At 49.1% G+C, this 280,367-nt stretch overlaps 10 protein-coding genes, 7 long non-coding RNA genes and 1 pseudogene across 57 annotated transcripts; 7 read left to right on the top strand and 11 right to left on the bottom strand.

Annotated features, from left to right (window-relative positions):
- Positions 1-6,641: 6,641 nt before the first annotated feature.
- Gm7291 lies at positions 6,642-9,136 on the bottom strand (annotated as a pseudogene).
- A 5,153-nt stretch (positions 9,137-14,289) lies between these two features.
- Rbakdn (RB-associated KRAB zinc finger downstream neighbor (non-protein coding)) lies at positions 14,290-15,262 on the bottom strand. 3 transcript variants are annotated; one of them, NR_040426.1, is made up of 3 exons: positions 15,177-15,262; positions 14,941-15,060; positions 14,290-14,603 (listed from the first exon to the last, which is right to left on the bottom strand). It is a non-coding gene; the product is annotated as an RB-associated KRAB zinc finger downstream neighbor (non-protein coding) (long non-coding RNA). The 3 variants fall into 3 exon arrangements; NR_040425.1 differs by having other exon boundaries at positions 15,169-15,262; NR_040424.1 differs by having other exon boundaries at positions 14,941-15,262.
- A 6,434-nt stretch (positions 15,263-21,696) lies between these two features.
- Rbak (RB-associated KRAB zinc finger) lies at positions 21,697-30,286 on the bottom strand. 3 transcript variants are annotated; one of them, NM_001045482.2, is made up of 5 exons: positions 30,060-30,286; positions 28,997-29,053; positions 25,976-26,102; positions 25,547-25,642; positions 21,697-24,569 (listed from the first exon to the last, which is right to left on the bottom strand). In NM_001045482.2, the coding sequence occupies exons 2-5, from the start codon at positions 29,009-29,011 to the stop codon at positions 22,672-22,674; spliced, it is 2,136 nt and encodes a 711-aa protein (NP_001038947.1). In that variant the 5' UTR covers positions 29,012-29,053; positions 30,060-30,286; the 3' UTR covers positions 21,697-22,671. The 3 variants fall into 3 exon arrangements, with proteins under 3 accessions (NP_001038947.1, NP_001346164.1, NP_067301.1); NM_001359235.1 differs by having other exon boundaries at positions 28,997-29,056; NM_021326.3 differs by having other exon boundaries at positions 28,997-29,153.
- A 241-nt stretch (positions 30,287-30,527) lies between these two features.
- Spdye4b (speedy/RINGO cell cycle regulator family, member E4B) lies at positions 30,528-54,588 on the top strand. 3 transcript variants are annotated; one of them, NM_001384193.1, is made up of 8 exons: positions 30,528-31,149; positions 41,797-41,869; positions 44,353-44,571; positions 45,183-45,241; positions 45,799-45,884; positions 51,529-51,697; positions 51,859-51,961; positions 53,664-54,587. In NM_001384193.1, exons 1-8 carry the CDS (start codon positions 31,132-31,134, stop codon positions 53,675-53,677), a joined length of 741 nt encoding a protein of 246 aa, NP_001371122.1. In that variant the 5' UTR covers positions 30,528-31,131; the 3' UTR covers positions 53,678-54,587. The 3 variants fall into 3 exon arrangements, with proteins under 3 accessions (NP_001371122.1, NP_808548.1, XP_006504778.1); NM_177880.4 differs by having other exon boundaries at positions 30,528-31,060; positions 53,664-54,579; XM_006504715.4 differs by lacking the exon at positions 30,528-31,149 and adding an exon at positions 31,170-31,841 and having other exon boundaries at positions 53,664-54,588.
- An 11,237-nt stretch (positions 54,589-65,825) lies between these two features.
- Positions 65,826-76,413, bottom strand: Spdye4a (speedy/RINGO cell cycle regulator family, member E4A). Of its 4 annotated transcripts, none has more exons than XM_006504749.3 (7): positions 76,136-76,413; positions 74,392-74,610; positions 71,491-71,549; positions 70,849-70,934; positions 68,474-68,642; positions 68,182-68,284; positions 65,826-66,720 (listed from the first exon to the last, which is right to left on the bottom strand). In XM_006504749.3, the coding sequence occupies exons 1-6, from the start codon at positions 76,236-76,238 to the stop codon at positions 68,225-68,227; spliced, it is 696 nt and encodes a 231-aa protein (XP_006504812.1). In that variant the 5' UTR covers positions 76,239-76,413; the 3' UTR covers positions 65,826-66,720; positions 68,182-68,224. The 4 variants fall into 4 exon arrangements, with proteins under 4 accessions (XP_006504812.1, XP_011239289.1, NP_083324.3 ...); NM_029048.3 differs by lacking the exon at positions 76,136-76,413 and adding an exon at positions 75,105-75,393 and having other exon boundaries at positions 65,827-66,720; XM_011240987.3 differs by lacking the exons at positions 68,474-68,642; positions 76,136-76,413 and adding an exon at positions 75,105-75,557.
- Positions 76,414-76,502: 89 nt separating this feature from the next.
- Positions 76,503-84,259, top strand: 4930448H16Rik (RIKEN cDNA 4930448H16 gene). The gene is made up of 5 exons (NR_040700.1): positions 76,503-76,528; positions 77,231-77,334; positions 78,058-78,204; positions 78,506-78,593; positions 84,021-84,259. It is a non-coding gene; the product is annotated as an RIKEN cDNA 4930448H16 gene (long non-coding RNA).
- On the bottom strand, positions 78,015-84,041 carry Gm38735. Its single transcript, XR_868668.3, has 3 exons — positions 83,645-84,041; positions 82,809-82,886; positions 78,015-78,173 (listed from the first exon to the last, which is right to left on the bottom strand). It is a non-coding gene; the product is annotated as a predicted gene, 38735 (long non-coding RNA).
- Positions 84,260-84,648: 389 nt separating the features above from the next.
- Zfp12 (zinc finger protein 12) lies at positions 84,649-98,345 on the top strand. 6 transcript variants are annotated; one of them, XM_011240980.3, is made up of 6 exons: positions 84,651-84,890; positions 85,765-85,827; positions 89,465-89,591; positions 89,831-89,926; positions 93,573-93,875; positions 94,073-97,472. In XM_011240980.3, the coding sequence occupies exons 5-6, from the start codon at positions 93,813-93,815 to the stop codon at positions 95,393-95,395; spliced, it is 1,386 nt and encodes a 461-aa protein (XP_011239282.1). In that variant the 5' UTR covers positions 84,651-84,890; positions 85,765-85,827; positions 89,465-89,591; positions 89,831-89,926; positions 93,573-93,812; the 3' UTR covers positions 95,396-97,472. The 6 variants fall into 6 exon arrangements, with proteins under 6 accessions (XP_017176364.1, XP_030110319.1, XP_011239282.1 ...); NM_001289590.1 differs by having other exon boundaries at positions 84,674-84,890; positions 89,465-89,661; positions 93,573-98,345; NM_001289589.1 differs by having other exon boundaries at positions 84,674-84,890; positions 93,573-98,345.
- Positions 98,346-99,205: 860 nt separating this feature from the next.
- Positions 99,206-119,542, bottom strand: Zfp316 (zinc finger protein 316). Of its 2 annotated transcripts, none has more exons than NM_017467.3 (7): positions 119,362-119,533; positions 114,517-114,644; positions 113,804-114,192; positions 113,562-113,653; positions 112,807-112,933; positions 112,304-112,417; positions 99,206-105,076 (listed from the first exon to the last, which is right to left on the bottom strand). In NM_017467.3, exons 3-7 carry the CDS (start codon positions 114,165-114,167, stop codon positions 102,720-102,722), a joined length of 3,054 nt encoding a protein of 1,017 aa, NP_059495.3. In that variant the 5' UTR covers positions 114,168-114,192; positions 114,517-114,644; positions 119,362-119,533; the 3' UTR covers positions 99,206-102,719. The 2 variants fall into 2 exon arrangements, with proteins under 2 accessions (NP_059495.3, XP_006504781.1); XM_006504718.4 differs by having other exon boundaries at positions 99,208-105,076; positions 119,336-119,542.
- A 15,967-nt stretch (positions 119,543-135,509) lies between these two features.
- Positions 135,510-143,493, bottom strand: Zfp853 (zinc finger protein 853). 6 transcript variants are annotated; one of them, XM_030254607.1, is made up of 5 exons: positions 143,076-143,490; positions 142,364-142,573; positions 141,738-141,860; positions 140,848-140,970; positions 135,510-139,289 (listed from the first exon to the last, which is right to left on the bottom strand). In XM_030254607.1, the coding sequence occupies exon 5, from the start codon at positions 138,973-138,975 to the stop codon at positions 137,218-137,220; it is 1,758 nt and encodes a 585-aa protein (XP_030110467.1). In that variant the 5' UTR covers positions 138,976-139,289; positions 140,848-140,970; positions 141,738-141,860; positions 142,364-142,573; positions 143,076-143,490; the 3' UTR covers positions 135,510-137,217. The 6 variants fall into 6 exon arrangements, with proteins under 6 accessions (XP_030110467.1, XP_006504839.1, XP_030110466.1 ...); XM_006504776.4 differs by lacking the exon at positions 140,848-140,970 and having other exon boundaries at positions 141,738-141,855; positions 143,076-143,493; XM_030254606.1 differs by lacking the exon at positions 140,848-140,970 and having other exon boundaries at positions 143,076-143,492.
- A 2,052-nt stretch (positions 143,494-145,545) lies between these two features.
- Gm52794 lies at positions 145,546-148,879 on the top strand. Its single transcript, XR_003955829.1, has 2 exons — positions 145,546-146,140; positions 147,475-148,879. It is a non-coding gene; the product is annotated as a predicted gene, 52794 (long non-coding RNA).
- Positions 148,880-150,582: 1,703 nt separating this feature from the next.
- E130309D02Rik (RIKEN cDNA E130309D02 gene) lies at positions 150,583-164,898 on the bottom strand. Of its 2 annotated transcripts, none has more exons than NM_172726.4 (6): positions 164,414-164,871; positions 163,689-163,910; positions 161,222-161,387; positions 157,127-157,651; positions 156,277-156,316; positions 150,583-151,514 (listed from the first exon to the last, which is right to left on the bottom strand). In NM_172726.4, the coding sequence occupies exons 1-6, from the start codon at positions 164,603-164,605 to the stop codon at positions 151,313-151,315; spliced, it is 1,347 nt and encodes a 448-aa protein (NP_766314.3). In that variant the 5' UTR covers positions 164,606-164,871; the 3' UTR covers positions 150,583-151,312. The 2 variants fall into 2 exon arrangements, with proteins under 2 accessions (NP_766314.3, XP_006504760.1); XM_006504697.2 differs by having other exon boundaries at positions 150,720-151,514; positions 164,365-164,898.
- Positions 164,899-165,999: 1,101 nt separating this feature from the next.
- Zdhhc4 (zinc finger, DHHC domain containing 4) lies at positions 166,000-178,779 on the bottom strand. Of its 15 annotated transcripts, none has more exons than XM_006504733.2 (9): positions 178,677-178,752; positions 178,189-178,408; positions 177,902-178,081; positions 175,610-175,734; positions 174,396-174,469; positions 173,643-173,821; positions 171,280-171,405; positions 169,742-169,986; positions 166,000-166,343 (listed from the first exon to the last, which is right to left on the bottom strand). In XM_006504733.2, the coding sequence occupies exons 4-9, from the start codon at positions 175,724-175,726 to the stop codon at positions 166,053-166,055; spliced, it is 1,032 nt and encodes a 343-aa protein (XP_006504796.1). In that variant the 5' UTR covers positions 175,727-175,734; positions 177,902-178,081; positions 178,189-178,408; positions 178,677-178,752; the 3' UTR covers positions 166,000-166,052. The 15 variants fall into 15 exon arrangements, 11 of the variants coding, with proteins under 11 accessions (XP_006504796.1, XP_030110694.1, XP_006504798.1 ...); XM_030254834.1 differs by having other exon boundaries at positions 178,610-178,732; XR_003955712.1 differs by having other exon boundaries at positions 166,006-166,343; positions 171,266-171,405; positions 178,610-178,724.
- Positions 178,780-178,818: 39 nt separating this feature from the next.
- Positions 178,819-182,215, top strand: 0610040B10Rik (RIKEN cDNA 0610040B10 gene). The gene is made up of 2 exons (NR_027874.1): positions 178,819-178,864; positions 181,822-182,215. It is a non-coding gene; the product is annotated as an RIKEN cDNA 0610040B10 gene (long non-coding RNA).
- Positions 182,216-206,840: 24,625 nt separating this feature from the next.
- Positions 206,841-241,290, top strand: Grid2ip (glutamate receptor, ionotropic, delta 2 (Grid2) interacting protein 1). Of its 3 annotated transcripts, NM_001159321.2 has the most exons (22): positions 206,841-207,457; positions 212,063-212,217; positions 222,505-222,753; positions 222,942-223,027; positions 223,911-223,980; positions 224,763-224,857; positions 225,061-225,244; positions 227,000-227,154; positions 228,763-228,903; positions 229,611-229,708; positions 229,897-230,014; positions 231,094-231,449; positions 232,025-232,441; positions 235,518-235,605; positions 236,232-236,309; positions 236,829-237,025; positions 237,333-237,488; positions 237,620-237,706; positions 238,160-238,289; positions 238,378-238,496; positions 240,552-240,716; positions 240,908-241,290. In NM_001159321.2, exons 1-22 carry the CDS (start codon positions 207,062-207,064, stop codon positions 240,977-240,979), a joined length of 3,612 nt encoding a protein of 1,203 aa, NP_001152793.1. In that variant the 5' UTR covers positions 206,841-207,061; the 3' UTR covers positions 240,980-241,290. The 3 variants fall into 3 exon arrangements, with proteins under 3 accessions (NP_001152793.1, NP_579933.1, NP_001334458.1); NM_133355.2 differs by lacking the exons at positions 206,841-207,457; positions 212,063-212,217 and adding an exon at positions 213,424-213,486; NM_001347529.2 differs by lacking the exons at positions 206,841-207,457; positions 212,063-212,217 and adding an exon at positions 219,585-219,722.
- Positions 220,395-224,778, bottom strand: Gm38736. Of its 4 annotated transcripts, none has more exons than XR_003955832.1 (4): positions 223,589-224,778; positions 222,911-223,020; positions 222,322-222,814; positions 220,395-222,009 (listed from the first exon to the last, which is right to left on the bottom strand). It is a non-coding gene; the product is annotated as a predicted gene, 38736 (long non-coding RNA). The 4 variants fall into 4 exon arrangements; XR_003955831.1 differs by having other exon boundaries at positions 222,230-222,814; XR_868671.3 differs by lacking the exon at positions 220,395-222,009 and having other exon boundaries at positions 222,726-222,814; positions 223,589-223,800; positions 223,891-224,264.
- A 9-nt stretch (positions 241,291-241,299) lies between the features above and the next one.
- On the bottom strand, positions 241,300-253,253 carry Gm20635. Its single transcript, XR_868670.2, has 3 exons — positions 253,120-253,253; positions 248,111-248,680; positions 241,300-241,387 (listed from the first exon to the last, which is right to left on the bottom strand). It is a non-coding gene; the product is annotated as a predicted gene 20635 (long non-coding RNA).
- A 77-nt stretch (positions 253,254-253,330) lies between these two features.
- Kdelr2 (KDEL (Lys-Asp-Glu-Leu) endoplasmic reticulum protein retention receptor 2) lies at positions 253,331-271,415 on the top strand. Its single transcript, NM_025841.4, has 5 exons — positions 253,331-253,563; positions 262,002-262,102; positions 267,561-267,719; positions 268,951-269,203; positions 270,312-271,415. Exons 1-5 carry the CDS (start codon positions 253,473-253,475, stop codon positions 270,344-270,346), a joined length of 639 nt encoding a protein of 212 aa, NP_080117.1. The 5' UTR covers positions 253,331-253,472; the 3' UTR covers positions 270,347-271,415.
- Positions 271,416-280,367: the final 8,952 nt, after the last annotated feature.

The raw sequence follows: 280,367 nt of genomic DNA on the forward strand, positions 1-280,367 counted from the left end.
ACAGAATGGAGAAGGAAACACAGCTAACAAGGTCAAATTTCAACAGGAAAGTCCAGGACTATGCAGCTCTAGTGGTACATTCTATCAAACATTCATAAAGAATGGGCTGCCAGGGGATAGTGGATCATACCTTTAGTCCCAGCACTCAGGAGGCAGAGCCAGGCAAATCTCTGTACCATCAAACCAGAGAGTTCCAGGATGGCTATATAGTGAGACCCTGTCTCCAAATAAGAGCGGCAGGATCTGGAGATCTAATTACCAGCAGACAGCTTTGTAGTTAAGAACACACAGTAATTCTGCAGAGAATTCATGTTTAGTTCCCAGCATCCACATCTGTCAGCTCACAATCACTTGTTACCCCAGCGTCAGGGGATCTGACACCCTCTTCTGGCTCCTGTGAGCACCTACACCCACATGTAAACACACACACACACACACACACACACACACACACACAGACACACACACACACACATCCATGCATACACCACTGCCACCAACACAATTGAAAGTAAATCTTCAAAAAAAAAAGTAATCAATTCTGATGTTTCTTAAACCCTACTAAAAAAAATATAAAGAGGGATATTTCCAACTACTTTTATGAAGCTAGCATGCCCCTAATGCCAAAGCCAAAAATATGGGAAGAAAGAAAAGCTCCAGGCTAATGTTCTTAATCAGTGACAATAAAAAATGTTCAATACTACACTAGCTATGGTACTTAACAAATAGAGACATTAGATGCAGGAGTTCATTCTTGGCTACAGAGAAAGTTCAAAAACATCCAGGGCTGCATAAGCTCTGCTTACAAACACTTCCCAACTCTCTAGCAAATGAAATTCAACAGTATATTGTACAAGAAGATTATCTTAGTTAGGGTTTTACTGCTGTGAACAGACACCATGACCAAAGCAACTCTTATAAAGGACAACATTTAATTGGGGCTGGCCTAGAAGTTCAGAGTATCAGTCCATTATCATCAAGGTGGGAACAAGGCAGCATCCAGGCAGGCACGGTGCAGGAGGAGATGAGAGTTCTACATCTTCATCTGGAGGCTGCTAGTGGAAGGTTGGCTTCCAGGTAGCTAGGATGATGGTCTCAAAGCCCATACCCATAGTGACACACCTACTCCAACGGGGCTACATCTTCTAATAGTGCCACTCCCTGGGCCAAGCATATACAAACCATCACAAAGACTGAATGGGGTTTATCTTTGGAAGACAAGGATGACTGAAGATACACAGGTAGATCAGCGTGGAACATGATACCACAAAGCGAAGACGCAAACCCAGCACAGTCATCTCGGGGACTTCAGAAAAACACTTGTTAAAAGTTGACATCCATGTGTGATTTTTTTTTAAAGATGCTCACAGTGAAGTCAATGTAAATGGAACTCAAGGTCAGGAAGATGGCTGCAGGGCCGAAGCACTCACCCTGCACTTGTGAGGGCCTGAGTTCAGATCCTCACGTAAAGTCTACAGATTCTACAGTCCAGTCTAAATCCCTTTCAACATCCTACTAGTCCCACGGAATCATGATGCTTCCAAAGCAGTACAAGTAATCCTGAGCAAGAGCAACACCAAAGGTGTTACAGTCTGTGTTTCAAAACATATTACATGTACATATACATATACACATCGACAGTCATCGAAACCTGTTGGTGCTGGCATATTGTGAGCGCCTGACTCGCCAGCAAAGCAGACGCCACAACAGGATCCTTCTGCAACACGTTTATTGGGAGAGCTTGATTGCAGAAGCGAAAAGACCCTGAGCCCAGAACTGGTGCTGCTTATATAGGCGTAGGAGAGGCGTGTCTCACACCTGGATTGGTTATGCACTAAGCCTCATTTGCATGTTCCTATCTGATTGGTTATTCTCTCTCAGTACCTCACTGAGCCTTATTATCATACCTCATTTGCATGTCTCTCATCTGACTGGTTATTCTCTCTCAGTACCTCACTGAGCCTCATTATCATGCCCAGGCCAGGCAGTGACTTGGTGAAAAACTTTACTGTATATATACACATTGGTTGTTTACCCAGACTTATGCGTGGTGGCCAGCGGTAGCCAGCGCCACCTGCAATGGCATATGTGGCTTCCCACAGCATATCAACAACATAGAACTCCAAGGCTCAGGGAACATCATGGGAAGAAAGCAGAAGGAACATGGAGCCAGAGGATGCTGTCTTCTGAACATCACATGCCCATTGGACCCATGAACTCACAGTAGCTGTGGTTACATGCACACAGTAGGGCCAGCTGAAATTCCCTCAGGCACAGGGGAGGGGCTCATGAGACCCAACTCCCGGCTGAGCAACTACTGGCAGCTGATTGTTGCTAGGGGAAGGAGAGCAGTTTTTCTTTAGGGTTGTGGCTATTGGTAGATTGCCCATGTTCCAGCGGATGGCCCCAAACCCATGTGCATACAGGCAGCGCTAACCGATCTTGTGAGTTATAAAAAAATAAAGAGGGGGCTGGAGCACTTGTTGCTCTTTCAGTGGTTAGAGCACTTGTTGCTCTTTCAGAAGACCTGGGTTCAATTCCTGACACCCACACTCACAACTATCTGTAGCTCCAGTTTGTGCGAATCCAAAGTCTTCCTCAGACTTTTTAGGCGCCAAGCATGCATAAAATGGCACAAATACAGACATGCAGGTGAAACACTCACACACAAAATAAAATGAATACGTCTTAAAACAGAATAAACATAAAAATAAAGAAGAGGACATGAGGTGGTATTAGGGATACATTAGGAGAGGTCCAGGGGAAACCGGAGGGTAAAGTGGGGGGGGGGTAAAGATGACGAAAAATACATTGTATACATGTACAAAAACTCAAAGAATAAATAAAAAATAAAAAATACAGAAACAGACACAGACACACAAGCCTGATGCAGCCACGTCCTAGAAACCTAACAGGGAGAGGCCAGAGAGTAAGAAGCAACGCAAGCAGCTAACGCGGGGGGGGGGGGGGGGTCCAGTCACGTGACTGGGTGGAGCCTCATGGATACATGGACACAGCAGCAGGCTGAATACCGAAGACTGTTACATAAGGCATAAACAGGAGGAGGTGGGTTAGTTAATCTCTGCAGTAGCTCCCTGTAGGGGAGCAGTCTCATGGGTCGTGATCATGTAGTCACTAGAGAAGAGAGTCACCAGAGAAGAGGCAGCTGGAGTCTTTGGAGCTGCGACAAGCCCTGACTGTTTGTAATTAAAAGTCACCCTTCATCAATATCTGTATTCTGACCTTGGGAAGACCTTGCCGTTCCCGCAGCCCAGGCAGGGGCTACACTGGAGTCTGGGACTTGGCGATGCTTAGGTAAATGACACTCATTTTCTTCAGCGCTTCATCCACTTTCCACACCAGCCAGGCATCCTGGCTCATGCGTGTAGTGTAACGGTAGCGCCTGAGAGGCTGAGCCAGAGAGATAGCTGTGAGTTCAAGGCCTGTCTGGGCGGCAGAGTGAGATGCTGTCCCAAATAGAAAGATGGAACAACAGAAGAGAGTCGAAAGTCCAGAGGGAGAATGAGTTTCTAGGGGCACGTGACCTACCAAAGCTGAACCAGGGTGAGTTAAATGATTTACAGCAGTGGATCAAACTACGTGGGTCTTAACTCCTGTGGAGGGGGGTATCAAGCAACCCTGTCGCAGAGGTCTCCTGAGATAATCAGAAAACACAGAGATTGATGTTATGACTTAAGACACAAAATTACAGTTACGACATAGCAACAAAAATAGTGTTCTGTTGGGGGTCACCGCAGCTCGAAGAGGACTGCAATATTAGAAAGGTTGAGAACCACTGATTTAGACAGATCCACAGATTCTGTAGACAAAACAATGGTTTGAAGCAGCAACAATGTAAAAATTCCACAATTAGTGGTGCGTGGTGAATTAATCCCACGTTTAATCCCAGCACTCTGGAGGCAGAGGCAGGCAGATCCCTGTGTGTTCCAGGCTAGCCTGATCTACAGAGTGAATTTTAGGACAGTCAGAGCTACAGAGTACGAACCTCTCTCTCTCTCTCAAACAAACAAACAAACCAGAAAACGTTCAACCCTTCTGACTAAGGTCCAGGCCCAGATGGATTCCTTGAAGGATTCTATCAGACTCTTATGAGCAACGGCATGGGGCGCCTTAACCCGTGTGCTCTTCATCCCGCAGCACCAGTTCTGCTTACCAAAAGTGGCCCACTAGGCACTTGCATTCCACGCCTGGCTTCACGCCAACGAGCCGGGCTTCTTACCCATTTAAAGTTTGAGAATAGGTTGTGATCGTTTCCGCCCCAAGACTTCTAATCATTCATTTTACAGGATGAAACTGTGGGTCATTTCCTTGTGAGAGAGAGTGCCAGCTATCCTGAGGGAAACTTCGGAGGGAACCTGCTACTAGATGTTTCGTTTCGTCTTGCGTCCCAGGTCGGACGACCAGTTTGCACATCAGGACCACTCTGAACCTCCAGCAGAGTTCCTCTGGCTTCGCCCTGCCTAGGCATACATAGTTCACCATCTTTCCCGTCCTAACACATTCACTTTTCCTCCACACCCCCAGCGCAGCAAGTGAGACAGGCGGGTGGTGCATCCTTGGCAGCAGTGGACTGGAGAGGCCTCAGGTTCCCACCTCGGGCCTCCACGTGGGGCTCTTTACCTTCTTTCACCACAGTGGCAAAAACAACGCTTCTCAAATTATTTAGTAAAATAGAAAAGAGCACTTGCAAATTCCTTTAACAAAGCCAGTATTACTTTGAGATCAAGATCAGATAAAGGCAACAAGAGAGAAAATTATAGGTCCATTTCTCTGATAAATATGAGTATAGAAGTTCTCAACAAGATACTTATAAACCCAGCACAGGAGCACATCAAACACCATTGCCCTGATCAAGTTAGCTTTAGTCCAGAGACACAGGGATGATTTGAAGTGCTCAGATTTATAAATGGAATACGTCTGAAGGGGCAAGTTTCTGGTTGTGTCACATGGTGCAGACTCCCGTGGTGTTTCACCGAAGCAGATTCACCAGATGTTTTGCTGAGGCAAAACCCGTGAGAGGACATGTGATGTTTGGAGAGAGTATAGATAGGACTCAGCGGACAGTGATGGGGGGCTTGCAATAGCTAGCTTTGAGAAGCTTCATTGGTCTTGTGTCTTCACTGATCTTCACTTCTTTGAGGAAGGCATGACAGAGAACTTCTCCTGGTGTCCTGGCTGGTTCTGGTCACTCCTGCTGACTCATGCTGATTCAGCAGAGGCCTGGTGGTTTCTGCTGGGTTGTGCTACCACTGCTGAGTCATGTTTGGTATCTTGACACTACTGAACTGGACTGCTGGTATCTTGACAATGGAGATTGGAATCGCCCCAAAGAACTACTACTAAACAGATCCACATCCCCCTGACCTATTTACCATCTTTTCCCCTTACCTTTGGATGGTGGACTAGAAGGGAGGTCAACGTGTCTGAGAACCCTTATTAAAGTAGGTTTTGAAAAAAAAAATCTAAGCCTGCATACATCTTATAAGTGGACTCAAAAGATAGAAATCACATGATCATCACAACAGATGAAGAAAAAGCCCTTGGCAGACTCCAACATCTCTACAGAAGATTCAGCAGTAGGCAAAATTGTTGGCATGCTTGAGATATTTTATCGGGTTGTTATACCTCACCCTTCCAACCTTTATCCCACCCTAACTCCTTCCAACCCTCCAGTGCTAGGCAGGAGAGAAAGAGGTTAGAGAGGAAAGACGGTTGTAGCTCTTTAGGTTACTTCCTGCTGATTGAGTTCTTTGGGGCAAGTCCAATCTTCATTGTCAGGAGACCTCCAGCTTCCTATTCCTTTGCCCAACAACACTGGAGAAACTGCAACAACAGCAACCAGGTGCAGGAGCGGCTGCCTCCTCCTCCTCTTCCTCTTCCTCCTCCTCCTCTTTCTCCTTCTCTTCTTCTTCCCCCTTCTTCTTCCTTCTCCTCCTTTTCTTCCTCCTCCCCCTCCTCCCTCCTCTTCCCTTTCTCCTCTTCCCTCTTCTTCTTCCTCCTCTTCCTCCTCCTCCTCTTCTTCCCCCTCTCCTTCCCCCTCCCTGTCTTCCTCCTCCTCTTCCTTCTCCTCCTCCTCTTCTTCCTCCTCCCCCTCCTCCCTCCTCTTCCCCTTCTCCTCTTCCCTCTTCTTCTTCCTCCTCTTCTTTCTCCTCCTCTTCCTCCTCCTCCTCTTCTTCCCCCTCTCCTTCCCCCTCCTTGTCTTCCTCCTCCTCCTCTTCCTTCTCCTCCTCTCTTCCTCCACCCCCTTCTCCCTCTCCTTCTCCTCTTCCCTCTTCTTCCTCTCCTCCTCCCCCTCCTCCCTCTTCTTCTCCCAGTGTCTCCTGCTCCTCTTGGGGCTCTAGTATTTATTCCCTCTCCAGAGTCCACAGAATTAAACTAATTAAATTTGCAGCTAGCACAAATCACACTCCTCCTAGAGCACGAGACAATCATGGTTAGCAGCTGTGGACAAACTGAAACAGCCCCATATCTCACATCTAAGATTAAAACAAAACATATTTACATAACATAACTGGGTCTTTTTTTAAAAAGAAACTAAAATTCTTTTTCTTTTCTCTCTCTCTGTCTGTCTCTGTCTCTCTGTCTCTCTCTGTCTCTGTCTCTCTCTCTCTTCACCAACTTTATTGGCTGTGGACCGTGGTGGCTCTGCACTTGCTCTTCACCTTCTGGCTCTCTGTCTTCTTGGGCAGCAGCACGGCCTGGATATTGGGCAGGACGCCGCCCTGCGCGATGGTCACAAGGCCCAGCAGCTTGTTGAGCTTCTGGTCGTTGTGGATGGCCAGCTGCAGGTGGCCAGGGATGATGCGCGTCTTCTTGTTGTCCCTTGCCACATTGCCCGCCAGCTCCAGGATCTCGAGGCATTCCAGCACCGCCGCCGGGTACACGGGCGCTCCCGCACCCACGCGCTCCGCATAGTTGCCCTTCCGCAGCAGCCGGTGAACGCGGCCCATGGCCTATGGGGAACTGCAGGTCCGCGCGCGACGATCGCGACTTGGCCTTGGTGCGCACCTTACCGCCCTGCTTGCCTCTGCGCCTGGAGCTCCAACTTGCTCAGTTCCAGGACGCCGTGCGCCACCCCGGAATTGTCTGGCCAAACTGCAGCCGCTACCGCCCGAAATTAAAATTCTTACTACACAAAACACATCTTAACATAATAAAGGCTATATATTAAAATCCTACAGCTAAAGTTATGTTAAATAGAGAAAAGCTTGAAGATTTCCACTAAAATCGGGAATAAGACTAGGGTATCCACTCTCTCCGTACCTATTCTGTATAATGCTTGAAATCCCAGCTATAGCAGTAAGTCAAGAGAAGGAAATAAAATGATCCAAGTAGGAAAAGAAGAAATTGTAGAATCCCTATTTGCAGATACTCTGATTCTATATGTAACTGACCCTAACAATGACTCTACCAAAACCAAAACCAACAAACCAAACAACAACAAAACAACAAACAAACAAAAAACCCCAAAAAACCCAAAAACCCAAAACCAAAACAAAAACCTAGAACCTACAAACACTTTTTGCAAAGTGGCAGAATACAAAATCAACCTATAAAAATCTATTGCCTTCTTTCCTTATGTACAAAACTGACAGAATCTTGAGAAAAAAATATCATTAAGACATTACCATTCGCCATAGCTTCAAGAAAAATAAAAAGAAACAAACCTAACCAAGAAGTAAAAGACCTCTATAAAGAAAGCTTTAAAATTCTGGGGAGAGGAGGAGGGAAAAAAAAAAAAGGGACGATGTTAGAACCATGGTTCTCAATCTGTGGGTCTCGACCCCGCTGGAGAGTCACCGACTCTTTCGCAGGAGTCGCCTAAGACTGTCGGGAAACACAGATATTTATTTACATTAAAGTTCATAGCAGTAGCAAAACTGCAGTTGTGAAGTAGCAACAAAAACAATTTTATGGTTGGGGGGCACTACAACATGAGGAACTGTGTTAAAGCTCACAGCTTTTGGCAGGGTGAAAACCACTGCTCTAGAAGATTGAGAGATCTTTCAAGGTCATGGGTTAGAAGAGTTAACACTGCCCATCCTACCAATAACCAATAACCAATAACCAATAACCAGTCTACAGCCTCAACAGAATCCTAATGAAGATCCCCATGGCTCTCAGGACATAAATAAGAGAAATAGAAAAAATCAGCCCCAAACACCCTGGATAGCAGCCATCTTCAACAGAAAGTATACTGTGGAGGCAACATTGTTGTCAACCTCAAGTTATACGACAGAAGCACAGCAGCAAACAGCATGGTACTGCCACAGAGGAGATGTCAACCTACGGAATGCCACAGAAGAGCCACATATAAGTTTGCACAACTATAGCTACCTGTTTTGTTTGTTTGTCTGTTTGTTGTTTTTACAAAGATGCCCCCAAAATATACAATGGAGAAAATACATCATCTTCAACAAATGGTCTTGGGGAAACGGGATGGGTAATATGTCAAAGACACTTATTCTTATCTCTCATGCTCCATACAACCCAACTGGAAATGGCTCAAGAACAAGACCCGGAACTCTGAAATTGTTAGCCAAAAAATCGGGGCATAGGAGAGGACTTCCAGGGGAAATACGGCTGGCTACTGACAAACGGGACCTTATGAAATTAAGGCAGGGTCTCTCCTTCCTGTACAGCCAAGGAGATGGGAATGGACTGAAGAGACCATCTACTGAGCGGAGAAGAATGTGTTAGTGATTGGCATGACGTTACTGCCTACTGCTTAGATTTTGATTTTGCCTCCCCTCAGTTGGTGACTCTGTCTTAGCCTTCACGCCCTACATTTTAGCGCATCTGCTCTGGTCACTGGGGAGAGGAACAGCCGGGGATAATGAAGTGCCACTGAAGGAGCACTCTATGCCTGGAAACAGGAGGGCTCTCCTTCAGGTGTCTTCTTTAGGACTCTGTCATAGACGCCTCAGGGAGTGAGAGAGTTGGAGTGTTCTTCCTTCCTCCCTATATGCCTGACAAATATACTCAAGGGAGTCAGACATCCTCTTCCCAATTACAGAGTGGGAAATGCAGTCTCAGATGGGAGCAGGTGTGTGTGTGTATGTGTGTGTGTGTGTGTGTGTGTGTGTGTGTCTGTGTTTTGGTGTATGTACGCCATGATGCCCATGTAGAGGACAGAGGAAAACATGCTGCATTGACTCTCACCATCTTCTGCTGCAAACACCAGGCTAGACAGTAAACTTCCAAGAAAACCCTAGGACACTCAGATTACAGGTGACTGTGGTACACATATCCTTAGGTAGGCACTGGGGATTTGAGCTCAGTTCCTCACATTCTTGTGGCCAACACTTAACCCGCTGAGCCATCGCCCAGCTCCTGGGTGGGAGAGTGGGGTCTTTGAGATGGGATTGGGCTATGAGGGTGGGGCCCTCATGAACGATATTAGTGCCCTCACAAAGGCAGTCCCAGGTGCTGGAGTTCTGGCTCCGTGCTTAGGAGTGCTTGCTTCTCTTCCAGAGGACCTAAGTTCATTTCCCAGCATCCACACTGGATTGCTCACATCAGCTGCAGGGAATCTAATGCCCTCTTCTGCTTCCCTAGGCACCTGCACACATGTGGCTCACACACACACCAGTAAAAGTTAATGTCCAAGAGAGTTCCTGTGTCCACATTCTGCACCATGGAAACCCTCCCAGCCCCGGATCTGTGAGAAAGAAATATTTATACGCCACCAAATCTACATACTTCACTACAGCATCCCACAGCAGCAAAGCCATCTCTGGAGGGCTCACACTTCCAGGGAGGAACGAGTCCCTCTCTGAATCACTTCTGATCTGTGTTTTCCAGCATCTGTGTGCTCCAGCCCATTTCTGGATGTGTGGGTGGAGTACGGTGTACCAGTGTACTTGTCTTAGCCAGGTTTTTTTGGGGGGGAGAGGGGGGTTTCTAAGACAGGGTTTCTCTGTGTAGCCCTAGAACTCACTCTGTAGACCAGGCTGGCTTTGAACTCAGAAATCCACCTGCCTCTGCCTCCCAAGTGCTGGGATTAAAGGCATGTGCCACCACTGCCGGCATAGTCAGGATTTCTATTCCTGCATAAACATCATGACCAAGAAGCAAGTTGGGGAGGAAAGGGTTTGTTCAGCTTATACTTCCACACTGCTCTTGATCACCAAAGGAAGTCAGGACTGGAACTCAAGCAGATCAGGAAGCAGGAGCTGATGCAGAGGCCATGGAGGGATGTTACTTACTGGCTTGCTTCCTCTGGCTTGCTCAGCTTGCTTTCTTATAGAACCCAAGACCACCAGCCCAGGGATGGCACCACCCACAATGGGCCCTCCCACCTTGGTCACTAATTGAGAAAATGCCCCACAACTGGATTTCATGGAGGCATTTCCTCTAAGCTCCTTTCTCTTTGATAACTCCAGCTGTGTCAAGTTGACACCCAAAACCAGACAGTACAGTACTCCACTCAATTTCTGTCCCTATCCACCCCTCCAGGAGATCTGGGCTTCTCTCCATGGCAGGCCAACCTAGAAGGCAGCGGGGAAGATACTGCCTCTTCATATTGCACAATTTGGTGAAGACATTTTTCTACAGCTGTTATTTTAAATACTTGCTTATTTATTACTTTACTTTGTGTGTACATGTGTATATATTATTTATATTATTGTGCTTCTTCTGCACATGTGCATGCACGTACATGACTATGGAGGTCAGAGGGCAACTTTCAGGAGTCAGTTCTATCCCTTTACCATGAGCAACCCAGGGATTGGGCTCAGGTTGTTAGGTTTGGCTGCAAGCCCCTTAAACTGCTCAGCCATGCCAGCAGTCCTGAGGTTCTCTCTCTCTCTCTCTCTCTCTCTCTCTCTCTCTCTCTCTCTCTCTCTCTCTCTCTCGGAGACAGGGTTTCTCTGTATAGCCCTGGCTGTCCTGGAACTCACTTTATAGACCAGGCTAGCCTCAAACTCAGAAATCTGCCTGCCTCTGTCTCCCGAGTGCTGGGATTAAAGGTGTGCGATCCTGAGGTTCTCACAAAGGCACTAATCTAATTCCTGGTGGCTCCACCTCCAAGACCTAATTAAGCACACCTCAAAGTCTCCATCTCTTGATACCATTGTATTGGGAGTAGGTTTCAACACACAAATTGTGAGGGGGACACCGTCTATCTCAAGAGCAACAGGATAATGGCCAGTGTTGAAATGCTGTCTATAATGCAGTCACAGGTGTGTGCTTAACAATGGCCTCATCTCTGAATATACCTGTGACAGTTAGTTTCTACTACTAACTTGATGTGATAGGTTGTATATGCTTGACCCAGGGACTATTAGGAGGTGTGGCCCTGTTGGAGTAGGTGTGTCACTGTGGGCTTGGGCTTTAAGACCCTCCTCCTAGCTGCCTACCAATCAGTATTCTGTTAGCAACCTTTAGATAAAGATGTAGAACTCTCAGCTCCTCCTGCACCATGCCTGCCTGGATGCTGCCATGTTCTTGCCTTGATGATACTGGAGTGAACCGCTGAACCTGTAAGCCAGCCACAACTAAATGCTGTCCTTTATAAGACTTGCTTTGGTCATGGTGTCTCTTCACAGCAGTAGAACCCTAACTAATACACTTGTCTTCACCTAGAAACACCTCCAAAGAGTCTCAGGATTTGAAGAGATGGCTCAGAAGTTAAGAGTACTTGTTGCTCTTGCAGAGGACCTGGGTACAGTTCCCAGTAGTCACCCAGTGACTCACATCCCTCTGTAACTCCAGTCCTAGGGGCTCCTACACCCTCTTCAGATTTCTGCAGGCACTAAACACATACATACATGCAGACAAAACACTCATACACAAACACGCACAATCTTTTTTTGGAAAAAAACCCCACTCTCAATGAGGGATTATCTAGATTAGGTTGTTTTATGGGCATGTCTGTAGGGCATTGTCTTTAATATGTTGAGGTGTGAAGACCTGCCCACTGTGGGTTATACCATTCCCTACACAGGAAATACTGGATTGCATGAGAGTGAAGAAAGCAAGCTGAGCACCTGCTTGCATGCATTCATTGCTTTCTGTTTCTGATTATGGCTGTGACAGGACTAACTCCTCCCCAATGACCTCCCTACTATGATGGACTGTACTGTAAGCTGATAGACTGAGGTAAACCAAACCCTTTCTTCTCTGAGTTGCCTTTGTCAAAGTATTTTGTCATAGTCAGTGGGAATGAAAGCCAGACAACCTGCCTCCAGCTTGTTTTAAGGCTGGTCCCTGGCATCTGTCTGTCTTCTTCTTTCTTCAAATTCCTTCCTTAATCTAGGTGGTTGGACACAATTCCATATGATGAAGGACCCTAATAGGACCTCTTACATGATTTCAAAGACTCCTCAACCAAGTACAGACTTCATAGACATAAGTTAGGCCTCTGTTGTGTCCCATGGATGAATTGTTTTGCACACGAACAGCTAATACCAGGGCTGTTGCTAAGATTTCATTGGCCCACCCAGAATTTTCTATGGGTTTGGCTCCCAAGCCATCATTACCATATCTACCCACCTGTATGAGACCTCTCAGCTCCAGACAGAATCTGGGCCCAGGAGCTCACAGAGAGGTGAGCTCAGGAGACTCAGTGAACTTAGGCCACAGACAGTGGCTAAGCCCAGAACTCCTGAAACCTCATGGGTCATCTGATGCTGGAATGAGGAGCCTGCTCTATGGCCTGGATAATATCAGTGACAAAGTCCAGTTCTGGGGCTTGTCCTATGGAGTCAGGACTCTGCTCTTCAGATTCCCTATCAAATATCCCATAAGAGCTGGGCCTGGTGGTGCAGGTGTGTGATATCAGCTACTCAGGAGGCTGAGGCAGGAAGCTGACACATTTATGGCAAGGCTGAACAGCTCAGTGAGACTGTTTCAAAGTAAAAATTAGAGGACTGGGGTACAGGTCAATTGTAGTACAGTTGTCTAGAACCTCCACTCCCCAGTGAGAGGCTGGGGTGCTGGGGACAGCATACCATGACAAGGAGCTGCCGTGGGCTTCTGAGATGCCTCCATTCCGGCCTGCTGCGGGCAGTTCCTGTCATGGTATGCTGTCCCCAGAACTGGGTTATAGCTCAGTTTTCATGTAGCTGTCTAGAATCCCTCCAGTGAGGGGCTGGAGTATAGCTCAGTTGTCTAATCCAACCTCCCCCAACTCTCACCCACAGTAAGGAGCTAGATGTGTCCCTTAGTGGTAGAGAACCTTTTGTGGTGCTTTGAGTATGCCTAGCCCAGGAAGTGGCACTCTTTGAAGGTGTGGCCTTTTTGGAGTAGGTGTGTCACTGTGGGCTTGGGCTTTAAAACCCTCATCGTAGCTGCCTGGAAGCCAATCTTCTGCTTCAGATGAAGATGTAGAACTCTCAGCTCCTCCTGCACCATGACTGCCTGCAAGCATGATGATAACGGACTGAACCTCTGAATCTGTAAGCCACCCCCAATTAAATGTTGTCCTTGCAAGATTTGCCTTGGTCATGGTGTCTCTTCATAGCAGTAAAACCCTAACACACAAGAGGGGGTGGGGGTAATCAGGAGATTCAGCTGCAGTGTTATTTCACTAGGCAATCTGTGACTTGGCCATGATAGTACACACCTGTAATCTCAACACCCAGGAGTCCGAGGCAGGAGGTATGAGAGTTCCAGGCCAACCTGGGCTATATCACAAGGTCCTGTCTCCAAACCCCAAATGCAGGAAATTCCTACCTTGTCTAACTCAGCCCCATCTCCCTAGGTCCTGGTTAAGATTGGAGCATCCCACTGTGGGAAGAGAAGGCCAATCACCAGTGGCAGTGGTCAAAGACAGCAAACACAACTGCACAGGTGAGCGTGCAGATGTCAGTGTATGGGGCAGGGGAATGCCAGGTCCAAAGCTGGGAGGAACTGCTTGGCCGGGAGCTGGGGACTGATCTCAAAAGCAAAGAGCACAATTGTGAGGAGCGGGTGTGGCAGCAGTCCCAAGATGGCACCCGGGACTGCAGCCAAGTCTTATGACTTGCACCTGACTTCCTCATACACCTGAAAATAAGCCATGTCCATTGTGAGAGCTGCGCAGGTGCACCATGATGCAAGATCGGACCAATGGACTGCTGTTACGTGGACTGGGCTGATGGGGCGTGGTTGAGAGGATATATAAGGGATTGTGAGTGGGAGGCGGGTTGTTGTTTTTTTCCTGGAGAGATTGATTTCTGGAGAGAGATTCATGCATGATATTGAAAGGTTCCTGAATAAACTGCTTTGAGAAGAACGTAGTGTTGTCGCTCTTTTCTGCTGGTCGGAATAGGAGGCGACACACAATAAGCTTGAAATTTTACTTTTATTTTGAAATGGTGCTGCAGGTGGGTCTGGTGAGTTCCACATATGTCCCCTGCTAGGATAATGGTGTCCACCCCAGCCCCTTCAGCAGCTGAAGGGCCCCCGGAGGAGACCAGGGATTTTGGGAGGAGTGTGGAGCTCCGGATCCTGTGCCTGGCAGGCCTTCATGAGGCTACAGGTCCTCGCCCCCAGCTTCTGGACCACATAGAAGCCACCTCATGAGCCAGGAGGACAGCGGGAGCCAGCGAACGGGTTGTCTTCTCTCCACATGCCTCTGTCTCCTTCAGTTTGGATTTCTGTTGAAGAGTGGCAAGTTTAGCTGCGTGGTGCTATCAGGAATGAGGTAGCTCCCCAGCCAGGCCCCCTATGCTGTGGCCATGCACATGGGAATGGACAGCAACCCATTGCATAGCGGGTCTCTTGGGAGTCCAAAGGGTGTTTTGGGGCATCCGGTAGTAGAGCACACCCATCGAACTGACTTCCTCTCTACCACTCACCCACCCAATTCTCTGCATCCTCGCCAATATTCTTTCTTCCTATTGGTCTCTGCTTACCGCTGCCTCTTTCCCTTTCTGCAGGTCCCCAAACTCCTCTCTTCCCAAACCCACCAACCCACTACAGGGCGGTGGAAACCTTCGAGTACGCTTGGAAAGTTTTCCTGGAGGTCCGCAGCCGGGTGGGGGGCGCCATGGGCAGCAGGAAGCAGCAGAAACAGCAGCAGCAGCGGTGGCCACATGACCCTGGAACAGGGCACTGCAAAAGGATGGGCTGTTGGTCAGAGGACTTCCCTACCCAGGTGGCTTTTATTCCCTCCCGCTTCTGCACGCCACGTCCATTCCTCTCTGGTACTGGGAAGCCTGCCTTCTCACTTCCGAGGTGCTCTGTGTCAGCCCTCAGCCTGGTCAACGGTCTCCAGGTCCCCAAGAACTGTCAGGTGCAGGTCAGTTGTGGCTCTGGAACTAAGGATCTCCTCGAGTCAGTTTGCAAGTCCTGGCCACGCCCCGCACCCAGAGCCACGCCCTTCGAACCTGAGCTGACCCGGCCACTCTGACCACACCCTCAGCCCAAGTCTTGTACGCCTACTACTGAACTGCTCCTTTATACAATGGCCACGCCCTTAAAACGTAGTCACACCCACTCCTTAATGTTCAGAGCCTTCTCCACCTGCTGGCCACACCCTCTCGCTGAGAAATGCATCTTGGCTGACCATGGGCTTGGATTCGCTCTTTGGTCCTTTGCAGACCCATTTCGCCACTGCCAGAATTCTGGTGCCCATGGGCCCTTGCTCCTGTCCATTCTTCGTCTCTTTTGCATACATGGAGTCCATCCTTCTTTCTGTCGTCTCTTTATGTGTTCATGAAGTGGCCAGAGGGCAGATTCCGATAGCCTCCTCTTTCTTTACCTAATTCCTTGGATCCTGGAGTGCATGCTCTTCAGCTGAACATGTAACCAGCAACCCGGCCATCCTCCTGTCTCCACCCACTTCGATGCTGGGATTACAGGTAGGAGTGGGACCACAAGGCTGCCTGAGAACCTTTTAGATAGGTTTTAATTTATTTTATATACATTTGTATGGGGGCATTCTTGTGTCATGGCCCCAGGGTGGAGGTCAGACGGCAGCTTGCAGGAGTTAGTTCTTTCTTTCCACCTTATGAGTCCCAGGGACTGTGTTGGGGTGGCTGGTGGGGTAGCTGGAGCCATTACTGGATGAACCACCTTGCAGGCCTCCTGAACAGTTCTTAAATATGACTCTCCATCAAGCCAAATACACTGTTATATTTTGCCCTAAAGAGAATCATCTTAAATTTAGAAATATGAGAATTTCAAAGTTTGGAAATAGAAACGGTGATTCACACACATACAGATATACCCACTCACCATGTTTACACAGAATAAATGTAGTAATAGATATGAGCTGTCATGGGGGTACACACCTTTAATCCCAGCAATTGGGAAGCAGAGGCAGGTGATGCTCTGTGGGTCTGAGGTCAGGCTGGTCTTCATAGTGGATTCTGGGATAGCCAGGGCTACAGAGTGACCCTGACTCTAAAACAAGACAAAACAAAAGACCACCACCACCAAACCCCCCAATTTGATAGAAAACAAAAGAATACACATTAGCTTCTATATTGAAGAGCGAATTCCGACAGGTTTCAAAGTAGCAAACACATGTGTATGTTAACATGTGAATGAAGAAAGATTTACCGGCCCTTGGGCTTTTTCAAATATTTTATTTAAAATATACGATGGTGGTATGGCTTCAAGGGCCTGGGGCAGAACATCACAGCAGATGCCACCAAAGCTAAAGTGACCGTGAAGAAGGGTCCTGTAAAGCTATAAAAACTCACCACTTGCGGCTGGAGAGATGGCTCAGCGGTTAAGAGCACTGACTGCTCTTCCAGAGGTCCTGAGTTCAAATCCCAGCAACCACACGGTGGCCCATAACCATCTGTAGTGGGATCTGATGTCCTCTTGTGGTGTGTCATGTCTGAAGAAGAGGTAGGTGAGAGGTAGGGTGTGTGGCAGGTAACAAGGGCTAGTCAGTTGTGAACTTTTAAGTCCTCTTTATCAAAGGGTCCCATAGATGCAGAGAAAGACATAGTGCAGAACACACTGGGGTTGTTCAACACCAGCTTTTTACACAGGCAACCGCAGGAACCGGCTATGTAACTCCTGTAAGCCTCAGCTCTAGTCAACGGTGTGCTGCTGAGCGCGCGGTGGTTTGCCTGGTTTTATCCTTTGCAGAGAATCACACCACGTGCTTATGAGTGCCCAGGCTTCTTTATTCAGCTATGTGGCTGTTCCGACTCCCATCTTCTCCCACTGTGCAACAGGATTCCGCCATGGGAATAAACTCCTCCAATCTGTTCGTCCCACTCCATATGTGAGCCTTGAGCCTTCTGGGATGTGTTTTCTTTCGAGGTTTCATATTATGTATATTTTTAGTGCATTAGTGTGTGCCTGTGTGTGTGTTTCTGCCTGGCTTGAGTAAAGGGTAATTACATGCTTGTGGTGGTTTGAACAGGTTCGGCCCCCATTGATTCATGTTTTTTTTTTTTTTTTTTGTTTTGTTTTGTGTTTTTTTTTTTTTGCTTGGCCCAGAGGGAATGGCACTATTAGGAGGCGTGGCCTTGTTGGAGGAAGTGTGTCACTGTGGAGGTGGGATTTGAGGTCTCATATATAGCTCAAGTTATGCCCAGTGTGACAGTCTCCTCTTAGCTGCCTTCGGATCAAGATGTAGAAACCAGGACTGAACCTCTGAAACTGTAAGCCAGCCCCAATTATATGTCTTCCTGTATAAGAGTTGCCTTGGTCATGGTGTCCCTTCTCAGCAATGAAACCTTAACCAAGACAAGGCTTTGGCTAAAGTTTTCCAAAGTGGTTTATCATCTGTCCTGTTCCAGGCTGGAGGGGTGGCTAGGTAGGGTGTTCTCAGCATCCATGTAAGGAGGCTCATAGCTGTTTGTAACGCCAGTCTCAGGGGATCCAATACCCCTTTCTGTCCTCCAAAGGCACCTGCACACACGTGGCACACACATACATATGCACAAATTAAAAATATCTACTTTTTAAAAATTCATGTTGAGATTCTTGCTGTTGAAAATTTTTGTCGAAACATTCTTGCAAATACCTGCTTTGTTTTGTTTTGCCTCCAGTTTAACTATTTCAGTGAATGGGTTCTAAATGATTGTGTATAACGTATATGTGCGGAGATGCCTGTGCCATACCATGTGTGCAACCCAGAAGAGACCAAAGGAGTTAGGTTTCTTCCTTCTACCATAGGCTCAGGTCATAGGACTATGCAAGCATCCCATAGACCTCAGTGGTTGGGTTTTTAATCTACAGTCCCTTGATAATTGAGATAAAACATCTTCTCAATATATGTATTGCTATATAGTCATTTTTTTCCTCTCGTGATGTGGATGTCTTTTGCTTATATTCTCCTCCTATTGATTAGGTGTTCTTTATATGTTCCAGATAAAATCCCAGGAAACCAGGAGCTCTAGGCCTGCTTCTGGCCGTCCTTATGCTTGTGAATAAAAGCCCAGTGGGAAATAGCCATACACCATTGTCTGTGTACAATATGGGGTTGCCTGCCAATTACAGGAGGAAAGCTAAGCAACAGTGCTGGGACAAAAGCCGCAGTATTTACAAACTGGGACAAAAGCCGCAGTATTTACTAAAAGCCGCAGTATTTACTAACTGCCTCCTTACTGAAAAAAATTTACCAATACTTTTTCTTCACCATATGAACTGCAAGAATAGTTGACCTTCCCTTTTCCTAAACTTAAAATGATGTATTCTTTTTTTTTTTTTTTTTTTCCGAGACAGGGTTTCTCTGTGTAGCCCTGGCTGTCCTGGAACTCACTTTGTAGACCAGGCTGGCCTCGAACTCAGAAATTCGCCTGCCTCTGCCTCTGCCTCCCGAGTGCTGGGATTAAAGGCATGCACCACCATGCCCGGCTTAAAATGATGTATTCTTAATGTCACGTGTGTGATGCACACAAGAGTGCAGATGTCCACAGAGACCAGAAGAAGGTGTCAGACCCCTTGGAGGTTGAGTTAAAGATGGTTGTGAGTCACCTATCATGGGTCCTAAGAGCTTAACTGAGGTCCTCTGGAAGAGCAGCAAGTGCTCTTAAATGCTGAGCCATCACTCCAGCCCATCCCCCTCACTTAAAGATTATTGAAAATTGTGTCTGTGTGTTCAGGTGGATGCAGAGACCAGTATTGCTGGGTGTGGAACTGGAGTTTCAGGTGGTTAAGTGATGCCCAAGGAATGAGCAGCTGCTCTGTTCCCTACCCTCCACTTTCTTAATTGTGTCTTACTAACCACAAATTCAATTCAGTATAATCCAATTAAACCTTTATGCTTTAAAAACCTTCTCAGTCTTGATTAGAACATTGCCTGCACTAAAAGCACAAAACCCCCTAAGGTTTTTTTTTGTTTGTTTTTTTGTTTTGTTTTGTTTTGTTTTTTTGTGGCAAGGTCTCACTACACAGAACTGACTGGCCTGGGACTTGCGTTGTGAATACAGCTGACTCCATCTGCCTCTGCCCGTCAGGGCTGGCTCACTACAAATGATCACCGTGTATGCCCTTCCTATTCTCACATTATTTCACACTTCATAAACAAACGGCCTAATTTGGTTTTACTGTTCATTATACACACAACTGACAAAACATCAAACAGAAGTGTTATCTTTGCCTCTTAAGTATCACTTGCTAAGACAGATGATCCACATTTCCAGGACCTGAGTAATATTCTATTCTCATGGTCAATTTACTTTTATGCCATATTGTCTATGGCTTTACAACATTTCAATACTAGTGAGTAGCAATTGCTTTATTCTGTTTTGATTCTGCGTCTCACTACATACACATTCTTGTCACCCAAGTCTTGAAGTCACAGCACTCCTGCCTCTTCTGTGTGGGAATTGCAGGCCTGAAGTCACCACAATCAATTTTTAAATTTTTTTTTAAAAACCACACTTTTGTGTGTATTATGAAGAGTATGTTGCATGCCCTGGAGCTGAAGTTACAGGTGGTTGTGAGCCGCCTCATGTAGATGCTAGGAGCTGAGCTCAGGCCTTCTGCAAGAACGCACACACTCTAACTGCTGAGCTGTCTATCTCTCCAGCCTCTACACCCCAGCCCTTCTATTTTACAAGTTAGCTTCGGGAATTATTAATCTGTTGGCTCTATGTCTTAGATTCAGCATGCTCAGTTCCATGAAATAACTAGGTTTGAGAGTCCACGGCACATGGGCTTACAGGGAAACTGGTATCCCTCAGAGCATCTCTTGAAAACCACAAGAGGCCCTACTGTGTGGCCACATTTTGTTTTTTCCTAGACATAATTCTTGAAAATGTATTTTTCCTTAGACACTTGAGGAGTATTTTAAATGGGCATTGCTCTCAAAATAATTTATGCTTTTTTTTTTCTCTTGAAACCTCCAGTGTTATAAAATGACCTTGTAATGCAAGGCCCTTGTTCAGCTTCCTCATTATTTCTAACTCTAATCTGAATATCCCCTGGACTGGCCAGGGCTCCCTGTCCAGCGTCACGGAAGAGCACTAGTGGTAGGCCATGTTTTAGTAAGTGTCAATATTACACCGTTCTGCGTGGCGCCCAGAGTAGCCTAGTTAGACTTTTTGTCTAACCAAGGGGGTTCTTCTCCATACTTCGCTAAGTTTTTCACATGAGTTTTCTTCCTGTGACTGTTAAGATATTCAGCTCTCTCTATTCCTGGAGTGGGTTGGGTCTGGTTGACCACTATTTATGCAACAAGCATCTGCATCTGGTTCATCTGGGGTCAGGCCCCATAACCTCTATAACCAAGTTATGGTAGAGTCTCCTAACCTCAAACCTGACTTTCTGTAGTCTTAGTTATCTGTGGGATGGGCTGCTAATCACAGTGCAAACAAACTAAGTGGACACAGATTAACAATACCTGGGGAGAGGAGTATTGGAAATTAAACGCAGCCTCATGCCATCTAGGCAAGGGCCTTCCTACGGAACCTATCCTCAGCCCTCAACTCCTGAGGTGTAAGTCGACATCATTGCTGATGAAATCTCACCGGAGTGTCAGGAATTCCACACTGCATTCACGACTTGTCCACCGCTAAGCAGCCGTCTCAGCGACAACCTTAAAGTGCTGCAGAACCATAGTACTCATGGTTTGGGACTATTTCGCTTCAGGTATTGACCAGGGGGTCTTGGGACGCATCTATTGTGGGCAATGAGAGGCGACTGGACTGGCAATCAGAAGAGGATCATGAGTATCGATTTAAACTCCTTGCTCGGGATTCTCACATGGAGAAACGGTAGGTAGCCAAACTCTTTTAGCAAGGGATTATGCCAAAAAGTATCAACCAGAAAATGTCTGGTAGATGAATACTGTGTTCTAAAGCCCTGGAAATAGGAGGCAAGAAACAGAAACGACAACATATTTATAGTAATACACTCTTCTAGTGAAATGGACACAAGCAACCCCGAGTTACGTATGCATATGTGGTTTGGGTAGGAATGGCCACCATAGGCTCATAGATTTGGATCTTGGGTCATTAGGAAGTGGCACCAGGTATGACCTTGCTGGAATAGGTGTTGCCTTGCTAGAGGAAGTGTGTGACTAGGGGGTAGATTTGGGTTTTCAAATACTCAAGTCAGGCCCAGTCTCTCTCTCCCTGCTGCCTGTGGATCATGATGTGGCACTCAGCTACCTCTCCAGCATCGTGTCTGCCTACATGCCGCCATGATGCTCCCCACCATCACAGTGCACTAAACCTCGGGGCTGGAGTTCAGAGCAGCCCCAATGAAATGTTTTCCCTTCCAAGAATTCCCATGGCCATAGCGCCTCTTCACAGCAACACAACACATAAACAGCATGGTTTATCAAAATAGTATTTAAAAAATTTTTTTGCTCAATTCCAGTTGAAAATATTTTTACAAAAACCACTCTACGGGTAAGCACCGACATAGAAAGCTATGTACTTCCCTATCAGCTAGCACATCCCACCCATGTACCCACTGTAACAGTCATTTTAATCCTTGCTGACATGTTCTCACAAATGATTCAAAGCCGAGATTGCGAAACATTGCATAGAGACTGTTCAATTGCGTGTCTAGAACAGCAGAAGTGCCGTGTTTCAGTCACCCTCATGCTCAACTGCTGGCTTCATGACTTCATTTTATAAGTTTATTCGGAACTCATAGCTTCTTGCATCTTTTCCATGAACACCCGTGGTAACGTCGGTCAGAAATATGGCTTTTAGTGTGCGTTTCCAAGGCGAGTTATACTCAGGAGCTGACAGCTCACAGCAGAACTCCCTGATATGTAAATACGATTTAAATAAAAATAAATATTAAATACTTTCAAAGGTTCACTCCTGTAAAGATGACCTAGTGTCCCATAAGTCATACGGTCATGGGTTGCTTCACAGATTCCTCTCTGAAAGCTCAAGTTAAAATGGACTTTGTTTTAGGACTCCACACTCAAGAGCGTGGATGCTCAGCTCGTGAATCTTGCAGAATGTCTATAGCATGCAAAAGGCCCAGAATCCCAGCACCACATATATTGAAAATTGGGGGGGGGGGTTGAGGGGGGTCCACCCTTGACTACCTGTTGGACTTCCAATGTTCACTATAACCAAATGCTTTTCTTAAGAACTGAGATGTCACTGGGCAGTGGTGGTGCACACACCTTTAATCCCAGCACTCGGGAGGCAGAGGCAGGCGGATTTCTGAGTTCGAGGCCAGCCTGGTCTACAGAATGAGTTCCAGGACAGCCAGGGCTACACAGAGAAACCCTGTTTCAAAAAAACCAAAACCAAAACCAAAAAAAAATTTAAAAACCTTGGCATGTCAGAGCTTTTCTACAGTGAGTACATTTACAGTGCCTCTTTTATGAATTCTCTGATGGCTATTGAAGGCTGATCTGTGGTGGAATTTTTTCCCACATTCGTTACATTCATAAGGTTTCTCTCCTGAATGAGTCCGGTAATGCACGGTGAGGTACGACTTCTGAGAAAAGACTTTCCCACACTCGTTGCACTCATACGGCTTCTCTCCTGAATGGCTTCGGTAGTGTACGGTGAGGTTCGACATCCGCGAGAACACTTTCCCACACTTGCTGCACTCGTAGGGCTTCTCTCCCGAATGGATCCGGTGATGGATAGTGAGATACGACTTCTGAGAGAAGAACTTCCCACATTCGTAACACTCGTACGGCTTCTCGCCGGTGTGGACCCTTTGATGTCTGAAGAGGGATGAGTTATGAGAGAAGGTCTTCCCACATTCACTGCACCCGAAGGGCTTCTCTTCGGAATGACCTCTGTAGTGCACAGTGTAGCATGACGAATCCGAGAAGGACTTTCCGCATATATTACACTCGTAAGTTTTCTCCCCTTCAGGGACGGACTGGTGCCTATGGAAGGCCGAGCTGTCAAGGAAGGTCTTTCCACACTCATTACACTCATAGCGCTTCTCTCCTAGGTCGCCTGTGTGATCAGGGGCACACTGCAGCGGGGATGGCTTCCCACACTCGCCACACTCCTGGACTCTCTCTTCTGCATGGACCTTCCAGTGCCTAATGAAAGCAGAGTTTAGATTGAAGGTTTTCCCACATTCTGTACACTCGTAAGGTTTCTCTTCTAAATGGCTCCGATAGTGTATGGTGAGGTACGACACCCGAGAGAAGAATTTCCCACACTCACTACACTGATAGGGCTTCTCCCCTGTGTGTGTCCTCTGGTGTGTAATGAGGGTGGACTTCCGGTAGTAGGATTTCCCACACTCATTACACTTATAGAGCTTCTCTCCTGTGTGTGTCCTCTGATGGTCATTGAGGGCAGACTTCCGGGAGAAGGATTTCCCACATTCATTACACGGGTAGGGCCTCTCGCCTGAGTGATTCCTCTGGTGGAGAGTGAGGTGTGTCTTCTGGCAGAAGGACTTCCCGCACTCGCTACATTCATAGGGCTTCTCTCCTGAGTGAGTCCTCTGGTGCTGTGTGAGGTGTAACTTCTGACAAAAGGTCTTCCCACACTCATTACACTTATAGGGCTTCTCCTCTAAGTGCGATCTCCGATGTACAGTGAGGGTTCCCTTTTGACTGAAGGACTTTCCACACACACTACAAGCGTACGGCTTCTCTCCTGTGTGAGCTCTCTGGTGGATGATGAATTTGGACTTCTTACAGAAGGACTTCCCACACTGTGTACATTCGAAGGGCTTCAGTTCCATTTGTGATCTCGGATATGTACTGAAGTCCGACATCTGGATGAAGTCTGGTCCAGAGTCTCCCCAGTCATAGGGCTTCTCCCCCATGTAAGCTCTCTCACGAGCCATGAAAACACTTTCACTGTCTAAGGCTTCCATGCACTCATAAGCAAAGGGTTTCTCCAAAATGGTGACTTTCTGCAAAATATTTTCATCGTGTTGAGAGGAGTTACCCTCATCTTGGTTGAAGTCTTCAAGGCTTTCTCCGTATGCTTTCCCACACTCAAAACACATGCTGGGCTTCTCCAGTGCATAGCTTCCGTCACTGCTAATCAGTTCTGAAACAGACTCCAGGGTCTCCCCACAGGAGACACAGCTGTGAGCACCTGAGCTGGGGGAAATGAGGGCTGTTTCGAGGGTGTAGGCTTCATCAAAAGCAGCCCCCTTCTCAGCTCTCCAGCAGTAGGGATCATCATCGCACTGCAGATGTTTCTCGCCAATTTCCTCAATTCCTTCTCTGGGGTCATAAACTTTACTGATTTCTGAAAAGGAGTGAGATGGAACAAATGCTGTCAGCATGAGTATACAAGCTACCTAAATGTCGGATTTTCTGACAATCTGTGAGTAAAAGCAATTATGAATGCACAGGTCTCCTTCTCCTTTCATTTATAATCTGTAATCTGAGTGTGTATATGCAGGGTGGGTAAGAAATGGGAAGAGAATCAATTTACAATGGAAGCAAGCACCTTACGTTACAAATATTACCTTTACAACTTTGACCTAAGAAATGATGAGCAGGAAGCACAGTTACTGAAAGGGCACCAGACACAGACAGACACAGAGGACGCACAGTGGGAGGACTCGCAGCAAAGGGAAGCAGGGGAAATAATTATTGGACATATGAAAAAGAAATGTTTTAATATGGCCTGTGTTTGGGAGACCCAGATTGCTATTTCTATCAAATAGTAACCCATCACTTGGGAGATTATACCTTAGACACTTCTGCATTTACGTCCATGGGTCTACGTCTCATGGGAGATTACACCTTAGTCACTTCTGAAATCTTTGCTTTTGTTTGAAACAGTGTGTTTCTATTTAGCCCAGGTTGGCCTTAAACTGTCAGCAATCTGCCTGCCTTACCTGGAGTTTTGGAACTACAGACCTGAGCCACCACATTCAGTGAAATCTTTGCCTTTTGACCCCACACATTAGTAAAAACATTATGAAAGTTTCATGCCCCTCCACCGTGGCTCAGACATTTGTGATATAAAGCGAACGCTCACTCCGGTCAGTCTTGAATCTCCTTTCTGTCCACTCTTTCTGCTGGGGAGACTCACATTCCCTAACCTACTGTCTTCTTCCCTCATAGTTTTTTCCTTAATTGTCTCTTAATTCCAAATACAAATAAACCTGCACGTTTCTGGATTTCCTTTGCTGTAAAGCACTAGGTTTCAGAAGCTTCCCCTACAAAATTAATTTAAAAAGGAACACTTTCTAAAATTTCACTCTATTCACTTACCCAAATGCCTCTGAGCATGGCGGTCACCTTCCACTGTCCAGGGCTCTTCTCCCTGCTCCAACTTAATAATCATGTTTGGCTTGGTAACGTCATACCCTGTTAACAGGAAAAGGAGAAGTGTTTGGACTCACTGGCTGCAGAACCGCTGTGGTATAGGGAGCTCCACCACAAGTTACATAACACTTTGCCTGTGTTTGCCAAGTAAAACCAGAGCCTTTTGTGTATTGGGCTGTAGCTAACACCGCTCACATGCAGGAGGCTCTGGGTTCAATTTCCAGTACCACAAGGGGGAAAGATGTAGGATCTTTCAGTGGAGCAGTAAAGATACCTGATATCTACCCGAAAGGACGAAGTGTCAGCACTTGTTCCTTCAAACTCAAAGACAAATCATTTTAAATTCACAGTGTTTAGGAAGCAAGTGGTCCTCACCCACGGAGACGAGGTTGCTGTAGGTCTCCAGCATCACATCCCTGTATGTGGTCCTCTCCTCAGGGTCCAGCTGCTGCCACTCCTCCTGGGAGAAGGCCACAGCCACATCCTTGAATGACAGTGGGCCCTGCAACGACATGATCAGAATCAGATAGATCACACAGAGCGGGCACCCGAGCTCACTGGTCCAGTTAACCATTAACACTGCATACCTTACTTTATGCTACAAAGCCCGGAAGGGAAACAAACCGTATTGTTGCAGTAAATCTCAGCATCGTATTGTAAACACGTTGTCTTGGCAAACAAAAGCAAAAGCAAAGCTCTGATGTGACAGGTAACTGTCAACTTGACATAACCTAGAGTCATCTGGGAACGGGGTGCAATAGGGACTGTCTAACCAGGTTAGCCTGTGGCAGAGTGTTTCTTATGTTAACTGAGGTGGGAAGACCCACCCACTGTGGGTGGCATCATCCCCTGGACAGAGATCCTGCATTCTGTAAGAGTAGAGAAAGCAAGCTGAGCGCTACCAAGCACGCATTAGTTCAGTGCCCTTTGCTCTTCACTGTGGCTGTAACATGAGCAGCTGCTTAACGTCGCTGCCTTGACATCCAGAGTTGGGGGTCATAACCTGGAACTGTGCGCTAAGCAAACCCTTCTCCCTCAGGTTGCCTCTCAGGGTATTTTATCACAGCGGTTCGGTTCTCTCATTCCACCGTGTGGGTTTAGGGGATTAAACTCAAGTTGTCAGGTGTGGTGGTGGTGGGCCTTTACTCGCTGAGTCATCTGCTGGCCCAGATTTCACCTCCTTGAGCTCTGCATATTTCGTCTGAAAGTCAACAAGCATTTGTAGAGTTTATTTCAGCTTTCAACGCAAACATGTAATAACATGTAACATTAAAAAAAGAGAATAGAATCGAAGCCCAAAGGTGTTACTAGAGTAAGACATACAAGGAAAGGTGGGGCCTCAGAAAAGGGACAGACTGACAAGCACCAGGACGTAGAGGTGGGGCAGAAAGGGAGGTGGAAAGACACCAAGGTGGCACTTTCCTGCAGGCAGCTTCTGACAGTGACAGGGAGGGCCAACTTTAAATTAGGAGTTACTAACCACATATGATTATCTTCCCAATTCAAAAACCAAAGTCCTGGGGTTAGCATGATGGCTCACCCATGTTAGAGTGCTTGTTGCTCTTGCAGAGGACCTGAGTTCGGTTCCCAGCACCCATGTTTGGCAGCTTACAACTGCCTGGTAACTCCAGTTATAGAGCTCTGGCGCCCTCTTCTGGCCTGTTAGCTCCTACATGCACACGGGACACAGAAACTCAAAAAGGCACACAAATTATCAACACAAAAATAATAAATACATATTTAAAAAAAGAAACAGAAAACCACATTCCATTCTTCTAAGAGCAGTGGAAGGCAGATTCCAGTCACAGGAATTTCTCAGTGCTACCTTTTAGGTACAGAGAAGAGTTATGGAGAAGAGAAACCACAGCCTTGAGTCATATAACTTTATCTAGGGGATACTGGTCTGCAGCCAAAACAAACAGCAGACTCTCCAGCAGAGTCCTTGCAGAGCTATCTCATGGGGCTCATGGTTAAAGTACAGGATTTCTTGGACAGCTGTGTGATAAGATCACAGATGCACTGTTTAAAAGAAAACCTCTGTATGAAATAAAAGACCATCTACATGGAATTATTAGGAATATAGATCCAATTCAAGACTGCATCAGACAAACCAGGACATCCATTCAACGCTATCCACACTGGACAGGCTTTTTGTTTCCCTAAGTTGAGCAAAGTACTCCCCTCTGTGAACTCACCACCTCTACTGATGGTTCATCTCAGTGGTCAATGTGATGAGACTCTGAATTGCTGGAGAAATAGACCAAGGGCTAGTCAGTCATTCTTGTGGGGGATTCTCTTGATGAGGTAAACTGGGGCAGGAAAGCCTGCCCACTGTGTGCGGCTTCATTCCCTTGGCTTAGATCTTGGACCATACAAAGACAAGGTGGGCTGAGCACTCACTGTATGAAACCATGTGATTTATTTATGCATAAGACTATGATTCTATGTATGAGACTCTATGAGTCTGTGTACAAGACTATGAGTCTGCATATGAAACTCTATGATTCTATGTATGAGACTTTATAATTCTATGTATGACTCCATAGTTCTATGGACCTGTATGGAGGGAGAGAACGGACTCCCACAAGTTGTGCTCTGACCTTCACGTGCATACTGGACCACACACATGCACACATGTAGGCACATACAAAACAAATTTTTTAAAAACTGTTTAAAAAATGCAACTTTGGAGCAAACGGAATGAAAGATTTCTTTGTATAATTCTTTTGTTTCTCTGTAACTTTTCTATGACTCTATGTTCCAGAGTACTGTCCATCATGGTGGGCATGCTTTCCTCTTCCCTTCCTGACTTCAGAAAATATATACATTTTCAGCTTCCTCAAAGTAAGCTTCTGTGCCCTTCCCACCGTGGTGGACTGTACTCTGCCACTGTGAGCAGAATAAGCCCTTTCTCCCTCAAGCTGCTCTTGTCAAGGTAAATTTTCAAAATGCAAAAATCATCCCAACCTGACTAAAGGAAGATGTCCAAATCCTAGCAAGTCTTTGCCTCCTATAAGGTACAAAAAACGGCACCTCCCACGAGCAGCTGCAGGTGATGGGATGGATACGATTTTCCTTTTTCTAACTCTGCCAAGTAACTCCATTAGCCTAAAGTTATCAGACTGCCTACACAACAGGTCATGACAGCCTGCCACTCGGGTGTATTTTATATTACAATCACCTTTATTCACTCCTTTCTCCACGACCATCCTACTTACTTATTAATTATTCTATGTATGGATGCTCTGCTGCATGTACACCTGCATGCCAGAAGAGGGCGTCAGATCCCTTTAGAGACCACTCCACTACCATTCAAGAACAGACCTTTGAGTAAGTCTTCCAAAATACATTACAAAGGAGTCAGAAAAAAAAAAATTACAAACGGGAAAAACTTACCTTTGATCTGCTCATGTTCTGCTCCTCTTGGGGGAACTGTAGACACTGCTGACTGACCTGCTGGAGGAAAAGCTCGCTGAAATCGGAGATTAACTGGTCTACACAGGGACATGTCTCTCGCCTGGGAACCACCAAGTGAAATCGCAGCTTATACACACTGCAGAGGTGATAGGAAGGAAATCACAAACCTAACTCCAACAGGTGGAATGGGGGGTGGGAGGCGAGGGGGGGCGGGTACAGTTCTATGATGAACACTACGCTGCCTTCTTTTTATCCACGGGCATTTGGTGTAAAGGTGGGGGAAACAAGGGTACTTATTTTATTTCCTATTCAAACTGTTGCAAAATATGTCACAGTGAATGAGGATTCTGGGCACTATATATATATATATCTGGGATCCATGTTCCATGAGGTGACATACATGCAATCCCAACTCTCTGGAGGCGGAGACGGGAGGATCACCCACTACCAGAACAATATGTGCCACAAGGAATCCACGCCTCAAAAAAACTAAAACACAAAAAGGAAAAATGGTCCAGATGGATAGACGTCCGACAAACAGGGATAAAGCGTGGTTTGTTTTCAAACTATCCAACTAAACTTGGTTACTGCTGCATATCTTAAAAAGGGACTAAGGGAAGAAACTAGAAAACAATGGCACTCATTTCAACACAACCTTGATTAAGTCTCACACCTGTCGCAGACTCAGTCTTCCTTCACGAGCAGAAAGAAGTAAAAGCAGATTTTGAGCACTAGACCATTACGATGCCTCAAGGGCAGACTCGGGGGGGGGGGGGACCACAGACAGAGCAAGAGAGCTGATGGACGCTGAGTGACACCGTGGGAATCTGGAGCCCTTGAGTTCTTCAGTGCCTGCACTCTGTCCTCGGGACTGACCGTGCAGCCCAAAGCGATGCAGCTGTCCCGCTGTCAGCCCGACCACCTCGACCCTCCCAGGCGCCGCAAGCTGGGGACAGCGGGGTGCCCGGGTGAACTGACTGGGCACCATCTGTGCCCAGCATCCCTCCCGCAGCCCCGATCGCTCTGCGCCCTCGGGCCTCACCGAGCAGGCGTCTCCGCTGCCCCTGTCAGCCTCCGCGCCGAGCTCTCGCTAGGCCTCCCTAGCCCGCACAGCCGAGTCTGTTCGCTGCCGCCCCGGAAGCTCCGGCCTCGGCCCTGCAGGCTCGGCAACTCCAGCTTAGCGAACGCAAAGGCTGCGGGAGGGAAGGTAGCCTCGACACACCAGACCTGCAGGAAGTCACCACGGCGCAGTGGCCCAGCGCAAGCGCGGGCACGCGCACAGGCCGCGACGCGCATGTGCAGCATCTTCCCGGAAGTCCGAGTTCCAAGGCTCTCCTTTCTCCCCAAGAATTGCACAGAAACTCTGTGTCCCAGACGCCTTCGCGCGCCACTGCATCTAGGGATCCTCGCGCAAGAACTTACCTCCTCCCAGCAGTTTGGGGGAGGTGCTCTGAGAGCAATGGCTGCCTCCAGCCATGCTCTTACCTTCTTGTTTGTCCTCACTCCCTTTGAGCCTGGAGAAACGGCCTGCTGCGTGAAGTCCCAAGTCTTGTCCCTGGCTCAGGACTCCTAAAATAAGAGGAAGATTGTGTTAGAAGGAAAGAAAACTGAGTGTCATTCTCGATTAACCAAACTTCCTTGAAGTACTAGGTACAAGAAATAACCAGCTGTGCTTTACAAAGAAGGAGGCACAAACACTAATGGTGGGTTTCTAGAACATACGTCTAATGCCCAGAAACTCTAAAAAACAGAACCAGAAAGAGAACACAGAAAGAAGAAAACACCTACCTGCAATGTGATCTCTGAAAGGTGATATTTAGGGCCGGGCGACAATGACAGTTTTCAACGATGGTTACATTATGATGAACGGCTCCTCGATTTCTTATTGAATTAATGCAACGACGTTCTTGGCCTAGTTCTTCATAAAGACGTTGGCGTCAAAATTAATAACAAAGCCTGTCAATAGAAAAAGTTCTCTGCGCCGATGCAGAGAGTAACGTTTTCATCCCAGAAGCACCAAGCGCCTTGGAGCGCCAACCCTAGGTAATAAACTGCTGAGCAACCAGCAGGAGACAGAAGCATCACGAATCCCTCTCAGATGCTGCAGGGCACACATGGTCTCAGGAGAAAGGGTGAGCCCTCCTCCTCGGAAGGCCTGCACTGCCATGGGGCACCTTCTCCCAGGTTCTCACCTCACCTGGTCACTGAGGTGCCCACCTGAGCTGGCTCCTATCTCTTAAACCAAAAGCTTCCCTTCCCCGTGGCAAGCAGGGGTTACGTCTCTGAATGAGGGGCCTGGGCTAAACTCCCCAGGTGACAGGGAGATAGGAACACTCTTTTCTCCAGGTTTACATTGCACAGATGGGACTCAGGCCTTTCAGAAAAGGAATTCCTTGCTTGCAGTGAGGACATTCAAGCTCATATAATTTTTGTATTGAGAGAAGATTTCGGTTTGTACACACATACGGAACAAGGGTTGCCAGTCAACAGACTGAGATCCTTCTGCTCTGCACAGATAGGAGAAGCTCAACCTGTGTGGGCCATCCTAGGTCTACTGGCTGGACCAGCAGGCCTACAGGCTTTCAGCTCCAAGTCCTGACCTAGGGCTCTATTGCCTCAGGCTTTAGAAACTAGACACTTAACGTCCTAGCCTTTCACCCACCAGTGACCCTGGCACCCGGCAGTTGTTGTAATATGTGGCCTCCAGCAGAAGCAGCAGGCAGCAAGTGTCCCTGCTAGTGATAATGATCCTAGATGGACATCAGGTATAGTGAGTGACCTCTCAACTACTACAGACAGGACTGGAACAGCTCTTGAGTCCAAGGTAGATTCATAAGTTCCCCAGGTGACAGGGTTGTTCTCTTCCTTGAGGTTTGCAATGCATAGAAAGGGGCTCTTGGGTCTTTCAGAAAAGGAAGTTCTTTCTTGAAACAAGGGCAGAAAGTATATGTAACTAAAAAGGAGAGAGAGAGAGAGAGAGAGAGACAGAGACAGAGAGAGAGAGACAGAGAGAGACAGAGAGAGACAGAGACAGAGAGAGACAGAGACAGAGACAGAGAGACAGAGAGACAGACAGAGACACAGAGAGAGAGAGAGAGAGAGAGAGAAAGAGAGAGAGAGAGAGAGAGAGGTGTCAAAGAGACAATACAGATCTCGACAGTGAATGTTACTCTTTAAAGTGAGAAGGGTAGAACAGAGAAGCAGTCTTTACCATCTGGCAACAAGCAAAATTTAATCTTTTATTAATACCTCCTTGCCTGAGGATGGAGCCTAGGCCCTCCTGTAAGCTAGGCAGGTGCTCTACCACTGAGCCACACCCCAGCCCCTCACTGGGGAATTCTAGGCAGGGGCTCTACCACTGAGCCACGCCCCCAGCCCCTCACTGGGGGATTCTAGGCAGGGGCTCTACCACTGAGCCACGCCCCCAGCCCCTCCCTGGGGGATTCTAGGCAGGGGCTCTATCACTGAGCCACGCCCCCAGCCCCTCCCTGGGGGATTCTAGGCAGGGGCTCTACTATTGAACTGCATTCCTCAAACCAGTCTTTTTTCAAACCATATAATGCAAACACAATATCCAAGAAGATGATAGAAATACTGAGTTAGAAGTAGTAATGATGAAGGACTAATGGTCATAAGTATGTATTCTTGAGGCTGAAGCAATGGCACGGTGGTTAAGAGCACTGGCTGCTCGCCCAGGAAAACCCAAATTGGTTTGCCAGCACCCACATAGAGGCTCACAACTGACTGTGACTCCAGTCCTAGGGGATCTGGCACCCCCTTCTGGCATCCATGAGCACTGTATGCTCATGTTGCACCGTCAAACATGCAGACAAAATTTCAATATATATAATATGTTTTAAAAGATTTATTTATTTTATTTATATGAGTACTCTGTAGCTGTCTTCACACACACCAGTAGAGGGCATCGGATCAGATCCCATTGCAGATGGTTGTGAGCCACCATGTGGTTGCTGGGAATTGAACTCAGGACCTCCAGGAGAGCATCAGTGCTCTAAACCCGAGCCATCTCTCCAGCCCCCACATAATATGTTTTAACTGGGAAAAGAAACAATGTACTCTTGCAAGAGTACATGGATTATAAATACTATTATATAAACATTTCACACCAATTTTAAAGAAAAATTATGAAATTAAGTAAAATACAAATCACCTCAGGTGCTCTTAAAGATACGATCAACATCAAACTCCTCTTAGGCTAGCAGCACGGTTTCCATGGAGATAGATACAAAATTAAGCATGTGTATTCTGAGAGCATGCGTGATGTTGGACAAGTTAGATAAACTTTCTGCATGTCAGTTCCCTTGCTTGATATTAAAGGGTCATAATTCACCATCCTCTTTTTAGGTGGGTCAGACATCTGACCCCACTCCAGGGCCTCCCTGAAACAATAGAACATTCCACAGCTCTCCTATCCCAGGAATTCAGTATGAACAGACTTCCATGTTGCTTGCTGCATAGACATAGGATGTTGTCCAGAAACTGGCAAAAGAACCTGAATGGAATAATGAGCCATGAACCAAGACAGCATCACAGACCAGAGGGAGGAAGGGGGAAGAAGCTGGAACTCAGAAAGAAGGGTTCCAGTGTGTGCCCTCACCTTGGAGGGAGTAGAGGAAGGTGACACAGTAGTGCATCAGGAGAGCCAGGTTTCAGCTGCAGCCACCAATTATTACAGTGTGTTACAGTGTGTTTGGGGCCATATTCTGGTGTTTAGTTTCTTTAACTAAAGGAGGGGCTCAGAGAGTAATTAGTCCCCTTGTCTCACACAGCAACTCCTCCTTACAAGGACTGACATTGCCATGACTGTAAAATGTGATTTAAAACAATCAACTCTATGGTCATGAAGCAAGCCAAGAGGGTGACACTTTGAGCTCTGTGTGCACCTGATGTGCGTATGTAACATATATATCAACATTCCATTCATTTTAGATAGTTCTCATTTGTGTATGAGTGTGCAGGCACATGCCATGATGCCTGTGTGGTCAAGAGAACAACCTTTGGGAGTAGTTTCTCTTGCTCCACTTGTTTCTCGGGTGTGTCTTGTATTGTTCCAGTGCTGGGGCACTCTGGGCTAGCTGGCCTGCATGCTTCCTGAAGGCAGACTCTTGGCCCACAAGCTTCTGGCTGTCTCTCCTCCTCCAGTCTTGCTGTAGGATAGCCAGGATTCCAGATAAGCCACCACATCTGGTTTGGGTTTTTTGTTTTGTTATGGGTTTTGTTTGTTTGTTTTGTTTTTACTTCAGTTCTGGGGATGTGACTCTCTCAGGCTATCTGGCTTTCATTGTAAAAGCTTTTACCCACAGAGCCACCTCCCTGGCCCTTCAGCTCATCTTAAGGTTCAGTAATTGCGTGGATAAATCACATTTCACTTATCACATATATGCTGGCAGACACCCCCTGATCTCCTGATAGACACTCCAAGTGTTCTCAACTTTTGCCTATAGTGAACAAGGTTATGGACATCCATGTTCAAGTTCCCGGTTACGTTCCTCTGTAGCGATCTACTGGGTGCTATCCAGGAGTAGAATGGCTTGTAATCCTGTGTTCCACTTTTTAAGGAGCCACCAACTCATTTTCCACAGTGGCTGTACCATTCCACAGTCCCACCCGAAATACAGTGTGCTCACCACACACTTGCCAACACTTGTTATTCTCCAATTTATTTATTTCAGCCATCCACGTTGGGTGTGAACTGGTATCTCTTGGTGATTTTCACAGGCATCCTACTTGTGAAGAACATGTCCTCTGGGGGATGGAGAGATGGGTCAATGATTAGGAGCACTGGATGCTCTTCCAGAGGTGCCGGGTTCAGTTTCCAGCAATCACATGGTATCTCATAAATAGATCACAGTAGTCCCATAGTATCTGATAACCTCTTCTGGTGTGCAGATAAGATACCCATATACATAAACAAACAAACAAACATGTCCATTTCACGACTGCTTATCAATTTATTACAGACCTTTCCTCATTTTTATCTATGCATATGTGTGTGTGTGTGTGCCATGAATCTGTATGCATGTTTTTGCATGTGCATGGATGCATGTGTGTTTACTCATGCTCATTCACATGTGTGTGCTTGCTTATGCATGTGGAGGCCCATGTCAGAAATCACCCTAAATTATTCTTCTATCTCAGTGGTTCTCAACCTATGAGTATGTAGTGGCTATTCCTGGTTGTCAACTTGACTATATTTGGAATGAACTACAATCCAGAATTGGAAGGCCCACCAGTGACCCTTATCTGGAGGCTTGGAGATAGAAGTTTCTGATCTGGATTTTGGTATAGAGATCTTGAGGCATAGTGGCTATGAATTCCAGAAGATTAAATCTCTGACTTCAAGGTGTCCTGGGATTAAATGTGTGGTGGAACACACCTTTAATCTGGGCTACACCTTTCATCTGGGATTAAAGGTGTGGTGGAACACACCTTTAATCTGGGCTACACCTCCTGCTGGTGACAATATAAGGAAGGACACTGGAAGAAGGGAATCTTGCTCTTCGCCTGCTTGCTGTATGAGACTGCTAGATCCTTGGACTTCCATTCACAGCTACTACTGAACCATTGTTGGGAATTGGGCTGCAGACTGTAAGTCATCAATAAATTCCTTTACTATATAGAGACTATCCATAAGTCCTGTGACTCTAGAGAACCCTGACTAATACAGAAGTTGGTACCAGAAGTGGGGTGGTTCTAGAGTAACAGAAGTACAAGGATGAATCTTTTAAAATACTGGAATTGGCTTGTTGATCCACCAGCACTTTCAACTACTGAAACCTCTCCAGATTCTCTCCCTCCTGGGAGCTCAGAGAATTTTGAAGACCCATGGTTGAAACTATATTTCAAACTTAAAGAAGCTAATGCCCTTGATTTTCTTGATGAATTAGGTGATTCAATGCACAAAGCTTTCTACAAGATGGGGAAAAAAATTAGAAAATGATTTTACTGGCTGGCTGCTCTTAGTATCTGGGGAAAAAATGATGAATGAAAGGAAGGAGTTGTGTGATAAAATCGAAAGGCTCCAGACACAAGTAAACAATCTAAAAGTTTCTAAGTGTGTCCTTGAAGAGGATCTTCTCTCCTGCAGCCATAGAGCTTAAGTTGCAGAAAATCAAACTGAAACCCTCATTGTAAGGTTGGCTGAACTACAGCGAAAATTCAAGTCTCAGCCTCAGAGTGTGTCAACAGTTAAAGTAAGGGCACTAATTGGCAAAGAATGGGATCCTATAACATGGGACGGGGATGTGTGGGAAGACCATGTTGAAGCTGAGAATTTTGAATCTTCAGATTCTCAAGGGTTTGCCCCACCTGAGGAAGTAGTACCCTCAGCCCCACCCTTGAAATAATGCCTTCCCCACATGAGAAAATTAGTTCTGCAGAGTCTGACAAACCAGCAGTGACTTTCACTGAAGAAAGTGCCAGATAAGGCACTTGTCTCAAGGCCCACCAATAGTTTCTTCTAGACCTGTAACCAGACTCAAAGCAAAACAGGCTCCTAGAGGAGAAAGTGTAGTCCATGAGGAAATGTGCTACACTACTAAGGAGCTTAATGAGTTTGCTAATTCATTCAAGCAGAAACCTGGTGAGTATATGTGGGAATGGATTTTAAGGGTGTGGGATAAAGGTGGAAGGAACATAAAACTAGAGCAGACTGAGTTTATTGACATGGACTCTCTGAGTGGAGATTCTAGGTTTAATACGGAAGCTCGCATAGTTAAAAAAGGTGTCAAAAGTTTGTTTGAATGGTTGGCTGAAGTGTTTATCAAAAGATGGCCTACTGGAAATGACTTGGAGATGCGCGATATTCCATGGCTTAGTGTTGATGAAGGTATTTTAAGACTTAGGGAAATTGCAATGCTAGAGTGGATATATTGTGTAAAACCTCATCTTCCACAATGGGAAGGTCCAGAAGATATGCCCTTTACCAGTTCTATAAGACGCAAATTGGTGAGAGGGGCACCAGCACATTTGAAGGGTTTTGTTCTTTCCCTTTTCCTTGTGCCAGTCCTTAGCATTGGAGATGCTGCTGCTCAATTAGATGAATTAAATTCAATGGGTTTAATTGGATTCCGAGGTAACAAGGGCCAGGAGGCAGCATTGAATCGCCAGAGACAAGGTGATCCTAGTTATTATAATGGACAGCGTAGACAAAACAATGTTTATAATAACATACCCAGTAATGGTCAGCACAGGAGAGGTGAAATTTATAATGGCATTACTCGCTTGGACCTTTGGTACTGGTAAATCAATCATGGTGTTTCCAGGAATGAAATACATAGGAAGCCTACTGCATATTTGTTTGATCTGTATAAGCAGAAAAATTCTCAAACAAATGAAAGAAAGGCTACATTAGATCGTGATAAACAGCAATCTCGGCTAGTGAATCATTTTCCAGATTTGAGCCAGTTTGCAGATCCGGAACCCCTTGAGGAAGGATCTTGATAAGACATCCAAAGGTTTTGCTGTTACCCTTTCTCCAGTTCTTCCCCAGAGGGACCTACAGCCTTTTACAAGGGTAACTGTACACTGGGGAAAAGGAAATAATCAGACTTTTCGGGGTCTGCTGGATACTGGTTCTGAGTTGACACTGATCCCAGGAGATCCCAAGAAACATTGTGGCCCTCCAGTTAAAGTAGGGGCTTATGAAGGGCAGGTTATTAATGGAGTTTTGACTGATGTCTGACTCACAGCAGGTCCAGTAGGTCCCCAGACACATTCTGTGGTCATTTCCCCAGTTTCAGAATGTATAATTGGGATAGATATACTCAGAAATTGGCAGAATTCTCATATTGGTTCCCTGAACTGTAGAGTGAGGGCTATTATGGTTGGAAAGGCTAAATGGAAGCCTTTAGAGTTGCCTCTGCCAAAGAAAATAGTGAATCAAAAACCGTATAGTATTCCTGGAGGCATTGCAGAAATTACTGCCACTATCAAGGACTCAAAAGATGCAGGGGTGGTGGTTCCCAACACATCTCCCTTTAACTCCTATCTGGCCAGTGCAGAAAACAGATGGATCATGGAGAATGACAGTTGATTATCGAAAACTAAATCAGGTAGTAACTCCAATTGCAGCTGCTGTACCAAATGTAGTTTCGTTACTTGAGCAAATTAACACATCTCCTGGCACCTGGTATGCGGCTATTGATCTGGCAAATGCCTTCTTCTCAGTACCTGTCCATAAGGACCACCAGAAGCAATTTGCTTTCAGTTGGCAAGGCCAACAGTATACCTTCACAGTTTTGCCTCAAGGATAGATTAACTCTCCTGCCCTGTGTCATAATTTAGTTAGAAGGGATCTTGATCGTTTGGCTCTTCCACAAAATATCACATTGGTGCACTATATTGATGACATTATGCTGATTGGACCAAGTAAGCAGGAAGTAGCAACCACTTTGGACTCTTTGGTAACACATATGCATATCAGAGGATGGGAAATAAATCCAACCGAAATTCAAGGACCATCTACCTCAGTGAAATTCTTAGGAGTCCAGTGGTGTGGGGCATGCAGAGATATTCCTTCTAAGGTGAAAGATAAGTTATTGTACCTGGCCCCTCCTACAACCAAGAAAGAAGCACAAAGTTTAGTGGGTCTATTTGGATTCTGGAGACAGCACATCCCTCACTTGGGTGTGTTACTTAGGCCTATTTACCAAGTGACTCGGAAAGCTGCTAGCTTTGTGTGGGGCCTGGAATAAGGAGAAGACCCTTCAACAGGTTCAGGCTGCTGTGCAGGCTGCTCTACCACTTGGACCATATGACCCAGCAGACCCAACGGTACTTGAGGTGTCTGTGGCTGATAGAGATGCTGTTTGGAGCCTCTGGCAGGCCCCTGTAGGTGAATCACAGAAAAGACCTTTGGGATTTTGGAGCAAAGCTCTACCATCATCTGCAGACAATTACTCTCCCTTTGAAAAACAGCTCTTGGCCTGCTATTGGGCCTTAGTGGAAACTGAAGGCTGGGGCAGAGTTCTTCAGAAGGCAGTATATTCTTTGAATCAGTGCTCCATATATGGTACAGTTTCGCCCATAGCCAGGATCCATGGGTCCAGGAATCAAGGGGTGGAAAAGGGAATCGTTCCACTTACTATCACTCCTAGTGACCCTCTAGGAAAATTTTTGCTTCCTGTCCCCATAACTCTAGGTTCTGCTGGCCTAGAAGTTTTGACTCCAGAGGGGTGAGTGCTTCTACCAGGAGCTACAACAAACATTCCATTGAACTGGAAGCTCAGACTTCCCCCTGGTCATTTTGGGCTTTTAATGCCCTTAAACCAACAGGCTAAAAAAGGAATAACAGTGTTAGGAGGGGTGATAGATCCAAATTACCATGGGGAAATTGGATCACCTCTTCACAATGGAGGAAAGCAAGATTATGTCTGGAGTGTAGGAGATCCCTTAGGGCGTCTCTTAGTACTACCATGTCCTGTGATTAAAGTCAATGGGAAACTACAACAGCCTAATCCAAGCAGGATGACAAAGTACTCAGACCCACCAGGAATGAAGGTATGGGTCAATCCTCCAGGAAAAGAGCCAAGACCTGCTGAGGTGCTGGCTGAAGGTGAAGGAAATGCAGAATGGGTAGTAGAGGAAGGTAGTTATAAATACCAATTAAGGCCACGTAACCAGTTGCAGAAACGAGGATTATAAAGTAATATGAATGCCCCTGTCTTACTTTGCTAGCGAACATATTTGTCTTTCTTCCAATTTCTTTAACATCAATTTGTATTTAAGTTGAGACACTAAAAGGATGTTCCCAAGGGACATTGCCCCATTGTAAATTTACAAATTCGTTTGCGATTGTATGATGGATAATTATATCATGTTAGGTGTATTCACAACCTTGTTATTGTTTCATGTGAACATGAGATAATTATTTGTGTCAAGTTGACAAGGGGTGGATTGTAGTGGCTATTCCTGGTTGTCAACTTGACTATGTTTGGAATGAACTACAATCCAGAATTGGAAGGCCCACCAGTGACCCTTATTTGGAGGCTGGGAGATAGAAGTTTCTGATCTGGATCTTGGTATGGAGATCTTAGGCACAGTGGTTATGAATTCCAGAAGATTAAATCTCTGACTTCAAGGTCATCTGGGATTAAATGTGTGGTGGAACACGCCTTTAATCTGGGCTACACCTTTCCTCTGGGATTAAAGATGTGGTGGAACACACCTTTAATCTGGGCTACACCTCCTGCTGGAGACAATATAAGGAAGGACATTGGAAGAAGGGAGTCTTGCTCTTGCTCCTTCACCTGCTTGCTGTGTGAGACTGAGTAACTGCTAGATCCTTGGACTTCCATTCACAGCTACTACTGAACCATTGTTGGGAATTGGGCTGCAGACTGTAAGTCATCAATAAATTCCTTTACTATATAGAGACTATCCATAAGTTCTGTGAGTCTAGAGAACCCTGACTAATACAGAGTACAAACCCCTTTGAGGGCTGAGTGACCATTTCACAGAGGTAGCCTAAGGCCATCTGCATATTTACATTACGATTCATAACAGTAACAAAATTATAGTTATGAAGTAGCAACAAAAATAATTTTATGGCTGAGGCTCCCCACGGTGTGAAGAACTGTATGGCTGCAGCATATGGAAGGTTGAGAACTGCTGTTCCATCTTACTCAGTGACGCTCAGTCTCTCCATCACGGTTTCTCAAATCAAGACCATGTCAGTATGCACAGTCTCACTACCTGGTTTGCTCTGGAAATCCCTTGTCTCTGCTGTCAGAGGCTGGAATTAGAGATGGGCCACCACACCCAGATCCAAGCCACACCTGCTCATTGGTGCTCTTAACTCTGGTCTTCACACTTGCATGGGAAGCACTTTAACTTCATGGTGGTCTCTCCAGCCTCTCATTTTACATTCATTCTCTCTCTGTCTCTCTCTTTCTCTCTCTCTCTATCTCTCTCTTTCTGTCTCTCTCTTTCTCTCTCTCTATCTCTCTCTCTCTGTCTCTCTCTCTCTCTCTCTCTCTCTCTCTCTCTCTCTCTCTCTCTCTGTGTGTGTTTAGAGACCAGAGGTCAATGTTATATATCTTTCTCAATTACTCTCCATCTATTTTTGTTTTGTTTTGTTTTGTTTTGTTTTGTTTTGTTTTGTTTTTCCAGACAGCAGGGTTTCTCTGTATAGCCTTGGCTGTTCTGGAACTCACTCTGTAGACCAGGCTGTCCTTGAACTCTGAGATTCACCTGCCTTTGCCTCCTGAGTGCTGAGATTAAAGGCATGCGCCACCACTGCCCTGCTCCATCTAAATTTTAAATAAAGGGTCTCTCATTGAACCTGGAGCTTGCTGATTCTACTTGACTGGCCAGCCGGTGAGCCCCAGGAATCTTCCTGCCTCTGCCTCCCCAGCACAGGATTGTGGGTAAATGTAGTATACCTACTTGCCTTTTTCTTTTTATAATGTGGGTGTTGAAGTCTGAACTCAGGTTCAGCGCAGCAAACACTTTAGCAACTAAGCAACCCATCTAGCGCACCATAGGTTTGTTTGTTTTTGAAACAGGCCTGACTACTTAGCACAGGCTAGCCTGGAGCCTGGAGTAACTCTCCTGTTTCAGTCTCTCCAACGTTGGGATTACAGGTGGATTCTCAGGTGGCTTGCTTAGGTTGGGCATGTGGGGACTAATCTCCTACGTTAGCAGGCCTGTGTGGAAAGGTCTTCATATCAGTCGCTGCCCCAGCTCTACCAGCCCCCCTCACTGCTCTACCTCTAGAGTAACAACTGTGACATGAACTAATTGTTAACCCTTTGCAGGTAAGCTCGTGGATGGTCATGCCCTGGAGCTCGCCTCTGTGCACCATGCCGTCTAAATCTGCTTTCTTCAGTCGTAAGTACTGGGTCTTTCCTCTTGTGAGAGCACAACCTCTCCCCTCCCCTCCCCAGCCCCCTCAATCTCTCTGCTGTGGGAATTCATCCTGCTCATAACGGGAGCGTCTCTCTGTGGCTTCTGGGAAGTGCCTGCTCCTGTATTCTTCCAGTTGAGGAAAAATTACAACCAGGGGCTCCGAAGACGGCGCCATGATTCCAGGCTCCATGGGAAACCCGGCCTCAAAAATGCAAGGTAGAGGGAGGACTGGTGATATTGCTCAATGGGTAAAGGCACCTGTTGCCAAACCTGGCCGTTTCAGATTGATCCTTGCGGCCCACGTGATCCAATGGGAGAGATGAGTCCTGCAAGCTGTCCTATAACTTCCATACCTGCTAACCCTACCCCCCCCCAATAAAATTAAAATGTTTAATAAGATGGAGAGTGCCTGAGGAAGACCAGAAGTTTATCTCTGAATGCACATACATGCATATCCACAAACGTATGAATGCACACACATGCAAAACAAAATATAATTTATTTGTGTGTGTGTATGTGTGTGCGCGCACGCGTGCATGTGTGTTGCCTGTATACCATTGCAGACCAGAAGAAGGCATCAGATCCTTGTGGTACTACAATTACAGAGGCTTGAGAACCACTGCGTGGATGCTGTAACCCCAGGCCCTCGGGAGGAGCAGTCAGTGCTCTCCTCCACTGAGCCATCTTTCCATCCCCATCAGTTTAAGTGGCAATGAGAGGAAACACGTGCATGTCTCCATGACATCCTGTGTATGGAAGTGAGGAGGGAAGCCAGGCCCTGGCCATTTCCTTACTGGACATGGGATGTTCTCACTGAAGGGCTTTGTGTCCAGTGCATATTGTTCCTCCGTAATCTGGCCCATAGCGCCTAGTTGCTGAGACCCAACTCAGTGACTTCCACTTAACACCACTACTGGCTTCTCTAGACTGAGCCTCGTCTCTTCCTCTTTAGTGAATTGTAACGTCTGGATGTGGACTGTGAACTAGGACTTTCCAGACTTGTGTGTGTGTGTGTGTGTCTGTCTGTCTGTATCTCTTTCTCTCTGGGTCTGATTTCCTAAAAACGTTATTTCCTAAATTTAAGAAAAAAAATTTAAATATTAGCATGTGTGTGTGGTATGCATCCATGTCTATGAGTGTGTGTGTGTGTGTGTGTGAGGATGCACATGCACACACATGTATGAGTCAATGCATATGGAGACCAGAGGTTGACATCAGATGCCTGCCTTAGTTACCCACCACATTTTCACAGTCCCTTGAAATCAGAGCTCACCTGCTGGCCTAGCTAGCCAGATAGCCTGTAGGATTTCCCCGTCTCCATTTCTGAGCAGTGGTATCACAGACAGGCAGCCATACCCACTGGCTTTCTGTGCGGGTGCTGGGGGTTTCAACTCCAGTCCTCATGCCCGTGTGACAAGTGCTATCTGTGATGAGCCGTAACCGCAGTTTCTTGCATCTACCCCATTTGGTGAATGTGACGATCTGAGACAGAAAACCCCGACCCTGAAATTCCATCATGGGCAGAAGGCCAGTTATGCGTTCCCTGCCCACCGTGCTCCAAGGGTCTCTCTAGGTAACAGCGGCACAAAAGGATGTGCTTCCCTGAGTAGTCAAAGGCAGCTGCTTAGCACAGAGCAAGGGGTATAGACCTGACATGGAAAAAATGAGGGTGGGATATCCTAGCTGAGCCTCCCTCTGAAAAGCTGATGATACCACAGGCTTCTGCCGCATCATGAATGATGTGCCACTCTCCATGGGACAAGGCAGCCCAGTGGAAAATGGTGTATTCACAGAGCTCCACTCTTGAGATCTCCTCAGACTTGGGGAAGGGACGCCAGGTGTGGATTCAGCCAGAGTCCAGGAGGAGGGCGGGAAAAATCAGAGTCCGGGATTTGTGGAAGGGGGAATACAGGTTGGGAGAATCGTGACTGCTGGCCAACTGTCATTGTGTTCTGAGGAACAGAGCCCTCAGCCTGGCATCATCAGGCCCTCACCTGGGGTGGTGGTGGATGGGGAGAGCTCAGGACTGGCAGGTGAGGGGACAGATGGAGAAGAGATGGGAGAGGGAGACAGTAGGGAGGAGGTCACAGAAGGAAGGAAGGAGGGAGGGAGGGAAGGAAGGAAGGAAGGACAGGGTGGTAGACTCAGGTGTCACATGGACTAAGACTCTGTAGAATGAGAAAAGAGGTTAGGCACTAAGAGACAAAGACAGGACAGAGAAGAGGAGACCCAAAAAGAGACTTCCTTTTTATGGGATAGTATCTCTCTAATGAGGAAGAATCTTGAGGGACATGGAGGGGGGGCAGTGACAAAGTGAGGGAGTAGGTGGCTATCAACCCGGGGGGAACTGCACAGTGGTTTGGGGAAAGGCAGCAGCTGAAGAGGTTTGGGTGTTTGGAGTACAGTGGGCAGAGTGGAGATCATCAAAGCCTGAGCTTCACACTGGGCGGGCTTTCTTCACATAGAACCAAGGGTGGAAGCCACTCCCCAGCCTCCATCCAGCATCCAAAAGAGGAAGAGGGACGAGTCATCAGATTCTGAGGATGACCTGGCAGAGCTATTTGAACCTGATCCCCAGCCGGTGTGGTCAGTGGAGACGCCGTGTGGGCTCAGGATGACGCTGCAGAGGCAATGTGTGTCTACAGTGAGGCCTGAACACCACAAGGTCTTCACCAAGTTGCTCGGTAAGAGACACCTTCACAGCTTAGCTTGCTCCTTAAGCAAACGAGGGACCTTTTAGTCAACACTCTTCCCTGTGGGAAAGCTGCCCTCACAGCCCCACACTCTGTCAGTCCGAATAACTTATGCTCAATGGATTCCCAGGGTCACACATGTGAACTGGGCTTAGGTTAGCATTGGCACAGATCCACATGAGGACGAGAAGGTTGGTGCTCACTGCTGTCACTTAGCCCTGACATTACTGAGCTGGGGTGTTTCACCCACACAAGCACAACACATCCAGGATCATAATCCCATAGGACATCAGTTGGGAAGATCAGCTGTTGAGACATCTTGGTTCTTGGCTCTGGATGTAGCTCAGTGGCAGAGTCTTGTCCAGCATATGCCAGACCTTGGAATGATCCCAGAACTACATATATATGAAAGGCCTCTAAGCATATATACATACACCTGTATTCCAAGCCTCCTGCCAAGAGGCTCCTTGCCATACCTATCTGCTCTATCATTTGCTCCTATGTCTAGTCTGACCTGAACCCTCCCCCAGGGAGGTGGTTCTCCTGGCTCCAGCTCCCAGCCTCTTCCTGTTCACACTATAACAAGTGTGCTTCCTTCACAGAGGATCCCGTGGTGAAAAAATTCCTGACCTGGGACAAGATGCTGCGGGTGTCAGACAAGGTGAGGAGTCCTGCTCTGAGCTTGGCCTCCTGCTCCTGTTCTGCATGGGGAGGGACCCCGCTGACCCACACTCCTCTGCCCCTCAGTGGTTTCATCTGAAGCCACACGGTCCTGGCCCTTGATCTCCTGCCAGTGTTTCTCTGCAAGGACTTGCAGCATCTTACAGAGTGGACAGGGGCTCCTGCCTCACTGGAATCCTTCAGATCTGAGCCCAAGACCACCATCTTACCTTGGGAATTGCTTCTTCTCTCCCCACAGCTCTCTGGGTCCTTTGCTCCAGTTGGACAAGCTCCTCCTTGTCTCTGCTGGCCTAAACCCTCCCTCAGAACTGACCCAGTGCCAGCCATGCTCATATAGGCTGCAGTAAGCCATGCAGCCATGCAGCAGCAACAAGGGCACCTGCTCGTGCCCTTCCACCCTCCCCTGCCCACACTGCAGGCACCCAAACTCTAGGCTCCTCTCTGAACCCCAGGTCTGCCTCAGCCACCCTTCCTCTGTCCCCACATTCCTCGTCTCCAGGGTGTGACCGCTCCTCTCTTGTCTCCTCTCTCCATCAGTACCTCCTGTCTATGGTCATAGCTTATTTCAGCCGCGCTGGGCTCTTCTCCTGGCAGTACAGGCCCATCCACTTCTTCCTGGCTCTGTGAGTATTTTGCCTCCTCCCTGGTCACTGTTTCCTGTCTTAGGTATAGGGTCGTGAGAAGTGAGGCTCTGACCCTTTATCTCTCATCCACACGGTTTTGTGGCTTTATGAGGAAAACCATGCGAATGTGCATTTTAAACCTGAGCAAGGTCCTGGAGAGATGGCTTGCGTGGTGAAGCACTTGCTGCACATTCTCAAGGACCTGAGTTCAGATCCTCAAGACCAAAATGAAAAGGGATGGGCAGTTCCATGGGCTAGTCATCCGAAAGCTGGTGAAGAGATAGGAGGATCCCTGGGACTCACTCAGCAGCCAGCCTGACTCATTGGCAAGGCATGTGGCCCAAGGCCAGATCCTATGTCAAAAAACAAGGTAGAGGGCTCTAGAGGATCAATACCCGATTTCACTTCTGACCTCCGCACATATGTGCTTTCACAAGCTACACTCACATATGCACACACACACACACACACACACACACACACACACACCCCTCACTGAACAAGAGGCTGGACAGAGGTGGCTCAGCAGTTAAGAGGGCTTTTCAAGAGGGCTTGGATTTGATTCCAAGCATTCCGGCAGTGGCTCACATTTGTATGTAAATCTGGTTCCAAGGGCTCTGAGACCCTCTTCTGGCCTCCATGGACACCAGGCATGCACATGGTGCACTGACATACTTGCAGGGATGTGATGGTTTGAATATGCTTGGCCCAGGGAGTAGCACTATTAGGAGATGTGGCCTTATTGGAGTAGGTGTGGCCTTGTTGGAGGGCGTGTGTCACTGTGGGGGTGGGCTTTGAGACCCTCCTCCTAGTTGCCTGGAAGCCAGTCCTCTCTTGATTGCCTTCAGAACAAGATGTAGAACTCTCAGCTCCTCCAGGTCTATGTCTGCTTGGATACTGTCATGCTTCCCACCATGATCATAGTGGTGAACCTGTAAGCTAGCCCCAGTTAAATATAGTCCTTTATAAAAGGTGGTCTGGCCACGGTGTCTGTTCACAGCAATAGAAACACTAAGACAAGGGAAAACACTCATGTACAAAAAAGTAATAAAATAAAATAAAATAAAATAAAATAAAATAAAATAAAATAAAATGACGAGAGGAGACATTGTGAAAGGTCTGGGATTTGGGGTTCAAGAGAGACATTGAGGCAGATTTTCTCTTTTGAGTAAAAAATTTGTTAGAAGATTTATTGAATCCATGAGGAGGCTGATAGCTGTGGTGCCAGAATGGGGTGGGGGTTCTGAGGATTTCAGGATCTGGAAGTGGCAACGGCTTCTCAGTGGTTGTTTTTTGTTGTTGTTTTTGTTTTTGTTATTATTCTTGTTGTTTTTGTTGTTCTCCTCCTCCTCCTCCTCCTCCTCTTCTTCTTCCTCCCCCTCCTTCTTTCTTCTTCTTCTCTTCCTCCTCCTTCTTCTTCCTCTTCTCTTCCTCCTCCTTTTTCTTGTTCTTCCTCTTCCTCCTCTTCCTCTTCTTTTTGTTCTTTTTCCTCTTCCCCCTCTTCCTCCTCTTCTTGTTCCTTGTCTTCTTCCTTCTTTTTCTCCTCCTTATTCTTGTCATTGTTTATGTTCCTCCTCCTTTTCTCCTGTTTTCCTCCCTCCCTCCAGCCCCCCCCCCCATCCTCCATCCAGGCTGTTTCTGATTCCACAGTGAGAAGCGTGGAGGCAGAGCAGATGGAGGAAGAGAGGCATATCCGCCAGTGGTGGTGGTTGGGGGGTCTATAAACTTGGAGAACTAAAAAGCTAGAGCTTCAAGACAGGTTCTCAGAGGGCTGCTTGCTGGTGTTTTGTGTGAGTGGGAAGAGAGTGCATGGCTCTATGTGGCTGCATTCTGACACATAGAGCCGTCCCGATAGGAGAAGATGGAATTAACAACCCCATCCCCAAGTGCTGAGGTGCAGTGCTGGACACACACGTCAGTCCATCTTCTCCCCTGGGTCCCATGACAAGTGTCCATCTCAGGCCTCCTGACCCAGCACCAATCCCAGATAGAATTTTCCCTCCTGGTTTGCTTTGCTAGCCTGTCCCCAGTCCAGTGAGTCTGCTTTGTATGAAAACACAGGCAACTCCCCCAGAGGCTTCCAAAGGACTGAATTAGGAATCCCTCTCCATCCCACACTGGAGGGCTGTTGCGCCCACCTCGGCCAGCAAGGAAGACACAACAAGGTCGGATTCTTCTCAACAGCCTTTATTGCAGGAACGCATCGATGCTGCTACAGGGACTCCGGGCACCCAGGGAGGTCTGCTTATATGCACCACAGCACAGGGAAAGGCTTCGTGTCCTCCTGGGATAGGTTGAACCGCTGTCACCTAATTAGCATGTACCCGCTCAGGAGGGGTTGGCGCCAGACTCGGGCTTATGCCTGTGCAGTGGTGTTGTTTATGACAATGGCACACCGGAAACTGGCGCCATCTTAGAGTTGGCTTCCTACATCTCCCCCTTTTTTGTTTAATAATATGATGCTGGACTAGGTCTGGGCAAATCTGTCCATTGGCCATGGCTCCTGTCTTAGGTTGACCCTCTAGTGTCACAGTCTTGCCCGTAATAGGGTTGCCCTATCGCCTCCAGGCTCCGTGTCTTAGGTTGGTCTGTGCACAAGGAAAATTGCCCGTCTCTGGATACCGTGGATCTGTGTGACTACAACTGCCAATTGACCTAGGGTGAACTCTTAATTTTTCAAAGAGGCCAGCCAAATATTGGGAGATGTGCCATCTTCGATGGCAATCATGGCCTGATATACCACAGCCTTGTATCTTGCATGATCTCTCTTAAGGTGACATATGAGTCAAAGGCAGAAACCACATCCCAGGAGGACCACCAACCCCCAGGCTAACATGCTGGCCCACTCCTTAAAAAAGGAAAAAGGCATTGGTGATCCAAGTGGTGAAGTCTCCGAGGGTGACAGGGTCCATTCTAGTGCTATTAAGAGCAGCTATTTGCAACAGCAGTCGGTATGATAGTTGTTCAGCTTCCAGGGACAAGCTTCCCTTCAGGTAATTTGAAATTTCTCAGCTCTGTCGAGAAGACTGTGAAAAGTTAGCTTGCAGAGGGGTAATACACAACCCTCTAAGGGAGGAAACACAAGATAGCTGGATCATATGATATAAATCCTCAACCTGTTCCTGAACCAAGTCTATCCTTTGATTGGCTAACAGAATGCCAGATGCCAAAAGCATATTAAACTCTTCTTGTATTCCCAATGCTACTGTAGTTTTCTCAACAATTTGATTAACAGTCTCAGCCGTTTGTACTTGATTGGCCATGGCCACCGCAGCTGTAGTAGCTGCAGCAGCAGACACCACAATAGTTGAGATAATAGCTGCTGAAATTCCAAAATCCCTTTTTGTTCTAAACAAATTAAATATGGGGAATCTATTGGGATCGGTTTCTACTGGGATAGGCACAAAGGTGGGAATTTTTACCACTACTGCTGTATCATTGTCACCATCCCAGCACTCAGCCAAGTAACAATTTACCTCAGAATCATTACAGTTCAAGGAACCACCACTCACATTATTACTTATAAGAAAGAAAAGGTGATTTTACACATACTGAAGTATTGGAGGTAGAATCATTTGCCACAAGGCTATTAAATCGAATCCTGGTCAATCTGGTATCATTATGTCTAATAGCGGAAAATTTGTATATCCTGAAACTCTCACCCTTGAGTCTGGCAAAAGGGGTTAACGATGTATATACCCCCTTTTCATTGGATAATACCCATTGATACCAGGGCCAGAAGTTTCTTTTTCCAGTCTCATTCTTCTGCCAATCAAATACTGTCTTATCAAGAGGTGGGGAAAATTCAAAACCCAGCAAGAATGATCTTTCTTTATGAAAAGAACTCTGGCACGGGGTAAACTCAGGTGGAAATTCTTGATAAAGAAATGGGATATAGGGACAAGCGGGTAAAACCCTACGGCGGGTAGAGTTATCAAAAGTATAATTACCTTGTCCCGGGCGCGAAGGAATGCTTTCCTCGTGCATCATAATGAAAGTTGTAATATCTAAATCAGCAGTAACTTGTCCCAAAACCGGGAACCTTAACTTGTCCCAAAACCGGGAACCTTATCGTCTCAATCCGAGAACTTAAATTGTCCCACTTACCCGGGAACATTATCGTCCCAATATCCTGGGAACTTACCAGCACCTCCAAATCCACGAGATCGTCCTCGGGTCCCTGTACGGGCCACCAGATGTTGCGCCCACCTTGGCCGGCAAGGAAGACACAACATGGTCGGATTCTTCTCAACAGCCTTTATTGCAGGAACGCCTCGATGCTGCTACGGGGACTCCGGGCACCCAGGGAGGTCTGCTTATATGCACCCCAGCACAGGGAGAGGCTTCGTGTTCTCCTGGGATAGGTTGAACTGCTGTCACCTAATTAGCATGTACCCGCTCAGGAGGGATTGGCGCCAGACTCGGGCTTATGCCTGTGCAGTGGTGTTGTTTATGACAATGGCACACTGGAAACCGGCGCCATCTTAGAGTTGGCTTCCTACAGAGGGCCCTGTGTGAACTCTACCCTCGGTCCTGGTGTTCTCCAGCCTGGTTCACCTAATGCCCTGACACTCTCTCCCTTCCTTCCTGGCTCCTTCCCAATGCCCTGTCCTTGATTTTATCTTGTGTTTTCTGTGCAAGTGTCTTACACTTGTGTGCCTAAAGACAGTCATCTCCCCTAAAAGTCAGCCCAAACAACCAGCAGGAGATGGTGCCTCCTACAGCCTGTCAGTCACTTGGGAGGCTGCTGTTGAGAGATCTCTTGAGCTTAGGTGTATGGGGAAACTTGGGTAATATAGTGGGACATTTCAAATCAAACAAGCAAAAATGGGCAAATCCCCTTAGTTGCCTTCTTTGCTCTGGCTTTGCTCCAGCAGTAGTGCAATGGAACTTCCAGTATGGTATGATACATAGGATTATAGTCTCTGCTCTGACCTCCCTTTCCTGAGTCCTATCACAGTGCACACAGTGAAGGTGAGGTCTTGGCATATATCCAATCATTCTGAGGACACCTTAATTCTGTTTATTTTGGGGATGTTTAGGCTGTGATCCTCAGTCAATGAAGGCATTTTGCCTTATCTATCACATTCATTCATTCATTCATTCACTCACTCGTTCATTCATTCACTCACTCATTTATTCACTCACTCACTCATTCATTCATTTGTTCATTCAGTCATCTGTTCACCAATTCATTCCACAAACCTCACAAAGTGCATTGTGCTTACCAGAACTCAGAAATGTTGGTTGAATTGATGTCCCATACTAACCAAGACCCCTATCCGCCACTGAAAGGAGAGGGTGACCAGGAAAGGAAACCAGGGTCGACCTGTTTTTAGGTGCTGAGCCTGACCTGACACCCGTGTGTGCACACAACATGAGCCCAGGGAAGAGGGAAAGGATGGAGAAGGGAACCCTGGGATTATCTCGTGTTGAATGGGACAAGGACAGCATTGGGATCTGAAGGCACTTTGTCTTCGTCAGCTCCATGCGACAGGTGCCTTCAGATGGCCTCTATCCTCAATGGGGTGATCCATCATGCTGGAAAGGACTGATGTCATCCCATGATGAAATGCCCATCCCCCCCCCCAGCATCTTCTGTCTCCTCCTACGTTGAGCCTTTTGTGACTGATTCCTTCCACAGCTACCTGGCCAATGACATGGAGGAGGACAACCAGGCCCCTAAGCAAGACATTTTTTACTTCCTCTATGGGAAGAGCTATGCCCAGCGCCCCATGTTCCACAAACTGCGCTTCCAGTTCATTCGGTCCATGGGCTGGAGGATCTGGGTGTCCCAGGAAGAGTGTGAAGAGGTGTGGAGAGTGAAGGGAAATGTGGGTGCAGGGAGAGAGGAATGGGGTTGAATGCGGGATGTGGGACTGGGGAATGGAAGAGCTGGAAGGTGGGTCCAGGGGATGTAGGGTCTTCCAGGAGGGCCAGCATCTATTCTTCTGAATTGTTCTGTTTGCTCCAGATCCAGGCTTACGACCCAGAGCTCTGGGTATGGACACGGGATCGTACTAAGCTGACCCAGAACCCTAGGGTCATGGATACTCGAGGCCATCCGCCTGCCATAGGTATGTTCTTGGCCTTGTTTAAAGCACGAGGACTTGATGCTCAGAACCCATGTCAAAAAACAGCCTGGCACTGTGGTATGTACCTGTAGTCCCAGCCCTGGAGAGAAGGAGATAGGCAGATCCCTGGGCCTGGCTGGATAACCAACTGAGATGAATTGGTGAGGGCCAGGACAGTGAGAAGCAGTCTCAAAAAAAATCAAGCTGGGGCTGGAGAGATGAGAACTGTTCTTCCAGAGAACACAGGTTTGATTCCCAGCACACACATGGTGGCTCACAACCACCATGTAACTCCAGTTCTAGGGGACCTGACACCCCTTTATGGTCTCCAAGGGCATTGCAGGCACATGGTGCCCAGACATACACACACTCACACACAGACTCACACACTCACACCACACACACACACACACACACACACACACACACACACACTCATATACACACTCACACACACACATACACACTCATACACACTCATATATACAAATACACACTCACACCAGACACACACACACTCATATACACACACTCATATATACACACTCACACACTTACATACACACACTCACACACATACACACACATACACACACTCACACACACATACACACTCACATTCATGCACCCCCCCACACACACACACATACACAAACATAATTCAAGGGGCAACAGGACAGCTCAGCTGGCAAAGGCACATGTTGACATGTAAGTTTCAGCCCTGGGACCCTATGTTGGAAGGAAAGAACCAATTCCCACAGATTAGCCTCTGTCCTCCACATCCGCTCCCTCCTAAGTAAATGGCAATAAAAATGTAAAACAAGCAACTGAAATCGGCCAAGTGTGGATTGGTTCAAAGCCACAATCTGAGGTTCAACTCCACATCACAAGCAGAGGTTCTTTTGGTCCTTGCTGCCAAGTGGGTGCTGGGCCCACATGAAGCAGCCTATAGGATTCTGGGACTCTAGGTTAACTAGTCTGGAAACCGTACTTGTAACCAGGTTTAGAGGTAAAGAACAAAGGTCAGCTAGGCATGGTTTCGAAAGCCTGGAGTCCAGTACTCAAGAGGTAGAGTCCCACTAAATGTTCATGGTCCATCTGCATGGAATACTGCATCTTAGACCAGCCAGGGCTACATATAAGTTCCTGACTTAAAACAACAGGGGTCAGAGAGAACTCTGCTGGTAAGAACTCTAGCTGTGCTTGCCAAAGACCCAATGGCTCGCTCACAATGGCTCCAGCTCCAGGAAGCTGATGCCTTCTTCTGACCCTGCCTCTGACATCTGTCTTTGTGTCTCTGTTTCTCTCACGCATGCGCGCGCGCGCGCGCGCGCGCGCACACACACACACACACACACACACACACACACACACACACACACATACACACACACACACACACACACACACACACACACACACACACACACACATTTTAAAAAATTTCACAGGGACAACAACCAAGAATGAAGAAGGGTCACAAGCCAAGGGTAGCTCTGTGGAATATAGCACTTGTCTGCCACACAGGAGCCTGAGGGTCTGAGCCCAGCACCACAGAACAAATAGACAAAAGAAAGAAGGATTGGAGATAAGGTCACACTTGCCAAGTGCTCCAGCCTCTAGTTAGGACTAACTACGGACATAATCATTCCTGCTTAGAGAATCACATGTACAAAGTCTGACATGGCTGCCCTCTTCCTTCCAGATCCCTGTGCCTGAGGGAGATGCTCTATGCCAACATTAGGACTGCTGGGGGAAAGGAGAGAGGACTGACTATCTTCCATGGGAAACCTAGAAGAACCCAGACTCTTCCAGAAGGAGTGGGATGGAATCACCACACTGCGCTCCTGGGAGCTGGGACCCTTGTAGGAGTCTCTGGAGAGGCCATGAGAAACCAGGATTCCTCCAGGCTCCATGCTTTCCAGAGGCACCATCTAAATGTTATCCCGAATGTCCTCGGTCCCCACCTCCCAACCGTAGCAGCTGAAGGCCCATGGTTTCCTGTAATTGGTCTCCACTGCTCAGGCCATTTGAAGGAGGCACCTCAGGGCTCAGATGTGGAGGGAACTACCTTCAAAGTATAGCCTTTGAGCCATATGTTTGTAATAGAAAGCTTTAATATATTTCATGTTTATTGAAGACTTTGAAAGTTTCTCATAGAATTATTTATTATGAACAGGTTTGAAATATTGTGGATTTGAAAACAGGCAGCTCTCCTGATTTTGTGATGGATAACATTCATATATGTAAATATTTTCACTGGAGGAGAAGATTTGGGGTTTTTAATCCATTTGTTTTGGGGTTTTGTTTGGTTTTTTTTGTTTTGGGGCAGAGCCTCACTATGAAGCCCAGCCTGGCCCCAGACTTACAGAGATCCACCTTCCTCCAACTCCTCAGTGCTGGGATTAAGGGTGGTGTGTGCCCCTATGCCTTGTGAGTTTTTTAAAAATCTATTATAATCGAACATAGATTCTACTTAAAGATATATGCTTCATGTAAGTGAGAATTGTTGTTTGAAGTTTACTCTTTATTATTGAGACGTGAAGAAGCAACACTTGTGTCTGTTGATTTAAAGGTGAGATGTATTTTGAAAGAGCACGTGTTTTAATAAATACTTTGTCAACACCCATTTTCTCATCTTTGCCTCTTATTTATTTGCTTATTTTCTTTTGTTTATTTTGTTTTCTGTTTTATGCGTATGGCTGTTTTGCCTGCATGGATGCTTGTGCAGCAGATGCATGCAGTGCCCACATAGGCCAGAAGAGGGCACTGGATCCTCTGGGACCAGAGTTACAGACAGTTGTGAGCCTCGAAGTTGATGCTGGGAATTGAACCCAGGTCCTCTGGAAGAGCAGCCAGTGCTATGACCTGTGCCAAGCCATCTCTCCAGCCCCTTATTTATTTATTTTAACCATATCTTCTTCACTGCCTCCTCATGTTGTATGTTTTTAATTTTTACACATATGTATATGTATGCACATGCACATGTGCCATGTGTGAAGGTCAGAGGACAATTGGGGTCTCAGGAGTTGGTTTCCTCCCCCTGTATGAGGCCTGCGGACGAACTCAGGACATCAGACTTGGTGGACAGTGCTCTTGCCCATTGAGTCCTTCCATGTTATGGTTTTTTTTTTTTTTTTAAAGAAACCAGGCAGCATTTCCTGCAGGTGAATATGGTAAGGGTGACCTGCACCCTGATCTTGAACCTCTGATCCTGGCGATCTTAACTGTTTGTTGCTCAGTGTTGTTTAACAGAATTCTGCTCATCTGACCAAATTTTTAACTCCTAAGATTCCTGATGTCATTGCATATGTGTTTCTCTCTCTGGTTGTTTTGTTTTGTTTTGTTTTGTTTTGTTTGAGATGGGGCCTCATCTATATCCTCAGCTGGCCTCAAATGGGACATGTAACTGAGAAAGACCTAGAACTTCCAACCCCTCTGCCTCTGCCCCGGTGCACTGACCTTGCAGGTATACATCTTCACTCTCAGTATCTGCTCGGTTGTGGGGTGAGACCCTGGTGTGGTGGTTTGAATAAGGACGGCCCCCATGTATTTGAATACTTGGCCCATAGCAAGTGACACTACTAGGAGAGTGGCCTTGTTGGAGGAGGTGTGTCACTGTGGGGGTGGGGTTTGAGGTCCTATGCTCAAGCTCCATTCTGTACAGAAGAGAGTCTTCTTCTGGCTGCCTTCATAGCAAGGTGTAGAGCTCTCGGCTCCTCCAATATCCTGCCTGCCTGGATGCTGCCATGCTTCTTGCCATGATGATAATGGACCAAACCTCTGAACCTGTAAGCCAACCCCAATGAACTGTTGTCCTTTATAAAAGTTGCCTTGGTTATGGTGTCTCTTCACAGCAATGGAAACCATAAGACACAGGGGCTTCCTGCATACTAGGAAAACACTCTACCAACGAAGCCACATCCCCAGCCCCTGAGTTAGAATTATTTTTCATGGACAAACGTACTGGCCAGGTGGTGGTGGCACACACCTTTAATCCCAGCACTTGGGAGGCAGAGGCAGTTGGATTTCCGAGTTCGAGGCCAGCCTGGTCTACAAAGTAAGTTCCAGGACAGCCAGGGCTACACAGGGAAACCCTGTCTCAAAAACAAACAAACAAAAAAAAGTACTGAAAAAAGGCTCAGTGAGTAGTACTCTTCCTAGGAGGACCTGAGTTCAAGTACTAACACCCCACAGAGGGAAGGGTGTGGTCATGCATGCCTTGTAACCCCAGTGCAGAACGGCAGGGCGGTGTGGAGACATGTGACAAACTCCAGGTTCACTGGGGGAACCTGTCTCCTCATGGGAATAAGGCAGATATCAAGGGAAAGCACTTGGTACCATCCTCAGTACGTGGCTGTACGCACACCCACACACGTGAGTGCATGGTCACACACACACACATTCACAAATACTATATGTATGCACATACATGCAAATACCATAAAGGCAAGTGTCACATGCACAAGCATACACACATGCGCACACACACACAAACACAAATAATACATTTTAAAAAGATTTATTTTTTATGTTTATTTATTTTACGTATGTGAGTACACTATATCTGTACAGATGGTTGTGAGCCTTCCTGTGGTTGTTGGGAACTGAATTTTTAGGACCTCTGCTTCCTCAGTCTCTGCTTGCTCCAGCCCAAAGATTTATTTACATAAATACATATCTAAGAACACTGTAGCTGACTTCAGAGGCACCAGAAGAGGGCGTCAGATCTCATTATGGGTGGTTGTGAGCCACCATGTGGTTGCTGGGATTTGAACTCAGGACCTATGTCTTACACGCGTTCTCACGACCGGCCAGGAAAGACACAACAAACCAGAATCTTCTGCGGCAAAACTTTATTGCTTACATCTTCAGGAGCAAGAGTGCAAAACTCAAACCCCTTGCTTACATCTTTAGGAGCCAGAGCGCCAGAGCGCCAGAGTGCCAGAGCGCAGAGCAAGAGCTCTATTGTTTACATCTTTAGGAGCAAGAGAGCAAGCCCAAAAAGCCCCAAAAACGAAAGCGAAACCCCTTCCCTCTTGAGGAGAGTTATCCTTCGCCTAGGACGTATCACTCCCTGATTGGCTGCAGCCCATGGCCGAGTTGTAGTCACGGGGAAGGCAGAGTACATGGGGTGGAGAACTACCTTTGGCACATGCGCAGATTATTTGTTTACCACTTAGAACACAGCTGTCAGCGCCATCTTGTAACGGCGAATGTGGGGGCGGCTTCCCACACCTATGGAAGAGCAGTCAGTGCTCTTACCCACTGAGCCATCTCTCCAGCACCAGTCATTTTTAAAAAGAAGAAAATTGGGAGCGGTTCTGCAAAAGACTGTAGTCCGAACCCGAACATAATCAGACGTGATTGAGGGAGGAGATTCAGGAATGCAAAAACAAAGCAAGGCGCACAGTGGGCATTAAATACTTAGAGGAAAGAAAAGAAAGAGCAGGAAGAAGAAAACAAATCCATCGGTTCCTGGAAAACAATCCTACTTCCTACACAAAGGGAAGTGGGAGGCTGGAGAGATGGCTCAGTGGGTAAGAGCACTGGAATGCTCTTGTAGAGGACCTAGATTCAATTCCTAGTATGCACATGGCAGCTCACAACTGTCTGTAGTTTCAGGTCAGGTGATCTAATGTCCTCTTCTGGAATTCACAGGTACCTGCACTCACAGGCAGGTACACACACACACACACATACTTTAATGAATAAAATACAAAGATTTTAAGAGGAAAAGTGGATCATCAGAGGGACCTCCTTGGAAATACCTCTGGGTAACTTCCAACATCTATCACTCATCAGAGCCTCTCATCCTGGCTTTATTTGGGGGAGGTTGCTGGGAGTTATAGTGTTGTTTTTGTTTGTTTGTTTGTTTGTTTCATTGGTTGGTTTGGTTTTGTTTTCTGAAACAGGGTTCAGGTTCAATCTATAGTGAAGGCTGGCCTAAAAGTCCACGTGTAGCTTAGGATAGTATAGAACTCACAATGCTCTTGTCTCTACCACCTAAGCTATGGGATCCAAGGCACAAGAAACTATACTTGCCTTCCTTCCAAGCATATAGGAAAAGCTAAAGGACACAATGAAATTGAAACTATCGAAAGTAACAGAGGCCAGAGCAGTTTTTGAGGTAATGAGTTAGAATGAGCCAACATATTACATGGATGAGCAAGAAAAGTGAATTATTAATAATGGGGATGCTGGACAACTAGGGAAAAGCATCTTGGAGGTGGGCCTGTCAGAGAACACAGGAGCCAGCAGAGAAGGGAGCGGCTGGGAGCATTATATCAGTCATAAGCAAACAAAACTAAAGAGACCTAGTGAGATGCTCATCAGGGAAACTGAGGTGAAAAGACCCACCTACTGTGGGTGGCACCATTCCCCAGGCTAAGAGCCTGCCCACTGTGGGCGGCACCATTCCCCAGGCTAGGAGCCTGCCCACTGTGGGCGGCACCATTCCCCAGGCTGGGAGCCTGCCCACTGTGGGCGGCACCATTCCCCAGGCTGGGAGCCTGCCCACTGTGGGTGGTACCATTTCCAGGCTGGGAGCCTGCCCACTGTGGGTGGCACCATTCTCTAGGCTGGGATCCTGCCCTATGTGGGTGGTGCTATTCCCTAGATTGGGACCCGGGACTGTATAAAAAGGAGAAAAGGAGCCAAGCACTCACCTGCACCCATCATTCTCTGCTTCCAGGCTGTGGATGTGATGTGACCAGCTGCTTGAAGCTCCTGCTGCCTTGACTTTCCTACTGTGATGGACTACACATCTGAGCTGTGAGCCAGAATAAGCCCTCCCTTCCTTTTAAGTTCTTTTTGTCAGGGCATAACTAAAACAAACAAAAAGTTGTATACATATACAATTATAAAAGGGATTTTTTAAAAACTGGCTAACACAGTTGGAGGATGCACAGTCCAGCACTGATCATCTGCATGCTGGAGAGTCAGAAAATCTACTAACAGCTCCATTTGGAAACCTCAGGGCAAAAAGAATCCATGATGTAGCCCAGTGTAAGGCTGCAGACCTGGAGATTCACTGGAGAGTTGTGAGACAGCCTTGAAAGCTTGAAAAGGTTGGTATCTCTGTCTGGAGAGATGGCTCAGTGTGTAAAAGCATTTCTCATCTAAGCATGAGGACCTGAATCTCCAGAAACCATGCAAAAGCCAGACATGTAACTCAAGCAAATGTAATCTAAACACTCCTAAAAAGCGATGGAAAGCAGAAACACACACATACACACACACACACACACACACAGGGTGGGGGAGACAAAGGCAGAGATAGAGACACATGCAGAGATGGAAAGTATATCTGGAGTCTCATGACCATAGATGCTGACACTATTGATAGATGACTTGCTCAAGGAGGAGCTCTCTGGCACCTCATCCCACTTTTAGACTGTCTGATCCTTCACTTTATTGTATGGTGCCTCCCACATTCAGGCTGTATCTTTTACCATTAGATATCTCCCAAGCTTCCCTGGAAACATACCCACAGGCACTTTGGGTGCAAAGCCAGTCTCAGTGCAATCACATTACCAGTCAAGATCAGCCTTTAAACAAAAATTAAATAAAGTTTTTGGTTTTTTTTTAAAGATTTATTTATTATTATATCTAAGTATACTGTAGCTGTCATCAGACGCAGCAGAAGAGGGCATCAGATCTTATTACAGATGGTTGTGAGCCACCATGTGATTGCTGGGATTTGAACTCAGGACCTTTGGAAGAGCAGTCAGTGCTCTTAACTGCTGAGCCATCTCTCCAGCCCCCAGCCTTCTTTTAAAATATAATTTATTGTATTCATTTTATATCCTGATCATAGCCCCTCCCTCTTCTCCTCCCAGTCTCACCCCTACAAATCCCTCCCCCACTTCTCCTTCTTCTTCTCCTTAGAGGAGGGAGAGCACCCCCCTTGGGTACCATCCCACTCTGGAACATATAGTCCTAGCATGACTAGGCACATCCTCTCCCACTGAGGCCCAACCAGGCAGCCCAGGTAGGGGGAATGGGATCCAACGGCAGGGAACACAGACAGAGAAAGCCCCCACTCCACTTGTTAGAGGACCCACATGAAGACCAAGCTGCACATATGTTACAAATGTGCAAGGGCCCTAGGTCCATCCCCTTATGCTCTTTGGTTGGTGGCCCAGCCTCTATGAGCTCCCATGGATCCGGGTCAGTTGACACTGTAGGTCTTCTAGTGGTGTCTTTGATCCCTTTGACTTGCCCACTTCTGTCCCCCACTCTTCTACAAGACTCCCCAGGCTCCACCTAGGGTTTGGCTGTGGGTCACCAGTCAACAGCAGAAAGAAGCTAGTGTGCACATACTCAGTTGCTGACTTGCTTAGGTTCCGCTGTATTTTCATAGCTCAGAATGTTCTGCCTAGGCATGGGCCTGCCAATATTCTGCCCATAGTGGGTGGGTCATATCAATTAAGACATGGCCACAGGCCATCAATGGAACAGTCCCTTGATAAAACTCCCTTCCCGGTGATTCTAGGATGTGTGATTTGACAGTTAAAGCTAACCATAACAAAGATCATACACATTTCCCAAATATTATTAAAATAAATTGAATGCTCTTGGTATAGATAATATTTATACTTTAGTCTAGTTGATTTTTAAGTATATGTGCATTGATGTATGTGTATATGTGTATATGTATGTGTGTAGGTAGGTTAATGTGTACAAAGTCAGGTGCAGGCATGAAATGGCATGCATGGAGGTCAGAGGGCAACCCCCAGTGTCTATCCTTTTCTCCCTCCTTGTTAAAGACAGACTTTCTTCGTTACTCACCACTGATTATTTCAGGCCTGTAAGCTTGTGGGAATTCTCCTGTCTCACAATAGGAGCACTGGGATTACAAACATGAGCTACTATGCTCATCTTTACATGGATGCTGTGGTTTGAATTGGCAAGATGGCGCAGCAGTTAAAACGACTTCCTGACCTCGCAAAGGACATAGATTTGGTTCCAGCTCCAGGTGGTCCAATGTCTCGTTCTGAGTTTTGTGGAAACTGCTCACACATGGTGCACATACGTACACGCAGGCAAAACAGCCACACACATAAACTAATGATAGACAAGTCCTTAAAAAAAATAATGTGCAATAATATAAAAATATCTTGGTGTAACTCTCACCAAGCAAGTGAAAGACCTGTAGGACAAGAACTTCAAGGCTCTGAGAAGTTGACATCAGAAGATGGAAAGATCATGCATGCTCTTAGAGCAATAGGATTAAAATAATATAGCAAAAATGACCGTCATACCAAAAGCAATGGAGAGGCCTAACCGGCTTCATCTTGACACTGGTCTCCATCTTCAAAGAAAAAGAGCCTGAGAACTTGACCTGCACCTCAACCCAAGCTGCACCCAAGTACCAAGAAGGACCCTGTGGCTTGTCTTTGGCCCATATCCCAGAGTTACTCCCTAGCTACTTCCTAACAACAGCCAATCAAGATTAGTCTAATTGTTTCAAATGCACTTTCAGACAGTTTGTGATTGCTCATGGTTTTGCTTCCGAGCACCCATCTGTCAGCTCAAAATTGTCATCCAATTAGATGTTCGCCCGCCTGGACACCCCCTCACTTGCTTGCCATTTCCTATAAAACTCTGTCCCACTGAGGGCTCTAGGCATCAGAATTGGCTCCTTGGTGGCCTTTTGGGGATCGTGAATGAGGCACAACACAATCTACCAATTCAATAAAATTCTCATCAAAATTCCAATTCAATTCTTTACAGATCTGGAAAGAGCAATTCTCAACTTCATAGGGAAAAACAAAACAAACAAAACAAAAACAATAACTAAAACAATCCTGAACAATGAAAGAACTTCTAGAGGTATCACCATCTCTCTCTGATTTCAAACTATATTACAGAGTAATACTACTAAAAAAAAACCCACATGGTATTGGCATAAAAACAGACAGGTTGATCAATAGAATCTAATTCAAGACCCAGAAGTAAACACAAATGCCTATGGAGACTTGATTTTTTGACAAAAAAGCCAAAACCATACAATGGAAAAAAGAAAGCATCTTCCAAAAACGTGCTGATCTGACTGGATGTCTATGTGTAGACAAGTAGAAATAGATCCATATTTCTCACTCTGCACAAAACTCAAGTCCAAGCAGTTCAAAGTCCGCAACCTAAAACTGGACACACTAAACCTAACAGAACTGGGCAACTGCCCTGAATACAGTACAGGAGACAACTTCCTAAACAGGACACCAATGGCTCAGGCACTAAGATCAACAATTAATAAATGGGACCTCATGAAACTGAAATATTTCTGTAAGTCTAAGGACACTGTCAATTGAACAAAACAGCAGCCTACAGAATGGGAAAAGACCTTCACCAACCCTGTATTTGACAAAGGCCTAATATCCAAAATATATAGAGAACTCAAGAAGGTAGACACCAACAAGACAAGCAACCCAAATAAAAATGGAGTACAGAGCTAAACAGAGAACTCTCAACAGAGACATCGATAATGGCGGACAAGCACTTAAAGAAATGTTCAAAATTCTTAGCCATCAGGGAAATGCAAATCAAAACAACCAAGATTCTATCTTATACTCATCAGAATGGCTAAGATTAAAAACAACCTAAGTGACAGCATATGCTGCCAAGGTTGTGGAGCAAGGTGCATTGCTGGCAGGAGTACAAACTTATACAACTACTTTGGAAATAAATCTGGCAAGTTCTCAGAAAATTGGGATTAGTTCTACCTCAAGACTCAGCTATAGCCCTCCTGGGCGTATACCCAAAAGATGCTCCACCATACCATAAGGACACTAACTCAGCTATGTTCCCAGCAACATAGTTTTATTTGTAATAGTCAGAAACTGAAAACAACCTAGAAGTCCCTCAACTGAAGAGTGGATAAAGAAAATGTGGCACATCTGTACAATGGAACATCACTCAGATACTAAAAGCAAAGACAACATGAATTTGCAGGCAAGTGGGTGGAACTAAAAAATATCATCCTGAGTGGAGTAACCCAGACCCAGAAAATACCACGTGGTATGTACTCACTTGTAAGTGGATATTAGCCCTAAAGTACAACATAACCATGCATTCTGCATTCTGCACATTGCTCTCTTAATCTCTGTTTCCTTTTATTTTCTAAGTTGCTCTACTCTGCTGTCTTTCTCCTTCATCCTCCTAATCTTGCTCTCTCTTCCTGATCGGAGGTAATAATGCCATGCAATGTAATTGTTCTAAGTGTTTTGTACTTTTTCTAGGGTCACATGGTTTTCCCATGTATCTTTTTTTTTTTTTTACAAAAGTTCACAGAAGTTCAAACATAAATTAAAAGTATAAATTGAATAAGAAGTTTACAATGGAGACGTTTACACATGTTTCCACTAAGAGCAAATATCTGGCTAAACATTAACTTTCTGTCACTGGCTCCACAGGTTCATGGAGAGTTAAAAAAAAAACTATAGTATTTGTAACTAAGTTATCATTGAAGTTTTGTATAGATAAACCCAGTCAATATTTTATCTTCTGTCCTTACACCTGTAATAACTTGTTAGTTCCCTTTTATGACCTTCGGTTAATTGGTTTACAACCTCTTGGGATGTGCTCTGAGTTGTAGATGCCTGCTTGCTATCTCAGAAGTAATTAACTGGTCACAGACCAAGCAATTAACAAGCCAGGCCAGGCAAGGCAGCTCACCTAGGAAAGGGGATCCAAAGGCAGGCAACTGAGCCAGAGTCGGCCCCTACTCCAATTGTTAGGGGTCCCACATGAAAACCAAGCTGCACATCTGCTACAAGTGTGTAGATTCATCACTTGTAACTTGAAGAATTCTTGTTGCAGTTTTGATATCAGAGAGGACGTGATATCAGTCCTATTATAAAAGTTCTTAATTACTAATATAATTTTAGAAATTCTTATGGGATCATCATGGAGAATTAAGAAATCATCTATTTGTCTATATAGCATCACTACAAGACAGTACATCTTCACTGATCTTCAGAAATCTGACCAAAAGGGTGGGCTACTACCTAGTGATTGTTATACCCTTTTTTTTTTTTCTTTTTTTGGTTTTTAGAGACAGGGTTTCCCTGTGTAGCCCTGGCTGTCCTGGAACTCACTCTGTAGACCAGGCTGGCCTTGAACTCAGAAATCCGCCTGCCTCTGCCTCCCGAGTGCTGGGATTAAAGGCGTGCGCCACCACACTGTATGGCTGTTATACATATTTAATAACAACAGAAAAAGCCTATTAATAGCAGGAATTTTTTTCCTTAAATGTAGTCTGTTTGGCCTTGCCTAGACAGGTACATCCATTATGGCTTTACAGTCCACGGTGAAACCATCTCAGGAGGATCACCTGTTAGACTTTACCCTATCCTAGATGGCTCCTGGCAATCCAGAAGTGGATGGAAGCAGATGAAGAGACTCACAGCCAAACATTAGGTGGAGCTCGGGAAGACTTCTGGAAGAGTAGGAGGGGGGATTGAGGAAGCTTGAGGGGTTAAGGGCCCCACAAGAAGACCTAAAGGATAAACTAACCTGGGCCCGTGGGGGCTCACAGAGCCTGAACCACCAACTAAAGAGCATGCAGGGACTGGGCCTAGGCCCCTTACACACTTGTAACAAATGTGCAGTTTGGTCTTTATGTAGGTCCCCTAACAATTGGAGTCCTAGCCTTTGGGTCCCCTTTCTGCATTTAATCCTGCTACAATTTGATGTGTCAGGGCAGGTTGGTATCCATAGGAGGGCTTCCCCTTCTCTGAAGAGAAGTGGAGGGAGAGACAAAGGGGAGGGTCATGTGAGCTTGGGTCTGGGAGGAGAGGGGGCTGTAATCAGGATGTAAAGTGAATTTTTAAAAAGTAATGTGTAGCTGGGCAGTGGTGGCACATACCTTTAATCCCAGCACTTGGGAGGCAAGGGCAGGCAGATTTCTGAATTCAAGGCCAGCCTGGTCTACAGAACAAGTTTGAGGACAGCCTAGGGCTACACAGGGAAACCCTGTCTCAAAAATAACAAAACCACCACCATCAACAACAGCAAAACAATAACAAAAGTGTAGAAAGGTTGAAGAAAGACATGATGCCAACTTCTGCCCTCTACATGAGCAAGCTCATGTGTACACATCTTCATGAACAATATACAAACTCCCTCCGACACACACACACACACACACACACACACACAGAGAGAGAGAGAGAGAGAGAGACAGAGACAGAGACACAGAGAGAGACAGAGACAGAGAGAGAGAAATACAAGATCTTTCCTCATCTGCTAAGTCTATGTCTATAGGTAGGTAATTATGATTAGCAGTCTCTTGTGTGCGTTGTGCTCTCTGCCATTGTAGGAAATTTTAGTTGTTTTGCTTTTTCTTCATTGATTTCAGTGGTGTGACACAATCACTTCAGACAAATGGTACACAAGAGAAAGGCACCTGCGAAATTGCAGTAGCAGGGATGGAGAGATAGCTCAATGGTTAAAGCTCTTGCCTTCTGAGCAGCAAGCTGGAAGACCTGGTTCGGATCCCCACACCCTGTAAATGCCAGGTGGGAATGGTAGCTCTGCTGTAATTCTGACTCTCGGAAAGCAGAGATGGAGACAGTGTGCATTCTCAGAGCAAGCTGCAAAGACTCCATATATTGGAGAGCTCTGGGTTTTGGGGGGACACTCCCTTGATGAATAAGTGAGCTATCAAGGAAAACGTCAGAAGTCAATCTCAAACCTTTACTTCCCTTGAGACAAACATCCTCACATATACACAGATCTAAGCATATGTGACCATGACGGCATTCATGAGAACATCACACACACACACACACACACACACACACACACACACACACACACACATACACACACACAGAGAAAGAAAGAAAACAAAGCCATCATGTAGCTTACATATAGAAAATGAAACACATTTCATCTTTATTGTCTGTCCACAGTGCAAGGAGCTTGTAACATGGATTCTCTTTTAAACACAAGCCCTCTTGAAAGTAATATGCAAACATGTTCAAGTGGTTGAAAGTACCACAGCTCAATAGTCACATTCAATAATGGAGAGGAAATATCAAAGAAATAAAAACATATTCATAATGATCTAAGGTTATATTACCTAGATGTAAGACAAATAGACACATAAGTATAATAGATAAAAAAGAAATATAATAGATAAAAAAAATAAAAATCCTCTAGTGAGTGAAATATCTATGTATATATAAACATTATGAGAGGCATTATAAAATATAAAAACGGCATTCTCAAAACAGGAACTATCATTAAATATTTAATATGCTAATTATTCTGTAGTCAACATATAACGATAAGGATTATTAATAATATAACATATACTAATATTTCAATAACATTTGTGATGTGTTAAAGTTATTACAACTATATAAATCAAATACTGTATTTTGAAGGTAGTTCCCTCCACATCTGAGCCCTGAGGTGCCTCCTTCAAATGGCCTGAGCAGTGGAGACCAATTACAGGAAACCACGGACCTTCAGCTGCTACAGTTGGGAGGTGGGGACCGAGGACATTCGGGATAACATTTAGATGGTGCCTCTGGAAAGCATGGAGCCTGGAGGAATCCTGATTTCTCATGGCCTCTCCAGAGACTCCTACAAGGGTCCCAGCTCCCAGGAGCGCAGTGTGGTGATTCCATCCCACTCCTTCTGGAAGAGTCTGGGTTCTTCTAGGTTTCCCATGGAAGATAGTCAGTCCTCTCTCCTTTCCCCCAGCAGTCTTAATGTTGGCATAGAGCATCTCCTTCGGACACAGGGATCTGGAAGGAAGAGGGCAGCCATGTCAGACTTTGTACATGTGATTCTCTAAGCAGGAATGATTATGTCCGTAGTTAGTCCTAACTAGAGGCTGGAACACTTGGCAAGTGTGACCTTATCTCTAATCCTCGCTTCTTTCCTTCCTTCCTTCCTTCCTTCCTTCCTTCCTTCCTTCCTTCCTTCCTTCCTTCCCTCCCTCCTTCCCCCCTCCCTCCCTCCCTCCCTCCCTCCCTCCCTCCCTTCCTTCCTTTTTCTTTTTCTTTTTTTCTTTTTTTTCTTGCTCCAGCCCCACTCACTCTGGGCATCAGATCTCGTTCTAGATGCTTGTGAGCCACCATGTGGTTGCTGGGATTTAAACTCAGGACTTCCAGAAGAGCAGTCATTGCTCTTAACCACTGAGCCATCTCACCAATCCTAATCCTTCTTTCTTTTGTCTATTTGTTCTGTGGTGCTGGGCTCAGATGCTGGGGCTAACTGTAGGCTCTCCCACTGAAAAACCCTGGCTCTTAACACTTTGTTAACACTTGATCCTTTAAAAAAAAAGTGTGGGGAGGGTTGCTGGGGGGTTGGGTGACTGCAGAAGCCAGTCGAAAACTTCAAATCCCCTGGAAAAGGCTCTTAGGCTGTTGTGAACCACCCACCCTAGGTACTTGGAGTCAAGCCCTGTTCTCTGAAAGAGCATCAAGTGTTTTAACCACCAAGCTATCTCACCACCCCTTTAAGCATGATCCTTGATCTGACCCCTGAAGCGTCATGTTCAGCTGTGATTCTCAACCTTTGGTAACCTTGGCTCTCGTAGTCACCCGATCTGCCCAAGGACAGGCTCAGAAGCATCCTGCTTTACAACAGTCACCCGAGGTTCACGTTCAGAACGTGGCTTTGAACAAATTCATATCTTGCTCCTCACCAGTTGCTGAAAATCTCAACAGCTAACCATGCTGTAAACATCACTACTGTGTTAGCATCTTGCCCCATGAGCCTCTGCTCCATTGCTCACCCTAACCACTGAAGTGACACTGTAATCCCTTAGGTGGAGCTTGGCTGTTAACATGGGACGAGAACCAAGTATTTGTTTCATCGTCTCCTCAAATCTGTAAGTCTAGCTTCGGACTGAAAGTAGCCCCTGAGGCTGGTGACATGAGCCTGGTAGCCTGCTTGGGGTGGAAAGATGTCAACTGGGTTTCAGTCCTTGTAACAGTGCCCACTTCTGAGCTCATCTGAGTGGCCTCTATCACATAGCCAATCTCCCCAAGATCCTGTCTTCAACCATACTCTGTGTGTGTGTGTGTGTGTGTGTGTGTGTGTGTGTGTGTGTGTGTGATGGGGTTAATACAGCGATGCCAATGGCTGGGCTGTTTCAAAGGTTGAAGGTGAGTGAGGGATGACAGTGGTTTAAGTCATTAATATGACTTTCATATTTAGACCACAGACAGGGGTCTACACCTCACAGAACAGCAACATACTTTCCTCAGGCCGATGATCTCAGGCCTCCATAGTCTTAGGGTTCTAGGTCAGGTTGGTGCGATCTCGTGCCCACACCCAAAGGTCTGGATTGTAAGCCTGGATCTGGAGAAAGAAAAACAGCTCCCTGAACAACGCGCGGCTTCACCCCAGGGACACCCTGTGTTCTCCCTGTTCAGCCTCACGCTTTTCCATTCCCCAAATCCTGCCTCCCACCTTTAACCCCATTCCTCTCTCTGTCTGCCCAGCCTGTCCCTCCGCACCCCACACTCCCCCTCCCTCTCCCCCCCACACCTCTTCACACTCCTCCCGGGACACCCAGATCTTCCAGCCCATGGACCGAATGAACTGAAAGCGCAGTTTGTGGAACATGGGGCGCTGGGCATAGCTCTTCCCATAGAGGAAGTAAAAAATGTCTTGCTTAGGGGCCTGGTTGTCCTCCTCCATGTCATTGGCCAGGTAGCTGTGGAAGGAATCAGGGAGGACCGGGGAGCCATGTTAGCACTCGATCACTGCCACTGAGCAAGTGAGGAGAGACCATAGGCCGAGCCTAGTGCTACCTCTGCAGGCCTCACTGTCAGCTGACTTCACCTTTCCGGCCTCTCCGTTTCCTGGACTTGAGCTGTGTACACACTGTGTGCACACACTGTATCCTGCCTCAGGATAAGCACCCCAGAGTCCAGCCGGACCCTGCTTGGCTTCCCTACTGTGGTGGTTTGAATGAAAATGGCCCCCAGGGTGTGGCCTTGCTGGAGGAAGTGTGTCACTGGGGGTGGGGGTGGGGTCTCAGATCCTCAAGCCACGTCCAGTGTGTCTCTCTCTTCCTCTATTTGCCAATCCAGATGTAGAAGACTCGGGTACCTCTCCAGCACCATGTCTGGCTGCATAACACCATGTTTCCCAACCACGATGATACCGGACGAAACCTTTGAACCTGTAAGCCAGGCCCAGTTAAATGTCTTCCTTTAGAAGGGTATTCTTGGTCATGGTGTCTCTTCACAGCAACGAAACCCTAACAAAGACAACCAATCGATTTTCTCCTTAATGCTTAACTGACACTTCTGAGCTCTCTCTCAGTTCCTTCATACTTTGTGACACTAAGGATGCGCCTCCTCAGATGTGCTGAACAAATCACTGGAGAGGCAGATGAAGGAGTGAATGTGGTAGGTACAGCATTTGCAATGCTGACGACTTCATTGACTGAGTGCTGTGGCAGAAACATCCCCCAAATAAAACCAAATTGAGGTGTCTCTAGAATGCCAATGAGTGTCCACTGTAATGAGACTGGGGAAAAGGAAGAGATCAGAGGTTAAAACCTATCTCATATTTTTTTATATTTATGTATATTCTCTCCTCTCTCTCTCTCTCTCTCTGTGTGTGTGTGTGTGTGTGTGTGTGTGTGTGTGTGTCCGTCCTTGGAGGCAAGAAGAGGGCATCAGATCCCCCTTGAACTGGAGTCTGTTTTTCTAAAAGAACCGTGTACTTCCTTATCTCCTGAGCTGGCTTTCCAGTTCCTTAAATATGCCTCTTATTTAGAATTAGCTGTGTGTGCATATGAGTACTGGTGCCCATAGGGGGTGCTGGACCCTTGTAGTGTTGTGAGCCGCCTTTTATGGATGTTGTAAACTGAACTCCAGTCCTTTGCAAGAGTCCTATGATATCTTAGCCACCGAGCCATCTCTCCACTCCCCAAGCATCCTATCTGGACAGAATCTCCACACAGTTCTTCTGGAGGCATAAGCTGGCGTGTCTAGCAGGGCAATCAAAAGGTTTTGTTAGTTTGAGGTGTCCTGTTATGTTACTATGGTACCCTTAAAAATCTTTGGCTCAAGAATCCTCCTGTCTCAGCTTCCTGAGTATCTCAGCTAAACGGAGGCTCCACCTTGTCCTGTTAGATCTCAGAGTACAAACTAAGTTTAAGGAGAAGTGATTGTCCCTAGGCACACTGTGTGAAACGCCTAGACAGAGCTAAAAGCGAGGGTGTAACACTGGCAGGAGCCAAGAAGCAGGGGAGATGCTGGTTGGAGAGTCCCTAGGAAGATGGCTGAGTTCTCACTGGGAACTCCAGTTTTGTCAACTTGCTGCAACCTACAATTATGACAGAAGAAAGACTCAGGGAAACAGTCAAGGAAAGGACACAGGTGCTACCTTAGTGCTTGGGGACACGATTAATTATCTACAAAGAATTGTGTGTTTCCTGGTTTTATGCATTCTTGAATGCATGGATGAATGGGGGGTGGGGGTGCTGCACAATTGAGCATTTAAACACAGCCAGAAGTCAATCTTAACTTGTTCCCAGGAGTAATCTACTTTGTTTCATGAGACAGAGTCTTGTACTGGGACCTCAGTCTCACCAGTTAGGCTAGAGAGGCTGCTCTGAACCCCAAGTAATCTTCCTATACATGAACGCCTATCACTAGAATGGCTAACACTCAGCCTACGTACTATGGGCTAGAAATCTGAACACTAGTCTTTGTGTATGTGTGGCAAACAACATTATCAACTGGGCCATCTTCCTAGCCCTTGTGAAATTTCTCACTGGTATAAGTTAGCTGCTTTCATTAGTAAAAAAGTTTGTGGGTGTTTATGCTACAAGAATAGGTGAGAGGCCCACGTTTTGTGACCCAACACACAGGGCAGTGAGCAATGGGAGGAGGCAAAATACTCACAGAGCCAGGAAGAAGTGGATGGGCCTGTACTGCCAGGAGAAGAGCCCAGCGCGGCTGAAATAAGCTATGACCATAGACAGGAGGTACTGATGGAGAGAGGAGACAAGAGAGGAGCGGTCACACCCTGGAGACGAGGAATGTGGGGACAGAGGAAGGGTGGCTGAGGCAGACCTGAGGTTCAGAGAGGAGCCTAGAGTTTGGGTGCCTGCAGTGTGGGCAGGGGAGGGTGGAAGGGCACGAGCAGGTGCCCTTGTTGCTGCTGCATGGCTGCATGGCTCCCTGCAGCCTGTATGAGCATGGCTGGCTCTGGGTCAGTTCTGAGGGAGGGTTTAGGCCAGCAGGGACAAGGAGGAGCTTGTCCAGCTGGAGCAAAGGAGCCAGAGAGCTGTGGGGAGAGAAGAAGCAATTCCCAAGGTAAGATGGTGGTCTTGGGCTCAGATCTCAAGGATTCCAGTGAGGCAGGAGCCCCTGTCCACTCTGTAAGATGCTGCAAGTCCTTGCAGAGAGACACTGGCAGGAGATCAAGGGCCAGGACCGTGTGGCTTCAGATGAAACCTCTGAGGGGCAGAGGAGTGTGGGTCAGCGGGGTCCCTCCCCATGCAGAACAGGAGCAGGAGGCCAGCTCAGAACAGGACTCCTCACCTTGTCTGACACCCTCAGCATCTTGTCCCAGGTCAGGAATTTTTTCACCACAGGATCCTCTGTGAAGGAAGCACACTTGTTATAGTGTGAACAGGAAGAGGCTGGGAGCTGGAGCCAGGAGAACCACCTCCCTGGGGGAGGGTTCAGGTCAGGACCACTGTGAGACCTGACATTGTTGGACTAGCCACACCATATTATGTACGTCAATCTAACAAATATCATGTGCCATGTGCTGTGTGTGTGTGTGTGTGTGTGTGTGTGCGCGCACACGCGTGCTCGCGTGTGTAAATGTCATTCCATTATTTATGTTTCTGTAGGTACCCTTGATTAATGTCAGAAGTGGTGTTGTTGCTGAGATGGGCTTGCCAGGTTGTTTAAGGCAAGGATTTGGAATTTGGGACTGGAAAAGCCATTTAGTGTTCCATGCTCAATGGGCTCTTTTTCGGGAGCTTGTCTAACAGGGATACTGAGAGAAGTGCAGACCTTGGAGGCCTGGCTTGTGAAACTCCAGGCTCTTTTTTCAAGTGAAAGTTTTTTTTTTTTTTTTTTTTTTTTTTTTTTTTTTTTTTTTTTTTTTTAAGAATCTCTGGCTGCTGGTTATCTAGGGCTGGAGAATTGGCTTTGATTAATAAAAGAGCAACATCACTGTGTTATAATCTTGTGGGAAGCATGTTCCTAGGCAGGGACACAGAAGCCATGGTCCAGGAGAAGAGAGGCTGCTGTATCACAAGCTGGTAGCAGAGAGAATCCCCCATGTGGTGGAGGGTCCAAGAACACCAGGAGAACAAGGCCCACAGAATGAACTAATCATGGCTCACGGGTGGTCACGGAGACTGAAAAGGCAACCATGGGTCTTTACTAGGTCTTCTGCAGATATGTTATGGCTGGTAGCCTGGTGTTTTGTGAGATTCTTAACAGTGGGAGTGGAGCTGGGCGGTGGTGGTGCATGCCTTTAATCCCAGCAGGCGGATTTCTGAGTTCGAGGCCAGCCTGGTCTACAGAGTGAGTTCCAGGACAGCCAGGGCTACACAGAGAAACCCTGTCTTGAAAAAAAACAAAACAAACAAACAAAAACCCAAACAACAACAACAAAAACAGTGGGAGTGGAGCTGTCTCTGACTCTTTTGCCTGCATTTTGTACCCTTTTCCTCCTACTGGGTTGCCCTGTCCTAGGACGGGGTGGAGAGAGAGAGAGAGAGAGAGAGAGAGAGAGAGAGAGAGAGAGAGAGAGAGAGAGAGAGGTATTGTAACTTGTTATGCCACGTTCAGCTGATTGATGTCCCTGGTGGACCTTCTACTTTATGAAGGGAAATAGAGGAGTGGGTCTGGGGAGAGGGAGGTGGGGGGAGTACCTGAGGAGTGGAAGGAGGGGAAACTGTGATGAGGATGTATTGGATGAGAGAAGAAAAGAAAAGACCATCCCAAGTGGTACTGGTTTTGATGATGTAGAAGCTGCAGGACTGAAGGGATCTGGGGGAGATGCTGAGTCTGGCACCCTGCAGCAGGGCCAGAGTCCTGACAAGTGACCAGGAGTGGTCACTGGTCAATCTTCAGACCCAGTTGCAGTAGGGAGCACCAGGATACTGGAGATGCTAGGACCAGGTGATGACCAATAAAGACTGTAACAGGTGTGGACCTACTAAGTCTATGAGACAAGCAGTGTGCGATGCAGGGGATGGAGCTGAAGGAGTAGGACCTGCTCACGCCCTTTAGAGCAATAAGATTATGAACGATCCCAGATTCCCATAGTTAAACGACTTTAGCTGTTTCCAGGTCATTTTAAAGAATTAGAATTTTTCAAAAAACAGTGAGTCTTTTAAAGTTGTGCACTCTTTATATTATATAACCATAAGGTGTTGGGGACAAAGAGGAAAGGAAAGGTTATGCCTTAAGGTGATAGGTTTATGTATCTGTCACGTTGGCAGACATCTTCTAGTTAGCTTTTGCTCTCATCTTAACACAGTCCAGGATTACCTGGGGAGTCTCAGTTTGGAGATTATCTCAATCAGGTTGACCTGTGGCTATGTTTTGGAGAAATTTTATGATTGCTAATTTACATAGTGGGCCACTGCCCACTGTGGGAGGTACCATCCCTGAGTAGGTGGTCTTGCTAGCTGGACAGAAGCCAGGAACAAGCCGATAGGCAACATTCTTCTATGGTGTCTGCTTCAGCTCCTGCTTGAAGTCCAGCTCACCTCAGTGATGGATTTTGACATGGAAGCATAAACCAAAATAAATCCCTTCCTCCTTGAGTTCCATTTTGTCATGGTGTTTAAAGCAAAGGAAAATAATGGGAAGCCTACGGCTAGTTGTAGGAGAGTAAAACAGAAGAGGAAGGGACAATGGTCTCATCTGAGACTCCAAAGAGGAGGCACCGAGCAAAGCTTAGAGTATCAGTGGCATGCATATCATATCACACTTCAGATATAGTTAATGTGCATGCGGCTCAGGGATCAACCCAGCATCTCGAATGTGCTAAGCAAGACTCTGCAACCAAGCTACCCACTGCGTTCCAGGACCAAGATGCTTCAGTAGACTGTGACATCCCCTCATTGTACCACATGCACCACTCCGTAGGCCAGAAGCACTTATGCTGACAGTCCCGTCTGATGTCATCTAAGGGTTGGAACATGACTGTGTTGGTGTTTGGGTGAAGACACCTCAAACCAGCAAAGTAAGAAAGAGCCAAGTGACAGAGGCCTGGTGAGCACCAACCTTCTCGTCTCCTTGTGTCAACTCTAGCTAAGTCCCTGGCGCCCGTGTGACCCTAAGAATCGATTAAACATGAGTCACCGAAGCTGACCGAGTGTGGGGCTGTGAGGGCAGCTTTCCCACAGGGAAGAGTGTTGACTAGAAGGTCCCTCGTTTGCTTAAGGAGGGAGCTGTGTAGGCGTCTCTTACCGAGCAGCTTGGTGAAGACCTTGTGGTGTTCAGGCCTCACTGTAGACACACGTCGCCTCTTCAGCCTCATCCTAAGTCCGCACAGCATCTCCACTGACCACACTGGCTGGGGATCAGGTTCAAATAGCTCTGCCAGGTCATCCTCAGAATCTAATGACTCGTCCCTCTTCCTCTTTTGGATGCTGGATGGAGGCTGGGGAGTGGCTTCCACCCTTGGTTCTATGTGAAGAAAGCCCGCCCAGTGCGAAGCTCAGGCCTTGATGATCTCCACTCTGCCCACTGTACTCCAAACACCCAAACCTCTTCAGCTGCTGCCTTTCCCCAAACCACTGTGCAGTTCCCCCCGGGTTGATAGCCACCTACTCCCTCACTTTGTCACTGTCCCCCCTCCATGTCCCTCAAGATTCTTCCTCATTAGAGAGATACTGTCCCATAAAAAGGAAATCTCTTTTTGGGTCTCCTCTTTTCTGTCCTGTCTTTGTCTCTTAGTGCCTAACCTCTTTTCTCATTCTACAGAGTCTTAGTCCATGTGACACCTGAGTCTACCACCCTGTCCTCCCTGCCTCCGTCCTAGGCCCTTCCTTCCTTCCTTCCTTCCTTCCTTCCTTCCTTCCTTCCTTCCTTCCTTCCTTCCTTCCTTCCTTCCTTCCTTCCTTCCCTGTCCTCCTCCCTACTGTCTCCCTCTCCCATCTCTTCTCCATCTGTCCCCTCACCTGCCAGTCCTGAGCTCTCCCCATCTACCACCACCCCAGGTGAGGGCCTGGTGATGCCAGGCTGAGGGCTCTGTTCCTCAGAACACAATGACAGTTGGCCAGCAGTCACGATTCTCCCAACCTGTATTCTCCCTTCCACAAATCCCAGACTCTGATCTCTCCCGCCCTCCTCCTGGACTCTGGCTGAATCCACGCCTGGCGTCCCTTCCCCCATCTAGGGAGAAGTCAAGAGTGGAGGAAAACTCCAAGAAGATGCTGTTGTCCACCGAGCTGCCTGCCACCATGGAGTGTCTCTCCTCCAATCAGGAGGAGCGGATGCCTATGATGTCATCGGCCTTCCAATCTGGCAACCAGTTTGAAATAAAACATGTGTAACTGACAGACTGATGTTTCTGCTTGTTCTGAGGATTAGGGGTCACCCTGTCTCTTACACTCATCCCTTTTCCAAGACCATTCTCCTTGTTTGTTCTCTCTGCAATGTATATACTGTGTTCTCTTCACTTATCCCTGAAACGTGGTAGATTCTCCTTTCCTCTGTCTACCCCCATTTGCAACCTTAGTCTCTTCCCCATTATACATCATTTCTCCATTTGGTTAAAACTTTTTTCCTTCTTAAAAACTTAATTATTGGGATAGCATTTGAAATGTAAATGAAGAAAATACCTAGTAAAAACAAACAAACAAACAAACAAATAAACAGTAACAAAAAAACTTAATTAAATATACTCTTTTTCTTTGTGTTTTTTGTTTTGTTTAAGACAGGGTTTCTCTGTATATCTCTGTTTGTCCTGGGACTTGCTCTATAGACCAGGCTGGACTCAAACTCAGAAATCTGTCTCCTGAGGAAAACTTTTTATAATCCTTCATCCCCCTTCCTTGCTCTATAAGTTTTCAATCTTTGTGACATCCACATGGCTGCCACTTGCCTGCCCTCTCCTTCTCCTGGCGTCCAGAGCCCTGAGATCCTCACTCCTATGGCCTTCCTCCTTCCTGCCACCCACTCACATCTCTCCTCACCCTGGTAACTTCACCTGATAATGCTGGGATAGCACCATCCATCACTGGTGAGGCTATCGTGGTGCTCAGCTGGGGACACTGTTCCCCAGACTGTGAGGAAATTTCACTGGCATCCATAGCTCTCTTCCCTCCTTTCTATGAATCCTAGACTCGTGTCTACCCTGCCTTCCTCCTGGACTCTGGCTGAATCCACTCCTGGTTCTTCCTATAGTCTAGGGAGAAGTCAGTAGTGGAGGAGAGCCCTGAGAAGGTGTTTGTCCACCTTGCTGCCTAGCTCCACAGAGTTTGGCTCTTCCAATCAGGAGGGGCGGAAGCCTGTGAGGTCATCAGCCTTCCAACCTGGCAACCGGTTTGAAAGACAAAATGTGTAACTGATGAGTTGATGGGTTCCGAGGATGAATGTGCAGGTTTGGAAATCTAGAGTTGGGGAATGCAATGGGGGTTCTAAAGAAAGCAAGAACACTAGAGATGAACAGAGCAGGGTAGGGTGTGTGAGGGGCTTGTGAGGGACATGATGGAGATCTGACATGGCAGGGTATTATTATCAGGCAGGAAGTTCTCTGATGGCACCTTTGAACCATGCTCCTGGCTGGCGAGTGCTACCCACAGTTGTAGTGCCCATATGAGCACGAGGACCTCAGAGGAAAGTTGAGCCTGGCCTTCTCCCCCTGGCATTTCTGTGCCTCGCTGGGCTCTGCTCCTCTAAAGTTTCCATTTGTCCCTTGGCGCATAATGCTCTTTAACCCATGAAGAAGTCTTCCAATTCTGTAACTCCTAAAATCTAGTGGGGCCCTTGGGTGTAGAAGATGGCAGCTAACGGTGGATTTTTTTTTTTTCTGCCTGTGCTCACAATGGAGCCTCAGGATTCAAACTGACTGTTCTGGCTGATCAAGTTTACAAAGAGAGGGAATATATACTGTAACAATCTCTGGATTTAGATCTTTGGGAAAGAGGCCAGTCCTGAGGCTCGCTGGCAAAGGGAGTGTTTCCAGCCATGGAGGAGGGGGTGATCCTGAGCAGAAGGGTGGCATCTTTTAGCAGAAGAGCTGATGTTCAGTGCCTATTCTATTTCTATTTCTGTTCTGTGGTTACATATTCTGATTAAAAAGCAACCAAGTGAAGAAAGCTGCCAAATCCAGGTTACTGCCCATCATTGTGAAGTCAAGGCAGTGTCAAACAGCAAGGCACGTCACGTCTGCGGAGAGACACAAAGGCACGTATGCTCACACATTTTTTGTGCTCAGCTTGGCTCCTTTATTCTTAAACCGTTCTGAATCCCCTTCCCAGGGAATAGTACCACCCATAGTGGGCTGGTTCTTCTCACATCAATCAATGTAATTGAGGTGCTCCCCAACAGACTTGTCCAAAGGACAAGCCACTCCTTTCCCAACTGATCCTAGATTGTGTCAAGTGGACAATTAAATCTAACCATTAAAGTATCCAAGGAGGCAACCCAAGATAGGGCACAGGACAGAGGACCAGAAAGAATCAAGGTGCCAAGGGTACTCACTGTCTCAGTTAGGGTTTTACTCCTGTGAACAGACACCATGACCAAGGCAAGTCTTATAAAGGACAACATTTAATTGGGGCTGGCTTACAGGTTCAGAGGTTCAGTCCATTGCCATCAAGGTGGAACCATGGCCACATCCAGGCTGGTATGGTGCAGGAGGAGCTGAGGATTCTATATCTTCACCCCATGGAAGCCAGAAACAGACTGAGCATCCTCAGGCAGCTAGGAGGAAAGTCTCCAAGCCCACCCCCACAGTGACACGCTTCCTCCAACAAGGCCACATATTCTAATAGTGCCACTCCCTAGGCCAAGCATATACAAACCATCACAGGCACTCAGTCACAGATCGAGTATAGTCATCATACAGTGGAAGGTACAACTAGTAGCCAGGGGTCCAGTTGATGCCACCTTCTCTGTCCTTACTAGTGGCTTACAAGCATCCATCCTCTGCCTGCTGTGGTAACATGCAAGGATACATGTCCGTTGACATTTGGAGGCGTGGTCAGAGTCATGACATTCCTGCTTCTGCTGCATGCTGAGAACTTAAGAACAGGACACACTAAGCGGTGGCAGGTACTGGGTGGGATGTCCCCAGCCACAGAATTGCTTCTCAAAACCCACCTCTGCTTTAGCCTCAATTTAACACGCTTTTCTGACCAACCCACAAACATCTTCCCAAGTCTTTCTGCTCTGTTTTTACTCCTAATGTTTAACTTTTAAACCTGACTAAAAGCAGCCTATGGTAACCATGCCACAGTCTAAATACTATGCTGTCCCTAAAATTCCTTTACAGCATTAGTTAATACATTATTATCTTGTTTGTTTGTTTGTTTGCTATTGTTGCTTTGTCTGTTGCTATGATAAATGCTTCAAGGAAAGCAACTCAAGGGTGAAAGGATGATTCTGACTTGGCTCAGGGTATGGTCCATCATGGCAGCCAGTTCCAGCAGCAACAGCTTGAAGTAAGTATCTGGTCACACTGCATCCACAGTCAGGAAGCAGAGAGTGGATGGCACATGATGGTTTTTAGCCCCCTTTTTTCCACCTTAGATAGCCTAATATCCCCTGTCTAGAGAATAGACCTGCCCACAATTAAGATGAGTTGTCTAACACCAGTTAATGTAAGATAATTCTAGAGTGGTGGCAACTCTATCACAGCCCCAGAGCCTCAGAGCAACTGGGCATGGTAGCTCATGTCTATGACCCTAGCTCTGGGCAGGGGCAGGGACAGGGGTGGGGGCGGGGGCGCGGGGGCAGCGGGGCGGGGGTGCAGAGTCAGGGAGGTGGGGGCAGGGAGGCGGGGGGGGCGGGGGCAGGGGGACGGGGGCGCAGAGGCAGGGGCAGGGAGGCAGGGAGGCAGGGGCAGAGAGAAGAGAGAGAGAGGCAGAGGCAGGAGATGGCTCAGGGGTTGAAAGCACTGACTCCTCTTCCAAAGGTCCTGAGTTCAAATCCCAGCAACCACATTGTGGCTCACATTATCTGTAATGGGATCTGATGCCCTCTTCTGGTGTGTCTGAAAACATATAATAAATAAATAAAAGGGAAAAAAAAAGAGGCAGAAGCAGGAGGGTCTGGTCTACATAGTGAGTTCCAAGACAGACAAAGATACATACTGAGGCCCTGTGAAAAGATACAAAACCAAAATACAAAATATTTACGAGTTTCTTGGCAGAACATAATACAAATATCCTCTTGTGCAATTTCCAATAAACGTCTCATCCCCACTTGAAACTTCTGAGTGCAGTCTACACTGAGTATCTCCTGGAAGCCTGATGTGTTGAACTCACTCCAGGATCTCTCTCCTAGCTGGGCTTACAACATACTTAAACTTCCCTACTGGAAAGCTCAGGACTCTCGAATTTCTCTTTCAAGCCAGCTCCACAGGTTTGGAAACCACAAGGTCAGTTCTATCACAGCAACGGCCCCACCTTCCTATCAGTTTGCTCTGTGAGTTGCTTTTCTATTCCTGTGACACTGTACCTGAAACAGGAACATTGTGTTTGACTTCAGCATTTCAAAGAGTTCTGTGCACGCTCCCTCTGCTGTGTGGCTCTGTGATTTTTGTGAGGCAGATCATCACTGTGGCATCTGTGTGGTCGTGGGCAGCTGCTCACTGAACAGCAGACAGAGGGACCACAGCCCCAGGAAATCCCCCTGCTCCCACCGAACCTACTTCTCCCACCCAGGGCCCATGCTGTACGTTCCTAGGACACCCCCAAACTGCGCCATCAGAGGACACTGTTGGGACAAAATATTTGACCAATGCAACTTCAGAAAACAAGGGTTTATTTGAGCTCACAGTTGGCAAGTTATAGTCTGCCATGGCAAAGGGGCAGTGGAAATAGTGTGAGGGGTCACATCGCCAAGACCCTAAGTCCATGAGAAGGCACTACCCTTTCAAGGTGGTGCCTCAGGAAAACCTTTCAGGAAACTCCCTTGAAGACATACCTACTGGTGTGTCGCTGTGGTGGTCAGTGCTAATTGCCAACTTGACAGACTCTAGAATCACCTAGAAGACACGCCTACAAGGCAGACCTGTGAGGGATTATCCAGGTTGGGATGATCTCCTGGCAAGCCTGTGCAGAGTTATCTTTAAAAAAAATTATCTATTTTATGTAATTTATAAAGATTGAAAAATACATATGGCAGTCTTTTAGGTGGCTTTAAATCCAGTCAAGTTGATAATTTAGATTCAACATTTTACCACCCAAGTAGGTAGTAGCTACGGACAGATGCTGAACTGCAGAGGTTGGCTGCAAATGTCACCTGCCTATGGCCTAGAGCCATGAGCCTTAAGATGGATAGGAAGGGTAATTACAGAAAGATTGCTTTTTCTTTCTTTTTTTTTTTTTTGAATTTTTGTTTTGTTTTGTTTTTTGTTTTTCGAGACAGGGTTTCTCTGTGTAGCCCTGGCTGTCCTGGAACTCACTCTGTAGACCAGGCTGGCTTCAAACTCAGAAATCTGCCTGTCTCTGCCTCCCAAGTGCTGGGATTAAAGGCATGCGCCACTACTGCCCAGCGAAAGATTTCTTTAAAAAAAAAAGGATTTATTTATTTATTTTATGTATTTTATTGTACAGTGTAGCTGTACAGATGGTTGTGAGCCATCACGTAGTTGCTGGGAATTGAACTCAGGACCTCTGCTTGATTGGGCCCCTTCACTCCAGCCCAAAGATTCATTTATTGTTGTATGTAAGTACACTGTAGCTGTCTTCAGACACCAGAAAAGGTCCTCAGATCTCATTAAGGATGGTTATGAGCCACCATGTGGGTGCTGGGATTTGAACTCAGGACCTTCGGAAGAGCAGTCAGTGCTCTTAACCGCTGAGCCATCTCTCCAGCCTCCCAGAAAGATTTCTTTTTTTTTTTTTTTTAAAGATTTATTTATTTATTTATTACATGTAAGTACACTGTAGCTGTCTTCAGACACTCCAGAAGAGGGAGTCAGATCTTGATCTTGTTGCGGATGGTTGTGAGCCACCATGTGGTTGCTGGGATTTGAACTCTGGACCTTTGGAAGAGCAGTCGGGTGCTCTTACCCACTGAGCCATCTCACCAGCTCCCCAGAAAGATTTCTTAAGTGCTTGTTTCTCACACACAAACACTCATTGAGGAAAATCTGCTGGAGTATGGGAGATTTTTGTTTTCCCTGTCTTTAAGACCATATGGCTTTGAAATGTGTTTATATTGGTTTCCATGGTAGTTTTATATTTTGAATTGATTTATTATTGTTGTTTGTTTTATGAGTGTGTACACAGCACACATGGGAGGTCAGAGGACAGCTCTGGGGAGTTAGTTCTTTCCTTCCACTGTGGCTTCTGGGAACTGAAGTCCAGTTGTCAGGCTTACATGGAATCTAGCTGACCCTCTGTGGCAATTTATAAAGATTGAAAAATATATATGGCCAGTGTGTGTGTGTGTGTGTGTGTGTGTGTGTGTGCACGTGTGTGTGCGCGCACATGTGTGTACATGTGTGAGTGTGTGTGCACATGCATGTGAGTGTGTATGTGAACACATGTGGTACATGTGTGAGTATATGTGTATGTGCATGTGTGTGCACAAGTGCATGTGTGTTCTCTTGTGTGGTGGTGGGGGAAGTGCCTGTGTGTGTATATGTTTGGAGACCTCAGGCACCAAATACTCTGAACTGGAGTTACAGGTGTTATAATCTGACAGACATTGGTGCTGGGAGCTGAACTCAGGTTCTCTGAGCACCAGGAAGAGCAATCCATGCTCTTTAACTGCTTAGCCACCTCTCCAGCCCTAATCCTTATCGTTTGTTAAAATGCCTTAGAACGTTGGGAATGATAGTGCAGGACTGTCATCACAGCTACTCAGGGTTGCAGAGTCAAGGCCAGCCTGGGCTCCAGAGTAGGTTCATGCCAGCTTGGTGAGCCAACTTAAAAGAGAAATGAAACAGAAAAGGGCTAGATGGTCAAGTGCTTAGTGGTCAAGTGCTTGTATAGCATGTTCAAGGCCAGCTGGGCAGTGGTGGCACACGCCTTTAATCCCAGCATTTGGGAGGCAGAGGCGGGCAGATTTCTGAGTTCAAGGCCAGCCTGGTCTACAGAGTGAGTTGCAAGACAGCCAGGGCTAAATAGATAGACCCTGTCTTGAAAAACCAAACCAAACAAACAAACAAAAAACCAAACATGTGTAAGACCGTAGGTAAACACATACACACAGTGACATACACATACATACAGACATGTACATACATGCAGACACACACACACACACACACACACATTCTTCTGGAGCAGATGGAATGACCAGCTCTCTTTCAGGGGTATTTAGTTGAGTATAGAACACTATTATATAGTATTGAATGACTATTAATGTTAATAATAAGCCTTTATTTTGAGCACCCATCTTAATGTTTATTTTTCCTTTAAGGAAGCTAATTATTCGCTCCCATAATCTGTAGCTGCTAATCTCTTCCTGGGTGTGCTAGGCAGAGGGCCATTAGCCAATCAGTCTGGTGAACTGCCCTCAGGGCAACCAGAGTGTTTTCTTAGAAGCTCAGCCTCTTCCAACACTCCAGTCCCCCTGAGGAAGCTGCACAACGTTCACAGATGCTTGCTGTTGAAGTGTGTTCCCAGGGAAGAAGCCATCCCCCTCCCCATGCTGCAACCTTAAGCTCCATGAAAGGTTTCTCTCAGGCAGTCGTCGCCTACCTTCCAACCTTATCATCATTCAGCAGGCCAGCTGTGCTATGAGGAGAAGATGAGACGGGAAAACAAAGACTGCAGGAGCTACAAAAAAAGAAGGAAAATAGCTCTCTGTTAATTGACCTCTGAAAGGTGACATTTGGCCCAACTAGTTGAGTGCCTCCTTGGCTACTCAATTTGCATCTGAGCAGAGCAGAAGCATCTCAGCCTGCTGACTGCTTGTTCCATGTTTGTACAAACCGAAATATTTTCTTTTCCTTTTTTATTTAATTTACTTTTTTATTTATATAAGTACATTGTCACTGTCTTCAGACACATCAAAAGAGGGCATCAGATCCCTTTACAGATGGTTGTGAGCCACCATGTGGCTGTTGAGAATTGAACTCAGGACCTTTGGAAGAGCAGTCAGTGCTCTTAACCCCTGAGCCATCTCTCCAGCCCCTTTTCTTAATACAAAAATTATATGAGCTTGAATGTCCTCACTGCAAGCAAGGAATTCCTTTTCTGAAAGGCCTGAGTCCCATCTGTGCAATGTAAACCTGGAGAAAAGAGTGTTCCTATCTCCCTGTCACCTGGGGAGTTTAGCCCAGGCCCCTCATTCAGAGACGTAACCCCTGCTTGCCATGGGGAAGGGAAGCTTTTGGTTTAAGAGATAGGAGCCAGCTCAGGTGGGCACCTCAGTTACCAGGTGAGGTGAGAACCTGGGAGAAGGTGCCCCATGGCAGTGCAGGCCTTCCGAGGAGGAGGGCTCACCCTTTCTCCTGAGACCATGTGTGCCCTGCAGCATCTGAGAGGGATTCGTGATGCTTCTGTCTCCTGCTGGTTGCTCAGCAGTTTATTACCTAGGGTTGGCGCTCCAAGGTGCTTGGTGCTTCTGGGAAGAAAACGTTACTCTCTGCATTGGTGCAGAGAACTTTCTGTTTTGGTAGACTTTGTTATTAGTTTTGATGCCAACGTCTTTATGAAGAATTAGACCAAGACCACTGCTGCATTAGTTCTGTAAGAAGTCGATGGAATGTTCATTGTATTGTACCATCTCTGAAAACTGTCATTGTCGCCCGGCCCCAAATGTCACCTTTCAGAGGTCAATTAACAGAGAGCTATTTTCCTTCTTTCTGTGAGTTCTTTCTGGTTCTCTTTTTAGTTTCTGTGCATTAGATGTGTGATATAGAAACCCATCATTTGTGTTTTCTCTTCCTTCCTTTTTTGCATCTGCAGCTTCTGTTGTGTCTCCATCAACTTTGGAAGCAGATAGGACAAGAGCACTTTTGCATTATTCAGGAGGGCCGGTGAAATCTGAGAGGAATTGACTGACCATAGGGTTCCACGTTTGAGCATTGTTGCCGGACTGCAAACATCAAGTTGGAGAAGTCATTTGACAAACACGTTTTTTCTCCCTTTCTATGTGTGCCTTCTGGTGCTTTTAGAACTTTTATGCATTTGTTGTATGATCTGGCAAAGCCACTGTTTTTGTCTTCTTTCTTTTAAAAGAGGTGGTAGACACTTCTTATACTTAAATGTTTGATGGAAACTTCTAGCACTTCAGTTAAACAGAGCGTGACACATTTTTTTTCCTCTCTCTTTCATCTGTTAGAATCTGCCTTTTATCTAAAAGCACCAAGCTGGGAGAGGTCTGGGTAAATGGATATAACCCCTCAAGCCATTCCTGGAGGTTCAAAGTGAGGAAAATCACGAAGGTTACTGTTGCTCTCAGCTCGGTACCCACAAGCTGCTGAAACGAGGAGGAGACTTGTGCGACGATCCCTGGAAGCCTAAGAGTTCTGGGCGGCCCCTCCCCAAAGATGAAAGGAAGACCACAGGGACCAGCCCAGTGGCACGCATGCTGCGCGTGCGCACTTCTGTTTGTGTGCATGCTCGCGCAAGCGCACGTCCGCTGCGCTGGCCTGGCTTCCTGCGGTCTGTGTCTCTACGCTCGCAGCTTTGACTTGCGCGAGCTGGAGTCGCGAGCCTGCGGGCCGAGGCCGGTGCGTCCGGGTCGGCAGCAGGCGAACGCAGCTTTGCAGGCCGGGGAGGCCGAGGGCCGGGCTGACGGGGGCAGCGAGACCCGGGCCCGGCGCGGCCTCCTAGGTGAGGCCTGAGGGTGCAGATCGCGGCCGTGAGAGGGAGGCTGGGTCCGTCTGATGGCTTGCAGGGGGGCCTGAGACCGCTTGCCGAGGCCTGAGCGATCAGCGCCTGCGCGATGCCTCGGCCCCCTCCTGTCCTCAGCGTGCGGGATCCGGGACGGTAGCAGTGGTCGTGTTGATGGCTTTGGGCTGTCTAGATGGCCCGAGGATGAGGCGTGTGGGCATAGGAGCGGTCAGTTCAGTGACCTGAGCTGTAGAGGCGCTGTCCAAACTCCTACCTCACTTGACATCCCTGCCTCCCAGGGCTTCTAAGTCTCATGATGTTACTGGGCGCCATCGGCACCCTTGCTGTGCCTGTTAGTTTTCCCGATCCTCTCCCTGCAGCATCCTGTGGTCTAGTTCAGGAAAAGTTTGTGTTTGCGTCTGTTCATAGGGGAAGACTGTGGGTCTGCGATAGTGGTGACATAACCGAGGTCACGCAGAGGGTTTGTTAGTGGGAGTGCTAAGTCCCGGGCCGACGGCGTTCCTTTTGTCATATTAAAGTCGTGGTCACAGTATCACGTAATTGTATATAAATACAGTTCCCACCAGGTTAACTTTTGTTTTCAGAGCAGCTTGTGAGTATTCTTTTGTATCCCTTAGTAAATGGCAGTTATTTAACTAGCATTTCTTGTTCATTTCTTGTTAATTCACCTCGTCAGCTGCACTCATTCATTCCCCCCAAGTCCCAACGCACAGTTGCAATTCTCCAGTCCTTTCTGACAGCCAGTGAGACCACCATCCCTCCGGTTTTCTTCTGGGAATGTTCCAGGAGGTTTGTGTGCAGGATTCCCCTCTTTCCACGCCCACTCATAATGACGTTGTTTTTCCTTCCCCAGACCCGGCTGCATTAGTCCTTCTACAGACTTTTCCTACTGCAGCGGAAGATGAATACATCCTTAGTAAGTCTGGCTTTGTTTCCGTTGTCTAGTTTGGTTTACTACACTCGAAGAGGCAAAGGAGAGATCAGACTTTAAAGGGGAAAATAGATAAAACAGAAAGAGATAAAAGAACCAGACAAAACAGTAGTGGACAGTAGTAAGCATTGGTTGAGTGCATATCTGTAGGTGGCATAGCCCCTACCAAGTCCTCAGGATGCTGTAGTTGACACCTTGACTATATTTAGAGATGAGCCTATGGACGTGCCTGTCGGGATTGTCTTGATCACATTCATTGATGTAAGAAAACCCATTTTGTTCTGGACAAGACCATTCTCTGGGCATCCTGGACAGCATAAACTGGAGAAAGAGACTTGAGTACCAGCAAACATGTCTTCCTCCCTCTCTTGTTTCCTGATTGTGGATTTGATGTGGCTCCTGCTGCCTTGGCTTATGACGGGCTGTACTCTTTGATCTCCAGTGGTATTCTAACACAGGCATACACACACACTCACGTCCTATTGACCTGTCTGTCTCTAGCAGTCTCTGTGGATTCCTCTGTCTGTTTCTGTGCTGTTTGTCTTGCTGCCCTGTCCCTGGATTTAGAATTTCTCCTGCTCCCATGTGGATCTTTTGCCCTACTTACCTCTGGCCCTCCTGGCTTTCCCCAGCGGCTCTGTGTTGGTTTACCTGTGGGTCAGCCAGCGCCTGCTGAGCATCTCTGGAGTATGTCCAGACAACGCGTAACGGACCCATGCATCCGAGTGGTCTGTTCGCCTGTTGTTGTACCGTCCCCACCTAACGGACCCCATGCATCTGAGTGGTCTCTCCGCCTGTCGTTATACCGTCTCCTGTTCTTCCCTTTTGTTGTTCCACTGCCCTGCCTGGAACTCTCTGAGGATGCAATGCGTTCAGATCCATTTTCCACCACCAAAGAATTCACTTTTCTCTTACGGTCTGTGTAGTTTCTCTTTGTTTGGTTTGTTTCAATTTCTTCGTTTTTGCGTCATTGCTTGGTTCAAAAAGGGTATGTAGCTCAGGCTGTCCTGGAACTCTTCAGCCAGGGTTAAAGGTATATGCCACCATCCCTGGCCCTGGTGATGACTTTCAATGACCACGACGTTCAGTGGCAGACCCATTTGATTTTTTTTTCTACCCTCAAATACCCTTTCTTCCCCTTGGCTAGAGTTACTTGTTAATTAGGAGTCATTTATTTGCTGGCAGATGCCATTGTGCTCTCCTAGGCATTGGCATTCACCAAAGAGTTGAGTCTTCCTTCCCAGCGGCTCAGTCAGGTTCCCTTAGTGGGAGAGTCCCAAATAGAGACACACAGATTGGGGAAGAAGACAGTGCTAAGTTTATCCTCAGTGTGCTCTCAGTAAAGATCTGGGCCCTGGGTGCTTTTAATATGAGAGAAGTTCATCTACTTGAAGACAGATTCTGTCAGCTCATAGTCACGTAGCCATAGATCTGTGGTCTTGTCTGATCTTACTGTTTGGGTTTGGTTTTTTTTTTGTTTTTGTTTTTGCTTTTGTTTGTTTAAATTATTTGTGGGTGTCACATGCCATGTTGGGTGTGTGTGGAGGTCAAAAGCCAAGGTTTAGGGAGTCAGGTTGTAGGGATTGAACTCAAGTTACCAGGTTTGGTGGCAAGCACCTTCGCCTGCTGAGCCATCTCGCTGGCCCCCATGTTTTCCTTTATAAGGCGCTGGCATTTACATTTCTTTTCCAGAGCAATGATTTCATGTTTTTCTCTCCTGAAAACAGCTCACAGGTCACAGGCTTGAAGCATCTTTGTCATATGGTTAATGTATATTTATCATAGTATACACTCGTGTGTATATATATATATATATATATATATATATATATATATACTAACTGATAACGTAGGTACCACAGGAATCTACTTCATTGTGCTAAGTGCCTCCCACAGAGTCTGTGGTGCCTGCCGGTGTTGGCAGGAAGCAGTTGTTGGGCTGATGTGTTTGTGAGTGAAACAGTTTATGCAAAAGCTAAGCACTGAAAGGTAGTTTGAGGATCTGGGGCATGGCTCAGTGGTTAAAGTGTCTGCCCCACAAATGTGTAGACTGACGTTCAGATTTTCAGAAACCCATAAGAAATGCCAGGTGGTTGTGTCAGCCTGCCTGTAGTGACAGCCATGGAAGGAGACAGCAAGGGGATTGTGAGAGCAAGTTGGCTAGGAAGGTGACCCTAGCCGTGTCACCACATTCTGGGGTGGATTGAGAGGCTGTGCAGTGCAAAATGTTGAAGCATGGGGCGTGTATGTCTAGAGTGCAGGGACTCGGACGAGCAGTAATAACTTGGGAAGTGTTGGTACATGGAGGGCAATTAAACTGTCCATGAATCCAGGAAGGCTCTCCATCAAAGCAGTCAGTGCTCTGGGCACCTGGGTACACGAGGAAGAGCCAGGGAAGTAAGTAAGGGGTGGGGGCACCCACTTTGTTCCTATACGGGAGACAAGATGGAGGGTGTTCGGAAGAGCGCCCCTTGGGCCTGGGCACCTAAGTGGTGGGAACTTCTGTTGATTTTGCATTCCAAGCCTGCTGCTGCTGCCACTGCTCCTCCTCTTCCTCCTCCTCCTCCTCCTCCCCCTCCTCCCCCCTCTTCCTCCTCTTCCTCTTCCTCCTCCTCTTCCTCCTCCTCTTCCTCCTCCTCTTCCTCCTCCTCCTCCTCCTCTTCCTCCTCCTCTTCCTCCTCCTCCTCCTCCTCCTCCTCCTCCTCCTCCTCCTCCTCCTCCTCCTCCTCCTCTTCTTCTTCTTCTTCTTCTTCTTCTTCTTCTTCTTCTTCTTCTTCTTCTTCTTTCTTCTTCTTCTTCGAGACAGGGTTTCTCTGTGTAGCCCTGACTGACCTAGAACTCACTCTGTAGACCAGGCTGGCCTCAAACTCAGAAATTTGCCTGCCTCTGCCTCTCAAGTGATGGGATTAAAGGCGTGTGCCACCACACCCGTTCCCCTTCTTCTTCTTTTTAAGATTTATTTCTTTTTACTTATGTGAGTACACTGTAACTGACTTCAGACACACCTGAAGAGGGCGTCCGATCTCATTACAGATGGCTGTGAGCCACCATGTTGTTGCTGGGACTTGAACTCAGGACCTCTAAAAGAGCAGTCAAGTGCTCTTAACCCCTGAGCCATCTCTCCAGCTCAGCCCAGTGCTTTCTTAATGTGTAAAAATGAGCCCCAAGGCAGTGGGGTTTCTTTCCTTTCTTTTTCACGTGTGCATTTGTGTCTATGCATGGTTTGCACGTCTCTGTGGATGTGGGGGCCCAGGTTGGTGTTGGGAATCATCAGCCACCCTTGTACTCCATTCACTGAAGAAAGGTCTCTTATCCCAACCCAAAGCTCTCCAGTATGGCTAGTCTCGCTAGCCATCTTCCTTAACTTCCAAGATTGAAACTACAGGTGAGCAGCCATGCCCGTCTGGCATTTACATGGCTTTCTGGAAGTCCAAACCCTGGTACAAGCACTCATATTGCAAACACTTTTCCATAGCCCCGAGGCAGTTTGCCTTTGATAAGCATGCTTTCCTCTCACAGTCAGTAATATAATATAAGGTATGCAGTGTTCACGGTTAGCTGGACCAGTGAGCTCGGGTGCCCGCTCTGTGTGATCTATCTGATTCTGATCATGTCGTTGCAGGGCCCACTGTCATTCAAGGATGTGGCTGTGGCCTTCTCCCAGGAGGAGTGGCAGCAGCTGGACCCTGAGGAAAGGACGACATACAGGGATGTGATGCTGGAGACCTACAGCAACCTCGTCTCCGTGGGTGAGGACCACTTGCTTCCCAGGTGCTCGGATGTGGGACGCCCATCAGAGCTGATGCCTTTAGCTTTGAGGTGACTGTGAGCAGCTTGTCCTGACTCCCAGAAGGTCTTGACCTTTCTGTGAAACTAAACCCCCCGGGGCTCTTGGGCTGCACTGCAGACCCAGGATCGCTTTCCAGCACGGTAGAAACCCCGAAGCCACGCAGGCAGGCTCAAGTTCTTTTTCATTTCTCATTAACAGGGTATGACATTATCAAACCGGATGTTATCATCAAGTTGGAACAAGGAGAAGAGCCATGGATAGTAGAAGGAGCGTTCTCGCCTCAGAGCTATCCAGGTGTGTTAGTGGAGGCAGAGAGCAGATGGTAGCTGGGGAGCTCCTCTGAGGAACAGTCTCCTCATCTTTATAAGTTACTGAAGGCAGTCAGTCACCCGTGCAGGCTTCTTCCTTCCCCCTGGCTCCCACTACCCACAATCAAAGGTTCCTAGCTGGCTCTGGGAGGCGCGTATCTCAAAACTGAGCACTTGAGGCAGAGCAGGGGGATCTGTGAGTTCTAGGTCATATGGTTCCATACACAGCAAGTTCCAGAACAGTCAGGACAGCGAGACCTTGGAGTTTTGGGGGGGAGGGGGAGAAGGAACAGCAGTCAGTTCCTTTTTTCTCTACACCTTGGACCTTAGCATTTTGAGTTACCCAAAGAGAGAACGAACCTAAGTTGCTAGGGTTGAGCCGCAAGCTCCTTTACCCAGTGAGCTATTTCACCTCCCATCTCTTTATTTCCTTTGAGGTCAGGTCTATCCTAAACCATGCGACTCCGGCCTCTCCCTCTGTTGGCACTTTTGTTCCTTGGCAGTGCCGGTCATTGTTGAAACCCAGTCCCTCAGCTTGTACAGTTTTGCTTGGCTTGTTTCGTGTTTTGGTTTGGTTTTTCGAGACAGTTTCTCTGTGTAGCCCAGGCTGTCTCAGAACGTGCTCTGTAGACCAGGCTGGCCTTGAACTCAGAGATCCGCCTGCCTCTGTACTGGAAGTAAAGGTGTGCGCCACTTACCGTTTTACTCCCAAGCCCTTGAATGGTGCTCCCTTGTATTGTGTCCGTAGATGGCATTTGATTCATCAGTCTTCCCACCTTAAGTCTCTGGGAAGGATGGTGTTCCAGCTGTGTCCCCTGTCCCCTGGCTGCGTCATTTTCCAGAGGCTGCCCTGTCAGCTCACTCAGGTTTTGTTTGCCCGTCCGTTGCTCTGCTGGCTCACGCTGGGGTCACAGCCACTCTGCACAGTTCCTGCCGGCTGTGTGTGTTCTTGCTGTGTGTGAGAGTTGATCGTGAACTCTCGCAGCTGATGGTGGCTGAGCGCTTTTCCCGTTTCCCTTTGCGGCTTGGTCATACTCTCCTCATTTCCCACGTGGCCCTCAAAGTTTTCTAAGAATATCTGCTTATTGGTGGAACTGGTCTCTAGAATCCTGGGCTGTTTTTTCCCCTTAGGGAAGAGCTTACTTTACCCTCTCTATACAGTTGTAAGAATGAAGGGTGTCTGGGTTTCTGTAAGTCCTAATTGGCTCGAACCGACTCTTCATCTGAGATAGCCAGGGAGGGAGAGATATCCTTTACAAAATAAACCTATGTAAGTTCCTTCTCTCCCAAGGCTTAGCCCAGCACTGCATCTGTATTACCTATAAGAAGTAGTTTCCTGAAACACTCGCTAACCTCCTTTGGTCCGTGGTCTTAGCGTCTTCTCTTCATGGATTTTTCATGTTTGCAGCTGTATGTTTCATTAGAATCGGCTGTGCATCCCCATGTAGTAAGGTTTGTTAAGTCTGAGCTCGAGTTCCCAGCCCTGGGAGTGTGGTCCTCCTGACTCTACCATTGCTCAGTCTTTCCCTTGCAGCAGTAGGGATGGAGACTTGTAGGCACTGGGATACCAAGAATTTCTTGGCTATCCCAGAAATCCTAGCTAGGGCAGTGGCACTGTGATCTGTGTCTCAGACGACTTGATAGGACATAACGATGTATACAGTATTGATCTCCAAAGCAAATCACAGTTCCCGTGTATTGCATGGCCCTCTTTGTTCAATTAGCAGCTTGTTTTTCCTGGAACAGAATGTCGTCTTACTTTATTTTATTTATTTTAGATTTTTTCTTATGTATATAAGTACACTGTAGCTGTCTTCAGACACACCAGAAGAGGGCATCAGATCCCATTACAGATGGTTGTGAGGGCACCATGTGGTTGCTGGGAATTGAACTCGGAACCTCTGAAAGAGCAGTCAGTGCTCTTAACTGCTGCCCCATCTCTCCAGCCCCACGGGATGCTTGAAGCGGACTGATCCTAGCTTCAAGTCATCATTGAGTCCAGGTGGTGACGTGTTGATTTTTTGACACTGGTGGATTCTGGGAGGCTGTAAATTCCAGAGATGAAGTTGATGTGTGACTTATTCCACATGACATGGAATAAGATTGGTCTATCCCATAATTTCTAAGATCAATGAGAACAGCATCACCATTGGAGAAGTACACTGAGGGACCCTGTTCTTAAGTCCATGCTCTGTGAAACTCATGTTCAGAATTAGGAAACCATGGTGGGCTGTGTAGGAATGGGCGTAAGAGTTCTTTTCTGTTGCCATGACCGACTAAGACAACGTATGAAAGAAAACCCACCACTGTCACAGCCGGGAGCACAGTACCAGGTAGGCAGGAACAGCAGCTGAGAGCTCACAGTTCAGTCCAGAGACAGGAAGCAGAGAGCTCACTCAAAATGGCACCGAAAGCTGCCTCCTTCAGGAAGGCCACACCTCCTAATCCTCCCCAGAAGACAACAGCTGGGCACCAAGCATTTAAAAGCCCGAGACTTACAGGGGACAGTTCACTCAGACCTGCACAGGGGACAGTTCACTCAGACCCGCACAGGGGACAGTTCACTCAGACCCGCACAGGGGACAGTTCACTCAGACCCGCACAGGGGACAGTCCATTCAGACCTGCACAGTGGGCTGCAGCAGCTACTGGTAGATTAAAGTAGGAAAAATCGCTCGAGTGATCTTGAGTATGTGTTTTGTGTGTGTGCTGTTCTGAGCGCTTCGACTCCTGCCATCCCACAGCAACCCTGTAACGTGAAACCCATCGTCTGCTGACGTGGGGACACTGACTGTAGACGATGTTAAATGCCTTCCCTTGGGAGATCACATCAGTTCACACGATATAGGGCCAGACGGGAACAGTAGTGAATTTCGTGGTCAAATTCGCTCAGTCTTCAGCCACGGCATTGGCAGAATTGTTTTCTTAAATCAATGCTTTTAGTGGATGACATCTTCTGTGCCATCTGCTGCTTCCTGTTCCACAGAGGTGGTCCAGAGCTCTCCTTCCTAGTGAATGCCTAGGTCCCAGGTTCTAAACATGAAAAAAGTTTAGGTGTAAAACTTACGTGACATTATTGTGGGATGGAAACTCAAAATAGCATGGAAGGATGCAGAATAGAGACATGGCCCAGAGTGTCAGTGTGGTCAGCCATGCCCAGAGATGTGGCTCAGCGTGTGTGTGGTCAGCCACACCAAGATGTTAACGTCTCTCCCAGTGTGAAGTGATACAGGGAGCAGTGCTGGTCGGCGCCAACCGAGGCCCTGTTTCCATGTATCTTGTTCTCTTTCTTGTGCAATGGTGCTCCTGGCTGGCTGTCCCTGGAAGGCCCTCCCTGTTTGCTGAGATTTCTTCCGTCGGCCTTTTTTCCAGCATTGCATTTACCAGTTATCGCTCTGGGTCTGTGAACAAAATCCTCCAAAGCAGCCTGTATCCGAGGTGCTGGGCTTCATCCGGTTTCTCTCCTTCCCCACCAATGGGATCTGTCCATGTTATTCCAAAAGAATAAGCAGAGTGATCTAGCCTTAGCAGCGCTCTGAGGCTAGACACCGGATGTGAGGCCCTGTGTCAGTCTCAGGCCGTGCCTTACGTAAGCAAATATACAGACGTTGGTTCATTTCTGCCTCTTTTCAGATGAGATCCGGCACATGAGCAGGCTGATGGAGGAGGACCAGGGAGGTGAAGAGAACCAGTCAAGTTCAGCTGTGTTCAGCTACAGAAGCCGGGCTGATGCCTCTAGTAAGGCCACTGATGGAGAAACAAAGCCCTTTCCCTCACAGAAGGCCCTCCCTCAGTGCAACTCCTGTGAGAAGAGCCTGATGTGTGTCTCGGCGTTCATCCGAAGCGACGGAAGCTACGCAAAACTGAGGCCCAATGTGTGTGCCGGGTGTGGGAAGCCCCTCCCCTGCAGCAAGCCCGAGGAAACACACCCTGGAGGTGAGTCTTACGAATTTAGTGGGGATGGAGATGAGGACCCTCTCGGTGAAGAAGGCGTGTATCAGAAGGGTCACTTTTTGGAGGAGCCCTTTGAATACGTTGAGTGCCAGAAATCCTTCCCCAAGGGCACTGTGTTTCTTAATCACCTGGAAGAGGAGCCCTGCGACTGGAATGACGCTGAGGTCGCTTTCCTGCAGACGTCAGACCTCAGTGCCCACCAGGATTCTCTCATGGAAATGAAGCCCTACGAGTGCCAGCAGTGTGGGAAGTCCTTCTGCAAAAAGTCCAAGTTCGTCATCCATCAGAGGACTCACACAGGAGAGAAGCCCTTCAAGTGCAGTCAGTGTGGGAAGTCCTTCTGCCAGAAGGGCACCCTCACCGTCCACCAGAGGACGCACACCGGGGAGAAGCCCTACGAGTGTACCGAGTGCGGGAAGACCTTCTACCAGAAGCTGCACCTCATTCAGCACCAGAGGACCCACTCGGGCGAGAAGCCCTACAAGTGTGGCTACTGCGGGAAGTCCTTCTGCCAGAAGACGCATCTCACTCAGCACCAGAGGACGCACTCGGGAGAGAGGCCCTATGTTTGTCACGACTGTGGCAAGACGTTCTCTCAGAAGTCAGCACTCAATGACCACCAGAAGATCCACACGGGCGTCAAACTCTACAAATGCAGCGAGTGTGGCAAGTGCTTCTGCCGCAAGTCCACGCTCACAACCCACATGAGGACGCACACGGGCGAGAAGCCGTACGAATGCAACGAGTGCGGCAAGTTCTTCTCCAGGCTGTCGTACCTCACCGTGCATTACAGAACCCACTCGGGGGAGAAGCCCTACGAGTGTGCGGAGTGCGGGAAGTCCTTCTACCTGAACTCAGCCCTTATGAGACATCAGAGGGTGCACACGGGGGAGAAGCCTTACGAGTGTAACGAGTGTGGGAAATTATTCTCGCAGCTGTCCTACCTCACCGTGCATCACAGAACTCACTCAGGAGTGAAGCCCTATGAGTGTAGCGAGTGTGGAAAGACCTTCTACCAGAATTCAGCCCTCTGTAGACACCGGAGAATTCACAGAGGGGAGAAGCCCTATGAATGCTACATCTGTGGCAAGTTCTTTTCTCAGATGTCTTACCTCACGATCCATCACAGAATTCACTCAGGGGAGAAGCCCTATGAGTGCCGCGAGTGTGGGAAGTCCTTCTGCCAGAACTCAGCCCTCAACAGACACCAGCGCACGCACACGGGAGAAAAAGCCTACGAGTGTTACGAGTGTGGGAAATGCTTCTCCCAGATGTCTTATCTCACTATCCATCACAGGATCCACTCGGGAGAGAAGCCCTTCGAGTGTAACGAGTGTGGGAAAGCCTTCTCTCGGATGTCGTACCTCACTGTGCACCACAGGACCCACTCAGGAGAGAAGCCCTATGAATGTACGGAGTGCGGGAAGAAATTCTACCACAAGTCCGCGTTCAATAGCCATCAGAGAACTCACAGGAGAGGGAGCGGGAATGGGGTTGATTGATGTGGGACGGCTCCTTTACAGCCAGACTCAACCGTCTCAGTAAGCTAGAAACCCCTGTCTGCCGCTGAGCCCTGCTGTACGTGGCCCCAGGTACCCATAGGCTCCTTCTCTGAGGAGTCAATCCTCCGAAACTACATAGGGAAAAGGGTTTCTCTGTACTGAATGTGTACAGAATATTTTTTGTCTTTCTTCCCTAAGTAGTACAATATAACAGCTCTTTATACTGCGTTTATATGGTACTAAGCGTCATAGATATTCTAGAGGCGAGTTAAGTACAGAGGGTGTGCACAGGCTGTCACGATGTCATCTTACACAAGGGCTTACTCTGCAGACGCTGGTGTCCCGCTGGTCTCAGAACCACACTCGGGCACACCGAAGGATACCTCTGTCAGAGAGCTCACGCAAATAAGCATGAGCAAGTCTGTGAGAGATAGATTCATCAGAAACCCACAGGGCAGGAAGCACAGTTGTGAGAAGAGCACACAGCAGGCTACACAGGAGTCAGAATGTATAAATCCGTCTCAGCATAACTTAAACTGCTCATCAGGGAACTGGCTCGACTGAAGGAGCGGCGGAAGCACACGCCTTTGGTAACTGCTAATACTAAAGGACATTTTTGTAAAAATTAAAAGAAGAGGGGCTGGAGAGATGGCTCAGCGGTTAAGAGCACTGACTGCTTTTCCAGAGGTCCTGAGTTCAAATCCCAGCACACACATGGTGGCTCACAACCATCTGTAATGGGATCTGATGCCCTCTTCTGGTGTGTCTGAAGACAGCTACAGTGTACTCATATACATAACATAAATACATTTTTTAAAAAATTAAAAGTAATACTCTGCTAGAAATAAGTACACTCTATAACTGCAGGATGTAAAGTTGCCAGTCTGGTTAGCTGAGTTTGCCACACTAAACTGGTAAGTGATTCCCTAGGGGCAAAGGGCTTGGGGGTCTCTTGTTTTTGTTTCAGTAGCCATCACAGAATTCTCATGGTCAGTTTTAATCCTGTTTGGAAAAGTGTTGTGTTGTTACTTTGTAACATATGGAGAGCTTACCCGTTCTAAGGAAGGTCCTCATCCTGTCATTATGTTCATATGCACTGTCACTGAAGTTATGAACTATGCTTTTTCTCATATTCTTCCTTGGGTTTTCAAATGCATTGGGTCATTGTCACAGGATTCTATCCTCTGTAAAGAAGCCAGGTTATCCCCCGCAACTATAGCAAAGATGGAATGTATCTAGAAAATAGAAAACTCTGAATAGATCATTTTAAACTAAGCCAGAAGTCTGTAAAGGTGAGGAATAGCCTTAGCACTCCTGTACTCTGTACAACAAAGAACTAGACTTAGGGTGTTGTCATTTCTACACGCCATTGGCTCGCTTGTCTCACGTGGATGCTTACGCGTGTGTAGAACTCAATGGCTGGGTAGCACGGTACGTGCTGTGGTTACCGCCGTGCTCTGTTCTCCTGTCCCTCGGAAGTGAGCGCACACACAGCGGACTGTGGCAGACTTCACCCAGTGCCTTCTGCCACTCCCTCCTTGGCTTTCGTATGTCGTCAGAGTGCATTCCTCCTTAGATGATGGGACGCAGCTCCCGGGAAGTTTTCATTGTGGGGGTGAGCCTTTCTCAGAACCTTGGACCCAAGTCCAGAGAGTTCGAAAAGGTCATTTCTTGAAAGGGTCTCCTCAAAGCAGCAGAGCCTTAGTGAACATAACCTTGTCTGGATGCGGTGCCTGATGATGACTGCCAACCATGTATACCCTGTAGTCATGACGACAGAAGGTCGGAATGACGTCACAGAGCCACTAAAGCAACGTGACCTGTAGCCACTCCGTGTCTGGACTGTGGGTTTTGTTTTTTGTTTTTCTGAGAGACTGTTTCTAAACCAGGTGACTTAGGGACATTCTGTTAATAACAACAGGACAGCCTGGTGCCCCATTACACTCTGTAGGAGTTATGCAATTCAGAAGTGGAATTTAGGAAATCATTTATTTTGATGTGTCAATAGAGAGATTTATTGTCTGTAAATTTGGATGTAAATAATCTGATCATTGAAAATGAACTTGAAACAATTGTGTATGCTTCCTTAAGCTGTCATCAGCCTGTAAGATGGTTTCCGAATGTGTTCATATGTGCACATGTATGCATGTGTGTTCATATGTGCACATGTATGCATGTGTGTTCATATGTGCACATGTATGCATGTGTGTGGATGCCCCAGGACAACTTCAAGTGTTCTTTGGGTGCTGTCTCCGTTGTTTGCTGTAAAATGGCCCCTGGCATTGTGTCAGGAGCCTCCTGTATGCAGCTTCCCATCATCGTGGGTCCCTCAAGTGTCCAGCCTTCATACATGGGACCTGGGAGTGGAACCCAAGTACTGGTCCTCGCTCAGCAGGCAGCGGCCCATCGGCCACCCACGACTGCATCGGCACTCTCCACATGGGTTCTGGGAATCAAGCGCAGGTGCTCAGGATAGCGAGGCAAGCCCTCTGCCCACCGAGCCCTTGTTTTGTCTTGTTTGAGATACAGCTGTCGCTTTGCAGCCCTGATAGGCCTTGAACTCCTGGTGGTAATCCTGCCTTAACCACAAGTGTGAGAGTGCAAATGTGAGCCACCAGTCTGACCCGAGTCACTTTGGAAACTGACAACTCCAGGTTTCCTCCGTTTCCTAACACGGGACGTTTATTTGGGGTAGTTTAGCTCGCACATGACTTTATTGCTTACATTATTTGCTGATTTGTGATGTGAGGTAAGGATCTGATTTTGTTCACTTTCAGATAATTCTCCTGATGGCCCATATCTTTTGAACCATTTGTCCACTATAAAAAATGTCACATCTTTCATGTATGAGACTCAGCACCCTGCACCTCCCATGACCTTGTAAATTGTGAGTTTCTGGAAGTCTGATAGGTGGTTTAGTTTGGGGTTGAAACAAAAAATTGATAGCGTATTTGTTGAAATGATATCTACAGCAAGGCCTGGTGGTGTATGCCTGTAATCCCAATACTTGGAAGACAGAGGCAAGACGAGTGGGCCAGCCAGCCTGAAGTAGATAGCCACATACATAGAGGTCTTGCTTCGTAAGGCCTTTCCTCTCTATACAGCCTTTTAGAGAAACATATTCAAGGTGTTGGACAGATGGCTCAGTTGATGTTCTTGCTATGCAAACGTGAAATCCAAGTTTGACCCCCAGTAACTCCTGGGGCAGGGAGGCAGGAGGATGACTAGCCTGCCAGCAACTTGGTGAGAAACCCTGTCTCAAAAAAGAAAAAAAAAAAAGGTGAAGCTGGACATGGTAGCTGTGTGCCTTTAATCCCAGCACTTGGGAGGCAGAGGAAGGTGGATCTCTGTGAGTTCGAAGCCAGCCTGGACTACAAAGCGAGTTCCAGGCTACACAGAGAAACTGCCTCAAAAAACCAAAAAGGAAAGGGAGGGAGGGAGGGAGGGAGGGAAGGAAGGAAGCGTGGAGAGTGACTGCAGAAGACATCTACACTTGATCTTAGCCAAAAGGCCCAGAAACAATTGCAGAAGACATCTAACACCAGCCCCAATCCTGTAAACACGTGCACACATGCAAGCATGTTCATATACATCCACAGTTTTTAAATTTCTTCTGTATGAGTGTATGACTGTGTACCATGTATGTCAGAAGAGGACTCAGATCCCTAAAACTGGAGGTACTGTGCCACACAGCTGCTGGGAACTGCGCTGGTTCTTCTAAAAGAGTGATTAGTGCTTACTTCCCAAGCCATCGAACCAGCCCCATATATTTAAAACAGACAGACAAATTAACAAACAAAAAAACAAACAAACCAAGAGACACATGTTATAATTGTAACAGGTGAAATGAGAAATACGTCTGAACTGGGGGAAGTAGATAGGAACACGGATGAAGTAATTTAGCATAACTTGTTCTGTTGCTTCCATTTCGTGTATGGGTGTTCTGTCTATATGTCTGTGTGCCACATACGTTTCCCATGTCTTCATAGGCCAAAAAAGGATGTCAGGTCCCCTGGGACCAGAGTCTTGTGAGCTGCCATCAGTTCCCCTGGAAGAGCAGCCAGTGTTGTTGACTGCTGAGCCCTCTCTGCTGCCCACTGTTGTTGAGACTTCGTTTAGAACTTGAGATCCTCCAACTGTTGCTTCCCAAAGTATGAGGATGTAGGCATGGTGGGGAAAAGCCAGTTGTCGCACAGTATCTAAAGCACGTCGTTAACCTGAACCATTTCCATATAGATGTGCGTGTGCCCAGGATCCTGGGTACTGGGTAGAATGAGTTTTGTCAGGGGGATGAAGGTGAACTTGATGTCTCATACTGCTGGAGCTCCTTGGGTTTTGTTTCTTTAAGATTTATTTATGTGAGTACACTGTAGCTGTTTTCTGACACTCCAGAAGAGGGCATCAGATCTCATTACAGATGGTTGTGAGCCACCATGCGGTTGCTGGGATTTGAACTCAGGACCTTTGGAAGAGCAGTCAGTGCTCTTAACCACTGAGCCATCTCTCCAGCCCCCACCGCTGGAGTTCTTACAATTCATATCTAACTTATAACCTGAGGGGAAATGATGAACAAGGAAGAGAAACTTTTATTTGAATCTAAAACTAGTAAATAAGTAGAGGAGAGAGAGAGAAGGCAGTGTCTAAAGAGACAAGTGAAAAAAAATACAAAGGCTGAGAAAACAGGGTCATTGGGATGAGAATGGAGGCTGAGGGAGGGAATGGCCAGGCTCAGTCCTCCAAACGTCACCCTTAGTTGGTCACCTTTCACAGGTCACTGGGGCTCCTCCCTCCTTGGTAATGAAGAGAATTTTTTCCCCTAATCATAGGATTGACACAACACAGAAAAACTCCAGCTGCAGTCAATGGTGACCTTTATCACCGGATTACTTGGCCTTTCAGTACACTAAGATCTGTGGTCACCCATTTTTTTTTTTCCTTTTTCTTTTTCAGTTTTTCTCCTTCGAGATAGGGTTTCTCTGTATAGCTCTGGCTGTCCTGGGACTCACTCTGTAGACCAGGCTGGCCTCGAAATCAGAAATTCGCCTGCCTCTGCCTCCCGAGTGCTAGGATTAAAGGCGTGCGCCACCACGCCCGGCTGTGGTCACCCATCTTTATATCTTAATAAGCATCTGCCTTCTGAAAGTCTGGGTTATTTTTGAGGTAGGGTCTCTATGTAGCCAAGGCTGGCCTCAAACCCAGGGAGTTGAAAAGAATGGTAAATTCCCCAATCCTGACTCCATCTCCCAGATGCTGGGGTAACGTGTGTGTGTCACCATGGAGTTCTGGGGATGGAAAGTGGGAATACTGCGCAAACTGTACCAACTGAGCTGTATCCCCTGCCCGGCCTGTTCGTTGTTTTAATGGAGATGCCAGTCTCCTTTATCCCCATGTCTCAAATCACATTTGCATATTTCTTTCAAACCCATCGGGAAAAGATCAGCTGGAAGACTAAGAAAAGCCAGTTTAAAGGGGGTTGTTTGGGAACTCTGGTGGTGGTCACGCCTCCGTGGAGCTGGAGTAGGCAAGCCACTGAGCATTGGAGTCCCTGAGAAAAGGGCAGGCCAGGCCAGGGGTCTGCACTCCCATAAAGGAGACTAGGCCCTCTCTCTGAACCTGGAAGGTTAGCTAGTCACAGCCACGCCCCATGTGTGTTGTTCCAAATTCATGGCAGTGTGAGGTATCCCAGTAAGATGTGGTGGACACAGGCCCAATCCATGATGCCAGAATCGATTCTGGTTTCTCAAAGGGGGAAATGTCAGAAAGGAGATGGGCCTTCCAGAGTGAGTGTCGCTAATAGGCACCAAGGTGGGGCAAAAATAGAGTCCAGTCCCCAAGCTTGTTTCTCCGTCTTTATTAAAGCTAGGTCCTCCTGACCACAGCGGAGGGGACAGGGTGGAAACACTGGAGACTATGAGGGATGGGTGGCACCCTCCCGGACCACCCTGCCCTGGCTCGATCTGAAGCTCATGTCCAGAGAAGATTAAGAGGGACAGATATCCACTGCTGAACAATGAGGACCCATGTCTTCCTCCCCACTCGACAGCACAGGTCAGGCTAAGTTCTGACCATCACCACCCAGGCTCTCTTCCCACCCATGGACTACCCACCCAGCACCTAGCAGCCTGCCTGTTAGCTCTTGGGCCCCAAGGTCATGTCTATACTACAAGAAAGGATCTAGGTCTAAAAGGGAATGCAGTTGGGTGGAAATCTCACTTCTCTAGTCCCCAGTCACACTGGCCCAGAATTCATGGAGGGTGGGAGGGGCTCCTGTGAGCCACACCACAGGTGCCAACAGTCAGGGCTGGAAAGTTAGCTGTCCACTGTAAGGGGCCTTGCATAGTAAGGCGCTGTGAGCTCAGCTCCACGGGGGTCCTTTATGTGGAGACCCACCCACCCACGGCAGAAACACTGCCTGCTCCTAGTGTAGGGTGATTACAGAGGCTGTGTGAAGAGGCTTGCAGAGGATGTTGGGCCCTTTTTACAGGACGAGCGGGAAGATTCCCGGACCCACCCCAGTGCTGTGGAAAGGCTGGCTGAGCACAGGGCTCCACAGCCACCTGCTCCAGGGGAGGGATCTGCTAGGAAATGAAAGTGAGAACTGTGTCTGTAGGAGCCCACACCAGGCACCCCAAAGATGTCCACGTGTGCTACTTACAGCCACTAGAGAACAAACTGAGAGAGGATAGCAATACCAAAGTCCATGTGGTGGCCAGCGCTTGCCAGACCTGTTTAGAGGTTGGAGTGAGGATTTCCAAAGAATAAGGCTTCCAACTCCCCAGGGTCCTGGACAATATCTGCGACCTGGCTATGCATTTGGTATCTTGCTTTTTCAACTCCTCCCACACTCTTCGGGTCATATAAGCGATGGGAATAAATACCTACAGGCGACAGAACAAAAACTTACCCCGTTCATACCTCTATCTTCCCCAAAACCTACTGAGGTTCCTGCCTGCCTTGAACTAGGTTCTGAACACTTACTGGACTCACTCAAGTGACAGGAAGACGGTCCCCAAATCTCCCAAGGAGAATGAGTAGAGGCCAAACCCACCAAGAAACCCAAATGCACCAGAGAGCCCGGTGACAGACTCCTAAGCAGCGGGGCTCTAGGGCACCTGAACCGGATCCGTGATGAACTAATAGGCCTTGCCCGCCATCCCACCGCCCCTGCACCACAGATCGAGGGACGGGTCGGTCTTGGTCAGGGTGGCGGCCCGTGCGCACCCAAGCGAAATCTGAAGCTTGGGGCGGGAGAGACCCGAGCACCCAAGAGTGGGAATCCTCAGCCCGCCAAAGAGCTGGAGGACACGCCGAGCTTCGATAGACCTCACAGGATGCTCTCCTCGTAGCTGCCGGAGGGCCCGGCGAACGCGGCAGGATCGGAGCCGAAGCTGGTTCCTCCCGCGAACTCGAGCAGCGTTCCGGAGCCCGAGCCCGGTGGGGGCAGAGGCGGCGTGGCCTTGGCAGGCGCCTGGGCCTTGGTGGAGGAGGTGTGCGCCGGCGCGCTCCCCGGCCCGCGGTGCGTCTTCATGTGCGTGAGGAGGTGCGAGCTCTGCGAGAAGCGCCGGCCGCAGTTGGAGCACAGGTACGGCCGCTCCCCCGTGTGCGTGCGCTGGTGCGTCACGAGCACCGATCGCTGAGAGAAACGCTTGCCGCACTCGGGGCAGGGGAAGGGCCGCTCGCCCGTGTGGCCGCGCCGGTGCTTGGCGAGGTTGGAGCGCTGTGCGAACCCGCGGCCGCAGTCAGCGCAACGGAACGGCTTCTCGCCCGTGTGTGTGCGTCGGTGTCGCTTGAAGTCCGAGCTGTGGCCGAAGCCCTTGCCGCAGTCCGGGCAGCGGTGCGGCTTCTCCTCGGCGTGTGCCCACTGGTGCCGCGTGAGCGCGGCGCTCTGGCCGAAGCGCCGGCCGCACTCGGCGCACGCGTAGGGCCGCTCGCCCGTGTGCGCGCGCCCGTGCGCCGTGAGGTGCGCGCGCCGGCTGAAGCCTGCCCCGCACACGCCGCACACGAACGGTTTCTCGCCGGTGTGGCCGCGCACGTGCGCCGCTAGGTGCGAGCCGCGGGCGAAGCGAGCGCCGCATTCCGGGCACGGGAAGGGCCGCTCGCCCGTGTGCGTGCGCCGGTGGCGCGCCAGGTGCGAGCCGTACACGAAGCTCTTGCCGCAGTCGGCGCAGCGGTGCGGCCGCTCACCCGCGTGGTAGCGCTGGTGCTTGGCCAGCGCCGCGCGCCGCCCGAACGTCTTGCCGCAGTCGGAGCAGATCCACGGGCTCTCCTCCTCCGCCAGCGCCGCAGGCGCGGGCTCCGACAGCAAGGAGCGGACAGCGGGCGGGAATGCTCGCAGGCCACCATCCACGCCGGCGCCGGGGCCCACGCTGCGGAACGGGTCGCAAGCCAACCCCATGCCTTGCAGGGAAAGCGGGGAGCCCAGGGGACCGGGCAGATGGCGTCCATCGGCTTGCAGCCGTTCAGAGAACTCGGGAAACCCCAGAATGGGGAAACCGTCCGGATGCAGCCAGGACTTGGGATGCATGGGGAAGTGGAAGCCGAACGGATGCGAGGAAGGCCCTTCGCCCTCAGCCAGGCCGTTGCCCATCTCACGAAACCGTCTGTCTGGTTCAGGGTCCTTCTTGCTGTCGGGGACAGTCGCTTCTGCCGCCGGAGCGACCACCACCTGCTCGTCCTGTCTGGCTTCAGCCTCGGTGTCTCCATCTGCCACACCAGCCTCGGGCTCTTCAGTCTCTGCGGGCGCGGCCTCCAGTTCCTCAGGTTCCACCGTGGCTACAGCCGCGACTGCCATCTCCACCTCATTGGGAGCCATCCCCACCTCGTGGGGAGCCATCCGCGCGCCATCGCCACTGCTGGGTTCCGTGCAGCCGCCACTGCGCCGGTGACGCTGGAAGTCGGCGCGCAGGCGGAAGGCCTGGCCGCAGTCCGGACAGCAGTGAGGACGATCAGCGGTGTGCACAGCCTGGTGGCGGGCGAGCGCTGAGCTCTGGCTGAAGCTACGGCCGCAGTGTAGACATGGGTAGGGCCTCTCGCCGGTGTGCGTGCGCTGATGGGTCACCAAGTAGGAGCGCCGCCCGAAGCCCGCGCCGCAGAAGACGCAGCGGTAGGGCCGCTCGCCCGTGTGGATGCGCCGGTGCGTGACCAGGTGCGACTTGTAGACGAAGCGCTTGCCGCAGTCCGGGCACGGGAAGGGCTTCTCGCCGGTATGGGTGCGCTGGTGGATGGCCAGGTGCGAGCGGTACACAAAGCCCTTGCCGCACTCGTCGCAGCCGAAGGGCTTGACCGCTGCGTGGTAGCGCTGGTGCTTGGCCAGGCGGGAACGGTGCGGAAACACTTTGCCGCACACATCGCAAGTGGTCTCCGGACATCCGATGGGGACAGCCACTGCGGGAAATGCCCAGGGCACCAGAAAGTTCTCCCCAGGCTCCCGGCCAGACAGGAAATGTTTTGCTTCAACCTCCTCCGCCAGGATACCGAGACTGCCTGGGTTGGGTCCCCAACCCTCTGGAGTCTGCACCGAATCCGAGTCGTCGGGGCCCCAAGTCCCAGGCACATCCCCCACTCCATAGGCAGCAGACCATAGCCCCGGGGGCTCATTCTCCTCCTCAGCCACCTCAGCAAGGAAGTCCTCGTCATCTTCCTCCTCGTGGTCCTCTATGTCATCGTTCCAGAACCAGGCTCCTGAGGGTGAAAAGAGAAAAGGGTGATGGCAGGGAAACAGGCCTACATGGCAGCCAGATCCTGAAATCGTTAGAACAGACTCAGGTGTGGTGCATGCCACAGCCAACACTGGGCAGCTCCACAGCAGGAAAGCTGCTGGCCTCCCACCAGTTAGGAACTTCATGGAGGCCAGGAAAGACCAGGAAAGGTTCCTTTAGGCCTTTCAGTCTGTGGAGGATAGGAGACTGCACAGTAGGTAGTTTATCAGCAGGTTCCTGTGTGCAGGAAAAGCACTGGAGGGGAAACCTGCAGCCCTCAGACATGGCACACAGCCTGGAGGACGCCCTCTGTAAAGCCCACCTTCAGCATTTCTCCTCTACTTGTCTTTACCAGTGGCTAGCAAGTTAGCTCCCTTCTACAGCAGAAACACAAATGGCTAGCCAGGGAGAACCATGTGGGCGCTCACCTTAAAGAGTCCCCAGGAGGTGTGCATGTGGGTTCATGAGTTCCTCCCTGTTACAGGTCACCCCTAGGCTTCATTTTCCTGAACTCTCCATTTGTGAAACTCAGGGGCAGCTTCGAGGGTGCGTGTATTGTGATTCCCACTGAGATGCACAGCCTAACGCACCCTACTGCCCTTCCTGAGAACTGTGGGCTCTAGAATCAGGTCTGTAGGGTCACCTCGATCATGAAATGAACCTGTTGACAACGCACTCAGGAGACACAGCACTTTGAGGTGTTCAGAGCACCTCTCTCGTGTGAGAGAGAGAGAGAGAGAGAGAGAGAGAGAGAGAAAGCACACACACACCCCGTTCATCATATCCACCTCAGATGTCAGCAACTGAAAGGGTGGAGCTCTTGCAGGTAGGGCAGAAAAAGCCAACTACCCACTTAATTCTGAGGGCAAAGGTCTGGCCCATTTAGACTGCCACTGGCCTGGGTGAGCTGGGACCACAGAAGCCAGAGACTGGGCCAAGAAGTCTCAAAACCAGGGCTGGCTTCTAATGTCAAGTACCCCATCATTAGCCCTGGTTGTGCATTCTAGCTGTCATTCCCAGTACCACACACATGAAGCCACTGAGAGCTGCGAGGACTTAAGCACGCTGTCCATATGGCAAGGAAATGGGTTCTGCAACAACACTGTTATGGTAACACACACTTTAGACTTTAATTGAAATATCTGTAAAACCGAGTTTACCTCCAGCTGCCAATATGGCCACCAGAGTAATGAAAAGTGTCCGGCCCTGTGTCCATGACTGGCAGGGAGAGCCCCTGTTGCTGGCTGGATGTCCTTCTCTGTTCAGCCACAACGTCCCAAACCTGGGAAGGCAGGAGCAGTCATGGGGCAGGGAGAAGCTGGCCACAGGACAGCCAAGCTCAGCTGGCAGTCGGATCAGAAGGCCTTCCCTAGGCTGTGGTGAGAGGCTTTAGTTTTTAACAGAGCCAAGTAGGGCAGGGAAGCCAATGCAGAGGAACAGATACAATCCCTGGATTTCTGAGCCAGTCTGCAATGCTCCAGGAACCTCGTTCTGGCAAGAGCTGAGAGGGTGGGCAGGGACTTCTCCAGAGTCTGGGAATGGTGAGCCCCTGCACCCTGCTCCACTACACACAGCTCTGTAGGGTGGACAGTCCTGAGAGAGGCCTGCAGTGACCACCGCAGAGCAAGCATGAGGCCTACACTGCGCTCAGTGATGTGTAGAGGCCACCCCTTAGCCCTGGAGAAGTCAGAGTTGGCTCTACCCCAAGCTGATACCTCAGGAAGCTACTGGGCTTCTGGGACAGGGGAACCCCAAGAGAGACCAGCTTTGATCCCCCATTTCCTGCTTCAGAGTGTGCTCAGAGCCATCTCCAGTAACAGCCACTCCAGGAGCAGACATCACACAGAGCCGGTCTCTGTAAGCCTCAGGTGAGGATACACATGCCTGCTATGAGACTAGTTGGAAGGCAGTGGGGAGGGCAGCAGGGTGACCTTGAGGGCCAAACCCAGATCCACAGAGTAGTAAAGTGGGGGTGGGGCTGCCTCCACCTAACATTTGCTCCAAGGATCTGACCGTAGGTGAAGGGTGATGAAGCAGGCCTTCAGGAAGACACAGGGGCTCACAGCCCACTGTCTAGCCAAATTACACAGCATGGCCACAAGGTAAGGGAAAAGAGGAGCCAGTGGAGGGGAACACAAGCCCAGGGCCAAGGTAGTGAGTTGAGGCCCTCAGGACTGAGGGCTCTTACCAGTCTCCCCCATCTCTGCAAATATCACTGGGTCACAGCCTCTTTGTTATAGTGGCTGGCGGTATGAGCCTTACAGGTTTGGGGATTTACAAGCCCCAAACTGCTTTATTCCACTGAACTGCACCCCAGGGGCCGTCCCATGGCACATGCCTCCAGTCTCCTGCATTTTCGGAGGACTGCATGGGCCAGGCTGGGCCCTTTACCCCAGGGACCCTGAGCGACCAGTCCCTTCCAAAGCTATAGGGTGTGGTACTGGTGGTCTTGGAGGCAGCCTGATATCAGTTGTAGAGAACCATTGATGCTGACAAGGTATTGCAGGCACAGAGGTCCCCAGTCAAGTTGCCATTTTCCTTCCATTAACAATGTTATCCTGATGTCCCCAAATAAGATCTGTACCTGCCTCATGCCACCTGCCCCCAACTCCAGTTGGAGATGAGCTCAGAGAAAGTTCCTTCCCTTATTGGGGACAGTCCCCAAGGGAGGAGGCATACCCAAATGGTGTGGAAGTCTATAGAAACTGGCAGCCTCACTGCGGGCTCCCTGGGAGGCATCTGAACTACAGCCTGGGAAGGCAGCCGGCTCCTCTAACTGACATCTGCCCTTCAAGCCAAGCTGTGGACAAGCTAATGGGTCTGGAGCAGGCAGCCCTTCTCTGGGGATGGGCACTGGGTTGCCCTCCCACTGCTGGTGAGCAGCCTCTAAAAGATCAGCCATTCTTTGGACCTAGGCCCTAGTGTTAACTGGAGCTGGGTCTGCTCCTGGATAACTTTTGTCCCAAGGATTTGGGCAGAATAAGCATTCCCTCATCCCATCAGAGCATCCGTCCAGCACCTGGACACCTGTCCGCCCCTTTGTTCTAGGTGCTAAGCCAGCCTCTCTGCCAGAAGTCCCCTCGGCTCTTCCCTCCCTCTGCACCCAGCCTAGGGGCCTGGGTGACAACAGGATTCCAGACCCTTGGGCCCCCAGCTAGGACTAGAGGACTCTACTCTCCAGGTTCCCTCCAGGGCACGGCTAGGTGAAACCCCACCAAGAGACCCTCTGCAGCAGCAGTTCTCAACCTCCCTAATGTCAGGACCCTTTACTACAGCTGCTCATGTTGTGGAGACCCCCATTGATAAAATTATTTCATTGTGACTTCATGAGGAGTTTTGCTGTGGTCATGAATCATAGTGTGAATACCTGATGCACAGGATATCTGATATTCGACCCTGAAGAGGTCTCCACCCACAGGATGAGAACCGTTGCTCTCCAGTCACCCTATCTGTGGCCAGACTCCGCCTGCCATGGTGTTCATGCACTGCCCCTGGCCAAGAGACCTCTCCTCTGTGGCTCTCCCGAACCTGTGCTCATTTCTGCTTAGCTGAACTGAGCACTATTAACAGAGTTGCTGGGTCTGCCCAGATGGATACCAGCTGTCCCCAGGCTGACAGTGTGGGTCACATGAGGGGCTCCAGACATGCCCCACGCCCCACCACAGCTGTGGCTTGCTTGCTAGTTCTGGATTCTCAATGCTTTTTTGTTTATTTGTTTGTTTGTTTTTCAAAACAGGGTTTCTCTGTGTAGCCCTGGCTGTCCTGGAACTCACTCTGTAGACCAGGCTGGCTTCAAACTCAGAAATCTACCTGCCCCTGCCCCTGCCCCTGCCCCTGAGTGCTGGGATTAAAGGCCTGCGCCACCACCACCCGGCTTCTCGATGCTTCTGTAGTAACTGTGTCTTACTGTTTAAACTGGTCCAGCCTTAAGTGTTGTATTTCCTGTCTATACTTCACTTCCTGAAATGGGCTGGGAAGATGGGAAGTCCTGGCACTCCACACAAGTACAAACCCCCGAGTTCAGTTCCCAGCACGCTTGTGATCTTGAATAGGGGAGGCCATGGAACATGGATAGAATCCTCCTGCTCAGTGGCCAGCCAGCCTAGTCATGAAGCCCCAGATCCCATCAAGAACCGGTCTCAACAAGGCAGACAGCCCCGGTGTTGACTTCTGGCCTCCACGCACACCTGCACACATGCACATTCAAGAAAGGAAAGTGGGCAGAAGCCTCAACAGAGGGAATGGGGGTTGCCCTTACAGGGCCAGTTCTGCTCCAGCCAACACAGCCTCTGGAGTGCCAGGGAAGGAAGCAGCAAGGATCTGTCTCAGGGCATAAGGCCAGGCAGACACAGAGAACCAGGGCAGCAGCACTCAGGACCTGCCTTCTCCAGTCAGACTGGAGGCAGGAAATGGTTGAGCCTAGAGCAGGGGGTCTCTCCAGGACCATGTGGGGTGCGTATACAGACCAAGGGCCCTGGGATGGACCATGTGGGGTGTGCGTACTGACCAAGGGCCCTGGGATGGACCATGTGGGGTGGGCATACGGACCAAGGGCCCTGGGAGGGAAGCTGGGTGAGGAGGATGAGCTTGTGTGGATGATGTAGGAGTGAAGGGTTGAAGGTGGTGACCAGGGATGCTGGGATGCCTAGAGACCAGGCTGAAGGGCAGTGGGACTCTGAGTATCACATACAAAGTGGCAACACCTGAGAGAAGGAACATGGCCAGGTGCCCACGCGTCATGTACAGCTGAACTCACAAGGGACAGAGGAAAGAAAATTAGAGTCTTGTCTCGCAAGACTAATTTAGAAGTCCCAGATAGCCAGCCTAGGGACAGACTCGGCCAGTCTCAGTTCCCAGCTGGCACTGCTGGGCAGAGACAATAAAGAGAGAAAAAGAGAGGCAGACAAGGAGCCACTCACTGTCCTCAGAGGGAAGAAGACCTGAGAAGACCTGAGGCTTCACTAAGCCAGAGCTCCTCCCTGGTCCTGCCATCACGCCTGGATCCCTTCTGGGCAGTCATGTGACACATCAGACATGCCTGGGGGCTGAGGGATGGCTCTATGAGTAAAGTGTTCACCATGCAAGCATGAGGACCAGAGTTCAAATCCCTAGTGCCAATGACAAGCCAGGCACAGTGACTGAGTCTAATCGCTAATCCTGTGGAGAGACAGGAGAATCCCAGAGAGCCCATCCGCCAGCTAGCAGGTCCTGTGAGTGGTGAATCGGACAGAAACCCTGTTGCCAATGAGGTGGAAGCTGAGGACTGGTGCCCAAGGTTGTCCTCTGACCCCAATTAGGATTTCTTTTTTCTAGAGACATGGTGTCACTTTGTAGCCCTGGCTGGCATCAAACCCAAGCATATTCATCTGCCTTTGCCTTTGAGTGCTGGGCTTAAAGGCACGCACACACACACCAAGTGCTGGGCTTAAAGGCACCCACACACCAAGCTTGAGATAAAAAGGCTTTACAACAGTGGTTTTCAACCTGTGAGTCATGACCCTTGAGGGTCAAACAGCTGTCTCACAGGGGTTGCTTATGACCACTGGAAAACACAGATTCATAACAGTAGCAGAATTATAGTTATGAAGTAGCAACGGAAATAATTTTATGATTGTGGTCACCACAACATGAGGGTTGCAGCATTGGGAAAGTTGGGAACCACTATTTAAAAGATGTTCATTGCTGGGTGGTGGTGGCACACGCCTTTAATCCCAGCACTTGGGAGGCAGAGGCAGGTGGATTTCTGAGTTCGAGGCCAGCCTGGTCTACAAAGTGAGTTCCAGGACAGCTAGGGTGACACAGAGAAACCCTGTCTGGAAAAACCAAAAAAAAAAAAAAAAAAAAATGTTCATGGATCCTTTGCCAACTGATAACTCTGCAGACAGGGCTGTGCTGAAAGACATCTCAGGCCACCAGCCCCAACACCATGGCTTGCCATGGATAGCAGAGGTGCTGACCCAGTTAACCAGAACCTCCAATTAAAGAGTTAAAGAGCGTCCAATTCCCATTCAGGTGCATAACTATGTGGCACCTGTGACCTGGTGTCACCTGCATTGAAAAGGGCCAGACTCTTCCCCTGGACCCCTCAAGGGAATGGCACGCAAGGGCACCCCTCCAACCGACACTCAAGAGGCTGATCAGTGTTGTCCCGCTCTCTCTAAGTGGTTTTTCTAGACGTATCCATGAATAGAATGTACCTCCCACTTGGATCCTCAAGAACACTACCTATTTTGGGGCTTCATCTGGAAGAAGGCTGGATTCCTCGCTGCCTCTCAGCTGGTGTGAGAACTCACAGGCATGTTACCAGAGTGAGGTTTCCCGTCTTCTTGTTTTAATATACATCTATGATAACTCCACCCTCAGCTGATGACACCCTAGTCCCCAGAGAGACACCTTTCAGACAAGGGTCTCTATTACTCCAACGTCCTCATGAGGCTCGCAGAACCCATGGCATATTCCATGTGACTAGGAGCCAGCATGCTCGGGTTGGAATCTACAGGTTTAGTTCAGACTATTCTCCGTATGAACAATGTACAGCTTAGGGAGTTGAACAGGCAGAGCCTGAGCCAGGGCAGGGCAGGGGTGGGGGTGGCAGGAGGCAGGGCACTAGTATGGCGGCACACACTGGAGGGACAGAGACAGGCAGATCCCTGGAGTTCATGGGCCAGCCAGCCTCGTCAGTTGGTGAGCCTTCAATAGGAGTGGGGCTCGGTCTCAGAAAACCCATGCTGGATGGTTTCAGAGGAAGTGGAGAGATTGAGGGGTACCTTATGCAGAAATGGCCAAATAGGTGGGCAAGCCAGAAAACCGGGTAGTCCAAGTGTGGAAAACACTCTGACAGTTTGGTAGGTTTCTGTGCCAGTTTGTCAACGCCACTCATTTATAAAGGAAGAAGAAGCAAAACACAAACCAACCAACCAACCCTCTCAGACCCCTAAGGTTCTCTAAGGACATACACTAGCCCTTAGACCTCTGTGAAGCTGGGCCATGAGGACTTGGGAGCTGACAGCAGGGACTAGCACACAGCAGCCTCCCTGCCTCCTCAAGGCCACTCCACACGCCAACACATCAGCATAACTGCATCAGGGAGGCAGAGAGACCCACGAACAGGTCTGCCGAGCACTCTCCTTGGTAAAGGCTAACTTGGGTGGGCACAGCTCTGAGCAATGATGCTAGCAGAACCCCCCCCCAAGGTGTGTGTCTCACTCACCCGTGTAGACACCAGTGACGACATCTCCCTCCTCGGGATGGGGGCCATCTTCAACCCAAGGTTCTTCTCCTTGTTCGAGGTGGAAGATCAGATCTGGCTTAGGGATTGGGTATCCTGCCCAGGAGGACAGACGGCAGCTGCAGGGGTGGCTGTCCCCAATGGGGTCCAAGCCATCCCTGTCCACACTCAAATCCTCTGCTCTCTGCCCTTCCCGCCACCTATGCTTAGAGATCCTACCGTCCACCCCTGCAAGCCTTGCTTCCATACCCAGCTCTCCTTCCACACCCACCCCATACACCTTCGCCATCAGGATACCCACACTTTCCGCTCCTACCCAGAGGCTTCCAGGGCTGTACAGTTGGGAGGCCGGTGGACCAACAGCTTCACAGCATGGCTCTGCCTACTTCAGAACCCCTGCACCCAGAGGCCAAAATGGGCTGACTTCCCCAAAACCCTGAGCCCTCTGAGCCCTCACAGCAGACTACCTTGGGGGCCTTCCTTACCCAAGGAGACCAGGATCCCATAGTTCTCCTGCATTACTTCCCGGTACAGATCCCGCTGGTCCACACCCAGCCTCTCCCACTCCTCCAAAGAGAAGTACACGGCCACATCTTCAAAAGTCACCAGGCCCTAAGGAACACAGAGCCCCAGGAGAGAGGCTGAAGGGATGCCCTGCCTCCAACACCCATTTGAAATTAGGTCGGAAAACACGGTGGGGATGTAGCCCAGTAAGTACCCCATCACTGATGGAACTACACATGCCCAGATGGTACTGCAGTCTCTCAGACCTCTCCTATCCAGAGATGAAGACCTCAGATGCAGAGAGGGCAGAGGCCCTCAGTACCCTTATGCCCCTTCTCTGTCACGCCAACTGCTCCCAGCAAACACCTTGGCTAGGGTTAGGATGAATAGGTGTACCAACCAAACTGAGTGTGGGTGCTGACGTCTGACCTAACAGCAGGAAAACAGACCCCAGGAAGGGGACAGTCATTCTAGAAGACCCTAGACCTGAGTGGGAGTGAGGGTGGGGCAGCCATGACTTCCACAGTTGAGTGGGCGATAGCTAGAGTGCTCGAGACAACATGATGGCCTGGGAAGGGACAGGGACCAGGGGGGGACCACCCTGGGCCTGGAACCTGAAGCCTTGTCCTCACTGATGAAGCACCACCCATAGAGGGCTCGAGACCTCAGGTGCAAGGTCACTGAAGACAGAAAGGCTGACCAGTGCCCTGAGCTGCATATGCAGAAAGCAGCTCACCTGGGTCAGGAAATGCTCCTCATCTTCCTCTTCCTCTTCTTCCTCCACATCTTCATCCTGAGTAGTGGGAGATACCCGGGAGGTCTGTAGGGCTAAAAGGAAGACGGCTTAGAGCCAGTGGTACCTGGCTGGCAAGAAGGTTGGGGCTCCTGGATCCTCCCACACTTCAGATCTGGGTCCAATCCCACCTTCATGGCCCCAGCCTCTCAGCCTCCACAGCAGCGGCAGGGTCCCGTTCTTACCTTTTCCTTGAAGAACTGGTGCCTTGGCATGACCACCATTGCTATGCCGCTCCTGGGTCCCTAAGCTCAGAGTCTGCTCCTCTGCCAGGACCTCCTCCACGTCATCATCACCACCACCACCATCATCATCATCATCACCTCCACCATTGTCTGCTGAGTTGGCTTCCACCTCTACTTCTGCCACCTCCTGCACCGGTGTGGCCACTTCTTCTACTACTACCTCTTCCTCCTCTTCTTCATCCTCCTCCTCCTGCTGCTCCTCCTCCTCCTCCTCCTCGGGGTCAGCATCACATTCTGACCCATCTTCTGCTGGCTCCAGCTGGGTAGCTGGGGAGTCTGGAGCACTCTGAAGGGCAGCCATCATCCCTGGGAGAGAGCCTCCGTATGGCCTGAAACACAGAGGCACTTTGTATGGGAGGCCACAAGAGCTGAGCGGGGACTGAGCTCTGTCTGCCTTCTCAGGCTGTGCAACTGGCATGCCCAGAAACACCACCTAAGGCGCTCCCTCCTTCCCACCAGCCTCTGGGACATGACTTCTGTTCTCTCATCAGCAGCCATGTGTCTAGCGGGAGCTCCAACCTGTTCCTGGGTGAGTCACCCAGGACCAGGAGCATGGAATGCAGCCAACAGAGCCCCAGGGATCCATGTTTCCTGAAGGGTGAGTGTAATCTACAAAGGGCAGCCTGTCCCACACAGAAAGCAAAGAGGCTTACCCAGCCCTTGGTGCACATGGACCAGGCCGGGCCGGAGGACCGTCGACTACAAGGACTTATGCGGCTCGCGGGGTGTGGGAAGGCTCTTGTTTTCGTCTCTTTGAGGGAACAAGCTCTCAGAACCCCTTCTGTAAGACAAGGGCGAGACAGGGAGGGCCATGAGCATGCATTACTCCTTCCCAGTCAGAAAGATGGAGTCTGGCTCATCACCAGACCAGCAATGGTGACACGTGATATGACACTCCTTCCCGCTGGAGGATCAGAGAATAAACATGGATGAATGTCAACACCTCAGGAGCCTACAGGGTCCTGCTTCCCCACTGATACCACAGACTCAGTCTAGCTGCACCTGGCCTGGAGCCTAAAGCCACCGGCTTAATGAGATAGGAGCGGAGGTCCTACAGCCACTAAAGTGTTCCTTGTCTACAAAAAACAAAACAAAACAAAACAACAAACAAACAAACAAACAAAAAAACAACCAACAGCCCAGTGGCACTCCAGGGTGAGGCAGCTGTATTTGTTTTTTTATGTTTTTGTGGTTGGTGTTTAATTTGTGGAGTAGTGATGCATGCCATGCCAAACGTGGAGATTGAACTACAACTCCCAGGAATCAGTTCTCCCCTACCACACAGGTCTCAGGGGTCAGACTCAGGTCATGAAGCTTGACAGCAGGTGCCATTAGCTGTTGAGCCATTTCACCAGCCCCTGGGGTTTTCATGAATTCATTCCTATGTCTCTTTTCACCACCCTGCCACCCAGTACCTATCCTGTAAGTATCTCAGATCTCAATAGGACTATTTTGCAAAGCAAGGCAGGCCACCCATGCATGCTGAGTTCCAAAAAGATCCTGAAATGCCAGGCCACAGCAGACACTGGAGCCACCCCCAGCAGACAGCATTGCCTCAGGATGCTTAAAAGCAGACTGTGGCAGGTAAAGATGCCCAGGGCCATGAGAACAGTCTGACCACTGGGCTTCGTATTCCCATGGGCACACGTGAGCAATCTGCTTAGGCTGGGCTCACCTCTAACCCATCCCTTCTGTTCAGACATCTTTAAAACCTATGCTCTAGGGGCTGGAGAGATGGATCAGCAGTTTGGAGCACTGGCTGCTCTTCTAGAGGACCTTAGTTCAATTCCCAGAACCCGCATGGTGGCTCACAACCGTCTCTAACTCCAGTGTCCGGGATTCCATCCCCTTTCCTCTTCTCTGAGGGCACCAGACATACAGACATATGTGGAGGCAAGACACTTGCACATACACTGTTTTTAATTAAGATCTAGACTTTGGTACTGGGGAGGTGGCTCAGTCAGTCACATGCTTGCTTCCCATGTGTGACAACCTGAGTTCATTCTTTAGAATGTAAAAGCTAGGCCTGAGGTACATGCCAGTAATCCCAGTACCGTGAAGACAGAGACAGGAGGTTCCATGGGATTTGCCAGCCAGCCGAGGTGGCCAACTCAGTGATAGACGCTGTCTCAAAAAACCTAAGGTGGACAGCAATTGAAGACATCTACCATTGACTTCAGGCCTCCACACACATTATTCAAACTCTCTCTCTCTCTCTCTCTCTCTCTCTCTCTCTCACACACACACACACACTCACACACACACAGAGAGAGAGAGAAAGAGAGAGAGAGAGAGAGAGAGAGAGAGAGAGAGAGAGAGAGAGAGAGAGATAGCAATCAAAACAAAACGAAATGAACTCCACCCCATATCTCAGTAGCTAGGACTCTCTGATCATTCCTACCGGCACCAACCACCACACCCCTGCCCCCAAACCCACAGGCTAGGACTCTTGACATCCGAAAGTCCCCTTTGTCTTGTTCCCTGAGCACTATAGATTTAAAAGCACCTGTCTCAAAGATTGAGGCTACAAAACTAGGCCTAAGAGAAGCGCCCACGCCTTCCAGGGCTCTTTGGTACTGGAAGACTCCTGAAGGGTAAGAACACAAGCCTGCCTTATGCCGTCCTGGCCAGTACCCAGGGGCACTGAGAACACAGAGAACACTATGGGAGCGATTTCCCAACCACCACCTACCTCAGACCTAGAGAAGGACTTACTCAGGCCTAAGGCTATAGAGTCATGCTGAGCCCAGACACCCACAGAACTAATGCCTGTCTGGTCACCACCTTGGCCAGCGACTTCAGACATCCTGAAGCTTAGACTGCTGTATGCAAGGGCCCAAGGAAAGATGAAAGCTGGATCTAGGGAGGTAACTCAAGTGTTTGCCACACTAGCATGGAGACCTGAATTCAATCCTCCAGATGGAGGGAGGGGGACGGGGGCGGGGGGCGATGCAGAACATGGTGCTATCTACCTGTAAACCAAGCCCTGGGCAGTGCTGGCCAGGCAATCCGAATTGGTAAGCTCAGGGTTCAAAGAGACACTGCCTCAAATAATAGGATGAAGAGTGACCAACAGCTATGCTGACCTGTTATCTACATGCACACTGTATGTACCTGCATGCACACATGCACACACAAAACTGTGTACATATGTTGCACACAAAGAGGAGGAAGAGGAGGCAATCGCCTTGGCTACATCTCTTCCAAGGCCGCATGCACATTTTCTTTACTGAAGAATATTCAACTGAGGGATGATGAAGAGTCCCAATTTTTCCCCCTAATTCCTATCCCAGACACACAGTAGCTACTCCAGTACTTATTAAAGACATGTCCAGAGATCTACAGTTAATGACATGGATACTGGAATTTTAAAAAAATATTTGTGAGGGCACAACTGTCACACTCCACAATAGGCTGGCCACAGCTTGAGGAAAGGGTACACCAAACTAAAACCCACCCCAGAAGTCATGAAGAGTCTCTGTCACCAGAGAGGACAGTGGATAAAATTGAGTCTGTGCACCCGTCCTGTGATGGTTACTGTTGCACACTTGACAGGATCTGAAGTTACAAAAGAGAAGATGCCTCTGGAATGTCTGTGAGGGAGTGGCTAGATTAGGTTAACTGAGGTGGGAAGATCTACCCTAAACATGGGCAGCACCATCCCCTAGGCTGGGGCCCTGGTGTGAATGAGAAGGAGAGAGCAGGCTGAGCCCCAGCATCAGTCTCTCTGCGTGGCCTCCGTGTCTCTCCCACCGTGATGGGCTGTACCTTTCAACTGGGAGCCCAAGCAACTACTTCCTCCCTTGAGTTGCTTGTCAGGACAGAGCAAGAAGGGAAAAAGTGAAGGAAAAAAAAAAAGCCTATTAAAAGCCTCTAGCTGGGCGGTGGTGGCGCACTTGGGAGGCAGAGGCAGGAGGATTTCTGAGTTTGAGGCCAGCCTGGTCTACAGAGTGAGTTCCAGGACAGCCAGGGCTACACAGAGAAACCCTGTCTCGAAAAAAAAAAAAACAAAAAACAAAAAAAAAAAAAAAAAAACAAAAAAAGCCATGAGAAGACAGGGAGACAGGGCAGAAGCCAAGAAAAGCCTGATGCTCCAGGTGCTCTGACCCAAGATTCAGAACAGAAGCTCTGAAAACCAGTCTGACCAGGAGAAGGTCAGTTCATATTCTTGCAACTCAGGCCCTGGGGGTTCCCCTCCTCCTGGGATATTCTTAGCCCCACTCCTGCCAATCAGTCCCTAGAACGCCTTTCTGCTCCATTCTCCTTAACCTCTCATCCTGGATTCGAATGCAGTGTCAAGTTCACGGCTTCATCAGGCAAAAATCACTGTGTCACTTCAACACATCTTTCCACTCAAGTCCTGAGCCTAGGGCACAGCGCTGCAGACACTCAGAACGGGGTGCTGCACTGTCCATAGAAAGGAGTGTGCAGAGACACAATCGTAAAGGTTAAAAGTTAGGAACTCCAGAAAAGTCCCAAATCCAGGGGATCCACGTAAAGGATGTTTGCGTGGGGTCACGCTCGCGCATGCGCACTTGTGGCTAGTTACCTTCATTCCCGTTCACTAGCCCCACTGACTTAAGACCCTTTTTTGTCCAGAATGTCTTTCCCTGTTCACTACACTCCTCACCATCTGCCCAGTTTCCGGAGCCCCTATTCTCCAGGGTTGCTCCCTGGAGGTCATCCACGACCCCCCAGAGCAGGCTCCTCAACCAGGCCAGCTAGCCCCCTGGCCCAGCCAGTAGCGACAGAACCAAAACAAAATGCCAATGCCACCCACCCAGGCTGAGCAGGTGGGCTGATCCTCGCTGATACCTGCACCTCCTCCCTCCCTTCTTGTGTCCACATAATGCACCCTAGATTCTGCCAACGCGTTCCACCACCCATCTCGGGGGCAACAGATTTAGCAGAGAGAGAGAGCAGTCCAGCCAGCCTCCATTTACAGATGAAGCAGGCTAGGCCACGGCCCCTCAATGTCACAAAGCTGGCTGTAGGGCTCCAGGACAAGGTCTTTCCCTTTTCTTCCTCTCTCTGGGGGATGGGGGGAGGGTACCTAGCTTCCACTTCGCGCTAGGGCGGGAGTAATGACAGCCCTCCTTGGAAGGTGTCTCTCTAGGGGGCGGGGGCGGCTCCGGCCCAGCTCCCGCCCCTAAGCTGGAGAAGGCGGCGCTAGCACCCTGCAAAGGTGCAGTGCACGACGTCCCCGGCCCGCCCCCTCCCACGCTGGAGTCTGTACCCCTCTAGGGTGTTAAGCCATCCCTGACGTGCCGCGCAGGCCCAGGTCGGTATTGGGGGGATCTAGGGGCCTGGAAGATCTAGCTCGTGCAGCTGCAACTCCGACCCCACCAAGGACGGGCCCTGCAGTCCCGCGATCTCCCCACGGACACCGGAGGCCTCCAGCTCTCGAGCATCCATGACGGCCAGCCTTGCCGCCGCCACCGCCCCCAGCGCGCGCGTCCCGCCCGCGCGCACCTGCCGCATCCGCGCGCCCCACTCACCGCGCGCGCGCCCGGGCCCGGCCAAGCCGGAGCGAGACACGGACTCGTGGGGGGTGGGGGGCTGTGACCACCGGGGACTCCCCCCCGCACTACACAAAGTGACGGCCGCGAGCTGCGCGACGGCGGAGGAGGCGGCGGCGCGTGGGCACCGGAAGTGCCGCCCGCCGGCCCCGCCTTGTCCGCGCCCACGAGGGGGGCACTTCCGGTCATGGGGCGTCCCGGAGCTCTGGATGTAGACAGGGTGCTGCTGCGTCGCACCCCCATATGCATGGAGGATGGTTATAGCTACCCACAATGAGCACCCCCTGCTTATTACCTGCTCCTCTATGTTTCAAGGGACCCCTGCCCACGACGTCCAGCCCCAGCGAGCATCTCTTCTCGCCAGACGACAGCCTAAGTCTACCTTTGCCCGTGCCAGGACGTGTCGGGAGCCCGTCCTCCTGTCCACCGGACCCTCCCTGGATCTCCTGATGGTGGAGAAGGGTAGTGACCCCCAATGGGTATTCAGGCAGCGCTTGTCTGACCCTGACATGGGCAAGGGTGTGGCTGGGAGATTGATCCATTCTGGCTTTACTTGTGTGTGCAGGGTGTGGCAGACAGAGGGGCAGCCTATTCAAGGCGTGAGGGGGGTACTGTGGACTATAACAGTCAAATGCATGAAAGACTGGAGATTGAGGCCAGACTGGATTTATGTTCTTCAACTCCCTAATCTGTCATCCCCAGGCCTGGCAAGAATATTGGGAAATAGCCTTGCATGGCTTTAGACAGGTCGAACCTTGACAGTCCATTGATATATTCACGACTACTCAGGGCAGTGCTCTGTAGCTCCAAAGAGCCATCCATATTATGAAGTCCCTGGACCCCAAGCCTGCTGGCCACCTATGCCTGGAGTAAATGCCCTAGGTACCTATAGAGACCAACCCTGGACATGACCCTGGGGAGACCAGAGTTCTAGCCTCTGCCCTCTCTCCCCTCTTCCTTGGCCTCCCCTCCCTTATATTGAAAAGTCTTTGTGACACTCTTGTGCTTTTCTTGGTAGACCATGTAGACTGGATGCTTTAGGAGTCATAGCCTTTCTCATCTTAGGCGAGCCCTAACCCCTAACTGTGGGTTCTCTAGGGACCAGAAACACTCTTCTTTCCTGCCTACACACATTTAGGCACACATAGAAGGAAGCTGCTTGTCTCTCGGTTTTACTAGGATGTGTGTTCACATGTGTGCACATGAGCTATCTCCGTGATGACATTCTTACGCACCCTGGGTTTTCACACAGATGGGTTACCTACCAAATCACCTGCCTCTCTGCAGGATCCCTGGCAGGCTAGAAACCCAGGGAAGGGAAGGGGAGCCAACCTTTCCCTCTGGGAAACCCGAAGGAGGTGATGAATGTGTGTACCTGCCATGTTCCATGCATGTGCGTGTTCCTGCCATGTTCCATGCATACATGCATTCCTGCCATGTTCCACGCATGCACGTGTTCCTGCCCTGTTCCATGCATGCATGTGTTCCTGCCATGTTCCATGCATGCATGTGTTCCTGCCATGTTCCATGAATGCACGTGTTCCTGCCATGTTCCATGCATGCACGTGTTCCTGCCATGTTCCATGCATGCACGTGTTCCTGCCGTGTTCCATGCTGTGCTCCCTTCCCATGTTCTTGGGCCCTGTTGTCAAGTGAGCAGCTGGGAAAATGGAGAAACAGATTTTCAAATGGAGTCCATATGTCTCAAGTATCATGCAGCCAGACACAGTGGTGCAAGCTTGAAGTCCCAGCTACTCTGGAGGATCATGAGTTCAAAACCAACCCAAGCAATTTAGTAAGACCCCCATCTCCAAAAACATTAAAAGGTGGGGGTTGGGGGTAAGCTTACCAGTGCTGGGCCTGACTTAGAATCCCCTCAGTGAGGGGCTGAAGTTGTGGTTAGATAGCAGACTGATTACTCAGAATTCACACCAGTGAGAAGCTGGGGTATGACTCAGTGGAAGAGCATTTGCCTAGAAACCACTGCTGAGGATCTGGGAGCATGCGGTACCGAGCTTACGAAAGGCTTTGGATTCCATCCCCAGCTCCTTTGAAAACAAAACAGAACAGAACAGATAGGACGTTAGTTAGTATTGCCTGCTGTGGGCGATTGGAACTCCAGTGGAATTCGAGGCTACTTTTTTGGAGGGGAAGGGAGTAAAGAAAACATGTATTTAATTCACAGTTTTGGAGACTGGAAGTTCAAACAGCATGGCAGATTCTAGTGAGGGATCCTGGCTGCATCACACTGTCAGGGGAATGTGTGTGTGTGTGTGTGTGTGTGTGTGTGTGTGTGTGTGTGTGTGTATGTATGACTGGCTCAAGATAGTGTGATGGCTAATCTTGAGTGTCAAGTTGAGGCACTTAGGAAAAGAGCTCTCAGTTGAGAAATTAGCTCCATCAGATTGGCCTGTGGGTATGTCTGTGCATTTTCTTGATTGCCAATTGATGTGGGAGGGCCCAGCCCACTAAGGGCGGTGCCACCCTTAGGCAGATGGACCTGAACCGTTTAGAACAGGGTAGCTGGACAAGACTGTGAGCAGCCTTCCTCCATGGTTTCTACTTCCTGCCTCTAGCTTCCCCCTTGGCTGCCCTTGATGACAGGCCGTAAGCTGTCAGCCAGAATAAATCCTTTCCTAAGATCTTTTGGTTGGAGTGTTTTGTTACAGCAGTAGAAAAAGTAGCTAAAGCAGGCAGCCTCACTACAGAGCCCAGGGTGGTCTTGACTTCGAGATCCTCCTGCTCCTTAATATCAGGATGTCAAATAACCTTCCGCCTGTCCAGTGCTGCTTTCCGCCTGAGCCGGGATGGAGGTATGCCCAAGGCTTGCCAATCACCAGCCTCCCTGTAACATACCGGACAGGCTCGAACCCCAGGACGAGACGAGGAGCCAACCCTCTTGATGGGAAACCAAAAGCGGATGATGGGTTTCTGAGAAAGAAGAAAGGAGGTTGATCCTGCCCAGATCACGGATTGGTCCAACCGCCACCAGATGCTTACAGAGATAGGGGAGAGTGGGGATTGGCAGTCTGCCTGGGGACGAGGCCTGCCTAGGCCTGTGCACCCCAAGAGAGCAGAAGCAAGAAACACAGATGGTGGGGTGTTGGGGGGGGGTGTGATTCTTTTGTTAAAGGGCTTGCTGTGCAAGCATGAGGCCCTGAGTCTTATCCCAAGCACCCACGTAAAATGCCGGGCATGGTGGTACACGCTTGTTCTCCCTGTGCCAAAGAAGCAGGGCTAGAAAGATCCCTGGGGCTCACTGGGCAGCCAGCCTAGTCTAATCAGTGATGCTCAGGTCTCAGTGAAAACCTTACTGGGGGTTGCGGGGGTGGGGGTGGGGGGAAGCTGGTAAGATGGCTCAGTGGTTAAGAGCTCTGGCTGCTCTTCAAGAGGACCTGGGTTCAATTCCCAGCATCCACATAGCAGTTCACAACTGTCTGTAACTCAGTTCCAGGGGATCCAATACCCTCACACAGACACACACACAAGCAAAACAACAATGCATATACTAAATAAATAAATAAATAAATAAATAAATAAATCCTTTTTTAAAAAAAAGTAAGGTGGGGGCTGAGAGAGAGATCTGTGGTTAAGGACATGAACTGTTCTTCCAGAAGACCTGGGTTCACTCCCAGTACTCATAGCAGGTGCTGGCTCACAACTCCCTATAACTCCAGTTCCTGGGGAAGCTACACTGCTTGTCTCTATAGGCACTGCACTCCTGTGCACACAAATGCACACACATACACCCACTTGCAATTAAAGATCCTAAGATATTTTAAATTTTAAAATAACGTTAAGGCTCCCAAGGTAAGATACCCCAGCTTGCCCTCCGACCTCCATGGGGACACACACACGTGAACACATACGCACACATTCACAAAACAAATCGACTTTACAGTGCAAAAATATATCTCTCCCTCCACTGGGAAAGAGCTGTCTCTCCTTCCTGAACTTAAGCTTTTGCACAATGTCACCAGCAGACACAAGGTGCTAGGGGTGGTCACAAAACAGGGAAGGCAGAGCCTGCCCCCTCAGGGAATCAAGAAGATCCAAAAGCTGTAACTGTGAGATCTGGCTCCCACAAAAACTCCATGCAAAGAGCTGAGAGAAAGCAGAGTCAAGCTGGTCCCCGTGCCTCCCTGACACAGGCAGTAAAGACATCACTCCAGCCTGACAGGTGGCCAGACACTGGGACACAGTAGGCCCTGGGTGAGAGCCTGAGGTAAGAGCTTGGGGTGATTCTGGTAGCCCCAACATAGTGGGTGACAGAGAGGTCATGGTTTGCCAAGATAGTGTGGGTGTTATATGGGCGTCCTGGAGCAGCGAGAAGACATGTAAAAGCCGTTGAGGTGGCACAGGGGCCAAGTGGACCAAAGGGCCGCCATACAGGCATGAGGATCTGAGTTCAGATCCCAGCACCCGCAGAAAAGTCAGGCATTGTGTGTGTAATTCCAGCCCTGGGAAAGGGGAGACAGGGGAGACAATAGGGCTTGCTTGCAGTCAGTCTAGACAGGCCAGCAAACTCAAGATTCAATAAGAGACCCTGTCTGATAATAGACAAACAGATAATGAGAGGGGAGGAGGAAGACAGGAAGACCACAGGAGCGCGGGTCCAGCTGAGTGAGTGAGCGACCCTGCCTCAAAAACTAAGGTAGAGTGTGACCAAGGAAGACACTTAACAGTAGCCTCTGGCCTCCACGTGGGCATTTGCACCTGTGCATGGGTGCACCTGTATGTACACGCATGCACACAGCTGTTGAGGCAACCTTGATGGACAAAGTGACATGCTACGAAAGTGTGAACCAGATTCCCCTTGAGAATACCGAGTGTCCCAGGTCTGTGGTGTGGCTCGTTGACATCTGCATCAGGAACATCTTCCCTTTGGACCAAGTCCCACTTCCTGCCCCACCACTCCCTAGCACATCTGCCCCCCTATTGCCCTGCCCAGGCAACCAAGTCCACTGTAACACCCCAGCTGAGAGTAAGTGCATGGCACGGGGAGAGAACTGTCACTGGGCCCGGACCAAAGTGGCCAGGGGGTCTGCCAGACAGCATTGGACCAACCCCAGGAGTCCAAAAGGAACAGGGGTGGGATGTCTTGCCTAAAGACACAGGAATGTCCAAGGGGCCACCCTGAGAGTCCTCAACTCTGTCTCCACCTCTGTGCTCCTATGCCATCATTGCCATCCCAGCAGTGACAAAAATCTCATCAGTCAGTTTATCCATAAGCCCCACCCTCAATATCTGATGACACCCTCCCAGCCCCCCTAAGTGATTGATAGCTTGTCACCCTCGCCTACCTGCCTGCACATGCACCATCCGTGGTCTGTTTAAGCAGAACGCCCCATCCTTGGTGTTTTTCCATCTGTTGGCACCTGCTCCACCCCCAGCTCCTGGGCAGCACAGTCCATGCTGTGTTCCTGATTAAGCCGGTTCTGTCCTCAGATCTCAGGTCCTGAAGTAAATGCGATTTTAGCATTTTTACTTTCTGTGTATGTGTTTTAGTGTATGAGTGTGTGTGTGTTCACCAGCATCTGTGTGTGAGTGTGTACCTGTGTGTTTGTACCTGTGTGTGTGTGTGTGCACGCGCGCACCTGTGTGGTATGTGCATACCGTGTGCCCACACATTGAGACCACAAGAGGATGTCGGATGTCGCTCTAGCACTCTCTGCTTCACTTGATGCTGGCAGCCATCAATCCCCAGCAATCCTCCTGTCTCCACTCCTGATAGCACTGGGCTTACAGGTACATGCAGAGCCATACTCAGCTTTTCATGTGGGTTCTGATGATTCAAACCCGAGTCCTAATGCCTGTGTAGCAAGAGTTCTTGCCCACTGAGCCACTTCCCTAGTCTTAATACCCATTTCTCCCTCCCCCTCCCCCTCTATGTGTGTGTGAGAGAGAGACAGACAGACAGACAGACAGACAGAGACTGACTCCTGTAGCTAAGCCTGGCATAAAACTTGTTCTGCTCCTCTGGCTGCCACCTCCTGAATGCTGGGATCAAAAACACTGTGCCACTGATCCACTGTACCGCGTTTATGAAGTGCCAGGGATCAAAGCCAGGGCTTCTGACATGCTAGAGCAGTCCCCTACCAACTGAGCTACGTCCTGGCCATGATCCCTGCTCTTTCTTTTTCCCAACTGGCACTACAGAGGCTGGCGAGGTGGCTCAGTGGTTCAGAGAGCTTGCTGGTGGGTCCCAGCACCTACACGACAGCTCAGAGTCATCTGCAGCTCCAGTTCCAGGGGATCTGATGCCTTCTGACTTCTGCTGGCACCAGGCATGCTCACGGAGCACACATACATGCAGACGACACACTCATACATACAAAATTAAATAAATAAATCTAAGTACAGGTTAGAGAGACCGGCACTACAGTTGTCTGTCTGTCTGATCTGGGGACATGGGTCAGTTCTCCCTGTGCCAGGCTTTTTGCTTCCCTGTGCAAGTCCTAAAACCTGAGCTGGCGTGGACGTGCCTTTGCAGTCTCCTCAGTCACTGAAACAGCCTATTATGTTATATGAAGATGTTTTGTTTTAATCCCAGGTGTGGAATATGGGGCTGCTTCAGATTGTCCACAGCCACTAACTGTGATTGTCTCCTGCTCTAGTGGGGTGTAATTCTTGCTAGCTGCAAAATCTGGAGACTCTGCCTATGTGGAGTCTGGGGACTCTGGAGCGCGTGTAAGCAGGAGAGTCCGAGAGGGTCTGGGCTGCTGCTCTTCCCTGCTGCTGCCTCCGTTGATCGTGGTCCCCGCTGGTCCCTGCTGGTTCCTGCCGCTGCTGAATTGCTGGTTTGGTGGACTGCTGAATATTCTGACAACAAGAATTAAACTTGCCCTCAAAGAATCCAGTGCCCCCATCAGCAGGAAGTAGCCTATAGGAGTCTACGCCCCCTTTCTCCTCTATCCTTTTTCTGCTACCTGGTGTTGGGGGATTGAAAGGGACTAGGGTAGAATAAGAATCAGAGGAGACAGTAGAGACCTAAGAGCCCATAAAGCAAACAGATCATAGCTTCCCTTAAGCAGGTATGTTAACAGCTCAAAATAGATTCCCCAGTTCCCTGAAACTGTCCGGATTCACTAGGCCCCACCCTGCCAGAGTAAACAATCAAAGCTGAGAGGTGCCCTCAGAAGGAGGACTCTCAGACATGATAAGCTGCAAAGAAGACGTGGAAACCATCGGCGCAGCCTAGAGCTTTAGACCAAGAAAGGCTGTGCAGTGGACTCTCGGTTCCCAGCTTCTGTAAACTAACACCCTTACAGCTGTCTTTGAGTCATGTCTGCTCCTGTAAGTAACCCCTCACCGATAAAATTCACTGGTTCACCAGATGGACTCTAGTGGTATCCTTCTTTTGGGCTGTCATGGGATCCTTAGGTGGAGTGAGAATATGTATGTATTGTGTCTGCCCAGGAAACATTTTGTTATACATCACAATTGATGCCCAGACAGGGACACAATAGAACCAAAGATGAGTTGGGGAGGATTGAGTGTTGAGTGCATGGTCCTGCCTGTGGGTAGCAAGGGATGTAACTGAGGCTGTTGCTGAGCAACCTGAGATGGGCAGGCGGCATCTGCAGAGGAAATTCCAACAGAGTTGTTCCTTCTTGTGTGGTGTATGTTCGTGTGCCTTTGGGTGTGACATTGGCTGCATGGTTCTTACTACGGATAGTAAGACATGCAACTAAGGTTGAGCCATCAGGACTGCTAGTGTCTGTGGGAAGGAAGCCAGGACGGCACCCTTCATCTCTGTGGTATGGGGTGGCACGCCTGCTTTATGAGTGGAGTCCACCATGTGAATATGGAGATGCCCTGAAGACAGCTGAAGGTTTAGAGGAAACGTTTCATATTTCCTCTAAAGAATAGTGCGCAAGAGCTGGGATTGTGGCCAGCAGCATCAGAGACTCAAAGTCACTGCTGTGCGTGGTTAGGAGCACATCTGAGGCTGAGACAGCGGCCAAGCAGGAACTTGATGGTGTAAAGGAAGAACTGCATCAAGAGAGACGCCAGCAGCATCCCCCACGTTAGCCTCTGCCCTGGCAAGTAAGCTGGATACGTGAGAAGGTGAGGTGGGGTGTTGGTTTGATCCTTCTTAAGGCCTGGGGGCAGAAGGAAAAGTGAGTTCAAGCTAGAGCTGAGCTCAAGAGCCCTTGCCGGGATCCAAGAACTTGGAACCCAGGGAAGATTCAGTGGAGAGGAAGAAACCAGGGCAAAACCAACAGAATATACCCCTCAGGTCTGAGTTTTAATAGGAAAATCTATACTGTGACACACATGGGGCAGTAACAGTAGTCCAGGGCAAGAAATTGCAGCTCATTGGTGCCTGAGCTGCTGGAACTGGCGGAGACGTTTAAATAAGCAATGAAAGAGCCCATCAGAGCTGGAGAGATGGCTCAGTGGTTAAGAGCACTGACTGCTCTTCCAAAGGTCCTGAGTTCAATTCCCAGCAACCACATGGTGGCTCACAACCATCTGTAATGGGATCTGATGCCCTCTTCTGGTGTGTCTGAGGACAGCAACAGTGTATTCACATATATAAAATAAATAAATCTTTGAGAGAGAGAGAGACAATAGAGACAGAGAGAGAGACAGAGACAGAGAGAGAGAGAGACAGAGACAGAGACAGAGAGAGACAGAGACAGAGACAGAGACAGAGAGAGAGAGAGAAGAGGAAGAGGAAGAGGAAGAGGAAGAAGAGAAGAAGAAGAAGAGAAGAGGAAGAAGAGAAGAAGAAGAAGAGAAGAAGAAGAGAAGAAGAAGAGAAGAAGAAGAGAAGAAGAAGAAGAGGAAGAAGAAGAAGAAGAGAAGAAGAAGAAGAGAAGGAAGAAGAAGAGGAAGAAGAAGAAGAGAAGAAGAAGAAGAGGAAGAAGAAGAAGAAGAGAAGAAGAAGAGGAAGAAGAAGAAGAAGAAGAAGAGAAGAAGAAGAAGAGGAAGAAGAAGAAGAAGAAGAGAAAGAGGAAGAAGAGCCTGCTACAGCCTGGTTCCTCACACTGTGGGACTTGGGAGTGGGTGGGCTCAGTGTGGCTGCTGTGGAGTCAGGCAAACTGAGTCAATGTGACTTCCCATCCCTTCTGAAGGCTTCATAACTCAAGATAGCATGAACAAAATTGGTCCCCAATGGACTGGCTTAACAGAGCCATTAGGAACACTTGGCCATCTCTGTCTGAGGTCCCATAAATATCAGAGGTTCGAGGGAGCAGAAAGAAGGGGTAGCTGCTGTGGAGGGAACCAGGAAAAGGAGGAGCTGTGTTTGAACCCCAGTTCACTGGGCCAGATAGACCTGTTTTCACAAAGGTGCCAAGGAAAATAACTGATCTGGGCAGGGCCCTTGAGGCTGCGATGGAGCTTAGTGGCTTTGCTGAGTCTGGGGGTCGGGTGGGGGTGGAGCAAGGTGTTTATGGAGCAGGAATGGCTTTAGCAGATCTAAGTGACTTGGACCAGGGTGTGGAGAGAGTCCATGAAGCAAGCACACAGCCTAGAGGAGACAGTAAGTCGTTACGCGGAGGAACAGGTCTGTCCAGCTACACATAGACAAACTCGGCGATGTTTGTGTCTGAGCTGGAGTTCCTATGTGGGGGGAATGATAGAAAGCTGAGCCGTGTGCTGAGGAGCCCCAGGGTATACCTTATAAAGCCTGTGGAGCAGTTCTTAGAAGCCACGCATGACAGAGCAATGCAAATGAACAGGATTGGCCTGGGGGCGGGGGGGGGGGGATTATCTCACCAGACTAAGGAGGATGCTTTCCTCTCCAGCAAAAGGTTACGCTAGGGAAGGGGAGAGTTTGCCCAGCCAGGTTCTCCAAACAGTCACGTGTGGTGAAGAGCTACAGTGCAAACCAAGGCCACGCTGACCCAGGAAGCCAGCAGGACCAGCAAGGGAGGGCAGGGTCACGCTCCTTTGGCCCTGTGTAGGTCCGAGTAGATTAACTGAAGGCCACTGAGTTTAACAGGGGTGGAGAAATGTAGGGAGACCCCGTGGAAGAGCTCCAGGATATGAAAACATACCTGCTCAGAGAGGATGACTAAAGAGTAGGAGGTGATTAGGTTAGACCGCTTACCCATTCGTGGTACCCAATCTTGGCCTGTGGAGGAAGCAAGTGATACAAACGGAAGGAACGTCCATGCTGTGTTAGACCTACCTTGTTAGTTGTGAACCTCTGGGCTCACCTGGAATTGCTGAGAACAGGTGACAATAGACTTTAGACCCTTTCAGAGTGTTTTGTCGGGTTATCTTTGTAAGGGGATGGTGACTCGGGATGTTGCCTTGCCTGGCGGTCCCCTGGGAAAGGTTTTGTTACATTGATGCGATGACGCTAACCTCTGAGTGTTCTGCAGATTTGGAAAGTCATTGGAGAGGCAACTAAGTGCAATGGTGTTTCCCCCTGCCTTACAACCCTACACGGGTGAAAAGGGACACTCCCAAAGCCATAACGTTACTGACTAGAAAACCCCAGTGTCAGGGATAGGCTCCCTCCCTGTGAGTTGTTGGCTAGGAACAGCCTTGAGACCCCATAAACCAAAAACGCCTTTGCTACTGCTATTGGTTGTATGCCAATATTTATACAATGGAACCCCATTCCTGAAGACATTGCATGTGGATGCTTTGACTGACAGACATAGAGAAATTAAGCTGGGACTGCACTGGAAGCTCTCACCCTGCTGCCTGGCTTTCATAGTGACAGAGGGGACCATGCGGGCTGCTGATGGAGAACAGTCACCATCATTCCTACTTGTCTATGGACTCGGCATGCTAAAACACCAACGTGCTAGGCAGGATGCGTTGGCTTGTGCCATCGTGGCTGGGCTATGGTGGGTAAGGCCAACGGCCCTCCAGTTGGATTTAAGTACCACTCCACAGGACAGAGTTCATGTGTAGTACTGAAAGCCAGGACTAAAAACCTATAGCTGGGGGGAGCATAGGTCCCAGTGGGGAAGCCACTTCGATGGGTTTAGATGAATGTGATGTGCCTGTCAAACTGCCTTCTAAACGTGAATTTAGCCCATGGAACACTGTTGCTGCCACCCTCAATTCAGCTACGGGCGAAGCTCCTGGGAACAAGGGGCTGTCACCTCGCCATGGTGGCCACTTCTCAGTCACAGGTGGACATGTATAGCTACCCCCTCCAAGGCTCAGGAATCATTTCAGAATTGAGAAGGTGTTGGGTAACAGTTTCCATCCTCCGGGAAGGTAAAGCATGGTAAGAGGGGCCATTGGACAGGTTAAGGAGGGACAGGGAGGGTAAGCTCTTGCTGTCAGGAAGTGGCTTTGGGGCCCTAGCTTGAGGCTCCTCAGCAAAAAGTCTGAGGCATTTCAGACAAGAGCAGATGAGGATAACCAGGTTATAAAAAACCAAAACAAAATAATGACGACAATTTAAAAACCCCACTGATCTGAAGAGCTCTTGGGTCACTGATAATGTCTCTGCATAGCCACACAGGGATAAAAGGAAAGGGACAGGTATAGGGATGATAGGATTAAAAAATTATTGTATCTACTTTTACACTAAGGAAGCAACAAGAAGTATCACATATTTTACATTGTTATGGATTTTTAATAGAAATTTAAGGTTATAGTTGCTATACACACACACACACACACACACACACACACACACACACACACACACACACGTTTCATCTCTTCCTTAATGTATTGTACATATGTAACTCATTTGAAAACGTAAAGCTCTAGTTATGAAAGCCACTGTTGCAAACTGTTCAGGATAATTAAGACGTGCAAGTTAGTAGTTAGTCACCTGTAGATAATCTCACTTTTAGTCGTGCTAGGTACTAGTTTAGTTCATTACAGAAATGAGCTGTATTTAGCCTCGTGTGTGTTTCCAAAGTTAAACAGAAAGGAAACAGCAGGAGCCGAGCAACGTTTGTGCATTCAGATGATTTCAGATAGATCTTCAAGCACTCCAGAGAGCCACAGAAGGTGGCATTTAGGATGTTTTCATACTCAAAGGCTTTCCTGACAGACAAGTCAGCTTCTGGCAGCACCCAATCCACTTCAAAGGAGATGATGGCGACCGAAGAACCTCCAAATGGAGTTTGCTTCAAACGTGGCACAGCCGGGCACTGGGCAAAAACCATCCCTGACTGCGACTGCTGACAGAACACTGTCCGTCCAAACTGTGAACAAGCAGGACACTGGGACATCGGTTGACAAACTGTGCTGAGACGAGGTAGGCCAATCCTTCAAAAGTTTTGCTTCACAGGAAAGTCTGTCAGATATTCTGGGCCTGTTGACGGAACACTGGACACCCCAACCATACAGAAAACCTCTGGTGCTGTCCGGGCAGCTGGCAGCCTGCGGCCTCCGTCATGTCTTTCGCTTTGGCAACTGCTGGCTGTGAAGTTCCTGTCTGCTCAGGAAAGATTGACCCTTCTGCGTCTCTGCTGAGGCTAAAGTTTGGGAAGTTATGGTCTCACTGTTTTCCTTATTAAAGATTTAAAGACATCAAAGCTTAAGTTGTTTAGGATCTAAGGAAATGGTTTAAGGTCTAAAACGAGTTTTGTAAGTTGTAAGTCCAAGTTATGATAAGAAAGTGCTCTGGGTACAGAACTTTGGACCTACCAAGAAGGACATATAATGGAATACTTTCTCCAAGATGCTAAATGCAAATGGACTGGATATTGTAAATATAACTCTTACCTAATATAATAGTTCTCAGAATTGTTCTTATTGTATATAGTTTATTGATGTTAGAGAAAAGCCTTTTTTTTTTTTGACGAAAACGGGGAAATATACTAAGAATTTTGGTTTCTTTTAAAAAACCCCTCAGTTTATGTTATATAAGTATATATATTTTTAATCCCAGGTGTGGGACATGGGGCTGCTTCAGATTCTCCACAGCCATTATCTTTGATTGTCTTGTGCTCGGGGTTGGGTGGGGGGAGAGTTGCCAGCTGTAGATAGTTTATGTTCGGAAATCTAGGGCCTCTTGAGAGAGTATAAATAAGAGAGCCCCAACAAGGGCTGGTGGTGGCTGCTGCTGCCCTGCTGCTGCTGGTTGCGACTGTCAATGGCAGTGTTTATTGCTGGAGTGCCATTTGCTGTTTTGCTAGATTGATAGCTGGAGATACCCTGAAGGAGAATGCACTTCTTCAAGGGACTCGATGCCCTGAATCAGCAGGAAGTAGTCTAAAGAGATCTACGCTCCCTTTCCCCTCTAACCATCTTTCTCTCCTACCTAGTGTGTGTGTGTGTGTGTGTGTGTGTGTGTGTGTGTGTTGGGGTTGGAAGGGTGGTAGATAGTAAAACCAATAAAGTAGCCCAAAAAAGTACACCAATAACAAACACCTCAAAATAGCTTCAGGAAGTCCCTGAAACAGGCTAAATTCACTACCCCCCCCTTTCCCAACAGAGTAAGAAATAAAAGCTGAAAATTCCCTCTGCGACTATTAGAACAGACCATCGGAGAAGGCTCAGGAAAGATGAGCTGCAAGGACATGAGACCAGACCAGCTGCCCGAAAGAAGCAGAAACTGGCTGAACTGCCTGGAAGAGGTTTAGACCAGAGTCACTTAGAAAGGTCACTCTCCAGCCTGATGAGCTGCCTGAAGGCTGTGCCGTGTACTCTAGGTTCCGAGCTTTGTGAGCTGTCACCCATGCTGAGGTGGGTCTTAGTGGTGAATCTGTCATTGAGTCATTTCTGCTCCTGTGAGTAACCTCTCACCCATATTCCTGTAAGTTACCTCGATAATCCTCACTGGTACACGAGGTTGGACTTTGGTGGTGTCTGTACATTTGTCTGTTGTGGGATCCCATACCTGTATGTGTGGTGTTACCCAAGGAAGAGTTTTGTCACACAACAACACTACTCAGCCATGGTGTATAGGTGGCTTCTGGAGGACAGATAGCTCATGTCTGCATCTGGGGGACTCTAGCAGACTCGGAGTCAGCCTAATGCTACTGTATGTGAACTGAGTTATCCCTCGACTCTCAGAACCTCAGAGGTACCGAAATGACTGGCTCCTTCCTGTGCTGGCTGTGTCCCCCTCTCCCTTGGTGAGGGGCGGGAAAGTGGATACAAAGAACAAGCTTCCAGAAAACTGCTGGGTTGGCAGATGGTCCTGTCGCTGACAGGCCAGTGTGGAGGACAGAGCAGGAATTAAAATGGTGACGGCAGCAATGGTAAGCTGTCTCTCCACAGCCCAGGCTTGCCTTGAACTTGCCATCCTCCAGCCTCAGGTTTCAAAGAGCTTGATGCGAGTCTGTGTCACCAGGCCAGCTACCTGGTACATGAGTGAATCGGGGACTTCTGTGTCCTTTTTCTTGTATATACTGTGTGTATATGTATGTGTGTGTGTATATATGTATATATATATGTGTGTGTGTGTGTGTATATGTGTGTGTGTGTATATATATGTATATGTGTATATATATATATATATATATATATATATACACACACATACACACACACATGCAAGTGTATACACACAGATACACATATAGATATATGAGAGTCATAGGAATTGCATTAGTGCCAAAAATGTCGATTTTCCTTTTTGAAGTCCATTAGATTTCATCCATATTGTTTTGATGTAATTGCTTTAAAACTACTCCTTTCTGTGGGGCCTGGGCACCATGGAACCAGGAGGAGCCAGTCTGGAGCAGAAGTGGGGTCAAGTCATGTCCAACGCTGGACAGTAGGAGTGAGGACCTCTCCCTCCCACCACCCCCAACATGTCCCAGTGCACAAAGTCCTGTAGCCCCTACCTTCTTCCCCACCACAGGAGGTCACATAGTGGCAGCCAGGTTAAACTTTCTCTTTCCTTATAAAGTCAGGTCCAGCTGGAATTCCGCTTCATGCAAATGAGGCATTCCAGAACCTCAGCCCCAGCCAGTGGTGCACGCTCACCCCCAAAAGGTTGAAATCACCTCTATCCATCCCCAACTAAAGGAGCTGCTCAATGAACACGTGCGCGCACACACACGCACACACACACACACACACACACACACAGAGTTCAGAATCCACCAGGACTGGCATGGTTTTGCTTACTGTTCTTCTACACTGAAATCCAGTTCCCGCACCCCCATTGGGCTGCTCACAGCCACCTGTAATTGCAGTTCCTGGGAGTCTGACGCCCTCTGCTGCCTACTATAGGCACCCTGCACACATATGGTGAACTCCATGGACACATTACACACATGCACATAAATTTAAAAGATAAAATAAAATTATTCCCTTCTAGTGAGTTTGTGACAACCTGCCAAGGTTGAGGTGAGCAGTAACAGAACAACCCAACTAAGCCACAGTACAGACAGAGCAAGGGTGCTGTCCTCAGACGCACGGATCCAGAGGGCGGCGTCTAGGGACTAGCCCTCCAGCCCTCCTTAACCCGGGGCAATTTAAGTTCTATTCTGTTCATTTTCAGCCAGTCACTCAGAACTCTACCAACGGTTGTTTTTAGAAGCAAGGGGGAAAATAATTGTTACTGGGGGCTGGGTGTGAGGTACATGCCTGTAATTCTAGCAGTCAGGAGGTTGAGGCAGGAGGATCAGGGATTCTGGGCTTGCCTGGGCTACAGAGAAAGTTTCAGGACAACTTGGGCAAAATGATGCTTCAAAATAAGAAGAGGACAAGGTACCTGGCTCAGTGATAGGGTCCTTACTGCCCAGAACTCACATGGCTCAGTGGCAGAGCCCCTGCTCATAATCTACCAGTAAGGAGATGGGGTGTGGCTCAGTGGTGGAGCTCCTGCCTAGAATCCCCCAGTGAGGGGCTGGGGGTGTGGCTCAGTGGTGGAGCCCCTGCCTGGAGACTCTCAGTGGGGGCTGTGGAGCGTGGCTTAGAGGTAGACCTTTGTCCAACATCAACAAAGCTTTAAGTTTCATCCCAGACCACAGCACCAAGAAGGCAGCGTGTGTGTGTGTGTGTGTGTGTGTGTGTGTGTGTGTGTGTGTGTGTGTGTGACAGTTTCTCATCTCTGGATGCCTTTTAAACAAAGAGCAGGGGGGTCCTGTGTCCACTGCTTTCCCCTAGCCTCTGAATCCCACCATGATGTAACTTCGGAAACAACATTGTATTTCTTTCTACTGCTGCCTTCTGCTTCTCTTGGGTGACACCAGTTCTCTACTTACAGGATTTAAATTGTCTTTTTCTTTTTGTTATACAGTATCACTATGTAGCCCAGGCTATCCTCCAACTCTGGATCCTCCTTCAGCATCCTAAGTTCTGGGAGTATAGGTATGAACTACCGTGTCTGGCTGCCTTCCTCCCTCTCTTCTATGAGATAAGATCTTGCTATGTAGCCCAAGCTGGACTTGAACTCACTATATTTCTGCATCTGTTTTCCAAGTGCTAGGATTACAAGTGTATGCCGCCAAACCTGGAAAATCCTCCCAACCCCCCCCACACACACACCCCTACCCCCCTCTCTCTGCCTTTGGCTTTCATTTTCCCCCAAGTATCGTGGGCAGGTCTCCTCTGCTGCCAGCATCAAGGGCAAAAAACAAACAAAAAACAAAAACAAACAAACAAAGAAAACGGCATCAGAATGCGTGAGAGGTGAGGTGCGGCAGGAAGAGGCTGGGGACCTGGAGGACAGGCTTCACACGCACACCTTCCAACACCACGTACTTCTCAGCAGTCCCTGCCCTACATGATTTGGTAAGCATGGCTTACAGCCTTTCTGAGACCCCCAGTCTCTGTCCCCACACCTCCAGCCAGGAGGTAGGGGCTTCTCGAGCCACCCCTCCCCATAGCTTGGCCCTGGAGATTGTGGTTCCTGGGTCACATGGTGTTGACCACTTGGGTAGCATCTAGGTGGCTTAGGCTAGGTGAGGGCTACCTGGAAGTTATTTGTAAACTCTTCTTGGCAATCTCTGCTTCAGCCATGGGCTCTTACACCAGGGGACAGTAAAGGATGTACAAATGGCTTGGGGACATTCCAACAGAGGCCCCGGATCTGCTTCTAACGCCTGTAGTCTGGACTCCCTGGGAAGGAAGGTTTGACCTTCCACCCAGAGCAGGACTCCTGGCTTTTATTTACACACCGACCGGGCTGCCACTCTGACCTTGTCTATGAACACAGGGCAGGTATCTGCACCAGATATGTCCACGTTTCATCTTGACGGATATTTTCAAGATTTATGTCATGACCATTCACTGCCTCGACCAAGTTCACTGCATTGTGACAACCTGAAGACCAGTTTTTGTTTGTTTATTTGTTTTGTTTTTTGTTGGAGGCAGGGTCTCATGTAACCCAGGCTATCTGCCAACTCACTATGTGCCTGACAATGACCTGGAGCCTCAGTCTCCTGTCTCCACCTCCCAAGTGCTGGGACTATCTGGGTCCACACACCGGGTTTGTATGGTGCTGGAGATGAAAACCAGGGCTTTCTGCTAGGCAAGCAATTTACAGTAGGCTGGACTCCATCCTCTGCCCCTCCCCTTCCAGTTTCTCCTTAAGTATTCAGAATGATCCATTCCTTTTCCAGTTCACACACACACACACACACACACACACACACACACACACACACACACACTAAATATTTCATTTGCTGGTTAGTGTTTGGTTGTATCAAATCTCACGAGTTGTTTGCTACCAAGCCAGTTCTCAGTCCTATTTTCCCAGGCAAAGCTGGGCAGTCTCTTTCACCGACCTGGAGATGGTTTGGGGGGGGGGCGGGGGGAGGGATGAGAAATCTGTGAACTTGGTGCTTGGGGGGTGGGGGTGGGGCGGCCTGGGTCACAGGCGGGATGGAAGTCTTCCTTTCTTAAGGATAATTCAAGATACCCAGAAAGACCTCAAGATGGGGTTAAGGCCAGGACCTAGGGTTGAGGTGTGTGTGTGGATGGCGCTAACACCTCTCAGTGCTTCCCGGATGCAGAGTTCTGCTGGGCCCTTGTAGAAGGCCCGGGCCTGGAGGACCGCAGGAGTCCCAGGCCTCGGGAGCGTCCTGCCCCATGCAGCTGGCGCTCGTGCCTGCGGATCTGCACCTTGTGCCGGAAGCGCTCGCCGCAGTCCTCGCACACGTAGGGCCGCTCTCCCGAGTGGGTGCGACGGTGGCGCAGCAGGTTGGAGGAGACGCTGAAGCGCTTGCCGCAGTCACCGCAGACGTAGGGCCGCTCTCCGGTGTGGGTGCGCTGATGCTGCACGAGCGCCGAGCTCTCGCTGAAGCACTTGGAGCAGTAGGTGCAGGCATAGGGCTTCTCGCCCGTGTGGATGCGCTGGTGGGTCACCAGGTTGGAATGTTGTGAGAAGCTCTTGCCGCACTCACTGCAGAGGTACGGCCTCTCCCCAGTGTGTGTGGCTTGGTGTCGCACCAGGTCCGTGCTGCGGCTGAAACCCTTGCCACACTCGCTGCAGATGGTCGGCCTGTCCCGGGCTCGCCGCTTCCTCCGCTGTTTGGCGGGAGTCAGAGCCGCACTCCCCGCGGGGCCCGGGATAGCTACCACAGTGGATGTGGCCACAGCGGGCAGCACCATGAGCTCTTGCAGCACCACGTAACCTGGAGGGGCCACCACAACGGTGGCTGGAGCTGGCGCTGAACCTCCCGGAGCTGGCACCACCTCTAGTTGCAGCTCTGGCTGCACAGAGGTCAGCTCCAGTTGCAGCTCCTGCTGCTGGGCGCCTAGCTCCACCGGGGTCAGCTCCAGGTGCACCTCCTGTTGCTCCAGCTGCTGCTGCTGCTGCAGCTGCTCCAGCTGCTGCTGCTTCTCCAGGTGCTGCTCTAGCTGACGTAGCTGCTCCTGCATTTTTAGCTGCAGCTGCCGCTGTTCCTGCAGTCTTTCCAGCTCTTGCTGCCTCTCCAGCTCCTGCTCAGACCCCACGTCCACCGGCATGAGCTCAAGTTCCACTTCCTCGTCCTCTGGTGGAAGAGGCTGCAGCTGCTGGTGCTGCTGTAGCTGTTCCTGCTGCTTTTGCAATAACTGCTGCTGCTGCAACTGTTCCTGCTGCTGTTGCAATAACTGCTGCTGCAACTGTTCCTGCTGCTGCAGTAATAGTTGGTGCTGCAATTGTGCCTGTTGCTGCAGCAACAGCTGCTGCTGCAACTGTGTCTGTTGCTGCTGCAGCAATAGTTGCTGCTGTAGCTGTCCCTGTGGCTGCAGCACCAGTACCTGCTGCTGTAAGTGTTGCTGTTGCAACTGTCCCTGCTGCTGCAGCAGTTGCTGCTGTTGGAGCAGCTGCTGCTGAAACTGCTCCTGTTGCAACAGCTTCTGCTCTTGCACTTGTTGTAACTGCAATACTTGATCTTGCACATGCTGCAGCAGCAACTGTCTCTGCTGTTGTAACAGTTGCTTTTGGAGAAGCTGTGGGTGCTGTGACTGTTGCTGCTCTTGCGTTGGCTGCTGTAATGGCAGTTGTTCCTGCACTTGCTGCTGCTGTACCAGCTGCTGCAGTAGCAGCACTTGCTGCTGCGGTACAGGTTCATATACTTGCTGCTGCACAAGATACTGCTGTTGAATTTGCTGCAGTTGCAGCTGTTCCTGCTGCTGTTGAAACATCTGTTGTGCTTGGTGTGGAAGCTGCATCATCTGGTGCTGCTGCAGCAATAAATGTTGCTCTTGTCCAAGTCTTGGCAGCTGCACCACCTGCAGCTGTGGTTTTGGTTGCTGGTGCTGCATGGGCCAGTTTTCCTGCTGTTCTTGCTGGGGCGGAGACAGCTGCTGTTGTCCATCTTGCTGCTGCTGCTGCGATTCTGGCTGGGATCCTAACAGCTGATGCTGCGGTTGCTGCTCTTGCAACTGCCTGTGCTCGGGCTGACGTTTCTGCTCTGGCTGCTGCTTAACTCGGTGCACTCGCAAGTCCTGCGGTTCCTCCTGCTCTGGCTCAATATAGTAATAGGCCCCGAATGAGGCTGCAAGCACTGGCTGCTGTGGGTGGCTGCTCCCCTCCTGGACCTCTTCTTCCTCCTGGCTTTCCTTCCCACCACTGCCACCTGTAGTGGAAATGGCAGGAAGCCAGGCGAGAAGGAGTGATAGGCAGGATCCGGACCAAACCCCCAGAAGGATGCATTCAGGATACACTAAGGGGCTCTGAGCGGGGACCCAAAAAATGTGAGAGCAAGTGACAACGATGACAGAACAAACATTCCCAGAGTCCCCTGATCACCCTGTTCAGACTCCCACTGAGCCCCCTTCAAATGAGTCCCATGCTTAGCTCTTGGGGATCCTGACACCATTCCCTGAAATGTGTCTAGCTCTTTTTCCCCATGCAGGGAGGCCAGCTATTCCAGTGGCTGAGCTCTGAACCCATTTATGGTCACACACTGTCTGTCTGTCTGTCTGTCTATCTATCTATCTATCTATCTATCTATCTATCTATCTATCTATCTATCTGGTTTTTTGATACAGAATTTCTTTGTGTAGCCCTGGCTGTCCCAGGCTATAGACCAGGCTGGCCTTAAACTCACAGAGATCTGCCTGCCTCTGCCTCCCAAGTGCTGGGATTAAAGGTGTGCGCCACCACCGCCAGATAACGCTCACACTTTAAATAAGTGAAATTTGCCTTGTCTGTGAATAACAAGCCATTTCTATAAGGATACAGCAAGCCATTTCTAGAAAGCATTGACGCATCAAGGAAGCCAGGGGGGTCAGGTATGGAGTCTGTACTTCAGAAGTTAACTGAAAAGTCAGGCACAGCAGCACACCTATAACTCCACCCTCAGAGAGTGGAGAGAGGGGGTCCCTGGAGGAAGCTGGCTGGGAAGACTAGCCGTATAGGCAAGCTTTGAGCGCGATTCAGAGACCCTGACCCATTGAATAAGGTGGAAGAATGATCAAGTATGACTTGACATCAGTCTGGGGTCTCCAAATGCATGTGCACACATGTCCATCCACACCCACGCACAAGAGCACCCAAATGCAGACAAGAAACATGAATACACACATGCACACCACACATACCACACACACACACACACACACACACACACAGATAGTTGTGTGTAATTATATTTTACAAAACCAAGCTTTCTAATCACCTTTGTTAAATGCATTTTTAAAATCTGTGTGTCTTGTGTGTATGGGCATGTGTGTCCATGCGTGTGCTTGTGGGAACATAGGTACCACAGCACACCTATAGAGGTCAGAGGACAAGTTGGGTGTTGGGCCTGACCTTGCACTTGGAGACAGGGTCTCCTGTCTGCCGCTGTACAGGCCTGCCAGGCTAGCTGGCCCCGGAGTGTCCACGGATTCTCCTGCCTCTACCTCCCCTCTCATAACAGAAGTGCTCCGATTCAGACAATGAACTACTCTGCCTCTACTTGAACTCTGGGGGTTCAAACTCTTGTCCTCAAGCTTGAAGGGCGAATGCTCTCCCCACTGAGCCACCTCCCCAGCCCCTGGAACACTTTTTTTCTTTCTAGAGCCGCTTCCACAGAGCAGCTGGGTGTTGGGCAGTGGGTGCAGACACCTGAGGGAACACGTCCCGAGGGTAAGATCAGCACCCTCTCACACACTCCGTTCTCGTGCCTCCTCTGCAGGGACAGACCTCACCTCGGTGTGAATCGCCTCATTTCTAGCTTGGTCACGTGGTCACTCTGACTTCCTGGGACAGCAGTTTCCACAGAAGCATTCTATTGACCATGTAGTTAGATGTCACCTGAAGTGTTATGCCTGCTAGAGTTAAATTTACAAGCGGAAAGAGTCTTTGTTCAATTGGTAGGGCCCGATTTGATCCTTCTATTCTAATATTCCTGATATATATTCTCGATGTGCAATAGTGTCTCATTGTATATAGTCCTAGCTTGGAGCTCACTACACAGGTCAAACTGAGCCTCCCAAGTTCTGGGATTCCAGCCACGCCCAGCTCATCCTGGTTCTCTCAGCTCTGTTCAAGCCTGCCCCTCCCTGTCACTGTGCTTTAAAGCACAGTGTGAAAATGGACTCCTGTCCACCCTTAAAGGCTGCCCCATCCCTGCATGGGGCTCAGAGAGGGGTCTGGGAGGTTCCACACCCTGGGAGCCCGTGTGGCAGGTGGGGGGAAGGAGACAGATGTTGAGGAAATGAGACAAGGGTAGAGGGAAGGACAGGAAAGAAGCCATTTAGCCACTGTCTGAGGCACTAGAGACAGAGAAACACCCTCCAGTTCCAGGTGGGAGATGGGGGGGGTGCACATGGGAAAAGCAGGTTAGAGCCAGCCCAGGTGTGGGGGTCAGGGCTGAGGCTACTGAATCCTGTCAAGGTGTCTCTTTCTCCAGCAAGACCTTGGCCTGGCAGCCACCTCAACAGGTCCTACGCTAAGTTTCAAGGTAGCTGGGGTTAGCAGTCGTAAATATGCTGGACACACATGGGGTCCCTCCGTGGTGGTCTGGGTTGTGCCAGCTTGCGACTCAACTAAAGAATCCTTGCTGGGGGCCCTACTGTCTCCATACCTCAACCCTCACCTGAGAGGGTGTCAGGCCCTGGACCCCCATCCTCAAGACATCGAAGCTCCAACACAAAGGTCTGGGTTGCTGGGCCCAGCTCCATCCTGGCGGTCACACCAGGGTCTCCCGGAGCAGGCTGTGCTAAGAGGAATAAAGGAAGCTGTTCAGAAGAGGGGTGGTGGTGGCCGAACCCCATTCCTACACAGAATAGCCAGAGCTGTTATTTGATGGATGTACCCAGGGATTCACCTCCGCTGACCAGTGGCCCTCTGTCTCCAATACTGACCCATAACTGTGGGAACTAACCTCTCCCAAGACTGGAAAGCTTGTGGCACGCTTGAGGGTACCTACGGGTACAGCTCCTTGTCCCCTTCCAAAGCATGATCATCCCCCACGCTTCTAAGGCCACAATAGGTCTGGTGTCACCCTGGGTCAGGACACCCTGGGAAGGTAGGTTTCTAGAGCACTGTAGCCCACAGCAGGAGCCTTCTGCAGGCCTGTGCTCCTGTCCTGAGTCCACTCTGAAGAAGTGGTCTGCACATGCGGGAGTCCCCACTCCCCCACGCCAGCTGACTACATCTCCCTCTGGCTTTGGAAGCCCTCCTTAGAGAAGCGGCTCTGCGCGCGCCTGCGCCAGGCCTCACCTGGAACAGCATTTCCCGCCGCCGGCAGCAGCCTCTGCACTAGGGGAGGTGTGGTCACCAGTGGCCACAAGGTGAAGGCCACGGCTGTTCAGCCAGCTCCTTCCGGAGGTACCTTCATCTAGAATGAGGCACGGAGGCTCTGACCACCCCCGGGAGAACCCTTTACGGGCACTCTGCGGGATCTTCGCTGTCAGAGCCGCGGAGGTCGCCCTGGGCCAAGACAAGGTGCAGAGTGGAGTTCCCAGGCAGAAGTTGGTGGAGACTCTCGCGGAGGGACAGGGAAGGGAGGCAGGGTTCCAAATCCAGAGCAGGGATCAGGGTTGATCTGGGTGGCGCGCAGAAGGGCCCAAACTAGGGCCCTAGGTTGGCTCGGTGGGAACCGGGTGACAAAAGTCCTGGACGATCACCCGCCACAGGTGCCCGGGGGGCGGGGGGCGGGCGCCGCGGCCGGGCCAGGTCCCCGATCGCTCGCCCGCCCTCCCGTGCTGGGCATCCGTGCGGGAAGCGGCCAGGCCAGGGCGGGGGCGCTGGGGGGCCGGCACAGGAAGTCCCCCCGGCATCCGCATCCTGTCCCCCGCCCTTGCCGCCCGCCGCGCCCCCGCGCCCCGGCCCCGCCGCCACCACCGTGGCCGCTGCCTTCGCCTAAGCCATAGTCTCTCTAGGCCGCGCAGCTAGCTCTGTGGGCTTAACCCTTCCCGGCCCGGCCACTCACCAGGGCCCCCCCGGGGGAGGTGTGGGTGGGAATGGTGACAGGATGGTCGGCCCTGCGTGCTTCCCAGGGTCCACCGATGCTGGGCGCAGCGCACGCCGCAACGCATCGCCTGGTGCGGTGCGCGTGTCCGTGCGCCACGGTTGGCGACTGCCACTGAAGCTGCAAGGATGGAAGAGGAAGGGGGTACCCATCCAACACCCCCATATTCTCTGAGTCAAAGGCGTGGCTTCAGGACGCCCTTCCCTTGACTGAGGGGTACAAGTTGGGGCTAATTAGCTCGCACTTAACCCGTTCATGGGGAAGCCCCCTCCTGACCTTAGGCAGCTCAGAACAGCCAACCCAGACTCTTGAGTTGGCACAGATAGACAGGTAGAGACTGTGCCAGCTCCATCAGGGACACCCTCAGGAACTGAGGGACCTGCTGGTATCTCTTTGGGTTCTTGCTCTCTCCAGTGGCCAGAGGCCCTCCCTCATTCAGCTACCAGCCAGGAGGAGGGGAATGGAGAGGCCCCCTTCCAGCGTACAGAGCCAAGGCAGCTCCAGTGGCTTTCCCCTGTTTGTTTGTTCCCTGCCTGGGGGTAGGAGTGGGAATGGGAATTGGGGTGTGTGTTTCTTTTCCAAGAGGCTTGAGCTGACCGTCTGTATTTCCCCATTTCCCCCCGCGCAGCTTTATGGGCAGCCCACAGGCTTCTGGCGAATTCACATAAGAAGCCCTGCTTCAGATCTGGCAACAAAAGAGCTGCCTCTATAGAATGGAAATGTCCCCAAAAGGGGGGAGAGTCCTTCCTGGGATCACACCCTGTTCTTCCTGTCTCCCCGCTTACAGCACAGTCTGCAATTCACACTATTCCTGTTCCCCCAACTCCCAAGCCTGACTTGGAAATCCTGAACGATGGATGTCTGTCTGACTTGCAGAGCAGCAGCCCGCTTACAAGGGAAATGGGTGCAGAGGGCCAGAGCCAATACACTGAGCTGTGGGTACACCAGTAGGGGGCCAGCTTTGGAGGCAGGGTAATTTGGAGTGACAAGGGCTCCTTGCAGCCAGGTAACCAGAGGCACCATATAGTCTTCCATCTGTGAGGGTAGAGACAGGATGCCAGGCAGTGTAAGGACAGCTGAGCAGACAGGTAAAGGATGGGGTGTCCTTCTCCTCCCCTAAGCGGATTGGAGCCTCTTCCAGAGACCTCAGTCCCTAGTGTTTCCATCCTCTGTGTATCGTGTGTGTGTGTGTGTGTGTGTGTGTGTGTGTACATGCACACGAGTGTGCATGCGTGTGTGTGTGTGTGTGTGTGTGTGTGTGTACATGTAGAAGCCATATGTCAATACTGGGTATTTTCCTCAATCATTTTCCACCTTTAAAAGGAGGATACACATTTATTTGTGTGCCCGTGTGTGTGTGTGCCCGTGTGTGTGTGTGTGTGTGTGTGTGTGTGTATGTGTGTGTGTGAGCATGTGGATATTCAAGTGCAGGTACTTTGGAGTCCACAAGGGGGCAGCACTGAGCCACCTCTCCAGCCCATCTCCACCTTATTTTTTGACCTAGATCTCTCACTGATTAGCTAAACTGCTGGCCACTAAACTCCAGAATCAGCCATCTCTGTCTCTGAAGCATGTGAGTACAGGACCACACCACTGTGCTTGGCTTTGATATGAGTGAAGGCAAGAGAGATGTAGCTTAAGTTGGCGCATGCTTACCAAGCAGCCCAAAAGCCCTGGGGTTTGATCTCTGGCACCGACACCAACAGTGCTTTCCTGAATTCCTTGTGTTGATCTAGTGCACAGCAAACCTGAGTGGGCCAGGGGAAATCCTGACCTTGTAACCAGTTGGCCAGGAGTCTGGGTAGACTGGGGACCCTGGAACTGGTCTCATCAGGACTATGCCCCCAACCTGTGTAGTCTGCACCCATTCTGGTGGTTACGGTTTTGTTGCAGCTTTGGATGAATGCATGTTGACTGTTTCCATGGTTACACTTAAGACATCATCTTTGGGGCTGAGCCCAGAAATCTTCTCCTGAGTTTGTCAGTTCTAACCGCTCTGATGTTGACTTACTCAGTATTTTCTTTTCATTTTATTTGTATTGATGGAGCCATGATTTCTCTTGGCAGTCCTTCCCATATCTTTCTCTCATCTCAACCTCACACCCAGTCAAACTGATTAGAAATCTAGCTTTTCTTTTTGGTTTTAAAATCACATTTATTCCTTGGGGCAGGGGAGGGGGCCATGTACCACAGTCTGTAAGACCTCCTCCTTCTCCTTTGTGGCTCCAAGGAATGAAACTCACATTGTCAGGCGTGGTGGCAAGCACCTTTACCCACTGAGCTGACGCGCCAGCATTACTCTAAGTTTCTCTTTTTCTTTTGGTGTTTCGAGACAGGGTTTTTTCTGTGTAGTCCTGGTCATCCTGGAACTTGCTCTGTAGCCCAGACCGACCGACCAACCTCAAACTCAGAGATCCACCTGTTGAGGCAATCTTGTATCCCAGGCTAGCCTCAAACTCACCATGTAGACCTTGAACTTCTGATCCTCCTACTTGGCCCTCCTAAGTGCAAGGGATACAGGCATGGACCACAATGACCAGTGTATTCAGTGCTGAGGAGTGAACACAGGGTCTCATGAACGCTATCCAAGCACTCTATCAACTGACCTACGCTCTGAGCTCCCTTCTGTATAGTTTCTGGCAGGAATTTTTGTCAGGAAGAGACAGAGAGCCGCCGGCCCACGTAACCAATTTCTCTATGATGGGGGCAGTTCCAGCCACTACAGGAAATGTGGTGGCAAAGTGGTTACCAAGGAGCCCAGAGTCACCAGACACCATCACTAGCATCCACCATGGGTTCCCTTCTGTCTAGGTCCTGGTCAAGATCACTAGGAGGCGGGCTCTGGAGCTGGAAGCATCCGGTCAGTCTGATGAACTGAGCAGCTATGCAGGTGCTGTAGACGTGGCAAGACTGTGCAGAAATCAGGCCCCAGGAGTGAGCTCAGGCCTCACTCAATCTTGGTTTCTGAAACCGTGGAGAGAGAAGGACTCTCAGCCTGGCACACAAGGTAGTTTTCTGCCTCTCAGGTAAGCCCGGGCTCAAGGAAAGTGCAGACAACTGGGAAGGGACGCTGCAGAGATGGACACCGGCCTTAAATAGTTAACATCTGGAAGCTTAAAACCCACAGAGGCCAGATGAGGTTCGTGAAGATCAATATAAACAATAAAACAAACAGACAAAAAAAAAAAAAAAAAAACCACCACTGGGTGTGGGGTGTGGGGTGCGAGCCTAGAATCTAGCACAGCTGAGGAGGAGATGGGAGGGTCTGGGCGCATCCTCGGCTACATACTATTTCAAATTCAAGGCTAGCCTGGGCTATATGAGGCTTTATCTAAAAATTATAACAACAATAATAAATTTAAATATGTACTGGGGAGATCTACTTGGGGGGGTAAAGTATCTGCCATGAGGGCCTGAGTTCAGGTCCCCAGCACACATGTAAAACCCCCAGAGAGGAGAGAGCAGGACCGCTGGGGCTCCACGGCCAGGCAGCCTAGCCAAAACACTTTGAGTGCCAGGTTCAGTGAGAGGCCCCATCTCAGGAGTATAAGACAGAGTGGGACAGAGATGGATTCTAGGTGTCTGCCTCTGACCTCTATATGTGTGTACATGGACAAGTACACACATGTATGCACACAAGCATGCACCATACACACACACTGCATGCACACATGTATGCACCATATACATACACTGCATGCACACACTGCATGCACACACTGCATGCACACAAGCATGCATCTGTGCAAAGACGGGAAGAACCTTATCTGTCCCCGGTCCTGCTGTGTGGCAGTAGGCATCCCAGCCTTGGCAGTAGGACAAGGCGGGAACATCTGGGAGGATCAGGAAACAGAGATTGGACAGGAATGGGGTGTGGCTATAAGCCCCAAGGACCACCTTCCTGAAACTGACCTTCCTCTGTCTAGACGCCACTTCCCAAAGGCTGTACGGTGTCCTAAAACAGCCGCTAGAGACCAAGTGTGCAGACACACGCACACTTGTGGGGACACCTCGCATTCAAATTGTGACACTCGTCAACGCTCACCTGGCCCAGACACCTAATTTATCAGCAACCAGCTCTATGTTCTCCAGTGTAGGGTAGCATTCAGTCCCTCCTGGAGTCTATTCCTGGCATTGGCACCATTGGAGCAGCCTCTAAAGGCTTACGTGTTTACACTTGCCTGGCCTGCGTGATGGCCGCTTTGAATCCAGTTCCTCATGCTGTGGTGACCCTCAACCATGCAATTATTTCTGTTGCTACTTTAGAACTGTAATTTTGCTACTGCTATGAACTGTAATGGGACTATCTGAGACCTCTGTTGAAAGGCTTGCTAAATCTCAAAATAGTTTCAACCTACAGGTTGAGAACCACTACTCCAGAGTCATCTCAGAAGAGAGCATCCATGAGGAATTGCCTAGGACAGGTCGGCCTGCGGGTCGGTGTGCGACTTTAACTGGGCTGTGATGGAGGGACCCACCCACATTCCATGAGCTGAGCTCTGGGTTGGATCTTGAAGAGTGAGCTGGGCACTGTGCATATTCATTCATTCTCTCTGCTCTTGACTGTGGGTGTGATGTGGTCAGATGCTTCCAATTCCTGACGCCTTGGCTTCTCCACACTGCTGGACTGGAGCCCGGAACCCTGAGCCAAAGGCCCCCTTTCTCCCTTACGTTGCCCTTGTCAGGGTGTTTGATCCCAGCCACAGGAAGAAACCCAGCCGTCCTATGTTAGCTACTCAAGCAGGGTTCTTTCCGTATCAAAAACATTCTGCACTCAGCCTGTGTGCATGCACAGTGAATCCCGAGAAAACTGACTAGTGCACACAAACACTTATCGTCAAATGCCATGATGACAATATTCATAAAAATCAAAAATGGAATGGGGAGAGGTGGCTCAGTGGTTAGTCCGTGCTACTCTTGGAGAAGACCTGAGTTTGGGTCCCAGCACCCAAAGTCAGGTGACTCACAACCACCTGTCACTCTAGCTGCAGGGGATCCGATGCCCCCTGCTGGCCTCTCAGGTCATGGCACTCACATGTGTACGGATAGACAACATTTGAAACTTTTTTCTCTCTTTTTTAAAGCTTTATTTATTATGTATACAGCGTTCTGCCTGCATGTATGTCTACAGGCCAGAAGAGGGCACCGGATCTCATTAAAGATGGTTGTGAACCACCATGTGGTTGCTAGGATTTGAACTCAGGACCTCTGGAAGAGCAGTCAGTGCTCTTAACCACTGAGCCATCTCTCCAGCCCCATTTTAAACTTTCTAAGAATGTGTTTCACATTTACATGGACTCTGCCATCACACTGGGAGCACCTGCAGGACACCTGCTACCATTTCTTCGGGACGCATCCATGTGACTTAGTCAATCTGGGGCTATTGGAAATATGGACACCTCAGTAAAGTACCTGCCACACAAGCGTGAGAACCTGAGTTCAGACTCCAGCATTCCGTAAAAGCCAGGCCCAGGGCTGTATACCTGTGGCCCCAGCAGTAAGGAGGACAGAAAGGGGAGCCACCTCGAGTTCTCTGGCCAGCCAGTTTAGTGAGACAGTTGAGCACTAGTTTGAGTGAGAGAATCTGTTTCAAAATTAAGGTGGATGGGCCAGAAAGATGGCTCTGTGGGTAAAGGCTATCTACCCGAGTCTGAAACCCCAGGTCCCAGATGAGGACTCTCAATTTGTCCTCTGACCTTCAAGTGTGCTGCGGCATACATGTGCCTAAAGTCACACATAAATAAACACATATCAGAAACACACAACACACAAGACCAAAATTGTTTTTGTTTTTCTGTTTGTTTTGTTTTGGTATTTCACATTTTATATACGAAATGGATTCAGCCATAAAAAGAAAGCGCGCGTCCAGAGATGACCCGGTGTTAAGAGCACATGCTGTTCTTGCCGAGACTCCCAAGTCAGGAGGCCCACGAATGCCTCTACTTCCAGCTCCAGGGAATTTGACATCTTCTGGCCTCTGCAGACACTGCATTCGCATGCACAAACCCACACAGACACATACATATATGCATAATTAAAGCATTAAAATCATACTCTTTTACCAGAGTGTGGTTGCACACTTAGTCTCTGAACTTGGGAGGCAGGACGGACAGATATTTGAGTTCTGCGCCCCCCGGGGCTATTCAATGAGATGTCCTCTCTAAATAAATGAATAAGTAGATACCAGAAGGATGGTTCCATGGTTAACCCAAGACATTCAATTCAGATTCTCAGGTGGCTCACACCAGCCTGTAACTCCAGTTCCAGGGGATCTGGTGCCCTCTTCTGGCCTCTGAGGGTATTGCTGCACACACATGGTGAACGGACACACAGGCAGGCAAAATGATACACACAAAACCAAACCCTTGAAAACCTCACACTAAGTAAAGGAAGCCAGACACAAGGCCACATTCTGCACTGGTCCACAGATAAGAAATTTCCAGAAAAGGCAAATCCATAGAGAAAAGGGAGATGAGGCTGCCCAAGGTTGGGTGTAGGACGAGCAGGGCTGAGGTAAGGAGCGCCTTTGGGGGATATGGAAGGATTCTAAATCAGGTGATGTTGGGATGGCCACATGGGAAGACAGGGAGATCTCTCTCTCTTCTCTCTCTCTCACTCTCCCCACGCCCCCTCAGCTTTCCTGCGCTGTCTGGTTTGGCGCTGTCTTCCAGTTTAGTCTTCGAGATTCCATTTCTTCACTTTTCATTTAATCCTGTCCTGCTTTGCCATTTGTCCATGACAGCTGTCACTTCTGATAGGCACAGGGACATGAGTGTCCCTTCCTTAAAGTTAGTAAGAATACAAGCCTATCCCTTCCAACGATGTCCTAGGGTCCAAGTACATCCCTGCTACCCGAGAGAGGACTGACCGCAGGGCAGAAGCAATCTGTGCATCCAGTCTGGGCAGAGGCCAAAACCCGGCTCGAATGGAGACTGAATCTGGTCCAAGTTTTGGTCCAAAGTAGCTCGGGCTGGGGAACGGCTCGGCTGGGGTTGCTTACTGCAAAAGCGTGGGGATCTGAGGGCGACGCCCAGGGCCTGCGAGAAGGGCTCAGCTCGACCCTCGTCACCTGGAACCCCAGTGTGGTGTGGGTGGTGACGGGCTTGCTGAAGCCTGAAACAGTCCAGCAGTTTGTAACCAAGCAGCATGTAGCCAAGTGCGATGACCCGAGCGACTCTCCAAGTTGACCTGCACATGTGCAGGGTAGCCTGCATGTCTGCCTTACACACACACACACACACACACACACACACACACACACACACACACACACACACACCACAGTATCATAAAGAGCAGGCCACGGGATCAGACTGACATCACGTCTCAACAGTATAAAGTGGAAAGTTGATGAAGGTCCTGGGTTCAGTTCCCCAGCACCCACATGGACTTACACAAGCATCAGGCCTCCAAGGTCACTGTACACGCATGGTACACAGGCATACATGCACATGAAATCCACACACATCAAATCCTTAAAATTTAATTAAAGATGTATGTTCCATAGGGCTGGGGTATAGCTCACTGAAAACACGCCTGCTAAGTAGGTGCACGCCATGAGCTTGAATCTCAGCACCACAAAATGAAAACCCCACAATGCCTATGAAACTGTTTAGAAAAATTTATTTTGAACACATGAAAGGAAAATTTAGATACCCGCCTCCCCACCCCCCATAAGACACAGATCCTCTCCAAGGTGATGGGGAATCCCAACAGGTGTCCCTGAGCTGTGCCCAGTACTGCGTACGAGCTGGGTCTCACCCTCTGCACTCTGAGCTCATGGAGCTGCAGAAAACGCTGTTGGTGGCAGAGACACTTCACATTCCTGAGGCAGGGCAAATGGACCCGCAGGCACCGGCTTACCCACCAGCACACCCTGGTGGCGAGCTGAGAGTGTCTGTGTGTGACAACTGTCACTCACAGACTGGCATATCTAAAAACACCCACAGTGCTCTCTGCAGAGGGTGGAGCCCACTCGCTTTCATCATCCAATCTGGATATTTAATATGACCAGGTAGGAGGCACCCCGGAAACAGCAACTTGGGACATCAGTACCAAGATGGTTCTGCCAGCTGGAAGGACCACCTGCTGCCTCCCAGGGTCCTTGTCCACGGGGCCAGCATCCCTCTCTCCAAGGGCTTCCTTGGTCTGGGAGCAAGGCACACAGCCGCTTGGCGGCTTGGCTTGGAAGGGCCAGCCTAGCGGATGGGCCTGAACGGGAAGGTCACACCTGAGATGAAGGTGTGCCCTGGGTGCGTAGGCAGGGCTGGGTGGGCAGCTGGGTGCGCTGGCACAGCCCCATAGGCCAGCGGGGGAGTATGGATATGCGGGTAGAACCCAGGGGGAAGAGCGGTGTGTGGCGACTGCTGCACTGGGCCCGAGATCACCAGCTGGAGCAGGCTGTAAACACAAGGAGAGAGATTAAGACCGAGGCCTTCAACCCAGTGCTGCCACTTGGGCCTCTGGCCTGTTCTCCCAAATGCTGCAGGCCTGACGGTACATGCCTGTCATCCCAGCACTCCAGAAGCTGCTCTGTCCCTCTGTCCCTGGTGCCTCACACCTCCTGAGTCAGGGGCTCCTGGGGAGCACAGGAGACTGGGGAACTTAATGATGGTTAGCCCAGGACTGAGCGAGAAGGACCTGCGGGGAGAAAGCTACAATCCCACCACGGATGGGTGGCTATGCTTGGAACCATGATCACGTGAAAGTCTCCATGTGGCATCCGGAACCCTAAGCCCTCAGAACTTGAGGCTCACAGAGGTCAGGCTCTGTGCTGGCTCTAGTTTTATGTCAACTTGACAGAAGCTGGAGTTATCTGAAAGGAAGGAACCTCAACTGAGAAAACGCTTCCGTAAGATCCAGCTGGAGGGCATTTTCTTAACTAGTGATTGATGGGGGAGGGCCTGCCCATTGTGGGTGGTGGCACCCCTGGGCTGGAGGTCCTGGCTTCTATAAGAAAGCAGGCTGAGCAAGCCATGGGAGCAGCGCCCTCCATGGCCTCTGCATCAGCCCCTGCCTCCAGGTTCCTGCCCTGCTTGTGTTCCTGTCCTGACTTCTTTCTATAATGCACAGGATGTGGAAGTCAAACAAACCCTCTCCTCCCAGGTCGCTTTGGTCCTGGGGTTCCATCACAGCAACAGTAACACCAACGAAGACGGCCTGAGCCCAGTCACCACACTGCCTCAAGACAACAGTTTGGCCACCAGGAAAATCTCAATTCTAACTGCGTTCTGACTGCATTCCATACATAAGCCCCACAAAGATGGCTTTTCAATAGTGCATTACGATTCAAAGGATCATAGTCCCAAGATCTAAGGAAGCAAGATACCAGAGCTACACCCTCCCTGCCTAGACCCCAAGGCTCTGTTGGGACTCACCAGAACCTCTTCTCCCTTCCTTTCTACAGCCTCCACCATCTGCAACGCCCTACCCTGAGTGCGGTGCTGCTCTGAGGTCCCGGATCCTTCCCAGCCGGTGGCAGGATCAGAACACCCTGCTCTAAAGCTCAGCGCATCACCTTCCCAAAGTCCGTCTGCCAGGCAGCTGGGCTCTCCACGCTGAGGACTCAGCCTCCCTGCGTAGTCTCTGCTGCAGACACAAGCTCACCCCTCTCCCAGCCTCACTGAAGCTCAGCCTGGCCATGGTGCTACTCTCTCTGTCACCAAACCCAGCCTTCTGGTTCCAGCTCAGGTTGCTCATCCCCTTGGCCCCCAGTTCCACCATGCCGCACCTCCCTGAACGCTGACCCAGTGACATCTGCCCGTCCTTATAAGTGCTGACCCAGTGACGCCTGCCTGCCCTCAAGTGCTGACCCAGTGACAGCCTGCCTGCCCTCAAGTGGCCCTGCTGCTCTTCGGACACTGTCTGGAGCTTCCCTGGAGCAGATGGTGGGACTGTCACAGACCTTCCTATAGCAGCACAGGGGACCCAAAGCTCCCAAGACACCTCAGACAGTCACTGTAGCCATGAAGAGAATGGGCAGAGTTAAGGGGTCAAAGCCCCTCTGAGGCCTTTTCAAAAAACAAAGAAACAAGAAAAACCCTCTACACGTCTACTTTATTTCATGTGTGAGGACGTTCTGCCTGCATGTATGTCTGTGGACCACATGCATGCAGAGCACAGGAGGCCAGAAGAAGGTTTGGGGCAGATTCCTGGACTGGCATTAGAGTCAGTTGTGAGCTGTCATCTGAGTGCTAAAAATGCAAATCAGGTCGTCTGCAAGAGCAACAGTGCTCCAACCACTGGGCCGTCTTACCAGACTCTGAGAGATTTCATTTACATCCCATTCTCTTCTTGTTAAAATAACTCTGAGTGGCGCTGCACACCTATAATCCTAGCACTCAGGAGGCAGGGGCAGGTGGATCTCTGAGTTTGAGACCAACCTGATCTACAGTGAGTTCCAGAACAGCCCGGGCTGTCACAGAGAAACCCTGTCTCAAAACAACAACAAAACAAAACAAAACCAACCAACCAACCAAGCAAGCAAGCAACCAAAACCTCAAGATAAGAAGCTCAATCAAAACATTTATAAGCCAGGTGAATTCTAGGTCAGCCTGGCCTACATGGCCAGACACCCTCCCTCTCTCTATATATAGATAAAATAAATAAGAGAGAGAAAGAAAGAAAGAAAGAAAGAAAGAAAGAAAGAAAGAAAGAAAGAAAGAAAGAAAGAAAGAAAGAAAGAAAGAAAGAAAGAAAGAGAGAGAGAAAGAAGAGAAACAGAGAGAGAAAAAGTCAAAGTCCACTGAGCACCGCAGAGCCCATAGCCTGCCAGAGTTAGCAGAAATTTGCAGTCTGGTGGGGAAGTTAGAACTCAGTGTTCGCAGTGAGATGCCATGGTCTGGTAGGCAGAGGAAAAGGAGCAGTGAGCCCTGAACGGCGCTCCAGCCACTGAGGGTGGCCGGTGTGTCCCGCCAGCACCTCTCCCACTTCACTCAGGGCCAGACACTCAGCCACTCTCCCAGAGAACTCAAGAGTACCGGTCTAGGTGACAGGGCCCCACCATGGCCCAGACCAGCCTTCCTCAACTTGCAATGAAGCAGCACTCGGCTGATGTGCAGGCTCCTGCCCAGACTGGCTAGTGTGGCAGAGCCAGGAACCAGGTGCTGGTGGCTATGACAACCAGGGCAGCTAAGATGCCTAGCTCCATATCCAGGCTGCCTGTCAGCACCAATCCTGGGACCCAGTAAAAAGTGACAGGATCAAGTGGCCCGGGACCCAGTAACAAATGACCAAGACCAGCAGTCCTACCTGCATCTCATCACTGCTGTAAGCCTGTACTGCTCACACCCCACCATTGCTGTAAACTCGCCCTGCTCACACCTCAGAACTGCTGTAAACCCATCCTGTTCATACCTCACCAGTGCTATAAACCTGCCCTGTTCACACCTCACCACTACTATAAGCCTGCCCCTATTCACACCTCACCACTGCTGTAAGCCTGCCCTGCTCACACCTCACCACTGCTGTAAGCCTGCCCTGCTCACACCTCACCATTGCTGTAAGCCTGCCCTGTTCACACCTCACCACTTCTATAAGCCTGCCCCTGTTCACACCTCACCACTGCTATAATCCTGCCCCTGTTCACACCTCACCACTGCTATAAGCCTGCCCTGCTCATACCACACCACTGCTGTAAGCCTGGCCTGCTCACACCTCACCAATGCTGTAAGCCTACCCTGTTCACACCTCACCACTGCTATAAGTCTGCCCTGTTCACACCTCACCACTGCTGTAAGCCTGGCCTGCTCACACCACACCACTGCTGTAAGCCTGCCCTGCTCACACCTCACCACTGCTATAAACCTGCCCCTGTTCACACCTCACCACTGCTATAAGCCTGCCCCTGTTCACACCTCACCACTGCTGTAAGCCTGCCCTACTCACACTACACCACTGCTGTAAGCCTGCCCTGCTCACACCTCACCAATGCTGTAAGCCTGCCCTGCTCACACCTCACCACTGCTGTAAGCCTGCCCTGCTCACATACCTGGCTTCAACTGACAACAGCACCTTGCTCAGCGGTCACAATTTCTATGTGTGTGGATGTATGTGATGCACATGTACATGTGAATAACACACGTACATACAGATACTCATGTATGTGAGTTCGGGCACATGTGTGTCATGGCAAACATGGAGGTCAGAGGACAAGCTCAGATGTCAGCTCACCTTCCACCTGGCTTGAGTTGGAGTCTCAACTGTCTCCCATCGTCCTCCAGGCTAACTAATTGCCCTGCAAGCTGTCAGGGAATTTCTAGTCTCTGCCTCTACTCTGGCTACAGGAGAATTGGGAATTACAGATAATTTGCGTGCTACAAGTTGCTTTTTTTAATGTGGGTCCTGAGTATCTAACTGAGGACCCCTTGCTTATGCATCAAGTGTTTCTGTGGCTGAGCCAACTCCCAGCCACAGTTACTATTAGCAGCTATATAGTCCCCTCTCCCGAGGTATGATGGTTACTGACTATCCCCTGTACCTGGGACCAAGGGCCACCATGCTCCCTCTGCACTGCATGAGACTCTGTCGTGCACAGAGCTTTTGGCTTTGCGTCTAAGGACAGAGTCACAGAACTGGAATGCTTACATTCTGAAAGGACAGCAGCTCCCATGAGACACACCACGAGGCAGACATCATTGCCACCCCCATAGGGAAACAGACCCAGAGACACACACAGAGATTGCCCAAATGCCATCACAAATATCTCCAAAGCCAACTGCCTGCTGAGGGAAGCCATGCACAGGTAGGCCCAGTACACTGGGCTCTCGGGGTCACCGCAGTGTGAGGAGTGCACACAGCCTCCAGCACACACACATCTTGGCTTCACTTCTAGGGAGAGTCACAGAAGTGCAATGTCTGGGTTCTGAAAGGGGCAGCGGCTCACACGAAGCATCAAGCTCTGCTCTAACAGCAGCAATCTGCCTTAGCAGCTCTGAGTGACACTGGGAGGTCGCTGTGGTCTCTCTCACTCCGGCGAGAGGGCTGTCCTGAGCCTCTGCTTTTCCCAGGGCCAATCTAACCCTCCAGAAAGCTCATCAGGGGATACTCAGCTGCCTGCAGACCAGATTTCCCAGGACCACAGTGCCTGTGTGCCCTGCTCTGCCTCTTGCCATTCCCACCCTGCCCCAGCAGTGCCAACCCAGGAGGAGGTAGGAACACCTACTTGTTATGGGGCAGCCGGGAGCACAAGGTTCTCAGGTCATCTGTAATTAAGGAGACATGAGATTAGACGGGGGAGACCTGGGTTCAAGGTTCTTACAAGACCGCTGGCCAGCCAGCAGCAGGATCTGCTGCAGTCAGCTCCCAGCCGCCTTAGAAACTGGATTCTCCTGAATGGCAGTTCTCACATAAAATAAAAACAAACTGGAAACAGAAGAAGCCACTTGGGAGGGAGGGGGGCTGTTGACAATCTGTTGAGTGTCTGGCAAAGAGCCACAAATCAGAGCTGAATAACCGAATACCCAGGGTAAAATGGGGAGGGACTCATCAATAGCACCCCTCTACTGGGGACACAGGCCAACAGTACATTAGATGGCAAACGCAGGGCTGGTGCTATACTCGGAGACAGAGAGCTCGCCTAGCACGCTCGAGGCCCTAGCTCAGTCTCCAGGACTGTTCACCTGCCGCCAAAAGAGGAAATCAGACAGCGAACATATCCAAGCATGGAGGGTCACTCCCACAATCCTAGCACTCAGGCACAGAGGCAGAAAAACTGCCACGAGTTTCAGGCTAGCCTGGGCTATACAAAGCAAGGTTCACCGCACACATACGCCAAAATCCTAGTCCTACAGAGGAAAAGCTCTGTATGCTCTAGCCACCCTGTGCCGAAAAGAGCCAGGTGACATCTAGATGTGGTATCTAGAGCACAGCAGCACCCCATGAGGACGACTCTGGGGGACAGTCCCTTATAGTCCCAGGGACGGGGAGCAAGTCCCTAAAGAAGCAAAGGCAGTATCTGTCCGAGACCCCCATCCTTTCTGCGTACGACACGGGGTCACGGGGTCAGCACTTACCTCTCGTGCACAGCAGGGCCCCCGACGTCATAGCCACCTGCAAGGCCTGGGCCAAGCGGTCCAGGGCAAGCTCGATCTCCTGGGAGGCATTGAGGGGGTTCAGTTCATCTGCTAGTCTGTTGATCTCCTCCACAAGCGGGACCATGTGGTCGAACAGGATGAGCCCCAGGCGCCCGTACAGGTTTTTCTCTGTGAGGTGCAGCTGGAGCGTCATGAGGACCTGCAGGACGCTCAGGTGGAGCTTTGAGTACAGCAAGTGCGAGTCTCTGTCCGTGCTGGCACCCGAGTCCTTGGCAACCTTGTGACTGATGTGGCCATTGGATAGGCAAGGCTTCTTCCTTTTGTAAGCCAGAGGGGCCTTCACGCACCACCGGATCAGCCCAATGAGGGGTGTGAGCTCTAAAAATCCTATGGGCAGGTTGGCGGCGATGGGAGTATTTAAAAATGTGATGAGAATCAGCCTCGGGTCCTCGAAAATCCAGCTGACAATCATTTCAAGCAAGTCCAAAGGTGGGATGAGGTCATCTGCAGAGAGACATGCAGTCAGGAGCAGCTCTGGCCTTGGGGACAGGAGCGGACAGTGGGGGACGGGCCCCCGAGTTTAGAGCCTTCGTGTCTGACGCTCAGATGCCTACTGCCCAAGTCACACTCATCCTCTGTCTCCTTCTCTCTCTTTTTTTTTTTTTTGAGACAGGGTTTCTCTGTATAGCTCTGGCTGTCCTGGACTCTGCCTCCTTCTCAACATCTGCACCATGACGGATGTCCTGTCCCCAGTGTCCAGGACCCTACGGCCAAAGTCAAGGCTCAGAAAAACACAAGTGAAAATAAAAACCACCTAAGTTAACAATTCCCTTGAACTTGAATTCCCTACACACTTATTTAATTTTTGGTGCATCTACGTGCATGCGTGTGCTTTTGTGTGTGTGTGTGTGCTTGTGTGTACACTCGAACATAAAGCATATGTGGAGATCAGAGGACACTGCAGGAGTCCCTTCCCTCTGCACTTTTACACAGGTCCCAGGGATTGAACTTAAGTTGTCACGCTGTATGGCACTTGCTTCTGCACATGGTGCTCAGCCTCCCTGACACTGTGACCCTTTAGTACAGCTCCTCATGACATGGTGGCGCCAAGCCATAAAATTATTTTCACTTCATAACTGTAAGTTTGGTGTTGTTATGAACCGTAATGTAAATATTTTTGAATGGAGGTTTACCAAAGAGATTACGGCCCATGGGTTGAGAACTGCTGTTCTACACAAAGAGCTAGCTCACTATCCCCAAGCTCACAACGACGGGTGCGCTTCAGCCCTTGTCTGGGTGTAGGTTTCCTCCCTATGCCTGGTATCTCCTCTGTAGTAAAGTGGCAGCCACAGTGACCTTCAGGGAGCAGTGTGCAGTGCTGTCAGTCAGCCAGCGCAGCCCCAAAGTTGGAGCCCTTATCTAAGTACCAGTGTGACTCTGGGACAGCACTAACAAGGGCAGAAGTTGGCACTAACTCTGGGCCTACTGTGTGTCAAGTGCTGGTCCCAATCCTTTAAGCAAACCAACCCTCTTAGTCCATACACCCCAGAGTTCTTTCTCAGAACTCACTAGAAACACATGGTGGAGCTGGGTGTGGTGGTACATGCCTCTGATCCCAGCACTCGCAGGCAGAGGCAGAAGGATCTCTGTAAGTTCAAGGCTAGCCTAGGTCTACAAAGTGAGTCCAGGACAGCCAGGGCTGTTATACCAAGAAACCCTGTCTCAAAAAAAAAAAAAAAAAAGACCAAAACTACAAACCAACAGGTGGAGGGCTCATCTCAGACCCCTGGCAGCCTGGCTTTTATGTCACCCAGCTACTCTGCCCAATTTGACATCAGCACGGTATATGCTCAGGCTGCGGCCCAGCCTCCTCTCTGAGGCTGTGTTCTCAGCTCAGCTCATGGGAGAGCAAAGCCTGACAGAGTCCCCTGCCATGCTTGGCTCGAGCATGTCAGAGAAGGACTTGGGAAGCAAGGCATGTGCCCACTCCGTTGGAATAAGCTTTTCTTCCTCTGAAGACTGTCTCCGATTGTCCCGACAACACTTCCCCATGTACCCCACCACCGGCAGGAGGCAGCAGCTGTGGTCTACAGCCCCCCTGTGGCAACCCTGCCCCTGTGCCCTTGATTCCCCAGAGAGTTTCTGCCCCCTATGTTTCTAACACATGCCCAGGTCTCAGTGGGGGCACCTGCCGTGGCCTAAAGGCAGCGAGCAGTCAGGTGAGAGTGTGCATCTATGCCCTGGGCATGTGCGTGGCACGTGTGCTTAGTGACTGAATTCTCCATTCCCACAGGAGAGACCTGTGCTCTTGAACCCGTTTGCCTGCACGTATGTATGTGCATCACAGGCACGCATCTCCGCGCTTCTAAGAGCAGAAGGCGCCTCCAACCTGAAAGTGGCACAGGTTAAGCAGTAGAACCGGTAAGATGGGGACAAACACATGGCCATGGGGCTGGGATGGAACAGGAAATAGACAAGGTTCCCAAAGACTCTCAAACTGCTGGCTGAGCTGCCAGAGCTGCCAGAGCCAGACAAGACACTACCTGTCAGCCCCCAGGGCAGCCAGGGCAGAGGACAGAGGGAGGAGACTGACCCCTGAGCACAAAAGCAGGCTCACTCCACAGAAAGCAGCACAAACACCTTCCCTTTGTGGGAAAACCCTGAGCCTCAGGCATAAGACACCGCAGGGGCCATTGCTGACGTGAAGCCCCGGCTTCTTCACCTATTCTCTCCATCACAGACACATTCCTGGGACAGCATCAACGAGCAGGGCTTTCTGCGCAAGTCCTTCCACATCTGTGTCAACTCTGGCCCCTACTTCCTGGCTGTTCTTCCAGAAGACCCAGGTTTAATTTCCCAGTACCCACTTGTAGCTCACACCTGTCTATAATTATAGACCTAGGGCATCTAACACCCTCTTCTGGCGTCTGTGGATACCAGGCATTCATGTGGTGCACAGATATACATGCAGGCAAAACATCCACACACGGGAAGAAAACAAGAAGGAGGAGGAAGGAGAAGAGTAAGATGGTGTGATGGTTTGTATATGCATGGACCAGGGAGTGGCACTACTAGAAGGTGTGGTCCTTTTGGACTAGGTGTGTCACCGTGGGCGTGGGCTCTAATATCCTTGTCCTAGCTGCCTGGAAGTCAATATTCTGCTAGCAGCCTTCAGATGAAAATGTAGAACTCTTAGCTCCTCCTGCACCAGGCCTGCCAGGATGCTGCCACGTTCCCACCTTGATGATACTGGACTGAACCAGCCCCAAATGTTGTCCTTTATAAGACTTGCCTTGCTCACAGCAGTAAAATCCTAACTAAGACAGAAGGGAAGGGGGAAAAGAAGAAACCTTAAAGATAGATGGATGGATGGATGGACAGATGGTAGCTGGATGGACAGACAGACAGATAGATGAGCACTTGCTGCTCTTCCAGAGGACTTATGTTTGGTTCCCAGTTTCCACACTGGGCACAAGTGCCTGTGCCTTCACCTTCAAGGGCCCTGACACTCAATTCTGGCTTTCTTGGGCACCCACAGGTACCTGTCATACCCCCGCCCCCCATGCACATAATTAAGAATAAATCTTGTGGAGAGGCAGTCACATGTCTACGGAAAAGTACCTGTACCTGGTTTCCTACGCTCTTATTTCCGACATTCAGACCCAAACTGCGAAGAATTGAACAAAGCCGCTTTTAGCAAGTGGTAAAGACTGAGATGCTGTAAGGCTAGGTTTAGCCCCACAGTAACGATGCATACGTTGCAGTTAAAAAAGTCAGTGGCAAGGGTCTGGACAGTGGGTAAGAGCACTCGCTGCTCTTACATTGAGTTCAGTTCTCACATTTGGACCATGTGTAACTCTAGCTCCAAGTGCCTCTGTGGGCACTGCACACGTGACACCCGCCCCCCAGACACAAACCACAAAATAAAACAAAAGCCAATGTAGTCACTGGGGCATGAGGTATTCCAGGGCAGAATGCTTGTCCAGCATGCTCGAAACTCTGGGTTCTACCCCCAGCACAGCAAGAAAGAAATACACAAAGCTGGTGTCCACCAGAAGCTGCTCGGACACTCACCTGATGACAGGTCGTAGAGGGCGGTCACGGACGTTATGAACTGGCAGCAGAAACGAGGACTGGCACTAAAGATCTGCTTCAGTGTCTGAACGGAGCCCGGCACCAGACAGCAGTAGTCCTCCACAAGCACTCTGGCAAGCCTCACGCAGTAGACCACGGGCGTCCGCTGGGAAGAAGCCACAGTCCAAGTCACTGAGGAACCCTGAGCTGGCAGGTGACAGCTGCGTGTAAAGAGTGAAGACCACCCACGTGGGTGGAGCCACTTCGGGGCGGGGAGACCTGCTAACAGAGCCCCTTGGGGTAGGGTCTCATCATCTAAAGCCCATGGCACCAGTCTACCACCACTTCCCAGCCACAGGGGAGCACAGCTCCACAGGGGCGGCCAAGCTAATCAGCCTGCTATCCCACACTCCAGCACTAGAGGGCAGAAGTGCGTTCTTGCAAGAAGGACCATGCCCACTACAAAGGTGGAATAGTTACATAAATCTGCCTGTCTCGGTTGAAAGGTGACTTTGCCGAGGAAATGACAATTTCTGAAGGACACCATACATCAAAACTACCCATTACTACCACTGTGAGGTTTGGAAGAGTTTGTGAATTATCACATGATGAAATGTTTGCCACAAGCCCAGCAGTGGTGGCGCACGCCTTTGATCCCAGCACTTGGGAGGCAGAGGCAGGCGGATCTCTTGAGTTCCAGGACAGCCAGGGCTACTCAGAGAAACCCTGTCTCAAAAAAACAAAAACAAACAAACAAAAAAAAAAAAGTTTGCTACAGCTGGGTGTGGTGGCTCAAGGCTCGGTCTCAGCACTAGGAAGCCTGGGGCAAAAGGATTAGGAGGTTGTAGGCTGGCCTAAGCTACATAGTTAAACTTGTTTTTCTTAAGATTTTACTTTTCATGGTGTGTAGCCCCGTGTGTCTGTTTGAGTAGACCCATACATGTGCGTAAAGGCATTCAAGGAGAACAGGGGGAAGGGATTCCCGGGAGCTGGAGTTATAGGCACTTGGGAGCAGGATATGGGTGCTCTAAGAACTGGATTTGGGTCCTTTGTGTGAACAAGTCTCTTAACTCCTAAGCCATCTCTCCTTCCCTCCGCATACTGTTTTAAAAATCCAATCATTTTGCCTGAGAAATAGATTTTCCATTTATTCTGAAGATGAGGCCTTTTTGTTTTGTTTATCAAAAAATTAATTTAAGGCTGGGTGTGGTGTCACACACCTTTAATCTGGGGAGGCCAAGGATGGCAAATCTTTGTGAGTTAGAGGCCAGCCTGGTCTACAGAGTGAATTCCATGCCAATCGAGGCCATACAGTAAGACGCAAACTGGGAGGATGGTGGGGGATGGTTGGTGGGGGATGGTGGAGGATGGTGGGGGATGGTGGGGGATGGTGGGGGATGGTGGAGGATTCAGCCAGTTAAGCTCTTGCCTTGCAAGCCCGACAACCTGAGAGAAAGCTCTGTAACAGCATAAGGACAAAAGAAGTAGGGGGCTAGACAGGCAGCTCAGTAGTTAGGGGCACTGGCTGCTCTCCCAGAGGACCCAAATTCGATTCCTAGCACCCACATGGTGGCTCACAACCATTTGTAACTCTAGTTGCAGGGATCGAAAGCCCGCTCCGCTTCCAGCCTCCACAGTGTGAGCAGCAGCATACAGGTGGTACACAGACACAACATCCCCACGCAAAACAGTTCCACATTAACAAATAATTTTACAAATTTAAGATGAAAAGGAGCCAAGGAAGCCAGGTGGCGGTGGCGCATACCTTTAATCCCAGCACTCGGGAGGCAGAGGCAGGCGGATTACTGAGTTCAAGGCCAGCCTGGTCTACACAGTGAGTTACAGGACAGCCAGTGCTACACAGAGAAACCCTGTCTCAAAAAAAGGTGACAGTAGTGACCCGACTTCACACAGCTGTCCTCAGGCCTCTCCAGATGTGCTGTGGCACAGGCAACCACACACACATCACACATGCACAGTAATACTAAAAGTAAGCTGGGTGTGATGGCATACACCTTTAATAGCAAATGCTAGGGAGGCAGAGACACCTGGTCTGGGTTGAGTTCAAGGCCAGCCTGGTCTACATTTTGAGATCCAGGACAGCCCAGGCTACATAATCAGAACCTGTTTCAAAATGAAACAAATCCTAATTTTACTACTTTGTGTACAAGAAGGCTACAATTCCAGAGCCAGACACGTGGACCCTATAATCCTCAAGAGACTCAGGTAGAAGGGTCATGAGGGTTGAATTCAGCTTGGGCTACATACCAAATTCTTTTTTCAAAAAAAAAAAGTCAATCAAAGAAACAAAAAAAATGTTTGCTCCATAAAAAAAACGGGACTGGGTGTAGCACCCAGGCAGGGATGATCGATGACATCACGCACGTGTAAAAGACCTCTACGAACATCCAAACTCTTGTTATCCTGTCTACGGAGACTGTGGGAGACGCTATTTCGAGAGCAGTACCTGGAGCCAGGAGGCCGCACATTCCAACACGGGGATCCGACACACGGCCACGGCCATGGAGACCAGCTTTCCCAACAAGCTCATTCGGCTGTCGTCGGCTTTGTTCCCTTGGGGGCTGAAAAGGGAGGAGAAAATGATCTGCCGCACAGAGTCCTTGCTTTGCTCCTGGAAGTAACTGCACATGATTTCAAGAAGCTGGAGCTCCTGGAGGGAATTCAGTCTCTGTAAAAACAAACCCGGAAGAGAAGCTGTGAGAAGAGGGCCTCCACCTGCCCCTTAGCTCCCACCCTAAGAGATTAGGGAAGTGGATGCTTAGAATCCCAGCGCACACGAGGCTGAGTCTAGCCGATAATGAGTTTCAGGCTGGCCCGAGATACATGGTACACAGAAAGACAGTGTTTGAAAAAGGAAAACAGATCTATTCTTTTTCCCAGGGTGTATTTTTTTCACCCTTCAGAAGCCTAAGCCCGGGGGGGCTTAACTCTATGAATAAGCAAAGGAAAAAACCCTGCATCTAGTTAAGCGACATCCCAGAGGGATGTTAAGTAGCCAGTTCACAAAGCCACCACCCCGGATCATTCATTGGTGGGCGACTGTCACACGCCTGCGAAACGGGCACGCGGCTGAGCAACGCCGCTGGACTGCAAGGCCGGGGGAGCGGAAAGAGGAGCGAGACCTCGGGGCGAGCTCCTGTCACCGAGCGAGGGCACGGCCGGGGCGGGCACCTTGGGCTGCGCGCCGCGCTCCTTGGGCACTTGGAACACGAACTCCTCCAGCAGCTCCACGGAGCCCTTGTCCACGATGGGCAACGGCGCGCTCTGCAGCTGGCTGCTGAAGTAGATGTCCAGGTGGTACAGCACCTCCTTGGCGGCGCTCAGCGCGTCGCGCCGCAGCAGCGAGTGGCGGATGTCGCTCATGGTGCGGCCGCCCTGTCCCCGCCGCGAGTCCTACTTCCGCCCGGAGACAAAGAGGCGCGACCGGCCTGGGCCCCGACGCGGGCAGGGTCGCGGCGCCCGCCCGCCTCTAACAGGCGCCAACCCGCTCAGGGGACCATCGTCGCCGCTGCCGCCGCCGCCACGGGCCAGCGAGTATCCTGGGGTCCGACTGCGGCGCCGCCCAGAGCCGCGGGAGCCGACGCCGCTCGGCCGAACCGGCGGCTGAATGGCGACGGCGGCCCGCAGGGGCCAAGCTCGGGCTGCGGCCGCGCGCTCTCGTGGGCGCCCCCTGGCGGTGAAGCCCGCACGGGCAAGCACGAGGCCCCGCCCCGCCGTCTTCGCAAGAGTTTCTCCGGCTTCAGAGGTGTTTGATTATCAGACACTCGGAGGTGTTCTGAGCCGGCACCACGCACCCAAGCCTTCTCATGCTCCCCTCCAACCAGGACGTGCTCTGATCGCCCCCGGGAGTGGGGCGACTACTAGGACAAATGATGCTTGTAAGCACCCCCACGCCCTGATCCTTCTGTTCCAGGGTCAGTGTTTCCAAATTCTCTCCTGACTCCTGGACCCTCTTAACTGCTATGCTCTAGCCCAGCCCAGGAGGACTATGGGAATCTTAGTACAAGGTTTAGCCCACGTGCTCCCTGTTCCTGAAAACCCTCCCACCCTACAACACTCCCACTCCCCAGCTCAAGATTTCTATACAATCTATGGGCGATGGTTTATTTACAATTTATACTAAACTAGCTGTTAATGAAGACTGGAGATTTTTTTTTTTCTTTTGGTTTTTCGAGTCAGGGGTACTCAGTGTAACCCTGGCTGTCCTGTAACTCACTGTGTAGACCAGGCTGGTCTCAAACTCAGAGATCCACGTTCCTCTGCCTCCTGAGTACTGTGATCAAAGGTGTGCACCACCACCGCCCATCGGGGAGTAGAGATTTTAAACAGAATGGAAAAGTCTTGCGTGTGGCTCACAAATACAATGACTAAGAGGCCTATGGCTGAGAGGATTTAGTTAAGATGATAAAGGGCCCCTGCCTGGGAAAGAACAGACCAGGGAGAGAGTGCAGCTGGGCACAGCCCAGAGACTCTCTTGTACATCAGGGAACAGACTTTATGGTCCTAGTTCAGGCGCCCAAGGGTGCAGTGAAAGAGGCAAAGGCCTCCTTGTCACCCAGAGCCTTGGACATCTCTTGACCCTTCTCACACTAGGACCTCAGAAGTTACTGGATCTAGCAGAATATAGGCAGGAGGGAAATCTGCCCTGGGAGACACGAGAACTCAGCAAGCCTAGCTTCCCATCTCTTTTTCCCCACTAAAGCCCACTCACGCCCACACAGCAGAAACCAACACAGACAATGATGAGAAAACAAATATCCATGTGTACAAATAGGTGTGCACTGTATTTAAAAGGCAGGGCACTTCCGCTCTATTTCTCCTTTTTCTTGTAACTGGGGGTAGCAGGTAGAAAGATCTCTCGAAGGTTGCTCCTAAACCCGTGGGAGTGAATGTTCTGGTGGATCCGGGGCTCAGCTGATGGGGACCAAGCCACCAGAGGCCAGCGCTGGCACCAGGCCCAGTCGCCTTTATACCATTCATTTGTGGTCTGGTTGGTGGCAGCCAGGTACAGAGCAAAGCACAAGTAGCCAGCCAGGAGCATGCTCAAAACGATGACAAAGCCCAGTAGGAAGACAATCCTTGGAAATGCCAGGAACAGATGCTGTGGGCAGAAAACCAGAGTGTTAGCAAATAGCCTTCAATGCCTGAGCACCAGCCCTGACCCTGTGGTGCAGACTCATCACTCAGCTGACCTTCTGCATCAGATCTGACCCACCAGGCAGTATATACAGCTGAAAAATGTGCCAATGCCCCAGCATTCATGAGGCCCCACACTCAAAATTCCCTATTTCTCTTTCTCTGTCTCTGTCTGTCTCCCTGTCTGTCTGTCACATGCATGTATTGCACAAGTGCAAGCACACAGATACACACACATATGCACTTCAGTTGCCTCAAATCTGACCCTTGGAACATAGATCTGAGTCACAGTCAACACAGACACAGGCAGGCAGCCCAGGCATGAGCCTAGTGTGTGTGACAGCTTGTTGCAGGATAACTTTCACACAGGCAGAAAGGTCACTCAAGACACAGACAGTACTTTGCCAGTCTGCTGTTTACAGACAAATATGTGGAGACAGCTCGTGCATTAAACTAAAATCCTGCGAGGACTGTCTCTTTAAAGCCACCGAGCACAGGAACAGCAGGCCAGGAGTGCTGACAGCAGTACCCGCCCCTCCAGCATCTCTGCGCATGAGCGATGGTGCAGGCTGGTGAGCATAACGCTCACAAGGCTGAAATGGTTGGCAAGTTTGAGGCCAGCCCAAGTCAGAGTAAGGCCTTGACTCAAGACATCAAAACAAAACAATAACAAACGAAATGGCTGTGCATGAGGAAGAATGAGACTCTGGGTCAGTCACAGTACAGCACACCAAGAAGCAATTAACGTCAACTCAGACTGTGGATTGGTGCGCAGTGAGAACGGAAAGGCTCAGGGCTCTCCCTGGTATGTTGTGTGACTATGGCACGAGGATGGTGAGGGTCTAAGGCCAGGCCACATCTGGGAACTGGCACAGGAGGGGCGGGGCAGAGGTCTCACACTGCGTGTTCCTTTTTAAACCTTTAGGGCAAAAGTTCTCTGTGGGTGTTCACGCAATGTGTGTCTGCATCAGAGCGTGGGGTCAGGCATCTGTCCGTGCTTTTCTACCTTGCTTGAAGCTAGCTTGCTGCTGCAATGCCAGGCTAGCCTGGCCTGTGAGCTTCTGGGATTTTCTGTCTCCACCTCTCAGCCTCTCCATTCCAGATGTGTGCCCCCACCTCTCAGCCTCTCCATCCCAGATGTGTGCTACCACACTGTGCTCTACACGGATTCTGGGATCCGAACTGAGGTCCTCATTTGTATGGCAAGGGCCTTACCCACTCAGCCGTATAGAACCCTGAGCCAAATGCTTGCTTATCTGAATACTGTGTTATTTTTATAATAGGAGGGGTAAAAAAATTAGAATTCAATGTTTTTGGAAGTCAGAGGAGGAAAAATACTAATCAGAACTCTTAATTAGAGCAACTGTGTAACTCAAGTCATGGAGAGAAGAGACCGACGGTGGGCAAAGGGCATCTCAGCTTTCTTATACCAAAATCCAATACCAACTGGGCAGGGCAGTAATCCACGCATTCCCAGCACTTGGGAAGGTGAGGCGGGAGGATTGAGGATCTGAGCAAGCCTGGGTTACATGGTGATAACCTACCCCAAACAAAACAAAAACCTATAGAGGTAGGTAATTTAATGTGTTGGTGAAGATGCAGAGAAACTGGAAGCCTTATACACTGCTTGTAGGAAACATTCTAGCTATTGTTCAAGTGGTTAAAAGGCACAAGACCTTTTAAATAAATCTACTTCTAAGCACACAACCATGAGAAATGAAGACGTGGTGACTAGAAATGTGTGTGCACTGCTCACAGCAACATTACTCAAAAATAACTAAAAACTGGAGTAGCCCAATATCTACCACCTTCTCAATGTGTAAAATATACCGTGCTGGTGAACGGAAGCTGTTTGGTCAGAGAAAGGAATGAAGAACAGACTGGGGCGACAGCATGGGCTGTACAGCACTGTGAGGAGCCAGTGTGGAGGGTCACAGACCGCACAACTGAACCTCTGCAATGTCAGGTAGAGGAAACTCGAGACAGGAAGCCCATGAGTGTTAGCACGGCTGGGAGGAGGGCTCACCGGGGTGGCTTCCTTTGGGGGAGTAAAGCGGTCTCAAACGCAGAAGCGGTGATGTGCTTGCCCACACCCTGAACCCCAACACTACTGACTTGTCCATTCACAAAGCCCTGAAGCTTGATCCGAAGCTCTGCATACACCAGACATAGTGGTGCACACCAGTTATCCCAGCACACAGGATGAGAAGCAAAAGGATCAAAAATTCAAGGCCAGCCTTTAATAAAGTTCTGCTACATTAACTTTTAAAACCCATATATTAGCTAGGTGTAATGGCACAACACTTTTAACCTCAAAACTCTCTAGGCAGATCTCCTGAGTTCAAGACTTTTTTTGTTTTTTGTTTTTTGGAGACAGGGTTTCTCTGTATAGCCCTGGCTGTCCTGGAACTCACTTTGTAGACCAGGCTGGCCTCGAACTCAGAAATCCGCCTGCTTCTGCCTCCTGAGCGCTGGGATTAAAGGCATGCGCCACCACGCCTGGTGAGTTCAAGACTTAATATGATCTACATATTAAGTTCTAGGCCAGCAAGTCCGGGATTTAAACAAAAACAAAAAGAATAAAGGACGAAGAACCTAAGGGCTCAATGGCCCCAGAGATGAACCTATTACTATTTTGCTAAATGGTCACAGTATCAAACTGCCCTCTGAAGCTGTCTCTCTCTATCCTAGGTTAGCGCAGGTCTCAGACCTCTCAGCGAAAATTCTTTGCACAGTGGACAGTGGCTAATGCGGACAGTGGCTAATGCCGACAATTGGTCAGAGTGAGTGTGTGCTCAGCCATAAACAGGACAGAACATTCATATCTCTCTCTCTCTCTCTCTCTCTCTCTCTCTCTCTCTCTCTCTCTCATACATATACACACAGACAAACATACACATAGACAAACCTAAGGCCCAGGGACAATCACAGGATGGGGGAGGGGAACAGAAAGCCTCTACAGCCAGAGGCCAGGAGATCAGAGTAAAACAGTGTCTGCGGACAAGACAGAATCATGAACTCATAGCAGACATGGTTGTCTGCATAAGATCAAGCCAGGCAACATTCCACAGAGCAGAGAGGGGAAAGCCCCCAGCCTAGCTGAGGAGCTGTAGGCAGCTAATGGCTTCTGGGGCAGGGACAGTCAGTTTCCTTTCAGGGTGTGGGTCCAGGAAGGTTGAGCATGATCTAGTAAATGGCCCCACACCTATCAGTATATATGGGCAGCCCAGAGAGGACACAAAGTTGGGAGGGGCAAGATACACTGTATGCATGTATGACATTCTCAAAGAATTAATAAAAGGAATATTTTTTAAATGATAAAAGAGTAGCTTCATGTTTTCCTGAGACCCACCGCAAAATTACCTGAATAAGAAAGACAGTGTCCACAGCCTGGAAATGCCCCACGTCATCTAGGTAAGTTTCCTGGTAGAGATCAGACACTGTCACTAGGCGGAGCAGAAAGGCAGCAGTCACGGTGGCTATGGTGGCAGCAGAAGCCGTCAGCGTCAGGAGGTAAATGAGGAAGTACCTGGTGTTCCAGGCCCCGATGCAGTTGTTCACCCAAACACAGTGATGGTCGAACCGGTGCACACAGCGGTCACACAACCCTGCAGAGAAAGGACTGCTTCAGCTGGGCTCCTCCTTGGTGAGACAATACAAAATGACCCTGGAGTTTTCACTGCCAACACTGACAGTTGGGGGCAGGGCAGCTGCTGTCACCTGGCTTTCAGAGCTGCAGGGCAAGCTGCTGGGAAATAGCTCTGGGGCAAGAGCCTGCTCTGCAAGCATGCCTGCAGCTCAGGTCCCCGATGGACAGATGCCAGGCAGGCTCGGCCAGGTTACTTGAGCAAGCTGGCTACCTCAAGGAGCACCAGCTCAGTCATCCATGTATAAGGAAGAGTGACTGAAGGAGACTCCCAACATCAACCTCTAGCCTCTACATGCACATGCCAGACATCTACCCACACATGCACACATGCACACACATGTACATGCCACACATCTACACACACATGCACATGCCACACATCTACCCACACATGCACATGCCACACATCTACCCACACATGCACACATGCACACACATGCCACACATCTACCCACACATGCACACACAAACACATGCACATGCCACCTATTACCCACACATACACACACAAGCACATACATGCACATGCCACACATCTACCCACACATGCATACATGCACACACATGCACATGCCACATATCTACCCACATATGCACATGCCACACATCTACCCACACATGCACACACATGCACACACATGCACATGCCACACATCTACCCACACATGCACACACATGCACATGCCACACATCTACCCACACATGCACACACATGCACACACATGCACATGCCACACATCTACCCACACATGCACACACATGCACATGCCACACATCTACCCACACATGCACACACATGTGTATCTTAAACAGAACTGCAGTGTGTAACTATTATAGTCACTGAACACCAACTGGGGACAAGAGAAATCTGAACAAGTAGTTTCTGGACATTAGCAGATTTAGTTGCTTTTGACTTATACAAAACTCTTGCATTCGCTGTGAACATGGAGGTAGCACAAGATGGAGTCTAATACTTGATGTGGACACTCTCAGGAGCCCAAGCCTTCATGTGTTAGACATGTGCCCTTCACCCTCTGATCCCATTTCAGTTAGTGTTCTGCCAGCCACTCTAAGTGTGGCTGGGTGAAGGGAAGAATTTCAGTTCTGGGTACAGCTGCTGGAAACCTTGGAGAATGCCAACACAGAGCTTGGTGTGTCTGCCCTGCCAGCCTTCCCCTGTGAACAGACCAGTGCGTGCCAGGGAGGGGAGGCCAGAGAGCCCCGGGAGCCACACTTACTGCAGTGCACTTACTGCAGTGCTTGGAGCGGGCTGGTTTCCTTAAATCGCAAGTGGGGCACCTCGAGTTCTTTGGAAACATCACATCATCGAATTTATAGACTTGCAGAAGAAATGATTCGTTTGCTTTAGTGATGGTACCTGAGAGAAGGGATGGACGTTATTTTCACGCAATGTGGTTGACCAGGCCCACAAAACCCAAACTAGCACAATGCAGCTGAAACCGCTGTGATTAATATTTTAAGAAACGGACTTTCTCTTCTGTGGTCTTCATGTGTGGGGATGCTGTGTAGGTGCACATGTGTGTGGAAGTTGGAGGTTAACCTCCGATGTTATTAGACAACTTTCTTTTGAGATGGATTCTCACTCACTTAGGGCTCAGGCACTGGGCCACGCTGGCTGGGCAGAAGGCGTGAGGACGCCTCCTGTCTACACCCAGTATGGGAGTACAGTTAGCACCACTGCTCCCCGCCCCCACCTTTTCTACACGGTCTGGAGATTGAACCCGAGTCCTTGTGCTTGCATAGAAGCACTTCACCCACACAGCAGCCACCCAGTCCCTACCTCACTCTGCGTAACTGACTGACTTACTGGGCGATACCGCAGGAATCCAAGGCACTTCTTTCATTTAGTTAGTACCATGTGTCTGAGTTAGAATGTGTCTACAGCACAGGTGAAGGCCAGAGAATGAACCACCGTGTGGAGTCCAGCCTCTCCACCCACCTGTGTGCAGTTTTAAGGATCAAATTCAGTTCCAGACTTGGCCTGTGCAACAAGTGCTTTACCACTGAGCCACCTCGCTGGCCCTGTACTTGGTTTCTTAAGACAGTTTCACACTGTAGCCCAGGCTGCCCCAGCTTCCCAAATGCTATGACTTAAAGCACGCTGAGCTCCGTGGCTGAAAGGGGTACCAGAACTGTGCAGCCATCAGCTACTCCCAGTCCCTCTCTAATGCTCACAGACACGGAACCCTATGGCTGGGAGTAGCGCATCGGCCGAGCATTAGTAGCACTCAGCAGGCTCTAAGTTCAATCCTAGCATCATTACAACAAAGAGAAGTTATTAGAAATGGAGAAATATAATCTACAGCTTCTAGTACTGACTTCCAACACCCAGCAGAACATTGCCTGGTTCATCCATATTGTAGTGTGAATCCCAGTACTTGGGAGGTAGAGGCAGGTAAATTTCTGAGTTCGAGGCCAGTCTGATCTACAAAGTGAGTTCCAGGACAGCTAGGGCTACACAGAAAAACACTGTTTGCTTGTTTGTTTGTTTGTTTGTTTGTTTGAAAAAAAACAGGCTGGAAGAAGCTGAAGGAGAGGGGGACCCCATTGGAAGACCAGCAGTCTCAACTAACCTGGACTCCCGAGATCTCTCAGACACTGAGCCATCAACCAGGCAGCATACCCCAGCTGGTCTGAGGCCCCCGACACATACACAGAGGACTGCTGGGTCTGGCCTCAGTGAGAGAGTATACACCTAACCCTCAACAGACTTGAGGTCCCAGGAGGTAGGTAGACCTAGTAGGGTCGGGGTGGAGGTGGGGACATCCTCTTGAAAATGAAGAAAGAGGAATGGGATGAGGAACTGTTAGAAGGTGGACTGGGAGGGGGATAGCAACTGAACTATTAAAAAAAAATTAAAGATAATTTTTTAGAAAACCAAAAAACAAAGTAAGAAAGAAAACAAATCACCCAGGCACACACACAACCCCCCTCTGGCCTCCACGTGTACATGAATATACCACATACACACAGAGAAAAGCACATAATTAAAAATAAAATAAAGAGGCTGGAGAGATGACTAGCAGTTAAGAGCACTGACTGCTCTTCCAGAGGTCCTGAGTTCAATTCTCAGCACTCACATGGTGGCTCACAACCATCTGTAATGGGATCTGTTGCCCTCTTCTGGTGTGTCTGAAGAGAGCGACACTGTGCTCATATACATAAGATAAATAAATGTTTTTAAAATATAAAAAGTAAAAAGGAAGCTGTGTCACAGTGGCCGCAGCTCTCCATGGACATATGCAATTCTGAATATGTCAAAACTAAGAAGGGCATTGAAGCCAGTGTGGTGGCACGTGCCTGTGCTGTGACCCCAGCATTCTGGATGTAGGAAGGTCCCAGGTTCACGTCAGCCTGAGGCACAAGCCTGGCCTCAAAATAAACAACCTATATCAGAACATCTCACACTGGTGTATATATTTCAAAGTTTTAAATAACCCATGGACCAAAGACCAGAAATAAAATTGGAAAATATTCACAACTCAAAGACAGTGGAACCGTAACATGGTCTCCTGCCATGTCCTAGGGAACAGCTCCGTAACCGACACCGTGAGCATTAGGCTTGGGCTGTTATGGCCCTGACAGCTGACTTACCAGGATTGGCGGCACAAGTCAGGGTGAAGAACACCAGGTTCACGCTTAGCAGCACATAGGGCAGGAGAAGGTAAGGCAGAGAGAACTCCAGCTCCCGGCAATAGCCGAAGACCTCGCAGGTGTATTCTGCATACACTAGCCCTTGCAAGAGCAGGTGCAAGACGATGAAGGTGGGGTGGCTGCAAGGAAGCACACAGGGAGTATGCACGGGCCATTCCAGGAAGAAGCCACATGAGTCCGAGGAACACGGCCCGGGCCAACCTCCTCCTGTAAGGGTTAAACAAGGCCAAAGTGGTAGCACAGCCAGTGACCCCAGAACTTCAAGGCAGGGCCAGGTTTGTCTTGAGTCTGAGTTCAGCCTAGGCTACCCAGAAAGAACCAGGCTAGGTAGGGCTACATAGTAAGTAAAGGCTCTGTCTCAGAAGCATGTCTCAGACAACAAACTGGCCATGTAGGTGTGGGGACAGACTTCAGTGGCCGAGACAGAGAGCACGCCAGATGAGCACAACAACCCCAGCTCAATCCCCAGCACCACGGTCAACCCAGAAATGAAAAAACAAAACTAGTCACCCTAAAAGCCCATAGGCAAGTGGTAACTGGTCCATAAGGAGAGATTCCAAGCCCAGCACTCGCCAAACTTCCAGCATCCTTCCCTGTGCTGGAAACCACGAAGTGCTCCCACAGGCTATAGAACAGCAGCAATTAATCACCCAGGCCAAATGTGGCCCTGTGCGAACCCTGAGCCACAAATACCGTGTGTGGAAGAGCTGATGAAGAAGCGTCTGCACGGCCCTCTGGAGGCACTGCGGGATTACCCTGGAGCACACCTGAAATCACAGGAGCAGGGTCAGCCTCACCTCTCACCCCTCGTCCCCCATCAGGAGGTCCTCCACATGCAACGGAGGTGAGTCTATCATCTTCTCTTCAGATGGCAGAAAAGCAAGCTACGAACTCGCTCACGTGTTTGTGGTGCCTGTGTGTGTGGTGTGCCTGTGTCCACACATGAGCACATGCGTGTGGTCAGAGTCAGATATCTTCCCTGGCAGCTCTCCTGGCCCAGGTTCTCTCGCTGTGTGGCTAGTCTAGCCAGACAGTTTGCCCTGCAGATCTCCTGTCATTGCCTCCACCAAATACTGAGATACAGGCCGGCCACCATCCCGGCCAGCATTTATGTGTGCTCTGGGGATCTGAGTCTCCTTACGCTTTATTCTCTTGGATTGCTTCTCTGCCATCCCTCCAGTTCTGGTTGCACGGCAGCTCTGTGACTGCCCAGCCATCTCCTCGGCTCCGCTCTGTGTTTGAAACAGTCTCATTACATAACCCGAGCTAGCCTGGAATTCATAATCCTGCCTCAGCTTCCTAAGTGCTAGGATTTAGGAGGTGTAGAGAACACCTCCATTTCTACCTTGACTGCACAGAATGTGTCTGTTGGAGTCTGTGGGGAAAGGGGGTGTGCAGAGGCTGCTGTGGACGTGGGCTTCCCTAACCCTCAGGTCTGCTCCATGCTCAAGATTGGCCTCCAGATCCCCAGGGTCCTCCCAAGTCAACCCCTTCGTGGCTACTTGCCCCCACTTTGCTTTGACCCCCAAGGGAAGACAGATGGGACAATGTGAAGGGAAGATTGACAGCTAGATGCTCAGCTTTCTGGTCACTTGTGTCCTCCTGAGTTCACACCTGCTACAAGCATGTCTAGGCAAACAGGAGTCACAACCAAATACAGACATTACACACTGTTTAAAAAGCCAACCTTGAAAATTCGACCTATTCGACCTATCTCAAAGCAAAAAGACAACGTTTTGTTTGTTTGGACACAGGCTCTTGCGATGTAGCCCCAACTGGCCCCGAAGCCTCAGCCTCCCAAGTGCCAGGATTAAAGACAAGACTCACATCCCCTTGTCTTGTGAGCCTTCCAGACTAGCACCTAACACAGTATTCACATCCGGGCAGTACCCAAGGACCAGTGCTACCTGTGCTCCTCCAAGGACCACGGCCTTCAAACGCTGGCTTTTTGTGAAGATGCAGATCAGGACAACACAAATCAATAAGAAGGCCAAGTAGAACAAGAAGAGAACCAGGAAGTCCATGCTGGAGGCTGCGAAGGAAGAGACGGCAGGCGTGAGCAGCTGCTGTTGAGGGATTTATTCCCAGCATGTATTCCGGCCCTGGGCTCACTCCTGCAGGTGAGATTCACACTCGGATTAGGCCATCCTCAAGATGAACAAATCCCTTCATTAGTCTGTAGGCAGTGTGTGCACATGTCTGTGTGTGCACGTGTGTCTGCAAGTGTGCATGGACATGTTCATGTGTGCCTTGATCCAGAGGTTGAGATAGGGTATCTTCCTCAATCATGCTCCCCTTCATTTTAAATTACATTCTATTTACTTGTCTCTGTGCATATGTGAGTACCACAGCACACAGTGTGTGTGTGTGTGTGTGTGTATGTGTGTGTGTGTGTGTGTGACAACTTTTAAGAGTTGTTTCTCTCCTTCCACCGTATGAGTCCTGGGGTTCGAACACAGGTTCTTCAGGCACGGCAGCCGACGCCCTTCCCCAGTGAGACATCTCACTAGCACAGGGGCTTGGCTATTATTTTGTTGTTATATGACATAAGGTCTCACAACATAGAGCAAGCTGGCCTCAATAGAGATCCACCTGACTCTGCATCACAAGTACCAGGATTAAAGGTGTGTGTAACCATGCCCAGACTTACTTTTTTTTTTTTTTAAAAGATTCACTTATCCATTACATGTAAGTACACTGTAGCTGTCTTCAGACACTCCAGAAGAGGGAGTCAGATCTTGTTACAGATGGTTGTGAGCCACCATGTGGTTGCTGGGATTTGAACTCTGGACCTTTGGAAGAGCAGTCGGGTGCTCTTACCCACTGAGCCATCTCACCAGCCCCCAGACTTACTTTTAGTTTCTGAGAATTTGTGTGTGTGTGTGTTGATATATACCCTAAGGTGTATGTGGCAGTCAGAAGACAACCTCTGGTGTTAGTCCTCACCCTCCACCTTGTTTGAGACAGGGTTTCTTGCTTGCTCTCCATGGTGTCCACCAGGCTAGCTGGCCTGTGTGTTTCTGAGGACTCTCCCAGTTCACAGTGGGAAAACTGGGATTACATAGGCACATACTGCTACATCAGGCTTCGACATATGTTCTGGAGATTTGAACTCTGGTCTTCACACTTGCAAGACAAGTACTTCGCTAAGCTAGCTCTCCATACAAAGTATTGGTCAAGACAACCTCAAGTCTAGTGGGTTCCTTCCCACCCCACCCCCATCAATATTGAGAATTGAACCTAGGACTTCATGTCACGTATGCTGGGCAAGCAATCTATAAGATAGCCACCACCCCAGCCCCTTACCACAGCTTGTATGATGTGCTCCCTCTCTGAACCTATCCTCTCTGAACCTATAGCTCACAAGCTCAGCTAGACTGACTGGCCAGCAAGCCCAACAGAGCCTACTGTCCCCCTCCCCCATGCTGGACTGTAGATCTGCACTGCCAAACCAGAAGCATAGATAGACCTTTACATTAGGATTTGTAACAGAAGCAAAATCACACGTGTGAAGTAGCAAGGAAAGTAACTTTATGGCCGAGGGTCCCCACAACATGAAGAACTGTATTAAGAGGTCACAGCATTAGGAAGACTGAGAGCCTCTGGGATCTGTAGCTCGGACCTGGAGCTCAACGTTTTGTGGCGAGGCTGACATGCATTAAAGCACACTCACGTTGGTGCTGGGGATCCAAGCTCAGGACTTTGTGCTTGCACAGCAAGCACCCTCACTCACCGAGCGAGCTCCCAGCCCACCAACCCCTTGTTTTTTGAGACAGGATCTGACTATGCAGGCCAGGCTAGTTTGGAACTCAGAATTCTCCTGTCTCAGCTTTCAAAGGGTTGGGATTCCAGAAGTGCACCACCACACCCAGCAATACACCCTTTTACATCTTTAAATATTCACATGGATACTGATAAAGTCCTGCAAAAGAACCTGCGCCGACCTCATCAGAATGAGCAACTCCTAGAGGTAGTCAGGGTCCCACACCCAAACTTGGGCATATTTAACAGGTCAGTGGTCATGATGTCACCCATCACCCTCCAGACCAGAATGATGAAATATAAAAAGCCCGTGTTAAGAAACTGGGAACACTGACATTGGCTTTACGAGGCAGGATTCTGGACCAAAATTCCAACGCAGAGAATCAAAACAGAAACTATTAACAAAAAGGAAACAAACAAAAAAATGCCATTCTCACAAGGTAACAGGGCTCCGGTCTACATATTTCTCTAGGTCGGACACTTCCAGCGGCACCTTTTGCGTTCATTTCCCTTTGCCACATCCAAGGAGAATTCAGATAGCAGCTCCGCTTGGGCAGCGCCGTGAATTTGGCACGCGCAAAACTGGCGACATGGTTGTTCCAGGAGGCTGGAACCGGCTGCGGAGACAATCAAACGCAACACTTACATACTGCTGAATAAGTCTCCATGGCAGAGTGCACTGTGAAAGGCATTCAGAAGTAGAGGATGCTGTACCGCTGCTGACCTGGGAAGAAAACTTCAAAGTCCACTAGTTTGGGGGTCTATCATCCCTCTAGCTGTCACTGTCACTGTCACTACGCCTATCACTGAGGCGCCCACACCGGGGTCCAGACGCATGGTGAGGTTGTCCACATGGGGTAGGGCCCCAGTCGTTTCCCTTTGCTGGACACTTTCCGGGTACATTATTCAAGGCCCTTGCATGCTTGAGGTCACAGAATCTGCAGCTGCGGGGAACCAGGGAAGGGCAGTGGTGAATGGAGCCCATCCCACAACCAGATCCCGGACGCATCAGGCTCAGAGGAGACAAGGGAGGCTCGGAAGCAGGCTGGGAGACGGCAACTACGTCCGGAGCCCGGACAACGACTGGAAGAGGAGGGGACACAGCGAGCGGGATGCAGGGGGCTCGGAGAGGACTGTGCTCTCACTCAAACACGGGGTCCCGACGGCCGCCGCCCAGCCGGGGTGTCACAGAGCCTTCCGGAGCCGCCTTACCCCAAACCGGGCCAACCGTCCGCCGCTGCCGGCGGACCCCAGCGGAGCGCTCCCCAAGACTTCCGGCGCGTCCATGGCGTCATCAGTGCCCGCGACGGAGGCGACTTCCGACGGAAAAAGTAGCGGGAGGCCGGAAATTATTGTCTTTGGCCTCTGGTTCTGCGAGCCGATTGTGTTTTCGTACCGTCGTAGGTTTTCTTTCTCTTTTCTTTTTCTCTTAACGTTTGTCTTTCTCCCTCCCTCGTCCTCTGCTCTCTCTTCCTTCGCACTTTTATTATTACTTGACAATTTACTGCCTATGTACGAGTCCTTCGTTCTCCCAACCCCGTCCCATTTTCGTGGCCTTGATTTGATTCTTGTGGGTGTGTTTGCTTGTTGTGATCCGCTGAGTGTAATTCTGATTTCTTGTATGTGCGTAGATTTAAAAAGCTATTTTCTTTTTCTTCTTTAAAAAAAAAAAAAGATTTGTTTTATTTATTTTATGTGAGTCCAATGTCGCTGTCTCCAGACACACCAGAAGAGGGCATCAAATCCCATTACAGATGGTTGTGAGCCACCATATGGTTGGGGGGATTTGAACTCAGGACCTCTGGAAGAGCAGTCAGTGCTCTTAACCGCTGAGCCATCTCTCCAGCCCTAGCTATTTTCTTTTTAAGAATTTCTTTCCAAAATATGATCTCAGCTAGGCATAGTGGCCCATGACTTTATTCACCGCCCTAAGGAAACAGAGGCAGGTCTCTCTGAGTCAGAGGTCAGCCTTGTTTACATGAGTTCCGGGACAGGCAGGGCTACATAGCTAGACCTTTTCTAAAACAAAACAAAACAAATGAGCAAACAAAATTAAAGTCCCACCAAATTATACCAGGCTGGCCTTGGGCTTTTGAACCTCCTGTCTCAGCCTAACTTTGGTTGGGATGGCAGGCACACCTAACACAGGAACTGGAATTTTCGAGCACTTTTGACAGAATATGAAGGCTGTCTTGGGTCGGTGCAGGAGAACTGCTGGACTGTGCCGAGCCTTTGCATGTCCTGGCGGGAACTCAGCAGTAACCCTTGACCACCCAGCAGGTACCTAGACAGGGACACCTGTGTCTTCCTGGCAGACACACCACTGGGCCCTGTCCCAACAGTCCCAGCATGTTCCACTGCAGGGGTCACAGTATGTCCCCCTGTGAGTCAGGTTCTGCTGACCGCATGCCCCTACTCCTGCCATCTCTGTGCACAGCTTTAACGTCCTCCCTGTGGGGAGCAGTGACTAGTGTTTTATCCCTGAGGATAAAAAGGCTGTTTTGATAATGGGCAGGCTTGGCTTGAGAGGAGCTGCTGCTAAACATAGCACTGAGAAGGTTCCTGGAGGGGATGGGGGTGCTGCTTTGTCTGAGTGCCCCCCAGGTCCTCCGAGAACTATTCTTGACGCCTCTGAAAAACAGGTTCCCTTTGAGGAAAAAAATGTCTGATCTCTAAGCATTAGCCTCAAAGCTCCCCTCTCCTGTTTGCTTTGCTTCCTACCCCAGCTTCTCATTTCTTTTTCCTTTTAGAAAAAAAAAAAAAAGAAAAGAAAGAAAACAACTACCTTTCTGAATGTATTGTATCCAAGGCCTTTGCAATGTTGGGAGCAGAGTGAGCAGGTGTGGGGAGTCCTGAAAGACTGGTTACATTACGGAGGTCATCTGGCATCCAGAGAAAGCTACTGCTTCATCAAGCAGTTCTCCACCCTGCTGTAATTAAATACCTTGAATTTTCTTTCTTTCCCCCATGTAAATGAAGGACTTCGTGGTCTTCTCTAAAAGTTTCTGTTCTGACTAACTTTGATTCTCGGTTCCGTCATCCATTTCATCTTGTGTTCTGTTGCCTTTGGTTATATCACACAAAGAGAAGGGTTGGGATGTAAGTGAGTTAAGTTATCCAGGACAAAATCTTCGCTGACCACCTCATCTGTGATGGAAGCATCCTCATTTAATATGTATTCTGCAAACTTTTTTTTTGGTGAGAGATGTAATTTCTCATGATGTACCCCAGGCTGGTACCTCTTGAGTGGGCTTCATGAGTGCTGGGGTTATAGGACTGGCCAAAAAGCACTTTGTATTTATGAATACATATTCATTCATTAAATACATATTGACTAATAGGTACCAGCTGAGTTTCTTGTTCAAGGGGACATAAGAGTCGATAGAAATTGCAAACTCTCCACTGGGGCTGTAGGTCACTGGGTAGACCGTGGGTTCCATCTCAGGCACCGTGTGAAACCTAGCATGGTGGCACAAGCCTCTAATGCTATTTCTGGGGAGGTGAAGGCAGAAGGAGTGTAAGTTTAAAGTCATCCTCAGTTACACAAGTTCGAAGCCACCTTAGGTTACGTAAGACCCTGCATTCAGTGTGTAGGCCACAGATTGGACACACCTATCTCTATTATAGACAGTTTCAGCCAGGAGTGATGGTGCATACCTTTAATACCAGCATCCAGAAGGAGGCAAGGGCAGATGGATTTCTGTAAGTTAGAGGCCAGTCTAGTGTATATAGTGAGTTCTAGGATAGCCAGACCATACAGTGAGGCTCAGTCTGGAAAAACAAAACAAAACATTCTTGCTGTGGACACTATGTTCTATTCTCCTTTGTCTATTTCTTTTTACAGGGGAGGGCAGTTCAAGAAAGGATTTCTCTGGTGGTCCTGTTCTGGAACTCACCCTTGTAGACCAGGCTGGCCTGGAACTCACAGAGATCTGCCTGCTTTTGCCTCCTGAGTGCCGGGATCAAAGGCGTGTGCCACCACTGCTTGTCTACTTTGTAATGTTACAAATAGTTTTTCAATGATGTATTCATAGCTTAAAAAATTGTGCAGAACCAGATCTGGCAGTACAGTCTGTAATTCTGGGGGCTGGGGGTGTGAAAGAGGAAATTCAAGAGGTTGGGGGGAGAGAGTTGTGAGTTTGAGGCCAGCCTGGACCTGGACATACAGACACACTCCTGTAACCCACACTCAGGAACGTGCTTGATATAAGAGGATAGAGAGGCCAAGGGGAACTCAGGTTAGACATGACAGAACCCGGTCTCCACAGTAAAAGTTGTGGGTAAACTTCTCAGTGCTTTGATGACTTTTGAAAACAAATGTTTCTCTAACTTTTCTTTTTTCCTCTCTGTCACTCAGAACCTCCAGTCACAAATGCTGGAATCTGCTTTATAAGGCAATAGGAAAAAGACAGAAGCCAAAATACAAGGATTCTACTCAAGCCTTCTGGAAAGGACTGTGTTGCCTTTGATGCATGGAGCAAAGAATTCTTAGATTTTCCTGCCAGCCCCTGAAACCGGACCTGTGATGTCAAGTTGGGTTTTGTTGTTGTTTGTTTTAACCTGCCATGAGATGGGTTGACAGGATCAATCATTTTACACCATGATCCCTTGTCCCTGGGAGGACTGTCTGAGACATTAGAGAAATGGGATACAGACTTCCTCACTGGGCTGGGGGAGCTGGCTCAGGTGCAGAGTACTTGCCACGATATGAAGATCCACTTTTAAAATAAATCAAACATAGTCAAGCATAATGTCGAAGGCCTTTAATCCCAGCACTCAGGAGGCAGAGGCAGGTGGATCTCCTTGAATTCACGGCCAGCCTGGTCGACAGAGTGAGTTCCAGAACAGCCAGGGCTACACAGAGAAACCCTGTTTTAGAGGGGGGGGGGGAAACACACACACACAACAAGCCAGGAATGATGGCATGCACCTGTGACCCAGTGCTGGAAGTCAGAATCCGGAAGATCAAAGGGGCTGGCTGATAGCAGGTCTAGGCTGGTAGATTTGCTACATATCCCAATGAGAAGCTCTTAAAAAAAAAAAAAAGTTGGAGAGTAGCATCATAGCTCAACTCAGAGGTCCAGAATCCATCTCCCAGTATCCCTACACCAAAGCAAATGTGGGACCCTGCAGACTTTCTTTTTAAGTAACCATTTCTTTTTTTATATAATTCTTTTTTACACATTTACTTAATGTGAGTACACTGTTGCTCTCTTCAGACACACCAGAAAGAGGGCATTGGATCCCATTACAGATAGTTGTGAGCCACCATGTGGTTGCTGGGAATTGAACTCATGACCTCTGGAAGAGCAGTCAGCGCTCTTAACTGCTGAGCCATCTCTCCGGTTCTCCCTACAGACTTTCAACCCCAACCTTGAGTGGACAGAGGCAGGAGGATCACTGGAGCTTGCTGGTTGTCAGCCTACCTGAAAGAAACAAGAGCTCTGAGTTTGTCAGGAGACACTGCCCCCGAGGAATAGCTGGAAAGTGGTAGAGAATGACAGTGGCCTCCTCCTCCAACCTCTATGTGTGCATGGGGCCCATTACACACGTGCGTGTGCAACACACATACACATAAATAAGCTATAAAGGCAAGTAGGTGTCTCCTAAGGAATGACCTCCGCACATGCTCACAAGCACATACACAGAGACATAAAGATTGCATAGCTGTTCATGTGGGAGACATGTATTGGTCATGGGAAATTTTTCCAAGGTAAAACAGACTGGGGGAAGAAGGGATATAATAGAAGTGTTTTTCTTTGTGGGTGAAACCTGCCTTGTTTTAGTTTGTTGTAATATCAGTAGCAACTATTTTAGAATCTGAACCCCATAGTAGATGCTCAATAAAAACGGGCTGGATGAATGGGGAGGGAGGGAGTTATACCTGATGGAAATTTATACTGAAGGAAATGTTCAAACAGGGCCTGCTAGGTGGCTCAGAGGGTTAGGGTGCTGGTTGCCCTGACGACCCAAATTTCATCTCCAGGTCCTGCATAATCATAGGGAAGAATTGATTCCCACAAGTTATTCTGTGGCAGAGAGAGAGAGAGAGAGAGAGAGAGAGAGAGAGAGAGAGAGGTAGGCAGAGGCAGAACAAAAATTACTCTGGCCAGTAGATGGCGCCACAGCATATCCCTGTGAACTGGCTTGTATCAGCCTGTGGGTGCCGAATTCACTTTTTGGAATTTGCACTTGTCTTTGCTTCTGCGATGGCTTCGCTGTGCTTAGGAACCTCAAATCTCCACTTTGGGACTCATTTTGGACTGTTCCTAAGCTGTATAGCTCTCTGTTTTGAGTACTTTTGTGTAGCAGTGACTTGCTGGAGACGACGTAAGCAAGGGAGGATGTGTTTGAGGTTTCAGAGGGTTCAGTGCATAGCTGCTTGGCTCCATGCACTTGGGTAGAACACCATGGTGGTGGGATTGTTTCGCAGAAGGTGGGTGTTACTTGGCAATGGTTGACCGGGAGCAGAAAACGAGACAAGGAAGGGACTTGGTATGGAAATAGTGTCCCCAGCTGGGTCCAAGTAATCAAAACACGAACCCTGTGGAACACATACTAGTTTTCATTGTCAGCTTGTTTGCATTTGGAATCACCCGGGAGACACACCTCTGGGTATCCATGACAACACTACACAGTTTAACAGAGGCAGGAAGACCCGCTCAGTATGGGCATGGTGATGCTGTGGGGCTGGGTCTTTGGAAAGTGAGCTGAAAACCAGTGTTTGCCTCTGGCCGTCCTGACCACAGATGCAATGTGTTCAACCGTCTCAAACTCGACCACCATAACTTCCTGAATCAAACGCCTATAAAAATAAACCCTAAGGGCTGGAGAGATGACTCCACGGGCAAAGAGCTTGCTGCATAAGCGCGAGGACAGGAGTTTGAATCCCCGTATAATGCCAGGTGGGCATGGAAACACATGAATGCACAAACGGCAGCTCCTCCCCCACTCCACATCCCCAGCATGCTGATTCAGCAGGTTCTGGCTACAACTGAGAGATTCTATATGTGAGACAGAGAGTAATTAGGGAAAACACTGGACACTAACATTCGGTTCACAACACACACACACACACATATTTACACATGTCCTCACTGACATAAAACAAAAACTAACAAGCACTTACTTAAGTCTCATCTGCCAGGTATTTCTCAACAGCAGTGAGAGAAGTGACTAACACTTTTGACCCTGAGTGTGTCCTGCCCCCCTTAGAGCTCTGCTTCGGACTGACAAAAAGGTAGTTCCAGCAAGAAACACAGAATGGAAATATTGGCTGGGAACTCAAGCAAGGATAAAGAGTGTGTACACAGAGCCAGGCAGAGTGGGACACGCCTACCATCCCGGCACTCGGGAGGCCGAGGCAGGAAGATTGTGCGTGTAAGGCCAGCCTGGTCTACCCAGTGAGTAAGCTAACCTTTACCAAACGGGGCCTGTGGACATTCTGTAATAAAGATGGGTGGGGCTCACAAGTCTGGAGCTTTGCCTGACACTCTAGAGGCAGGAAACAGTTCCTGTTAAGGGAGAAACATTTTCTTTAAGCAGTGTAGCTGTAAAGGCACTGATGCGCATGCTCAGGGATCGTTTCCTGGCTTCCGATAGAGCATGCAGTGTGACTCCAGATAGATTACCTGACCTCTTTTGTCTTCTGGTTTCTTCCAACTCGAAAGTAAGGATAAGAGAATTTACTCACCAAATGTTGGTCACCAATGTCATAAACAGGACCCTTGGCATTAACAAATGCAGTCAGAACAGAAGAACAAAGCAAGAAGGCTCTGGAGTAAGAGTGATGGTTAGTTGTTTAATAATAAACTTGACACAATGTAGCGTCATGTAGGAAGAGAGTTATAGTGAGGTTTTCTGTTGGGGATTTGTACTAATACTTTGAATTAATCTGGCTCCCAAAATGGGGACTCTCAGTGTCCAAACACTGAAGGTCCTTGTTCCCAACTGGTTTTTGATCAATCAATAAAGAGCCAATGGCCAATGGCCAATGGCCGGGCAGATAGACTGAAGTGAGACTTTGAGATGTGCATGGGCAAGGAATCAGGAGAAAAGAAGAGAGATTTCCATGACGAGACAGAAGAAAGGGCAGACCTAAAGACGTGAGAATCAGGGAAAGTGGCCATGGGTCACTTCCCCGATTGGGTCTGGGGAAGCAGAGATGAAATCTAGATTTTAGAAGATGTTAACTCAGGAGAACCAGAGGCAGGTGTTTGCTAACAGGAGAAGGTTTAGGAGCACTCAGCCATTAAGCTAGTCACGGCATATCAAAACTGATTAATTGACTGTGTCTCTGTGTGTTTCATTCACGAATCCAGAGAGCTCTTGGGTTGGTGCTCGAGTGTAACCCATCACAGAGCGGGTTAGCTAACTACCTACTGCTACCGTTTTTAGATAAAACTGCTCAGGTTGGCCTATGGACATGTCAGTGAGGAATTACCTTGATTGTAACTGTGAGTGGAACCATTCCCTGGTTTTGAACCTGTATAAGAGTAGAGAAAGCTAACTGGGTTCTAAGTACCCACTCATCCATTTCCTTCTGCTCTCAGCTGCCATTAACTTACCTGCTATCCTGTAACCTGGAGTTATGAGCTTAAAATACACCCTTGCTCCCCTACGTTGTTTTTTAGTGAGGTTATTCTATTACAGTAATGGAAATAAAACTAGAACGAGGTGTCAGGATGCTTTATTTGTTTTCAAAAGTTTATTTTGTTTGTATGTCTATGCACATGTGCGCATGCATGCAGATGCTCACAGAGGCCAGAAGGGGGCGTTCTTATCCTTTAGTTAGGTTCACAGAAGCCAGAAGGGGGCGTTCTTATCCTTTAGTTAGGCTCACAGAGGCCAGAAGGGGGAGTTCTTATCCTTTAGTTAGGCTCACAGAGGCCAGAAGGGGGCGTTCTTATCCTTTAGTTAGAGATGCTTGGGTTTGAACTCCAGGCTTCACAATAGAGCAGTGTGTCATCAAGCTCCCACTTTCATAGATGATTAGAGGAAAGGGGGAAAGAGAGGCAGCCTAGTACTCTGCTCGAAATGCTGAAGCTCACCTTGCTGGGGCTAGCTCCCAACATAGGTTCACCCCTGAACCAAGGACAAGGGCGAGAAAATTGAGTGTGCCCCTTAGCGTGAGTTATATGACCTATGGCCATGCTGAAGCAGTATACGCGTGGGAGGGGAGGAGGGAACTCTCTCCACTCAGTAGCTGACAAGGGGAGAACTCCAGAAAGGAAATTCAGGGGTGGCAAGAAGAAGCACAGATCCCCAGGTAGGCAGTCTATGCATGGTGTATAATAAGTTGTAATATTTGGAATGGTGGGAGGAGCATGTCAGAAATGTCCCCTGAATTCAATATGACCCAAGGATGCAGAAGTGGATGTCATAGGTGCTGAGAGTCCATGGCCCCTGTCCTCTAGTTTCTGGACTCAAAGGCAAATCTATTAATAAGTTCCTTCCTGGCAGCTGTCTCCTGGTGCAGATTCAAGGAAATGTATATTCAAAGTCAGGAGAAGGAAACTTTATCCACGGAGCTGTTGTTTCACAGCGGTGCAAGGTCATGGAGGAAGGATGTCATTCCTTAGGAGGAGCGAGAGAAGAGGCAAAGATGCTCTCACATCGGCAGGGCCAGCGGAACAAAGAGGGATATAAAGCAACAGAGATGGCTCCGTGAGCAAGAACACCTGCTGGGCAAGCGAGAGGAGCTAGTTCAAATCTCCAGGATCCACATAAGGATGACTGTGCGTTCCTGTGACCCCATCGGTAGGGAGGTGTCAGAGACAAGTGGATCACAAGGGCTTGTTGGCCAGCCAGTGCAGTGGGAATGGTGGGCTCAGTTCAACATGAGACCCTGTCTGGATGGAACAAGGCTTTCTCTGGTCTCTGCATGTGTATTCATGGGCACACACAAAGAACGCAAGCACACATATATAATAAGGTGGAAAAATTAAGGAAGACACTCAGTGTCAACTCTGGCCTTCACACACATACACGTTCATGTGCACACACAAAGGAAGCTGGCAGGAGGTGTGTCCTGATCTCTCTCCCCAGTGAAGTGCCAATAGGTAAGGCCAATGGAAAGGCTAGAAAGAGCCTCCCGCAGGCTCCATGGAATTGAGAAGGACTTGAGGTACCCACCATCCCTGGCTTACCAGGTGCTCATTATTCAATGTAAAGGGTCCATGCCCACTATAGGGAGAGCCATATATGAAAGCAATAACAGTTTCTAAAGACACAGAAAACAAGATGAAGTAACATTGGAGTGTATGTAAGAGAGGATTAAAGCCACGGATGTGTGAACCACATATACTAGAGAGCTCAGAGCAATCAACCTTGGGGCTCCCAGCACTGAAACTCAGTTATATGAAGCCACTGAAGTTGGGGCTGTTTGTTACAGCAGTTAGTATTAGTGACACTGACTAATATACCATCTACTTTGATAGGGAAAGCTTTAACATGTCCCAGTGATGACACTTGTCCCAGGGTTTCTGTTACTATGATGAAACACCATGACCAAGAGCAAGTTAGGAAGGAAAGGGTTTATTTGGCTTACACTTTCCCATTTGCAGTCTGCCACAAAAGGAAGCTGGGACAGGAACTCACACAGGGCAGGAACCTGGAGGCAGGAGCTCACAAAGAGGCCACAAAGAGATGCTGCTTAGTGGCTTGCTCATCGTGGCTTGCTCAGCCTGCTTTCTTGTATAATCCAGGACCACCAGTCCAGGGATGGCACAATGGTTGGACCCTCCCCCATCAACCACTAATTAAGAAAACACCCTACAGCTGGATCCTATGGAGGTATTTTCTCAATTGAGGTTCCCCCCTACTTTCAGACTCCAGTTTGTGTCAAGCTGACATAAACTAGCCAGCACACCCATCAAGCCCCAAAATATGATTGTATCATTCATTAGTCAACCTCAGCTCATATGTGGAGTTGGTTAAGCTACTCCATGTATGGTGGTTTGGTTTGGTTTTGAAACAGGATTTCATATAACCCAGACTAGCCTTTGACCTCATTGCATTGTATAGCCAAGGATGACCTTGAATTAACAATCATTCTGTCTCCACCTCTCAAGCTAGGCCCACAGATTTAACACAACCCACTACACCCTGCCGACCCTGCCTGTCAAGCAAAGGTCTTAAAAGCACAGTACAGATATACACAGGCTTTGGGCAGGAGTGCTTGACTGAAAAATATAGGTTCTAGCCTGGCCTCTGTCTTTAGAAATGCTGGATATGTTGGATAGACTTGACAGAAAGAGAGCAAGATGCTGGATACGTTCAAGACAATGTCTTAAGTTTTCCCAATAAATCTCTGTCTGACCTCATTTGCTTTGCTGTGCAGAAGTTTCGTCCCTGTGGCCTTACCATATCCGTCCACCTAGTCTAAATTATCCATTAGTTTACTAAGGCCACCAAGAAAAAAACGCTACAGAGAGAGTATCTTCAACAACAGAAATTACTTTTGTTTTTTGTTTTGTTTTGTTTCTTTTAAGAAGGGTTGAGTGAAGACTGGAGAGGTGGCGTGGTGGTTAAGAGCACTGGTTGCTCTTCCAGAGGTCCTGAGTTCAATTCCCGGCAACCACATGGTGGCTCACAACCATCTGTAATGAGATCTGATGCTGTCTGAAGACAGTGACAGTGTACTCACATACGTGATCACTGAGTAACTAAAGACTCTCCCCGCCATTCCTGATGCCCTGGTTAGATTTATTTATTTATAGAGTTATCAGAGAAAAGGAATCCTAACTGAGAAAATATCTCCATTAGATTGGCAAGGAGGCAAGGGAATTGTCTTGATTGATGGTTGGTGTGGGCGTGTCCAGCTCACTGTGGGCGGTGCCACCAGTGGGCAAGTGGTTCTGAGAACAAGAAAGCAGTCTGAGGAGCCGTGGGAAGCAAACAAGCCAGAGGGTGGCATTTCTCCATGGCCTCTTGTGGTGGCTTGAACAAGAACATCCCTCATTCGCTCATCTGTTTGAATTCTTGATTCCCAGTTAGTGGAACTGCTTGGGAAAGATTAGGGAGTTTGACCTTGATGGAGGCAGGACATCAGGAATGGCGGGGAGAGTCTTTAGTTACTCCGTGATCATGACAGCCCCCAGGATGTACGTTTAATGCCAGTACTCACTGGGGGCGGGGGTGGGGGAGTGGGAGGGAAGGCAAGCATGGTGACACAGACTTGCAACCCCAGAACTGGGGACCGCTGAGGACTGTCGGCCAGACAGTTTAGCCTACATTGAGACCCCAAAGAAGGACTGGAGAGATGGCTCAGTGGTTAAAGTGCGTATTGGTTTTGCAGCGGACATTTGTTCAGCTACATAGAGAGACTTGCAAACACCTGTAACTTCAGCTCCAGAGGATCAAACACTCTCTGCAGATCTGCTCTGGCACCAACACTTAGGATCATATATCTACACAGAGATACACATATTTACACATAATTAAAATTAAAGAAAATTTAAAAGGAGGAATGCTTGAGAAACAACATCCAAGGTTGACTTCTGGTCCAACACACACACACACACACAGCATACACATACACAAATAAAACATGACAAGACATCTATTCCTTGTTTCAAACAGCAATTAAATTGGTCATTACAGAATATTGATATTTGGCCTATTGCATAGTAAACTTTTTAGGTAAAATTGATAATCATTACTCAAAGGATAAGTTGTATTTTCTGTAAATTTATGCATGCATGCATCCCATAAAGAATACATCTACTGTATTTAAAAATAACCCTTCTATGGGAAAGAAGTATATGTGAATGGAACATGTGTTTATTTTACTCTTTTGAGTTTCCTCCTGCTTCAGCACAGATAATTCAATTGCATGCTGTAGCCAGTGTTGAAATGTTGATAAAAATCAAGCTTTAATTTGTTACTGATAGCCAATATATATATATATAGTTCAGGGCTTACAATTGCTTGAAGTTGTTCCATTTTTAGATACTGCTAATTCTCAAATTTGCCATTGTTTATGCATATACAACTCAAGTTAAGAGAAAATACTGTTCCTTTAAAGGACTGTCTTTAGACATTTAAGAACTTGTCCTAGATTACCTGGACAAGAACCCTTAAGGTGATGCCACCCCAAATTTATATCCCAGGCAGATTATAGGCCTTACACAAGAACAATTGGCCATATAATCTCATTCTTTACATCATCAAAATAGTAACGGCTTGAGGTAATATTTTGGTATTTTTAGAGACTGTGCATGTCAAATTGTAAAGACTTGTTCTCAGTGTGCTCAGCTTCTACCTGTTCCACATAATGGTGCTAATTCTTGAGGACTTATATTTGATCAATTATTGCAAATGGATACTCATATTTCTGATTTTAGAAAAATAAAATTTGCACATGTGACTATTGATAGCTTTTCAGGCTTTATTGTTGCAACTGCTCTAACGAGAGAAACAACTAAAAGTCTAATTAGTCATTGCCTATGTTAAATTTTTTATGCTTGGTGTTCCAAATCAGATTAAAACAGGTATTGGAACTGGCTATTACAGTCAAGCATTTGAGATGTTTTGTCAACAATTTAATGTTACCCATGTTACCGGGATTTTTAAAAATAATTCTCAAGGACAAGGAATTATGGAACTTTAAATCAATATCTTCTTAAAAAAAACAAAAAAGGGGAGAATTATATCTCCATGCACATTATTTAAATAACGCTTTTTATATTTAAATTTTTAAAATTTGGATGCCAAAGAACTTCTTACTGAGTGCCTTATAGCATCCTACAACTAGGCATACTCACGCCTAGGTGAGATGGAAGGATCCACTTATTGGCATATGGCATGATCCTATTCAGATATTTAATATGGGGAAGAGGCCATGTTTGTGTTTTTTCCACAGAATGCTGCAGGAGTATGCCAGCTGCCAGAATGAGTCCTGTGATAGGCTGACACAAAAGGATAATGCTGACCTGTGGCTTGCTGAATGCCCTGACAGTAGTGACAGGAAAGCTGTATTGGGTGTATGTTCTTGACACACCTTTGCTTGCCTGTGTCCCAGATTAGATGAGCTAAGCTGCCTTACTTCAAGCTTTTAGGTCTTGTGGGACAGAGAATATAGAGACTGTGGAAACTGATTTAGAAAAATTAATCAAGAGGAGGATTTATAATGACTCTTTTGTTTTCTTTAATGTGACCAGTTATTCTGACTCAATCATGGACTGGCCTAGAAATAAATCCAATATTGGAGATTCTAGTTATGAAGAAAACTAAAAGGTCTTTATTAGCCAGCTGAGTTAACTTGGAGCATAGCCTCCACTATTGATATGTGAAGTAACAGTTCTTCTGTTGATTCTCAAAGCCACCTCCCCCACACCAGGAGGCCAGACTTGGGTCAGATTGTTGCTAATTTGCAACTGAATTTAGTGTCTGGGACATCCCCACAGACAACCTTAATCCAGTTTCTTTCAACTTTGACTTTATGTTTCAAGCAGGTCGGTTACCTCCGTACAGGCTCACCTTCAGCAAAGTTCAGATGGCAGTTATTCATAGCTATGAAGAAATTCATTGAGTGCATATTGTGGCTTTGGTCTAAATGGGAAAAAGGTGTACAATGAGGGCCGGCAGCCAAAGACAGGCCACTGGTCTATGGTTCTTTTTCAACGTAAGACAAAGGTATGTGCCAAGAGACCATGTTTGTTCATAATAAATGCTAAAAGGTCGTGTTTGTGCAAATAAATACAAACAAGCTGCACAGGTTCTCCAGGACGGGTCAGAAAAGAATCCAATAGACACAGTCCTAAGACAGGCATAGCTGCCAGCCACCATAATTCCCAGGCAGGACCATGGAGCATAAGTAAATTTTATGCCCCAGTCCCGCTAATTTTTAATTTAAAAAAAAAAAGGAGGAATTGTGCCCTCCTCCAGCCTTGAGCAAGCAACCTGGTTTGCCATAGTTGCTAGCTCACCTAGGGTGGCATCTTCTGACCTAGGTAAAGTCTTTTGTCTGCCACATCTGCAGCTTCCTGCAAGAAGCTACCTTCTGAGCAGCTGAGCTTGTTTTCCTGACAGATCCTGACAAAGTGACCACAATATCCTGGCATAGTGGGGGATGGGTAACCCGTGGCCACTGACAACTACAAATATGCAGCCATGATAGTGCATACTTTTAATTCCAGCACCTGGAAGAAGGAAACAGGTAGAGCTTTGAGTTCAAGGCTAGCTTGGTCTATATAATGAGCTCTAAGCCAGCTGGATCTACACACTGAGATCCTATTTCAAGCAAGACAGTATAAAACACACACACACACACACATGTATGTATGTATGTATGTATGTATGCAGCATAGTTGTATAGGCTATCTGTAATCTTAACACACAGAAGACTTAAGCATAAGAATTGTGGATTCAAATCCAACCTGGGTTATATAGTGAGAACTTGAGCCAAAATTAATAAATGGAAAAAAAAAAGAAAAAGGTGAAAGACCCATAATGTGAGGACTCCCCCACATTCTGACTCAGGAGAGGCGACACCTCAAATCACTCACGAGAAACGGTCTTGCTGCAAACTGCAAGAGGACATTTAATTCAAGAGCACTCTCGGGCCCACAGTCATACACCACACAGGGGTAGAGGACCATGGCGCCCCGAGTAGCTGGGTAAGGGGGTATTTAAAGGAAGAAACCACAACTTAAGGGGGTGGGAAGGGCGTTGTTGGAAAATACCAAAAATACCAGTTAAGAGTCACAGGAAGTGCAAAGTCACAAGAGTCACAAGGAATACCTGGTAATTGTGTGGGTTATTTCTCAAGACAGTTTCTAAGAGCCCCTAACAATAGCACATTTGCATACTGGGTTCCAGCAATGGTCAGAGTGGGTTAGGGTGACTTTCTTTGAATGAACACTCCTTGAACCCAGGAAGCAGGTGGGTGGAGGAATGTCGCTATCTGTTTTATGATTAGCATACCTTGGAGCATTGAGTCACAGAGGTCACATTCTCAAGCCTGGGCCTAAAGGCCTAGAATTTTGCTTTTACGTTATATTTTTTCAAAAGAATATTTGTGAAAGAATAAAGGGTACAAGTAAACAACTAGATAAGGAGACATTTTAAAAAATGTTTTGATCTCATTTACTTAGTGTCTTAGTTAGGGTTTTACTGCTGTGAACAGACACCATGACCAAGGCAAGTCTTATAAAAAACAACATTTAATTGGGGCTGGCTTACAGGTTCAGAGGTTCAGTCCATTATCATCAAGGTGGGAACATGGCAGTATCCAGGCAGGCATGGTGCAGGAAAAGCTGAGAGTTCTACATCTTCATCCAAAGGCTGCAAGTGGAAGACTGACTTCCAGGCAACTGGGGTGAGGATCTTATGCCCACACCCACAGTGACACACCTACTCCAACCAGGTCACACCTCCAGATGGTGCCACTCCCTGGTCCAAGAATAACTTAGTTGGTTTTGTGAGGATGGGGTATGGATTTGTGTGGGTGTGCCACAGCACACATATGCAGGTTAGAGGACCACTTATGGGAGTTGGTTCTCTTCTACTCTGTCGATCTCAGGGATGCAACTCAAGTCCTCAGCCTCGGCTGCAAGCACCCTTAGCCACTGAGCCATCTCATCTGCTCAGAAAATACATATTACAAGGTAGGGGAAGGTCCTTAGCACAGCAGTTTCTGTCCCCAGAGGTAGGACTCACAGTATTCCCTTCTCAAGCACAAAGCCTGATTCTTGTCACCCTCAGAAGCTTATTTTATAGAGTTTTATAGAGTTTCTTTCAGTGGCGTGACTGATTATAGGGGAAGAGTTGAGAGTGCCAACCCTCTAATCGCATGTCTGGATCCCCTGGCAACCAGCCCCCATCCTGTGGTACCCAGAATCCCACCAAGAGTCATTTTGTTAGCACAAAAGACACTCCTGCCCCTCAGGAAATGAGACTGCACTTGGAAGCTGTATGTTAGAAGCCAGGGCAGAGAGTACACGACTGACTTCTTCGTGTGAGTGTGTGAATGTGTAGCCTTGCTGCTCTGTAGGTTCTTCTTTTCCCATCCTTCTTCCCTCTGGTTTCACCCCTCACACTAGAGAGGAGAGAAACAAGGATAGAGAGGAAGGAAGAGAGACAAGGAGAGAGAGGGAAAGAAATCCCTGAATCTAATTTCTTTTTCTTTCTTCTTTGAGCATGGCTACTAGCAAACAACAAACAACCTCCCTAAATGACCAACAACCCCACCATCACCTCCTATTTGGGCTCTAGCCTTTATACACCCCCTGAAAAGTACCCAGAATTCCAAATGTCATACAATCGAAGAAACTATCTGCAGCTGGCAAAATCATGCCTCTGCTAGAGCATGAGGCAAATCATAGTCAGCTCCTATGGACAGTCTGAAGCTGCCCCATCTCCTACACCCGGGTTTAAAACAAAAACATTCTTATACGATGTCTGTGTTTAAAGAAAAAAATCCAAAATGGTCACATATGTATATGTGTGTGGTACACCTGTGTGCTTGCATGTGGGTGTGAGAGAGAGCCCAGGAGAGGCTAGAGGCTGACATTGGGTGTTGTCACTTGCTCTCCACTGTGAGCTTCCTGTCCCTAGCTAAAACCCTCACTCCCCTCCCCCACCCTAAAAAAACCTGGATATTGCAACACATACCTGTAACCCCAGATCTAGAAGAGGTAGAAAAGGATTCCTGGGGCTTGCTAGTCAGCCAGTCTAGCTGAGAGAGTGAGCTCTGGGGTTAGTGGTACACTGTATCACAGCAATGATGATGGTGGTGGTGGTGGTGGTGGTGGTGGTGGTGGTGGTGAGGATGGTGATGGCAATGACTATGATGATGGTGGTGGTGACGATAGCAGTAGAGAAGGATACTCTATTTTGTTCTCTGGCCCTGTGTGTGTGTGTGTGTGTGTGTGTGTTGCGCGTGCTCTCATATGTGCGTGCATGTGTGCATGTGCACGTGTGCACATACACTCAGAGAGGTTGTATAGAATAGACTAAAATAGGAAACACTGTGAATATTACAAAGAAGAGCCCTCATCAGGAAAAGAAACTAACTTTTTTCTTCCTAACTCCTTGATTATGGCCTTCTATCCCCCAGAAGTGTGATCAGATAAATTCCTACCATTGAAGCCATCTAGCCTACAGTAATTCATTATGGCAGCCAGGCCATCAGTAAGTGGGATGTGGTAGAATATGGGAGAGGGGAAGCTTCAGAGTGGAATATTTATGTCATCCCATGTTTTGCTTTGAAACAGGGTCTCACCGTGTAGCTCTGGCTGTCCTGGAACTTCCCATGTAGTCCAGGCTGGCCTCAAACCCACAGAGATCTGCCTGCCTTAAAAGCGTGTGTTGATTCCTTTTGACACAGTCTTGAGACGTTGCTTGACTGTCCTGGAAATCACAGAGATCCACCTGCGTCTCCTTCCCGAGTGCTGCGATTAAAGGCATGCATCACCACGCCTAGCTTACTCGGGGTTGTTTGAGGTCCTAAACTGTCCAGGCTCAACTCAATATGTAGTCAAAGATGACCTTGAATTCCTGATCCTCCTGCCTCCCCCTCCCAAGTGCTGAGACTAGAGACACGCATCACCACACCTGGCTTGGTTTGTTAATAGAGACGACAAAAAAAGCTTGCCAAGTCATTCATGTGACTGCCGCTGCTCGGGTCTAATTGCTGAGCAGCCCAACAATTAAGCAGCCCATTAAGCATTTGATGCTTGGCTCTGAAGTATCTTCTGTTACAACAGAATCCGATCAGACACAAGGATCCCGCTCTGCTCTGAACCACTCCTGCTCATCCAGGGCCATACATAGCTCCACAGGAGAGAGGTTATAGAGGGTATAAGGTAAAAGAATGCAGATAGATTGTCCATGTGTGTGGAGAGGGAGAGGGAGAGGGAGAGGGAGAGGGAGAGGGAGAGGGAGAGGGAGAGGGAGAGGGAGAGGGAGAGGGAGAGGGAGAGGGAGAGGGAGAGGGAGAGGGAGAGGGAGAGGGAGAGGGAGAGGGAGAGGGAGAGGGAGAGGGAAACACACAGAGAAAGCACAGCATGCTAAGGTGCAGTGAGGCTACAAAGCATATAGCTCGATCCTGACAGCCTGTATTACAAGTAGCTTTCTGTCTTTATCTCACACATCCAAGAGGACATTTTTGGGTGTGTTGAGAACTGAACTCAAAGCCTTGGCCATGCAAAACAAAAGCTCTAAAGATTGAGTTATACATCTAAGCCCCTCACTTGGAGATTCTAAGCAGGGGCTCTACCCCTGAGCCACACCCCCAGCCCCTCACTGGGGGATTCTTGGCAGGTGCTCTACCACTGAGCCACGCCCCCAGCCCCTCACTGGGGGATTCTAGGCAGGGGCTCTACCACTGAGCCACACCCCCTGCCACTCACTGGGGGATTCTAGGCAGGTGCTCTACCACTGAGCCACACCCCCAGCCCCTCACTGGGGGATTCTAGGCAGGGGCTCTACCACTGAGCCACACCCCAGCCCCTCACTGGGGGATTCTAGACAGGGGCTCTACCACTGAGCCACGCCCCCAGCCCCTCACTGGGGGATTCCAGGCAGGGGCTCTACCCCTGAGCCTCGCCCCCAGCCCCTCACTGGGGGATTCTAGGCAGGAGCTCTACCACTGAGCCACGCCCCCAGCCCCTCACTGGGGGATTCTAGGCAGGGGCTCTACCACTGAGCCACACCCCAGCCTCTCACTGGGGGATTCTAGGCAGGGGCTCTACCACTGAGCCCCAGCCTTTGCTGTACTTTTTATTTTGAGACAGTCAACTTTACTAAATATCTCAGTATCCCAAGTGCTGAAACGATAGACCTGCACTCCCATGCCTGGACAAGAAAAGGATATTTAAATAAACTTTAAAAATAATTGTCTAATTTTCAAAATTACATACGTGTGTGTACGCCTCTCTATGTGAGTGTACACACACTAGTGCGGGTGCCTGTGGATGCCAGAAGAGGATTGTTAGATTGCCCTGGAAATAGGCAGTCAGGAGCTACCCAGTCTAGATGCTGGGAACTGAACTCCATTCCTCTGCAAAAGCAGTATATACCCTTTACTTCTAAGCCATAAAACAAAATTTTAATGTTTAAGCCGGGCAGTGGTGGCGCATGCCTTTAATCCCAGCACTGGGGAGGCAGAGGCAGGTGGATTTCTGAGTTCGAGGCCAGCCTGGTCTACAGAGTGAGTTCCAGGACAGCTAGGGCTACACAGAGAAACTGTGTCTTGAAAAACAAAACAAAATTTTTAAAAATTCTTAAATACCTTTGGTTTCACAAAAATGTCAATCAATCCCTCACTCCTTCTACAACTCACATCCTCTTTCTCTACAGTGTGTTGTCTTGTGTTATTGTGGGACATTCTGACACAATGTAACGAATCCAAATCGACTTATTATTGTTAGCTAATTCAGAGTTTAGTAAAGTCTGGATAGAAAGTGCACCAAAGGCTCGTGTAACCGAAGGTTTGGGCCCCAGCTATTGGTGCTGTTGAGGTGACATGTATAATGAATGACTCTAAACTGAAGGTGTTTCCTCTCCGGGACTGTGATAAATGGCTCCAACCTAGAGCAACTTGGGCTCGGAAAGGACTTATTTGGCTTACAGTTTTAGGTCACAGTCCTCCTCTCTCACCTGCCTTTCCTGCCGTGTTGTCTCCGCACCATCTACAAACAACAGGGCCAGATGAGCACAGGCTGAAACCTCTCTGACTGTGAGGCCAAATGCATCCTCCTAACAGAGTTTCTCAGATAACCCTCGCCACCATTCCAAGGTCCCCTCTAAGACATCCCAACTCCTTAGTTTTTTTTTTTTCTTTTAAGAATTATTTACTTATGTATATGAGTACACTGTAGCTGTCTTCAGACACACCAGAAGAGGGTATCAGATCCTATTACAGATGGTTGTGAACCATCCCACCATGTGGTTGCTGGGAAATGAACTCAGGACCTCTGGAAGAGCAACCAGTGCTCTTAATCTCTGAGCCATCTCTCCAGCCCCTTAGGATCCTTTAACCAGGGCCTTTTCTCATGCTCTCCTTACACCGGATGATCTGTCTACTTTTCAAGTACTACCTGGGCATTATAGCATATACCTGTGATCCCAGAGTGGAGGAGGCTGAGAGAGAAAGATAGTGGGGTTTGAGGCCTGTAGTGGCTATTCCTGGTTGTCAACTTGACTATATTTGGAATGAACTACAATCCAGAATTGGAAGGCTCACCAGTGACCCTTATCTGGAGGCTTGGAGATCCTTATCTGGATCTTGGTATGGAGATCTTGAGCCATAGTGGCTATGGATTCCAGAAGATTAAATCTCCGAGTTTAAGGAACACACCTTTAATCTGGGTTACACCTTTTCATCTGGGATTAAGGGTGTGGTGGAACACACCTTTAATCTGGGCTACACCTTCTGCTGGAGACAATATAAGGACATTGGAAGAAGGGAGTCTAGCTCTTGCTCTTGCTCCTTCGCCTGCTTGCTGTGTGAGACTGAGTAACTGCTAGATCCTTGGACTTCCATTCACAGCTGCGACTGAACCATTGTTGGGAATTGGGCTGCCGACTGTAAGTCATCAATAAATTCCTTTACTATCTAGAGACTATCCATAAGTTCTGTGACTCTAAAGAACCCTGACTAATACAAGGCCAATCTGAGATACTCCACAAGACCGTGTGTCTCACACACACACACACACACACACACACACACACACACACACACACACAGTGAGATAAACCTCAGTACATGCAGTAGTGCTTTCCTCTCAAACCCAAGGAAATGAGTTTCATCCTCAGAACCCATGCAAAATTGCCAGATGTGGGGGGGCATCTAAAATGCCTGTAACCCTTGTGATGGGGATGTAGGGACAAGAGGATTGCCTCAATAAAGGCAGAAGACATTTGTGAGAGTGATACTCATGATTGTCCCCTGGCCTCTACACCACAACATACACACACACACACACACACACACACACACACACACACACACCTATACCTGCACATACTTGAATATACACATGCCTTCACACACATGCATTCTAGTTAGCTTTCTGTTGCTATGATAAACACCATGGCCAAAAAAGTTTGGGGAGGAAAGGGTTGACCTCATCACACAGTCTATCACTGAGCGAAGTCAGGGCAGAAGCTCTGGCAGGGACCTGGAGGAAGGAACTGAAGAGGAGACTAGGGAGGATGCCACATTCTGGCTTGATTACCGGATCACCCTAGGCTCAGGGTGGTGCTACCCAAAGTAGATTAGGCCCTCCTACATCAAGAACACGCACCCACAGACATGCCCACCAGCTATCAGATGGAGGTAATTCTACAACAGATGTTCCTTCTTTCCAGATGTGTCAAGTTGATAACTGAAGCCAACTATGGCAATATGCATTGAGAAGGGGGTGGGGTCTGTCAAGATGGCTCAGCAGGTATAGGCACCTGCCACTGAACCTGACAGCCTGAGTTCTATCCCTGCAATCCAAATGGTGAATGGGGAGAACCAACTCCTGCTCACTGTCCTCTGACCTTCACATGTGTGCTATGGTCTGGGAGCACGTGCACACACACACACACACACACACACTCACACACACACACCACAGAGGAAGTAGAAATTTCTGGTTTCTCTGGAGACTCAGTTACATAATGTTTCTCTGGAAACTGTCCTAGGAGAGGATATTTTTGCTGAGGCAGACATGTTTTGCAGAACAGACATGTGGCGTTTTGCTAAAGCTTAAGAGAACACATGATGTTTGGAAAGAGTGCAAATGTAACCCAACAGACAGTGGATGTCCCTGAGTGGTATTGGTTCGCCTTGCCACACTTTGCTGATCATTGTTTGTCGTGACTTCATAGAAAGAACCACACCAAAGAACTTCTGGTGGTGCTCCCCAGCGGCTTCCTGACACCTCCACGAACTCAGACCGATCAGCAGAACCTTGTGATTTCTTCTGGATTGGACGGCCATTGCTGATTCGTGAATGGTGCTTGTGAGTGGATCAGGCTACCACTGCTGTTGCATGTGAGCTGAACTGCTGCTATCCTGACAACGCAGACTGGATCCACCCCAAAGAACTATTCCTAAGCAGGACCACATCTTCCTTTTCCCTATTAAACTTTCCTTTCCACTACCTCTGGTGGGTGGTGGGCTAGAAGGGAGGTTAAAGCATTTAAGTACACATATTAAAGTAGCTTTTGAAAAATATAAGCCTACACACACATACAAATAAATATTTTTGAAAGCATTAAAGAATCAAGAACTGAGAGGCATTGGATGGAAATGCAATCTGCAACTCCCTGCTGTTTTCCCAGGTAGAGTTAAGGGCTTGGGGAGAGATAGCAAAATGCCACTGTCATAGAATCTATGTAAGATAAGGTGCTACATAAGTGATTTGTCAGTGTTTTTGACCTTGGTAACATCCCGGGTGTTGTTTGTCAGTTTCTCTGTTGGGAGCTATTAAGACAACACTATTGTCCTGATCTCTGAATTGGGCCTCTCCCCCTGAGAAGAAAAGGGGGTCAAAATCGGGCCACCAACACACCGTTCCGAGAACAACCACAGAATGTTCCAGCCCTAAATCAGCACCGATGTCCTGATCACACCCTGATACCACCAAGTTCCTGCTCCCTGTGTAACTGCCTAAAGAAAATTTTCTACTGCCCCACCCCTCCTGCTGATAAGTACCTGTACTTCCCCTTTTGCTTGTAAATTTAAGCCTTGGGCCTTGCTCAATACATTGGAACCTTGATGTTACTCAGTCTGCTTCCGTGTGTCGTTCATTACACAAGGTTCTCATCTCTCTCTACCCCACCCCCATTTGGTTCTTAGGAGAAGGTCCGCTCGAGACCCTTGAATAACTGGACCTGCTGGATGGGTCACTCCACACTATTTCCTCTGCTCCATCTTCATATTGTACTCTCTGGTAGAAAGTCACTGTCGAGGGCTGGAGATATGGTGTCTTACTCAGTGTTTCTATTCCTGTGCAAAATGTCATGACCAAGAAGCAAGTTGGGAGGAAAGGGTTTATTCAGCTTACACTTTCACATTGCTGTTCATCACCAAAGGAATTAGGACTAGAACTCAAGCAGGTCAGAAAGCAGAAGCTGATGCAGAGGCCATGGAGGGATGTGACTTACTGACTTGCTTCCCCTGGCTTTCTCAGCTTGCTCTTTTATAGAACCCAAGACTACCAGCCCAGGGATGGTATCACTCTCAAGGGGCCCTCCTGCCTTGTTCGCTAATTGAGAAAATGCCCCACAGCTGGATCTCAGGGAGGTATTTCCTCACCTGAAGCTCCTTTCACTGTGATAGCTCCAGCCTATGTCAAGTTGACACACAAAGCCAGCCAGTACAGATGGCTCAGTGGATAAGAGCATTGGCTACTCTTCCAGAGGCTATGAGTTCAATTCCCAGCAACCACACAGTGGCTCATAACCATCTATAATAAGATCTGGTGCTCTCTTCTGGCCTGCAGGCATACATGTAAGCAGAAAGTCCCTGTCTCATTACGGACATGTCCTCTACCTCCTTCACAGTTGGGCTGGTTTGTTTTTATTGTTGCATCCAAAATGCCTGGCAAAGACAATTGAAGGAAGGTGTCTGGTTTCTTTTTCTGTGGCAGTGATCAAATACCCTGTCCAAAGCAACTTAAGGGAGAACAAGTTTCTTTTACCTCACTGTTCAGGCACAGCACATCATGGTGAGGAAGTCAAGGCACATTTAGAATCTGGAAGCAGAGAGCCATGAAGGCACAGGGCTGTTCAGTTCTCTTTCTCCACTTATACAGCTTACCATACAACTAGGGATTGCAGCCACCCACAGTGGGTCAGTCTTAGAGCCTCAGCAAACCAATCAAGGTAACCCCCACGGGCATACTCAGAGACCTCTCCCCCACAAGATTCTAAATAGTGTCAAGTTGACAATTAGCACTGGCCATCACAGAAGAAAGATTTATTTGGGCTCACAGTTTTAGGGGGTTCAGTCCACTTACTGAACTGTTCAATCCAGTGTGTATGTACAGTGTAATTTCAGAATCGTTAACTGATACCCTGGTAGGAAATGTCTCTAACAACCAGAGTACAAGTGGTATACAAGTGTGTATGAATACTTCATTCTGCCTTTAGTCACAAAGATTCCGTTGATTTCCAAAATCACGTAGCTCAGCACCACAATGCAGACACACCTGAACTGGGTCCCTTATTACATTTTATTTACTTTTATTTAGTGTATATATGTGTTTGCATATGCCAGGGCTCATGAGTGAACATCAGAGGACAACTTGCATGCTTTGATTTTCTCCACTATGTGGCTGGAGATCACATTCAAATCTTCAGATTTGGCAGCTGTTTCCTATATCCACGGAGCCATCTCACCAGCCCCAAGTTTGGGTCTTTTTCTAGGTGATTACTGTACCTACTGAGCTGCATCCCGGTTGTTTTCTCTGGTCTTTCTGTTGCTAATAACAGTAGCCTGTGGGTACCTTGCTATGACATTTTCTGTGGAGACTGGATCTCATGTCTCACCAGATCATATCATCTACCATCAATGGTCCAATTGAACTGATGTCTGTGTCCCCAACCTTTCCTGCCTTCCAGGCCCATGGTTATATTACCCCGTCGAGTTTCCGTGTCTGCCTGACAACCACTGCCTGTCCCTCTGTATAGCCTGGGCCCTGGCCAAGCTGTCCAGCCATCCTGCTGGTCTACCTGGTAACAGGAGCTTCTCGGGTTACCCAGGGGATCACTTTGCCTTCGAAACTCCAGCTGTCCCCTCAGGCTCATCAGTAACAGACGCCGAGGCCCCAAGTGGAGGGAGCAACACAGAGCTGACAGAAAGCTGGTGTCCCTGGATGCTCTACAAATGCTGGGCCTTGTCCTCTGACCACCAGCGTCCTCAGAGTGGCAGGTGAGTGGGCAAATGTGGGGAGAAGGGATGGCGTCCAGTAGTCTACATTAAGAGAGTACGTTGGTGGAGCTACGTGACTTTAACTCATGCTATGAGATGAACCAATCAGCCTTTTAAGGATCCTGCACCCTGAGCCAGGTGAGTGAGGGGGATGGGGAACTAGGCAGCAGGGGACAAGGAGGAGAGGGCAGTTCAGCTGATTTTTAGTAAATGGAGACACAGCAGAAATTCTGACACATCCAGAAGTCCCAGGAACTGGCTAACAGCCTACTTACTTTGTGTTATTGGGCTGGAGGGCGGGGGGTGTGGGGGAGAGAGTGGAGGAGATTGGCACTGCCCACGTGTGGAGGTCAGATCAGAGGACAGCATGAAGGAACTGGTTCTCTTTTTCTACTATGTGGTTTCCGGAAATTGAACTCCAGTCCTCTGGTTTAATGGCAAGTGTTTTTACCAGCTGTGATATCTCACCAGTCTAGTTGACTGGCTTCTTGATCCTAGTAGACTCCCCACGTTTGGTGGAAAAGGGGGAGGGGCTCAGGGAGCTCTGCTACCCAGAATAGGTGAGCTGCTTAGAATAAGTGTGGTTGGAAAAAGATTGCGGACCCTAGTTCTAAACTCAGTTCCCAGTTAGCTCTTTGTTTTTCTGAGATGGGCTCCATCTTAGTTAGGGTTTTCATTGCTGTGAATAGACACCATGACCAAAGCAACTCTTATAAATGACTAATTTTAATTGGGGCTGGCTTACAGGTTCAGAGGTTCAGTCTGTTGTCATCATGGTGGGAAGCGTGGCAGGGTCTGGGCAGGCACAGCACTGGAGAAACTGAGAGTCCATCTTGTTCCAAAGGCAGCCAGAAGGAGACTGGCGTCCTTAGGCAGCTAGGATGAAGGCCTCAAAGCCCACAGCAATACTGACACACTTATTCCAACAGAGCCACACCTCCTAATAGTGCCACTCCCTGGGCCAAGCTCATCAAACCAACACAAGCTCATCCAGGCAGGCTTTGAACTCATGATCTTCCTTCCTCAGCCTCCTAAGTGCCAGGATTATAGGTGTGTACCACCTACCCAGATTCGAAGTCCCTCACTATTGAGACAGAGATGGACGGGAGGAGGAAGCAGTGTGGAATAGAGCCTTGGGGAGAAGAGGTTGGCTCTGCCCTTTCCCACAGGGCTGTCCTTTGGTTAGGATTTGCTTGTCTTGGCTTAAGGTGCGGGTACTGTTTCCTGAGTCTGGGGCTGTGTAGAAAACCTCCTGCTGCCTGTGATGGAGGAATATAAATGGTTGCTGGGGCTTCTGCCTGCTTCGACATTCTGAGCTGAAATTAGGCAGGAAGTGATTTAGGCAGGATTTTCTTTGCTTCCTTGCTCCTTCCCCTCTGACTGGGTCTCATGTAACCCAGGCTAGCCTGAAACTTGTAGAAGTTCAAAGATGGCCTTGAACTTCTGGTCCTCCTGCTTCCACCCTGGAATGACATGCCTGTGCCACCAGGCCTGACTTGGTGCTGGGGATAGAACCCAGGCCTTTGCGGATGCTAGATAAAAATGCTGTCAGCTAAGCTTCATCCTCACAGATACGTTTATTTATTTATTTTATTTGAAACAGGGTCTCATGCAACCTAGGCTGAAGTCACTACGTAGTCCAGGCTGGCCTTAAACTTGTGATCCTCCTGCCTCCATCTCTCAGGTGCTAGGATTGCAGCTATGTGCTGCTATGCCTGATTTATTAGGTCCTGAGGATGGCACCAAGGTCTCATGCATGCTTTATGGGCGCTCTAACTGAGCTGAGACTCCAGGCAGTTAATGTGGTACATGAACTAACTTCAGACTACTCTTCAGATGAGGTTATGTCATCTACCTGTTCCCAATGCACTGCAGGAGTGCAACGCTCTGATAGGTGACAGAGGAAATGTCCCTGATGGTTCACACCAGCCTTGGGCAGAGATGGACTAGGGGTCCTTTACCCGTAGGCTCAGGATGGACAGTGCCACCCCTGCCAGCCCCAGACTTCGACAGTTTTTACCCTGCCCTGTTGTGAAGAATTCTGCAGGTGGCAAGAATTCATTGGTGACAAGTGACACAAGCCATCTCACTTCCCATCACCTAGACGACATTTCCTCTTAATTCACCAAAGCTCTAGCCTTCTCCCTTGCTAACACTCCAGGTTCTAAGCAGTGACTCCTTGGATCTCCTTGGGAGGGCTGCTTCCCTGAAGAGTGAGTCCCTGACAGTGACTACTCTATCAGGTCTCCTCCCCTGAGCCCAGCTAGAGCCAGAATCCCTCCCCCTCCCCCTCCCCTACCCCCACCTCCCACCGCAGCCCATCAGTCACACCATCCCCCACTAGCAGAAGGGATTTGGTTCAAAGGGAAACCCTCAAGTCAGTGGCCACGGAAGGAACAAAAGCTTGAGGCCTGCGGGGCTACACAGTTAGTTCAGGAGCAGCCTGGCAGAGCCTGTTGTAGTGCCTGACACCTGTAAGCTCAGCGCTCTAGAGGCAGAGGCAGGAAGATTGCTGCGAGTTCAAGGCCAGGTTGCTTTATATACAGAAGAGAACCAAGACCATTTCTCAAAGTAAGCAAACAAACAAATCACAAAACAAACAAACAAAAAACCAGCCTGGGAGACTTAGCAAGACATTTAAAATTTAAACATTTTATGTATTTTTTTAATTTTTATTTTTTATGTATGTTTTGTGTATGTTTGCCACGAGTGAGAATATTTTTATTTTGAGGCATACTCTAAGTTACCAAGGCTGGCTTTGAACTGGAGATCCTGTTGCTTCAGCCTGACTAGTAGCTAGGATGAGAAGTGGCCCCATCAGCCTAGCCTGGCCCTGGGAAGATTCACAAAGCCTCCTGTGGTTGGTCACTGGGACCGCCCCTTCTGTTGGGGCCGCCCCTCCCACCTCCAGCGCTAAGGTTTCTAAAGCATATGGTTCATTTGGAATTGAGAGAGATTTGAGCAGATGGAAAAGAGTTAAGAAGAGGGAACCTTGGAAAACCGATGTTTCATAGAAACCAGATGATAAAGCAGGCTCTGGCCCGAGGTGTGACCTCATTCACCAAAGAGCACAAAGGGAACCCGGCCTGGCGGTGCAGGCGGGTAATTGTAGCTACTTGAGAAGCAGGAGAATCACAAGTCCACGGCTCGCCTAGATTATTGAGTTAGTTCTAGGTCAGCCTGGGCAACTTAATGAGCCTCTGCCTTGAAACAGAAAGAAAGAGGGCTGGAGATAAAACTCAAGAGGCAGATCTCATGCTTACCATCCCCCAACGAGGAGATGGGACGTTGGCTCAGAGGTAGACCCTGCTTTCAGCAAGCCGCACCCCAAAACAAAACAAAACAAAACAAGAAACCCAAATTAAGACTTCAAATGAATACCATTTGAGTTTTTCATAACAAAAGGGGAGAATTTTTCTTTATACAGTCCGGATTGGTGGTGTCATCCGAGACTACGCCCACCCTCCTCCCCCCCAACCCCCCCCCCCACCCCCCGTCTTAGTATAGACCCTGAACCACTGAGGTAGTATCCCAGCTGACCTCTGCCCTCTTCCTAAAAGCCTCACGTGTGTCTCCACCATATGATGCTTCAGTGGGATATGACACCTGTCTGTGTCCAGCAAACCTGCAGAGGGACTCAGGCCTAGGAAGGCCTCCACAGACAGAGCCGTACCAGCTTCTGTCCCTCTCTTCTCTCTCCAGCAGAACCGCCACGGCAGCAATGCCAGCCACCAATCAAGGCTGGCCCGAGGACTTCGGCTTCCAGCTGGGCGGCTCTGGCCCCTGCTTCGTGATAGAGGTGGCTGAAGGAAGCAGCGCGCACGCTGGGGGGTTGCGGCCGGGGGATCAGATCCTGGAAGTGGAGGGGCTGGCTGTGGGTGGCCTGAGCCGAGAGCGCATCGTGCGCTTGGCACGGCGCTGCCCTCGAGTGCCACCCAGCCTCGGTGTGCTCCCAGGCCCCGAGGGTGGCCCCACAGCCTTGACAGCAGCCTGGCTAACCCGGCGATTTGGCCGCAGCCTCCCGCTGAGCCGCGAACTGCTGCGTTTGGCTGGTGGTCCCAGACCAGATGCTGTGCACAGAGAGCGCAGGCGCAAGGCCCAGGAGTTCAGCTGCCAGGTAAGGCGCCCAGGGGAGGAAGGGGCTGGGCACAACCCTGTGCCGCCGCTGAGAAAAGTTTTCGTTGTTTGTTTGTCTGATTGTTTTGCTGTTTGGTTGGTTGGTTTTGGTTTTTCGAGACAGGGTTTCTCTGTGTAGCCCTGGCTGTCCTGGAACTCACTCTGTAGACCAGGCTGACCTCAAACTCAGAGATCTGCCTGCCACTGTACCCCCACCCCCACCGGCACCCCTGAGTGCTCGGTAAGCAAAATTCTTAAGGAAGATTTACAAAGCAAGTTTCTAGCCAGCATGGGCTACATAGTGAGATCCTGCCTCCAAAACAGATGATTCATAGGTGATGGATTCACTGATTGATGGTAAACAGATGATATATAAATTAATAGATGTTTGAGAGATGATAGCTAGACAGGTAAGTAGGTAGATAGCAGGCAGATAGTCAGATGATAGACAGGTCCATAGATAGATATAAACAGGTTCAACCATAAACAGGGTTTCTCTGTGTAGCCCTGGCTGTCCTGGAACGCACTTTGTAGACCAGGCTGGCCTCGAACTCAGAAATCCGCCTGCCTCTGCCTCCCGAGTGCTGGGATTAAAGGCGTGCGCCACCACACCTGACTGGCTTCTACTTCTTGACAAAGATATTTGAACTCCTAAACTTGTTCTCCACAGAAGGGAAACTCCTCAATTCTGGCCCTGAGTAGGTGTGTGTGTGTGGGGGGGTGACCATTAGGATTTGGGGGGGTCTCAGAAGCAAAACTAAAAAAGTCTACTATTCAACCACACAGAGTTCTCTATTGTGGTCCAGGCAGTCTTCCAGAATGGCTGGCGACCATGCAAGATTCCTCCCACCATCATAATGTGAAGCTTCAGAGTTGGGAGGGGCAGTGGAGGGGCAGAGGGGGAGATTGCTGTGGAGTGTCCTTTGACCCCCACCTGCATGCTGTGACATTCATTTGCCTCCCCCTAGCATTAAAATGCAGGGGTGGGGGGAAATCAAGGAGGAGGTAGAGGAAGGGAAGGAAGAAACGAGCCATGTTTGCTGCCATCCCAGGTGATTTTTCTGGGATGAAGTGAGCTGAAGGCGTGTCCCATCTAACTGCTGAAGAATTTGAAGGCAGCATGCTTAGATCCCCCGGTAAGGCAGAGCGGACATACAGGCCTGCTCAGGAAGCAGAACCGGTAGAGATGGACCCAGCCAGGCAATCAGGGACGCTCTGATGAAATCTTTTTTTAGCCTGGGGTGGGGTGGTATGTGAAGTGGTGGATTCTAGTTGGGGCTTACCAGGAACTCCCCCAAAGTGGGTAGATCCCAATAAAAGATGACCTCTGCGGAATGCCCACTAGTTTATAATAACCATCCCCAACCCTGCAGGTTCCCACCTGTACTGCACCTGCCCTAGTTTTTGCTCCTTAAGTCCCTGATATTTAATAGAAAATCCATTAGCGTCCCGTGATGGAGCCACGTGCTTAGATGTAGGTTGGGAACATCTGGGTAATACTGACACCAGAACCGTCCTGTGGCCTGGGCCCCAGGAGGGGGAGCTATTTTTTCCTCTTTCTTACATAAAACACCCTTGCAGCTAGCCACACGCTCCTTTGAAATGAGGCTGTGGCTGCTGGCTTTGATTCCAAAGCTGCAACTCTTGCAGTGACAAAAGTGTGTGTGTGTGTGGAGGGGGTGGGGGTGGGCGGTGGCTGGTGTTACAGACTGTCCTAGCCACTTTGAAGACAACAGTGGTGAGTGGGGGACCTTAGGAAACGCTGAGTGGCCGCCACCCTTTAGTTCTGCCACATAGAGATGCACGGAGCACCTGCTGTGTGCTATGTGCCAGGTCAGATGCTTGAAGCTGGACTGGAGTCAGATGAGAATAGCTCATGGGTATATAGACAGTGACATGCATCCAGGTGTCACTGTGTTAGGGCTCTGCTCAGAATGTCTCAATATCACCTGCTGATGCTAAGTCGTGTTCTTTACTCTCCAGAAAGCCTGCCCCGAGGCACTGGTGGGGCCACCTAGAAAGCGATGGGGACTTTAAATATAGCTCAGGATATAAAGGTACATACCACAGTCATGGCAACCAGAATGAAGGAGAGGACCAATGTCACAAGTCGTCCCCTGACCTCCATACTTGGGCCAGAGCACGCACACGCATACACAATAATAATAAAAGATGTATTTATTTTATGTGTCTTGTATATTGGCTGATTATGTGTGCCTTATTTGTGCAGTACCCCTGGAGGCCAGTAGAGGGCATGGGACTCCCCTGGAACTAGAGTTACAGGAGTGGATGAGTGTCTGAGATGTGTTCTGGGAACCACCCCAGGTCCTCTGGCAGGCAATGACTCTTACCCATGGAGCTGTCTCTTGGGGGGTGAGGGACGGGACGGGGAGGAGCTGGAGAGCTGGCTCAGTGGTTAAGAGCATTGACTATTCTTCCAGAGGCCCTGGGTTCAATTTTCAGCACCCACATGGCAGCTCACTACTGTCTATGACTATGGTCCCAGGGGATCCAGTACCTTTTCTGGTGTGCAAATGTGCATACAGACAAGACATAACACCTTTATACATACATACATACATACATACATACATACATACATCTTGTTAAAAAAGAAAGAAAGCAGGAAAGCATAAGTTCAGATCAGAGGTCTGTTCCAAGGTTCAGTAAAAGAACCAGCAAAGTGGCTCAGGAGAAGAGGGCATCCTTGCTGTGAAGTCCTGATGACCTCAACTGGAACCCAGTCATCATCGATTGTTTTGTCAGTCTGGTCAGGGCGCTGCACGAACTCATAGATAACAGGTACTGCGTGAAACAACAGGCTTCAGTTAGCCACAGTGATACCCGTTATCCAAGCGCTTGGGAGGTGGAGGCAGGAGGATACTAAGTTTGAGTTTGAGACCAAATGGGACTACATAGCATGAACCTGTCCAGAATTGAGAGAGAGAGAGAGAGAGAGAGAGAGAGAGAGAGAGCGTGTGAGAGAGAGAGAGAGAGAGAGAGAGAAAGAGAGAGAGAGAGAGAGAGAGTGCTCAGCCTTGTGGCTCAGGCCTGTTATCTCAGCTACTCCGGAGGCTGAGGCAGGAGGATGACAAGTTGAGGCCTGTCTGGTCTACAGTGGAGATTCAAGCTCAGCCTGAGGAGCTGAGTGAGACATCTCAAAATAAAAAGGGAAAACGACTGAGAATAGAGACCACTGAGGAAGCCGCCCCATGTGTCCTCTGGCCTCCGCCAGCACACACGTGCACACACAGGAACATGGACACTCATAAATCACACACACACACACACACACACACACACACACACACACACACACGGCTGGGGATGTAGCTTAGTGGTACTTGCCTAGCATGAGGAGACCCTGGATTCCATCCTCAGTACTGCAAAACAGGAACAAAAACTAATTGTGTGTGTGTGTGTGTGTGTGTGTGTGTGTGTGTGTGAGAGAGAGAGAGAGAGAGAGAGAGAGGAGAGAAAGAATGCTTTAGGAATATTAACAAGCTACTTTCCAGGAACATTGTGTGCATTGCACACCCAGTTTCAATGGCCACCCCTCACCCCTCTGAATAGACGTTCATTATTAACATTAGCTAGTTATGTGCACAAAGAGAAAGAAAATGCCAAGAAAGTTCAGAAAGAGAGAGAGTTAAAACTCACGACAGGGCACACCTTCTATAGTGCTTTGTGGAACCAGAATGTACTCTGTGGGAACCCTCAGCAAACAGTGCTGTGCCGTGGAACAGCAACATAGTATTATAATAATAGTAACTAGCAATTAGTGAGTGCCTGGCGCGTGTTTAAGCACTTCCATTAAGTCCTTTGATTCCCTGGAACGGCTGTTCCCCCGGCTGGTGAGATGGCTAAGTGGGTAAGGCATTCACTAGAAGTCCTGGTGACCTGAGTTCAATCTCTGGAACCCACTTGAGAGGAGAGACCTGGCTCCTGCAAATGGTTCTCTGACCTCCACAGACGCAAATATGCAAATTAAAAAAAAAAAAAACCAAAGGTTGTTCCTAGGTGCAAATCCTGATCAGGTAATGGTGTGGCTCATGGCACTTGGGTGAACTGTCTCTTCCACAAATGACGTCTCTACACGTCTGCCAGCTTCCGTGACCTTAGCTCTTTGGATACAAAATGGAGATGTTAATAGTCTTTGTCTCGATTGGCAGTGGTAGTAAATGCCTTTAATCCCAGTACTAGGGAGGCAGAGGCAGAGGCAGAGGCAGAGGCAGAGGCAGAGGCAGAGGCAGAGGCAGAGGCAGAGGCAGAGGCAGAGGCAGAGGCAGAGGCAGAGGCAGAGGCAGAGGCAGAGGCAGAGGCAGAGGCAGAGGCAGAGGCAGAGGCAGAGGCAGAGGCAGAGGCAGAGGCAGAGGCAGAGGCAGGTGGATCTCTGCTAGTTTGAGGCCAACTTGGTCTGAGTTCCAGGACAGTCAGGATTGTTACATAGAGAAACCCTGTCTCAAAAAACAAAACAAAACAAAAAGAAAAAAAAAAGTCTCTGCCTCCAGGGCAGCTGAGAGAAGTGAGGTCAGGTGTCAGCTGTCCTATGGCGGTAAACCAAGGTAAACCTGCCATGGTTTTACCTGGGACCCTGTCCTTGCAGGTAGATGACATCTTGGGGGATCGGCTGACAGCCAAGGAGCAGGTGTTTACTGCACTGAAGCAGTTCGCTGCCGAGCAACGGGTGGATGAGCTGGTGTGGACCCTCACTCTCGTGCTGCCCAGCGAGGCCCAGGGGCCAGTCCTGGACAACCTCAGGTACCTCCGTGGATGGCAAGATGGGAAGAGCCAGTGGGTTCACTCAAGGTAGGACACGAGGCCCTGCTCTTGAGCTGGTGAACAAAGGCAAGCCTGTCACCGCGGTTGTGTTTGTGATGATGGGAGGACAGCTAATGCTGGCCTGTGAACGACCACTTCTTGAGGTAAAGCCACCGCTTCCTGACTCTGTCCCAAACTAAGATGGCAGGAGTTACTCGGAACACCAAGATTTTCTCAGCTCCATACTGTGACCGAGCTTGGGGCACAATATGAAGGAGTCAGCTCTGTGTGGGTCCTGACATCCACACAATCCTACAGGCAGTGCCTGCTCTCTCTCTCTCTCTCTCTCTCTCTGCCTCCTGGTACCCCATGTTGTTCTTGTTGGTTTGATAGGGTCCTCAGGCTGGCCTTGAACTCAAGATTCTCCTGCTCTAGCCTCCCAAATGATGTAATTACAGGTGTGAACCACCACGTCATTGGGCTCTTTTTATTTTTAATGTGTGTGTGTGTGTGTGTGTGTGTGTGTGTGTGTGTGTGTGTGTACAGGGCATTAACTGTGTAGCCCTGGATAGCCTGAACCTTGCTATATAACCCAGGCTGGTCTCCAAGTCACGGAGATCTGCCTCAGCCTCCTGAGTCCTGGAATTAAAGTTGTCTGACACTAACCGCTGAGCCATCTCCCCAGCCACTAGGGCTCTTTGATATCACTTTGATGATGATGGTGATGATGATTGTGATGATGGTGACAGTGTGCCAAGGACGTCATTAGGTCCTTGAAGGACAGTATGTCACCAAATTAACTCCATTCAGATAGTTAAGTGGAGGTTCTGAGAGGATCACAGAGCAAATCAATGGCCGTCACAGGCTCTTGGACCCAGTTAGCTGTGTATTTGAGGAAATTCCTGGTGGGTCGTGGCTTGGAGAGACTCCAGGTGTGCCAGGAATACCCCCCATCCCTGGCTCCTTGACTGAGGGCCTCCTCTGCACACAGCTTCGATCCGACAGCCTCTGGGAGTTTACATACACGGCTTGTGGGTCTTGCCTGGCTTTCTCTCCAGCCTCTTGCCCGCACCCTCCCCCTTTCCGGGCTCAGTCTGCCCCCTCCCCTCGCTGCCATTCACCCCGCGGTCTGCCCCTCCCTCTGGGCCTGGCCAATGTCAGGGACAGGGCTGGCCAGCCCCCCGCCCCCACCAGCCCGGGCTCAGCATCTCGACTCAGCAGCGAAACGCATAGGAGGCCACCGAAAGAGGCCACCATGAGCTGCCTAGGGTGAGTGAGGGGACTGACTCTTGCTGAGGAGAAGAAAAGAAAAAGCTTTGGATAGGAAACAAAAAGTTATTTCTAGAGCGGAATTTGTCGCTGAGCTGATGCAGGGGGCTGAGGACTTCCTGGGGAGGTGACAGATAGGCAGAGCTCGGTTCTGCCCAGTTCCATGAGGGCTGGGCTTGTAGGGGGGTGGGGGGGACTCGGCTGTCCCCGGGGAACTTGGTGCGTTTGTCTCCAGGCCAGACTCAGCGGGAGGATCGCTCAGATTTCCCGGTTTCATCTCGGTGCTGCGGGGCTTCTGTCTCCGCCCGCCACCTCTCCTGGGACAGCGGCGGCGTCTGCCTCTCTGCTTTTCATCCCCAAGCGCCCGACAGGCCCCTGTCAGCTGAGAAACAGAACGGGAGAAGGTGGTCTAGATTTAGATCCTGGAAAAAGCGGGAACCCCTGGACACTCCCGGACGCCCCCGTGGCCCGCTGCTTCCCTGGGGCGCTGCTGGGAGGATGAATGGGAAGCCTGTGTCGCCAGCGGGTGTCAACTGCGACAGGAAAATTGGGGAGGTTGTTGGAGGAGGGGGCGGCGCCCAGCTGGGCTCCGAAGGGAGGGTAACATGGCAGCGGGGACTTCAGGCAACGCCTCCTCACCACTACCATCCCTCCAACATCTCTGAATTTCCGAACACCTCCCTCCCTCCCCGGAACTGACCTGTCTGTCCCCACTGTGTGCTGGGCTCTTGGGATGCTGAGGATTTGGGTGCAGAGCCTCTTGGAAAAGTCTCCGAAGGGACAAGAAAGCATTACAGAGGCAGCAAGCTAATTGTGAGATCCGAGTCCAAGTTCAGGGGCAAGCCTTTGCTAACCCAGACTCCTGCAATCAGGGCAAGGGACTCAGCAGGTGTCAGTCAGCACTCTACCTCAGAAAGTTGGGCCTCAGAGGGGTCTGGAAGTGTGTCCTAGCAACCGGAAGGTCAGTCACCAGAGAAGAGTTCAGGGCCAAGCGTCTGGGCTGGGCGCAGAAGGCAAAAGCAGGGGCATCCTGGCCTTCCATTGAATAAAGACAATGGAGAGTCACAGCCCTGATCAAGGAACTGTACAGGGCAGACAGACAAGGCTAAAAGAAGAGGTTGAATAGATAAAAGGTGGTAGATGATGATGGTGGTGGTGGTGATGATGATGAGTGTGTGTGTGTGTGTGTGTGTGTGTGTGTGTACATACAGCTTTCTTTAGAACCATGCCGTGCCTGAAATCTCACCTCCTTGGGAGGTTACAGCTGGAGGATCACAAGTTCAAAGCCGGCTTGAGTAGGTTATCAAGACCCTAGCTATAAATACACAATAAATAACTAATCTTCCCATGGAGGTTAGAATCCACCCAGAACACAGAAGTGTGGTCTGAGATGGAGACAGGGTTGGGAGTGACTGCAGTGGCCCAATCAGAAGAGAGAGGAACTGCTGTGTGAGACTGATGCTCAGACCTCTCCCACAGAAGCCATTGAGTACATGTGGTTATTTAATATGGTCGAATTTTTCATACATGTGGGTGATCACACACCAATAGCCCCAGCACTTGGGAGGCAAGACGACTGCAACTTTGTGACTAACCTAGGTCACAGAGGGAGGCCCTGGGTTCAATTCTCAACACCACAGAAAACCACGGATGGTGGTGTATGCCTGTAATCTCAGCATTAGGGAGGGGGACCTAGAAGGCCCAGAGAATTTCAAGGTCATCCTAGGCAACACAGCAAATTTAAGGCCAGCCTGGGCTACATGCAACACTATCACACACACACACACACACACACACACACACACACACACACACACACACTACACATATACAGCGAGTGGCTATCCTATCCTCTGGGACAACGCAGACCTTGAATGTGTCCAGGTTTGTGGCCACAGTGCTCCTCCTTCCAGAGTATTTCCTCCTGCCACTTGGAACCTAATTTGGGTCTGTCCCCCAAGGACTCTCAGTCTGATTAAGTGGTAAAATGGCTTTCTAATTAGGACAGGACAGGCAGTTTGGAAAGTGTGATGTGTCCAGGAGGGAAGAGAAAGCACAATGGGGGTCGGGGAGCGGGGTGGCACGTCATCCAGGGGAGGAAAGGGTGAGGTAGGGAGAGGACACAGCCATTGGCATGACTGAGGTGGTGGGATGTGGAATTTCCAGCTGGAACCCTGGGGTCTCTTCGGTGATGGTACAACCTTGAGCAAGGAAACCGATCTTCTAGACTGCCTGAGGAAGAGGGCTGTTTTATCCTATGTACTCCCAGCAGGGGTCTGGGTAGGAAACCCTGTAAGTGGGCTGCTGCTTGGGAGGAGGGGCCACAGGTACTCCTTCCAGTGTCCTTTCAGGGACATCAGGATATAGTTCTTGGAGCCAAAAGTGGGGTGCATAGTTTTAGTAAACCCAGCACTCAGGCACTGAAGTTAGGGTTGGTTGCAAGTTTGAGTCTACCTATGGGGCTCAGGGTCAGCCTGAGCTACATAAGGAGACCTTATCACAATAAACAAACAGACAAAACCAAGAGATAGTCCTGTGGCAGAGGGCTTTCCTGGGTGTGGTCACACCTGGGTGTGACCCCCTATACCACCCACACAAATTATTTATATGGTATAATAGGGTGGGAGAGACTGCTTAACGGGCAAAGTGCCTGTGATGAAATCGAGAAGACCTGAATTTGGCTCCCCAGTACCTGTGTAAAGCAGGCACATGGACCAGTGATCCTGGTGCTGGGGAGATGGAGACAGAATCCCTGGGGCTCACAGGTCATTCTGTCTAGTCTAATCAGTTCACTCCAGGTTCAGTGAGACAGCCTGTCTGAAAGAATATAAGGTGGACAGCAACCGAGGAAGACATCTAATGTTGACCTCTGACCTCCACATGCACACTCAGGGGCAAGGGTAACACACACACACACACACACACACACACACACACACACACCTCTCTCTCTCTCTCTCTCTCTATATATATATATATATATATATATATATATATATATATATATTTATAATATTATAGTATATTATCATACTATATTATAGTAATATAGTATATTTTATAGCAATATAGTATATATAATATATTATAGCGATATAATGATATAGTATGTATAAAATAGTATATATTATATATAGTAATTATAGTACTATTATATATACATATATATATGTGTACATATGTGTGTCCTATACACATATATACACATATTAATATATTAGAATATATACATATATATACATACATATATACATATATATACACATATATACACACATACACACACACACACACACACATATATATATATACATATATATATATATATATATATATATATATATATATATATATATATATATGAAGGCAGAGCCAGGCATGATGGGACATGCCTTTAATTCCAGCATTTGGCAAGCAGAGGCAGGCAGATCTCTATGAGTTTAAGGCTAGCCTGGTCTACATAATGAATTCCAGGCCAGCCAGAGCTACCTAATGAGACCATTTCTCAAATAAGTAAAATAAAAACAAAGATATCCAGTGATGATAGCACACTCCTTTAATCCCAGTACGCGGGAGGCAGAGGCAGGTGGCTCTCTGTGATTTTGAGACCAGCTGTACACCTTGTCTCCAAAAATAAAAATATTTCCATATGAGGACCAGGGATATGGCTCGGTGGCTCCAGTGCTTCTGGTGTAAGCACAAGGACCAGATCGGATCCCCGGGTCTGTCAATTGTTAATTGTCCAGCTGTGATTTCAGCCTTGGCCAAGACGGGGGTCTCCAGAGCAAAGCTGGTTAGCAACACCTGCATGCATATGTACCCACATTCACAAAAGCATGCATATGGCACACATGCACAGCGTATACAAAACAACGAGAACCCATGTATAATACAGCTTTGTGTGAGAGCTGATGTTGGGGAGGTGTGCGATCAGACAGTGTTGATCTTCCGTATGTGGCGAGGGTGTGTGTCTCTTTTTCTTTTTCTCCAGGACAACTTTGCGGTCCTACCCTTTCTCTGTGTGGGAGCTACCCTGTGTGTGCACACGGGCTGCTTAGAAGCAGCATCCTTGGCCTCTACCCACTAGATGCCAGCACCACACCCCTCTCCCAGCTGTCATGTTGTGGCAGCCAAAAAGACATCTTGAGAGTGTGCCAGATGTCCCCAGGGGGTAGAGGTGGGCACTGCTTGAGAGTGGTTGTTCTTGAATGATCTTTGATAAGGTTTTTTCACTGAGGCAGGCATGGTAGACAAGTCTACAGACTGCCTGTTCCCTGGCAGTGCTCTCTTGAGTCACCTGGCCAAATGCCCCTGCCACTGCCCTCACCCCCCTGAGGGGACCTCTCTGTGCCTGAGGTGGCTTGGCCCTGAAGCAGCGTGCCCAGACTGCAGCATGAGCATCCATCCAATGCTCCCTCTTTCCTGTTGTCAGCACAGTGAATGGGTTATAGCCTTTGGGCGTGGCTGGTTCTAGGGCACCGACGCTGGCAAGCAAGACGGAGAATGCCTCTGTCACCACGGGGCAGTTGTGTTCCTGATGTCAGCTGTTAGCAGGAGGAGAACTGTGCGCCCAGGCATGGGGTAGAGCGAGGGGGCAAGGTGTGAGTGGGCATGGCTGAGGCTGCTACTGTTTCTGCCAGAGAGAAACAGTTCTGAGAGATAACTACAGAGCAGTGGGGGCAAGAGCTGGAGGGGAACTGGGGCATGTGCGAGCAGCATGCCCTGTATCTTTGTTTTGTCTTCAGGGCTAGGATGGAACGTAGGACTTTGTTCTTGCCAGGGAAGTCCCTTACCATGGGCATATGCACTACCCCCTCATTGGTAGATTCTACTCCAAGGGCTCTGGCCTGAGTCACACCCCCAGCCCCTCACTGAGGAACTGTGCATGTGTGCTCTACCACTGAGCTACATCCTCAGCCCACTTCTGTATTTCAAAATGTAATCACTCAGCCAAATGTAGTGGAACAAGCCTATAATCCCATCTGCTCAAGAAGCTGAGGCAGGAGGATCAAATCTTCAAGGTCTGGGTTGGGAATGTTGGCTGTATGTTTATCATCGCCATCAGAGCCTTGCCTTTGATTCACTGAATGGATTAAAACCAGGCCTGGAGGAACATGTTTGTAACCCTAATACCCAGGGGATGGAGGCAGGAGACTCACAAGGTTATCCTTGGTTGCATAGCAACTTTGGGTTATCCTGGGCTACATAAGACCTTATGGAAAAGAAGGAAGGAAGGGAGGGAGGAAAAGAGGGAGGGAGGAAGGAAGGAAGCAGGAAGGGAGAGAGAGAAGGGGAGGGGGAGAGGGGAGAGGGGAGAAGGAGGAGAAGAGTTAGGGAAAGAGAATTCAAGGCCAGCCTGGATTAGAGTGAGTTCAAGACCAGCCTGGAAAACTTAATGAGACCCTTTCTCAAAGTCCAAAGTAAAAATGTGTGGGCTGCATCTCTGCAGTAGAGAGCTTGGGCAGCATATGAGAAACTTTTATTCAAGCCCCAGCACTGAAAAACAAACAAACAAAAACACCCTAGCCTCTCCTCACATCCTGCACCTTTTTCTGGCCTGGCTCCCAGCAGCACCCCTCCCTTGGCTACCAAGACCGCAAAACCTCTGGGGTTCTTCCATCTCCCCTAGAATCCATAAACCCTAGCAAGGCCATCCACTGCTCTGGAGTGCGGGTCTCTGGCCCTGGCTGCGGCTTTTGAAAGTCTCCTTCTCCCTTGATTCCCCTGGATAGGTAGGGAGGGTTTTTTTCAGCACTGGCCAGCTCCTGGGAAGTCCTGTGCAAATGCCTACCCAAGCACTGCAAAAGGGAGTTCTTCAAAAAGGTGTTGGCTGTAGCGAAGTGTTGCAGCCACTGTAAGGGGATCAGGGCGCTGGGCCAGATAGATCCCAGACAAGACTCCTGGAGAGGGGATACAGCAGAGAGCCAAAGGAAGGAGCTTGATAGCCTTGAATCACCCGGATCTTCACTCCTCCGGATGCCCCAGCTAATTGAAGGGTCCCCAGGCAGGGAGAGGAGAGGCGGGGCGGGGCGGAGCTTCCAAGAATGGGCGGGCATGGGGCCACGGTGCGGGACTGGCCGGGAGGGGCCGCGCACGCTAGCCCAGCAAAGGCGCGTGGAATAGCGGGCGCCCTCTCTGTCATCGCGGGCTCTGCCACCCGCTGCCCGGTGCGCACCTGCCGCGCCGCCCTCGCGGATCCAGATGGGGAAGGACCAGGGCTTCTCTCGGCACTTTAGGTAGCTTCCCCATCGCGTTCTGCGCCCCTGGGAACCTCGCGCCCCGCATCTGGCTAGCTTGAGGTGGGGGAAGGGGGCTGGAATATCAAGAGGGGTTCCCTGTCCTGGGTGGGCAACCTATTGAAACTGGGCGGAGCCCAGAAACTGGGGACAGTGGGAATAAACTGGTCGGCATGTGGGCGGTGAGGTTTTGATGTTGGGTACCCAGGACCCGTGCGCAGTCGGAGTCCTGGGATGAAGTGAAAGGCTAGAATGAAAAGTCAGCCTTCCTGCATTGGCTCACAGGATAGGACAAGGAACCAAGAACGGGGGTGTCGCGTGCCCTGAGTGAGAAGCTAGCGCATCGCATTTTTGAATTTGGAAGGCAAGACCTTTCTACTGTGAAGAACTGCAGGTTGCTGCCTCTTAGGCTCCCATTCCGGTCGCCACCGTTTCGCTGGCTGGAGATCAAGGGCTAGGTGAAGAAAGCAGGGCTGGGGGAGAATACACACAGGCAAAGGAGGATCCTAGAAGAGGTTCTGGCAAGAAGTGACCCAGGGGAAGGTTATAGGAAGAATCCTTGGAACTCAGGAAGGCCTGTTGGTCCTTAGTAAGGGCATAAGAGCCTTGCTGGTCTGTCACAGTCAAAAAGGCAATGATGCGTCCCTATAACGAATTCGCCCCTACTGCATCTGACTGTGCCAGCTTTAATTAACAGACAGTAGTGCCAGAACTGGGGTGTCTGGGCCAGACAGTGATGGAGCCGCAGGGAAGGCTCATGCCAGCCAGGAAGGGTGTCTGCCTCAGCAGGCAGCCTTGGCCTCTGGCCCAAGCTCCGGATGCCAAGCTGAGATCTAGCCACCACACCATACATCTCCCCAGTTTGTGACTCAGTCTGGTGCCCACCTGGCAAGCAGGACTTGGACTTCTTGGTGTTGGATAAGTAGCTGTACTGGGCATCTGACCCCTGCCCAGGTTAGAAGTAGGTCTGATGCACTGCAGAGCTTGGGTCTGATGGCTGCGGTGGACAGTCTCAGGAGCCTTTGCCTGGACTTGAGGCAGGAGGGTAAGGAGAGGGCCAAGACCAGGCAGGCAGATGGAAGAGTCAGGCTCAGGAGACCTCCTGGTCACCTGGAGTATCCAACCTGAAGCAGAATGCCCCGGGGGGTGGGGCTCATATGAGCCCTCTGGAAGGATCTGCACTCCTTCTGTCTCACCAGGGGGTTCATTCGGCCTCATAGGGCTTCATTAACCTCACCCGTGGAGGCTGGGAGAGCTACAGAGCCAGTTCAGGGGAGGATGCATTCCAGCTGCATCCCAAGCCTTCGCTCCCCTCCTCTTTTCTCTCCTGACTCCCCACCATGCCCTTGCCATTGGCTACTGATATAAAGAACAGAGAAGGGAGCCTTGGGGTACAGCCAGGAAGCTCTTATTAGTGTCATGAGCCCTGATTCCAGCTGTCAGAGGCCAGTTGTGTCACCCTGGAAAGTTACAGGTTTCTCTGTGCCTTAGAATTTCCTGCAGTGGGTCAGTAAGCTCACAGAGGTGTTAGCTGAAGCTGTTATGTGGAGAAGGGATTGTATCACACACACACAGATGCGCATGCATGAACACATGAGCACGCACGCGCGCACACACACACACACATACACACACTTTCTTCTCAAGGTGCCAAGTTCTTTTCCATCACTGTGGCCCACAAGGCAACTACAAATTCTGGCTCTGGAGAGCTTCTAGGCGCACAGGCCTCAAGCATTCATCCCAGCAGATGGACATTGCATAGAGGCTAAGTCTCCTCCCACCACCCACAGGCTTTGGCGAGCACCACAGGACCTCCATAGCTGAGCTCAGTATCAAGGAGGGACAAGTGGGCAGAGGTTCACCAAACACATGCAGGGGACTGGGAACACATGCACACACTTACAAAAATAATAACAATTATTCTTTTAAAAATATTAAAGGGGAAGCAAAGCAGTGGTGGCGCACGCCTTTAATCCCAGCACTTGGGAGGCAAGGGCAGTCTGATTTCTGAGTTTGAAGCCAGGCTGGTCTACAGAGTGAGTTTCAGGACAGCCAGGGCTACACAGAGAAACCCTGTCTCAGAAAAAATAAAATAAAATAAAATAAAATAAAGGAAAAATAAGAATGTATCGAGCAGAGCCATAAACTTGGAGATAGTAATTGCCCTCACTTTTGCAAGGAAGTGGCCGTGGACAGGGCTGGCCGAGAAAGCAAGCAGGGAAACCGGAAGTATGAGGACCCTCGGAGGTAAGGCAGGTGCCTCGGGGATGGCTGCTGTAGAAATCACCTGGAAATAAGAAGGGGGAGAGGAGAGCATTAGCTGGGGCTTGGACTAGTAGATGCAAGAACATGAGAGGATGGAGACAAAGGGCAGACAGATGGAAGACAGGCAGGAGCTGGACCGCCTCTAGTCTGGTTTGAGAGCAGGAAGGCCCTACAAAGGTTAGGATAAAGGAAACAGTCCATGCGGGCTTCCCAAGCGAGGGTAAGCAGGATGCCGCGCTCACGGTGTAGTCTAGGATAGTCAATTCTCTCCTTCCACTGTGTAGGGCCTGGGAATCGAACTCGGTTCTTCAAGCTTGACAGCAAGTACTTCTACCTGCTGAGCCATCACGGGGACCAGGTCTAGGAAAGCTGGGAATGCAAGTCTGTTCACCGAAGGGGAGAATGAAAATGTCCCTGGTCACCCCTAGGAATGCACAGAAGAGCCACTAGGAGGTGCCTTTGGAATGTAGTCAGGGACGGCGCCTGACTCAGAGGTTGGTCGATCCTTGCCTTGCAGGATCTTTATTCCCAAAAAGCATCGGGCGCGCTTCGACGAGGTGGTGTCGCAGGGTCTGCTGGGCAAGCTGTGCCGTGCTCGGAGGGCGCAGGGCGCACAGCGTTTGCGTCGGAGCCGCAGCGAGGAGCGCCCGGAGCGCCTCTTAGTGTCCACGCGCGCTAGCGCCGCTCCCCGCCGTCCGGATGAGCCACCCCCGCGGAAGGCAACCTCGCTGCTGGGCGGTCGCACTGGCCCTGGGGGTCCTCGTAGGTACGCACGACAGGCGTGCAGGTGACAGCAGGGGACATCTGATCTTGCTTGGGTCGGAGTCCTGGGCAGTGGGTATTTGGGAGGACAAGGACGTGAGATGTGTCCATCCCCTGAGCCCTGGTCCTCTATTCTCAGGGTGAGACGGAAGATAACCCACCTCCAATCCCGTTCCATTTTTCCTCCCACAGGACGGTTCGAGTTTATAAAGGCAACAAGAGTTTCGGCTTCACTCTGCGAGGCCATGGACCGGTCTGGATCGAATCTGTCCTGCCTGGTGAGGGATAGACAGGTTACCTTGAATCCCTAAGATTGGGAATGAGGTGACAAACCCTGATGAAGCCCTCTCTGGCAATGCTATCCATGCCTGCTAGTCACAGTGCATCCTCCATTGTTAAGAAGCAGAGAGTAGGGCTGGGAAGATTGCCCAATGGTTAGAGCCACTGTTGATTAGACATAAGGGCTGGACTTTGGGTCCCTAGAACACATATAAAATGCTAGGTGGGTATGCTAACCTCTGGTAATTCTAGCCTTGGAAGGAGGAGCTGGGACTCCTGGAACAAGCTGGGTAGCAAGCTAACTGTCTGGACGAACTCCAGATTTGACTGAGCGACCCTGCTGGCTCAGTGAACAAGGTGGAAGAGCGATGGAGGATGGTATCAGTCTCTGGCCTCTACATCTACATGCACCACTCTGCATGCGCACACACAGACACACACATACACACACGCACCTACACAAATGAAAACATCCATACACACACATGCATGTCACATGTACACACATGAAAATGAAATAAATTTTTAAAAAAACAGAGTGGTAAAGGCCAATACTTAACCTGCCTTCACTCTTTTATGCAATCCTGCCTCGATCCAGGCTCCCTGTTAGAGTGTGTCTCTGTCCACGGTTAAGATGGGTCTCCCCTCATCAGTGTGAAGGTAGGAGGAGAATTTGTAGGATTCAGGGATCAGACTCAGTCAGACGTGGCCGCAAGCTTTCTCACTCTCTAAACCATTTAGATGGTGCCGAGTGTCAGTTCTCACCTGTGAACTGAAGAACGGCTATCTGGCTCACACAAGGGTGTTGAGTGGAGGAGACTCCCACCCAAGTCCACCACGTGGTGGTCGGCTGACGGCTTACCCTGTCTTTCTCTCTTCCAGGCAGCCCGGCTGAAAATGCCTCCCTCAAGTCAGGTGACCGGATCCTCTTCCTCAATGGATTGGACATGAGGTTAGGAGCCTCTGGGGTGTCTTGTGATTTGGTGACGAACCATCCCCCAAGACCTTTGCCTCTTGGGACACTAACAATGGCCCCGATCCCCTTCTGACCTATGTCCAATGTCCTATGCATCCTGTGTCTATCCCTCTTCCAGTGAAAGCCACTTTTTCCCTGTCATGCTGGGAACCAAATGCAAGATACAATCTCAGCGCCACATCCTCAGCATTTTGTTTTGTTTCAGTTTAGTTTAGTTTAGTTTAGTTTAGTTGAGACAGTGCCTCACTCTGTATCCCAGGCTCACTTGGAACTCACTATGTAGCCCAGACTTGCCTTGCAGTCATGACAATCCACCTGCCTCTGCTGAGCACTGGGTTGCAGTGTTAGTTACCATGCCTGGCTCCCAGCCCCATTTAAACGTTTTACTTTGAGAGAGGGTCTTGATTAGTTGCCCAGGCAACTTGGACTTGCTATATAGTTTAGACTGGCTTTAAATTCTGCAAATCCTCCTGGCTTTAAATTCTGCAAATCCTCCTGCCTCAGCATCCCAAGTGCTTGGATTATGGTTGTGTGCCATAGGGTGACATAGGAATAACTCCTTCTATGCTCAGGAATGCCAATCCAAGGCATCTGCAGGCAAAGCTGCCCAAAGCCTGGGGCTTCTACCATATAAGACCTTAACTTATGCGAAAGTTGGGGTTCTGGCTACTCCTGAGTGAATGGTGGGTTTATTGGGTGGCTTCTACATGATGGGCAGAGCTCACTTGGCAGGCCCTCCTGGGCCATCTCCTTTGCAGGAACTGCTCCCACGACAAGGTGGTGTCCATGTTGCAGGGCAGTGGCGCCATGCCCACGCTGGTGGTAGAGGAAGGACCGGTCCCTTTCGCCAGTGGTGAGACTGTCTAGTCGTAGAGTTCCCAGGACTGTTTTGGTCGCTTCCCAGGGACGCCGCCAGGGGGTGCGATAGAGCCCAACTCGCAGCGTTCAATGCTGTTCACAGCTCAGAAGGCTGCTGACCCCACCTGTCTGGGAAACTGCACCTACCTTGGTGACTCCGGGTCACCCGTGCCTCCCCATGCCTGTGGTCCCCCGCAGATTCAGATTCTCTGGATTCCCCGACCCGGGCGTCAGCTCTCACCTCGCTGCAGTGGGTGGCGGATATCCTGCCTTCCAGTATCCGAGTCCAGGGGAGGACCTTCAGCCAGCAGCTGGACCACCTCCTCACTCCTCCCGAGCGCTATGGAGTCTGCCGAGCTCTCGAGCGCTTCTTTCAGCACAGGTGCCCTGGGAAGAGCGGTGGTAGGGATCTAACCTGTTTGCGCCCCACCCAAGTTTCAGCTAAACACTGGCAATCCTGTTCTGCCTGCTGGTCGCTCCTCAGCCGCCTTAGGTGGAAAGAGGGAAGACAATAGCTAGTATGAAGGGAGGAACAACTGACGTGCCTTAGAACAAACCTCAACTTTTACATTTATTCCTTTATTGATTTTTAAGACCCAGTCTTGCTACATAGCCGGTTGTGCCAGAACTCAGAGAGCCTCTGCCTCCTCAGGGCTGAGATTAAAAGCCAGAGCCACCCTGCACAGCTAAATCTGAACTCTAACACCTCGGGCAAATACAGACCTATTTGAACTGCATTGAACGAATTGAGGCAGGCAGGGAAAGTTGATGGGACACCAAGAACCCTCACTGGGCTCTTGGAATCTTAAAAGTAAATAAACAAATAACAGCGATTATGGCTTGTGGCAAGCCTTCCTCCTTTCCATTCTCATAAGTTTGGTCTAGATGATCTTGTTACAATATAATTCATATGTTGTACAATTCAGTCACTTATTTATTTTTTACTTAAAAAATTATGTGGCTATTTTGCCTGCATGTAAGTGCACCACATGTGTGCAGTGCCTACGTAGGCCAGTAGAGGGCGGCACATCTTCTGGAACCAGAGTTACAGGTGTTTGTGAGCTGCCAGGGAGATGCTGGGAACTGAACCTGGGTCCTCTGCAGGAGTAGCACCAATGCTCTTAATCATTAAGCCTTCTCTTTGGCCACAGTTCACGCACTGACTTGGGCAATTCAGAGGTTCCAGGGTTTGATTATACTTGCAAGCACGTGTAACCATCACTATAGTGAATACTGGAATGTTATCCCATGTAAAAGGATACCAACAACCTTCTGTGACATGTTCTTTCATCTCTATATCCCCTGATCTTTCTTTAAAAACACTTTATCTTTTGCTTATGGGGGATATGCGTGCCACAGTGCCCACAAGAGTCAGTGAGTTTGACAGCAAACATCTTTATCTGCTGAGCCATCTCCTCCACCCCACCCCCAGCCCCTGACCTTAAGCAGGTCACACACAGCCTTAGTCTGTGCTTTCTGTATTTATTTGTGTGTGATGTATGCTCATGGGCCTTCCTGTGGAGGTCAGAGGTCAAGCTTTGGGTGTAAGTCCTCGCCTTCCCACCTTGTTTGAGACAGGGTCTCATGGCTGCAGGTGCCAGGCCAGTCGGCCCGGTGGCTGCTCCTGTGTCAGCCTCCCATCTTCCAGGGGTATGGTGGGATTAGAGATTCTTGAACTGCTGTGTCAGGCTTTCACAGGGGCTCTGGGGATCTGAACTCAAGCATTTGACCCACTGTGATATCTCCCAAGTCCCATATATGTTATTTTCATCTCTGGTTTTACAGTCCAGAAAAAGAAAAGAAAAAGTTAAGTAGCTTGAGAGAGCTCATTAGTTGGCGAGTGGCGAGGCTGGGATTTGACTATTATATTTTCTTGGTGGTGGTGCTGGGACTCGAACTCAGGTCCTCAGGGAATGTTAGGTACATGCTCTGCCAATGAGCTAACATCCCCAGCCCCAGACTGCGATTTGAATCAGAGCAGACTAACTCTGGAGAATGCTTTCCCGTCCTCTCTGCTCTGTCTTTCACGGGTGGGGGTCAAGGTGTGGGCTGAATTCTGGGGGTGAGGTGGGGGTGGCCTGGAACCGTCACCTCATCCACACCCCTGAGTGATGAGCTCCTGCGCCCCCACCCGCAGGAACATCGATACCCTCATCGTGGATGTCTACCCCGTCCTGGACACACCCGCCAAGCAGGTACTCTGGCAGTTCCTCTACCAGCTGCTGACCTACGAGGAGCAGGAGCTGTGTCAGGAGAAGATCGCGTGCTTCCTCGGCTACACAGCCATGACGGGTGAGCAGGCCCTGGGGGTGGCTGTCTGCCAGGTCGCCTGCCAGCCAGGTAACACGCAGGCACCTGTTCTTGCCTCCCAGAAGCCTGGTGGCCACTTCTCCCTCATTGCCAGGTGCCTGGCGACACTCGGGTGCTTGGCTGGGAGGAGAGCCCCCATCTGTCCCTTCCTCTTCCTCTCTCTCCTCTCTCCTCTCTCCAACATGGTCTCACGCAGTCAAGCTGATCTCAGACTCTCCTGTAGCTCAGTCTGGCCTTGAGCTCCTGATCCTCCTGCCTCCGTCTCCCAAGTGCTGGGATTACGGGTGCATTGTCACCACAGCCTGGTTTTCTTTTTCCATCCATGAGGATGGAGCCTTGCTCATGCTAAGCAAGTGCTCGCCCACTGTAGCCCATAGTGAGACTTTGTCTCAGGACGAAAACAAGGGGCTGTGGACGGCTCTGTAGATAAAGCATTTGTTGAGCAAGCAGGAGGTCTAGAGTTCAGATTCCCAGTACCCGTGTAGATGCCAGGTGGGTGAGGCAGCCCATCTGTAATACAGGCACTTGGTGGGTGGGGACAGGGGACCTGTAGCATGTAGTTTCTGCTACCCAGCTTTAAGCTCCAGGCAGACCACACTACCGGGTTCCTTCAGATCCACAGATCTCTCTCTCTCTCTCTCTCTCTCTCTCTCTCTCTCTCTCTCTCTCTCTCTAGCTTATTTTTCAGCCTGCCTTATTGGCTCAATTGCTGGGCTCTTCTACCCAGCTCAGCATCTAAATCTGCCCTCAACTTTAGTTGCTCCTCCTTGTTCTGGGATCCAAAACTGCCCTCTGCTTAGCTGCAGTTCTAATCTCCTGCCTAGGAAAACAGCCCATGGTTGCTCTGCCCGATATCTCACTTGGCTAGTTCCCACTATGTTTTCAGTCCTTCAGCTGCTTTTCTTGCTCTGGGTACCTGGCTTCCGTCTGAGCACCACCATAAAAGGCTGGGAATACACTGCATTCCAGTGGTAGAGTAATTGCCTAGAATCCTCCTAATAAGGGGTTGTAGCTCAGTGGTAGAGCCCCTGCCTAGAATGCCCCAGTCAGGGGCTGGGGGTGTGGCTCAGTGATAGAGCCCCTGCCTAGAATCCCCCAGTGAGGGGCTGGGGGTGTGGCTCAGTGGTAGAGCCTCTGCCTAGAATCCCCCAGTGAGGGGCTGGGGGTGTGGCTCAGTGATAGAGCCCCTGCCTAGAATCCTCCAGTGAGGGGCTGGGGGTGTGGCTCAGTGGTAGAGCCCCTGCCTAGAATCCTCCAGTGAGGGGGCTGGGGTCATGGCTCAGTGGTAGAGCACCTGCCTAGAATCCCCCAGTGAGGGGCTGGGGGCGTGGCTCAGTGATAGAGCCCCTGCCTAGAATCCCCCAGTGAGGGGCTGGGGCGTGGCTCAGTGGCAGAGCAATTGACAAACATGCATAAAGTACTGGGTTTTACCTTCAGTGCTATCTAGGAAAAACTGTAGTGTTATCCAGGAATATGGCCATATTCCCAGAGGCCATATTTTGGTGGTGATGAGTTCTTTCCTCTTTTCCCTTGCTTTTGGAATCTGACCGGACAAGGGCCTTGTGACAATTCTTGCCTGTCCCACCACAGAACCTGAATCCTCACTGGACCTCGAGCCAGAGTCTACACCAGAGCCCACACCAGAGCCACAACCACGGAGTTCCCTGAGGGCCTCTTCCATGTGCCGTCGCAGCTTGCGCTCCCAGGGCCTGGAGACCAGCCTCAGCTGTGGTAAGGCCTCACTCACATGGAAGGCTGGAGCTGCTGTCGTCTCCTGTAAAACGGTCTTAGCGAAACAATGAGAGTGTTAGCTAGGCTTCTCGAGGGGAACAGAACCCATAAAGCGAATGTTAATCCCAAAGAGGATTTATTAGATTGGCTTCCATAAGGGTCGCTCAGTCCCAACAATGGCCATAGGCAGGCATGCGGGAGAGGCTGGACGCCCAGCTGCTCAGGCCTCGAGCTGGAGGCATCTGTAGTCCAAACTCAGTGCTGAAGCCCTGAAGGGTTCCAAAGAGCTGCTCATCCAGTCTACACTGGGAGCCTGAAGAATCTGGGTTCTGATGGCTATAGCAGCAGCAGCAGCTGTCGCCGCAGAACATAACCACTCGCCAGCAAGGAGGGAAGGCAGGCAGGCAAAGCATTGCTTTCCCATCATTTCTTTATATCTAAGCTGCAGCAGGAAGGCCTTGCCTATCTATCCTGGAGTAGATGAGTCTTCCCTTCTCAGTTAATCCTTCCAGGTAGTGTGTTCACAGACCCACCCAGAAATGTGACTCAGCTGATTGCAGAACCAGCTGAGCTGACAACCAAGACTAATCATCATACTGAGGAAATTGGGAGACAACAAGGCTGAGTGGGACTGTGCAGGTCTGGACTGAGCTCAGATACAATAACATATTTTGGTGGTGATGAGTTCCATGGCCTCTTCCTGGCAGGTCCTGGTGACTGCCCTGAGATGCCCCTACCTCTGATCCCAGGCGAGCGTCAGGCTGGCGATGGCACATCCCTCCCGGAAACCCCTAACCCCAAAATGGTGAGGCCTTTCTGCCTTCCAGATGTCCGTGAGCATGGGTGTGGGTGGTCAGTGCATGGAGACCCCTGACCAAAGTTTTCCAGATGCAGTTTCAGGCTGGGGCAAACTGTCCATGTGTGGTCTAAGGTCCGATCGAGACCACCAGGGAGCAGTAGGAGAAGATTGGACTCTCCTCCGTTACCCCCTAGATGTCAGCGGTCTATGCAGAGCTCGAGTCTCGACTGAACAGCAGCTTCAAAGGGAAGATAGGGACCATGTCCAAATCCCGGGCCTCTCCACCAGTCCCCAGCCTGGTCGGCACATCAGGTATGGCCTCAGCCACCCTCTGGTCCTGAGGGGGTACTGGCTTCTATTGTTCTAGCTGCCTGTCTGTGGGTCATCCCTAAAGGGTGTGCACCTGAGTCACAGGGCAGCCTGGGGACCTCCGTGCATGTGCAATAGGTCATCAAGGTTGGCTTGTCCCAGCTCATTTGTCCCCTGTGGTCTTCACTCCAGCTGGTGATCTGGAAAAGCAGAGTATCCCACAAACAAGTCCTCCCGTTAGCCTCTGGCTCTTGGATACACTTTAAAGTGCATGCATTGCTTCCTGAATGGTGTAACTGGGAAGATTGTTTCTCTGTATTCTAAAACCAGCTGTGCCTATAACACAGCCCTGTCATCTCAACTACTCAGGGAGTTGAGGCAGGAGGATCATAATTCGAGGCCTGTTGGGCTACAGAATGAGTTCAGGGCCAGTCTGGGCCAACTTATCAAGACCTTGCCTCAAAACTTTAAAAAAGTAAGGCTCGGGGTGCAGTTGACAGAGAGTTTGCCTGGCACGCATGAGGCCTTGGGTTCTACCCCCAGCACTAGACAAAATGGGTGTGGTGTGGTGGAGCACACCTGTGATCTAGCATCCAGGAAGTGGAAGCAGGAGGAGTTCAAGGCCAGCCTGGGCTACATGAGACTCTTTTACAAAAAAAAATTAAGTGGGAAAGAAGGCAGTCTGGAGATAGATAGAGATAACCAAATGGCACTTGCCTGGACTGTGCAAGGCCCTCCTAGCCTCGATCTCCACTACTGGTGGGGGAGGGGTGTGGGGGCGGGGAGAGTTAAGGGCAGGGCTGACTGATGGAACACACTGATCCTGAGCTCTTGAGCCTTGCTGGGCCGGGAGGATCCCTCGTGGGTCTTGATGAGACTTTTGAGGTGTGTTCCCAGATGAGCTAGGGTATGGCAGGAATTGAAGCCAAGAGATACTTTTCGTTTCACTGGCTGTAAGCAGAGAGGCAATAGCACAGAGACAGAAAGCATGTCTTAGGACAGACAGCCCCCCCGCCCCCCATGGTTTCACCCACTGCTGGGCACTGACTGATAGACTTCCTCTCCTTCCATCACCAATCAAGGGCCCAGGACCCTGTCTGGAGTCTCCTGGCCCAGTGACCGGCTCCTGCCTTCCCCGTGCTATGACCCGCTGTGTTCTGGGGGTCTGGCCTCTCCCAGCAGCTCGGAATCCCACCCCTACGCCAGCTTGGACAGCAGCAGGGCGCCCTCCCCACAGCCAGGCCTTGGATCCATCCACGCCGACAGCCCCCCAAGCCCAGACCCCATCCGGCCGCCCAGTCGCCGGAAGCTCTTCGCCTTCTCACGCCCAGTCCGGAGCCGAGACACAGATCGCTTCCTGGATGCGCTGAGCGAGCAGCTGGGTCCCCGCCTCAGCATCGTGGATGACTTCCTGACACCCGAGAATGACTATGAAGAGGTGGGCATGCTAGTGGGCGCAGACAGTTAGGGGTGGAGGTCTATAGAGCTACAAGGTCCCCCAGAAAGTCTGCAGGAGGCCTGTTTCACTGCAGACTGCCCCAGACTGCTTCACAGCCTGCCTCAGTCTACCCTGGAATCTGTGTCAGGGTACCCCATTACATGTCTGGAGCTATCCCAAGTTATTCCCTGTCTATATTTATCCCACCCTTGCCTGAGGCTATCATACATATTTTATCTCAGGTTACCCCATTCATCCTAGGATACCCAGCTCACAGCCTCGGGCCAATCAGTTCTGTACCTTTTCCTGGGATATCCCATTTTCCCCTAAAGCTACCCCAATATACTTACTGTGTCTCAGGCCAGCCCATTCTTTGTCCCAATCTGTCTTCCATGCACTTCAAACTATCCCATTCAAAACGTCAGGGTGAGGTACAGGACTGAGACCCTGGCCCCTGGCTTCTCTTGCTTCCCCTTGTTTCGAGCACCGCCCCCCCCCCACCGCCCACACTTCCCCTTCCCCCACCCTTTCCCCCAGGCTCCAGCCTCACTTCCCACTTGCTCTCCCCTGGGCAGATGAGCTTCCATGATGACCAGGGCAGCTTTGTGACCAACGAGAGGAGCAGCGCTAGCGAGTGTGTCAGCAGCAGCGAGGAGGGCAGTTCTCTGACCTACTCCTCCATCTCCGACCACATCCCCCCACCTCCACTCAGCCCCCCGCCGCCACCGCCCCTGCCTTTCCATGACCCCAAGCCTAGCTCCCGCACCTCCGATGGTCCCCGAGGTCCCCCTCAGTCATTGACCAAACCCCTCACCCAGATCAACCATCCAGTCCCACCCCCACCCCCACCCCCTCTACCCCCACCTGTGCCCTGTGCACCCCCCATGCTATCCCGAGGCGTGGGCCACCGCCGCAGTGAGACCAGCCATATGAGCGTCAAGCGCTTACGCTGGGAACAGGTGGAGAACTCAGAAGGCACCATCTGGGGTCAGGTAGGTGACCTGGGGACCAGTCTCTCTCTCTCAGCTCTCTCAGCTGGGTGAGTGGTCTAGACAGTAACATAAAAGACAAGAGCCATCTTCCTGACCTCAGCTCCTCCTCCTCCTCTCCCTCTTTTTCCTCCTCCCCCTCCTCTTCTTCCTCTTCCTCCTCCTCTTCCTCCTCACCTTCCTCCTCCTCCTCTTCCTCTTCTTCCTCTTCTTCTTCTTCCTCTTCCTCTTCTTCCTCCTCTTCCTCTTCCTTCTCCTCCTCTTCCCCCTCCTCCTCTTCTTCCTCTTCCTCCTCTTCCTCCTCCTCTTCTTCCTCTTCTTCCTCCTCTTCCTCTTCCTTCTCCTCCTCTTCCTCCTCCTCTTCTTGTTCTTCCTCCTCCTCTTCTTCCTCCACCACCACCACCTCTTCCTCCTCTTCCCTTTACCCTCCTCCTCTTCTTAAGTTTTTTCATTACATTTATTAAATTGGGGCGGGGCGTGGGTGTAAAGATCAAAGGAGGACATATGGGTGTCAGTTCTCTTTTTTCACCACATAAATCCCAGGGATTTAACCCAGGTCATCAAACTAGTGAAAGCAACTTTAACTGCTGAGCCATCTCACCAGTTCCTGGCCTCTTCTAATATCAACTAGAATATTCCTTGGTCCTTCTCACCCTGAGCAGAGAAGTGACACCCTTGCTGATGACAAAGGTATCCCCAAGCCAAAGGCACAGTGGGGAGTTCTGGAAACACCACCCAGCCCATTACAAACCCATCGCTCTTGAGGCTGGACTAGTTTTAGACTAGACTTAGACTCTATTTTTTTACTCGTGGCAATCCTCCTGCCTCAATAACCCCCCCCCCCCACACACACACACACAAAGTTCTGAGATTATAGGAATGAGCCACTACACCAAGCTCAGCTGCTCCTTTAAATATGACCAGGGGATAAACTGGGTATAGTGGTTCATGCCCATAATTCCAGGACTTAGGCTGAGGCAAAAGGATGCTTTGAGTTCAACTTTGAGGTTGAACTGGGCTATATAGCGAGATTCTCCCTTAAAAAAAAGGTATCTCCTCAGAGACTGGGACTCGGAGATGTAGCTCAGCAATACAGAGCTGGCTTCGGATGCTCAAGGCCTTGGGTTCCATTCCAGCACATAAATCAGGCATCATGTAATCTGTAGTCCCAAGACTGGGAGGTAGAGGCTGGCGGATCAGAAGTCCAAGGCCATTTCTGTCTATACAGTGAGTTTGGGGCCAGCCTGGCCTACATGTCTCCAAGAGAAGGGGAACTTCTTATCTTGGGTTCCTGGAGACCACATTCCTACCATCCTGAGATGAGTCCACAGCTTGCGCTCCAGTGTTATCTCCCTGGTCACCAAGGCTGAACACACCTGGCCACCCTTCCTGCCAGGCATCCATGCCCCGCAGTCTCATTCTGAGACAATTTCTCTACTTGTTTCTCTTCACCAACTGGGCGTGGTGGCGCACACCTTTAATCCCAGCATTTGGGAGGTAGAGGCAGGCAGATTTCTGAGTTTGAGGCCAGCCTGGTCTACAGAGTGAGTTCCAGGACAGCCAGGGCTATACAGAGAAACCCTGTCTTGAAAAACCAAAAAAAAAAAAAAAAAAAAACCAAGCCAAACAAACAAAACACAAAAAACAAACAAACAAAAAAGACAAACAATAAAAAAAAAAACCCAACCACCCCCAATCTCATCCCCAGTACAAGCGCCCCATGACCATTGCAGGTGGTGACTGCCTGCATAAACCACCCCAGCCTTTTGGTCCAGATTCCAGCCCCAGCCCTTTGATCACAGCTTCAGCTGCCCCAGCATCAGCTCATCCCGCCCAAGGCAGTTCTGGGATGAACCCATTTCCTGCAGAGGAGAACCTCAAGCAGTGTGGTGGTCCACACCAGTCATCCAGCCTTCAGTAGGCTGAGGAGAGAGGGTCATGAGTAACCCAGGGCCTGCCTGGGTTACATAGCAAGTCCTTATCTGAAAATGGGAGTTGAGGGGTGCTGAGTGATTGCTCAGTGGGTAGTGTCTGCCATACAAGAATCAGGACCTGAGTGTGGACTGCAGCACCCCTGTGAAAATCTGGACATGATGGTGTACAGCTGTTTCCTAGGTGACAGACCACTGAAGCTCATTGGCCAGCTAACTTAACCCGTTGGTAGAGTCCTAGGTTTAATGAAGAGATGGTCTCAAAAAGTAGGGTAGATGGGCCTAAAGAGATAGCTCAGTAGGTAAGAGCATTTATTGGTCAAGCATGAGGACCTGAGTTCAAATCCCCAGCACCCATGTTATTAAAAAAACAAAACAAAACAAAACATGGCACAGGACAAAGACATTTGATGTCAACCACTGTCCTCACACATGTGTACACATTGACATATATGTGCACACATACCAGACACACACCAAAGGAGACTTTAAAACAGGGCAAACCCCTCAGGTCTCTCTCTTTAGTCTTCTTGGATGTCACCAACATCTTCCTTCTTCATGGACAGAGTTCCAAGAATGGCTGCCTTACTGACCAGACGGGGAGTCAGTTCTTAGCTTATAACTTGGATTATGCAGCATGTCTTTTTTTTTTAATTGTGTGTGTGTATGTGTGTGTGTGTGTGTGTGTGTGTGTGTGTGTGTGTGTGTGTCAGAGGCCAGAAGAGGTCGTCAGATACCCTGGAGCTGTAGTTACCAGCAGTTGTGAACGGTCGGATGAGGGTGTTGGGAACGGCACTCAGGTCCTCTACAAGAGCAGCAAGCATTGCTGAGCCATCGCTCTAGCCCTGGTTTACAGAATTCTTTCCTTCCTCTCTTTCTATTTTTTATTTTTTGAGACAAGGTCTTACTGTGTGGACCAGGCTGGCCTGGAACTCACAGGGACCTCTGCCCCCTGAGTTCTGGGATTAAAGGGGTGCACCATATCCTGCTTCTATCTAGTGCTTCCTGCCTGCACCCTCCTCTTGCTCCTGTCTTCCTCTTGGACCTCCTGGGCCCTATCTCTTTGGGGGTCCTCAGGATGAATCTCAGAGGCAGGCTGGTTGCCTGGGCTCTCCTGCTCTGACCATCTCACGATCGATTGCTTGCAGCTTGGGGAAGACTCTGACTATGACAAGCTGAGTGACATGGTGAAATACCTCGACCTGGAGCTCCACTTCGGCACCCAGAAACCTCCGAGTGAGTGGCGGGGCCATGCTGCCTGCTGCCTCGTAGCTTCCGGTTCCCAGAGTATACACTGCTAGACACTGTGTCTCCAAACTTCAAGACCTTTCTGCATACATGCATGAATCCCTTGATGGTCCTGTAAGCTAGATCACAGAATCACTTTCACTTCTTAATGAGGAAGCCCAGAAAGGCTAGGTAGTTTGCACCAAGTCACAAAGCCATGGTAGGATGAGCATCCTTTTCAGTCTCCCTCTCCACCTCATCCTTTCTAGGTATCTCCTTGGAGTGTGACTCCAAGAAGTCAGTAGTTTGTTCTTGTATGCAGCACAAACTCAGGAAGTGGTTGGTTTTCATTGTTCAGCCTGAGGAGTGCAGGGAAGAGGGCCTGCGAGGGGACAGTAGTGTGGGGTCTGACAAGCCATGTACTAAATGCCTTAGGCTGGACCTGCGGGTCCACGACCGAAAGGCTGAAGAATGAGGCGGGAATTTGGATGCCTGGAGCTGATGTAGTTGAGTTGATGCATCCCTGCAAAAGTTCCTTGACCACTGGTTGTAGCCACACCTCTCCTTTGGCCCTGCCACAGCAGCCCTAGTCTAGCCCCGCATTCCCCATTAAACAGTACTGTTTTCTCTTCCAGAGCCAGTGCCCGGCCCGGAGCCCTTCAGGAAGAAGGAAGTGGTGGAGATCTTGTCCCACAAGAAGGCCTACAATACCTGTGAGAAGCTTTAGGGTCCCCACCTTCAAGGGCCCAAAAAGCTGAAACCCGCAAAGGGGAGATCGAAATTAAGATATGGGGACTGGGACCGGCCACACTGCTAAAAGAAGGCCGACTCTCAGGGCAGCAGGATCCCCAATCTGTACTCAGGTGTACTCCTAGGCACCCTCTATTGGCACCATAATGCGTTTCTTGGTCCTGGTCCTGGCCATACCTCCAATCATATTATCGACTTCGTCCCTCCTTAGTTCCTCGCCCCGCCCACTGTTCTCACCCTTCTACCAGGTATCTGTTTGGGGGGATCCCGCCCCTCTTCTGTCAATCTCCAAGACCCCTATTCCCTGGCTACTCTTACGCAAAGCCCTTCTCCGCTAGGTACTTCTCTCAGGCCCCTCCTCGCTATGCTCTTCCCAGTACCCTCGCCGAATCAAGTCCCTACTCTTCCCTGAGGCCTCGCCCCTAATTCGGCCCCGCCCCCCCAGGGCCCCGCCCCGTCTCACCCTAGTGCCCCACCCGCAGCCATTCTCCTAGCGCACCTGAAGCTGACCCCTGGCGAGCTGCGGCAAGTGCTCATGAGCATGGAACCCCGGCGCCTGGAGCCTGCTCATCTGGCGCAGCTGCTGCTCTTCGCTCCTGACGCCGACGAGGAACAGCGATATCAGGCTTTCCGCGAGGCTCCGGGTCGCCTCAGTGAGCCGGACCAGTTCGTCCTGCAGGTGCTAAGACCAGCCTCCAGCCCCCACACCATGGCTAGGGCTCCTTCGCATGGGCTCCCTCTGCAGTCAGAAGTTGGCTTCTGTCCCAGGTCCCTTGAAGACTGCCCTTGGCTTCTTAGTCCTAGTTTAACTCCTTTGAGTTCTCACTTTAGGTCAAGGCAGACGCGATGAGATTGTTCCCAGGGTCAGGTTAATTTTTCCTAAGGGGTACCATGTTCATCTGTCAGAGGACTCACTCCCCAGGCTGGGCAGAAGGTCCCGGCTGGGGATGCATGAATCTGGCCTGGGATGCATGACTTTCCTTCAGATGCTGTCGGTTCCCGAATACAAGACCCGCCTGCGCAGTCTACACTTCCAGGCTACCTTGCAGGAGAAGACAGAGGAGATACGAGGCAGCCTCGAGTGTCTGCGACAGGCATCTCTGGAGCTCAAAAACAGCCGGAAACTCGCCAAGATCCTGGAGGTCAAGCCATTCCCATCCCTGTTTGTTTAATCTGATCTTTTTGTCTCCTGGGGCGCCCAGCCCAAAACCTACACATGGGGAGGGGGCGGGGTGAGTATCTGGATAGGATCATTCTACTTTTCTCCCCACAGTTTGTGTTGGCCATGGGTAACTATCTCAACGATGGACAGCCCAAGACCAACAAGACCACTGGCTTCAAGATCAACTTCCTGACCGAGGTGAGGGCCAGGCAGGCACCCATCTACTCTAGCTGCCAGACCTGGAGGCAGAGTCACGTTGTGGCAGCTGAGCCAAGTGTGGCGGCATACACCTGTAATCCCATCACTTAGAAGGTCGAGGCAAGAGGATCAGGAGTTCTAGTCTAACACGGGCTGAATAAGATCATGGCTCACACACACAACCAAAAAATGTTCTAACAGGAGAAGAAAACATCATGTCACAAAGTTCTTCCCCTGGGTTGGGGAGGAACTGGCCCAGATGTGACTTACCAAAGGGTAGAAGTATACAAGGTTGCTTCTCCGACCCAGTTCCAGAATCAGAAAAGAATGGGAGAGAATCTGGAAAGAGTATCACAGGCTGAGAATTCTGGGAGTACAGTAAAACCTGGTGTCATGTGACCAGGAGTCTGGTGGGGGTCTTTGAAAAGCTTATGGGCTGGGCATCCCTTGCAGCTAAACTCCACCAAGACAGTGGACGGGAAGTCCACCTTTCTGCACATCCTTGCCAAATCGCTAAGCCAGCACTTCCCTGAGCTCCTGGGCTTTGCCCAGGACCTGCCCACTGTGCCCCTGGCTGCCAAAGGTAGGCTGGGTACCTGGGCGAGGGAGGCAGATGCATGCGAGCTGGGGATGCAGCCCCCATAATGCTTTGCTTCTTTCCTTACATGCAGTGAACCAGCGAGCCCTGACTGGTGACCTGGCTGACCTCCATGACACCGTCAGTGAGATTCAGGTGGCCTGCCAGAGCATGGCCCCTTCCAGTGAGGACAGGTTTGCTGTGGTCATGGCTGTATCCTCTAATCAGCCTGTCCAGCACAAGCCTGGACTCTGGGTAAAGGTGACTCTGGCTCTAGTGGTCAGTGTCGGTCCTTGCAGACCCTCCAGGCAGAAGCACGTCAGGGCCGTTGTGAGAGCTTCCATCCTGGTACTTATGCGCAGCTGAGGACTGAGCTTCTCTGCTGTGTGTGTGATACAGGGGATTGAACGACACAGGCACACGGGCATAGGCATGCGCACGGGGGATTGAACGACACAGGCACATGGGCATAGGCATGCTCACGGGGGATTGAACGACACAGGCACACGGGCATAGGCATGCGCTCTACTGCTGAGCCATGCTGCCAGCCCAGCACTGGAGGATTCTAGGGTAGTAGCCAAGCCTTGTCCTCAGCCCCTGTGGGGTCCTAGGCAAAGAGCTCCACCACTGAGCTATACGCTAGCTTCTCACTAGGTGACTCTAGGCAGGCACTGAACTACACTCCCAGACCCTCACTGGGGATTCAGGACTGAGGCTTTATCACTGAGCTACATTTGTGTGTGTGTGTGTGTGTGTGTGTGTGTGTGTGTGTGTGTATGTATATATATATATATATATATATATATATATACATATATATATATATATATATATATATATATAATCTGCTGGAAGTTGAATTCAGGGCAATGAACGTGCTAGACAAGAACTCTGCCACTGAGGTATATACCACGTTCCTCCCCTCTCTAGGTTGACCAGGCTGGCCTCAAAAACTCACTCTGTGTAGCCCAGGCAGGCCTTGAAATGACAGTTCTCTGGCCTCATCCTCCCAAGTGTCTGGGATGACAGGTCTCTGCCAACAGGCCCACCCATAGTTCTCAAAGTCACTGATATGTTGTCAAGTATCTGTCCTTAAGAATGGTAAAGCCCAGATTTAAGTCCCAAGACACAGGAGAAGCCTGGCCAGGCAGGCCCTGTAAGCTGAAAGCAGGGTGAGAGAGGCGTTGGGGAGACTGAATCTAGAGCCTTCTGCATGTTAAATAGTTTCTCTTCACTAAACTGTATACCTTGTATCAGGGCAACCAAGCTTTCCCCAGGAGTTACAGTGCGCCAGATACTGTCTTAAATCCTGGTCCATAGAGGGAACAAGCTCACCCTTGGAGGTCAGAAACAGTGGACATTCGAACCATTTTAGTTAATAACAAGAAGAGGGTAATTAAGAAAAAAGAAAGAGCTAAGCAGTGGTGGGTGCACACCTCTAATCCCAGGCCTGGGGAGGCGGAGGTGGAGGCAGAGGCAGTCACATCTCTGAGTTTGAGGCCAGCCTGGTCTACAGAGTGAGTTCCAGGATAATCAGGGCTACACAGAGAAACCCTGTCTCGGGAGGGAAAAAAAAAAGGAAAAGGAAAAGGAAAAGGAAAAGGAAAAGGAAAAAAAAGGAAGAAAACAAAAAAAAGGAAAGAGGAAGGAAGGAAAAGAGAAAAGGCCTGCTGTAGTATTGCACACACATACTCAGAGGTAGAGGCAGGAAGATCAGGAGTTCAAAGTCACGCTCAGCCTTTTAGCTAGTTCCAAGCCAGCCTGGGTTACAAGAAATCCTGTGTCAAACAAACACATAAACCAAAGTGTCAGACAGCCAAGGTCAGTCCAAGTGAACTGGGGTCCAGACCTGGATCCCAGCACTCAGGATGCTGAGGCAAAAGGATCTAGAGTTAAAGGCCAGCCTGGGCTATGTAAAAAGGGTCAAGAAACTATGGAGCAGAATCCAAAGAGGATAGGCTAGCCTCTCCTTGTGGAGAGAGCAAGGGAAGTACTTTAATTATGCATGAAGTTAAGGACTGGTGGCCTGGAACTGTGACAGGGGCGAGGATGGGGCTAGAGAGATGTGAGATTGGGGGGTAGGGAGGTGGGGGTGGGGAAGGTGGGGTGGGGAGGGTTGGTATGGGTGAGGGCTATAGCATAATTCTCGGTCTGCAGAAAGGAAGATCCCTTCAGAACAGGAGTGGAGTAGCGAGGGCTATCTGGGGTCACAGTCCAGCCAGGGAGGGTAGAGCACCGGGGGCTGTTTCCTTGACCAAGGTCTTGTAGTCCTTTCTGGAAACAGCGCAGCCAGCCCTGCGAGCGTTGGATGGTCTGCAGCGAGAGGCCATGGAGGAGCTAGGGAAGGCTCTGGCCTTCTTCGGAGAGGACTCCAAGGCCACTACCTCAGAGGCCTTCTTTGGCATCTTTTCAGAATTCATGAGCAAATTTGAGGTGAGCCAGAGTGGAGGCTGGAGAGGCCCCTGAAGGGAGGTGGGGCTCGGAAAGGATGCCAGTGGGTGGCACATCTCCTGTCTCTGGTGGGATGCAGCCATCACCCTCGGCACCAGCCATCTGGGTACAAGGAAGGGGCAGGAAGGGTGCCAGCGATGCTGGGCCCACTGACCACCCCTCCCCATCTCCAGAGAGCCCTCAGCGACCTGCAGGCAGGGGATGGCCCACGCAGCTCAGGGATGGTGTCACCCCTGGCCTGGTGATAGCTGCCACCAAGCATCTTCTGCAGTCTGAGCACGGAGACCGATGCTGGAGGCTGCACCATGGAGGAATGTCACAGGGTCCAGGGTACTTGACCATGCACCTTGGCTGCAGGAAGGGCTTGGGTGCGGTGGGGCTGCAGCCACGTGTCTCCGGCTACCTCAGCTGCCGAGTTCTGCTTGGCCCTCTTTTGCCCATACACCTTGGTCTCCCAAGAAGGTCTCCCTGGCTTCCGGTGGCCACCCACCCTTCCGCCTCGATGCCCACAACGGTGAATAAAATGCTGCTGTGTGTCAGGGAATGTCCCACCGGAGGGCAGACTGCAGAGTGGATGCTGGCTTGCTGCGGTTGTCTGTGGCTCGGTGGGAGCATGGGACAGGAGAGAGGACAGACTTCCATACCGAGAGGAACTGGAGGAGGAAGAGATGTTATCACACCACGGAATCTAGGTTTAATTTTCTTTTATGGTTTTATTTTTGAGTGGCAGGGTCTCATATCACTCAGGCTGGCCTCCAGCTCACTATGTCAAGGGTAGCCTCGGACTTCTGATCTTCCTGTCTCTACCTCCCAAGTGTTAAGATTATAGGCATGGCCACCGTGCTCCATGTTCCTCCCTTCCTCCTCTTCCTCTTCTTCCTCCTCCTCTTCTCCCCTCCCCTTTCTTGTTTCAGTTCACTATGTAGCCCAGGCTAGCCTCCAGCTCACCATTATACTTCTGCCTAGGCCTCCCCAGTGCTGGCATTATGGTATTAAGGGAATGAACCAAGGGCCTTAAGCATGCTAGGTAAGCAGTCTGCCCTCACAGTGAGCCACATTGCCGCCAGCCTCCTGTATGCTTTCTGAGACACGTCTTAGTTGTTCAGGGTGACCTCGAACTTACTCTGTAGCCCAGGTAGGCCTTGAACTTTTAAGTCTTCTTCTACCTTAGCCTCCACAATAGCTGCACCTCTCAGCTCAGGCAAAGTTGAGAGACTTGGGTTTTTGATTTGTGTGGAGGTGGCATGAGAGGGGTGTGCAGAGAGCATGTGGAGGCCAGAGGACAACTTACGGAGTTGGCTCTCTCCTTCTACCACGTGGGTTCTCAGGTCATCAGGCTTGCAGCAAGCACCCTCGCCCACTGAGCCATCATGGCGGCCCTGACAATTGAGGCTTTAATCACACCAGCTCAGGATGTTGGGAGCAGAATGTGAATCCTGAAGGTTAGGGGGGAAAGGATGTGGAGAGGGCTGGATGGGGGCAGTGACACGAGTTTGGTGGCCTCCTGCAGAGCTCCTTTCCTGGGTAGCGATGACATTCCCTGGAACAGGTTGTGTGAACAGGGCAGGTTCCAGGCAGGTGACATGATCTGGAACGTATGGGATCCCCAAGACTGCGCTGTGTAAGTCTGGGAGAGAGATGTGAGTTCTCTGGAGCCTGCATGGCTGGGAGGGTGAGCAGAATCCCCAGCATTTGTGCTCACTGCTCGGAGCTCCAGATTACTGCAATAAGATGCAATAGGTGCACACACACACACACATGTACGCGCACACATGCACACCCTCCCACAGACATATACACACACAGGCACACACATGTACATGCACACACCTTTTCATTTCTTTTTGGGTCTCTCTCTCTCCCCCCACCTTGAGTGTATGCAAAAGTGTGTGCTGCAGTGTGGGAATCAGAGGACAATGTTTGGTCTTGGATACCAGGTGCCTTTCCCTGAGGAGTCAGCCATCTTGCTGGCTGCTTTAAAATGTTTAAATTAAATCTATTCTATATTGCTGGTCTTCAAACCCCCAGCCCTGGTCGCCTGTGAGTGCTCAACCACTATGCTACACCTTCAGCCCTTGTTCTCATCGTGAGGCAGTGTCTCCCACAGCTTAGGAATCCTCTTGCCTTTATCCCCCAATCCCTGGGATCATAGCCATGCATCACAAAGACCATTTTGACTTTTATTCTAATTTATATCATTATTTTATAGTGATATGGTCTCTGTAGCTCATGCTAGCCTCAAACTAGTGGCAGTCCTCCTGCCTCAGCCTCTTGCAGCACAAACTACCAATTTCAGCTCTTCATTTGACTTTTTCCCAGGGATAGTATGAAAGGGCTTTCATTTTGTTTCTTCGATTTTCTTTTTCTTTTTGAATCTTGGATTTAAAAAAAAAAATTAGTTATATGTGTACATCCATGGGTGGGTTTGTCCACATGAGTTTGGTGTCTTTGGAGGCCAGAAGAGAGAATCACATACCCTGGAATGGGCGTGGCAGGTGGGTGTAAGCTAAGTGCTCCTAACCACTGAGCCATCTCTCAGTACCCTCAGCTTTTTTCCTCCCACAAAAATTATATAGCCATTGCTGTTGATGGACAGGGCTTGGAACCCCTAGTTTCTTCTCTTTTCTTTTCTTTTTCTCTCTTTTAGATTGAGTCTTATGTAGACCAGGACACTCTCAGACTCTGTGTAGATGACCTTGAACTGATCCTCCTGCCTCCACCTCCTCTGTGCTGGGATTACAGGCATGCACCACCACAACCAATTTACACAGTGCTGGGGATGGGAGCCAGGGCTTCATACATTCTAGGCAAGCGCTCTACCCACTGAGCCCATCCCCAGCCCACATGTGGTTTTCCAGAGTCTTCCACAGTCCTGGTCTTTGAGCGGGTGCTCTTCCCTTAGTACCCTCCTTATGTCCATCCATCCCATAAAAACATTCGAACCAAGATGTACGTGTCAAGAAGGAACGTGTCTAGTCAGCTCCCACTACTCCGCAGCAGCCCAACTCGTACACAGTACCTGGTACATGTGTCCCAGGAAAAGAGTGTCATACAACTCCTGTTAGGGGGCGCTAAAGAGAGGCTCGGTGATTCAGAACACTGGCTACTCCTCCAGAGGACCACAGTTCAATTCCCAGCACTCATATGGAGGCTCACAACTGTTTCTTATCTCCAGTTTCAGGCAATCTGGCGCCCTCTTCTGGCCTCCACAGACACTGCACACATGTGGTGCATAGACATATAGGTAAAACAACCAGACACATGTAAAATAATTTTTTGTTTTTTTGTTCTTTTGTTTTTTTCGAGACAGGGTTTCTCTGTGTAGCCCTGGCTGTCCTGGAACTCACTCTGTAGACCAGGCTGGCCTCGAACTCAGAAATCTGCCTGCCTCTGCCTCCCAAGTGCTGGGATTAAAGGCATGCACCACCACTGCCTGGCATAAAATAATTTTTTTAAAAGAAACAATCCCTATTTGGGGGGGGGGATGGTTCGGCTTAGTGCACTTGTTTTTGCGGAGAACTGGGTTTTCAATCTCACCACCAACTGCAACTCGCTAACTGCAGGTTGGTTTTTTATTTTGTTTGTTTGGGTGGGGGGGAGTACGGACAGTCTTCTGATGCCATTTTCTGACCTCCACAGGCACCAAGCATGCACATACATTCATGCAGGTAAAACATTCATACACATAAGATTAAATAAATAAACCTGAATTTAAAAGGATTTGATCTATGTTGCAGGCCTGAAGAGCTGGCTGAGTGGGTAAAGGTGTTTGCCAGTAAACTTGACCATTTGAGTTCCATCTCCAGTATGCACATGGGGCAGAAAGAAAGAACAAACTGTCCTCTGACATCTCCACATGCATGCAGGCATATATGCACAAGTAAATAAAGTATAATGCATTTTTTAAAATCTTTGCAAGCCGGGCATGGTGGCACATGCCTTTAATCTCAGCACTTGGGAGGCAGAGATTAAAGGAGGTGGATTTCTGAGTTCGAGGCCAGCCTGGTCTACAGAGTGAGTTCCAGGACAGCCAGGGCTATACAGAGAAACCCTGTCTCAAAAAAACAAACAAACAAAACAAAAATCTCTGGAGCTGGGATTAGAAATTACAGTTTATGCCAGGAATGGTGGTTCAGGCCTTTGATGTCAGCACTCAGGAGGCAGAGGCAGGGGGAGCTCTGTGTGTGAGGCCAGCCTGGTCCAGGACAGCCAGGGTTACACAGAGAAACTGTGTCTCAAAAGGAGGAGGAGGAAGAAGAGGAGGAGGAGGAAGAGGAGGAGAAAGAAGTCACAGTTTATTCAGAAGGCAGAGGCAGGGGGACAGAAATTTCAAGGCCTACCTAAGTAACTTACTGAGACTCTATCTTTAAACTAAAAGCTAAACAGGAGGAGAGAGAAGCTAGAGACGGAAAGCAAAGTGCTTAACTAGAATGATGGGGCCCTAATGTCCACTCACAAGGACTACAAAAAAATTTGTTTTTAAATAAAATAAAATCTCTGTGAGATCCACAGATTACAGTCTCCACCAGGCAAGATCTCCTGGTCCAGCATTCATCTGACATTATAGGTACGTGCCCCTTGCCCAAAGTCAGCCACTAGATGGCAGTATGACATGCCAAGCACTCGGGAAGATTCCTTAACATGCCCTGTATCTGTTAGCAATTTGCTATAGCAGTGCTGTGTAACAAACTGAACCTTGTTTCCCCTGACATTTCTGAGGATTGAGCCCAAGGAGTTGGACATGTTAGGCAGGTGCTCTGCTGCTGAGCTATGATGCCCTGCCTTCAAGCCCCTTGCTAAGGGATTCTATTTGGGAAAAAGATGCTTTTCTTTCTTTCTTTCTTTGGTAGCATCTGCTCTGGGGGCACATGGAGGGCCAAGAGAAGTTTGAGGAGATCAGTTCCCTCTTTCACCATGGGTGTTCTGGGAGCGGAACTGGCACCGTGGATTCTTGGCAAGCACTCTGTTGCTAGGCCAAGCCCCAGCCCCTTATTGGTGGATTCTAGACAAGTGCTCCACACTGACCTGTCTCTAGTCTCTTTCAAATTTGGAGACAGAGTCTTGCTCAGTTACCCAGGCTGGCCTTGAATTCATTCATTCTAGCCCATACAGGCCTAGAGCCTGGGATCCTCCTGCCTCAGCCCCACAGCAGTTGGGATGAAAGACTTTAACTCTGCAGTCGATGTGAGCAGGTAAGTGGCTTGGTGGATTTTACAGGGTTCTTCCCCACCCTCGGAGTTTTGATAGGGAAGGCAGTGACAGCCTCAGGTGGTGGCTCATCCTGTGGTCAAATGCTGGGATCATTTTCACAAGTGAGGTGAGAGCCCAAGCAAACAAATAAGCAAGAGCACAGAAAGTCAGAGCTGGGGATATAGCTCAGTGGGTAGAGTGCTTGCCTAGCATGCTTGAAGCCCTGGGTTCAATTCCTTGCATTGCATAGATGGGGTGTGGTGGTGCATGCCTGTAATCCCAGCACAAGGTGGTGGAGGCAGGAGGATCAGGTCAAGGTCACTGGGGTCAGACTGAGCTACACGACTCCTTATTTCAATCAATCAATCAATCAATCAATCAGTCAGTCAATCATTACACACGAGTTTCTGGAGGTTGATGAAGGCTTTGATCTCTTTGATCATCTTGCTTATTTTGCTTTATATTGTGAAACCGAGTAGCCCAGCCAGCCAGGCAGAGCTGCAACACCCACACTGCACAGAACGCGAGCTGCGGGATGTGGTGCAGGCAGCAGTGTTAAAGTCATTCTTGGCTACATAATGAGTTTGAGGCTAGCCTAGGCTACATATGAGACCCTTTCTCAACACAACAAAGCTGGTGATGTGACTCAGTGGGTAAAGGCACTTGCTGCTAAGCCTGAGTTTGATCCCTGGGCCCGTGGTACACATGGTAGAAGAAAGACAACTGACTCCTGAAACTTGTCCTCTGACCTTTACACGAACACCACAGCACACCAGTGCACACATGCACACATACACACCCGTGCGTGCACACACACAAATAAATACGCTAATGAATTATTGAAAGGTGTTTATAGAAACAATGACAAAATTCTATATGGTCCCCATCCTGCCTGGATCCAGCATTGGTCCAGAATGTCACCGGATGACTTCCGGGTGGCATGTCTCTCTTATCTGTTCACCTGTGAGTTGTCTCTCTTGCAGCAGACAGCAGTGAGCTGTGCCTGCCTAGCAACTGCTCACTCTTCTGTTTGAAAAAGCCCGCTGTATTCTTTAGAATATTATCCCTCCCCTACTCCCAGGCCATAGAGCTGAGTGGGTACAGAAGTCTCACATCTGGCTGGGTGGCTCAGAGACAGACAGCTCATGACTCAAGTCTAGACAGTTTGCTAGGGGAAGTTTCCTTTTTTTCTGGCTGCGGTGTATGAACAAAGCAGGGAGAACCTGCGGGGAGTGTCTCAGTGTCCGGCCAAAAGATAAGAGAAACTTGCTATGTGTATCTCTTTGTCCCTGGATACAACCAGGCCTGAAGAACACATCTGGGTTTAACAGATTCAAAGGCACCACGTTCCCCTTCTACTATAAAAATGCCAATGCCTTGACCTAGGCTGGCTCTGGACAGACGCTCGGTGTTTCTAACATGCTCTCTGCATAAATGTATCTGCCAATACTTTTGACAGGTGCCACATACAATGTTGGGTAGAGACACCGCATGTGTCAGTATCTCTGAGTTTTCATTCCCCATGTCTTATGAAGGTTCTGCCCCAGAACCAGTGTGAGATGCTGTGTGTGACAGTATGTGTCCCCTCCCCATTCCTCCCCCAAATGACGAAGGGTGGCCGCAGCCCCGTGAGCTCCAGGAATTGACCTACTCCTCACCAATAACAGTGACATCATCGTTTAGCCCCATTCGGCTTTTCCCCATAGTGACACCAGGTGACGTTTACTAAGTAGCGCGCTTCATGTGTTTACAGATTTCATTTTGTTTTCTTTTCACAACCCTCTGGGGTGGATTTTGTGATCTCCTTTTTACAAATAAAAGTCTGAAACTCACGGAAATTGATGGAATTTTCTGGATCCAAAACGTGTGTCTGTGGGAATCCAAAGCCTGTCCTCTCAAATGGAAATTTCTTTATCTTCAAGATATTAGTTTATGCATTTATTTTCATATTTATTTAACCTATTAATACTATGTAATAATACTAATGATATAATAATTATTATATTAATTTATTATATATTTATTGGCAGAAGCTGTCCCAGCTTACTTCCTTTTTAAAAACAATTTATATATTTTATGTATATGAGTACACTCTATCTGTCTTCAGACACACCAGAAGAGGGTAGCAGATCCCATTACAGATGTTTGTGAGCCACCATGTGGGTGCTGGGAATTGAACTCAGTACCTCTGGAAGAGCAGTCAGTGCTCTTATCCGCTGCCATCTCTTCAGCCCCCAGCTTACTTTCTCTCACTATGATAAAGATCGGGATCAAAAGGCACTTGTGAAGAAAAGGGTTTATCAGGCGTACACATCTCAATCCCTGTCTGTCACTGAGGGAGGTCAGGCCAGGAACACAGGGAAGGCTGGAACTGATGCAGGAAGCGCAGAGGAAGTCTCCTTACTTGATGCAGGAAGCGCAGAGGAAGTCTCCTTAACTGATGCAGGAAGCGCAGAGGAAGTCTCCTTACCTGATGCAGGAAGCGCAGAGGAAGTCTCCTTACCTGATGCAGGAAGCACAGAGGAAGTCTCCTTACCTGATGCAGGAAGCACAGAGGAAGTCTCCTTAACTGATGCAGGAAGCGCAGAGGAAGTCTCCTTACCGGCCTGTTCCCTCTGGTTTGCTCAGCCACCTTTCTTGTGCAAGTTGCTAACTTGAGAAATGCTTCTCCTGCCTTTAATGGCATCTTTAAGAGCCGTGTCTCTAAATACACTGACAACCCAGTGAGTAGTGGTGGAGGTTGGGGGTCTCACCATCTGCATTTGAGGGGAACACAAGCCCACCGCAGCGCCTTGATTAACAAGAATTGGGAGAATCTTCCCCTGCAGGATACACGATGTCTACGCTCTCTTCTAAGGAGCCAATGGAAAACCACAATGTGCTTGCACCCGAGCTCCCCTGAGGAACCGGTGGGCTCACTGAGCTTACCTACCGTGCATAGATGAGGGGCCACTGGCGGCAGTATGGGCGGCCCAAAGCAGCTGCACTGGAAAATCTTCCCCCAGCATGAATGATGCCTTCCGTGAGATGCCCTCCTTCCCAGCCTGCATTCTAGCCCCTCCTGAAAGGCCCTCCCAAGGCCACTGTGCCATTATGAAAAACTGAACAGGATCACCAGGGAGGAGTGGCGGGACACTGGTGAGGGTTTATGGCCCTCCCTCCATCCTCTCCTGTGAGGGGATGCCAACAGTTTGCCAGGGCCACTCCTTACCATGTGAGGGGTGCCAACAGTTAGCAAGGGCCACTCTTTACCAGCAGGCACAGCTCACATCCCGAAGGGACGGGCCTTGCCTGGCTGAGGGGAGGGTGGCTACCAAGGAGCTGATGAAGAATCCTAGTCTCAAGCAAGCCTCCAAAGTCTGTAGGTGAGCCAATGCTTCATAAAGACCAGGTTCTGTCAGGCAGGGTCCCTACGCACACGCATGTGCGTGTGTACACATACACACACACAGCACACTACACACACATATACACACATGCACACACACATACACACAGCACACCACACACATACATATACACACATACAGCAATACACACATGCATAAACACACATACATATAATCTTCTACAAATTTTTATGCACCTGTTGCATCTCCCCGAATCCCCCTCCATGTTTTAAAGGTCATTTACATTTATTTATTTGTGTGTGTGTGCGTGAGCACCCAGGTATCACATGTATGACTGTCAGAGGGCAACACGTGGGAATAGGCTCTCTCCTTGAGGGTCCAGAGACTTGAACTCAGGTCAGCACACACACACACGTGTGTGTGTGTGTGTGTGTGTGTGTGTGTGAGTGTGTGTGTGTGTGTGTGTGTGTGTGTGTGTGTGTGTGTGAAAGACAACCTGCTGGAGCCAGTTTCCTCCCATCTTCATGTGTAGGTCTTTGGGCTTGAACTCAGGCTTGGTGGCAAGCACCTTTCCCTGCTGAGCCACTTTGCTGCCTGCAAGCCAACTCTTCACTTGCACCATGCGCCTGCCTTCCCAGGCTCCAGGGCTCGTGGTCCACCCCTGACTGTAGACCATCATCTCCTGGCTCGTTCTGCCATGGCGCTCTGTTGTCTCTAAGAGCAGTTTTAGATCCTAGTGGCTTGATACCCTCTCCCCTCCCTCAGGGCCAGACTTTCCTGAGGTGATGTCTCCTCCTGTTACCTGTGTCCTCCACTCACCGGGGCAAGGCACAGGCTGGCTTCTCTGCCGCCAGTTCCCCAGGTCTACCAGTTTCCCACATAGGAGGCCACGAGAACCTGTTCTCCTTATCTACCTCGACCTTTACGCCGGGCAGCTGTTTACCCTCCTTTGGTAAACCTGCACATGCCCAAGGTTCGGCTACCAGGTGTCTACTTAGTGCGGACCTTGTCATCGGTTTATTTCCTGCTTGTCACAGCTGTTTCCGGCCAAACGAAAGTAGCAGGAAAGCAAGGGCTACCAAGTTGCTCAAGGAAGCAACCAGGGGCCGGCAATGCAGCTCCACTGGCAGAGTGTTAATCAGGATTCCCAAAGCCCTGGCCTCCACGCCCAGACCACATAAGCCCCATGTGGGGGAGCATACCTAGGATCCCAACAGTCAAATCATACTAAGTTTGATGCCAGCCTGGGTGACATGACAATCTGTCTCAATTTTTTTTTTTTTTTTTGAGACAGGGTTTCTCTGTGTAGCCCTGGCTATCCTGGAACTCACTCTGTAGACCAGGCTAGCCTCGAACTCAGAAATCCGCCTGCCTCTGCCTCCCAAGTGCTGGGATTAAAGGCATGTGCCAACACTGCCCGGCTCAATTTTTTTCTTGTCAAAGAAGAATGAGGAGAAAGAGGAGGAGGAGGAGGCAGCCCAGTATGCCTAGAAGGCAGAGGCAAGTGAATCTCTTTGAACTCTGTAAGTTCAAGGCCAGCCAAGGGTACACAATGAGAACGTGTCTCAAAAACAAAACAAAAGGAAGGGAGGGAAGGGGAAGAGAAGGAATGAAAGACCAGCTCTTTTCTACACACCAGCTTGGTACAGTGTAGCCAAAGCAAAGCTCTGCTAAATCATGTCCCATGTGCAGGCTGCATCTGCTGCAGAATGCCTGCTTCTTGGCTTCTGTGGGCATAGCATACACATAGTGTGCACTTAAACACATCGAGGCAAACATTCATTCATGTAAAATATAAATAAATCTTAAAAAGAAAATCAAAGACCAGCCCTGGAACCATGTTTCACTTAATAAACCCAACCATCGGCTTAAATTGCCAGGGAGGGGGAATTTCCACCAATCACAGCAGACCTGACATGCAAATGTTGCTAATATTTGCACCAATCATAGCACTGCCTCATTTGCTCTACCAGCGGTTGCTTTGGTAGGCTACTAGACAAGTACCTCAGGCCTTAGTGGAAAGAACTGCAGGGTCATCCAGAGGTCACATAAACAAGTGATAACCAGAGGTCCAGCACCTTTTGAAACAATTTTTGCTGAGGCTGCACCATCAGGCATAGGAACAATTAACAGCCATCATGGGTCAGCAAGATGGCTCAATGGAGTAAGGGTACTTGTTGCCAAGTGTAATGAGCCAGGGCCCACATCACGGGAGGAGAGAATACAAGAATAAACACACACACACACACACACACACACACACACACACATGTCCAATAGCCATCTCCCCACCCCATCTCCCCAGCCCTTTGAGATAGGGTTTCTCTATGTAGCCCTGGCTGTACTAGAACTCAAGTCTATAAAACAGGCTGGCCTTGAACTCAGAGATCCACCTGACTCTGCCTTCTGAATGCAGGAATTAAAGACATGTGCTACAACCGCCCAGCATTATGTGGCTTTCTTAAGCTCTCTGTGGACTTCTGGTGCTAGTGTAAGTAGAGCCTGTCTGTCTGTCTGTCAGATAGTTCTCTCGCTCAGGCAGCCAGGGCTGCACATGAAGGCCCCAGCCCCAACATCTTTGCTAATTTAAGTTATTTATTTAATAACTTAAAAATTAAGTCGTTAACATTAATAGTAAGGAGCTGGCTAATCGGGGGCTGGGGATTGAACTCCAGACCTCATGTATGGCTAGTGACTGCTTTATTAACTGAGCCATCTCCAAGGTAACCCATGACGCATGGGTTAGTGCTTCAGCCCCATCTTCCCACCCTGCTCCATCATTTAAGCCTCCAAGTTTCTTCTTAAATGGCAAACAAGAAACACTGTAAATCCAGAAAGATTGCTGACACATGTCTGCGAGAAACACAGCCCAGATCTCCAGCACCCACATAAATGCTAGGCTGTGTTGAAGCCTGGGAGATAGAGACAGGGGATCCCTTCGGCAAGCTGGCCTGCTAGACTAGCCAAATCAGCAAGCTCTGGGTTCAAGTGTGATGCCTTGCTTCAATATATAAGGTGTAACAGGATCTAGAAGGTCCTAGAAATAGCTGGCCTCACAGCCTACACATGTGCACACACACGTGTGAACAGACATATAAAAGCAAAAAGAAAGAAGAGGAAGAGGAGGGAGAGGAAAGAAAAAGAAGTGGTGGGGTTGCTCAGCGGCTAAAGGGGCTTGTCACCAAGCCTGGAGATTTGAGCCTAGTCCCAGGAACCAACAAGATGGAAGGAGAGAACTGGGCCTGACTGGATGTGCCCACACAGTCCACAAATAAATTTTTATTTTTATTTTTATTGTTTCAGGGGTGTGTGTGTGTGTGTGTGTGTGTGTGCGCGCGCACACACATGAAGGCACCCTCAGAGGTGAGAGGTGTCAGATAGAACTGGAGTTCCAGGCTGTTGTGAGTCTGCAGTTGTGGGTGCTGGGACTCGAAATCAGGTCTATTAGAAGAACAGCAATTGCTCTTATCCACTGGGCCAGCTCTCCATCCCTAATACAAAATTTTAATGTAATTTTAAATAAAAATTAATAGATTTTGACAGATTTCTTATGACTTATTTTTATTATTATTTAAAATGTGTGTGTTAGTTTGTGTGTGGGTGTGTGCATGGGCGTGCAGGTGCTCTCAAAGGCCAGAAGCAATGAATTCCCTGGAGTTGGTGTTAAAGGTGATGTAAGCTCCCCGAGGTTAGGAGCTGGGCATCGAACTTCGGTCCTATACAAGAGAAGCTGGAGTTCTTAATCACAGAAATTTTAATCTTGCTTTCTACCCTCGCAATGCCTCTGAGATAGGTATTTCTGCTATCTTAGTAGGGAATGGAAAAAAAAACAAGACAATACTCACAACTGAGTGGCATTTCAAAAACTTAGAGAAGGAAATCGCTGGCACCTAGGCGGAAACCCTGGAGACGGAAATTGCGGAGGACTCTGGGTCCTCAGTTGACCGTCCACGCGGGATGTAAAGTCCGGCTGCTCACCGACGCTGGGCCTTTAAGGGGCGTGGCGGGGGCGTGGCCCCAGCGGTCGCCCGCTCTCCCAGGCTGCCCCGCGCGCGCGACGGCAGTTCGGCCACGTCCCTGGCCACGTCGCGCCCGCTCCCGCCATCTTTCGCCGCTTCCTCTCTCCGGGGCTGCTGTCGCCGCGTCCCGAGTCGCTGCCTAGCTCCGGTGCCGCTGTGCCGCGCCGACCGCCGCCGCCATGAACATCTTCCGGCTGACTGGGGACCTGTCCCACCTGGCGGCCATCGTCATCCTACTGCTGAAGATCTGGAAGACGCGCTCCTGTGCTGGTGAGCGGCCGCCGGGGCGAGGCGCGCGGGGCAGGAGCGCGCGCGTTTGGCCCATTCGACCGACCCATTCGGCTCTCGGTCGTTCCGGAGGCTTTGTGCCGGGCTTGCGATGGCCAGACACACCCATCTCGGCCTGCTCGGCGGGCAACGAAACCCCTCCGAGTGTGCACACGGGCTGGGGTGTCCGTCGCAGCTCTGGGCCCCCCAGTTCTGCGCTTGGTCCGCTCGCGAACTTGATCCGTCCTGGCTCAGCGAGCGCTGGCGTAACTGCCCCCGCGTCCTGCTGCATCTGAAAAGTTTAGCACGGGATCTGTGGGGCTCTAGTGGGCGTGTCCCTCTCCATGGGACTTTTGGGGGGCGCCTCTGAGTCCCCAGGAATCAATGGGAGACTTGCTCGAGGAGGATGGATAGGACCACAGACTAGCTGGGCCTGACGTGGCAGCCAGGCCACCCGCGAAGGTGGGGCTGGCTGGAGGAAGAGGGGCATCCTGCTATTCATTCTGTTATCTTCAAGGACAAGCAGAGGATGGGATGTGGGGGCAGGATGGTGTCAGGTCTGGCCTGTGCTTACAGTTGATGAGGCTACAACTCAAGCCTTGGGGTTCGGGATCTCATGCGTCATAAAAAGAGATGTGGATCTTTTAAGTGAGTTGCTTGGCATAGTTTTCATGTTACTCTGAGAAGCAAGCTAGTTTTTCATCCTTGAGTGTGGCCGTCTAATAACTGGTTCTCTTAAACTGCCAGCGCTGGGTACCACAGAGGCCTCTGTTCTCGGCTAGTATCCTTGCTCCACGTCACCATTGAGTTGGCGCTGTACCTCCCTCAAACTACATTGCAGAGAGGCAGTAGAGTGAACTTTCCTCACATAATAGCTGTGGACTTCTGCCTTTCGTTAAATATTAGGAATCTTACAAGTTTTAGATAAGTTCTTGGTGAGTGTGATGGTGCTTGCCTGTAATCCCAGCACTCGAGAGGTGGTAACCTGAGGTTCAGGAATTCAAAATGAGAATGGACTACATGCTGGTCCTGTCTCCAAAAACACCCCCTGCTCCCCAAAAACCCATTAATTAATTGATTGATTAAATAAATATATTCTTAAAATACTGTCCTTAATGCTATGTCCCCAAATGAAATAACTTTGTAAACTCAAATTTAATTTTTTTCAGAGACAGCAGAAAATAGAAGTCCTAAAGGCCCTGGGTGATGGAGACGCCACCTATCTGGTTTATTAATAACACCTCATCTAAAGTAGCACCGCCCCTTTGACTCTGCTCTCTGAAGGTCTCATCTCTCCCTGGAACATAGTTGAGATCCAGGAAGTAAGCACAACCCAAAAGACCTTTGCCCGATCGAAGTGGACGTCACAAAGTCCTTGTACTGAACCAGGGGATCTGACTGGGAGGTGAACTGGGAGCCCAGTGTGGGATTCAGAATGACAGTCAATTAATTGCTTCAGTTGCGATAGGTGTGCATTAAGTAGTCAGCTGAGTGTTATAGCGCTCCTCTCAGGCAGTACTTAAAATAACCATGTCAACGGTCCCCGGACTGGATGAGGGAACCGAGTCTTAGGCAGGTTAGCAGGCTTTCGATGAAGCCAGGATTGACGCATAAGCAGTAATGAATTTGGAATTTCCAATTAACCTTTGTTTCGGCCTGAGCAGTTTGAGTTTGCACATTTGATGCCAGTGGTTCTGTCACGTTTGCTGTTGGATTTGGGTGCTACTTTTAGTCTTTAGCTGTCTTTCTAAACCTCTAAGTCTCTTTGTCTTCTTTCTTATGTTCTTCTGCCAAGTCAAGATATATTTTATTTTTAATTGTGTGAGTGCTGGTTCCTGTGGAGACCAGAAAAAGACATCATACTCCCCTGGATCTGGAGTCACAGACAGTTATGAGTTGCCTAGTGTGCTGAAACTGAACTCAGGTCCTTTGCAAGAGCAGTACCCTTAGTGGCTGAACCCTCTCTCCAGCCCCAAGAAACAGGGTTTTTTTTTAATTATTAATTTTTTGCGTGCCTGTGTGAGTTTACTACAAGTGTGCAGAAGCCCTTGGATTCCAGAAGAGGGGCGTGAGATCTTCTGGAACTGAAGTTACAGGCAGTTATAAGCCACCATGTTATTGCTGGAAAGTGAACCCAGATAGTCTACAAGAGCAGCAGGTGCTCTTAACTGCTGAGCTGTCTCTCCAGCCCCACAAACTTAGAATTCTTAAGGGAACGTTGAGTAACCAGGAAAAAGGAAGCAGGTTGCTACTTAATATTCATTGTTTCCATGGGAGATTAGAGCATTGAGGAAAACACAGTATTTAGCTGATGTGCCAAGAATGGAAGGTAAATGGGTGAGTTCAGTTTGTGATTCCCAAGGATGCCCTGGATATTAGTAAGCCGCCCGCACTCACTCTTGGACTTAAGATCTTCTTTATTCTGCTATATACAATTTTTCTGACCTTTCAAAAATGAAATTCACCAAGGCCATTTATTTTGAGTTAAATGCTGGCTTGTGTTAGATGCTCTGTTTTCCATGCTAAGTTTAAAAGTTCTGTAGAGGCTTTGGAAAGAGGAAGAACTTGATCAGAGTTTCTCAAGTATCCGGAACCTGAGCCAACCTGAGCCGCGGTGTCCAGGCCGGCGTTTTCAGTTGGAAAAGCGGAGCTCCTTTTAGGGTTTCAGCACCAGCTTAGAACCTAAACCACAGGGCCTTTCCCTAAGGGGAAGACGGGGCAGGCTGCTCAGGAAGCTGGACGTTACATTTTTGAGTACTCAGTGTTGCTCAAGCTGGAATCCTCCTGCGTCAGCCTCCTGAGAGCTAGGTTTACATGTGTGCTTCTCCATGCCAGGCTTTAAGGACCTGTTGTGAGCTGATTGTGCTTGAATGTAAACTTTGTGTTGTGTCTGGTGTCACTGTAGAGGGGGACATCAGTGACAATGTCTTGTGTTACTGACCTGCCAGGCAGCTTGATGGTCAAGTTGTCTCTTTTAGGGTGTGGTTTGTTTTTTTTTTTTTTTTTTTTTTTTTTGCCCTAATCCCTTGAAACAATCAGCTATAATATTTACTTATTTATGGCGCTGGAGTTTGAACCCAGGGTCTCACTGAAGTCAAGCAAATACCGGTTGAGCCAAATCCATATCCCAAAGCTTTGTTTTTAGGTGAAGTGCTTTTTCTAACTTCCTATAGGCTGATAGTCATTGTCAGGGCTTGCCCTGAGTTTACGTGACTAGTGAGTCCTGCAATGAGTGACCTCCAGCCTCCTCCTTTATTTACTCTTTCCCTCCTAGCTGTTATGGTGGTTGTAAACCTGTCAACCTATCAAACTTGACAGCCTGTCAAACTGTATGGTTTTTATATTTGAAGCAAATAGAAAACTTGCCTTTCTTTCTCTCCTTCTTTTTTCTTCTCTGGTATTGAGGCTTGAACCTAGGACCTCGTGACATGGTGCATACTGGTCAAGCTCTTCCGTAGCTCTCTACTCCCAGTGCTAACACTTGTTGTTGTTGTTGTTGTTGTCTTCCTCGGTACTTGAAGCTTTTGCATCACATTCCTAGACTCCTCCTGGAGCTGTTTTCTCTGATCCTTTGAGGGCTAGTTAATCTCTTAATAATCATTGCCATGCACGGCCTGACCACCCTCTCTGTGTGCCCAGCCCTGAGAGCACTCAGCTGCAGATGGCAGCAAGCCTTGCTGCCATCCTTGGGTGTTAAGGAGTGTGGCTATGAGTGCTGCAATCCCAGCATTCTGCAAGTGGACACAGAGGACTAGAAGCTCAGAGCCATCTTTGGAAGACTCTGGAGAGTACGAAAGAAGCTGCAGTGGGAGAACACTTGTCTAGAACGTGCGAGGCCTGGGTTTGAGCCTTTGTGTTGCACAAAGAAAGATACAGGTCAGGTGAGGGGGTAAATCATGTGTGAAGGACAGACATGGCTGTCAAGCTATGAGGACAGTGACTTGTGTGAAGTGGAGGGAGGGACCCAAGGACAACTCCTTTGACTTCCCAACAAGAAGTGTCAAGATTGCTGAAGAAAAGAGTGGTCATGTAGCCAAAGATAACCTTGAACTTCTTACCCTCCTGCTTCCACTCGGAGTGCTGAGATCACATGTATATGCTGTCCTTCCCACTTTCTGGAGTGCTAGGCACTCTCTCACTGAGCCACATCTCCAGCCACAAAGCACTGTCTGTAGATAAGAGATTTTTGTGTAGAATTTGTAACAAAAATTATAAACATCCTGGAGAGATGGCTTCAAGGTAAAACTTATTTGCTGCTGTTCAAAAGATCAGAGTTCAGTTCTTAGCACCCACATTGGGGGTTTCAAACCACTGATAACTCCAGCTCCACGGGCTCTGATGCCCTCTTATGCTCTCCGTGTACACGCACACACACACAGCAGACACACAAGTAAAATCTAGAAAATACAAGTCTACAAAAATAAGTATAAATCTAGGTAGGAAATTATAAATAATTCAAATGGTCAGTGGTCTCATAATTTTTATTATGTCCACACTGGAACAGGATAGAACAAGAAAATATGTGTTCATAACAAGGAAAGATGATTTGAAGACCTGAATTCAAACAACAGGTTATAAAGAATAAGGTTACTTTAAAGGGTAAAAATGTATAGGGCGCACATACAAATGCAATGGAAAGGGGACAGTAAGTGGCTGGAAGGTGGCTCAGCAGTTAAGATCACCTGCAGATTCAGAGTCACTTCCCAGGTCCTACATGGTGACTAACAATGATCTGTAGCTCCAGTTGCAGGGACCCTGACTGCTTCTGGCCTCCATAGGTACCAGGCACATGTGTGCACATACATGTGGCCAGACACCCATACATATAAAACAGTCTTTTAAAGGCAGGGGCATTAAAGCAGCTCCTGCTTAAATATACTTAAAATAGAGCTAGGAGGGCTTTTTAAGAGACTAGCACTGTCACTTAAGAGATGGCTGCCATTGAGAACTTTCTGCATTTCTAGAGGACTTAGGTTTGGGTCTGATACCTTCTTGTCTCTGAGGGCATCTGCCCTCATGTGCCTTCAACCCACAGACAAAGACATGTATAATTAAAAGTAATAAGATAAATCTTTTTAAAAAGAAGACACACTCTTTCTGTACATTTTAGCCCATTTGAAATTTTTTAAGAATGATTGGCATGTTTTTTCTTTTTTCTTTTTTGGCATTTTTTTTTAAATACTAAAACAAACAGCAAAACAGTATTTAGTAAGACTGTCATTTCTCAAGTATTCACAGCAGCATATGTACTATAAAGCACTCTCCTTATCTTTTCAGCATTCCCAACAAGTTAGTGTGATCTGTCTCTGTATGACAAGTGCAGAAAGTAGAATCAGGGTGCTATGTAATAGGACTAGCCTTACCCTGCACCTCAGCCAAGCTTGAAACCTAGACCCTCTGGTTCCCAAACCACGCCCCCTTCCTGATGAGAGTCTAACAGAGTCTTGGACATGCTAGATAAACACTCGACAAGTGAGCTTCATTTCCTGCCCTTGTGGGCTTTTTGAGACAGAAGATACTGACATGTAGCTCCGGCTAGCTTTGAACTCTGATCTTCCTGTCTCTGCTTCATAATTACAGATAGGCTGGGATTGCAGGCTTGTTCTGCCATGCCTGGCTGTGAGGTTGTTCTTAGGTATTGAGTTGTGGAGTCCAGCAAAAGGTCAAAAGCTTTAAAAGAATGTCCAAGCTGGATATGGCGGTGCATACCTGTAATTCCAACACCTGGAGAGGTGGAGGCAGGAGGATGAAAAGTTCAAGAACAGCTTTGACTCCATAGCAGATTCAGGGTCAGCCTGGGCTATTTGTCCCCACTAAAAGACGTTTGTTTGTTTTTTCTTAAAAGATTAGTTTATATAAGTACAGTGTCACTGTCTTCAGACACTCCAGAAGAGGGCATCGGATCTCATGACAGATGGTTGTGAGCCACCATGTGGTTGCTGGGAATTGAACTCAGGACCTCTGGAAGAGCAGATGTACTCTTAACCACTTAAAGTCCGTGGTCTCAAGTGCGGAGATGTGTGCTTTCGTAAAGCTTACTGAGCTTCTGGGGACAGACAAGCATGAGTGATAATCATTTGACAAGTTTTGCTCTTGAGTGTAGCTGTCAGATGGATTTGGTACCAGGATGTCACTGAAGTGCTCACAGTGAGTGTGCCCGTGAGTGCTTGTTACATGGAACAAACATTGGAACTTTTGGTCCATAGTCAGGTTGGTATTGCCTGTGATTGTAACTCAGTAATAAGGTACTTGCCTAACATGAGGCTCTAGGTTTGATCCTCAGGATTTCGGGTAGACAGACAAAATGACTGATGGCCAGCACTGCAGATCCATCAAAGGACAGATAAGGTAGCAGCTATTCCATTCCACCCTTACCCCCAGGAGATTCCTGCCACCCTGTGCCCCCATCTTTAGCTTGCGATTGCTTCCTTCTGTGAAGATGGGACACGGTGGTAAAGGGAAAAGCAGCTACTTGCTAGAGAGAATGGTTGCTGCACCCTGAAAGCATCCCAGAGTCCCAGGTGCTAGTTACTGTGTGGATTCCCACCGCACACACTGCCTGTCTTCTCCTTTGTCCAGTGTTCACTCAGGGAGGCTCTCACCCTCCAGCTGGTAGTAAATTAGGGCCCAGGGCCAAGCCCAGAGCCAAGCCCAGAGCAAGCCCAGAGCACACTATCTGTTTACAGTGCTAGAGACACAGTAGGATTCAGAGTCTCTGAAAGTTTTATCCAGAATAGCATACTGTGAGACTGCCCATGACATGAAAGAAAATGAATTCCATTTTCTTTTGAGCATGTGTTTCTCTGGACCCTGCTGTATGTCAGGTGTAGTGGGCAGCAGGGAAATACTAAATGGAACAAGTCACAACTTCCACAAGAGATTCTGTATGTAATGGAGTTTTGCAGAGAACAGAAACTAGAGTTCACCTTAGGTGTCCCTGCCTTCCACTTCATTTGAGACTGTTCTCCATTGCATAAGTCAGGCTGTCTGGCCCATGAGCTTTCAGGGATTCTCCTGTCTCCACCCCTACCCCACCCCCATCTCTCAGTTCAAGTGCTGTGATCACAAATGCCTGCTACTGTGCCCGGCTATGTAGGTCCTGGGGATCCTCCCACTTGTGTTTCATCTGCTGAGCCAGCTCCATAGTGTGTCTTATAAAGTCCCTGAAGAAGCCAGGGCAGCAGCTGGCATGAAATGTCTGCTGGGGGAATCAGCAGCACCAAGACAGGGTGTCTGCATCTCCCAGCGGAGGCGATGGTTGTGTAGGTGGGTCTCGGAGGACAGGGATGAGCTACCACCCTGGCTTTTAGTGTAGGAATGCTGAAGGTGATATGGGTGTCCCTGGCTCCAAAGCCCCATTGGAATAAACTGCCTGTCTGTATCCTGTCTTATTGGAAATACTGGAAAGAACCATATAGCAAACGAACTGGAAAATCCTCAAGGCTCCACCAAACGTCCTGTAGGACCTGTCTGCTGCTCCTGTCTTTCTCCATTGTGTCCTCACTCCAGGCTTTAGTATCTGCTTCACCGTTTCTGCTCTAGAACGGTAAACTCTGATAGAAAAGCAGTCGGCAGCAGATTGGCTGCCCAGCTCTCCCCAGGCCCCTGTGTGGAAAAGGTCAACTTTCCTCCTTTCTAGTCAGGTGTTTTTATGAAGGACCTTGTTCCTCATACTGAGAAAGTGCTCATAACAGGCTTGTAGTCTGTAAGCTGTAACTGACCTGAGGCTGTGAGAAATGTACACTCGCTGGGTTCATGCCTGGCACTGTAGTGTGCACCACAGCTGAGCTGGTCAGACTCCAACACCAGCCACCTTCCATTTGTCATGAATTGCTCAGTCTGCAACATCTTGACGTGCCCACAGCCATGCGGGCAGATGTAGGTGTCTGAAAGGTCAGCTGGACACTGTGTTCTGGTTCTCCCCGCTGTGAGCTGTGACTGCCCTGCTCTGCAGGTGCAAACGTGGGATCAGGGTATATCAGTTTTTATTTTGTATTATTTTGAGACAGGGTCTCCCAGTGTAGCCCAGGCAGGCCTGGAACTCAGTCTTCCTGCTTCCCAAGTGTTGGGACTTCAGGCATGTGCCAGCACAGCTAGCCTCGGGTGTTAGGCTTATGCTGGGCCTATGCCCAGGAAGGTAAAGAGGGTAGGAGGCTGGAGTGAAGCAGTGGCCTGATGGAGCTCCAGCCTTGTGGGTGCCTGTCTTGGTGTAGTGGCCATAGTTTAATGAGGCTGCTTTGCTCGAGTCATCCACCATAGCAGGGCATTCTAGGAGCACCTAAAAGGAGGGTTATAAGGAAGAAAAACTTACTTTCCTCTGGCCTAATCAGTTGTTTCCAGAGCCTTCCCCTGTCTGCTGGCTGCCCAGGGCGATCCCATGACCTCAGGAGCCAGAGTTCTTCCCAGGCTGCCCTAACTCACACCTGCCTTTTGTCTCTCAGGGATCTCTGGGAAGAGTCAGCTCCTGTTCGCACTGGTCTTCACGACTCGCTACCTGGACCTTTTCACTTCCTTCATTTCCTTATACAACACGTCTATGAAGGTACGGTATGACGTCAGCGCCAATGCATTTATCCACCTCTGCACACCTCAGGAAATAGTAGCTTTTTTTTTCCTATGTAAACTCTTTCAAGAATGATAGCTAGGTGTGCTGTTCTTTTAACTTTTTCCAATTTCAGTGTGTGTGTGTGTGTGTGTGTGTGTGTGTGTGTGTGTGTGTGTGAGGATTGAACATGCTGTGGTGTCTGTCCATGTGGAGGCCAGAGGACACTTTGGGAATAAATTCTCTTCTTTCTCCTAACTCAGATTATCAGGCTCAATTGGCAAGGGCTTTTACCTACTCAGCCATCTTGCTGGTGTGTGTGTATGTGTGTATGTGTGTGTGTGTGTGTTCCTATCTGTATGTCCTATCTCTCTAGGACAACCTTCCCCCTTCCCGTCTGCTCTCATGTCTCTTTCATTTATTTGTTTGTTTGTTTGTTTAATAGTGTTGGGGATTGATTCAGAGCCTGTTCTGCAAGTAGTTTATAGCATTGTTCTAAGAACTTGGTTTGCGGCTCCCTCTACCCAGCACTTTGTATTTGAAAGCATCGTGATAACTATAAGTTAAAGTGTACATTGTAGTATTTGGGCTTACGATCTTTGCTAAAAACAAAACAAAAATTTGAGGGCCAGTGAGGTTGCTCAGTGTTTGAAAGGGGGCTTGCCGCCAAGTCTGACAACTTGAGTTCAGTCCTGGGAACTCACTTGGTGGAAGTAGAGAACCAGGTCCCATAAGCTGTCCCCAGGCTGCCACACACACATACACAAACATATATTCAAAATAAAGGTTTAGAAATTTAAGGAAAAAAAAGCAAGTTTGAGTCACCTGTAATCATTCTCTTCTGGACTCTAGTAATCAGGAAATAATTAGCTGCCTTAAAAATGGCTAGGTTGGGGCTGGCGAGATGGCTCAGTGGTTAAGAGCTCTGACTGCTCTTCCGAAGGTCCCGAGTTCAAATCCCAGCAACCACATGGTGGCTCACAACCATCTGTAACGAAATTTGATGCCCTCTTCTGGAGTATCTGAGGACAGCTACAGTGTACTTACATATAATAAATAAATAAATCTTTAAAAAAAATTTAAAAAAAAAAATGGCTAGGTTGGGCTGGGAGGCAGGTCAGCCTGTTAAATGCTTCTCATGTGTGCCTGAGGGCCTCAGTGTGAGTCCCGGCACCCATACAAGTTGGGCATGGTGGCACCCACTTGTAGTCTCTAGAGAGGTAGAGACCGGAGGATCCCGAGGGCTCGGTGTCCTGCTGGCCTAGCCTGATTGCTGAGCCCCATGTCTCAGCACCTTAGCTGGAGAGTTGACTCAGCGGTTAGGAGCACACACTGCTCTGTAGAGAACATGAACTGGAGAGATGACTCAGCAGTTAGGAGCACACACTGCTCTGTAGAGAACATGAACTGGAGAGATGACTCAGCGGTTAGGAGCACACACTGCTCTATAGAGAACATGAACTGGAGAGATGACTCAGCGGTTAGGAGCACACACTGCTCTGTAGAGAACATGAACTGGAGAGATGACTCAGCGGTTAGGAGCACACACTGCTCTGTAGAGAACATGAACTGGAGAGATGACTCGGCAGTTAGGAGCACACACTGCTCTGTAGAGAACATGAACTGGAGAGATGACTCAGCGGTTAGGAGCACACACTGCTCTGTAGAGAACATGAACTGGAGAGATGACTCAGCGGTTAGGAGCACACACTGCTCTATAGAGAACATGAACTGGAGAGATGACTCAGCGGTTAGGAGCACACACTGCTCTGTAGAGAACATGAACTGGAGAGATGACTCAGCGGTTAGGAGCACACACTGCTCTGTAGAGAACATGAACTGGAGAGATGACTCAGCGGTTAGGAGCACACACTGCTCTATAGAGAACATGAACTGGAGAGATGACTCAGCGGTTAGGAGCACACACTGCTCTATAGAGAACATGAACTGGAGAGATGACTCAGCGGTTAGGAGCACACACTGCTCTGTAGAGAACATGAACTGGAGAGATGACTCGGCAGTTAGGAGCACACACTGCTCTGTAGAGAACATGAACTGGAGAGATGACTCAGCGGTTAGGAGCACACACTGCTCTATAGAGAACATGAACTGGAGAGATGACTCAGCGGTTAGGAGCACACACTGCTCTATAGAGAACATGAACTGGAGAGATGACTCAGCGGTTAGGAGCACACACTGCTCTGTAGAGAACATGAACTGGAGAGATGACTCGGCAGTTAGGAGCACACACTGCTCTGTAGAGAACATGAACTGGAGAGATGACTCAGCGGTTAGGAGCACACACTGCTCTGTAGAGAACATGAACTGGAGAGATGACTCAGCGGTTAGGAGCACACACTGCTCTGTAGAGAACATGAACTGGAGAGATGACTCAGCGGTTAGGAGCACACACTGCTCTGTAGAGAACATGAACTGGAGAGATGACTCAGCAGTTAGGAGCACACACTGCTCTGTAGAGAACATGAACTGGCTTCCCAGCCACACATTAGGAGGCTCACAGCTCCAGGGGAGCTGGCTTTTTGTGACTTCAGTTGGACATCCCTACACACATCATATACTTGCACAGACATACACATAAATTAAATAACTCATAAACGAGCAAACACCCCAGACTGATTTGTGTCCTACCTGTGTGTGCATGTGCGCTCATCCCCACACACCCAGGAACACAAATAAACCTGGATGGAAGCATACGTACAGAATGGCTGGGTTTCTGCCTGTTGTCTGAGTGAGGTGCTGGAGATGGAGTCAGAAGCTTCTCTTTTCCAAGTGAGGTCCAGCTGAGGACAGGGCCTGGGAAGCTCCCGGCTGTAGTGAGCCTGGACTGGTATGGTCCAGAAGGGTCTCGTGCGGGTGTGCTTTGTTTATTCTACATGCATAGGGTTGAAAGCAACAGGTTTAATACTGTGCTGACTATACATGTAAATGCATAACAAGGGTCTGGGAACTGTTTAATGTCATTGTGGTTTTTTAAAGCATTTGAGGGCTTGGTGATTAACCTCGTTTTCCCATTAAGTCATTTGCCCCAATGTTTTCCTAATTAAGTTTCTCAAGTTGTGTTTCCTAGGGAGGAGTAGCTAGACAGTGTGGCCCTTATCCCAGCCTGAGTGTCTGCAGTTTACAAATTGATATAATTCCAGAATATCAGGCTCTTCCTTAGGGCCAGGTGACCTTTTGAAGATAAAAGAACATAGGACTAACTCAATTGTGAGTCCTTGAACAGCCCTGTTGTACACAAATTGCTGTCTTGGAAATAGAAATGTTTCACAAACTAGCTTTCAGGAGCCTGAGGAGGTAGCTCAGAAGTTAAGAGCACTTGCTGCTCTTACAGAGGATAGGGGTTCAGGACCCAGCACCTACAGCAGCTTTGATTCCAGCCCCAGGGCTCCTGACTCCCTTTTCTGGCCTTTGCAGGCATACAAACATTTACACATACATATAAATTAAAAATAAAATAAATTTGTAGCTGGAGAGATGCCTCATCAATTAAAATGTTAAAGTTCATACTGCTTTTTAAAAACATTTTTAAGACTTATTTTACGTGTATGTGTGCTTTGCCTGAGTTTATGTAAGTATACCACATGTGTGCTCAGTGCCCGTGAGGTCAGAAGAGGGCATTGGATCCTGTGGTGAGCTGCCTTGTGGGTGCTGGGAACTGAACCAGATTCTCTGAAAGCGCGCGTAACCAGCTCATAACCAGCTCCTCTTGTTGTGCCACTCTTGCAGTGGACACCAGTTCAGTTCTCAGCCCCCATGTCATGTCCCCTGTAACTCACTTCCAGGGAATCTGATACCTCCCGGTCTGCAGGTACACTAACCCAGTCAGACACAGATACATAGTAACTAAGGAGGACATCTTCTGAAAAGTAGTAGTAAGGAGAGATGGCTCAGTGGGTTCCATCATTTGTTGCCCTTGCAGAGGACCTGACACCCATAACTCGAGTTCCATGAACATCAGTCCCTTCTGCCCTTGGAGGGCACCAGATAGGCATGTGATGTATAAATATGCAGGCAAACACTCACAAAATATAAAACATCTAAAAAGATAAATAAATAGCCTTCAAATAAATAAACAAAAGTAACTCTTGGTTTTTCTTTGTTACAATACCAGACTGAATTTCATAGCAACAATCCAAGTATTTATTAAGTAACAACGTTTTAAATTTGTTATATGTTCACTTATTTTATGTCTGAGTGTACATCTGTGAGTGCACACAGGACACTCCTAAGGAGTCGGTTCTCTTTTTAGCATATCTGTCCCAAAGATTGGACTCTGGTCGCTAGGCCTGGCCCCTGAGCCGTCTTTCTGGCTGTAAACAAAGCAATGCAGTTTGAGTAAAAGCCACGGTGGCAGAATTTAACTTGGATTACAGTGCTTATCCTTACAGAACAGCTAGCTTGGACGGAGTCCTCTGTCCAGAAGTGCACGAACTTTGCATTCACTTTTTCCCCTAGCTCAAGAGGAGATTAGAGGGCTGGAGAGATGGCTCAGCGGTTAAGAGCACTGACTGCTCTTCCAGAGGTCCTGAGTTCAATTCCCAGCACCCACATGGTGGCTCACAACCATCTGTAATGGGATCTGGTGCCCTCTTCTGGTGTGTCTGAAGACAGCGATGTAATCACATAAAATAAATGAATAAAAAAAAAAAGAAGAGGAGATGAGAAGCCTGTTTCTTTGAAAGTTTCTTATAGTTTTAAGATATATGCTTAACATTTGATCCAGCCAACCTGCTCCTAAGTATAAATGCAAGGAAAATGAAACTTATATTCACACAAAGGCTATAACGTGTTCATAGCTGCTACTGACCACCTTACCAACAGGAGCTAAATAGGACATCTCTCTTTAACTGGTGAGTGAATAAACAGATTGTGATACACCTGTGCATTAGTCCTCTGCTCAGCACAAAGGAGGAAATGGGCTAGAGATTCGGCTCAGTGGATACGGATGCTTGCTGATCAATCGTGAGGCCTGGAGTTCAAATCCAAGCGCCCACATTTGGCAGCTTACAACAGGTTGTAACTCCAATTTCAAGGGATCTGATGCCCTCTTCTGGACTCTATGGGTACATGCGCACACATACATAAATAGAAATTCCTTTTGAGCTCTAAAAAGGGAGAAATTACTAACGTATAGTGACGGGTTGTTTCATTTCACTCACGTGGCTCTCTAGAAAAGGCAAAACTAGAGCCTTGAGGGCTTAATACAGAGGCAGCGAGGTAGGATTCAGGGTTATAGTGTCCTAAGGATGCCTGTTTCCTAAGGATGGTGGCTTTGTGACCCCACAGAGTGTACTTTAGCCAAACATGAATGAGGGTGTGTGTGTGTGTGTGTGTGTGTGTGTGTGTGTGTGTGTGTAAAGCTGACTATGTAGGGGATAACAACAGTGTTAGGAACAGCCGCACTGTGCTTCTAACTCGGTGTCTCTCCTCCATCTAGCTTATCTACATTGCCTGCTCCTATGCCACGGTGTACCTGATCTACATGAAATTTAAGGCCACCTATGATGGAAATCACGATACCTTCCGAGTGGAGTTCCTGGTGGTTCCTGTAGGAGGCCTCTCATTTCTAGTCAATCATGACTTCTCTCCTCTTGAGGTTGGTTAAGGGTTATTTAGTGGTCACATCTGGTTCCCTGCGTAAAAAAGACCTATTGACAGGAATGGACTCTTGTTGGCTTGCTTTGGTTTTGGTTTTGCTATTGTACAGACGTCCACTGTTACAGAGGCAGCGAGGTACAGCATCCAGTGTTGTAAATAGATTGGTAGATGGAAATGAAGCACCCGGTGCTTGGGTCTGTCGTAAGCTCTCCAGGTTCAGCCTGGTGCTGCGGTACAAGCCTGTCCTCCCAACCTCGGGAAGTAGAGGCAAAAGGATTAGGAGTTCAAGGTCAACCTCATAGTGAGTTTGAGGCCAGTGTGTGCTACTAAGACCTTGTCTCGGTAAAAAAAAAGGTGGGGGGGGGGGGCGAGAAGGCTCTGGAGATAACCTGTTAGCAAAGTGTTGAACACCTGAGTTCCCTCTCCAGAGCCCACATGAATGGACACAGGGGTGCACATAATCCAAGTGTTGGAGAAGCAGAGATGGTGGTCACTGGGGCTCACTGGAGAGCTCATGGCTAATGAGACCTGTTTTTAAAAAGAATAGATGGATGGCTCCTAAGAAATGACACCTGAAGTTATTCTCCAGCATGAGCACATGTACAAGTACACACACTCGCACACACACACACCCCACACTCACAGACACCACACACACACACCCACACTCACAGACACCACACACACACACACACACACAGACACCACACACACACAATGCAGAGGCTCCTTGACTTCTGATGTGAATGTATCCATTTATTGATAGACTTGTTAGTTGAAAAGTTTAATATGGCTAGCTTACCAACCCAGCACATTGTAGACTGTTGTTTCCCAGTGGTGCAGGCGATGCACTGTGGGTGACTGGACTCTGCAGCTCATGGCTGCTGCCCAGCATATATCCCACCAGCCCAAACGGGGAAAGTAAGTATGCGCTCTAGTGAGTGTGCATTGATTTCATATTGTCAGAAAGTTGAAGAGTTTAAGGCAGAGCCATCTATAGTGAAGAATACAGTCACCTGGTGGAGAGTCAGCAGGAAGTAGAATGGGTTGGGGACTCTGGATCTGGACAAGCCACTCAGGAACATCTTCCATGTGGATTCATGGTAGACAGATCATGACAGTCCCCAGCTTCCCCAGCTCAGGCAGCCTCTTGCGTGGTGTCTGCCATTCTGTGTTGTATGTGGTGGCTGGTTGCTCCTCCCAGCTGAAGCCAGCCTCCTGCTTTTCAGATCTTATGGACCTTCTCCATCTACCTGGAGTCCGTGGCCATCCTTCCACAGCTCTTTATGATCAGCAAGACTGGCGAGGCTGAGACCATCACCACCCACTACCTCTTCTTCCTGGGCCTCTACCGCGCTCTGTACCTGGTCAACTGGATCTGGCGCTTCTACTTCGAGGGCTTCTTTGATCTCATTGCTGTGGTGGCTGGTGTCGTCCAGACCATTCTCTACTGCGACTTCTTCTACTTGTACATTACAAAAGGTACGTCAGCTCCAGCCTGCACTTCGTACGTAGTTCAGGGTCTGTCAGGGGCCTGCCTGCCTGCCCTGCTCCCTTCTTGGTGCTGTGGTAAACCACAAGAGCACTTTGCTTTAATGCTCTCAGCGGTGTTTTCATTGTATGAATTACGCTCATCAAGCTGGTGGCTCAGTTGGTAGCATGCTTTTCTAGTGTGCTCCGTACCCTGGGTTTAATCCTCAGCACTGCAGAACACCAGGCATGGTGATCAAAGCACTGGGAGGTGGAGACAGGAATTCAAGGTCATTCCTAGGTACATTTCCACTTTGAGGCTGACTTGAGTGCCCCCTGCATGAGCCCCTTTCTCCAAACAAAATGAACAAAAAACTCCAAGGTTCAGTCAGGGCTAAGATTTCTGACAGCCATCAAAGCTCTTACCACTCAGTTGCAGTAAGTGCCTCATTAAACAGTTTGAGGTAGCTGTGCTCACAGATCTGGGGGAACACTGCATGTGAGTCTGTAGCCTGCCCCTCTCCTTCATGTCAGTAAACAGAACCAACACAGAGCTTTCCAATTGTACCTTTACTTTCGCAGACTCTGTTTGCTGGTATTCAGGGTTTCTGGTTGCTGCTGTGGAAATGCAGTGGTGAGCTCAGCACCCTTATATATGTGCATTTGCACATTTGTGTAAATATAGGACATACAGATTACTAGCTGAAAACTATTTGTGGTCCCTGTTCAGAAAAGAAAGATGCACATCTGATGGATGCAGGCAGACTCCTGCAGAGCTGAGCTCAGACCTAGCCTGGGACCCTTAGCCACACAGCCAGGTGCCTGGTGGTGGGCCTGCTCCGTGCCAGGACATAGCATCTTAGGTTTGTTTTCTGTTTTGCTTTGTTTTTTCTTGAGACAGAGTCTCACTATGAGCACAGGCTAGTCTAAGTCTCGTACTGTTGCTGCTCTGCCTCCTGAGTGCCGGGACTAAAGGTGTGCGCCACTCCCGACTAGTCTGGCTGTGTGCGTTTCTGTTAGCTCCTTGTATTTGGGCATGTGTATGAAGCAAGGACCGGGGAAAGGAGACTGAGCTCGCCCACGTGGTAACCTCTTGTTTGTTCTATCTGTCCAATCGCAGTACTCAAAGGGAAGAAGCTCAGCCTGCCAGCCTAAGTGCCAAAGACCAGCAGCAGCCTCTGCCCTTCGGGGTGCTCGGACAGGGTCTCACCATGGCGAAGGCGAAGGCGAAGGCTCGGGATGCTCAGTGGGCAGAAGCAGAGGCTTCTGCGGCAGCCACTCACTGGTGGCTCTTCGAGGATGCAGAGGAAGAGACCAGGAGGCTTCTGTCTACTGCATCCTGCCTTATCTTTTTTATTACTATGTACAAAGATTTTTTTACACAAAGAAACTTAATGCTGTGTTAATAAATTCAGTATGTAGATGAATTGGGACAGTTTCCAAAAGTGACGATTTTGTGCACAATAAGTACAAGCCTTTTTTATTTTTTGAGAATTTGTTGAGGTGGTCAATTCTTTGTGTCTACAATGAAATTATACTCCTTGACACTTGGTAGATTATCCAAACATCTGTCAAATTTCCATGCTATTTATTTTCTTTCTTTTCTTTCTTTCTTTTTTTTTTTTTTTTTTTTTTTTGCCAAAAAGATAAGTTGTGTTTGTTTGAAATCTGAGACATTGTGTTCCATTGGTGTTTCTGTCCAAAAGAGTCCTCGTTGTCCTGGAAACCCTTCCTCAGATGTCACACTACATGTCAGGTTCGGGAGGATGACTAGAAAGTCCTAAGGTTTCATTACCAAAACTTGAAGGTTCCCAGCAGAAACTCAGCTGATGCTCACCAAACGCTCACCCTTCCCCCGCTGAGGTGTGGCAGCTTGAGGTTATCCGAGGGTGCTGAGAGCTGCCACACCCAGAGGGTCTGAGCCACCTGCCCTCTGACTATGGAGAGGGCTGGGGGTGATGGCTGTTTTGGATAGAGGACTCAGCTCCTCTGAGGAATGGAACACAAATAGCCACCTGTCACTGTCAGTCCGAAGGATCACTACAACCATGTTAGACTCAAATGTTTTTCTCATAGCACTTTTGGTGATAAAATGATTGACAATCTTTTTAATTGGCAACACCAGTTATCATTCCTTACATTCTTTTTAGTATTTTTTTTAAACTGGGCTCTTGCATGACCTATATTGTGTTAACATCCTAAATAAACATTTTATTAAACAGAATGTATGGTCTTTTCTATGAATCAGGCTTCAACTATTCAGTGTTAGATGCAGCAAAAGCTCTATAGGGCTGCATACATTTAAGACTGACCTAAGGAGACGGAGAGATGGCTTGATGGCTAGGCACTTGTTGTCCTTTGAGTTCAATTCCCAGCACCCATGTGGTGGCTTACAGTCACCTATAACTCCAGTTCCAGGGGCTCTAGCACCCTTTTCTGGGCTCTGAGGACATACACATGCATGTATCACCCTTACATACACAAAAGTAATATGGATAACGCCCTGTTGATGGGAACACTAGGGTTTTTCATCATATTGTGACTTTATACGATGCACCGTTAATATTAGAAGTGTTGAATACTTGTAGTGTGCTGACTGCAGAAATGGAGTGGTTTTGCTTCCTGCAATTAAAGTGGCTTGTGGAGGAGGGGCGCTAGGAGGGTTGTCTTTATTTACCATGGGGTCTCTACAGCAAAGTTGGCAGTACAACTGTAGGCTTGCCTCTTCCTGCCCCTGCTTGACCTTGCTCCTGTGCCTTGTGACTTTGTCTTACACATGAGTGTGCTTCCCCCAGCGTCTTAGTCTTTACTTTCTTGGACCTGCTTGCCTCAAATAATTTTGTGTGGGGGCTGAGTGAGAGGCGGGGGGGGGGTGCACTGGCTGGGGTTAGGGATACTTTGCAGAACCGAAGCCTCAGGTTTCCAGCATTTCCAGCACCTTCTCTTCTCACAATACCCAAGTACGATAAAATTGGCTGTGATGTTGCCTACCACCTAGCATGACATCCTGAAGAGACTGGCCTCATGAGGCATGGCCGTGTGTGGCATACTTTTGAAGCATGGTGTCACAGTCAAGTTTGCTGCCTGAATATAGGTTGTCAAGTAACGTTTTCTCATTGAGGTTTATGGAGGTCTTGTTGAGATGGGCTCTCGATATGTAGACCAGTCTGACTTTGAACTCAGAGACATGCCTGCCTCTGCGCTTGAAGTCCTTTAGGATGAACGACATGCCACTATGCCCAGCGGATATGAAAGTTTGGGGGTTTCTTCTGTTTTTTATGTAAAATGATGCATTTTGGACTCAGGCTCGTGTGGAGTCTTGCATCTCAAAACATGGGATTACTATGAATTTCAGTTCTGTAGAGAAACTCCCAAGTGCAACGTTTAAGAAGTTTAATGGGATGGAGAGATGGCTCAGCAGTTAAGAACACTGACTGCTCTTCCAGAGGTCCTGAGTTCAAACCTCAGCAACCACATGGTGGCTCACAACCATCTGTAATGGGATCTGATGCCCTCTTCTGGTGTTTCTGAAGACAGCAACACTATACTCATATATTAAAATAAATAAACCGTAAGCCTTGTACACTGGGAAAGAGCAGGGCCGGAGGGAGAAGAAAAAAAAAAAAGTTTAACTAAGCCCTTGGGCCAGCAAGATGGGGCTTAATGGATTAAGGTGCTTGCAGCCAAGCCTGATTCCCCGAGTTCAATCTCTGGAGACTACAACACAGGGAAGCGTTTTCCTCTGGTTTCTACACATGTGCCATGGTGTGTGCATGCCCCTCCACCGCACAAAAATATTTAAAAGACCCCCTCTTGGTGAAGTGATCTGCACGACTTCCTTCACCCTTCACTCTCCAGGGAGAGCTAGCTGCCCTGAAAGCCTCCTGGAGATTGGTACCCAGAGGACACTGGCTAGTTGTGCTAGATGTTTCAGAATCCTTGTTAGAAACATCTATAGGGTGTGTGAGGTTGCTCAGTGGGTAGAGTTCCTTGCTGCTTAAGCCTGGTGGCTGGCGTTCAATACCTGGGTAGAAGGAGAAAACCAACCCCACAGATTGCCCTCTGACTCCATGTACACGTTGTGATGTATGCTCACATGTAAACACACCCCGACAGTAAGAATGAAAATAAGATACTTAAAGTCATGTGTCTAGGTATGTGGGTCTCTGCAGAGGCCAGACGCATCAAAGCCTTTTGGAGCTGGAGTTCCAGGGGGTTGTGAGTGGGTGTTGGGAATTGAACTCAGGTCCTCTTCAAGATCGGTAGCACTCTCAATTGCTAAGCCATATCTCCACCCACAAATAAAGTTTTGAAAAGGAATAGATGTGTAGAAACTGACTTTTCGGGACCTCAGGTTTGATGACTAATGGGTAAATACGGAACCCCACGTGGGGTTGGGGTTGGTTTTTCCGCCCCCTAGTGGTCAGTTGTGAGATTCCCATGTAGCCTGAGCTGTCAATCATCCTTCACTGACCCTATAAAGGTTAGTGTGGGATTTGGTTTCTCCTGTATCCCCTCCCCCCTTTTTCTTTTGTTTTGAAACAGGATCTTTGTGTCTGTGCAGATGGCCTGGAACTCCACATGTAGACCTAGAATTCACAGAAATCTGGCTGTCTCTGCCTCCAGAGTCCTGGGATCAAAGTCCTGGTTTATATAATTCCTATTTCTTATCCCTGCTATTTAAAAGCCTGGTGAATCCGGGTATGTGGTACAGGACTGTCATCCTAGTCACTCCAGAGGCTGAAGCAGGAGGATCATAAATTCAAAGTAGCCTTGGAAACCTACTGAGATCTATCTCTAAAATGTGGGGCTAGGGAGAGGAGAACAAGAACCTGATTTTGTTTTTGTTGGCTTGGTTTTTTTTGTTTTTGTTTTTGTTTTTTGTTTTTTTTTAAGACAGGGTTTCTCTGTGTGGCCCTGACTGTCCCAGAACTCACTCTGTAGACCAGGATGGCCTCAAATTCAGAGAGCCAACTGCCTCTGCTTCCCGAGTGCTAGGATTAAAGACGTGTGCCACCACACTGGTTAAGAGCCTGAATTTGACTCCTTAGCTCCCAGCTAAAAGTTGGATGTAACTCTAGCATTGAGGGGATTCATATAGAAGTGTGCTAGCAAGCCAGACCAGCTGAAAAAAAAAAATGAGCTCTAAGTGAGAGAGACTACTAGGTGGGGTTCTTTAGAGTCACAGAACTTATGAAATGTCTCTATATATTAAGTGAATTTATTGAAATGGCTTAAAGTCTGCATCCCACCTAATCTAACAGTGGGCAGCGGTGAATGGGAAGTCCAAGAACCTAGTAGTTGCTCAGTCCCACGAGGGTAGGTGTTCCAGCTGCTCTTCTGTATAAGCTGCCATCCTGAAGAAGCAGGTTCCAACAGATGTGCTGGCAAGTAAGTGCAAGCAGGCAGAGAAGAGGAAGGCCTTCCTTCTTCCAATGTTCTTATGTAGGCCTCCAGCAGAAGGTATGGCCCAGATTAAAGGTGTGTGCCACCACGCCTGCATCTGGAACTTGCTTTTTCCCAGGATGGCCTTGAACTGAAGAGATCTGCTTGCCTCTGTCTCCTAGGATTAAAAGTTTGTACTACCTTGCCTGGGCCTAAGCTTTTCATGGCCACTGTGGCTCAAGATCTGGATCAAAAGTGTGCCCTCCATTTCTGGGTTGTAGTTCATTCCAGATGTAGTCAAGTTGACAACCAGGAAGAGCCAACATAGAGACCGTGTCTCAAAAAATAAGGTAGGAGAGAGTGCTGGAGAGATGAGATGGCTCAGTGGTTAAGAACACTGGATTCTCTTCAGCTTCAATTCCCAGCACCCACATGGCAGCTCACAACCACCACTATCTGTAATTCCAGCCCTAGGAGATCCAACACTTTCTTCTGGCCTCCAAGGGCACAAAGCCCGCATGTAGTACACAGACAAAACACCCCTATACATAAATAAAATAATTTTTAAGATTAAAGTGGTCAGGTGTGGTGGTCTTTAGTCCCGCACTCAGGAAACACAGGCACTGAGTTCAAAGTCAACCTGGTCTACAGAGTGAGTTCCAGGACAGCCAGGGCTACAGAAAGAAACCCTGTCTTGAAAAAAAGTGAATAAATTAACTAATGTGGAGTGATAGAAACCTAAAGTTGACCTCTAGAGTCCACACACACTGCCCAGAAAGGCAGGTTGATGGTGGATCACTTGCCTAGCACGTGCAAGGTCCTGAGATCTAGCTCCAGTGTTGGAAGTGGAAGAGAAAAGGACAAAGGCATGGCCAGGGAGTGGAGGAGAAGAGCAAGCTGCAGCATAACACAGCATCAATCCTTTAAAACAATAACATGCATACACACCAATCTAACATAGGCAGCTATAACGAAAATTACATGCAAAGACTGTTAAGGCCTGACACCTCACACCATTTAGTTCCATGCCCACCATCGTTGCTGTGATAGGTCTGCCAGTCATGGACACTGAAACATAACTTGACTCAGAGCAGGGTCATGCTGAGCACATACCCTGTTTTGTTCTCTATGTTCTGAGGTTTGCTAATCTTAAGAAATTCCACAAAGCTTTATGTAGGACCCCTCAAATTAAAGGTCAACATGAACTGTTATGTCTAAGATGACTTGAATCAGAGCCAACACCTGGGCAACTTGTCCTGCACCTGCGTATGATCTCACTGTGGCTTTTATGGTTTTGTTTTTCCTTTATACGCCAGCCATGAGAAATGTTTGCTAACATAGCCTCATCTATGACCCTGACCAATCAGTATGAGGGTGTTCATTCAATAAATTATTCCTGTCTGACTGAGATCAGTGTTCGTGTGGTTTGTGGGGCAACTCATGGACGCCAACAAAGATACTAATTTTATCCACAGTATAGACTTTATTTGAATCAAAGAAATTTAAGCTCCAAGTAGAGAAATATAGGAAGTGAATCAGTCAATTTGGGGGAATGACAGATTAAAGGTCACTTCCTGGCTAGTACGATGTCTCAGTGCTTGAATGCTTGCTGCGCAAGCCGTGAGGATCTGAGTTTGGACTCCCAGAACCCACATAAAGATCTGGCATGGTGGTGTGTTCCTATAAGTACAGCATTGATGGGACAGAGACAGGTGGACTCCAGAACTCACTGTCCAGCCAGTGAAGCCAAAACAGGGAGCTCCCAGGTCAGAGAGACCTTGTCCAGAAAGTGAGGTGGAGAGAGAAAAGGGAAGATACCTGATGTCAACCCCTGCCTTCCATGTGCACACAGCCAAGTGCACATGTGCCTTCCATGCACTGGGGAGTGAGTGAGTGCTTTGTGTGTGTGCTCATGAGCACACACACAAATCAGTTTCTCCAAGATAATTCGAAGGTGTGATGGGTTGCCAAGATCTCCTGGAAAACTTCCTGTAAATTTACAGATAAGTATGGAGGCCAAAGGCAAATCCAAACAGAGGAGCAGGGAAGCGTATCAAAGAGCTCACCTTCTTCCAAAGTCTGTTATGAAACAAGCAACTGTTTAGTGGCTAAATCTGCATCACAGGTCCTTATGTGCCAGGCACATATAAAACATGTTTAAAACATGTTTCTATTTGTTGGGAGCCGCGCCCACATTCGCCGTTACAAGATGGCGCTGACAGCTGTGTTCTAAGTGGTAAACAAATAATCTGCGCATGTGCCAAGGGTATCTTATGACTACTTGTGCTCTGCCTTCCCCGTGACGTCAACTCGGCCGATGGGCTGCAGCCAATCAGGGAGTGACACGTCCGAGGCGAAGGAGAATGCTCCTTAAGAGGGACGGGGTTTCGTTCTCTCTCTCTCTTGCTTTTTCGCTCTCTTGCTTCTCGCTCTCTCTTGCTTCTTGCTCTCTTGCTTCTTGCACTCTGTTCCTGAAGATGTAAGAATAAAGCTTTGCCGCAGAAGATTCTGGTCTGTGGTGTTCTTCCTGGCCGGTCGTGAGAACGCGTCTAATAACAATTGGTGCCGAATTCCGGGACGAGAAAAAAACTCGGGACTGGCGCAAGGAGGATCCCTCATTCCGGAACCAGAACTGCGGATCACGTTTATAAAGGTTCCCGTAACACAGACTGTTGAGAAGGATTCAACTGCCGAATTCAGAACTCATCAGCTGGGGAACGACGGTGATAAAGGTTCCCGTAAAGCAGACTGTTGAGAAGGATTCAACTGCCGAATTCAGAACTCATCAGCTGGGGAACGACGGTGATAAAGGTTCCCGTAAAGCAGACTGTTAAGAAGGATTCAACTGTATGAATTCAGAACTTTTCAGCTGGGGAACGAGGTAAGTCTGATCTTGAACTTTCTAACGAAATTCAAGACAGTCTATCAGAAGTAAAGTGGAATATGTTTGGCCTTGAATTTTTTCTGGTGTTAGGAGCCCTTTTGTTCCTTTTCACATGTTATCAAGTGGTTAAGATAGGGCTGAAAATTCTAGAGGAAATTCAGGACAAGCTATCAGAAGTAAAGCGGGGAGAGAGAGTAGGAACAAAAAGGAAATATGGTACACAAAATAAGTATACAGGCCTTTCCAAGGGTCTTGAACCCGAGGAAAAGTTTAGGTCAGGTAAGAATACCTGGAGAGAGATTAGAAGAAAAAGAGGAAAAAGGGAAAAGAAGAAAGATCAATTAGCGGAGGTCTCTAGGAAAAGGAGCCTGTGCTCATCGCTGGATGGGCTCGGGGAGCCAGCTCTTAGTAGCTCTGAAGCAGGTGAAGAATCCTCCTCTGAGGAAACAGACTGGGAGGAAGAAGCAGCCCATTACCAGCCAGCTAATTGGTCAAGAAAAAAGCCAAAAGCGGCTGGCGAAGGCCAGTTTGCTAATTGGCCTCAGGGCAATCGGCTACCAGGTGCACTCCCGCCCTATGCGGAGTCCCCGCCCTGCGTAGTGCGTCAGCCCGTAGTGCGTCAGCAATGCGCAGAGAGGCAGTGCGCAGAGAGGCAGTGCGCAGACTCATTCATTCCCCGAGAGGAACAAAGGAAAATACAACAGGCATTTCCAGTCTTTGAAGGAGCCGAGGGTGGGCGTGTCCACGCTCCGGTAGAATACTTACAAATTAAAGAAATTGCTGAGTCGGTTCGTAAATACGGAACCAATGCTAATTTTACCTTGGTGCAGTTAGACAGGCTTGCCGGCATGGCACTAACTCCTGCCGACTGGCAAATGATTGCAAAAGCCGCTCTCCCTAATATGGGCAAATATTTGGAATGGAGATCTCTGTGGCGAGAGGCTGCACAGGCGCAGGACCGAGCAAACGCTGCTGCTTTAACTCCAGAGCAGAGAGATTGGACTTTTGACTTGTTAACGGGTCAGAGAGCTTATTCTGCTAAACCTGATAAGAGGTATCAATGGAAGGTCTTACCACAGGGAATGTCCAATAGTCCTACAATGTGCCAGCTTTATATGCAAGAAGCTCTTTTGCCAGTGAGGGAACAATTCCCCTCTTTAATTTTGCTCCTTTACATGGATGACATCCTCCTGTGCCATAAAGACCTTACCATGCTACAAAAGGCATATCCTTTTCTACTTAAAACTTTAAGTCAGTGGGGTTTACAGATAGCCACAGAAAAGGTCCAAATTTCTGATACAGGACAATTCTTGGGCTCTGTGGTGTCCCCAGATAAGATTGTGCCCCAAAAGGTAGAGATAAGAAGAGATCACCTCCATACCTTAAATGATTTTCAAAAGCTGTTGGGAGATATTAATTGGCTCAGACCTTTTTTAAAGATTCCTTCCGCTGAGTTAAGGCCTTTGTTTAGTATTTTAGAAGGAGATCCTCATATCTCCTCCCCTAGGACTCTTACTCTAGCTGCTAACCAGGCCTTACAAAAAGTGGAAAAAGCCTTACAGAATGCACAATTACAACGTATTGAGGATTCGCAACCTTTCAGTTTGTGTGTCTTTAAGACAGCACAATTGCCAACTGCAGTTTTGTGGCAGAATGGGCCATTGTTGTGGATCCATCCAAACGTATCCCCAGCTAAAATAATAGATTGGTATCCTGATGCAATTGCACAGCTTGCCCTTAAAGGTCTAAAAGCAGCAATCACCCACTTTGGGCAAAGTCCATATCTTTTAATTGTACCTTATACCGCTGCACAGGTTCAAACCTTGGCAGCCACATCTAATGATTGGGCAGTTTTAGTTACCTCCTTTTCAGGAAAAATAGATAACCATTATCCAAAACATCCAATCTTACAGTTTGCCCAAAATCAATCTGTTGTGTTTCCACAAATAACAGTAAGAAACCCACTTAAAAATGGGATTGTGGTATATACTGATGGATCAAAAACTGGCATAGGTGCCTATGTGGCTAATGGTAAAGTGGTATCCAAACAGTATAATGAAAATTCACCTCAAGTGGTAGAATGTTTAGTGGTCTTAGAAGTTTTAAAAACCTTTTTAAAACCCCTTAATATTGTGTCAGATTCCTATTATGTGGTTAATGCAGTAAATCTTTTAGAAGTGGCTGGAGTGATTAAGCCTTCCAGTAGAGTTGCCAATATTTTTCAGCAGATACAATTAGTTTTGTTATCTAGAAGATCTCCTGTTTATATTACTCATGTTAGAGCCCATTCAGGCCTACCTGGCCCCATGGCTCTGGGAAATGATTTGGCAGATAAGGCCACTAAAGTGGTGGCTGCTGCCCTATCATCCCCGGTAGAGGCTGCAAGAAATTTTCATAACAATTTTCATGTGACGGCTGAAACATTACGCAGTCGTTTCTCCTTGACAAGAAAAGAAGCCCGTGACATTGTTACTCAATGTCAAAGCTGCTGTGAGTTCTTGCCAGTTCCTCATGTGGGAATTAACCCACGCGGTATTCGACCTCTACAGGTCTGGCAAATGGATGTTACACATGTTTCTTCCTTTGGAAAACTTCAATATCTCCATGTGTCCATTGACACATGTTCTGGCATCATGTTTGCTTCTCCGTTAACCGGAGAAAAAGCCTCACATGTGATTCAACATTGTCTTGAGGCATGGAGTGCTTGGGGGAAACCCAGACTCCTTAAGACTGATAATGGACCAGCTTATACGTCTCAAAAATTCCAACAGTTCTGCCGTCAGATGGACGTAACCCACCTGACTGGACTTCCATACAACCCTCAAGGACAGGGTATTGTTGAGCGTGCGCATCGCACCCTCAAAGCCTATCTTATAAAACAGAAGAGGGGAACTTTTGAGGAGACTG

The sequence above is a fragment of the Mus musculus genome, chromosome 5 (genome assembly GCF_000001635.26).
Source record: "Mus musculus strain C57BL/6J chromosome 5, GRCm38.p6 C57BL/6J".
Lineage (NCBI taxonomy): Eukaryota > Metazoa > Chordata > Mammalia > Rodentia > Muridae > Mus > Mus musculus.

Coding starts and splice junctions, on each gene's coding strand:
- Zdhhc4 (XM_006504735.2), bottom strand. CDS start 175,726: ATGGACTTCCTGGTTCTCTTCTTGTTCTACTTGGCCTTCTTATTGATT. Junction 174,470..175,609: donor TGGTCCTTGGAGGAGCACAG/GTAGCACTGGTC, acceptor CTGTGATTTCAG/GTGTGCTCCAGGGTAATCCC. Junction 166,344..169,741: donor ACACTGTCTTTCTTATTCAG/GTAATTTTGCGG, acceptor TTCTGCCCACAG/CATCTGTTCCTGGCATTTCC.
- Rbak (NM_001045482.2), bottom strand. Junction 25,643..25,975: donor CAGCAACCTCGTCTCCGTGG/GTGAGGACCACT, acceptor TCCTGTTAACAG/GGTATGACGTTACCAAGCCA. Junction 24,570..25,546: donor CCATGCTCAGAGGCATTTGG/GTAAGTGAATAG, acceptor ACTCCTTTTCAG/AAATCAGTAAAGTTTATGAC.
- Kdelr2 (NM_025841.4), top strand. CDS start 253,473: ATGAACATCTTCCGGCTGACTGGGGACCTGTCCCACCTGGCGGCCATC. Junction 253,564..262,001: donor GAAGACGCGCTCCTGTGCTG/GTGAGCGGCCGC, acceptor TTTGTCTCTCAG/GGATCTCTGGGAAGAGTCAG. Junction 262,103..267,560: donor TATACAACACGTCTATGAAG/GTACGGTATGAC, acceptor TCCTCCATCTAG/CTTATCTACATTGCCTGCTC.
- Spdye4b (NM_001384193.1), top strand. Junction 41,870..44,352: donor TAAATCTGCTTTCTTCAGTC/GTAAGTACTGGG, acceptor TTCTTCACATAG/AACCAAGGGTGGAAGCCACT. Junction 51,698..51,858: donor CCCAGGAAGAGTGTGAAGAG/GTGTGGAGAGTG, acceptor TGTTTGCTCCAG/ATCCAGGCTTACGACCCAGA.
- Zfp316 (NM_017467.3), bottom strand. CDS start 114,167: ATGATGGCTGCCCTTCAGAGTGCTCCAGACTCCCCAGCTACCCAGCTG. Junction 112,418..112,806: donor TGGGATCCTGGTCTCCTTGG/GTAAGGAAGGCC, acceptor CCTCCTGGGCAG/GATACCCAATCCCTAAGCCA. Junction 105,077..112,303: donor CGTCACTGGTGTCTACACGG/GTGAGTGAGACA, acceptor TTTCACCCTCAG/GAGCCTGGTTCTGGAACGAT.
- Zfp12 (XM_017320875.2), top strand. Junction 89,592..89,830: donor CAGCAACCTCGTCTCCGTGG/GTGAGGACCACT, acceptor TCTCATTAACAG/GGTATGACATTATCAAACCG. Junction 89,927..93,572: donor CTCGCCTCAGAGCTATCCAG/GTGTGTTAGTGG, acceptor GCCTCTTTTCAG/ATGAGATCCGGCACATGAGC.
- E130309D02Rik (NM_172726.4), bottom strand. CDS start 164,605: ATGAGCGACATCCGCCACTCGCTGCTGCGGCGCGACGCGCTGAGCGCC. Junction 157,652..161,221: donor CCTCTACGACCTGTCATCAG/GTGAGTGTCCGA, acceptor GTCTCTCTGCAG/ATGACCTCATCCCACCTTTG. Junction 156,317..157,126: donor GGCCCTGCTGTGCACGAGAG/GTAAGTGCTGAC, acceptor CCTTAATTACAG/ATGACCTGAGAACCTTGTGC.
- Zfp853 (XM_006504776.4), bottom strand. Junction 139,290..141,737: donor AGGGCCTGACACCCTCTCAG/GTGAGGGTTGAG, acceptor TTTCCACTACAG/GTGGCAGTGGTGGGAAGGAA.
- Grid2ip (NM_001159321.2), top strand. CDS start 207,062: ATGCCAGCCACCAATCAAGGCTGGCCCGAGGACTTCGGCTTCCAGCTG. Junction 230,015..231,093: donor CAGCCTGGTCGGCACATCAG/GTATGGCCTCAG, acceptor TCACCAATCAAG/GGCCCAGGACCCTGTCTGGA. Junction 238,497..240,551: donor GGTTTGCTGTGGTCATGGCT/GTATCCTCTAAT, acceptor AAGGTCTTGTAG/TCCTTTCTGGAAACAGCGCA.
- Spdye4a (NM_029048.3), bottom strand. CDS start 75,318: ATGGGGGAAGGGACGCCAGGCGTGGATTCAGCCAGAGTCCAGGAGGAG. Junction 71,550..74,391: donor GGTCTTCACCAAGCTGCTCG/GTAAGAGACGCC, acceptor CTTCCTTCACAG/AGGATCCTGTGGTGAAAAAA. Junction 70,935..71,490: donor TGCTGAGGGTGTCAGACAAG/GTGAGGAGTCCT, acceptor TCTCTCCATCAG/TACCTCCTGTCTATGGTCAT.